This window comes from Ciconia boyciana, chromosome 2 (assembly GCF_034638445.1).
Source record: "Ciconia boyciana chromosome 2, ASM3463844v1, whole genome shotgun sequence".
In the NCBI taxonomy this organism is placed as follows: domain Eukaryota; kingdom Metazoa; phylum Chordata; class Aves; order Ciconiiformes; family Ciconiidae; genus Ciconia; species Ciconia boyciana.
Genome location: NC_132935.1, coordinates 35,259,523 through 35,530,791, shown reverse-complemented (window position 1 = coordinate 35,530,791; position 271,269 = coordinate 35,259,523). Strand labels below are relative to the sequence as shown.

The 271,269-nt window shown below is 40.1% G+C and overlaps 3 protein-coding genes and 1 long non-coding RNA gene across 11 annotated transcripts; 2 read left to right on the top strand and 2 right to left on the bottom strand.

The window, feature by feature from the left end:
- Positions 1–6,776: 6,776 nt before the first annotated feature.
- On the top strand, positions 6,777–13,810 carry LY96 (lymphocyte antigen 96). Of its 2 annotated transcripts, none has more exons than XM_072851226.1 (5): positions 6,777–7,077; positions 8,887–8,976; positions 9,927–10,055; positions 11,014–11,066; positions 13,433–13,810. In XM_072851226.1, exons 1-5 carry the CDS (start codon positions 6,984–6,986, stop codon positions 13,505–13,507), a joined length of 441 nt encoding a protein of 146 aa, XP_072707327.1. In that variant the 5' UTR covers positions 6,777–6,983; the 3' UTR covers positions 13,508–13,810. The 2 variants fall into 2 exon arrangements, with proteins under 2 accessions (XP_072707327.1, XP_072707326.1); XM_072851225.1 differs by having other exon boundaries at positions 13,303–13,810.
- A 5,803-nt stretch (positions 13,811–19,613) lies between these two features.
- On the bottom strand, positions 19,614–25,582 carry LOC140648018 (uncharacterized). Its single transcript, XR_012041055.1, has 3 exons — positions 25,502–25,582; positions 21,427–21,555; positions 19,614–19,630 (listed from the first exon to the last, which is right to left on the bottom strand). It is a non-coding gene; the product is annotated as an uncharacterized lncRNA (long non-coding RNA).
- A 61,199-nt stretch (positions 25,583–86,781) lies between these two features.
- JPH1 (junctophilin 1) lies at positions 86,782–172,302 on the bottom strand. Of its 5 annotated transcripts, none has more exons than XM_072852322.1 (6): positions 171,867–172,302; positions 164,475–165,231; positions 118,284–118,402; positions 97,478–98,139; positions 89,201–89,296; positions 86,782–89,094 (listed from the first exon to the last, which is right to left on the bottom strand). In XM_072852322.1, exons 1-5 carry the CDS (start codon positions 172,243–172,245, stop codon positions 89,216–89,218), a joined length of 1,998 nt encoding a protein of 665 aa, XP_072708423.1. In that variant the 5' UTR covers positions 172,246–172,302; the 3' UTR covers positions 86,782–89,094; positions 89,201–89,215. The 5 variants fall into 5 exon arrangements, with proteins under 5 accessions (XP_072708423.1, XP_072708422.1, XP_072708426.1 ...); XM_072852321.1 differs by having other exon boundaries at positions 86,782–89,035; XM_072852325.1 differs by having other exon boundaries at positions 86,782–88,646.
- On the top strand, positions 171,929–206,761 carry GDAP1 (ganglioside induced differentiation associated protein 1). 3 transcript variants are annotated; one of them, XM_072852328.1, is made up of 7 exons: positions 171,929–172,065; positions 173,814–173,965; positions 195,146–195,338; positions 196,572–196,745; positions 200,332–200,426; positions 200,896–201,010; positions 203,352–206,761. In XM_072852328.1, exons 3-7 carry the CDS (start codon positions 195,233–195,235, stop codon positions 203,732–203,734), a joined length of 873 nt encoding a protein of 290 aa, XP_072708429.1. In that variant the 5' UTR covers positions 171,929–172,065; positions 173,814–173,965; positions 195,146–195,232; the 3' UTR covers positions 203,735–206,761. The 3 variants fall into 3 exon arrangements, with proteins under 3 accessions (XP_072708429.1, XP_072708430.1, XP_072708428.1); XM_072852329.1 differs by lacking the exon at positions 173,814–173,965 and having other exon boundaries at positions 171,941–172,065; XM_072852327.1 differs by lacking the exons at positions 171,929–172,065; positions 173,814–173,965 and adding an exon at positions 194,820–194,904.
- Positions 206,762–271,269: the final 64,508 nt, after the last annotated feature.

The window sequence follows — 271,269 nt, the reverse complement described above, 5'->3', positions numbered from 1 at the left end:
AATCCCAGGATTCTCAGATTTGGCTTTTTTGCAATTTTTACTTACAGTGTCTGCTTAGAATGACAGAATCATTTAGGTTGGAAAAGACCTTTAAGATGGAGTGCAACTGTTAACCTAACACTACCAAGTCCACCACTAAACCATGTCCCTAAGCACCAAATCTACGCCACCACTGAACCATGTCCCTAAGCACCACATCTACATGTCTTTTAAATACCTCCAGGGATGGTGACGCAACCACTTCCCTGGGCAGCCTCTTCCAATGCTTGACAACCCTTTCGGTGAAGAAATTTTTCCTAATATCCAATCTAAACCTCCCCTGGTGCAACTTGAGGCCGTTTCCTCTTGTCCTATCGCTTGTTACTTGGGAGAAGAGACCGACCCCCACCTCGCTACAGCCTCCTTTCAGGTAGCTGTAGAGAGCAATAAGGTCTCCCCTTAGCCTCCTTTTCTCCAGGCTAAACAACCGCAGTTCCCTCAGCCACTCCTCATAAGACTTCTGCTCTAGACCCTTCACCAGCTTCATTGCCCTTCTCTGGACACGCTCCAGCCCCTCAATGTCTCTCTTGTAGTGAGGGGCCCAAACCTGAACACAGTATTTGAGTATACTTGCACATATGTGACTGGTTTAGATCCCTGGAACTTGTTGAGAGCAGTAGAGACTAGTATTCAAACAACTGTAGTTTGTTCTTCACATTAGAAACAAAGTAAAGGAATGGAATTGTAATCCAAAAATACTTCTAGATGCATTTCTGTTTTACTTTGGGTTCTGAACAGTCTGTCTTAATACAGATATTTCACAGTACACTGAGTGCATTTCCAAGTGGGAGGCTCTGAAATGCTTGGTGTTCTTCTAAGCTAGGAAATGCGCATAAACCAAAACAGGCCCTCTTGCTACTAACAGATTCTGCAAGAGAATTGACCATAGCGTGAGTGTTTTAATAAACAGATTGCTATCAAATAATTCCCAAAGCCTGGTTATGTTAGCTCCACATCTTTCACAATCCTATTAATTTTGTGAACTACTATTTTCTTCTAGTTCATTTTTCTTCAGTTTTATGTACTTGGTGAAAAACAGTTCTAATTGCAGAAGTATTACTAGCTGCTAATATTTTAATCCCTGGAAGTTGCTGATGGTTTTTTGGGTGTAGGTAACCTGTGTACGACATGGAAGAAACAATTAATTTATAAAACCTAGAGAATGTTCTCATACACGTGGAGATTCTGAAGGAAATACTGATGTAGAAGCCCAGTCTTCTAAAATAGGCGATTTACAAGCTGTCTTATCTGCAAGGCTACACCTACTATGAAGGTTGCCAGCTCCTGCAGCCTTTCCAGTCCCAGCGAATCACTTGGCCCTAGCAGCTGGGTCTTGCATCTTCGCCTGGTACCACTTTCACTCAATCTGGTGTGAAGAGCAGGAATGTATGAAATGACTCAAGCCTCTTTCCTAGACACTTGCTTCCTATCCCTTTCCAGCCTTAAGAGCTTCCACAAAAGGTCATAGATGACGGCTTTTTTTCCTATGAAAACAGACAGGATACATGTGAATTTTTCTTTTCAGTCTTTGAGTACATGCTGTTTCCCTGTTGGTGTCCCTCACCCTTTTTATCAAGTTTTTGGCTTTGTCCACATTATTCATTAGTCCCTGTCTGTTCTTAATTATAAAGTACAATGCTTCTTGTCATTCTTTAATGTTATTTTTTTAAATTGAATTATGCCACAACCCTCAGCGTTTTCTTGCAGATGTAAAAAATTCTGATGAGAAAATTATCCCGTTTTGATACTTTAAAGAGAAATCTTTAAAGCTCTGAGGTACTTCATACTCTTAACCACACTCTCTAGAATCAAAAGGTAACTAATTTCACTGGAGCTTGCTTTATTACAAACCAAAGTCATCACATTGGCAAAGATGAAGAAAATCTGAGTAAATTTTTGCACAGTACTGAGCGAGCCTCATTTAGGTGATGGAATCTTCATGAAATTCTGTTTGTGCTGTAAAAATTAAGAGCACACATGTGAATTATTACAATTGCTCGGTATAACTTAATAGGTGGAAACTTGGTAAGCTGCTGCAATTCGGTTGCCCTGGAGTTCTGTGGTCATGCCACAGATTTCTTCATGCCCCCATGTACAACATAGCCTGCTGCAGCCCCCCTGAGAAATGGCACAAGTGTGCTAGCTAGGAGTTGGATCCACTATAATAAGATTATCCCACAGCTATACAGACCTCAGCGAGCAGCTATTTTAAGCAAGGAATAACAGAGAACAAGAGCAAATGGCCACAAAACACGTCCAGCTGTCTCCATTTCTGGAATACCAGGGTGGACAGTGTTGCTGTGGTGTGCTTTCTGTCAGCCTCAGGTAGGACACAGCCCTTTCTTCTCCCTTCACCCTCTGCTTTCTCTTCTTTCTTGACAACTTTAATGGTTTAATGTACACTTTAGAGTATAACTATAAGCTTTAATCTTAAACTTGGCTTGGAAAGAATAAACCATAAGCCTACTGGCAACAGAGAGTTATTTCCAACATAATTGTTTCCACAGGATACCACCTCGTGTGTTGTTTGCTTCACTTTAATAGCCTCCAATGGTTTAATGTGTTATATTCAAATCAAACCACTAAGCCAAAGTGCATACAGCATTTAAAAAACTTATATTCAGAATAATGCACATCACTTTTTCTTTCTTTCCACAACTGTTTGCTTTCTTACTCAAATGCTACCAGCACACCACTGGGTATGTGCTGGTGCACTGCTCTTGGGTCGGACTCCCCTGGCGCCCTCAAGTACTTCATCAGCTGCCTGTAGAGGAGCTGAATTTTCTACCTCTTTCTAGTATCCCCGGGCTTGACTTTCTACTTCCACTATAAACATTGTCAAAGATAGGATGAGAGGATTTGAGAAGAGAGATCTACTCAGGAATTGCTAGAGTTTTCTATTTTTTATGATGATTGCCAAGTGTGTTTTTGTTTTGTGAAAACATGCCTTATGCCTTATATATAGCCCCTTTATATGGGAGTATCTTCAGCAGCAACCCTAAACCCAGGATCAGAAGTAATAAACATGTCTTCTTCCAGCTGCAAAAAGATCTACTTCAAAAACTGTCACAAATGGTCCTACAAGGAAAATTAAATTATTATTGCCTCTTTCTTTATTGAATAAATGTGTTTAACATCTTAAAAGAGTTTTCCATTAAAGTGAGGTTTTGGTACATGCCAAGAACTAGGACAAAATTTTTAATTCTATCTGACTAACACTTTGAAATGGAGTACTTTCCTCTGCTGTACTGGTATACTGTATTTATTTTCCTGTGATGGGATATTATGATAATATATATTATAAATCTTTCCTGAGGGAGATTTCAGTGACTTATAAGTGCTTATCTGGTCAAAGTACTCATCTGCAGCCAACAATCCAAATACAAAGTAATTATTTTGGAAAGCAATCATAAGTTAAGCAGTTTTTAGATGTATTGAAAAAGAAGATAAAAATATCATAAATTAATTTAAGGGTTTTAACCACAAATCGGTGAGGAGGCTTGGAGTTAAACTTCTACTCTCAGCATCTCAGATGTAGACAAAATGAAAAGTCATAGGTATGAATTCCTAAATTCACTAGACTTGGATTTATTTTATGTACTGTTAACTGGATATGAGAGTTGGTCCCTACTAAATGTAGTTGCAAAGGATTTCAAAATAAATTAAGTAAATTGTCACAAAACTCTAGTGAAGTAACGCTATTGTGTAGCTCTTTCCACTTCTCTTTCCTTTTCACCTTCCTTCTGGATCAGAGTATGTAAGAATGAGATTATAGTAAAGAAAGAGTATTTAGTAAAAATAAAATATATAGAAGTTTATGTCCGTCCTCTCCAGTACCCTTCGTACTGACTTAAAAGAGACAGAGCAGATTCCTCATACCTCTAGTGCACTAGTTTGGGACTTCAGTGAGCATCACAAGAGGTCACTTCTATGAATGGCATCGATACGGACATTGGAAGACACAAGCATCTAAAACTGAATTTGCTGAAAAGATTTTAAAATGATTGAGGTTATTTTGATGTAAGGACAATTTGACCAGACACAATGGTCAAGGTTGTAGACTTTATAATTGTGGTCGTAAGTGATAGTTTAGCCCTGAAACCAATAGCACTTATTGTTCCTGTTTTCCCACTAGCAAGCCAGATCCTTTTAAAATGGAGCCTAGTTATGCCGATTTTTTAAAGCATTGGAATAGTCCTGACTTGTGCAATAAGGAACAGGAGAGAGGTTTCCCCATGTGTCTGTCTGTCTAAGCCACCAGGGGGGACTCATTCCTCATCTATATCATTTACTGCAGCAAGTATCTGAAAAAACGCACCTATTCTTGAACTAGGTCTAGAAAGTCACGGAGTTCAGCAGAGAGCTTGTCTTCGTTTATGTTGAAAGAGCTTTTATATAAAATCTTGTAAATCTGCAACGCTCTTTCCAGTCTGCCCATGAGTACATCAGCCACCCAATGCACTGTGCAGCGAAGCAAGTACAAATCTGGCTACAGAGGGACGTGCTTTCCACTGGGTAATCGTATATGTCAGTAGGGTACAGTCAGTGCCATCTCATGCCTACTTCAAACTGACCTGTGACTTTTGCTAAATCTAATAGATTTACTGACAGAAGACTCAGCAGAGAGCCTGGCTTGGCTTCTCGCTGATTAGACTCGCTCCACATCGGTGGCCACAGCTTTGTGGTCAACAGGAACCTTTTATGGACATGGTGATGGTACATGTACAAGGCAGCTGTTCTTTGGTGTCTGCTTCATTATTCCATTTCTTTTTCCAACTGCTACAGCCTTCCTGATTTATTTGAATTTCACTACATATTTTACTATTTTTAAGCAAAATTTGGCCATTTTGAAACAGAATGGTACTATCGCTATGATCACAAAGGGTTTGTATGTTTTATAGCGTTCTATTAAACAACAGCAAAAATCTGTGTGCGATCTACGTACTCTGGAGATCTGTCAGGGAAGTTGTATAAGTTTGAATTCCCAGTTAAAAGCCAAATGTTAAAAGTTTCTTTCAGTCTTGAACTCTGTCAGGCCAGTGGGACTCTTCTTGTGGTCTGTAGAAAGATTTGGAAATACTGAAGACAATTCTCTAACCATATTAAAATTTCAATTTTTTATCTTATTTTGCGAAAGATTACATGCATTAACTCATTAGTTGGCACTTTTAGGTAGTTTTAATAGAATTCTCACTCCCTCCCCTTCTGGGCACAATCAGTCAAGTTACTGTGCATGTCGCTGTTCCTAAATTATCTTTTGTGTTACGTGTTTGGACTTCTGAAAACCGATTTCTTATTCTTTTGCTACTTTACCTTTAAAATATGTAAAATATTACCCTGGTGTGCACAGAATTTGTGAGAATAAAAGCTTTTAGACACTGTGATGGGGAGTGGGGAGAGTCAGAACAATTGATTAAGTTGTATTTGTTGTAAGTAATTTTTATTGAGTTTCCTGCTTAGCACAAAACCAAATACCTGTCTATTATCTATCTGCTTCTTTTTCATCACAAATACAATTTCTGTAGGTAACTCATGAGAAAATAATCTGATTAAATTCCATAATTCGTTCTTCCACGACTTCAATAAGTTTCCATATTTTATTATATTCAGAAAAAAATATAATTGCATTTCCTGTCAGTTAGATGGTGATTGTGTTCTCTTGAATGAGTTAGACTTTCTTTTCATCTGTTTCTGTAGTTGGGACTAGCAATATTGCTGGGTTTGTGCAGTAAAAGCTGACCCAGTTTAGTCCACAAAACTGATATGGTAGATACAGGCAAAATATGTTATTCTTTGTGTATTGCACTAACAGACAGAAATAAGGGGGTGTATCTAATACCAAAAGTGCTTTAAGAGTTTTTGGTTTAGTGTTTCAAACTTGAGCACCAAAATCTGCAACCTAGACTGTTTTCAACATCCGAGATTAAAATTGGGCTCCCAACCTATCTTCAGTTGTGACAGGGAGATTCTGTGTTCTTATAGCAACATCTCAGTCAAAGTTTTACAGCTTTTGTTATTAATTGTCTCATGGTCGGTGTCCGCCTGGACCCATGCCTGTGCACTGCACTGGCACAACAGTCAGTGCTTGGGTTCCGTGCTCTTGGGCAAATTCTGCAGCGCAGCTTCTCCAGCAGAGACTGCGGGGAAGAGCGTGGGATAAGGTCCCAGAGGGAGGCCAGGAGGGGGACATGGGACTCATCAGTTGTCATTTTATGGATTTTTAAGACTGTTTTCACTAAGAAGTATAACTGGGGTAGATACAGCTTTGAAGATGGTAGCTGAGATAGCGCAGGACATCCGTGGCTCTACTCAATAACATGTCAGATGGTTGCGTTCAGCTCCCATCCTTACCTCCATTTGGAAATACATCACCTAATTACACACCTCCAGAGTACTGGCGTGTTCTTAAAGCACGGTGAGCTTTGTAAGAAATGAATTTTGAAAACTTGTGAGAGTTATTGACTACCATATCAATAAAAGCGTGGACTTGGGTTTTCGAAAGAGTGTGTTTTCGTAATCTGTGGATTTTTCTCTTCTTTATTATGTACAGGAAACTCTGTGAGTGTTTGAAATCATGCCTTAACAAATGTTACTTCTGATGAGTCAACTAAACTTGCCCTTTACGTGCTTCTGGTAATCATAATTTTAGTTCTCCTCACTTCCCTATTTCAGACAGTTTTCTCTTTCACTTTTCAGTCGTAGCTTGAGCTGCGTTGTCTGGGGGAAAATGTAACAATAAAGGCAGAAATTCTTTTTTTTCACAAAATTTATTGTGATGATAACTGATAGGGCTGCCGTAGGATTAATTAAGATTGCAGAGAATTTGACAAAATAACTGAATACTCCCTGAAGACATGTGACTGAGGGTGACTGTGCTGAATTTTTGTTCCTTTTTCCCCAAAACAAAGTTTTGTTCCATCAAATACTGAGCAAAATAAGTAACTATGTTTGGACTTCTTTTTTTCCTTTTATTCACTCCCGGAGTCAGTGAATTTCTTTGTATGTCGTCAGATCTAGAAATGTCATATACCTTTTGTGGTAAGTAAAAAATAGCTTATTTTTTTCTTACTGGCATTTGCACAATAATTGCTGTAGTCTGAGGAAATGTGAACTTTCTTTCAAATGTATTTCTTTGATGAATACAGAAAAATAAAAAGAAGTTCCGCTGGAGTATATTTCTGTTATTAATTACCCTGTTACAAGAATTATACTGCATAGGCGTAAATATTACCACAATGCTGGGTGCAGCAGCTAAGAGAGAAGTTTATCCCAAGTAAAGCAGGCATGTTTCGATTCAGGAAATAGAAGGCAAGGGATTTAAACTTGTTTTGCAAGTTTAATAGAAGATAAGGGATTTAAACTTGTTTTGCAAGTACTGTATTGTATAAATTATCCACATTGATTTAACCAATATATTACAATGAAAAGTTTTAAGTATATGGAGAAAAAAGGGGAATGTGATACTCTGCCAGGCTAGAGGATCAGTTAGGCTCTGGCACAACATACCGTGTCCCTTCTTGCTCTGTCTGTGTCATAGACCACTGGATCTCTGTAGTTCACTGAGGTTTTTCAGTCGATTCTGCAACAACTTGGTACCTCCCTGATGTCTGTGTTGAACAGGCTCAGTGTGCCCCTGCAGACTCAGTGGCAAGAAGGTGGGCTTTCGAGGAGATATTTCGCAAGGAAAAGACCAGGTCTTTTGAAATCTGTGTGCATTACCAGTGTATATCACCTGTAAAATAGCTATATAAACTAAGGCACAGGGCGGGGGAATGTTTGCTTTACATTAATACTCACATTAAAAATTTAACAAGGGTAAAAGTGGTGGTACTTAAGCTTGCAAATCAAACCTTTGAGACCATGGTGAGTTTTGTTTGCCGTTTTTCCTGTTGTAATTTCCTGTGCGTAGTTGTATCCGAGATGAGAAGCTGACTGCTGGGTTACCAACAGCTGGACAGTTTCCCTTTGCACGCCCCTTGCTTTAATCCCTGAAACACAAGACCGAACCCCTCACTGTAAATCACCCCGCCATCCTGTTTGCTCCAGCCAGCGCTCAGCTGGGTTAGCCCGGGGAGCACCCCTTCCCCACCCTGCCTCCAGGCCCCCAGCAAGCAGGGCACTTCTTCAGCGTGGGCACACTCGGGAGGGCAGAAGCAAGCTGAATTGAATAGACTTACTTCCTAAAATAAAAATAAAAATACTGACTGGAAATCCTTCCAAAGGCTGTCACTGAATGATTTTTTAAAAATTAGAATATCAGATAATGGGGGTCTAAATTTGATTAGATACAGGTTGTACGATGCTTTATCACACCGCATCTGACACTGTGCATTGTACAACGTTAGGTGAGTACAAAGCAAATCTACTCAAAGGCTTATTTACATTATCCTGGAAAATATGCTGGTACATTAAAAACAGATTTAGATGTTGTCAGCAAGTTTATATAGATTCCATGGTTAGCATAAGTAGGGATATTTTCAGCAGAGGACCATGCTGGCTTAATGCTAATAAAAAGTTTGTGTAACTTCAAAAGAGAAATAAAGGTACTTTTGCCTCTGAGTTTTCTGTGCAAAATATCATCAACCCAACAACTGGCTTTTTTTACTACTTAATTTCAAAGTAATATGATATTATTTCTAAGCATATAAATAATCAGAAATAACATTTAAAGTACATATTTAATGTTTACTATGGATATTTATATTAGACAATTTTATAGTATATACCTTATTTTAAATACATTTTAAAATGTGTGTTTATTGTAAGTGTGTATATATGTGTATTTTTATAATTTTACTGGAGAAGCCTATTCACACAAACAATATGAAATACTTTTTTGTCCTGTAGATTCTACAGCTCATGATTTCATGTTTAATCTGACACCTTGCAGCATCATGAACAAATCCGTCTGGAAGGCTGATCTTACCTGGATTCCAAGTGAGTCCCTCTTGACTAGAGAATTATATTCTACAAATGCAAAAAAATGAATACAAGCAAAAAGCTGACACTTTATCCTAAATGTCAAATTATTTAGGAGATGAGTTACTGTGATTAAAAATGGAATAGATAAATGCTAATAATGGACAGACATGATGATTTGTGAAAATAAGTGTGCTTGATTTTTACTTGTTGGAACAGTTACCAGAGCTCTGCACACTGACTGGCACTGTACATGCAAATCTGAGACGGTTTAGGTGCACGTGCATTTCTCTGGAAGAAGCAGAGAAGCTTTTGCAGCACACAGCTCTTCTGGCCTGAAGAAGATCCAAGTCCTTTTAAGGGCAGAGAATATCATTAGGCTAACCAAGTATGGCAGGGCTTCTACTAAGAATATGGATGTTCCAGAAGCTGGAAATGGTACTGGATTGTGTATGCAAACCCAACTTGAAACTAATCTTTAAACCCAGCTCTAAGCTGGCAAGCTGAGTTACTTATTAAATGGCTGTATCATAAACTTCACCTTCTGAGTAAAAACTCCAGAGCTGGGGTAAGTTTGCTTCCCTAGAAAGATATCTTTATGATGGCTAACCGCATTCAGGACAGTTTGTTTGCAACACTTGCTTAAAACTACAGAGTCCTCATCTGAGTATTTATTTGGGTTACCTGTGAAGGTGAGTGAACTTTGTTAGCTTCGCAGAAGAAATTAAAACAGATTTTGAAATTGTTCACTCAAATATTTTTTAAGACTGATGTTTTTTGTGGAAAACCAGCTTTTTGTTTTTCTGGAAGTAACAGTTTTCAAGATATGTATTTTTGTTCATTTTGTAGGGAGTCTTTACAAAATAGTGTATTTCAGAGAAAACTAGTTTTTATCTGAATAGCATGCCTGTGTATGTGTTTTTCCTCCCCACCAGTTATCTTTTTCTTACCTGCAATGTCTTAACTAGGAAGTGACATCACCTTTTTGAAGGCCGTCTTCAACGTCTGGTACGACAGTGCCAAAGTGTTACTCTGGAAAGAAGTCCTCTGCAGCGGAGTTGATGATGAATATTCAGTGTGCGGAACACTGAAAGGAGGTCAGTGCAGAAAATATACGATGCCTTTCCCTTGCCTGGCAGGCTGCCTCCCCAACAGGGCCATATCCTGCCAGCCCTTTTTCACCACGAAGCAGATTTCTTAAAAGAGTGATTGATCATCCTGTGCAGACAGATTTTTCTCTCCACAATGCAGACTGATTCACCTCACTTGGCAGGCAGCAGACTTCAGAGCAGGCAGTTCTCCAGTGCCAGAACCCCACTAAAATAGAGAATTTCCGAATTATATGCTTTAACATCCTTGTACTGCAGTTTCCATCTCTATAAATTAGGATTACTAATATCCTTCATCTCATTATGACACTTTTATTGTTAACATCTCTAAAATGACATGGAACAACTACATTTGACTGGACTGTACAGAAAACTTGAGAGGAGCTAGGGGCACTACTAATATCCAGAACACAGTTTATTTAGAAAATTGTCTGGATGGGTTTTTAAAGAGATTCTCTACACCCATGTGTAATGCTTTTTTTATTAGAGAAGAGTCAATCCTGTTGTAGGGGCTAACCAACATTAACATGACACAGGCTCAGATTCAGAGAATTCAGGCAGGATGTCAGACTGAAGGCTGAAAAGACCTGTAAGGAGGTCAAAATACGCAATCCATGTTTTCCTTTAAAAATCAGTATCAGCTCTCTTCATTTATCATTCAGCTGAACTACTATTACAAGTTAAATTATTGGAGTTATCACAGTAGGATGGGTCTGTAGGAGATGTTGCAGGAGCATTGTGGTTAACTTCCATTTTCTAACGTGGTTTAGACAAATAGGCAGAGCTTTGGGAGAAGACACAGGTGAGGGCTTTATCACTGGAAGAGTAAATGGCATTCGCACTGCTGCTGAGAGATATACCATATTGCTTTGGAGTTATTAGGAAGTGTGATTGATGGCTTTATGATTAAGTAACCATTTATATTATAATTATCTATGTTTTACAGCAACATTTGCAACAACGTTTGACATTAAAGGTTCAAGAACAAAGTTTCCAAAGGTACTTTTCATCATTTTATATAAAGAAATAACAATAGTAAAGTCACATGCTTACATGTGTATATTTTCTGAAAAGAGATGTTCACCCAAACTGTAGAAAACAGCAAAAGGAAATGTCAGAAAACTTCCTCATGCTTGAAGTGATGACTGCAGAATGGTAGCATTGCTGAAATGCTAGATGTCCTCAGGTTATTATTGCTCTATTATTCCTCCTTTATTTTATAAAAGAAAAGACCAAAGATAGCAGTTAATGTCACCTTAATAATTCCATTTTGTTTGGTAAATTATTGTATTTCCTTTTGCCTGTTTGAGAAAATCCATCCATATTCTTTCTGCTCATTTTATTCTTTATTTTACATTCTCTTCACGTGTTGGTCTGTTCCTCCCTGAAACACTTTTCAAAGATTTGAAGAGGGACAACAATATCCAAAAGTAAAAGCAATGCTCCAGTGTTAAACCAGGAGCAGCACCAGTCCTCAGGTTAGCACACTTTCATCCAACACCTGCCTCATCAGCTGCCTGAGCCTTCCCAAGACCCTTACCGTCCCTATTAGTCCCCACAAATGTCACTAAGGAGCTCCTACTGGTACAAAATCTCCAGCCTCCCCTTAACTCAAAGCTCATGGGCCTCTAACAGTGCTGAACTCCATCCAGCCCAGCATCTCTTCTAGACCCAGAACTGGTAGTAGACAGGAATGTCTTCTGCCATAAGCAGTCCTCCTACAGATGAGGTGCTTATGGCAGACCTGTCACTTCCCAATGGGACTCTGCCAGACCAGGAACTAACCCTAATCATAGCCTTTGCTGTAAACTAGAAACTCTTGCAAGCCTCCCAGTCTTTAGATTAGTCCTAAGAGCCCTTCAGCTCCCAAGTGCTCATCCCCAGCTTGCCATACCAGCAGAGGAAGGTGACAGGAGTCAAAGAAGGTAGGGTAAGAAAGACCTGGGTTCAGTAGGGGCTACCAAACTATCTTCTGTCCTGGTGCCTACAAAAGTCTGTCTGTGCGAGGGTGTGAAGATGGGTAGCTAGACAACAGCTAAACCTGGGGTGATGCTGCTTTATGGATCAGATTGCTGGATGTGGATGAGCAAAGTGGTGGGTCTGGAAGGAAGGTGGACCTGACGCGAGAACCAGTATTGCTTACAGCGGTGTGCACTGCAAGAACGCGTGGCTGACTTAGAGTTGGACTTGCGGCTAAGGTTCCAGCAAGCAGTATCCCACTACTCAGGGAGCAGATGCTCCATGCAGGGAGGTGAGCTGGGCCCTGGCAGTGTGATTTAAGTAGGCAGCTTGAGACCTCACACTAGGAGAAGTTCTGGTTAGACTTTGATCAGGGACTGAAGAATGACTACAGCACTCTTCTTACATGGGTCCTTCCTCCCACTCTCGTCTCTCTAGCATACTTCATCCTAATCTTGACATCATGTCCAAACTCAGGACAAACTTTCTGCCACCAATAATAACATGAGGTTGCTTTAGCTTTCATCAAGCAGATGTTTGATGTATTAACATCATATGTTCACTATAAATTGATGATTTTGGTAAACACCACTGAGACTGAATAGCAGTTAAGTATCCAGTACATGATTATAGCTGAAAACAAAACGATGGACTGTCCAGTACAACAAACTCTGTTACAAGACTAGTCAGAAGCTGTGTGGTATGTAGCCTGGAGGATTTCCCTAGGACTGCCTGTAAAATACAGAGGCTGTTATTGCAACTACCTATGCTCTCCGTATGGGTATTGGGGCAAGGAAGTGGCAGAAAGTCAGCAGAAAATAGAAGTGTTGATAGGACGGAACCCTTGCTGGATGTAAGCTATAAGGGCTAATAAGGTTACTGCCTCACAGCAGAGACAGAAAAGCCCATTGCTGCAGAACGCAGCCTGGTGTATCAACTCTGTTCGAATTCCCATTTGTGGAGTCAGATATGTTACTCAAGAGCACGGCCCTGGAAGGGGGAGCAGGCACCCTCAGGAGCACAGGACTCTGCTTTGAGAGAGGACCCTGACAAGTGCAAGCTGGACCACAGCCTGCTGCTGTTCCTTAGGACCCTGGCCATGAGAAGAAAGTTGAGCACTGTTTTTTTATGTACACATATATCTGAATATACCCATGATAACAGTACCTGATAGGAACCTTTCTTTTTCAGTCCTAACAGAAAGCAGCTACTTGGACATGAGCAGGCAGCATTATGCACTAATTTTATTTTATTTTTTTTTCCTTGCTTGTTTTAGGGCAATTATAACATTATTTTACAAGGATTCTCTGATGATTCTGAGAATAATATGGTCATATGCTTGAATTTAACCATGATAGTAAAACAAGATGCTTTCTGAATGCGACAAACATTTCAAATCATTCCAGAATACAGAGATCGCTTCTGCAAGCAACTGGAATCCGAGCTGTGAAATAATAAGCACACTAATTTTCCTGAGGTAGAATACACCATGTACTGTCTGGAAAGCTACACGATGGATAATCTTATCCATTTATAGCACTGCTGTAATCAGATGCTCAGCCCATGTGCACAAAATCTCTGGGAATCAGGCATCCTGATTAATCCACAGAATAACCCTGACTGGATGTCAGGCTGAGGACAGCATTTTGGTGCTGTGCCTCGAGTTAAGAAAAAGTTGAGTCCTTCAGACTGTACTGGACGAATACAAGAAGTTTTGAAGTGCAAGAATCAGAAGTTTGCCAGTAGTTAAAATATAACAGCATTTGAATCTGGGAACCCTGTTGTTTTGGTTTGGTTTTTTTTCTTTTAACAATAAAACTTGTTTGTACAATCAATTTGAGAAATGTTTTTTATTCTCCTGTTATTTTCTGATTATCTTTAGAGGTTTCCTAATGTTCTGCTCTGTTTGCACGGAGCTGAACCAGAGGAGTAACAATTTGCTATGTGGGACTAGCTGATGTGAATAACATCCAAAGTGGAACATGTTTCCAGTTACACTGATCCAGTACAGCTGAATTTAGCCCTCCAGAGCTGTAACCACAACCCTGTAGCGTGTTTTTAGCTCTTACTCAGAGTCTGAGGGGCAGAGACTACACAAGCTGGCTTCTTCAGAAGGAGGAGGACAATCATTGCCCAACAGGTTGGTCTTTTTCTCAGTTACCAAAAGCATGTCTAAAGCTCCTGCTGTGGCTTCTGCCTCTTGGGCAGCCTCATGTTCCATACCCACCTTCCCTCTCTGCTGCGCCTCCACATCCGCGACCTTTGGGAAGATCTTCATGGAGTATAAGATTTGGTCCTTAGGAAGAGAGCTGGCGTCCTTTCAGGCTTCGTGGCGCTTTGGTGCCACTGTATGGTGAAAGACAGCTGACCGGTGCCGTGTACAAATGCGTCCTGCCTTCAGACAAGTGCCCTCCTTGACGTTAGGATGCCGTGTCCTCTTTTTGTCCTCAGCCCCCAGCCAGCGGTTGCTTAGTGAGTTCAGACACTTTTCTCTAATGGATGGGCTGGTGTTGAAGGTGCGCATTGCGCTGGCCGTTAGGTTGTGCTGTGTCTAGCAGATTGCTTCCAAATGCCTGAAAAAAATGAAAAACCAGAACAAATCAACCCTCTTTCAGGCTGCTAAATACCAAGTGTGAAAATATGTATAAGTGAAGCTTTTAATCTCACTTTACATGCAAAGACATTTTTCATACTGGCTATCAGAAAAAAAAAAATCAACAGAAAACGCATACCCAAGTATGTAGGTACTCCATTTAAAAATTAGTTTCAATATAGCTAGTTTGGTGATCTAAAGCAAAAGCATCAAAAGTCAATCAAAATATAAGAGGTAGAACTACATTATGGTGGAGACATGAAGCCACGATTACATCCAAGTGGCAACAGCAAAGCATCTGTGCTTGCATTCAGTCCACAGACTATTCCAGGAGCAGTCCATGATGGAGTACCACAGCAGCACATTTGAACCAAGTTACTAGAGTTGCAATCAGTTTCCTCTTAATCTAAAATATCAGTCAAAAAGCAGCCAGAGAGCCTGATAACCAAGTCCTACTTTCTTCTTCTATTTTGCTCATTTCAAATAGTATTACTGGTCTAGGGAACAGTCTTACGGTATGATGTCCCTGTGTACCCATTTCACAGTGTCCAGCAACCACCAGGAGAAGCCTCAAAACAGTTTTTAGTGACAAAGTGTTCTGAGATTTTTGCTGCCCTGAATTATTCGAGGTGTTGGAAGAAATGTTTTGTTTACTAAGCAACAAGTACCAAAGGCAGTAGAGACTAACAGCTCCTGGAAATCAAGGACATTCATGTGCTCTACTTTCCATAAGCACACATTTTAATACCTTATAGATATTACAGAAAATTTACAGTATATGGAAAGGTAGAAATAGAATTTCTGTGTCTAAATAGGGACATTTACAGATAAACATATGTATTCAGTAGCTTGCATTACAGACTTTTATAGTGTAGATCTTCAGCTGAAGGGTTATGATTACACATGCCAGCAGATAGGATTGCGAGGCAGAACACAGGAGCCACAACTTTATAAAGCAAAGACCTTTCAAAGGCCTCAAGCTCTCTCCTGTGCACGACTGAAGGTCTCCGCTTATTGCAGCGCTGGTGGCTGCCGTGCCACGTTCCCCCATGGACAAGAAGAGGCGGGTTTTTGTAAGGTGTAAGATCAGGCAAACAGCTTACCCCAAAATCGCCCCGATACCATAGGCTGAAGGGCACAGCTGAAGGCAGAGCTTTGCTCTGCATGTCTTATTCCCGGGACAGAGCTGTTACAAGGCTTTCCTTTCTTCTGCTATTGTCCAGAGTTGACAACAGTTATCATTTAACTTTTTTCCTTTCCAAACTTTCCTGAGCCCATATTCAGGGCTCTGCAGCAAAGAGGAGTCTACTTAGGCTGAGGTGAATTACTTGGACCCGGTGAAGACTGATCTTTTCTTTAATTTATTGGGTCAGTAAACTTTTATCCATTTTTTACTTCTTCATTTCCTGGCTCTGTCCAGAGTTTGAATGGTGTGAATGCTGTGAAGTAAACCATTCACTAAGTATTTCTTGCTTAAAATATTCAGTGAGACCTGCACTTGCTGAGATACCTGTGTTTTGCCAGGAGTTCCAGTGAGCTGTGCAAAGCCCCCTCCCCTGCAAGCCGAAATAAATCAAGGAAGGCCTTGGGTGTGGCATACTTATCTGAAACTAATATCTAAAGCCTTCACAAATATCTCTTTTTCTCTCTCTCATTACTGTTGTTTTTAAGCGGCTGTCAGGATCTGCTGCAGATGGGAAAATAGCTTTTCTTCACCCCCTCACCCTCTGTTGCCAAATATGTAATTATCAGAAGAAGCAGTTCCTGTAAAATGTGTTTTCTCATAAGAGCGCACACTTTTTGAGCTGTGTTATTACAGTTTCATTTGATAAAAACAGTAAAGCATGCGTAATTTCAAATGAGAGAAGTCCTGCTGACCGCAGTAACCTATACATTTGCTGGCTGAAATTGTAACATCATTTGAGATGATAGATAGACACACAGAGAAAATTCTACGAAGAAAATTACGATAGCATATCTTGTTTCCAGGGATGTACTGGAAGCTTAGCTGGTAAAAAGCACGCGTACTCATACTGAACAAATAAACTACATGGTGCCTGTAGCAAGAAAGAGTTGGACTTGATGATGCAGGAGTTGCGTCCTGATCTGTGTTACAGGCATCAAAAGAGAAACATAGCAGCATTAATCCCTTTTGCACAATTTTTTTCTTGGCAGAAAAGGTTTGTAATTGCCTTTGAAGTGTCAGTGTAGCACATTATGCGGAATGACTTCAGCTGCTTCGTTCTGCCCGTGCGTCCCTGCCAGCACAGGGAGTTCAGGGGCAGCAGATGGGGATAGTGACATTTCTAATGGGAAGAGATGGGGAGGGAGGGAAGAGAGGGCAGCTCATGCTTGCAGAGCTCAGGGGAGAGAGGACAGGAGAAAGGAAATTTGGAAACTCTCCTTGCTGGTGTTAGAAATGACTGGACTTTGGAAATCCTGGAAAATAGTCACTGTGCATGTGTACTTGTCTTGTGGATCCCAGGCACAGGGGCCTTGCTGCATGGCTGCTGTAGATGGGTAGGTCCATAACCTCTTTTCTTCAAGATACATTTTACTACTGGCAAAGAGACACCTTATATATATGTATATTAAAAAAAAAAATATATATTTATATATGTACTTATATACACATATATGTATTTGGCCAGATAATTTATAATAGCTTCCCAAAGCTTCTATCTGAAAAAAAAAAACCCTTTTTTTTTTTGCTTGGGCTTTATCCTAAACAGCTACCTTAGCTACAGGTGTTGTGTTTTTAAATTTAAATTTCTTACTAAGAAAACTAACTAGAAGACATAACTAAGAAAGCAAAACTTTTAATAGCAAACCTGGCTCATTGCTCACAGGAGGGAATGGTCACTCATTTTGAGTATTAAGGTCCCCATCTGCCCATTTTCCTGCCCTGCATAAAACCTTCAAGTACTACAGAGTAGATGATAATTTTTTCTTAAGTTGTAACTTCTGCTTACTGGGCACATCCACTGTGGTTTTTGTTCTCCAAGAGGTTTGGTATCTCTCCTGAAGAAGTACCTCCATACTGATTATGAAGTTGGATTAATTCTTATATACATTCTGTTCAGCCAGATTTGATTTAGACTTTTCACTGTGTTACCTGTATTTTTTGTATTTTTAATATAGTAGTGTAGTTTAACAATTTCAGTAATGCAAATTAAAAAAAAACCACAACCCTACAATAAGTAAAGCTAAATACAGAAAAGCAAAATTTTAGCATTAGTCCTCTGAAAGCAATAGAATTGAAAAGTCTGTCCTTCACTTATGAGATGCATAAAGGAGGAAATAATCAAACAAAACCACAATGCATACGAGAGTGAGCTGTTGTTCACTTTGATCCTAAATTAATTTGACCCTGTTTTAGAACAACTTGACTTTATTTCACATCTGAATATCAGCTGAACAGACTGGTAGTTATCTGTTAATCATATATCGCACTGAAGCAATCTGCCCTATGTCAGTGGACATTGCATGTAGTGGAATTTTCTTTATATCTTTAAAGCATTAAAGGTGCCTTAGTAGCATAGATATAACATAGACAGAACAACGAACATCATTAATGAAAGTTTCACATATGACTGTCAGAAAAGCAGACTGTCAGCAGCAATATACCTTTCTGATTCCTCAAGCTACCTTCCAGTGACTCTGACTGCTAGGTATACAGTTTCTCTAACCTGTAAAGGTTTTGGTGACTTTAATATTCTAATTATGGAGGAAAGAGGTTCTTAAAAAAAATCTAAAGTCATTGCTTATCTAGGACAATCCAAAATACTAAAATAAAGAAAACTATTCTCAGATGAGTAATAGGGGAAAAAAAAAAGTGTTTGTGTGAAATAAATAATTTTGATAACTTCAGAATGTTGTGTATTTGTTTAGACCAAATAACTTAAAGATAGTAGGCTTCAACTCACTTAAATTTGAGATGCATCAGCAAATAAGAAATATTTTTCTACTTTTTGTTTTTCAAAAATTGGCATTATCCAAGGAAAGACCGTTGTGCCACAAAATTGTTGTGATTCTGCTGATAAGCCAGGAGTCAATCTGTGATAGTCATACTTATATTAGTATCTATTTGACAATCTGAGTTGTCCTATAGGGTACAGGTGCACAGCCCAGTTCTAAATGACTTTATATGCCTTCTTCTGGAATTGGTATGCAAAGGGCAACATTAAAACTTTACAAACAGTACAACAGGAAGCAAGATGTCGGAGGGAGCAGATCAAACCGTATATTTTAACTTTGTAAATTATAATTTTCTTCGAGTACTTTTGTATTATAAAAAGCAAATGCTGTAACAACTAGAACAAATAAACACACCAATATACCTCCTCCTTATGCACCTTTAGGAGTATATGGCTAGGGTAACCAAAATTTAGAATCTAATTGAATTGAATCAAATTGAATTGAATAGAATCGAACAGAATAGAATAGTTCAGTTGGAAGGGACCTACAACAACCATCTAGTCCAACTGCCTGACCACTTCAGGGCTGACCAAAAGTTAAAGCATATTTTAGTGACAGCCTGGACCTGACTGGCCAACTTCTGATAAGGCCTACAGGAGGTGTTGAGTGCCTCCAAGTCTTACTGCAGCTGAGAGCTGGACATACTCAGCAATATGTCTTTTCATATATCCCAATCTTAGCACAGTCATAATGCAAATGATTTTACTGAAGTATAGATGAGAAGTCTGTGATAAAATAAAGAAATTATATTTCCTTCCAGGCTGGTATTGGTTCTACTGCAAATGTTTTATACAAAAGTTACTTGATTCAAGATGCTGAGCCTGGATGTCTGTGAGTGGGACAGGGGAGCAACACAGGAGGGAGTGCCTTCTTCTGGCCTTGCTGGAGGGGCAGCACTCTGCAAAGTCCACAGTCACTGTCACTGCCTTGCTGGGAGTGGAAACATGGCTACTCCCTGTTTTACTGCTGCTCCATCGGTAGGTACAGCGAATCCTTGTGATAGTCCACTTCTTCACCCCCAAATCACAGTGTTCTGGGGAGAAAATGTGGAATAAAATGATAAATATAATTTCAGTTTTGAAAATGTGGAAGAAAATAAGGAAGAAAGTATAGGTGGGGTAAACAGTTACATAAAATATACAATCAAATGCAAGATGTTTTAAATATTTATAGACAAAACATTGCAGTATTAGTGAGTCAGGCACTAATATTAGGTTTATTTGAAAGAGGAGACTTTCTCCAAACATTCTGTCAATACAACAAGGATGACTAAGACACCATAATTCTGTGAGAAGAGCTAAAAGTCATCGTAAGCTCAAGGTATTCAGTAATTACAATTATAATGATCTGTTTTTTTAATACTTGGATTGCAGTGGTGCCTTCTGTAAGTAGCTTGTAATCAGGACTGTTGCTTCCCTGCTGCGTACTGTATAAATATTTATGAAATTAGTAAAATAGTATTTTAAGGGTTCTTCGAAATGTGAATCATGGCCAGATCCAAAGCACCTACCAAGCATCTAGCCCCAGGAGAGTGATCCAGAATCCCTTAATTCTGCAGTAAGATTGTTTGACATCTCCAAAGAGCAACCCATAAATCCTACACAGTGAGGGGACTGGTTTGATGAAGTGCAAGACAACTTTCTGCTGAGGATGGCAGACAAACTGAATTAACTCTTATTTTCCAATGCAATTTCCACTGTAATTCATATTTTAAAGCATTAACAGCCTGAAAAGCATATAGCATGACACAGCAAAGTATATACCAGAATGTAAGCACAAGGATTTTGCTGGAATACCAAGCTGAAAATAGAGCCAGATGCCTAACTGTGATGGGTCTTGACTGTGTGCATTGTTTGGATGTTTAAATTGATGTTACATGGATTTGATATCAAATTCAGCCTTTTTTTGCAATGGTCTCACACATTTCCAAGGGACATCACATTGACCACAGTTCTGTGAAATATAAGATGGTAGGCAAACTAAACTACCTTATTTTCCACCATAATAAAGTATGTGGCTGTGTTATCAAAAAGGTCCTAACACAAGAAGAATATTGATGAAATCTCTGGACCAAATCACTGACCTTTTCAGTGATTGTTTTCTCTATTTTTAGGTTCTATCTGAAGGTTGAGAAACTAAGAAAAAAGCAGTATATTTTGAGGCGCATTGCCCTAATGTTCACTATAGTAAGGTGGAAACCTTTTGGTCTGCTGTCTCTCGGTGGGACTGGATGGTTTTCCAGTTTCCCAGAGGACATTCACAGGAACCACTGTAGACTTGTGGACCTGAGGAACAGCAGTGTCACTCCTTAGTGGACTGGGGTGGCTACTGCTAGCCAACATCCAGCACCTTCTTCTCTGCAAGGTTGTGAGCCTTCACCACGTCTGAAGTAGTCTGGTCTTGTAAATTAATTTGATTTCCCTAAACTCACCATGGTAAGTGTCTCGTTGTGCACAGTAACACAGAGAGAATCTAGTAGTTGCATGGTCGCCTCAACTTTCTACACATGATAAGTTTTTCTACCAAGAAGAAATAAATATCGAAGTGTGAAAAACCCAAGCTGACTCTCATCTTGCTAGGCTACCACATTTTCCAAGTTCTTGATCTTAAATCCCCTACATGAAGTTGTGAATATTCCCATTTCCCTCCTTCCCTTAAAACTGTGAAGCAATTTGCACGCTTGGAGTTGAAGCGAAGGCCTCCCCATTGAGTGAGGTTTTTGCCCTGTTACTGGAGATGCGTTTTAGTTACTGCAGGACAGCAGTGTTTTTCACACAAGCCAGGAACTGCTACTTTATAAATGCATATATGCTAAATAATGAAACTTACCATATCCTACAGGGTACATTTTCTGAGTTGTCAAGGGAGCATTATTCCCTTCAGGAGATCCTGATGCACATGAAAGCAAACTGCACAATGTTGCCTGCATGCTTTATATTATTTTTACTCTATTGATTTCTGTTGGGAAAAAAAAAAAGCAATATTTGACTATTTAAACAGGTAAGATAAATACTAAAACGGTCAAGACAGAAATGGAATACGCTCCCTTTAGGCTTTAAATTCTTAATAACTTTTCCCAAGTTGGTGCCAAGCCCAGAATAAAAGGAGGAGGTTGGCTCCAAGTTAGTGCCTCACTTTGTAAAATCAACAACTGCTCTCTGAATTACAGTGCTAGGAGAGCTTATCCTTGCTGACGATTGACAGGCTATTATCTTGCTGAATAAAAAATGAGCAATCAAATGTGAAAGGAAGCTCTGTACTTGGAACCAAATTCTACACATCCTTAAGCGTGACACAAACTTGCTTAAGTCAATGAAGCCATTTTTTACAAGGATTTTTACAGCGTGGCCCTTGATAAGATAAGTGCCTACACATAATATGCACTTGTCACTATGCTCCTGAATGACTCAAAAGACTAGTAATGTGGCAGAAAGCCTTTCACCTGTAGACTGTCAGTTTGAATCTGTCAAGCAACCAAAAGTCCCTGCTGCAAGAAATTTTATGCAAAAATTCCAAGCAGTGCTAGAAGAATATTAAGGCTGCATGTATAGTTATATACTCAAATTGGGAAGGGTTGTCACTCATTTTTAATGTGCCCCTTTCTGCTACAGCCTGACGATTCAGTCTTTAATAACCCAAGCACATACCATCTTTCGAGCAGTGCGGTACAGGCATTTTCCCCAAATCTGCAGAAACCTTTGCTTTGATGAACAGAAATCTTTATTCAGTTTCTGAACACCCTGTAAGCTTATCACAGTCTAAGTGAAGGAACACAAAAATAAGCACACATTTGAGTGGCACTGTACATCACGGTCACTGTCGTGATCAAAGTTTAGTTGTACTGAAAATGTCTTTCCTGAAAATTGATCAAGTTAAAATACCAAAGCTGAAAGGAGGATTACCTGTTTAAACTATGTGGAAATTGGTCCCTTATATAAGCTGGAATATTAGTGATTGCTAGTTATAGATTAAATAGGTTTTGCCTCCTGGGATATCATTTGCTGTCATCAAATGAAATGCAAGAGACCTAAATGCTCCTTTAGCCTTTTCACAGGAAAATCTGAACAAGAATATGAACACCTGAACAAGGATCTCTCCCAAAGACAAGTCTGTTGCCTTAATTTTTCCAAGAAACCCCCCCTCTCAAGGTCTCCTTTTTCCTGAAGATCTCTCCACATATTAGCAAATTTCCCTACCTCCCCTTACTACAAGACCTACTATGTAAAAATCTCCTACAACACAGAGGGGTTTTTTTGCTAGTCAAGTGACTCAGGGTCACTCAACTCCATGCACAGGGTAAAGTTTTGAAGAAGGTTTTGTTGCAGGATTGCCCACGGGCTGGATCAGCACCTTTTTATGCTCCTCGTGAAAAGAAACCTAAATGAAGATGGTAATTCACGTCATGGTCATGCATGTTTCTTCTGCTGCAGCTGGCAGGGTTTTTCTCTGCATGGTTGTATAGTATGACTGTCTGCAATGCCACACGGCATGCTTTAAGGAAAAAATGGGTTGAAAGCCCTGAAAAATCCTGTGATGCTTAGAATAGACAGAGCTGGAAAGTCTTTGTAACAGTATAATTTGTTGGGATTCTGATTCCTGGTCAGCACTTACAACAGATTCACTATCAGGTCAAGTTTTTCAGGAGTTGCTGTTAGGCTGGAGGCAAAGTTCAGATTTAGTCATACAGGACTGAAATGAAGAGAACTGTTTTCTTGCTTAAAATGAGGTGTTAATTATCCTACTAATTGAAACCAGGCTAATTAACTTGGAGAGTGATTGACATCGTGCAAGCAGAGTTGTAAGAAAAAGCAGTAGCAGTGATGCTGAGCCACAGAGGAAGCGTGCAGCAGACTGCGGTCAAGGATCCCTTGTCCACAGAAGGGTACTTGGTTTGCACACTAATTGTGGCAAAAACTGCCCGTGATGGCTCAAGCACCTCCGCAGCTTGGTGCTGAGCCCTCTGGGGAGCTGACCAACTCGACTGCAATGGTGAGCGTCCTACCACCGAGGTCAGAGACCTCCTGTGCTGCATGGCCCATCAGCATGTTGGAGGTGCACCTGGGCTGCTTCTGCAGCCACCAGCTCTGGCCTGGGCTCATTAACACCCTCTCCTTCTCCCCTGCTCCCTGTTTGCACTGAAGGAGGAAGAGGAGGCTGTCTCATCCATCGGTATGGAAATGGAGAGTCATTTGGATCTAGCAACAGCTGTGAGCACCTCTGCCCATAATTCAACATCGGCCTGAAAGTAAGGCTGGGAAATATTATTATTCTGTGGAAGGGAAGTGAACAGCTTCTGTTGCCTTGGAGCTATTGTTTCTCTCTCTAGCAGGGCTGCTTTGAATATTAAAGAAACTAATAGCGATCCAAATTAAAAACTGTGATTAACGTTTTGTACCAGCCTAGTGTGCTTATGCTGTGAGAAAGCAAGAGATAACAGAAGACTATCCAAAGCCTGTCTTGCAAAAGTGAACAAGTTCATTAAGTTGTGCATGCTGCAATAAAGGTATTTTATAGTGCAAAGTGACTCCTGTGTTGGCATTTGGCATAAAGCTGCTGTTTTGGTGAAAGCAGAAAACATGTCTTCTTTAATTTTTAATTAATAATTTAATTTAATAGGAAGCACAATTTCTTTAATTTTTTTTTGTTGTGGTTTTTTTGTTGTTGTTGTTGCTTGGAACACTACTGTGAATATATCCTGCAATGGCATGTCCACGAGTGTTATTTTTAGATGCAGCTTTGCCATTCTTTTTTACAGGCTTAGTATTAATTTAAAACATTTTTTCTTGCTTCTGTTGCTATCTTCAGTTACCACCCCCATACCAGCCACATGCCCTTACACATTCTTTCAATTTTGCTTTTCAAGACAAGCCCCAGCTATTCTATTTAAATGTCATCTTCTTTAATTTTTTTTTTAATTTAAAACTGCTAAACTAAATTAGTGGGCATACAGCTCTTGCATATGACATGTATGGCTAAAAATGATTGTTCTTTTAATCAGCACATGCTAGAAATGTTTATTTATAAAGAAAAACAGAAATAAGAAAATAGCTGATGAACGAAATCGTGTGTGTGTGTATGAGTATATATATGTATATATAAAAGCTTTAGCAGCAGACACAGCAAAGGGGCTGGAGCTTCTTTTTAGCATTAGCTGATGCAGTTCAAGCTCCTACACAGCCTGATGTAGTCACCTTGCTGCATGTGTTCCCTTCACTCCCCCTATTTGTGTCAGGGCTGCAACTACCCTTACAGCATGAATATGTTGAGTTTATTAGGGTGGAAGGCTTTTCTGCACAAAAGATCCTCACTAGATCTTTACATTTCCCTTATGTACAGATGTGGATCTCATCCATCAAGATAAAAGGTTACCTGAACCTTTTCTATATTTTATAAAATGCAGACACACAAACCCCCCCACAAACACCTCTAACCAGGGGAAAATTGGCACAAGTTATTTCTCCTTGCAGGCTGTACCTTGTGTTAAGAGGTGTTAAGCAGCCACAGCTTAGAGTATTACAACATTCAGAGTGCTGAAAAATCCAGCGATAATAGGAAGCCAGTGCATCGGAACATGCACGTTAGAGGTTCTCAGAATTGGCTCCTGCATCTGGTTTTATTGGTCTTGGTCTGTTCAAAACTGAAGAAAGCACACCGTTTCCTATTGTTTTACAAGTATTGGACAAATTCCACGTGGTGAAAGTTGATACAAATCCATTAACTTCATTTAGAGCCAGAAAGTCTTTGCAACAGTTCTGGCAAGGCCATTTGACACAATGCAGTTTGGACAGATTTTTTTTTAAGTATTAAAAATTAATCTAAACTTATGCTTCTGCAGGAAGTATTCCAATAGCAGTCCTACAGCAACAGGACTTTTCATTTCCTAGCTTTGAAACATGACACTCACCTGCTTGCTAATAGGCTATGTAGTTGCTAATGAGCAGGAATGGGACCTCAAGCATATTCCTATTAGAGCTGTAGAGTGTCTGTATGCCCCATGCAACGAGAAGGAAACATCCCCATGTTTTTCACTGAAGTGCTGAGAAGAGCTAAATGCTTATTCAAAGAATCTGGAAAAAGAAGATCCATAAAACTCAAACAGCGATTTTCCAAAGGTGATGTCTTGAGTCTTGGGATGATGACTTTCTGCTGCCACTGCTGTCAATTGTGACTGAGAGTGGTCCTTCAGATTTGCTGATAAAGGCACCCTGTGCTACTGCGGGAATTTGGTTGCCAAGCATAAGCCTGCTTTAGGACATGGCAGGAGAATGGAGGGGCCAACGTTCCTGCTGGAGCTGAAGTGTCCACAAATGAGAAATTCTTCTGCTAGGTCTCCAGTCATGTTTTCCCAAAAGGGGTTTCACTGGAAACCTGGCTACATATGACAGCCATGCAAAGAGAGCTGTGGAGTGTGGAGATCCCAATTTTATTTCCCGGGTGACTGAACTGGGGGGGTCACTGATCTCAAGCATGTTTAGGAGACCGGAAAGCTGTGCCTGGGAGAGCACTCTGACCACACTGGACTAGGCACAGAAACTAAACTCTTCCCCTGACCAGCTGGATAAGAACATGCGTGATTGAGTCTCCTCATAACAACAGACTAACAGGTAGCCCAACAGGACTGGATATTTATTTAAATTAGAGACGTCAGTGCCTTGTAGCCCTCCTGGACTTCTGTATGTATTCCTCTCCAAAGGAATTCCTGAACAGCTTGCTTTTAACTGAGGTTTTACATCTCCACGGGTCAGTGTTAAAACTGAATGCAATATTTATCCTGATTTGTGTGCCAAGAAATGAAGAATTACAGGCCTGTGGGTTGCATGTGGCTTCAAAGTTGGAGACTGTTCAGCAAATAGGAAATCCTTACTCTACAAAATGTAAAGCAGTCTTTTTACTGGGTTGAGAAAATACTGTACAGCAGTGTTAGTGACAAAAACTTAAGTGTTTAAGGATGAAGGTGTTGATGCTAGCAAAATGTAATGAACAAAGTGGTTTATTAGACTTACCAGGTTAGCACTTCATTTACAGAACATTGCCCTATCTATTTAACAGCCAGCAGTGATGAGACTCTTGATTTCGTGTCTTACTAATGTGTTTTGCCTTTTCTGGCTACTCCGTGGAATGTGAATTTAAGTCTAACCTGAAGAAAGAGGTTCCACACAATAATATTCTGCCATCACTTATGGATAAAAAGATTCACTTAGGTTTATACGCACATGAAAGAAGGAAAGTGCTTTGACCTTGAGCGGAATATTTGATGACTGATGAAAGCTTAAGGAAAAAGGAGAATGTAGTGAAATCTACAGCCTTAGGGTGGACTCGAGTCTGGATTTCCCCGCCCAGACATTACCTCCCACAGCAGCTTTGTAGTTCACTCTGGAGACACTAAGCTGCTTCTGTAGGAAGGGTCATTGGTACTCCTAAGGACTTTACTTGCCATGAAGCGGTTCAGCTAGTGATCATCTGTGCATTTTGTAATGAAATAAAGGATTATATTGTCCAAAATCAACAGCAAGCAAACCTTAGGAAAGAAAAAGTCCTTTGGGGTACTTGGCAAGTAGACTGTATCAGACCCATAACATGTACCTCTGAAGGGTGGAAATTCATTATGATTGGTGTTGAAATAGCGAGCAGTTTGGGTGATGTTTACCCTACACACACCACATCCAGATTGGATTTAATCCTGTGGCAGGATTAAACCCAATAGTTTGCTATGCAGCCAATGCCACAAGAGATACATTCAGATAATGGGTGACATTTTAAAAATAAAATAGTACAGGAATAGTGTCTCAAGCATGGAGTTAAGTGGACTTTCCACTTACTCTATTGACCTCAGAGTAATGCTATAGTAGAAAAATGAAACAGGTTGCTTAAATAGCAACTCAAATGGAGAAACAGTGACGCTGACTGCAGAGGAAACTTATGGCAGAACGTGCAAGCGCTGAAATCCCAGCAGGCTCCTACTGGTAGTCCACTATACAAACGTTTTGAAGAATCCCCTGTGCTGAACCAACAGCAGCAGGATGCTTTGAACATCTCGGTGTGGTATCCAGGAGATCAGGTGAGAATTCAACACTTGTCGCTTGGTAGACACTGGGTTACTTTATAGCACTTTTGAGGGAAAGGAATATGGGAAACTGTAGATACTGTGGGGGTGAAATTAATCATTGCTTTGGCTTGGATATGATCCAAGACCCGAGCCTTCTTTCTCCCTCCCTAGGAACTGCTGACCTCCTGGATGAATAAGCAAAAGCCATCATTCAACCTGCATACTACAGAAAGTGTCCATGTAGAGACTACACGCAGCCTTCTCTGAACTTTGTTATGGAATGACTGGAATAAAACCATCACTCCTGCCCAAGAGTGCTGGTGAAATGTAACGTCACTAGAGACCCGTGGACAGCTTTACAGAGACCATAAAGCTAACTTCATGTCAATGCTGGTGGAATACTGGCCTACAACCTGGACCCAACTAGTCCCTGAGGACCAATATGGGACAGTGTATTCTCAAATTGAGGAACTGGAAACTTTAATCACCAAATATGAAAAGGCTATTATTTGTCAAAAACAGGTGACCATTGCTATCAAACATGATACTGGCCAGATTGTCAGAATTGTGACAGAAATAGAACAAACTGCTGGACATCATTGGTATGAATTTTTTATGAGATATGTGCCATCTGCAAATGGCTTATCACATCTTATGTTACATCCTATGATCATTGTATTATTGTGCTGTGTTTTATTAGTTTTGCTATTAATATGTTTCTATATCCATGTTTATCACGTATCTCGCCGTGTTGAAAGCATGCGTCACCAGTTGTTACCTGATTTGGGCTTAAGTGAGTGCCCAAATCTCCCCCCTGCCCTCACCCCTGGTGAGGCAAGAGGACTAACAATGCCTACCTCGCCGCGGTAGTGGGATTGCTGGGTGTTTGGTCTGTATCGAGGGGTGAGTGCGACTGACACGCAGCTCCGGTTTTGGCCCAACACACAGCTCATGCCATGGCCTGACATGTGCTGGAGCAGCCATTGGGGCACAGTGAGAGCAACGCGCAGGAGGGACACAGTGGGGAGAAGAGATAAGGGCGGCTCTGCAGCTGCTGTCACCTGCAGCTTGCTGTCCCCTGAAGCTCCTGTCTCCTGCAGAGGAACCTTCTGTCAGTTTCTTCAGAAGCCACTAACCTATGGAAATGTATAGACCAGCCTCCCAGGCTGGAAGGTAGAAATACGCCAGCTTACCCAAAAAGCCTCTGGGGCGGCTCCATCAGCAGCTGCACCGCTGCGGCTCCCGTGCTCCCCGATGTGGCACAGGGATGCCCACACCACGAGGGAGGAGGAAGGGCGAGCACGCTCATCATCAGGCAGTATGCCCATAGGTGTGCAAACTAGAGAGTTTGTGAGCTAGAGAATTTGTGAATTAATGAAGTGATGAATTAGAGAATTCACGTTACACTAGTCTGCACAAAGGGCATTGAGCCCACATTTGATTTTTTTTTTAACTTAATGAACTCCTGAAATAAAGTTTAATTTTCTGAGTATGTTGTCCTGTAAATTTTAGAGATCCAATGGATAGTGACATTTTGACGTGCAGCAGAGGTAAAAAACTGGCAGAGAAAGTGAAAACTGCCAAATTCCTTCCTTCAGGTGATGTGTCTCTCTGATTATTAAAGTTTATTCAGTTTAGACATGAGATGGATACACCATGCATAGCATGAGATATCTGTAAATCTTTGGGGATTTAGACATTTCTTAAGTAATAATACTATTTATTTTTTAAAAAGAGAGAGAGCTCTGTTCTGGCCTTTCAGGATGAGAAAAATCTTTGCCAAATTGTCTAAGCCTTTCAGATAAGAGTTAAAGTTTCTCCCTTTTCTTTATCTGTCACTATTTCTGTAGGTGTTAGAAGATCTGCCTCGAGACATGCCTTGATCCAGAAAGACGGGAGTGAACTAAGGTTGTTTGCATTTGTGCTTGTGAGGGTTTACTTTAGGCACAATTATTCAAGTTCAGATGTTTAAATGTTTGCTCTTTCTCTTGTTTTAGCTTAAGAGAATTATTCTTGCCCATAAAAGAGAAGATCCTAAGCCAAACCTCTTAGCTTTCTCTGAGGACCTCTGCTGCTGTGAGATTTTTCAGTCAGTTCCTCCTTCACTTCCCTTCCCTACCGTTGTCCTTATCTAGGGAATTTTCCTCTGCCGAAGGAGACTACAAAGCTTACAACGTGCCACGCATATCTTACATACTGTCCTGGGAGTCAGCTGCAGAGTCACCGTTTCTGTGTGTTGTCCAGTCAATGAAAATAGATTCTCAGTCCTACAATTACGAATCACAACACAGGTCCTGGCTGCCTCGCCTGAATTTGCCTGCTTTATATGAACAAAAGGGAAGATGGAAGGGGTGAGATTTTCCAAGAAGAGGCTATGCCACTGGCTAGTTACTGAGTCAAATAAGCTAATTCCAAATCTGCTCGTAGATTTCAGTGGAAAACTTCCTTTCCCTTCTAAAAAGCTCTACAATCCTTTGGTGTTTGGCAAGAAAGCAGGCTGGCTGAAGCCGTTCTGGAAAAGCTGCTTCCCAGCTCTCTTAACAGCAAGTGTTTGCTCATTAGTAGGAGTCGTTTGCTAGAACTGACTCTCCTGCAGCCTCTCAAGTACTGCCAGTCAGCGGCTTTGATTGCTGGGGATTTCTCAAGAAAGTGACAAATGTTTCCCTTCACCTGATACGGCTGAGAAAACTGGCAATTACCAAAACATTACATCTTGCTGTTTAAGCCTCTTGGCTTCTGTGTGTGAGGCCACTTGCCACTCTCTGAGATAAAGAGGGGTTCACTTTGATGTATCGGGGATGTACAGACATTCATGTTCCGCTGTCACTGCTGTATATGTATCAGGACTACACCAGCAATGGGTTAAAGAGTGGGTGTGGGGGGAGACTCAGGGAACTTAAATTGTGAAAGGGATTAGTAGCCTTGTTACACAAGCCTGGAGGTTTAATTCAGTCATGTTGAGCCCAGCACTTCTTTTATGTCTGACACTGGTATATTGCTCATAATAACATCATCGTTGAGGGTAAGCGAATGTGGAATTCACCTGCATTTCCCTCTTACATTTTATTACGTGCTCCTTTAGAAATTCAGTAATTATTTGGCAGAGAGCCTGGTAGCAAGAACAGAAAATGTATACTGAAAGGTTGGTCACTATATTCAGTTTCTTTGCGCGTGAGGAAACAGCATATGTAAGAAGCAGCAATCTGTAGTCCAGTGAGAAAATGGCAATTGTAATAGCAACCAAGTAGACAATTAAGTAAAAGCAATTGTGCAGGGAGGTGGCAAAGGAACAGCAACCAAACTTGCGGTGGGGAGGTCTTTAAGGTCTGTCTGTTCAAGGCCTGACAGCCCTTTGAGCCATGCAATGCTGCGTTGGCACCGGCTGCAGAAGCTGAGGCTGGGGCACATGTCTTTTGCTGACTCTGCCATGGGATGGTTATCTCTGACAGAGCAAGCAGCTGAGGTCAGAAATCCTGAAACGGCTCAGGGAGACTTGCCAGGTTTCATCTGTCAATGCCCTTGCTTTTCTATTGCATGGATCCACCATGTGGATCCTTGGGAAGTGGCTAATGAAGGTCTTTAAGTTGCAATTAGCAGCCTGGCAAGGGAAAAGTGATGCGTGGGTACAATAGTTCTCAGCTGCTTGCAAAAAAGAAATGGGGAAGTACTCTTTGTGGTCCCAGTGAGGAGTAATAAAAAGTGTGGGGAGGATCTGCTTGGACATCTGGTTCCTGTTGCTGTAAGCCATCTTGCACATCCTTTCCCTGCAGGCTGAGGTGACCTGAGGGTATTCGGAGCCATGGCTGTGGTTTGTCACAGCTTTAAGTGACAGTTCTTTCAGGTTTTGTTTTTTGTCCTGTTGCTAGTGTCACAAATAGTTTACATAATGGTTGTCAGTGAGCAAGTGGGAGGTACAAAAGTGCAATTCATTATCCTCAGGAAAGATAGGCTAATGTTTGAGGCACCTTCCCAGGGCTCAGGAGGAGCAGTCTCAATGCCTTTGCTCTGCCCAGCGTTCCTGCAAGAGTAACTCCACCTGGGCTGCTTTACACACAGAAATCCTAGATACTCACCTCATGTCTGTAGCACCACAGATGCATCTGACTGATTGTGCAGCCTTGGGGCAGCAGGTCCTATTCATCCCACACTGGGATGATGGACTCATTGTGCATGTGCGACGTAGCGGCCGTACGTCTGGTGCTTCTGGGGGTCACGCACCCTGGGCAGAAGCAGACTTCTGGACACACGGCCAGATGTGGTGGTCTTGGTAAGGAGAGAAAGCATTTGGGACTGAGTGTGAAGTGGCCTTGGACATTCTTTCATTTGATTTCTGCTGTGTTCATGAAAAAGGACTTTGTAGTGCCTTGGCAAAGCAGGCTGCACCAACAGAACAGCAGGCACCATCCTCAGTCTGAACAAAACAAGCTGCAAAATTCTGATTTTTTGACTGGTCATTTAAGTAAAAATGTAGCAAAAAGCAAGAATTAATCAAGTGCAGGTAGCGATGATATAAATATTAGAGCTTTAATAGCTCCTCTGCATGGCACTCACCAGGGCCAGTTAGCTGACCAAAGTCTGCATAGGATTGAGTCAGACAGTCCCTGAACACGTATCAACTACATCTTAACTGAGTATACAGTGTTGATTTTTCAGCAAGTAACTGTTTGAGGAGAAGATTTAACTGCCAGTAAAACTCTTGTGATGACTGTCACACAGTAACTAAGCTGAATGAGTAATTCACAGCGCTTGAGATTTCTCGTGAATTTAGCTGCTTCTTCAGCTCTTGAGCTTTTTATAAGTGGCATGCGACTTTCTGTACATCATTTGTTTTTCAATCTGAATCAAGTAGGACCTTACCTTAAGAACAAACTAGGAGCACGACGATGAATTTCTGTGGCAGAATCTAACCCTGCATTAGTCTCTATGTTGTTTTCTCTCTGCAAGAGATGGAATTATAAATAGTCCAAGAGAAGCATTAACTACTGAGTGTATGACTGCAAGTAGCCCATGTGTGTTGTGTTTTGGTACATGGTGTAGCTGATAGATGCCTTGAACTCTGGTAGTCAGAGAGAGGCTCAAATCTTCACTTGTGGTTTTGCATTTTCTCAAGAGGCAGGGAGCATGTTAGGACGAGAAGGCAGATGGTAAAATTTGTGGTGGCTCAGGAAATGTTAAACATGTTTTTTTGGGCTAAGGACATCTTGCCCAAGTGTTTTTCTTGAGTAAAATTGTAATAAAAGGTGTTAACTGGCTTCAGTTTCTGTCAAGTCAATATAGTTTCAGCTGTGAAATATTTCATAATGTTGTTGTCTGACAAATGACATTTCTTCTGTGCTGGGATGCTGTTGATACCTTTTGGGAGTTCTGTCTCTCCACTTTGTGGAAAAAAAACAAACTTAAGTTGCTTAGGAGCACAAGTTTCACTGATTTTCCAAGAACATTAATGGAAGGTATATGTCACAGGCTTAGGTAGAGTTCACTGGTTATCATGCCATACGAGGTATTTCTCTGTGGCTTTTATGTAGCTTCCTACCTAAGCACCTGTCAGGGTTTGTTCATTTGGTTTGGTTTTTTTGCTTGGGTTTTTTTTTCCAAATAGGCAAATTTGAATGGTGCTGCAGGGATATGACAGGCTGGGGCTGGAAAAATACAAAAGTGCTGATGCAGAAATGTGCAGAGCTGTTATGTCAAAATGATATCTGCTTCTGGACTCTTGTGGGGCAGCTCGTATTTGCTTTGCTTCTCTATTGCTTCTTCCAGGCCTAGAGAGGCCCCAGAGAAAGTGGAGAGGGTTTGTGTGTCTTCAGACTCTTAATATAGACATACCCGAAGTGATTTGTCTAATATCCATGGCACTGCAGTGGAGTGAACCCAAATCGCCCTGCTTGCACCCTCAACATTTACCGCCTAGGCAAGAAGAGAGAAAGCCATCAGCGCTGACGGTGCATTCAGTTTCAAGTCTTGCCTTGGTGCCTCTGGGTCAGAAATGGGATATGTGCTCTGCTTGTGAAAAGACAGCACCTAGTAAAAAGCTGAGATTTCTTTTTTCTTCAGCCTTCCCAGGTAGGAATGTGGGCTTGGATCTTGCTCTCAATCCCTTCTCCATCCAGGCAGCTTCACAGTGGTATTTGTCACGCCTCAGGGTAACAGAGCGACTTGTTTATCTGCTGCAACTAACCCTGCTGAGTCTTCAGAGGAGTGGAATTACATTCTGGATGGCGACTTGGGCTGCAGCCACATTACTGAACATTGGCTAAAATTTCCCCTGGTTGTTGCCCTCACTTTAGCCCCCATCAGCGGTAACAATGTTGGGAGCAGTAACACAGAAAAATCTGCGGAAGCTGTTGGCATTTTATCCACTGTGTCATCTTGCTGTCTTCAGCTGGATGACACGGTGCTGCAAATATTGTAAATATTAGCCTGTGCTCATGTTGTTCTCCCTGTTGGTTCTCCTGGTAAAGCTTGGGTTCATTTTTATTGAAAGGGTGGATAGGACAACAAACTCTTCTACTCCCATCCAGCAGCAGACGACTGCCATTTATTCAAAATTTATCTTAAAAAAGAGATCAAACACAGTGTCTGGATTCCTCAGGGTTTTCAGCATTCAGCTTCAGGAGCTGGTGAGGAAGACAGCCATATTACCATTGTAATAGTAGCTGCAACTTTTGCTGGCGCAGCTGTGAGCAGGGCAGCTCAGACTTGGGGGCATATGGGGTGAGGAACAGCTACAGGGAACTGAAAGGGGCTGCCCACCTGCAGCCAAGGATGAGGTTGATTTTAAGTCTTGTTTTCATAACTGAAGTTTGAAATCTTTTGTTCAGCCAGGTTTAGGGACAGGGAGTTGGGCGCGCTGTCTGTAAGTGTAATAATAACCCTACATGTCTGCTCTGTGCTGTTCCCATGATCTTCAGGAGATTACACAGTCTGATGTCCTGCCATTCATGCCATGTGTAATTTGTGTCATCAGGGGAATCATTTGGACAGAGGAAGAGATTTTAATTAGGAGGATAGAATTCCTTCAGGATAAAAATGGCTATATGTTAGTGTCACACTGTCCCTTCTCAGCACTGCAAAGGAGAGGATGTGGATTAAATATTAACTGTGAAGTAAGAGAGATTATTTAGCTAAACAAAACCAGATGTATTTCTGTAGGTACGTCGAAGACAATTCCTTACCAGGAATTTGCAAACCCACAACTCTCTCACTCACGCATGCACAAAACCCACCCCTCTACTTCCAGTGAGTCCTCACAAGTCCTGGGACTTGCAAGAATGGACCCTGGAAGTGGGCATGCCGGGTGAGGACAGTTCCTTTCAGTCACTAGCCTACTGTATAACAACTGCTGTGGACTCACTAAACCTTGTCCATCACACCGCGGCCCTGGCTTTTTTAAAGCGGGTGCTAAAAAAAGACATGAGGGTGGAATATGGAACATGATCCTGTATGCCATCCATTCCCTTGGAGATGGCAAGAGGGACTCGGGGGAACTAAAGCGTAAATAGAGCTTCTTTGCAGTGGTCACAGTTAATGCGTCTCTACGATAAAAGGGGGGTGAAAAAGGGGAAGGAGGTAAGCAAAGCTAATACTGATGGAAACCCTATTAGTTAGGCAATGTTATTCAAGAACAATTTATCTGTGAGAAAATATGACACTTGTAATGTAGCCAAGTCCTTTGCAAGCTGTAGAGCCAGCTGCATAAGCTTGCCTGAGGCACTGAGTATGCCATCTGAGCAAGTTACAAGGAAATCTCTATTTAAATAAAAAGGAAAAAAAAGTAGTTCATGAATATTAGGCACTCTGTGTCCTGCCAGAATGTTCTCTTTTCATATCAAGGGTCTGATTCTTCAGAAGAAGTACTTTTTTGTCCTCTTTCAGACTGCTGACCGATTCAGTGGAGAGAGTGTAGGATGCAAAAATCATACTTATCCATGAAGTATCTCTGAAATAGAGCTTTCTGGATGTCCTGTATTTCAAAGACTCATTCATGGGTACATGATGTGTGATTCAGCCATAAGCAGAATGAGATTCCTCTTGTCAAACTGCAGACATCTGCAATGTCTCCAACTGAGCGATCTGTCAACCCATCCTATACTAATCAATGGAGAGAAATAAGTAGCTACGTGGGACTGCTACTTCTAAAGTGTTTTGGATGTCAATGTAATATAAGGTGATTTGTGCCTGAGGAGTGCCTACTTCTTTCCCCTGACAGTAGAGACATCTTTAGATGTCCACTGTATAGTTAAGGGAAATGAATCCCCGCATGAAAGTGTGCATTGTTTTAAAAAGGTTAGCTCAGGTTGTCTGGATGGCCACGAGGCATCCAAATCCTGCCTTCTCAGCTTTTCTCTTTCACATTGCTTGTGAGAGATTCTCAGTTTTCCACTCAAATCCCTCCTTTCCATCAAAGCACCACAATTTTTTCTCAAACTTTTCTCTCATACTACCTGCCGGCTGCAGACAGCACAATACCCTGATAGTACCAGCAGTACAGCAGCGCCCTAAACTACAGGTGTCCTACGTACCACGAGGCGAGCTCTGCTGTGAAGTCTCAGTGTGTTGCGTGTTGATAAATTGGGATGACAGTGTAGCTGGTTGGGGTTTTTTGATGTATATTTGTTGTTAGAAAATGACAGTTCACAGAAGCAAAAAGGACTGGTAGGGGCTTACTGGTTCCAAACAAATTTTCCCAGTGGAGCTTTTTGCTTTGTGATACTGTGAGAGACAGAGCAGGCTTGATCGGCTACTAGGAATAACCTGGGTTCATGTCCTGGGAGTACTCTAGCTAGACTTGGAGGTTGAACTTCTCCCTCCCACACATGAAGTATCCACTATCACTTACTCTAGTGAGAGTGGAAAAGGGAAGAGAAATGTCTTGCATTTTGCAGAAAACTTTGGGAGGCGTCAGCATAATTTGGATCTGAAATGAGAACAAATGTTTCCTCTAAAAAAGTGAAAGGGAAAACTGTTCCTGCCCAGGAGACCTCAGGAAAGAGACTAACAAATGTAAAAGCACCTCAGGCTTGTTAATACAAGACAGATGAGCAGTGGAGTTTTAACTTTGACTTATATGAATCAATCACCTTTAAAAAGTCCAGTTGTTTTAATAAAAAATTATGATGGGGTCCAGACAGATTCAGTTCTAGGTGAAATAGAGTTTGCACTGTTACTTTCCTTGCTGCAGCAAACCCAGGTGCTCAATTATTCCTCTGAAAGCCTTCATGAATGCAACAGAAATGACACTGGAAAAGTAAAGGAGAGACTCTGAAATAATTTCAAAGCTTTTTTATTTTCCAAGGTGGGGATGTGTACTGTGTTTAACACACACTAAGCCTTGCAGTGAGTTCCTGCTTAGCTGGAGGTACACACGAATGCTGGCGATGCTTCCTGTTGCTAGAAATGTGCCCAACTTTAGATGACAGGGACAACTGAATTTGTATGTAAAACACTGCCTCACTCCAAATAATCCAAGTGCTGTGCATTGCCTTTGGAATAGATGAGGTGAAATACTGTAACAGTGCAAGATTTAGAGTGGTTCGGGAGTTTTTTGAAAACATGCTAGTGACCTTACTGTGAGTGGTAGGTAGCCAATAGCCACTTCAGTTAGCATTCAGTGCTATAATTAACTATAAAGAGTTTGACAGGATCAATAGTACACCCATTGATCTTTTACATTCATTATTCTGCATCCGAAGGGTGCCTACGATTTAACTGGCAAATGATTTAGTTAGATGGTGTCCTGTGAAACCACTGTCTGCTTCCTAAAAGGTGAGGGAAGGAACGTTGCACAGATTTCAGGTGAGTTACTTGTCACCCCTTGTCTGTGGTTGGCAGGACCCAGCGGCAGGGAAATGCATGCTACCCTTATCACCATTGATTGCAGCCAGAGCTGTGCTCTCTTTAGGCACCCGCTGATCTGTATAAATCTCCAGGGCTGACCTACACCATTCTCTGCTTAAAGGCTTTTGGCAAGATCACGTATGTCTTTCTGAGAGCTTTGTGTGTGGGAGAGCTGGGGGTGCAGGGTAACAGCGTCCGCTGTCCTGAGTGCGTAAATAGTCCAGATGAAGGACAAAAGGCAGGTGGCAAATTAGGACATGAACTTTTGTCTGTGGGATCAGCAGCCAGTTCCCTGTGTGGCCAAGTGACACAGCTAATCATCAGGAATTTGTACCCTCCCCATCCTCTCTCCTTGGCTGGCACCCACCCACAGTCTGCCTGCAGTTTTGCAAGGCATTCACACCATTTCTCATGGTCCGATCTCTAACACAGTCAGTGCCATTAAGTATATAAATATCTGAGCGCGTGGACAAAAGGCCTGCGAAGAAGAGAGACAAACAGCAAAGCAGCTAGGGGTGCAGCAGGGGCTGCAGCCTCCTGCCACCAGCAATGAGCAGGCTGATCCCAGCCTGGGGACGGCAGCTGCTGCTGGTAACCCCAGAGCCAGCCTGTCTGAAGGCACCCCACCCCAGTCTAAATGTTATCTACCTTGCTGAATGCTTAATTAAGGAAAGCAGCTTCCATGCTAGGATCTCCGTGTCAGTTCACGCCGTACAGTAATTTTCACCAGCTAAGGAACATGGTTGTGTTCTTCTGCACCAACTTTTAGTCACCAAGAAAACCCTTGTTTCCCCAGGCCCCTTTCTTCTCCAAGCTCAAATAAGTAGGAAGCTAGTTATTAAGAAAAAAACAAATATGAACCTAGGAAATGTGTTATGTAAAAGGAAAAATAGCTGAACAGCAGCTAAACTCCAACTGTACCATGTCTATATTTCTTGTCCTGCCTTCCTTCCAAACACCTTTGGAAACATGCCTGCTTCATGCAAGCTGGATTTGTATTTCAGGGAATGCATGTGCACTACTACTGTGCTATAAATAAACGTTTGCTGTACCAGGTCCACTGGTTAAACTCATCCAACTTCTCTGAACCCTCCTACCTATGCTTTTTGCCTTTGGATTTGCACTGCCCAACCAGAGCAAAGAGCCCAGCGAGAGCTAAGCTTACCTGCCCTGTGTTTCAGAGATAGCAAGACTGAGGTCTTGAAATATATTTGTTGTTTAAATAATGCTGTAATCTGGTGCCAATTAAAATGGGAAGAGTTTTTTGCAGGTTTTAAGACTGTCTAATATCACTTTAGGTTGTGTCAGTAATTAATTTGAAACATGCTTGCGCACATGCAAGTTGTTGGCTTGAGTATATCAGTTTCAGTAAAGCTGATGTGCCTTCTGCATGTAGACATGGCCTAAAGCTCTGAGGGAACATAAGAGGGAAGGGATTGCAGAGACAAGAGCTGACAATACTGTGTCATGGCTTCTCTCTCTTCCTCCTCCTCTTTCTAGTTTCACACTGCAGATTAACAGCATAAACATCTGATATGTGGCATCCTGCACCTATGCCTAGCAAAACTACTCAGATTATGTTTCCTCAGCTTTTCATAGGAATCAAATGTCCATTCTGGGGTTGATGGTGAAAAATCTCTTTTTAGGGTAGATCACAGCCAACCTTGGAAAAAACTTCCCGGTTTTGTTGCAAGGATGAAGTCAGTTTTATTACTGCAACAATTTTATTGTCAGTTTTTTAACTGAAATTTAAATGAAGTTTAAAGGGAGCAGCACAAGTAATCTTCAAAAAGATTTGTTGGAATTTTTTAAAGCATTTCTATTGTCCAGGTTGGGTTCCCTTTTGTGCTCCCTCATCTTAAATATTGTTGTAATATTCAGGCACATTCTTTATACTTGAAAGTAGAAATATTCACTTAGGCAGGCATTCTTGAATTGTCAGCAAAAAAGTTTAAACTTATTTTGTTGACTACCCTATGGTACGGAGACAGGATCTGATAATCACAAGAACTTGCCTCAGAAACTTAATTCTTGAGCCATACAAAGCATGCTGCTCCAGATATCTTCTCTCTGAAGCTACAGCTTTGGGAAGAAGTTGTACTGAAACTTGGCTGAAGGTGAGGACAGATTCAGAGAAAAATGTGCTCCATTACAATTTGTACAGTCTGATTCCATGGCATGGCAAAAAGAAGATTTACATTAAAGTTAAGCTATGTATATTTTGATCCAATACTCATATATTTTTTAACTTCCTTGGCGACATTATGCAGCAATGATTTCTGTAATTCTACAGAGATGGAGAAGTTCAGATTCATTAATTTAAACTTCTTCAAACTGCGAGAGACTTAGATTTTGAATCTGAATTGTATGCTTTGGACCCATTTCTGTTCTACGTAATTAATACCATGATTAATTCCCAGGGAGCACAATGCCAGCATAGCAGGCTCTTGTATTACCATTTCCATAATCTCAGTGCAGGGGATGTATGAAGAGGTCACTGAGAGGCAACTGTTCTGAGTGCCCTTCCCTGGTAGTTAGGCTTTTGGTAACCTTACTTACTTGTTGAGATATCCTGAATCAGCTCCCCTGCAGCTCTAGACATTTCCTGAGCAAAGACTACAGGAGCTCTGACTGCTTCCTTGTCTTTACTTCTAACGCTGTTCAAGGGAAATAACATGAGGTATTTAGCTGAGGCAAAAACTCTCATACGGTTCTTCTATTGTACTAGAATAAATAGTTTGAGTGGGGGTTTTTTGAGACCAGAATATTTCCCCCTTTTCCCAATCTCCCCAAAACCATCTACCAGCTCTGCTCTTGCAGTGGACAAGGAGCGGAGCTGTGTATCAGCCTTCTCCTTTCCTCTCTGTCATGATGTCCATTCACATCCTGGGGTAAATATTTGCTGCACCAACATTATTTTATTTCCAAATTCCAGGGTAGAACTAATGCTGCTGCAGAGGCAGTAATGCTTCTTAGGTCTTTTCTGAGCTATTCTGTCATTGTTAAATAATATCTAGTTCTTTTTTTCCTTTTAAGAGCAGAAATTCTGGATTATTACATCTAAATTTCTGAATCCCGAGATATTTCAAGAAGTCATTAGTTCAAGAGTCCAGAGATATTTCATCTCCATGTTATGTTTTGTATCATGAATACGATGACTTGCAATTTGATGGGAATGCTTGCTCTCTTCAAAGATGGTTTTGGGGATGTTAATGCTTGGAGTGGCAGAAAAATCAAATTTATCACTGAAGTCAACCTGTGATTACACTGAACTTTGGAAAACAACGGGGCTCGTCTTCTGGCTGTTGTGTTCAGTGTGGAGCAGCAGCACAGCAAAAAAAATGTGGGGGTTAACAGCTTGTGCTACTCTCTGTGCATTAAGTCTTCCAGTTTTGAGAAGAAAATCAAATCTAGCTGTTCTCCAGACAACTAACCTTTCACAGTTTTTATTTTTATAATCGGCAGTTGTGTGTAGGGTGGAATATGAATAAAAAATAAAAGTTAATTTAGTCACAGGCTTGTATTTTGCGCAAAGGCAGAATGGTGTTCATGCATTATAGGTCTGTTAAATATCCAGGGGAAGTTCCATCATGTCCGTTTTGAGCCAAAGTTTAGATATTTAGCCTGTAAAATCCTCAAAATAAGGGGGTTTCAAGCTTTTCTTTAAAATTCTGTTTAAACAGTTTATTTCAAAATGTTCCCTCTAAGTATTTACAGCACAAGAACTGCAACGTAGATTTGCTGCCTGACAACAGAACTGACTGAAGTACAAATGAAACTGTCACCATTCAAGCTGAGCGAAACATAAAAAGGAAGCAAATGACATGAATGATGAAAACTAGCTTAGCTTTTAAAGAGGTTCCATTATCGTTAATCTAAGATGCTGTTAATGCAGGCAGTTTACAGCACCTTGCATTCTCCATTTTTCTGTATGTTTGATGTTTCTTATCTTTAAAATCTTCGTTTCAAGGATCATCTTTTTGCATTTATGTAGCACCCTGTGCAGCTGGGTCCTGGTCCAGGTCTGATGCTATTGCAAATTGTAGTGATGTATCTAACAATAATAATTACTTATGCAAGACATGGTGGGAAACGTGTTATCATCTGCCTTTTCTAAAAAAAACCCCTTTTATCCTCAATCAGTTTATGATAGTACTTGTGAAAACCATTCACAGAGAAGATAGCAATGAGCTAATTTCACTTATGAATCCCTTCAAAGGCAAGTGGGTTTTAAGTTAGGAAATAAAAAGAGAAACGTGGCACATATAAGCCCATTACAAAAAGAGATATAAAACCAGAACGAAAAAGGAAAAAGTCATTGCTAACTAGCAACCAAAGGGACATTGAAGAAAGCTGTCTTAGTGATAGGGGTTACAAGACAAAAACTGGGCATGCAGGCAAGCGGGAGCAATGCTGTGTAGATCGTTTGCTCTTAAACTTACTTTGGTTTACTGCTGTTGAAGTAGTAATGGTGACAACAGCAACAACTCTAAAGTTTTACTTTGTGGTATAGCAGAGGAGGCATTCAGCTCTTCGGGCAGTCCTTGCAGCTTGATAAACTCTGGCAACCATCACACATACATGAACCACAGTTTGGTAAAGCTCGGTGCTTTAATTTTGGGAATAACATACCAATCTAAGTGAGGGGGCTGAAGGACTAGAGAAGGGATATGAGAAGTAGTTGTTACAGTCCTGGTAGCAGCTGAGGCACACAGAAAAAGTGATCTAGGTAACTCCAGAGCTGCTACTCTGACCTTACAGTATACAAGGAGTTGTGTAATATGATAGCAGATAGAATCTTCTGGGAATTATGATTAAAAGCTTCAACTTCTGAGCTATGAACTGGAGAACACATTACTAGCAATGACACAGCTTAGTTATTGCTGAATAACAGAGTTATTCACAAATATGACTTTGATTCGACAAAAGGGAATGCCATTTCTGTGTTTGCTTTCGGTGAGCACCGAGGACAAGACAGAGAAACTCTTTTTGCTGAACCAACAAGCCTTGATGTCAACTGCGGAAAGGAACTCAAAGACTTCGGCATGGAGGAGACTTGGAATTTCATTACATCAACAACTGTCTTGAGAAAAAGCTTTGGGAGGATCCGTGTCATGCTAGTCCTTCCAAAGGGTAGGGAGGAAGGGCACAAAGAGTCCTGGTGAGCTCCCTGCCCTCAGTGCAGGCAGGAGTGACTTTTCTAGACACAGTGTGGTAGAGATGGTAGTTGCAGTCATGAAGCTGGTTTGATGAATCTGTTCAGGCAGTTTTTCTACCAGGCCACTGGAAGACAGCTGAAGCCCTTATTCTTAGGAGAGACTGGAGGTCTCTTTGAAGTGAGGCTGCAAAGGGGCTGCAGCCCCACTCCAGCGGGAGCTCTACTCTTTTTCTTTCCTAAACCTCACCCTTCCCCTCACCTAGATTACTATGACTTCAGGGTATGCAAGGATTTAAAAGACATTTTGAAGGAAGAATTTAAATAAAGGGATGAAAGCAAATTCTAAAGGGATGAAATTCAGTGTGCGATACATGGACAAACTTAGCTAGATACCTGCCTTTGATAACCTTTGCTAGGTAGGGCAGTACCTAGCCCCTGTTGCCTGCACTGATGCCTTTGATACAGGACCACAGGAGAAGTCATTTTAGTTGGAGAAAAGGGCTGAAGGACCAGCTACAGGGAGACAGCTGTGGGCTGTGTTGGAAGGATCACTGACAGACTGGGAAGAGGTCATGATTGTAGCTCTGGCTCCGGGCCTGTTTTACGTGTTCGTTAATGACCTTGTCACAGAGGGTACTTGTTTGCTAATGGAATTTGCTGATGACATGGTTTTAGGACAGAAAGGATTCCTACAAGAAAAAAGGGGATGACTCTGATAAATAATGGGGTAATAGAAATAGGATTAGATTTAACACTACAAAGTGCAAGCTCATGTGTTTAGGGAAGAATAACAGCAGCTTCTTGCAATATGACAGGAATTCATCTGTCAAAAATTACAGAAAAAAAAAAGCCAGAAGCATCTGTAGTAGTAATGGAGAAAAAAAATCACTTAGGATACTGAAATACACCAAAGGTTTCACTTCCAGCAGAGATTTCCATAGGGAGTAGCTCCACAGGGATAAATTCCACTATATAAATTCCCCTCTGCAAGGCACTGGTGAGACCTCTCCTGCAGACTGGGTGTTGTCCTGGTCACGCATAATCAAGTATTATGAACTAATGTTATAATAAGTGCAGAAAACAATATTACCATGACATCAATGATGTTTTAGAACATAGTGAAAACATGTTACTTTGCCCAGCAAAATGAATTGCTTTCTAGGAATGCCTCAAGGGTACAAAGGCCAGGGAGGGAAGGAATTACTTAAACTGAGCAATGCTGACATTGCAATAAATGCATATATAGAACAGAAAAAAGTTCCTAACAGAGAAATGAGGAGTCGGATCTTCTAGATGGAGTAGTAGGGCCAAAAACCCTATGCCTTCCTCCTCAATAGCAGTGTTTGACAGAGATGGGCAAAGAGCTGCAATGATTAAAAAGCAGACTAAGCTGCACAGAATAAAGATTTAGGCATGAAATATCAAACGTGATTTCATTACGGTTCCATTGCAATAGCTGTCCTGCTAGTTCATGGCTGGTTTTGCTACTGAAATACCACCTGGATGGGATGTCTCAGAGAGGTCTAAGAAGTATGCTGCTCCCAACGCTGTGATCCACTGGAATGTCACGGTGAGAATGGGGGCAGGAGTGATGTTCATATGCCAAAAACTCAAATGCAGTGCCCAATTACATCAACAAATGATGTAACTGGACACATCTCCATTGAGTTGATGGAGCTACACCCACTTAAACCAGCTAGGAACTTCTGTTAGCAGCGTAAGGCCCAGCACAGAGAGCATACTGGATGTGATTCTGCCCAGTAAAGGGCAATGGTGGAGATACACAGCACACCTAGCCTCACAGAAGTGTTATCAGTAGTAACTCGCTGGAAACTGAGGCATGAGTTATTAGCTGTCTTCAAGGTTTCAACAGGATATAGATTTTTAATCTAGCCAACTTGTCTCCTCTTCACTAAGAAAACAAGCAGAAAGGATCTCTTCATCATGTCCAAGGCTGGACCCCTCCAGACATCCTGCCTTTCTTAAAATAACTCTTGTTGTACCTTGATTGAGGAAGTTTATCTTCTCCAGATCCTGTTACACATGGTGCTGGTGTAATCCAAAGCACAAATGTGTATTATCCTTTATTTTTGTATATGCACCTGAGTATGAGTGCGTGTGTGTGTGTGCGTACATACCAGCCTTTTTAACAATTTTGTTTAATTTACAATGTCTTTACTAGCAATTAATTATATAAATGATATAACGGTAGCTGAAATCAGCTAAATAAGCAGGTTTGAGAAAATGATAGAAAGGTAGAAAGGCTGAGATATCTCTTGGCTCAATGGATTCACTGAATTCCCCATTTCTGGCCAACAAGTAATACTAATCTACCTACTAATGGACATTGCCTTCACTTCCAGCCAGGGCCTATTAGGGAATAGCAGAAAAAAATACCTGTTTCAATACTGATCAGTTTTCCTGGGGTCAGACACAGGGTTATCAATGTGACTGAAGGAGTACATGCACATTGTGTGGTTGTGTGTTGGAAGGAAAAGGGAAGTTATTGTGGTACAGAAATGGCTCTATTTTGGAGTGTTTTGAGGTTTGACTGGCATGAGTTATGAACTGACGTACTTCTTACAAGTGATCTCCTCAATATATTTTTCTTACATTTTTATTTTGGTAGAAAGAGTTTAAGCAACTTTACCTTCACGAAGAATGCCACCTGGAAGAAGTAATGGAAACACTTTTAATTTTGGATATTATTATGAACTTACATGAACTTACAGGTACATAGATAATTTAACAGTTTAGGATGAATAATTGTTATTCTGATTAATTTAGATATTAATATGAACTTGTACAAGATAGATGGCGTTATTAATTACTAGATCAAAGGCTTTGGGGAAGATTCATTTAGGTAGTTCATTGGCACAGATTTACTTGATGATTCTTGAAGTCTTTTAAGAGCTCTGTGTTAGTGTTTTAGCTTATAAAACTGTTATATTTAGGGAGATATGTCTTACGGAAATACTGCAAGACAATGTTTACAAGGTATTGTGTGCTTTTTTTTTTTTTTACAGAGAAGTTGATCTGGAAGTGAAAATCAAAATAATAAATCCAATTATAAGCTCTTTGAAATTACAGGATTTCTTTTAAGGCTTGTTCACTGCTTTTTGTTTTCTTTTTTTTCATGTGTCTCTTCTTTTACATTTTATAGTAAAAAAAGAAGTTTAAAAACTTGAATAGAGTGAAAGAGAAGATATATAGCAATTTCATTTCAATTATTACACTTTTTTCCAGGACCAAAGGGTAAAAATTTGTACTGGGAGATGTCATATTTACTAAAATTGTTAGCTCTAAAGTATTTATTTGCCTCAGTTGTTAACTCATGATTACTGGAGGGGTGACTTTGTAAATACAGTTTACTCCACCTACCACCGTGTAATAACACTCAATCTGTTTCACAGTTCCTAGCTGAGAAGTCACTAATAAAAACATGCAGCTGCCTCAAATTTTACTATTTTCAAATAGCAAGTTTAGCCCTCAGAATTTTCCAAGCAAACAGAAGGCATATCTATTCTAAGGGAATCAACAGCCTAATACTAATGCATTTGAAAATGCTTTACATCTGAATGGCTGTGTTTGCCATTTTCAGCGACTCAGGGGGAATAAAACTTCTTTCACAGAGCTGTGATGCTGCGTGCTGGTCACTCGCTATATGTTACCACTCACAGCTGTGCTGCCTGAGCACAGGCAGCAGAAGAGAGGGAGAAGAATTCTCCTCGTTTTATACACTGTACATCACTTGCTTATTTAGCCTAAAGTACCCTTCCTTCCCATCTGGGAGGCTGCATATGCCCAAGGTCAGTTAAGGGAATTCTGTTCCTTATTAATGAAAGCTGTTTTAAAATAAACCCACCATGCGTAAAAAAAAAGAGAGTTAAGCAAGGCTATAAAATCTCAAAATGGATATTTATCCTTTTTTTCCACCCTAGAGGGAAAAAATTTTCTAAAGAGGTTTTTTCTTTCCTGGGACTTCGTTGCTCACATCATAAAGCCCAAATTAAGATCGCACTTTGCTGTATAGGTGAAAAGCTGTATCTTCAAATGATGTAGATTATGGAGCAACTCAGCACTCTCCAGATTTAATTCTGACAGGCAGGAGCAGGTGGATGCCATGCAGCGTAACCTTGGAAAGATGACCCCACATGACTATTAATTTACATTTGATAGTTGTAAGATAAAGTAAGGGTTAATTAAGGAACTTCTCGAAGGGACACAGGATGTTCAGGTGAAAGGTGGAGCAAGGAATGTGCTGACCCAGAAATAGGCCAGCTGGTTTATGTTATTATTTTATTCTTTCCTGAGGCCTTCAAGTGATTGTAAAGCTCTACAGTAAAATGTGCTCTGTGATAACCTGAGTATAATGTGTCTTTCAAACCCCGAATGGCTGAGGCACTGATTTACCATAGCATGCTGTGGGAGTATTGGAGGCTAGGATGGTGCCATGTAGACAGAGTGCAAAGCAAGTACACTTGGTGGTATTTTTGTTTTACGAAACTTTGAAAAAAATGCTTTTCACTGCAGGCAAGCTTGAAAAATGGGCAGGACCAAAAAGCCGTTAATAACACTTTTTTTTCCATTTCTTTTCAGCCTTTTTTTTTTCTGCCAGGGATCATCTGTGTTTCTCGGTACCAGGGTAAAGAAGAATGAACATTCTTGCTCTTAGTAAGAATCCTGCTGTTGCAGCTTGTCTCTTGTACATCGTATCTGCTCATCTGTTGTGCTGTTAGCAGTTATAACGCGTGCAGATGAGCTATTACATCATCAGCCAAAGAGCCTATACTGGGAAAGGAAGAACGAGTTTTCTTTGCTTTGATCCTGTCTATTCTTTTTTGGCTAATGAATTATTAATTTAGTAAGAATGTAAAAAAGCAGTAGGCCCTGTTGCAGAAGAGACATTTCTGTTTGCAATATTTTGTGGCTGTGTGGTTTTATTTTGTTCTGTTAAGAATCCAAAATAACTGCACCTTCGCAGGATGTGGGGAAGACTGTTCTCATTAGCCCGTGAGTTGGATGGCTCCTTTATTGAGAACAAGCCTTGGATCTGCTAGGCTGTGGTTTCCTCCTTTCTGATAAATATCTCCTTCCCTTTCTCATTTGTTCTCAGGCATTGCAGCCCTCCACATTGCACCATCTGGACTGCACACGCTGATTCACGTCATTAGAAGTAAGAGAGACTCTTGCTGTTACAGAGAGAACAGCATTTTATAGCCCTTTTGGTCATCTCTGAGTGCATCTCTCAGGTGACATCTCTGCTCCTCTGTTCCATCTCTCTGGTGGAAGTTCATAATCCATCCAGTAAGATCGACTCACTGGTTGGCTGTGTCGTGATTTTCTAGCTGTGGTATGGTAAGAGGCATAGCACGGCTTTGCACCTGAAAATCTTCTTTCCCTGGCGATTGTTGAAGGTGCTGGCAGTAGCTCAAACCCACCTGAATCACAGTCAAAGGGAAGCTTATAATTGTACTTCCTCTCATTTCAACCTTCATCTTTCCACACAGGCTTTATTAAGAAAGCCAGACCTGTTACCTCCGCCTCAGGGGCAGAAGCAGCACACTGCTCTGCCGCGTTTCTTCCTTCCCCTTCCTCCTCCCGCGGGACCACTGATTGCCGCTGTATTTACTCCCAGCCTGGCCACAGTTCATCTACTCAGTCACTCACACGCGTCTTCAAAGCTCTTTGCAATAATTAATGAAACACGGTAACGCTTATGAGGTAGGGAATGTATTTTACCCTTTCCTGTCCCCTTGCTCTCTCTTTGTCAGACTGTTGCTTTTGTGTTGTTAAAGTTCGGTGCCAAAACTAAATTCCGGTATTTATTTGTATGTTTTCAGTATCTCCATGTCTCTTATATTCAGGCAGTCGGACAGTTGGACAGATGCTCTGAGTCGGTGTCTCCCAGGCACCCAGACCAGACACTGTCTTGCCCCGTGCCTCCAAGGCATTTGAGGGAGCCTTTGGGGGAGCATCATCAGCACTTCCTCAGTTCCCAGGCTGTCCAGATTTTCTTCTCTGGGACATGGGGGGCAATGACATTCACCTCACTTATGCTGAGTACCGAAGGAAAAACATTGCATTGGCATCAGACTGACCAACATTTCTCTATGTCATCGTCCTCCACAGCAAACAGTACTTAGTACTGAAGCATTATGGATCTCCAACAACTCATGTATGAAACGTGATGTATATTGGACTTTTTCAGTCCTCTGGTATCTCCACATTTGCTGTTATAAAGTAATAAACCAGGAAACTTCACAGCCATGAAAATTTGTCATGTAAGTGACTGAACTTCCCAACCTGCCAATAATAATGAAGCATTATATAGGATCAAATTTTTCTAGCATTCTTTTGTCATCCTCAACTCACAAGTGACAAACACCTTTGTTACAAAGTGACACAGTTCGGTAAAGTTCCTTAATGTCTGTCTTCCTACCCACAAACAGTTCACATAGTACCAGACTTAAATATTCAGGCTTGTTTATTAATTCAGGGCTTGATTGTTGAATCAATAATCATCAGCTACTGGTACAAGGTTATGCTCTTATTTTGTGTTTGATTGTTTTGGAATTATTCAAAAATTTAAAGATAGCTTCCTTCATTTTTTTATAAATAATAAATAAAAAAACTCTGTGCGCCAAAACTGTAGGCTTGAAACTAGATGACTCCTATATGTTGGAGAAGTGGGGTTCTGGAATAGTCTTCCAGAGTCTGAGGACAGAAATATGAATTCCCTCATGGGAGTTCCCTCAGCTGATGAAAGGGATTATGTGATGTGGTTGCCTGTGATATCCTGGGACTGAAGAGATCCATTCTAGTCTAATGCCTAGCAAACAGGAAAAGGAAAAATGCCTTTAGTTGCACTTAACCATCATAGCTAGACACATTCATCAGGAGTTTATTTTATGCAGGAAGATGCGGTGATAGATTTTGAAACATCAATCCATAAAATCCCAGTTTCATATGACACAACCCAAGGCATGGGAGTTCAGTCAGGTCAAGGGAGAATTGCTCCTGTAGAAGTCAACGAAACATGAGGGCACTTGGTTGGCTTGAGGAACTCCTCAGCATCCAGGTGAGCAAAGCTCAGAGGGTCTCCGTGCCAGGGCTTGTAGGCAAAAATAAGCAGTTCTGCAGTGACAGACCTTCCCCCCGTGCCCCAGCCGCGGGCTCTTCCTGGCAGCAGAGCAGGTGGGTAACGTCCTGCCGTGGGGCGTGTGTAAGATGCTCAGCCTTCAGCCCTCACCTCCCCAGCAGACCCCTGAAAGGCTGACCAAGTGCAGGACAGGAGATCGCGGGGCCTCTGTGCCCACCGCCAGAGGGGTGGGCCAAGCTAGAGGAAATTTTCCTGATACGGGTTTTTTTGGACAGAAGTCTTTTCCTCATCTGTGTACCACATCTTACCCTTTGGCATGAAATCCAAGGAAGCCTCCGGAGTGAAGCGTAAGCCTTTCCTAGACCCTGTGGAGGGATGGGTAGCACCAGGACTGCAATTTCCACCTGTCCTAGCATCAGCATTGTACAAATGAGCATCTGCATGCTGTATTTTTAGCCAGTATTGAAAACTCTCAGAACTTTTGATACCATATGGGGTCAGTGATTGCCTCCAATTCTAAAGAACTAAATCGGCTTTTTGGTCTTTGAAATTATTTTATTTTTCTTACTTCTTTTTTTTTATTTTATTTTTTTAGACACACCTAGGGTCTTTAATCTTTAGATTTTCAATCCTTTATTAATGGGATTATTAAACCCGAGGAACTGTTAAGGCTGGTGAAAAATTTCTATGTTTTCTTAAGCACAACTAGAGGAATAAATCCAATGGTAAAGCAGAATTTGACCTAAGACTCTGAGAATGTAAGTGCACGAAGTAATTGGCCTGCAGATAACTTAAGACAATACTGTCTGGGTATATGAATTCCTCTTGTAGTGGATGAACTGCAATAAATCCAACAGAAAAGATAGAGGCAATATTTTGCCAGCAATGTTTATAGATGAACTCTAGCTGTATGAAAAAAGCAATGTATTTGCAGGAACAAGAAAAGATACCACCATTATATCTTTTAACTTTAAAAATACTCTTTTTAATTAACAGCTGTTAAATTTGAAGTATATTTGAATTTGAATATACTGGAAGTACTTTAAGTTAGCAGTTAAATTATCAATGCTTTTCACTATTTCAGAGTTAGTCTTATAATTCCTAAAATTCCAATAATTGTTACGAATCTTTTAAAAACTAAAAAAAAATTTATAATCAGGTAATAAAATCTTTGACATACCTCAAAATTCCTCAAAAGATGTGGAATAATACAATAATTTAGGAAGAGATTGTTCGTAGTCTTCATAATCCAGACAAGGCATAGAATGGTCCTCCTTTTTGATCTCAAGTTAACAAAGAATTTAAGCATATATGAAAAGGATTAAGCTGAGTATAAAATGAATGCATGAATATGAACATAAATACATTTGCATAATACAAAATTATAAATATACAAATATAGACTTTACGCACTGGAAAAAATCTGAAAGTGAAAAAGTTATTTCAATAAGGATGAAAACTATAGTAATCTGGACATGCAGGGAAACTTCCAAAGAAATAAAGATTTAACTTAGTAAAGGCTAAAAATAGCCTCATAAATTATTGTTGTGATTCTGGGGAAAAATAAAAATGTTTTAAAATTATATTTATCACACTGTTGCATCATAGAATCAAGGTACGTAGTGCTAGATTTTTGCTTGAAAAATATTTCCAAAGTGTATGGAAGAGTAAGGCCTTAAATTCAGTGACAAGTGAATTAGGAAAGCCTTGGCGTGCTATTTGTTTGAGGAGTATCAATAGTATAAGCTAGAAGCGGGCAAACAGTGCAATAAGAAAAAGTGACTCAAGGGAGACAGGGTGTTTGTCTTTGATGGGAAAAGAAAAAGGAAAAAGAGATTTTGATGCATAACAGAGAAAGGAGAGCTTTTAAAAGCCTGCCTGGAAAGCAAACTCACCCTTCCATTTTCTCTGTAACTTCGTCAGATGTGTGAAAGGCTTGATACCTTGAGAGGCTGAAAGTCCTGCTCCCTCTGGTGCTGCTGAGCCCAGGGAATTTGGTGGCCCCCTGTGCATCCCTTAATATCAGGTCACAGATATTAGTTGTGAAGTTCATCTTCACAGATGAAGATAATTAAAGTAACACGGATTTATGTGGTGGGAGAAAGTAATGGAGGCAGCAATATGTGCTACTGCATCAGGCATGGATTCCTGCAAAGCAGCTTTGTAGAAGCCAGAGCGAGCCGGTGCCAGTGGTTATTGATTCAGGGATAGGATATCTCAAGGACAGGGCTTGTCATGCGGGAACCGCAATGGGGTAGCAAAATGCACAGTCCAGCCCTGACAAAATGGGCTTAGCTAGAGAGGTCAGCATGCTTAAACAAGTTTTTTGCTGCTTGATATTACTCTGACGTGCTGTCCCCTGTAGTCCTTTAGTTGTCTGTAACAGTCATTTTCCATTCTAAAATAAATGATGGTCTTACCAAGATGCCTTCTCCAGCTGAGCAGGCCATCCATTGCCCCAGCACCGGCATCTCCGCCTGTCCACACCTTCCACACGGACACATCCACAGACTCACCTGGCTCACAGGGCGTCACACGAGATTTATGTGAGAAGCTACACAGAAGTGGTCATTGTGTAAGAGACCTGGATTACTTCTCGTTAAGGTAGATGGCCAGTCGAAGGCAGAATCAGTGGAATCAGCCTTTGCAATCTTTCATTATTTTGCATGTACATTTTTTTGAAATGCAGTGCTTACCATGACTGTTACTACCCAGCTAGGACAAGCCAAACTGCAGTGAGCGGTGCTCTGTGAACGAAACAGAAGCCCAGCGCAGGGGTGACTGCTAGCAGACTGCCAGAGCCCCTTTCCGAGGATGTGCAGAGGAGCCAAAATAGAGGATCCCCCGTACTCGGGCAGCTCCCTGGGCTTTGTGGTGACCTGCAGGCTGGCTTTGCCCCGGGCAGGCGGGCGCCTGGTGCGCGGGCTCTGTTGCAGGGGGTCTCGGAGTCAGGCACCCCCACTGAAGGGAACGTTGACAAAAGTGCTCAAGAGACTTTCCTCCAAATTCCTCTTTGTTGCAGTTCATCCTGCCATTTTGTCCTGCTTAGCTGAGTGGAAATTTGCCACTTTTGGTAAATAAGCTGTTTAGATACCTGTCATCTTAACGTGTCCTTTTTCAGGAGTTAAAAATGGACCTGATATCCACCTGAAAGACCTGGACCTTAGCTAGAAAAATGCCTTTGCAGGGAAGGCAGGTAATAGTTTTTATACTTACTTATAAGACCAGCACCAGATCATTTGCAGAACTGCTATTGAGCTACAGGCAGTGAAAGTTTCGTGCAGAAGACCCGAGCAATATCATTTAGTGAGGTCTTAGACTTCCATATTCATAGACTTGAGCAAGGCACGGAAAGAAAGCCTGGTTTTGGTTATTTGTCCAGCTTTCTCGGAACAGAGCTGCTCGTAATGACTCTGCAGCTGGAGATGGTAGAAGCGTTCATGAGGAGTGCTGCAAATTCATTCCCCTTAGCTTTACAGAGGGGATAAAGTATCAGTAAGACGAGCTTTCAGACTGCAAGCTCACAGTTTTTCACACTGTCAGTATTATGATACTACAACTCCCCAAAGCACGTGGAGGTTTGGGTGAGTAGTTTCAAAAGCTAGGCTGGCTATCGCTGAGTCCTGAGAGTGCCAGGGCTCCTGCGCGCAAGAGAGAGGTGCTGGATGAGCGTGCCAAGGGTTTCTGGCTCTTCTGCTGCAGGCAGCTACTTTATTTGCTTACAGCTATTCAAAAGAAGTTATTTTTATACAAAGCAAATAGGCCCATATTTCTTGACGTGTTGTGAGGGCAAATGTGTTGTTACTGTTATCGACCAGGAGCTGCAGATCCGGGACAGGACTGGGCTGTGCTGGGCACTGTACACCGGACGGGAGGGGAGTTTCTGCCCTGTCTGGATGATGAGGGAATGGGCAGACAGGTTGGGGAGGATGAGGAAGCTCGGAGTCAGTGATGGGCAGCTTCACACACCGTGGTCTGAGCATGTGATTTTTCCCTATATTATATTCTTACTTTCCCTATCCAGTGAATGAAAAACGGAGGGTTTGGATGACATTTAAGCCAGCATCTTAATCATCCACTTGAATAAAAACTTCCTGTATTTCCACAGGGGGTGTCAGTGTAGTGCCCTGATTCATATAATTTATCATGATTAAAGTGTAAATAAAAGTAATACAGCAAGCATAACGTAATGTGACAGAAGTAGGAAATAAGGCAAAATAGATCATTTTACTCTCAGCCCATGTGATCCTTCTGTGCCACGCGTAAGATGGACAGTAACGGTTCATTGTGTGAGGGGCTGTGGCCTGGAGAGAGATGACCAACGAACGGGCATGTTCTTGTCCTGGCATTCCCTTTCTTTGGACATGGAATTTTGGGAATACATACAATTACTGGGTAAAATCACAGTTCTCTAGAAATGTTAGTGCTATAGAAATTGCCACCTTCTTCCACTAAAATCAGTGCAGGAAATATGCTGAAGCATTTGCATGGTAGTGGTGAGTGATTTAGCATCATTATGTGTGAATTAATGTGGTTTCGCTACTACTTAATGGATGTCTCAGCTGCTCATCCTACCCTTCTCTGTGTCTGGAGACTTACCCTATGGCAGGCAGCCTCAGCCTGTGGTCCATGGCTGGTCTTCCTCCAAGAGGTCAGCCAAAGGCAACTGTCAGAAGTGAGGCTATTGTGGGTAGGTTTAAATTCGTGAGACTGGAAACCATAACCAAGCCACTAGGCACATATTAGCATCTCGCAAATCAAAACAGCTTGAGCATTGCTGCTGCAAGTCCAAATAGCCACTCAGGTAGGCAGAAGAATGAGCCTTAAGCACAGATGCCAGCTGTGTTTTGATGCAGCCAAGGCTCTGCTTCTCAGATTTTGCCCTCCTGCACTATCTGTATGTCAGCCTCACTTGCTTGAAGCTGCAAATGTCTTGAAATGGAGCCTAGACCTGCAGAGTTTTTTTTAATGTGCTTCCTCCTCCCTTTTCTTTGTGATTTGCTCAGTGCCTTTTCCTGACTTGGCTAGCTATGTGAAGGCAATTACTGTATAAATATATACTTTATAAAGTATATATATAAATATAGTTTATATATATATGTGTAGATATAGAAATATATACTTTATAAATATATATTCTGGGGCACCTTATAGCAGCCTTCCAGCAGTTAAAGGGGGCCTGCAGGAAAGATGGGGAGGGACTCTTTATCAGAGAGTGCGGTGATAGGACGAGGGTAATGGTTTTAAACTGAAAGAGGGTAGGTTTAGATTACGTATTAGGAAGAAATTCTTTACTGTGAGGGTGTTGAGACACTGGAACAGGTTGTCCAGAGAAGTTATGGATGCCCCCTCCCTGGAAGTGTTCAAGGCCAGGTTGGACAGGGCTTTGAGCAACCTGGCCTAGTGGAAGGCGTCCCTGCCCATGGCGGGGGGGTGGAAATATATGATCTTTAAGGTCCCTTCCAACCCAAACCATTCTATGATTCTATGATTCTATACACAGAAATTACTATAAACTTGGGGATGTTTACCCCTCCATTTTTCCCTCCTCCTTGCCCAGTGTTGTTTGTGGGCTCTCTGCTGCTGTTGCCTGTGTTTTTCCGGCTGTTGTTAACTTAGTTGTCCACACTTCTTCCAAATCCATGGCAGGATGTAAACCTGTCAAAATTTAAGTGCTTTGAATTAATCTCAGAATACTCTATATATGGATTTTAAAGTATTTCCTTTGACATATATAGACAAATATATACACTTTGGCGTTGATAAGGTCATCCTCTCACAGAACAGACTGAAACAGCACTACTGGCTTGGAAGAGGAGGCATCATCTTCCTAGATCTCATTACTCGGTTAAAAACCAAAAAACTCCCACCAGAAACAAACCTCATGTTTTGTCTTTGTTATAACTCTGTACTTATTCTGAAACCACTGTTAGTAATCTGTTTTAATTTTACTGTTAGGATTAGTGCTATAATAAATCCTGATTTATAATATAGCACAATTTTCCTTATTTTAAATTTAAATACAATTATTAGTGTCTGGTCTAAGTTAGAAGTTACATTAACGGGTGTTAACTAACACCTGCTAAAGCATGACCAGCCTTCTCAGCATGACCACATCCACCCCAGTGAAAAGGTTGCACTGTTGGAAATAACAGGCTTTGAAATGAAAACTAAATGAGAAGCATGGGCCTGAGCAAGGTGCAGAAAGCAATGAGGGAACCAGCTTTAGAAGGTCTGCGCTCTGGGAAGCTCTCAAAATTGCCCAGCTGAGCACTTTTAAACATAAAAGCTGCAAAAAAATATGCATGGATCTTGTTCTCACTGCTTGCTCTCTCTTTCTCTTTTTTGGCAAAAAAAAAAAGAAGAAAACCCACAACTTTTTGATATGTCAATTTTAAAGTATCAGGTTTTTAAAGTATCAAGTTTTAAGCTGTACTCCCTATAGTCTCCTAAGAAATAGCTTTCAAAATCATGAAACTGATAAAAAAAAATCTCCACTTCTCATAATCAAGTTTCTATGCTTGCCTTTCAGATTTAGAAACTGGCCCTCCATGTGTCTGGGATTTGCGGGCTAAAGCTCCATGGCTGCAGTTCCAGAGGACAAACAAAGTCTCTTTTACAAAAAAACCCCCAACCCTACCGAGTGTGGTCCTGCCTGTCAGTCACCTATAATTTCCTTTGTTGGCAACCCAAAGAGATAGGAGCGGAGCAGCCTCAGCCCAGCAACCGTTCCCAAGCGAAGGAGCTTGCAAAAGCTGGGTTTTTGCAGGAGGAGGTTTGTTGTGCCTAATGCAAACTGATAGTCCTTGCAAGGGGATGGCAGAGCCTGGGGGCCCTTCGCCTCCTGTTGTTTCAAGGGAGCCTGTGGAAACCAGCCTGGGTCAGGGGAGCTGTTAATATTCCCTCTCTGGAAGAGCAAATGTGTTCTGGCGTTAATGAGAGTGGAAAAATCCTATGATAGTGTCTCTGTATTTCAAAGGCGTAGATCAGGGTTGAAAGTAATCTTTGCTTTTTTTGTCTTTTCTTTTGGAATTTAAGGCAGCTAAATGATAAACAAATATACAGACAGACCAGACATCAGAGCTTTTGTATTAGGAAGTACAGGGGGCTTTCAGTGACACTGCTTGCTAGAAGGAGCTGAAATAGGGGGGACTTCCCTTTTCGTGCATGTGTCGTATTTTTTAAGATGGTTATTTTTTTATCATCCTTTATTTCCCTAGCTTTTCCTGTGACTGGCTCTTGATGTCCCTTCTAACGCATTTTTTTAATCTCTTTATATTGTTCCTCAATAATAAATTATAATGCCACAAATAAACCATTACCAAATGTGTTACCTTCTTCTGAATTAACAACCCCTTCATCAGATGCTGCCCACAGTTTCGGGCCCTTTGTCCTGCTTTGTTTTGAACCCCATCCTGAGATTCCCAGCTGGGAAGAGAAGACAGAGCTTTTCCCTTGCTTTCTCCCCAGCCCACTCCTCCTTCTCCGGTTGTCAAATGTCAGATGTGATTACACTGTCCGAAGGAGAGAGCTCCTTGCTCTGGCACCACGAGAAACCAAATAATTGGTGCTCGTGTGGGGGTGGTGGAAGCAGGATCGGCCAGGCTTGGGCACGAGCGATATTCTAGCCTGGTTTTACATGCCCAGAGCCCTGGCCAGGCTCACAGTTTACGCTGCAAATGATGATGGTAAGAGGGTGATAATAAGACGTCACCGTGGGTGACGCTGTTCCTGCCGCCAGGAAATCGGCAGCGGTCCTCGAGGGCTGGGGTGACTTCAGGCGCCCTTCTGCGGCAAGATGCTTTGATGGCAACGCGAAGCCAACTCTTCATTAGCCTGCCAGCACGATTTAGAGAAAAGGCGGATGTGTGAGGTTGAGGAGGGAGGGGAGGAAGCTGCAGAGAACGTTTTAGGCTCCTTTTAATGAGGCTTTGCAGGAATAATTATGAATAAGAACGGTTAATAGAAACATGATACACAGCGTGGGTTTTCAGCAGAGTGGGGAAACTATAGGGTACTGAAATGTTTCTGCTGTGTTTCTATAACAAATTGGTAATAAATGTGCAGCTACTGAGAGAAAACCTTTATGGAGCCATAATAGGAAACTCACCTCCAATTAAAACCTCAGCATGATGGACAGTAAGTCCTTTTGCAAAAAGGGGAATCATGGGGTTCAAATGTTTTCCCCATCATACAGCAAAGCAGCTGGACAAGGAAAGGTAAGTGGGTACAGCGGGTTATTGCCAGGTCAGACCCCGTGGCCAGATGGAAAATGTGGTGTCCTGGCAGCAGCTGGGGTAGCTGGCACTGCCCGGGACACGGCAGCAATTGGGAGCAGCCTGGGAAAAGAAGCATCAGAGAAGTGGGAGACATGGGACCCTGCAACCTCCCACCGCCATTCTGCAAGGGGGCTTGTGTTGCTCCTGCTTTGCACTTGCTACTGCTATTTCTGTTCAAGTACACAAGCACCTGTGAACAAAGCGGTCTGGGGGTTCAGGCCGTGTTGAAATGGTCATGCTGAAATGGCTGAAATGGAGGCTTTGGAATTTAGTCATGCAAATGTTTTTATTTAAATGTAAATAAGAAGACAATACAAATTAAATCTGCAGCCAAAATGGTGGCTGTTTGGAAAATTCTATGTAAAACCAATAAATTAACTCTCTAATAAATCAAACAAGCACCTTTTCATATCCTCAATTCCTTCAAAGTATAGTCTAGTTTTCACAGAATCATAGAATCATAGAATCATAGAATAGTTTGGGTTGGAAGGGACCTTTAAAGGTCATCTAGTCCAACCCCCCTGCAATGAGCAGGGACATCTTCAACTAGATCAGGTTGCTCAGAGCCCCATCCAGCCTGACTTTGGAGCATTTACCACCTCTCTGAGCAACCTGTTCCAGTGTTTCACCACCCTCACTGTAAAAAATTTCTTCCTTATATCTAGTCTAAATCTACCCTCTTTTAGTGTAAAACCATTACCCCTTGTCCTATTGCAACAGGCCCTCCTAAAAAGTTTGTCCCCATCTTTCTTATAGGCCTCCTTTAAGTATTGAAAGGCCGCAGTAAGGTTTCCCCAGAGCCTTCTCTTCTCCAGGCTAAACACCCTCAACTCTCTCAGCCTGTCCTCATAGGAGGGGTGTTCCATCCCTCTGATCATTTTTGTAGCCCTCCTCTGGACCTGCTCCACCAAGTCCATGTCTTTCCTGTGCTGAGGACTCCAGAGCTAGATGCAGTACTCCGGGTGGGGTCTCACCAGAGCAGACCAGAGGGGCAGAATCACTTCCCTGGAGCTGCTGGCCTAGCATCTTTTTATACAGCCCAGGATACGGTTGGTTTTCTGAGCTGTGACCTCACGTTGCCAGCTTATACTCAGTTTGCATCCACCAATACCCACAAGTTCTTCTCTGCAGGGCTGCTTTCAATCCTTTCATCCCCCAGCCTGTATTGATACCAGGGGTTGCCCCGACCCAGGTGCAGGACCTTGTGCTTGGCCTTGTTGAACCTCATGAGGTTCACATGAGCCCACTTCTCCAGCTTGTCCAGGTCCCTCTGGATGGCATCCCATCCCTCAGGCACGTCAACGGCACCACTTAGCTTGGTGTCATCTGCAAACTTGCTGAGGCTGCACTCGATCCCACTGTCTATGTCAGTGATGAAGATACTAAACAGTACTTGTCCCAGTACAGACCCCTGAGCAACACCACTTGTCACTGATCTCCATCTGGACATTGAGCTACCCTCATGACCCTCATGACCACTACCCTCTGGATGCAACTGTCCAACCAATTCCTCATCCACTGAACAGTCCACCCATCAAATCCATATCTCTCCAAGTTAGAGAGAAGGATGTTGTGGGGGACCGTGTCAAAGGCCTTACAGAAGTCCAGATAGATGACATCCGTAGCTCTTCCCTTGCCCACTGATGTAGTCACTCCATCACAGAAGGCCACTAGGTTGGTCAGGCAGGACTTGCCCTTGGTGAAGCCATGCTGGCTGTCTCAAATCACCTCCCTGTTCTCCATGCGCTCTAGCATAGCTTCTAGGAGGATCTGTTCCATGATCTTCGCAGGCACAGAGGTGAGGCTGACAGGTCGGTAGTTCCCAGGGTCATCCTTTCTACCCTTTTTAAAGATGGGCACAATGTTTCCCTTCTTCCAGTCACCAGGGACTTCACCTGACTGCCATGACTTTTCAGATATCATGGAGAGTGTCTTGGCAGCTACATCAGCCAATTCCCTCAGGACTCTGGGATGCATCTCCTCAGGTCCCGTAGACTTATGTATGTTCAGGTTCCTTAGATAGTCATAAACCTGATCTTCCCTTACAGCGGGAGGGACTTTCCTCCCCTAATCCCTCTCTTGTGGTCTATCCACTTGAGAGCTGTGGGAAGAGGGGTTGCCAATGAAGACTGCGGCAAAAAAGTTGTTGAGTACCTCAGCCTTCTCCTCGCCTGTTGTTACCAGTTTGCCAGTCTTGCTCATTGGTGGGCGGGGGGAGGGTGTACGCTTTCTTTGACCTTCCTTTTCTGGCTGACATACCTGTAGAAGCCCTTCTTATTATTCTTTGCAACCCTTGCCAAGTTCAGCTCCAGCTGTGCCTTGGCCTTCCTGACCCCAACCCTGCACAACCAGGCAGCGTCCCTCTACTCTTCCCAGGACACTTGTTCCTGCTTCCACTGCCTGTGCAGTTCCTTCTTGTCCTTTTGTTTGACCAGCAGATCTTGACTCAGCCATGCCACTCTCTTGCCTTCCTTTCCTGATTTCTTACACCTGGGTATCGAGAGATCTTGTGCTGTGTGGAAAGCATCCTTAAAGGTCTGCCAGCTCTGTTCTGCTCCCTTGTCCCTGAGGGCAGTTTCCCAGGGGGTCCTATTGACTAACTCCTTGGAGAGCTGGAAGTTTGTTTTCATAAAACTCAGGGTCCTGACTTTACTCTTCGCCTGGCCCATATCCCTCAGGACTGTGAACTCCACCAGTGCGTGATCACTGCAGCCCAGGCTGCCTCCAGTCTTGACGTCACCAGTTAGCTCACTTGCCTTGGTGACCATCAGGTGCAGTATCGCATCCCCTCTGGTGGGGCTGTCTACTGTCTGGCTTAAGAAGTTATCCTCAATGCACTCCAGGAGTCTCCTGGATTGCTTACAGCTTGCCATGCTACTTTTCCAGCAGATGTTGGGGTGGTTGAAGTTCCCCAGCAGGATGAGAGCCTGCGAGTGTGATGCTGGAGTAAGAAGACTTCATCAATAGGCTCCCCTTGATCGGGTGGCCTGTAGTAGACATCAATCACAAGGTTCCCTTTGTTGCCTCGGTCTCTAATTCTTACCCATAAGCTTTCAACCTGCTCATGGCTATTCTTCAGAGACAGCTCTTCACAACCTATCAATTTGTTGATGTAGAGGGCAACCCCTCCACCCATCCTTCCACACCTGTCCCTTCTGAACAGCCTGTAGCCATCAAGAGCCACACTCCAGTCATGGGATTTGTCCCACCAAGTTTCAGTAATGGCAACTAGGTCATAGCTTTCTAGCTGCATGGTGGCTTCCAACTCCTGTTTGTTGGCCATGCTGCTCTGAAAAGTTTTCTCAAGTTTTGGTAAAATCAGTAGAAGAGAGAGCTACTCAGTGCTTTTGGAAATAGATCTGTATGGCTATTAAAAAAAAATAATAATCAGTGACTCTTGATTTACATCCTTTGTTGTCTTCCTGAGTACCTTTGCTGTTCAGAAGTCTCTGTTGTTTTGCTTGAAGTGAGCAACCCCAAGCCCCACGGGCCTTCATCTCTGCAAAAGAAGTTGAGTTGATGATTTGAAAAGCCTGAAATCATAGAATAATGGAATAATAATATGTGGTTAGGGGATAACTAGTCTAGGAGATAAATGTACAGATGGAATAACCTAAGTTAGAATGATTTGCCTATGTAAAAAGACGACTTCTTTAGAGATCTTAGAAAAATAATTCATCAGTTACAATTACTGGGCAGGGCTAGCTAATCCTTGGCTTTGTTTTAAATTAATTTACTAAATTAGTGACCACATTGTTTGAAAGCAGGACTTTATAAGTGACTGGAAAAAAGATTGTAGATTAAAGGATTTGGGCTCAAGAAAGGTATGTAACTGATTAGTTCAGTGTTTAAAACACAGGAATAGCAATAGCTATTTTATGTAAGTCTCTTTAAAATCTTTCTTTGGAAAATGACTGCAGAGAAAAGCAGTGCTTTTCAGAAACATGTATCTGAAATTGTCAGTGGAAAAATTAGTGTCTTAGGCAAAAAAAAAAGAAAAAAAGAGAGAGAACCTAAAATTTAGAGCTTCAGATAAAGACAAGATCTGGCAATGCTGCCATGATACTGCTATCATGGCAGACCCATCATCTCTGTGATGAATCACTGGTTTCCTATATTTTCTTTCAAGAAAAGTTTTGCCACTTATTTTTGAATCATATATACTGATTTTTTTAATATATATAATTTGGTACTTTGGTAAAGAAGTACTTACCAATTATTTATCAAAAGTGTTTTGGTGAGACTGTATACATTACAAATGCTAAAATTAAAAGTAATTCAAGTTGATCGAACTATAGAATTATTGTTGTGATACTGTAAATGTCACCATGACAGAATAACAAATTTTAAAATACTGAGCCATAGACATCTGTTAGTTTCTGAACTGTTACCAGTATTTTACTGCAGTGAATACGATTCTCATTTTTCTGTACCATTTTTAGGTTGTTTTTGTGCCATATGGGCATCTTTTGATATTTGGGAAAAACTTAGAATAGAGTCACTTTGATGTACAAAACCTGAATTTGAATGACTTCTTTGTTCTCCCTTTATTCCTAATTTGCATGGAGTATGGTCCACGCATGCAGAGGGAGGACAGAAACTGGGCAGTGCCTTTGTCTGTGCTATATAAGGCACTGACTTCTGTTGTACCCTTGTGAAATTGTTTAATACCTCCCTCCAAATTTCATTTGTTTGCAAAATTTCAATACTGTTGCCTTCAGATGGGATAGAGATTGTATTTTAGCGCCAGGTCATGATCCCTCCTGCAGACCGCCTACTGCTCCTTCAACACAGGGCAGAAAAGAAATTCCACAGAATAATCAAGAATCTCTGTCACGCCTGCAGTAGTGCAAGCAGGACTTTCTCTGAGCTGTACCGTTTGAGGAGTGCTCTTCACTTCCTCTTATTGGCATCTCCAGTGCCTAGCAGCATACCAGCACTGGTTTAAATAATGTCTCTGCTCCTGGTGCCATGAAATGATGAGTACAAAAAGCTCCTTCTTTCCTGACTGATAGAAAATGTTAGACAAGATGCTCCAAGCTAGATCCTGGGCTGGTATTAGTCAGCATGTATACATCCGCTGAGCTCTTCTTGTCCTCAGCAGTTAGCTCTTCTTATGGAAATATCCTACCATAAATAAAAATGGTTGGTTCATTCTCATCTCTGCCGTGAGAGAATTGGCATAGGTTGTGCTTGGGGTGAAGGAGAAAGGGCACCTGAACCCCGAGGTGTCCCCTGCGCACCCGCTCATCCTGGTATCAGCCCATGTGAACAAGAGGCATCAAACTTTGGGGACTGGTGTCATGAGGCTCCCCACTGGTTGCCCAGGTCTTGCAAGGAGGTCAGCCCAATGGCCTGGTGGACATGTGTGCTGGGCATTGGTCCTACTGGGGTCGGAGGGCAGAGGTAGGACTTGTGCACATGGCAGTGCCCAAAACCAGCTCCGGCCCCTTACTAGCAGGTCTCAGCTTTTCTGCCCCGCTGTGCGCTTGTCATGCGTGTCACACAGCCCAGGCTTATGGTTGGACTGCTGTGATCAGTGGTGGATGAGCCATATCATCTAATAACTGCTAAATTACAGTGTTTACTTTGGAAAATAATGGTAATGTTCAGGAGCGACTGAAAGGTCATTTTGTCTGTTCTTCTAAATACTCAGCGCAACTCTTTGGTTAAATCTAGTTTGTTTTTCTCGAATTTATAGTGTTAAATTCTCAGGAAGACTTCTTCTCTTATATTTTAAGCCCAAGTAGAGAGCACTGGCTTGTTTTTTCACACAGAAATGTGCTTGTTAGAATGTTAATTTAATACACTCAGTTCATCAATGATTTCCAGCTCTCTGATTCATGTGATGGCATGAAATTCCACTGGAGTAAGTGAACTGCAAAGCATAGCCTTCTTCTTACAACATGTATCTCCAGACATTAGAAATGTACTGATACTGAGACAAAAATAAGTGTAAGCCCTCGTTGTGAACGGGGAAGAAGCCAAGCATGTTTTTGCTCAACTGACAAGCTTGGGAAGTCAAGAGACAACTTAATTGAACAATTGGTTCATCGACTGGATGAAGTCTTAAATTACATGAATGACAAAACTATCAATTATTTTTTTAAAAGATACACGGTATTTCTTGCAGCAGAAACAGCATGTAGTAATTAGGGGTTGGGTTTTCTTGCTTTCACAGCTCAAGAGAAGGACTAGACTCCAATTCCAATTGACACAGCATGAATTAATTGTGCCTTCTCATAATGTAGCTTTAGAAATCGTTTGCATCTTAAATGTCACTTTATATTTTTCATAGGTTATAAAGAACATTTTCAAAAGAACAGCTGTCTGTCTTTCTTACACCAGACAGAAAAAAATATCTTAGTCCTCCCTGCCATCCCCCTTTCCTCCTTACAGTTATTTTTCTTCTTTGCTTGGTTTTCTCTGTGGCTGGTAGGCAGGTTGCTGGTGAACAGAGCAGGTAAGTCCCCAGCAGAGCTAGCAGGCAGCAGCTGAAGCCCAGCAATGGGTTGTTACAAGAGTGATGCCTCCTGGTTTCCTGTGTGCTGCCTTGAAAAACAAGACTTTCGGACTTTGCAGAAAAACCCAGGAAACAAAGGATTGGGAAGGTACTGAGGGGGAGACTGGAAGCGTGACATCTGCTCTCAGCTCTACCACCGACCCTCTGAGATTCTGCAAGTTACTGCAAAGCTCTGTCCCTCCCATGTGTTTACTTGTCCCTAGTACTTCTTCTGACAGTTCAAGCAGCATAACCCCAGAGTTCAGTCTTAAGCAAAATGAGAACTTTTCTTCCAGCCCACAGGTTTCTCCTTATCTACCTAGACTTATCTACTCTCTACCTACCTAGTGCTACCACTAGCTATTTCTAAGGGTGAATAGAAATCCTAGCCCTTTATTCTGCCTGTCTTCTGATTTATGCTGTACAAGGCCCCCCAAATAGGTCTATTATATTTAGATTTATATCCCCTTGAAATTTCCCAGTGTTGGGTCAGAGTCCATAGCGTAAACGCTACTGAAAATAATCATTTCAGACCCCTTGGCAGCAGTCTTTGAGCTCCTAGGTGTTGCTGGACAGCAGGTTAAAAAACCCAATTATGTTCAGTGAGTTCTTGGGCTTCTTAATGCTATGAGCCCCATGATAAAGGAAATTCAAACATTTTTCTCTCTAAATCTTGCCATAAATGCAGGTAGAGCTGTCTCTTGTCTCTCTGCATACTCTGTATTCTGGTGATAATATCTAAACAGAAGCATTTGCAAGTTTGTGAACATAAATGTGACAGAGCAGAAAAGTATTTTTTTGTGAACAGGAAAAATCTTGAAATTTACAGCAACCCCCCATCTGCTTCCTAGTCTTATATTCTTCTCAGTTTCAAAACTTCACCAGTTATCATGGATTTGGGGAATAGACAGACAGACCAAAGAGAGCACCACAACTTTATCAGGTTACTAGCAAGTAACTTCTGATCCTCTCTTTGGTAAAAAATAATAATAATAAAAAATTAAATTTGGGATGCAGAGACTATGTACACAACCAGTTTATACAGTGAAGGCAGCTCACTGGTGGGACATCACTAGGACCTCAATATATTCTTAAATTTATGGAAAACGGAGAGAACAGCAGTGATAATGGTTACAAAAGATACAAAATTATCCAGAATATTCTAAAAAAATTATTATGAAGAGCCACAGCAAGATCTCACAGTAACAAGTCAAAAAAGGCAGGTGAAATTCAGTGCTGATAAGGGCAAAACATGCACATGGGGAAAAGGACATTCAACTATATCCATGCGTCAAACGTGCATAACCTAGTAGAAAGAGATTTTTGGGGAGCTGCTGTGATCTTGCGAAGTGTCAGCTCAGGGCTCAGTGGTGATGCAAAAGATACACAGAATATCAGGAATATTGGAAGCATTATTGAGAGACAGGCTCGTTTTCATTATTATTATTATTATTATTAAGTTGCAGAACTCTGTTTTATAATGCTGGGGATGCAAATAAAGTGCAGGACATTTGTGTATTCTGAAGCTCAGGAGTTCTGAAATGAGAAGACCAAAGTAAAGCATTACTGTCTTTGTCCTTTGAAATCTTATTAGAAATCTGATTTTGCTAACATATTGACTCTGAAATCTCCAGATTAAATACCAATTTATTTCAATGTTTTGGGAAATTGTAATACAGGGAAAAAAACCTCTCTTTTTGGAATAAAGAGTTAGGGGCTTTTGGTATTTGAAATGAATCATAATCTTTCTTGAGAAAGATTGCAGTCCTCTTTAAAAAAAAAAAAAAGGGAGGGGGATTTAAACACTTGAGCCCAGTTGTGAAACCACTTTGTTTTTTGCTGGTCTTAGTGACATCTGTGGGAGTTCTACTTCAGCCTTAAAAACAATAAGCCAGTGGGATTAAGAAGCTAATACAGTATTTGGCATTTTAATTATTGGTAGGAAGTTATGAGACATGAACATAATGCATTAAGAAGTGAAAGCTGAATTCAGGATGAACTCCTCGTTGTTTATGTCAGAGTTGCACTAGTCTGACAGCAAAATATGAACTGAGACACTGTTTCCACATTTTTTTAAGGATCATATTAAGTGTTCTTTTTTGCTGATTAAATTGGTTTCCTTTCAGACATACAGCCTGCAAGCTAAAAGTCTGTATTTACATTATAGAATTGCCATCCCTAGCCATTCAAAATGTGTGAATCAGAACATTAAAATCATGACATTTCGAAATACACTAAAATCCTGGAATTTTTTTGCTTCTTGGGTTTTGAGCTTGAAAATGCCATGTTTTCTGTCTTTTCTTTGTAACCACAAGAGACAAACAACTTTTTTTTTTTTTTTAATACAATTGAGCGGCTTCAGGAGTTGAAGTCTGTCTGCTGTCTAGTCCTAGCAGATATGAATGAAACAGCTGTGAGTACGAAATATCCCAAGATTTGCAATAGGAAAATGCGAGCTAACAGCTGGATGGTTGACGTATAGGTAGTATAAAAAGAAGGCTGGAGTCCAAAGCCTTACTTGCAGGGCTGTGCCTGTGAGGTTGATGAGGAGTTTGATGGCTGGACTTCTCCAGCCATCTCCAGGCGAGGTGCAGGGTACCAAGCTCTCAAAGACACAGCACTGATTGCTCCATTAGTGGCCATGACCCCAGCACGCTGCCTAGCCATTCTCCTATAAGCTTCCCCTAAAAGTTCATATTTAAATCCAGAAAATGGTGCCTACAATAGTAATCAAGGATGAGGATTTGTATCCTAAATGTTGGGGTTTTTCAGCCTCTGCGGTCAGGAGAAACCCATGGTTTACATTTAGCTGTGGGTGGACGCTTCCAGAGAGATTAACTGCGTATAAGCACAAAGGAGAGATGCATCTGGAGAGTGTTTCACCCCATCCTGAGAAAGGTGTTTTGAATTCTCAGAATGAGTTGCCTGATGGAGAGTCCTCTCTCTTCTCCTTTGTGTCTATGGAAGGACCACCCACACCTCCCTTGGCCGGGGCTGCTCGGGCTGTGGTGCTGCAGACAGCTGACCGGACCTGGAGAGGGGAGGAACTGCCTTCCCCCCCAAATTCTCCTACGTTTCCCTGAGCCTAAATTAAAGCTGTTCCCGCTCTTCTCTAGTTTTTGGGATTCAAAGAGGAATGCATTGTGCTATCACTGGGATATTGTGCCTTTTGGAATTAGCTTAAGAAAAAGCTCTCATTTCTGTTTTATTGTTCCTATTAGTTTCCAGAAAGCCAGTAATGTAAAGACTTTTGTAGAAAGCTGGCAGCGTGCACCTAGAAATCAATCTGACATTGATTTACATTGCCAAACAACATTCACTCTACTCTTTTTTGCTTGGCGGGCATTATCTTTAGGTTATTTCAAGAGAGATCCTGCCAGACCCCCCATATCAGCCAACAATCACGTCCCAGAGCACTGAAGTGACCTGTAGGTCTGATCACAGTGCTATAAAGCGGGAGCATGCTTATATGCTGTCCCACTCAGATTGTTAATTTGGTTCAGCAATGCAACTTTCAAAGTGACTATGGAAATAGTGGTAAAATGGGTTGTTTAATGGTTGTGTTCACACTCATGTGCCCAGGGTGCGTCTGCATTTTCTCTAGGATGCCTGCCTAGTAGATGTGATTTTGGTAGAGGTTTCTATTCTAGATGTAGAGGTAAATTTCTATTTTAAAACATAGCGTTTGTGAAGGAGACTAAGAATATATAGCTTTGAGCAACTGCTTTATTTTGAGGATGTACTGTATCTTACTAAAAAAGTCGTATTACCAAAGACAGGACTAGAAAAAGGTTCAATATAAATACTCAACACAAGTCTGCCAAAGTGCTAATTTGCTGATGCCGGTTAGCAACACTGGCATTGAATTAATTTCTCTGGTGCTGTTTTGGGCATGAAAGCACCAGCCTGGCAATACCAAGATTTTTATTCCTCTTGGTTCGGTGATTGAGTGCTTGTGTCCCCAGGTGTGCCGCTGAACAAGGACTACGCCTAGGTCAGTTGTAAGGAGAGTAACAACATGCCTCACTTTGTGGGAACAGCGTGACTCTAATTTGGGTGTACAAAAAGACTTCACACTGAGCATGCAGCACTGCCCAGTTATGAGACTGATTTATTCAGATTTCTGCCTTTATTTGTCTATCCCTTATGCCTATCACTTAAATACACCCACTTCCAGAAATAAATGCATCAACAGATTGAAAGCTCACAGCATCCTACATAACAGTCTCTGTCAGAAAATACCGAATATCATATTACGTCGAGACGGCTAAGAGAATGTCACTAATGTTACGTACAGAAAATTTTCAACTAACATGTTTACCCTCCATTTTGGGAGCAGCATCATGAGATCTATATTGATGACAACTGTCAGACTTCAGCTAGGAGTGATTGAGACTTTGTATCTTCAGCATCTGTTCCTCTTACTTCCTACACAGTATTTTCGTTTAAAATAAGACATGAAGATCTGAAATATTTTATTAAGTAGCTCGCTTTTTGCATTATATAGAATAACTCGAGGAATATAGAAAGAAAATGTTAAGAAGTTGAATCCCTTAGGGGAAAGTAAATTTCTCAAAGTACAAGCCCAGAATAAATCTGGATCAACATTTTGCCAAATTTCTTTATCAGGGGCTCTGTCACAAGGTACAGAAGAGATAATACATGTGACCTTTCGACAAGAACCATCTTTTCACTGTACCATGCAACCTGCTGGAAAAGCATCATCCTAAGACAGGCCTTTTTTTACTCGTCTTTAGCACAGGCCTACTTATGAGAATGTATCTAAACCATCTTTCATCTTGGACTGGTCAAGGATTTTCTGAAACTTACTCTGCCTGAGTGTTCGCTCCAGTGAATTTGAAGTAATCATCTCATCTGAAATGTGTGAACATTCATACAATTAGACATTATTTTTTTTTTCCACATAGGACTTTCTGAGCAGGCTGCCTAATGGGGTAGGGGAATTTGCGTCCCTGGAGAGGTCTGGGACCAGGCTGAGCACACACCTTGAAAGCAGCATAGGTGCTGCTGGTGCAGCGTACTTGTAGCTGCGAGAAAGGGGCATGGACATCTTGAGCTTACCCCTTGAGATCCTTTGCAAACTGGTTTTCTGTGAGGCACACTGATGGCATCACTTTGATGACCTAAGAGATAGTAGCTTGCAGTTGAACCTCACCTGGGTTTCTGGCAGAAATCTCCGTGTTTGTAAGTGGGAGCTGAGGGTAAAGGCACTTCTGCTGGCTGGAAGTCTAATTAGGTTCCATCCTAGACTGCTCTGCAGGAGAGTTCAAACTACAAAACTCACAATTCTTTGCAACAATACCATCTGCCATGGATGAACCATATAATCAGGAAGAGTTTACCTAGGACCTGGTCATTCTGTAGCTAGAATTAAAGTTTGCTATTTTATTCATATAGCAGTACTTTTATTTACTGCAAGCCAATACATATGACTTCTTAAATAATTAATGTATAGAGAGATTGTATTTTTTGAGCTGACACTGAAGAACCTCCTAAATTATGTTCGGATTGATCAGCTTAAATGTTTGATGAAAAGGTCACTGTCAAAATTATAAGGTTTTTTACATTCTTCTGGTCTTAGGATGTAGATTACTGTCAATACATTCAAAAGGAAAGATTTGGTAAGTCTTGAAGGGACTGAAAATTTATGTAGCTATTATAGAGTGATTCTTTGCAATTTTTGATTTCAGGGCATAACTTGTTAAATATTACTTTTTAAATGGGCTGATCTCCATTCTCTCTTCTGCTAGCAGTGTGAGCTGAGTTATGTGCTTCTTTCCTGCTGAATACATATGTGACATGGTTTATGCATATCTCATTTTAAATTATGCTGATATGTTGGAAATATATAACATAGAGATACCAGAAAAGAGCCTGTACTTTAAACATTTCTGTAGTCATTGGCAGGACTACTCAAACCTATTCAGGCATATTTAAAAATCCAGAATGTAGAATATATAATTTGGTCTTAGAAATATAAACTTGGCCCTTTTTTACATGATAAACTTAGTCCAAGTACTTACAGTATCTTTACGGGCTCAAAAGCTTTTAATGTTAATTTGCAAGTAGGCCTTTTCAGATCTCTTAGGATTCTCTTTTCACAGCTAGATGGAGACCTGCTATGAAAAGAAGAGACCATGTCCAAACGAATCAACCAGATCAGCTGACGATCCAGTTTCTCATCTCAGTAATGGGGATGCAACTTCTCTGAAGTCCTTAATAACCTTGAGATGAAAAATAGGCTTAATAGAGCTGCCTGTGGTTTGTTTGTTTTCCTGAACAGTGCTACGCTATGCCAGACCCTCAGGATGGCTTGAAGTTAACAAGCAGAATCAATAAAGTAATGATAATTGTAATAGTGATTTAAATTCACTAATTATTCCCAGTACTAGCTAACTATTTTGCTGAATATGTGTGAACCAGAATGTAATCAGAAGTGCCAATTATTTTTTTTCCTTCCTACCATAGCTGTGTTGATACTAATGTAAGTCTGAGCAATGACAACTCTGAACAAGCAGAAAAAATGGTCAGAACATACAAGCAGTGAACATACAACTCTGGTATGGATACCCTGTCATCCTGTAGGGCCTTGGTGGAAGATACTTTTTATATTCCCACCGTGCCTGCACAAGAATTGAATTAAATACAAACAGGACCTCAAATGGGACCAGAGTCTGTTTCTGAGCTGGATGCTCACTGCCCAGCACTCTCATGGGCGCACCAAGCAAGCTGCAGACAGGGGAGCTGCCAAGGACACGTGTCTGCTCGCACGTGGGAGCTCCTACATGGTGTTTTGGTTACGCTAAGTACATTTTTCCAGACAGATAAATCTTACAGCAAAAATCTGCTACCAACTCCATTATTTCTAAGAAGGGAAGCTGTGCTTCCAGTGCCCTTGATGGGACCCCTGAGCGCAGAGATTTCAGGACACCAAAGAGCTCAGATGCTAATTGTGATCTGTAATCTTTCCGGTAGAAGAGCTTCTTGGGTTTGGAAACAATGGTGCCCGTTTGCTTAGCTCACCAGCTTTACGGTCTCCCTTCTCGCTGTCTGACGGCTCCATCTGTTTCCCCGATTTCCTGCTTGTGTGCTCTTCTGGGCTGATCATTAGACCTGCCCCAACCATCCCCACTGGGGAGAGCTCCTTCAGATGTGTTTTCTCTAGCTTGACCTCACTTTGCAGTAGAGCAGGTTTTGGAGCCGTTTCCTGACAGCTTCCCATCCTTCTTGCTCTTGAGGGGTTTCTAAACGTAGGGTGGACTGGCAGAGTCTGCTAAACAAAAACATGAATCCTTTGTTTCTCAAATGAAAAGGAATAAATTAGAATTACACTGGAAAAAACAAGTTGCATCTTCAAATAGACTCCAAATTATGGTAACAAAGAAGTAAATATTTACTTGTAAACCCTACAAATGAAGTATATGCTGTACAAAATAAAAGTATGAGGTCAGTCCTATCCAATCTCATGCCAGAGAACTTGCCTCTGCTACTGCTCTGGATGTCTGGCTGCTTAGCAGGGCCTCCAATAATAATAAATTTGTCAGCATGGTCTCCCTATTGTCATATATAAAACCCCCAGCACTCTGCACCTGAAAATCCGTATTGTGTGTGCACTTTGCCAGCTTAGCAAGCAGCTGGGTGCTGTTGCTGTTTTTTAATTATTTTTTTTATTTGTGGTGCTAGCTGTGAGCATGTAGCCTGTCATATTTCACAGAGAACTGTACCTCTTTGTATCACCAGTTATGCATTTTCTGTGCAATCATTTGTGCACGTATGCATTAATCTTGTGCAAATAAAATGTAAGTGACTCCACTCCAAAAACATCAAAGGGAGTTAAAGTAGAAAACAATGTGAATTTCTATCTATCTCTATTTTAAAAAGAGAAGGATATTAATCCTTCTCTTTTTAAAATTTATTTTAGGGCACAAGGGGAAAAAATTACTGTTGTTTAGCTGGTTAATAACAGCTGGTGACACTTTATTTTAGTTGTCCTATCATTATTAATACAGCAGATAGTCACTCTAATAACATTCATCAAAACAAATTCATGAAATGTTCCCATTTTACACGCTTTAACTGGAATTTCATTGTAATTTAGCACAACTGACATGTTCATTTGATCCAAAGTACTGTTAATACCTGAGTTAAGCAAAATAATTCTCTTTACGCCTGAGCTCTGGGATATTATTTGCACTGGTTGCTTTAAAGTTGCACAGTCCTGAACTAAATATCCAAAAATGCTGAAGAACTTCAAAGGATCATAATGCTCAAGTAATCCAACAAGTATTAACAGTCTCTCCTCCATAAAAAGAGAATCATTTATGTAACTAATTAATTTGCCATAGTAAATAATCTGCTGACATTTACAATAAGCATCCCTATTGGAGGTTGAAATAAATATTAAGTTGCACGTAAAACTATAAATAGTAAGAATTTTGATACCAGGCAGTTTCAAAATACTATGGAAAATAGATAGTGCTGGCTACACGAAATAAATTTGTAGGTCTCAGAAACATGAGCATGCGAAGAGCGCAGCTATCTCTGAAAGTAACCACTGAGCAGACCTGCTCAGCACCCTCCTGTCATGCCGGTGGGGGGCATTGGTCAGTATATCCTATGTCTGACTAAAGCAAAGTGTCTGAAGGTTGGTTTTAATAGCTTTAGCTTGTCTCAGCTGGAGGGAGACTCAGCATGAAGTCTCCATTTAAAGGCTGAAGCACAGTGTGTGGGGGCTGGAGTCTCCCCGCACTGCCATGGATGATATGGACAAGCCCTTGTAGGAAGGAGACAGAGATGAGTAGCTGGGGGAGCGTGGGGCCTTCTAGGCAGGGGTGTTGTGCAATTTTGGTTGCTCTCACGCCTGCTGATCTTAGCTGGTGTGTGAGGTTGCTGGTCAAAGCTGCCCATTGTGGCCCCTTCCTCAGTGGAGGTCATGAACCCCTTTGGCTGGTTTCGTTGCATGGGTGGTCTTGTTCTCTTAATGGGCTCTGGGTGCTGGAAGCAGCAGCCTCTTAGCTCAGCTGCAGGTAAGGTGGCAGGACTTGCAAAGCGATCTTAAGTGCCAAGTATCAAAGCTGCAAGCAGAGAGTGCACCTGAGCGTGGGGGAATGCCGTGCAAACTCCAGTGCTTTGGGGTGTTGTAGCAGTATCGTTCCTTGACCACAAATTACTGCAGGCCTGCTTAGGTCTGACCAGCCCGTGCTGATGTGCCTCCTGACTTGTGTGGCTCGCGCTTCCAAACCACAGGCACGTGAAGCCCAACTTTCTGGAGCCCCAAGGACAAGCACCGTTTCCTGTGTCACACAAGAAACCCCCTGGTTGCTCTTTCACCTCATCCTAATGCGTAATGACACTACGTGCTGCCTCACTTCCAGCTGCCACCAGAAACCTACTTTTGTTTCTGGCAGAAGATGGGGACTAGGCAGGCCCAAGGCTTGACTTCCACAAACCAGTTCCTGAGCAGCACATGGACCTGGCTGAAGGTCTGCAACAGGGGATCCACTTTGGCCAAATCTCAACTTGTCATCCTTTCCCTTACAAAAAAAATGAGCACTTTTGTAAGCCTTGTTGCATATTATTTTCTTATGGTTCATAACTATTCATATATGTTAGTGCTGCATATATACAGATGTAAAGATAAGTGAGAAAGAGCATTATTGCACTTTTTTTCCACAGACTTTTGATGAACATTCCCTGTGATGCCTATTCTTGGAAGACCAGCCAAAGACCAAGATCAGGACATATAACTGGACTCTGGCCCTGCAGAGGTTTGAAGATGGAGCCCTGCGGTCCTGTGGCTGAGAATGGTTTAATTGACCCAGAATGGTTTAATTGACCCAGAATGCTGTCAATTCACAGCTGAAAAGGGGAAAGGCAGGAGTCAGAGGATGCAGTTGACTCAGCGTGATGTAACCGGAGGAGGCTTTGGGGGCTCAGGGAGCTAAGCAAGCTGCGCAGTGAGCAGCATGTATGAAGGGCACGTTTCTGCTGAGAAATGAAAGCTAGTGCAGAGGGTGACATTAGAATAAGTCAGATCCCTGGGAGATGTAACACAGGTTGCAAAGGAGAATGTTGTATCACAACAGGAAAGGAATAGAGAACAGTCTTGTACATACTGGTGCTTAATACAGCCTGGTCAGCAGTGATAATACTAAGTAAAAAAGGATACTGTAGGAGCAAAGGAGCTGAAGATGGATGAAACGACTTGGAGGTATGGAACATCATATGAATACCAAACTTAAGCAATAAGACAATTCAGCACAACAAGCCAAACAGTAAGACAGAAATGTACCCAGCTATTTGAAAGACTAAAGAAAGTGAATTATTCCTCTCATTTACTCTTTCACTTAATATAAGAGCAAGCAGACACATCTGATGCCTAAGATACTGACAGTTTTAAACAAAATGAGCAGTTAGAGAGCATTTTAATTTGTACAATGGCTTATAAATTAGACCCAGATCCATCGATGCATTTACACCTCATAGGCACACCTGTAGGTATATTCTGGTTTGATACTTGTGTTTGTTACCCTAGTCTCTTTGACTAGTTGTTAGTCTTGAGCATTTTTGTCCATTGGTAGTGGTTGTGCAGGTGAAGGGGATGTGGCCATTGCAAGACAGTGATTTGAGGACTGAGATATATTAACTTTTATATTCTGCTTGTGAATCAGTGAAATCTCTGACACATAAAATAAATTATCCGAGATGTTAGGCAACTCCACTCCTTTGGGTAGGTGTGTGAAGCCAGTCATTAGATTTGGACAGTCAAGTGGCTGGAATGCTCACCACATCGTGGGCTGCGAGGAGAGAGGACTGACTCTCGCTGGGAGCATTAGCCTGAGCTCTCTGGCATGCAGAAATACAGGTAGGGGACACATGGGACTTGGGGTCATCCAAAATCCTGCTACAGCAAGGCTGTGATTAGTGAGAATGTTCACAGTGTTACTCAGCAGAAAAGAGGGATCAGCACTCTCCTGCCATTGAACACACATAATTGATTACAAGAATTAGGAAGAAATTTTTACTTTCTTGCTTCAGGGTTTTGTTTGATACCTCTGGTACGGGTCCCCACGATAACATTTCCTACTTGCTTTTGTAGCTATTTCATTTAAGGTTTAAATGGTGAATATGCCCATTTTGTTGTATTGCTCTTTCTTTAAATGGTGCGTTGCAAGGGGCTAAGCTTTGAATGGAAGTGGTACATGGAGTCCTGCTGGGTAGGACCGTTTCCATAGGTACTTTGTTAAAATGCAGGATGATGAAGGATCCCAGGCAGAAGCAGCAGCCAGCACAGTGTTAGAAAATCAGGAGACTGCTTTAAAGCTTCATGTTTGACTATGCTGACATTGGCACAGATCCTGTTACTATGAAAAGGTGTAAAATCTGCAAAAGTGCCTACTCAAGAACTGAAATCTCATCAATATCATGTATTTTAAATGACACAAACACTTAATAGCTCATGTCCCTCTCCTTTCAGTGAAATATAGGTCCCTTTGCAAATGTTATCCCAAATTTGTAAGCAGAAAAGCTTCCGTTTCTGTTTCAAGGATGAGCAGCCCAGCGTTTACTGTGGCAGCTGCCCAGAGTCGTGGATTCTGCAAAGCCCTACTTGAATTCTGCTGAATGTTTAGGAGCAGATTTATTAAGGATTTATTTTCCAAAGGTAGTGAAATACCAAAATTTGAGAGATTTAATTTAATTTCATTGTTTAATCTTGATTGAGATCTAATCTTTAAGCAAATAAGCTAAAAATGTCCTGTATATGTCCCTTCCTCCCCAAAAGAGAGCGTTCTTGCATTTGGGTGAATGTTTGTTTATTCATTCGTTGCAGTAACACTATGATTAAGCAGATGTTAATTACACCCTTAATGCAATTGAATTAATGTAATAAATGATCATCTATCTTTTTATTAGATTCCAAGTAATTATTTACACCCTCATCATACTCTGATTTTGTTTACATGGTATAAACGCTTAAATTTCCTATTCTTTCTGGTGAAACCTGTGAATCTGTCAGTGGGAGAAGGTAAGTCACCTAATGTTTTGGTCTACGTGAACTTTTCAAGAAGTGGATGGGTATTCATTTTGAAGTCATATGATCCTGACAAGAATAGTCTCTGTGAAGTCAAGGAGAAACAACATCTAGCATCTCAGTGTCCTTAAACAAGCTGTACATTTCAATAAATATCAGAGATTTATTGGTGAGCCAGAGGGAGATGAAGGAAAGGCTAAGGTTAAGACTACCATTTGTAACTTTCAAATCACTAATGAGCAGGATGAAAATTTAGCCCTTTGAAGTCTCCCAGGCTGAATGGTGTGAATATTTACTATCGACCCCTTCTGTTGCTTCTCTTTGGAGCTGTGCCAGTGCAGCATATTTTGCACCCATGTCCTAAGTGAAGTTTGTCCCTCAGTAGTTAAACTGAAAACCAGTGAAGAGCGGAACCTCTTGCATATTCAGTAATAAAATGTTACATTTTGCCTTGCTGATTCATCTTTATTTTAAAGACCACAATGCCAAATTGTGTGACTCTCTGAAGAATATGAAAAAATCCAGGAAACTCAGGTGAGGCAGGTAGACCTTAACATGACAGGAGGAAATAGGTAGCTCTTGTTTCTGGTGTGGCTTTTCTACTTGTGCCATTCATCCAAAGTCACTAGTCAATGTTCTTTCAAAATCAAGTAATTTTTCCTTGAAGAAAGCAAATCTCCTTGTAAGAGCTCCTATCCAGCTATAGAGTAACTCTGTTCAACTGCAGCTGCATTTTCTACAGTTTATAAAAGGTATTGGTTAATCACCATTGTCACTGAATTAGAATATTAACTTTCTATCATATGTGACTTGAGTAATGCAACACAGGCAGGTAAAAACAGGCTCTCTGATGTGGATGTGCCACAAGCAGCACCTGTGGCTTCCAGGAACAAAGCCTCTTCTTCAGGAAAGACCCAGTGTCTTCTTTAAAAGACGTGGATTGCTAAGGATTTAAAGGTCGTCCTAGAGCAATGTGTGCCAGACTGCTGTATTAGATCTGATCTTATGCTTGATTTCAATTACTTCTGCCGTGGTGCGTATTAAGGTCAGAAATATTGGGGTGACATTTTAAAAAACAAAAGAGAACTGTTAAGGGTGGGGAAGGAGAGAGGGGCTTATCCCATTCCCAGTTAAAGCAGGTCTCTAAACAACAATGGCAGTTCCGGTCTGCAAAATTCATTCATCTGTTTCATAAATTCTGGAAATAACAGAGTTATCTCAAACAGGTTCAAGGATTCTTGTTATCAAAAGTGACTAATGCATTTTATTTGTTAGGCTCCGGGCAGTAAGAGAAATGCGGGAGGATGCAGTCATACAGCCACTACGGACAACAGAATACCACTTGTCAAATTTCTTACCTTAGCTGTTCTCAGCTTTTCCCAGTGTCTCCACACAATGTACTCCAGATGCATTTCAGGTCTCCGCTGCTGTCATTATTTGGGATAATACCCCATATGTAATTCTACTCTAGTTGAATATGTTAATAACATTAATATACTGTAAATAGGTCTGTAACTATCCCCCTTGGAATATTTGATGTGCTCTAAAACAGGCTTGTGTTTAGTCCCCTGATGCAATGAGAAGGTCTAGAAGAATAGGAAATAATAACACAGCCTGCAAGCTCATGTCATGCCAGCTATTTTGTGCCAAATGTTGTTCTCAAGCACCTGGCAAGCACAATTCATTCATTTTCCAAATGTCAGTGGCCAGCCAGCTCCTCAGGACATTCCCTCCCAACACAGGGACACTTGATAGGCGCAATCGGGCAGCTTTTGGCCACCAGCCTTGTTCCCAAGTCACGTGTGCAAACTGTAAGGACGGAAGCGCCTCTTGTTTCTGTTTTTGTCTTGCAAGCGGTAACTTTTTCTGTTATTCTTCCTGTTTATTTTACTCTGCCATCAGTATTTCACGGTATTTCAACGGGGCTTTGATCGATGCATATTTGGAATACTGAAAATACTCCATAGGTGCCTAGGCGCAACAACTGGTTTCTGCTGTAATATGCAAAATATTCATGGCATGCTGTAAGCACCTAGCTTTCGGGGGCTGGCGCAGCTGCGAGAGTCGGGCCCATGTGCAGATCTGCTGTACACGCCATTATTCATCACTGCCCTCTCCAGGATGCAGTGCTCCAGACCCAGCGTTGGTGGGGCGAGCGTAGGTGTCAGAGGCCTCTGCCCGCCGACGGCTGAGCCCAGGGCACTGCTCCACAACCTCCTGCTTTCCAGCTGTAGGTCGCATCGCAAGTCCTCTACCCTAAAGCTCGTACCTACAGAGACTGGCAGCTGTAATGTCGTCTGAACAGTGAACTGAAAGAAGCCTTGTCACCACACAGAGGATGTCCTCAGTAGGGTATTTGTGTACAGCCTGTCTAGCCAGCCTTTGAGACACAGGCTTGGCTTCAGTGGACATAATACAACTGTGTACAAATGGTCTTTGAGGTTCTCTGACTCATAAATGTAACCTAAAAGCTCTTCTCATTTCCATCCAAAATAAATTCAAATAATGCTTCTTCCTATGCCTGCAAATACATTTTCTTCAGTGTTTTTCAATATCTCTCATTTTAGCGTGAAGAATGCTAGATGGGTGAACACAGGGTTTTGAAATGTCAGCCAGTACTCACAAGGTGAAAATGTTTTTCCTTTATTTTTTTCTTCATAAGACGGCATCTCAGATATCTGAACACTTAGTAGTCCATACCTCTGGCAGCTGAAGCCATCCTTTTATTTTTTGTGTCAATCACTACAGACTTGCAATTTAAACAACTATTAAAACCACTCTGATGCTCAAAATATAAAAATAGTTGTAAAAGTGGCCAGAAGCATTAATGATAGACTTTACAGCTGGCTATACGCTCTATGCATCCAGTATTTTTACCTGTCTGGCAGCAATGGACTATAGAAGTGCTCAGTCTTCTGGGTAAAGGATGAAGCTCACATGTCCACACCGAGACTCTGAAATGTCTTTGCTGCCTTCAGGCTGCTTGATTGAGAGAAATAGCCACAGTTACTGGCAGGAAACAATAAAACTGCTGTTTCTTTCTGTCTGAGAAGAAGGGACACTAGACAATAGTGCATATGCATGTGTGTGTGTGGGTAAAAAAAAAACAACAAACCCCAACACCAGTCGTGTGTCGTGTCATTCCCCGCCCCCCCCCCCGCCTTCCATGAAGAAGTGGGGCTTGGATGAAGCCCCAGATCCTCAAAGGTGTGCAGATGCCCACATAGCCTTTTGGGGACCCGGCATAAACTGATTAGCACTCAGGGAAATCAGAGATTGAGTGAAGTCTGGTTTACTGGAAGGAGTCCTTGGCTAAAAGTTGTCCTTGACCCTGGATTTGTTCACCTTTAGGGAAAAGCTCATCTTTCCTCTCAAGCATGGTCAGGCAGGAGACAGGCTGAAAAGTGCATGGTGAGAGAGGGAATGCTGATGCTTTGGAGAACTGACATTTGTTTGGAAGGAGGGCTGTATGTATGATTGTGCCTTTTACTGGTCATGTTTTGTAGCCATTCACTCTGTTCATGTTAACATTTGCACTAGTACAGAGTAGTATGCTGGATGCAATTAAAAACCCATGCAATAGATAGCTTTGTCAAGGATGAGGGGACAGCAGTACCTGATTACCAGCACATATGGCCATTGGTGCCAATGGAGCATTATAGTTTACTCTCCGGCTGAGTCATCTCCCCCTGAGGAAGCTGCATGAAAATAACACTTAACAAGGGTGATAAAGACTGTAGAGATAAAAGAGAGTGAAGAATCTGTTAGCAATATTTCTGTAGCAAGCAGATGACTGAATGTATTTCCAAATGTTACAGAATTTCTTGCGTGACTCACAACAACACAGTCTATAGAGCATATGCAACATTTGGTACAGCAGCAAATCAGTGTAAATACTAACAACATTTCTGTAGTCTTAGGAGATGCTCACAGAGAAGTAAACCTGCAAATTTTCATTAACCTTCTTTGAAATGGGGAGCTTGTATGATTATATGGTTGTTTAATCTTTTTCTTGTTTTATCACATCTTTATTAATAGCAGGAAAATCCCATTGTATAAAGTATTTTTCTTAGAGCAGTTTTAAGCAAAGAGTCAATAAAATGTACCTCTATCATGTCTGCATTATTGACTTCTCTCAGTGTAACTCAAGCCAGCCTGCTGTAACAGCAAGCTGTGTTTTCTGCAGGTTTTGGACACAGGTTTTCCTGAATATTTAATAGAAGGAGGCCTCCTGACAACTTCAATTATTGCCACAATTTAAAAATTGTATGAAAGTCCACTGAATGTCTTCGGCCTAGAAAATGAAGGAGATGGACACCTGTGCTGCCGTTGAAGACCTGATGCTTCCTTGGCGTTGCTTCTGGGGTCTTCTTAGGGCTCCTAAGCCATCTTTGCTCTGTTTCAGTGTGGTGTTCTTGCAGGACCGCCTGAAGCTTCCCAGCCCACTTCTTGCTTGTACTCCTTCCTGCACTACACACCCTCTTCAGTTTAGCATTTGTGGGTTTTGGCCATTTATCCCCTCTGCTCATGTGTGCCTTCAGTCAAAATCCTCACATTCTTCTTGACTCTCTACTGCTCACGTTTTCTTCTTCCTACCATCTGTCTTGTCCTAACATCCTCCTACCTTATTTTTGCACTACACCCTCCTTTAAGTTTCTCTTCCTCCTGTGTAATTTATGTGTTCCTGTAAAAAAGGGCTCATTCCCCAGTCCCCCAGCTCCTTCCCGTCACACCTCTGCCTAATGCCCAGATTCCATAAAAATTAGCACAGAATCACAGAAAATAGGCCATAAGGGACACTCAGCAATCTTTCAATCTGTAATCTTGTCCAGAGTAAAATATGAAAGCCTACCATTTCCGTAGTAATCTAATTCAAAGATATTATTCTTACAATTAGAGATTTTTTCTTTATGCCTAACTTGGATCTCAATTTTCATACCATTTAAGTCCATCTGGTTTTGTCTTCATCCCCGTGGGTCCAGAAAGCAGCTTTCTAGGGCAGCTGTTTGTGTACTGAGGATGGTTACTTCTCAAGTCTTCCACCCTCTTCATATCTAACAAACTTCTCTTCCTTCTGTGTCTGGTATCATCCATCTTCTTTGTATTTTTTCTCTCCACAAACAGTCCTTTAACACAGAGAAGTTCCCCATGGCTTCTCCTTTCCCCTCATTTCTTCCCTTTCCCTGTACTTTCTGCTCTCTTCTGTTTTTGATTTCAACATGTCTATACCTCCTTGTTCCTACATATTAGTTTCCAATCCTTCTGACAATGCCTGTTCTGCTGCATATCATGGGTGCATGTGGAGGCTTGTTGCAATCTATGCGAGGAATGTGTTGCCTTGGTATGGCAGGAATGCATGGAAGCCATCCGCTGTGATGTAAATGTCTTTCAATTACCTTCTCTTTGCAGAATGTCTTTTTTAGTCCTAGCCCCTGTGAAATGCTGCTAGTGCTCTTCTGCTTTCACCGTTTCCATGGTAGCCGATCCCATCCTTTCGTGACTTTCTCATCAGTGGCCTAAACAAAATCTAGAACTGTCATAATTAAAATGGAAGGCAGTTTACAATATTTTTGAAGACTGGGTGGTATTACATGATATAAGTACTTTGCAGCTAAAAATGGGTAAGTAATTAAGCACCATTATCTTAAATTATGATACTTTCAGAGGTATTCTGTGGAACATGTCCTGAATATAGTAAAATTGCAATGTTAAATACAGTTAATGACACTGTTCCAGAAGTACAGAACGTAATGGTTTAATTAACCCAGAGTTATTACAGTCTGTTTTTAACTAACTTTTTTCTCCCCCCTTCCTTAAAAGCACTCCCAGTTCAAGCATTCCAGCTGTGTGCTCTTGGAATCAGACCCGGATTTGGATTCTGACTGAAATCCCACTCTCAGAGCCTGTAGCTCCAATGGCTGATCCAAAATCCACATCCAAATGCTTTCAACCTTTGGCATATTTGTAGGCCAGATTCAACATTTTCATAGGCTGCAGTTTTCAGGGTAATACCCAATTTCCTCCCGCTTCCCTCCTTCCCCTCCTCACAGGTGTCTTTGAATAGGAACTGTGAGGTGTTCAGGAGCTGGAAAATTTTTAAACTTAGGTCATTAAGTGTAGACTAAGAACTTTAAATACAGGCAACCATTCTCAAAAATCTTGGTCAAGATCTGCCTTTCATGGTCTAATACAGTGTCTCTGCCAAGCTGCTATTCAGTGAAGCACAATTTGGAAATATGAGAAAGACATGTCTCCTCTCTCAAATTCATGTATTGATCTCAAAGGAATTCAGGTACTGCCATGGATTACCATACAAATTATTATTGTGAAAGATAAGACCTGGAATTCTACTCTTTGACTATATTCTGTATTTTCTTCCAATTTGGATAAATCAGCATAAAAAAAAGCAGAGTTCAAAACCTATAGCTTAAAGTCTATAATTCATCTCTCTGTCATTTATTGCTCTTTCCTTAATTAACATTGAAGCCACTTATGAAAGTAAAACCTAGTCCTTGTCTAAATGTACTTCAATTTCCATAGAGCTGTCTGATTAATCAGTATAAGACATGGAGGAAGACATATGAAAGCTCAGGCAAGTGAGCAAAACCAATTTTCCAACACAGGATGTATTTTATTCCATCTAACAATCCACATGTTTGTATATCAAGTCCAGAAATCATCATACCACACTGTCCCAGTAAATCACAACCCTCAACAGGACTCCTTGGTCTTTCAAGTTGAGAATCAGCTTCAGCTGTATGGCCAGTCTTTTTCACAATCTTACTGTGGACATTTGTAGTGGAGTTCATAATGCAGCTGATACCAGATTCTTTCCTCAACGATGACAGCATTACCTTGGTTTCCATGAATTATGAAGAGCCATTAGAAATCTCTGTGTATAGAGTTCTCAGTCATTTTCTTCTCGATTACCACATCCTTTGTTTAAATCACTGTCCTGATATTGGAGATGGTGAGTATAGATTTGGAATTAGAATCCAGTTGCATAAAGCAGCATCAATAGTATGCAGAAAACTGGACCAAATGAAAATTGTGACATGACACATGCAGTTCCGTGTAGGACAAACTGCAAGAGAGATGGCTTCCATAGCCATAGTGAGCTAAACTCGCTGCTTAAACAAATGTGCCCAGTAGAAAAAGCAAGAGTTACTGGAGTAAGTGGCTAAATCGTGGGGGCAAACGGCTGTGTGTGGGCAAAAGGAGAGTAAGTTGAATTTGCTAGAGTTGTGGGGTGGGTGGGCAGTGGAGGATAAAAGATAATTAAAAAAATAGTGGAACCACAGAAAAAATACAACCAAAACCGTTTCAAAGGTGATAAGGAAAATTCTGTTCTTTTCCATCACTGAAAAAAATTCAAAACCTTCCTCTTGGAGAAACGGCACTCAATATACTGCCAGTTCGCGCCTAAAATCTCCTAGATAACCATTCTCAAGTGATTGTGAAAAACATCAGCTGAAACAAACACATATTGACATGATGAAATTTAGATTATCAGATTAAAAAAAAGCTGTCTGTTCTCTGGCTTTTTTTTCTCTTTCTAGCAAACAAAATGAAGAAACATGAGAAATTTTAACAAATTCTGTAACCAGCTTCATTTTTGCTATTGGTTTTGTGGGGGTGAAGGATTTGTTCAGCTGTTACAGCAACGGTAACAACGTAAACTGTTTAGACAGATGAAGTTTTTGCTTCTTCCTCCTAGTCTAAAAGCCATTGACATTACAGACAGTTTTTCTTAAAGATGTTGTGTATGGAAATTACAATGGTAGGAGGTGTAATGTCTCTTATTTTGCAGTTTCTGCGTCCAGTAGAAAAAAAAATGAGATGGATACTGTAGATGGCTCAGCTACAGGATGTTGCCATACACAGCTTCGTGCTCAGATTTAACATAATTTCTATTTTTTCCTCTTTCTGTGAATATTAAATGAGAGACGAGGAGACTACTTCATTTGAAAGGCTTATTTAATTTCCCTTCTCTTCATTTGCTTTGTTTACTGAATTACATTTCCATAGGAGAACGGTATGTAGAACTGTCTCCCCTGACTAAATGGTTCAAATGAGCTATGAGTAAAGCCATTTAGATCTCATTCACAACCATGTTTTATTAATAACAGCTAACTAAGAATGTTACTGTAGCTCAATATGCAGTGAATTTCTGCAGGCTTTTATCGTTGCATCCACATTATTGTCAGAATCTTTTAATATTGTGTAACTGTATCTCAATAGAGCTTTTAATAGATATGTAACGTGTCATTAAAAGTTAAGTAAATAAGTATTTCAAGACTTTTAATCAAATGCTTGTAAAGAGGTGTTTACTCCTTTTAAAGTCAGCACTCAGTTGTATTCATGATTTTTTTAACATATGTCTGTATCTGAAAGGCAAGTTATAGTCATATGTCATGAAATTTCTGCTTTCGAACCGAATCCCTCCTTTTGGAACGCAAAGGGAAAAGATTCCACACTCTGCATCTCTTACTGCTTTTCTGATGGGAAGATAAAGTAAGGACTATATATATACTAAGTAAAGAAAGGACTAGGTACACTAAAAAGCAATAACAGATTATTTTTTTCTTCAGGATTCAGCACCTCAACATCATTCATTTGCTGTTTTTCTGTGTACACTATATATATTGTTTAATCAGATAAATGGAGTTGCCCAAGAAACCAGATCTCAAATTCAAAGGTGAGAGCCTACTGCCTACTGGCACCTGTGGGCAAACACACAACTGTGCCAGGAGAAACTACTTTGCCTGGGAAAAAATTTCCTTGCACTGAAGTGGGATAAAATTTTCCATGCTAGAGCAAATCTTGGAGCATTAAGTTGCATTGTGTGTCCATATTTTTTTTTTCCCCTTAGGCATAGCAGATGCATTCCCATGTAAACCCATTTGTACATTTACAACTGATATAAACCACTGGTAAAAACATCTCAGAGGAGAAATGTCCATCTGCTTTCAGACACCATAGAAAAAATGTTGTATTTCTATGTACATGTTGACTTTTGAGAATTACGAACACTGATGGGCAGGGAAAGCTGTCATATTTCTCAGCTGATTATGAAAACTTTTTTTCTTCTATTTCTGGGCAAATCCTTCGCTTGTTCCTGTTAAGATTTATATGCCTGAGTATATTATCACATTCATAGAACTTAAGAAATATTTCACATCAAATTTACTTTCATTATTGAGCATGTTATACAATGTGGATCACAAAATGTCAGAGAAGAGCTGTCTCAGTGAACTTGACTTTAAAATTTTCCGGCATTATAGTTATTTCTGTTTATTTTTCTTGAGAATGTATTTTTCTCTACTTGAAGAGCCAAAAATTTTCTTTAGGGAGTAGCTTATTGTGTAGAAAATACAAATTCTTAAATTTAAGTTTCATGCTGGTAGAATTATTTTAAAGAATAAGACAGTAACAATTACTTCCTAAAAATATGTTTCCATTAAATAGGAACTACTAAGAACACTTGCTCTCCTTTTCAGCTAAACATTAGGATTTCAGTACAGTTGGCTAGTAATCTGAACTGGAATCACAGAAAATAAAATTCTCAGCTGATTTACTTGTTCAGCAAATGTGGTGGCTTTAAGATGGTTGTAATGGTGAATTTTCTCTGTGTAGAATATTGGCTCACAAACCTCATGTTAATTTTGAACCTGTGAAGACCTTGAGAATGAGGGAAGTCTAAAAAAGTTGTTGATTCACTTACAGGAACAGCTGTTAACGGACCAGTCGCTCACTGATTAAAACAAGATTGATTAAACCATCCCTGTAGTGGGAGTATAATTTAAGATACTAAATTTATAAAGATACAAAAATCCTCTATCAGAAGACAAAAGAAGACACATAAGGAAATGTGCCCTTTTTTTTTTTTAACTTTAAATTGTTTCCCAGAATCATTTTTTGAAAACAGTAACTCACGATGATTTCAAAGGGGCCAGAACTTCACCCATTTTCCTGCTTCAATCCTTGTTTATTGAATTTGTTAGAAAAATGGTTTCCAGAGAGTGAACAAAGTAATTCATAAACAGGAAAAACTAGTCTGAAACTTTATTAATAACCAACTTATTTTTATTAGAGCAAATACAGTTGTGAAAACTGTACATTGTACATTTTGGGTCAAGAATTATAAATAGAGAAACTCATAGATAAAGAGTTCATTCTTTGACAGCAAGAAACTTTAGATAGACAAAATGACATTATTAAGTACATTGGCAGGCTTCATTGTGCTGTCCAAAATGTAGTGTACAGTATAACAACCAATTATAAATAGCCTTTCATGTAAAATACAGCTGTGCACATTTTAGAAAAATACCAACAATTTGTTTGAGCTTTGTTTTAAAAAAGCTTATAAATCATACATATTTATAAATGGTACTAACATGCTTACTTAAATTTATAAACATTTTCATAAGCTTTGTTACCCATTATTTCCAGAGCATAAAGTATTTTAAATAAACATTTAATAGGAATTAAATATGTCAGTTACAAAATTACTTCTCCATGTAAGGAGACAGGGGGTGATTTCACTGTTGGATGGAACATATCGTCCATTACGTCAAGGCTTACACAGTAACTTTTAAAATTTTGTTCTTATTTAAAAAGTACTTTCCTAAATTTAAAACACAATTTAAACTTTTTTAAAAAATAAATATACAAGTTTTTTTTTCATTTGCTCTCTTTCTGCTTTCTTCTTTATCCACACTGGTCAAAACACAGGATTCTCAACATACTTCTGTAAAAAACACCATGGTGTTACTGCCCTGCTCGGAGCTGCTTTGCTGCACAATATTCAGTCCACACCTACGTTACTTTAATATGCTGCATCAAAAGATAGCTAATGTACTTTGTAAGAATGCCGCCCATTAAACCATGCAAACACTTAGAAAGTTTACAAACAGGTTCAAAAACTATATTGTATGAAAGATTTTCTAATAGAGATAAAATAAACCATAATACAAGCCCTTTGCTTTTTGCATCTTTAAATTAAAATATTTACTTGCCAATGATCACACCACATATTTTCAGTAAATAAGCATGCTTTTGATTAATATAGGGTACAATAATTACAGTATAGTGGCACATAAAAAGAAACATGATCACGTCATTTGAACAAAGGGCTGTGCAACTACTTAAGACAAACTTTCCAAATGAAAAATTTTGAGGCTTTTTTAATGCTGAGGTAAAATTATAAGTGGACTTTAAAGACACTGAAGGCATCAAATTGATAAACAGTCACTTAACATTTCTAAACGCTCTACCTGAATGTATTCAACACAAATCTAGTATTTTAAAATTATGATAATTTATTATGAGCATTAGCTAGCTTAACTGTCATTGGCATTAATATGCACTCAGACAAGACTTTATTTTAACCGCTGGCAAAATACCTCAGTGTTGAAACATAATAATTCAAATCACCAATTACCACAGCATCAGAATTTAAAAAAAAAAAAAAGAAAGAAAAAAAAAGTCAACATGCAAACCCTGTATCTTGTTTTTCTTGGCTTATTCTGATATTCCACCTCCTGTTTAGAATGTGCTGATATCAACTTAAGATTCTTATTCTTTTATTATGATAAGTTTTGCCTGCTATTGGCATAAGCATTTGAGCACTTCTAGGAAGATATCAACATCTTAAAATTTTGCAGTCATGGTATATTACTTACTAAACCTTAAAGCAAAACGACTCTTCAGGTTTAGGAAAATGGATTTAAGAATTTGATCTTCGGATTAGAAAAAGATATTTTGTGTTCTGCTGCTAGGCAGAACTGCTAGGCAGAACTGGTAGCTTTCTCCAGGTTGGACTAGACACTATGTTATGGCTATACATCAAATTTCATAAACAACGAATGAACAGAATCATGCACAGGCAAATGAAATTCAATCTCCCAGAACACTGCAGGAGATGTTAAAAGCAGCAGGTAATGGAATAAGACTGGTGACTGATGCTGCTAACTATTTCTTCTAATGAGATAGGAGTGAACGCTGGAATCACTTCCACAGCAACAGAATCCTCTGACCACATTCCTCTGGCAGTCGTTTTCCCATCTCCCCACTAAAAACATCAGACGGTAAAATAGTAAGGCAGCTGTTAGCTTCCATCAACAAAAAGTGCAGCTCCGTACATTTCCAGTTTAGTCACACTCTGCTGGAACAGATGGAGAAGCCAACGCACTTCACTGGCGGGGCTGCTTCAGCAGATTATTTTGTTTGTTTTCCAACATGGCTGCTTGCTTCAGCTTTCAGAAGACCCCAAAGCCACGAGCCATCAGCAGAGAAACTGATCTGGGCCCCTGGCTGAATTTTCCAAGTTTCATCTCTCTTGCGTCCCATCCTAATTCCAAGCCTCCTTCCCTGTGTCTGAGTATGACAGGTGCCATTTAAAAGGCTGATGACACAACTGCAGAGAACTGTGGGCTAACACCACTAGTTGTCATGACTTCACTGAAGGGTCAAAACAGTTACATTATTAAATAACTATGTTGAATCACATTCAGGCATAGCTAAAATTAAAGTAGGGAACATTAAAAGTATGCAAAGAAATTAAATCTTTATCATTTGAGGTGGGGTGGATAAGGTGATTTTATAGGAAAACAAGACCTTTCTTACCTTTCCTAATTCCAATCAAGTTAGAAAATGGACAAAAAGAATGGCTAAACCAATATTCAACAGCATTACCAGGGCGATCATGACTGAGTTAGGGCCCTGAAAATAAAATAAAGATATCAGAATTAATGCAACCTTCCACATAGTGCACAGCAATGAACATGACCTGACTTCATAATTTCTACCTGTTTTGACCTTGCTCTGAAAGATTACCTAAATAGTAAAGATACAAACTCTGCTCCGGAAACATAGCCATTACATGTCTTATTCAGGTGAGCTAAATATCAACTGTGTGAAAATGAGCTGGATAAATACAGGTGAGAATATATTATTACACTGTTCTTAATCATACTGAGATTAAATTGCCTGACAAATATGACTGCATAAACAAATGAAAAAAAACCCATCAACACAAAACCGATATCAACTTAAAATAAAGCAAAACAAAGAACTTGAACTACTTTAGCAAAGCTGGAGTGCTGCTCTTCATCCTTACAGTAGGTTCCTTCTCTAATTCCAACCTGTTTCAAAACAGACATGACAATGTGTTTTATGAAAAGAATACCCTTTTTTTTGACAACCAAAGGGGGGAAAAAAAGTTACTTACCATTGCACTAACATACCTAGCAATGTTTCCATTACAGATTAAAAAACAATTTTACACGTGCAAAATTAAACTTGTTTTGATTTACTGACACTTATCTTACAGACCTATGTACTGAAGAAATGAAAAGTCAAAATATTCCTTCTCTTCCTAGCTAGAGCTAAACTTGGTTAAAAAACTTAATCATTACATAATTTTAGTCTTTCTGTGAAGCCAGAGAACAAAGTTTTAAATTCTTTTCAGCAATTTCGGATAAATTTTTTTAAACATGGATGCGTTCTAATGAGCAACTTGAAATAATGTCCTGAACAGACAGAAATTCTCAGTTCTTCTGTTCTCCTCTTAACATATTTGGTTTACTACAACATATTTTCACACAGATTTGTATAGGCTTATATTTTAAGGTTGCACATTTATTTTAAGTTGAAACAGAAAAGCTCTTCACTCAGACAATACTTTCCTAAATCACAAAAAAGCCCACAAAAAAAATCCCTGCAGAAAACTATATTCTGAGGTACATAAGGATTACTGGCTTGCATAAGAAGGCATATATTTCATTAGAAATGACATAATTCTTTTCACTTTCCACATGAGACATGCCTTGCAGAAGTTCATTATGCTTCATGACAATGCTAACATTAGCTATATGTCCTAATGCTAAAGGTGTAAGAACTTGCTATTATTAATTTGCTGCAGCAGTGTAACTGGGAAGCTATTGAATAGTACTTGTGTCATTATTATATCACATGCTCTCATCCTGAAACAGTCTCATTAAACACTTTCTACCAGAACACACCTTTGCACAGTAGTTAAGATGGCGGGCCAGATGTGGACTGCTAAGTTCTTGAATAAGTCACAAAATGTGTTATGTCAAGTACTCCTTAGGTCTCTGGGGAGTCTAATCCCGATGAGCACCTCTATCTCTAAAGGCCATAAAGTTCCCTTTGCACCTATTCAGAGGTATCTGTTCACATGCTCAGGAACTAGGTGTGAGAGTTCAAACAATGATTGAGACTATCAGGATGCTAGTTAAATGTTGCCATAGGGGTAATGGTATTGGCAGCAACATTCACATTTTGCTTAACAGCAGAATGTCTAAAATATTCACTAGGAAATTGAAGACTAGGTTTAAGGTCACCTTAGTCAAAGGGATTTTGAATAACAAGTTCCCACTTACCAGTGGTACGTTTTAACCATCGGGTCACAGAACAGAAGTGGAACCATGTTCCTCCCTTCTTACTGGAAGTGAGCCACTATGTGCCAAAGAATATGAGACACTTGGTGACAGAGAACAGGCATAAAAGGAAAGCATAACTCCAGATATGGTTACATTTCTGACCACGACACTGTAAGCAGCCTCGCTGTAGTAGTGTGTAACTGAAGGTTAATTTCTTCTTTCTCTTTCTGGCATGGTCACAATTATGCTAGTTTGGGTACTTCTATGCTTTTCTGCTGTGAAGGAAATCCAAGTTCCCATCAGGATTCCCACCAAATGCATTTGGCAATTGTGAGATTTATGCATGAAAGCCATAAAAGACTTTGAGCAATAAAAGATGTTTTACTTGAAACAGCAGCTACTTTGAGAACCTCTCAGTTTTGCTGTCTTGGAGTGTCAGTGTCAACAGCCTTAGAGTGAACCTTCCATTTAATGACTTCTTCTTTTGCAAAAAAATCCCACAATCTCATGACAAACAAGAATAATACATACATGCTAATGTTACAGATCTCTCTACAGGAAGTGTGATTACACTATTCATTTCCACTGAGATTTGGATTCAGCATCTTTCTCTCCGGTGCTGAGGCACCGAAACAGGTTACCCAGAGGAGCTGTGGATGCCCCATCATTGGAAGTGTTCCAAGTCAGGTTGGATGGGGCTTTGAGCAACCTGACCTAGTGAAAGATGTCGCTGTCCATGGCAGGGGGGATGGACTAGATGATCTTTAAATGTCCCTTCCAACCCAAACCATTCTATGATTCTGTGATTCTAATAGGGACTCCCTGTGTTATCAAAATCAGGTCAATAGCTCCTTTACAGTTTGGGATCCCACCTAAAGATTTTACAGTTATACTGCACCAGGAATTGCAAAGAACTGTGAAGGAGATCATTGCCCAATACCATTAAAATTCAGTGGGATTTGGCTGTCTAATGCTTTGCATATTTGAAAATAACATCCATGGAAATCAAGTTGATTTACTACTATTGAAGAAAAAATTGGACCTATAGGGACTTCACAGGAGCCAGGAACTCATTCATTACCTGAAATATAAACTGAAACAGCATCCTGATAGCTGCAAGACAGCTTTTAGCTGAATGGCAAGTTGGGACTGCAGCTCAAACAGCAACTCGGTATCAGCAGTGCAGAGTCTTACAGAGTTAAGCTTGGTGGAGGGGGAGGGGACTTCTCTATTGATGCAGCTGTCAGTCAGGTTAGGTATAACAATCTCACCACAATAACGTTAGATAAATTAGGGTAAAAAACCTAGGGACTATGGCCTGATTCAAGAAATCTCGTCTACAAAGACACCTTAAGTGACATCTTAAAGTGACATCTTAAGCACTGGGTTGTTGATTTTATATGAAGATCAAAGAAAAATGTGTTACCTGTTTATGATAATGAGTCTATGCTTTATACAAAGAAGTAAACCTCATCTCCTTCAGCCTGCTCTGTGCATTTTGTTTCCTCTTCTGATAACTACAACTTTCAGCCCAAAGCAGAATTTCCTGACATACTAAAAAATGATCAAACAATATTTGTGGAGCACATGGTTTTTATGCAATAAACTGCTACCTGTTTTGTAGACATCTATGAAATGAGCATTTAATGCTTTAAGACAAATACCATAAATAAGACTTTAGTGTTCTGCAAAGGGCTTAAAATAGCAAAAGCCAAAATTAGTCTGAAGAGTCCAAGAGTGACTAGAACAGGTGCACTAAAGAAGCTGTAGTATAAAAACTCCAGTCCTGCTTAAAAACTGCCCTTTCAGCTTCTAGCAAGTCAGACACTTACATAGTTAAAAATATAACCATACGATTAGTTTTCATTTGGGGAGGGAAGAAAGTTATTTTCCTAAAATGTAGTGCCAGGAAGTATTAAGACTAGTCTTGTAATCCCATTGCATTAGGAATGTCCATTAAATTTAGCATAAAGTTCTTGCTCAGAGGTTTTTTTAGGATCAGGCAAATACTGATCTATTTTTCTAACATAATGGTAGTTGTGTCCCTTACAAACTGGATGTTAAGTGAGCAAAGAGATGAGAGTAGAAGCACACTGGGTAGCATTCAGCAAAATGTAATTATTTTAGATACAGGTAAAAACCACGCTAAACACTCTGTGTGGCTTAAAAACCTCTACCTACAAAACGAAAAAATGACATTATCGTAGAACATTTATGCCTGGGCTTGTACCTGACCTAGGGCAACACATGGACACATATCAGGCAAATAAAATGTGTATTCATGAATGTACACTACAATGGTATTTTTTGCAATTCAATCCTACTTTTTACTCAAATCCAAGACAATCTCAAATTAGCTCATATTCAAGGTGGGATAGCAGCATGCAAGCTGATACTGGGGCTAGAGGCTGCTAACGAGCAATTAGAAACAACAGTTAGTACTGGTTTGTGGTCAAGTGTCTCTGTGCATGCTTCACACTGTGGTAAATATAAGATAATTTGAAGGTGCCTAATTCTCAGTGAAAAATGATTTACCTCTCATTTATTAGGGTAAATGCCAGCAAACAGACAGCTATTCTGGAGCAGCTGATGAACGGTGACCTTGATAAAACTATGACTCTTTATTATGAGCTCTGAAATGATTTTAAACTTTGATTTTTGAACATTAGAAAATAAGTACATAGAGAAACACATTTATATGTGTGGCATAAGAAGTATGTGCTGATATTTTTCAAGTATAAAGCCAGAAATGGGGATATTTAGAGAATCAATACTGTTCCCGTAACTAACCCATTGCATAGATGATATTCAACGACATCCTTAAGCATGTAACAGATTTGCAGAAAATATGAAACATGAATTTGATTACTAAAACAGCTGCTGCAGACTTTTCTGTAAATAAAGCTGTTTAAAGTTCTTAATCCAAATTAAAGTTCATGTTTCATTCATATGTGAGAAATGGCTTTGATTTACATACATGGAAGGAAGAATTGAAAATCTTACATTCTGTATCTGTGTTCTTAATGCACTATCACTGGAAACTTGGAAAAAACACAGCACAATTTTATACAGCATTTTCGGATAACCTAATGAAAGTGCTCAATAAATGGTATAGATTCATTTTTGCATTCCAAAACCATGTTTTCTCATTCTCTTTTCATGAGAGTGAGAGTTCTTTTCTCTTTATATCCCTTAACAAATATTTTTTTAAACTTTTATGGAGGATCTAAGGCAGATTTACTTTCAAACCACAACAAAATCATTTGTCAGGATGACTATAAAGCAATAGCAATTACTAACTATAACAAAATAATTCTGCAATGCCGCCCTAGAATTCTGAAGTCTCTCAACATTCAGAAGTGTTTGGGATAAAGGGAAGTACACTAATCTAGCTTCCCCTCAGTAACTGTGAACTCTTAGGTTAGCCACTGCCTAACTCCAGCACACTATTGAGCTCAGTCCCAGAGCACTGCAGAACAGGCTACTGTTCTTCTGAAGTTGAAGGTGATACTAAAAATTAAAAAGAAAAGTTTCCAGGCAATGTTAACGGTCATTCTGTACTAAATCTCTCCTTCAGTCTGCTAGGCCAGTAGGCTACTCCTTTCTGCTTTAATTGTTTTAGGATTTTTACTCATTTCAGCATTTTAAAGAAATAAGCATATAGGGAATTTATTCTATAAGGGCAAATTTATAGACCCATATGGAAGACATATTTGAAAAAAACACATACATCTACATATATCTTAAAATGCTGTTATATTAAAAATGAGTTCCTAAACTCTACCTTCCTTCCTTACTGAAATGCTGAAAAGAAAAATAATGCAATTAGGGTGCCCCAAATGAAGCAGAGGGACAGTTCCCAGATGACCTGTAGTACCAGTAAACAAACAGTAGGTAATGTACAATATCTCATCACTTTTCCACCTTTCCTGATAACAGCCTATAGGTTCACGTTCATTATCCTGACTATTCTAGAAGGTCAATAAACTGCTGTGTAGGTGCCCTACTTGGTTTCTTAAGGTGAAGACTCTCTCAGCTCCAAACCATTATTTGGTTTGGATGGAATGTAGGAAAAATAAGGACTATTTCTAGCCACTTATCTTCACCAGATCGGAACAAAAAATTCCAATTCAGGCTAGAATTGGCAAAGCTCAGGCTAAAATTCTGTGCACGCTCACTCAACATTTACAAGCCTGACAGCTTTGTGTTACCCTACATAGGAGTAATATCTGTGAGATTTGAAAGGTTAAAGCGCTGATATCAACTGTAATACAGATTTGCAGATTACAAAACCACTGTGAACATCTACTTTGATCTGCACAGAACAGAATATAAGCTTCCTGCTGAACTAGAGGATATCATCTTGGCAAAATGCTCATTATTGAACTATTCAGTGACAGCTCCAAAAACTCGGCATCTGAAAACTGATGTTACATTTAATTAATATCATTAAAAGCAACTTAAAACAAGACTTTTATCTAAATCTGTCCAGCTATTGAATCTTCTTACACAATTGCCTGTTAGCTTGGGAAACGTTTTATAAAGTGTACTTACAGAAAGTGATTTAATGTGTCAGATTTTTTTGCCTTGAATCTTTCATTGTAAGATATGTTTTAATCATTCTTGCAGCTCTCCATGGGACTTTCTCTAAGGTTTTTTTCATTTTAAATCCCTGATTTATGGACACTGTATTTTATTCCAGAAATGGTTGCACCAGTGCCAAAACCAGATAAAACAGACTCCCATGTACTCTTGCTTAATCTTTCCTGTTGATAAATCTAAGGATTATATTAACATCTCTGAACAGCAGCAGCAGACTGGGAGCTCATGCTCAGTTGCCTCTCTTGCTCCTGATCCACCAACCTTTTCCAGTTCCGATCCTTGCACGGCCAGGCTCTATTAACTGTCTTTCAATATACAATCTTACATTTTGCTGTGCTGCACATGGATAATTATACTTGCATCTTTCTTAGCAGGTGATTTGGATCAGCTTGTACTGGTGATCCATTGTCTTCATTATTTATCAGTTTCCTGGTCTCTGTGTCTTCTGTAAACTGTGTGGGTAATACTTTTATGTCCTCCTCCATGTCATTAATAAGAATGTTAATAAAATAGAGCAGCAGAATTAATCCAAGAATGACCTCACCAGAATAATACCAAATTACTGATGTTTTTCTAATTACTTTTTGAGCCCATCAGTCAGTTTTTTAAAAAATATTTTAATGTGACATTTAGCCTTTGCATTACTCTGTCTTCCTTGTCAGAATAAATAACTGTGTGTAAAAGCAAATCAAGTGACCTTCTTGATTGAGGATATGATTCCTGTGTCACACCTGAAGATGTCAAACTTGTTTGACAGGATCTTTTACAATGCATGTTGATTGGAAATTCTTACACCTCTTTATTTTTAAATTCTTTATTAATGAAGCCTGGTGTCAATTATTCAAATGTTTTGCCTGAGATCTGTGCTAGGCTATCTGGATCTCATTAAATGGGTCATTCTGTTTATCCCTTCAATAATGACATACTGTTTTTTGTTCTACTGGAGTACCAAAAATGACTCAAAGAAATAATGCTTATAAAAAAGAAACTTTATGACAATTATCTAGACCTCTTCATTTGCTAAAGGTTAACTTTAGGATCTACAACTAACATTTTCCTGAGTTTCTCTTGGCCCAGAAAAAATTTTATCATCAGCGATTCTGAATTCGATAACCGTGAATAGAAACACCATTAGTCACCTCTCTTTTTCTGCATAACTATTGATAGTTCTATTATTTCTAATTAATAATGAGATTCAGATTCACACTGATTTGAATGTATAGTTTTCAAACTCCTTCTCCATTTCGTGACAAAAAAAAAGTAAAATTTTTCACATCACTGTAAAACGCAAGCATTGTTAGAAGTATGCATTTTAAAACAGTTTAAATTTTGATGCAGATTGCCTGGTTTTAAAGCCTACAATCAACAAAGAGAAGAAAATGAAAATGGGAGATTGTCTGGACTGGGTCAGACCACAGGCCAGAATCCTGTCTCCAACAGTAGTCAGAAGAAGACCTTTGGGGAAGAGCATGAGTGTAACTCCCAGTACTGCTCAATTATCCACTGAAGTACAACGAACATTGTTGGGGGGGAGGGGAGGGGAAAGATATATATATCTGCAAATATGTATCTACATGCACACAAAACACACACATATATATATACACATACACACATTAATGCACACACTAACACACTTTTGTGTTTATGGATGCAATAGGGATTCATGTTTCAAAAGTCTGTCAGTATTTGGCTATTAACTATCCCTTCAAAAAGGGTAATATAAAGTACTGGAACTAAAGTTCCTCACTCCAGTCTGGTGTAGTGGGTTCTAGCTAGCAGACTGTATCCAGATGAAGATTTGACAGAAGTGAGCTTTGCCTGTCTTTAGGTTGCAAAGCTCAGCACTAGGAGGCAAAAGGGCAGTGAAAGTGAAAAGGTTTCTTGCAGTACTCACCGAGCTGTTTTCTACTTCTTTTTCCACTGCTGAATGTGACTCATTATTAGCTGGGTTCTTTGGTGCAGCAAATTCTGGTTTCTTAATTTTTGTGTCAGGTTTGTTTTCTTTGGCATCTGGCTTACCCCCAGATCTAGCAGGACTTGGCTTCTGTGAGGGTGGTATCCGTGCAAGTGTTGACGGTGATGGGTTGACATATTCATCTTCTTCGCTGAGCTCCTGTGGAAGCGCTGTTGGATTCATTTTTACATAATAGCCATGGTAGTGACCATGCAGCTCCCCATTCTCTGTGCTGATGGGATTGTGATGGGCTGAAAACTTTGGCTGGTGTTTCACAGCTACTTCCTCCTTCATTGGTGCTTTTGAATATAAAGGCTTGTTAATTGTGGGTGTTATATTCTCAGTGGCTAAAAGCTTTTTTTCTTGACTGAGTCTTGCCCCAGAAGTGGAGCTTTGCCTTTTCAGTTGTTTAGAAGGAGAAGGCTCAGAAGAAAGAGGAGGACTATGCCTTGGACTTGCTTCTGGGGTTCGAGGGGGTGTAGTACCTTTTCGATAAAAGTGAGGTGACTCTTTTGGGGTAGGTGGTTTCTCCTGAACTTTTTCTTCAGATTTTTCTTTCACCTCCATTCCTTCTTGAAATTTTTGTTTGATATAATCAGGGCCTGAAAAATAGTGTAACAGAAATATTATGATTAAAACAAGAATAAGACTTCACAGTAAAACTATTGCATTGGGATGTCAGACTGGACTGCCTTGCTAAAATGCTGGCCGGGGTGGGTGCTACCAAAAATTCACTGACATCCATAGTGATTTAGTCTAAATTGCTTAGTAGTTGAAGTTACTGTACTTTTGGTAATTGTTGGGACTACTTACTAATTTGGTTCAGTCACTTTATGTCTTCAGCTTTGCAAAGGGTCATAGGACATAAATTGTCTCTGAGTGAAGTCTGAGGGACTGAAGACTGACTTACCTTACATATCTATCATTCTTTCTTTTTCTGAGAGGCATGTTTTGAGGTATGTTTTGCTTAATTACCCTAATCTATTTAACTTCTACCCTCATGATCATAGTATCTGTTTGATGTGGAAGTAATTAACCATCAGAATGAAATGTCTCTTCTGCCCTTATAACCTACAGGAAGTAGGGCTTGAATCACTTTTTTCCCCTTTGTGTGCATGTTAGCTTGCCTTATATACATATATATGTGCCTTGAACTCTCACACACTGGCTTTGTCTTCCTAATCCGATCACTTACCATATGAAGACCCAGGTTAACCACTCTAGTTGTAACGCAATTCTGCTTAGAAGCCAGGAAGATAAATTCTCTCACATTCACTAGGGAAATGCAGAGCAGCCAGTATGAAGAATATCCTCCCCCCAAATCCTAGCTAAACACCCATGAGCACATTCACCAGTAGGACTCACTTATCAGGGTGCATTTCTATGCAGCTGTTTACATAAAGACAAGCTGGCTGAGATGCTTTGCTCCAGGTTTTGGTTGTCTGATTTAACAGTTCAATGCTAAGACTTGAGCAAACACTCTGTTGAAGAAAGAAAATTGCTACAAATCTGTCTGTATTGTGGGCAGCATTTTCTATTTTTTTTCTTAGAAGCCACATTCCAGATTCCAGGATCAGGTCCCATAAGAAGTCAGAAACTGGGGAGCTCTGTGAACAAAGAACTGCAATGATCTTTCTGTATGTTCAATAAGGGCTTCTGCCAAATACATTGCAACTGTTTTTCCACTTCTGTCTTTGCTAGCACCACTACTTTCCCTTGACATTTTTATCTTCTGTAAGTGAGGCTTATCTGTGTTGTATGTCATAGAGAAATTCTGTGCCCAGAGAAGAATGTCTGCATGCATTTTTCTGCTTTTGAGTTTAAAGGAGGCTCTAGCTGTGTTAGGCAGATACAGTGTTTTTACAGATGCCAGAAGCATATGCATCACTACACAGTGCTAAGATGAAAGGAAGGAAGAGCAGCATGAAGTTTTTGGAAGTTACTGAGTCATCTGGTACGTAAGCATTGCTGAGAAGAAGAATTACTCGGCATGCAATCTCTTTTGAGCAGGAAAATTACAACGTTTTTGGCATCTCTGAAAACCAGGGGTGGAAACAGAGAGCTGTTGAGAAAGAAGGCTGGATGTAGACAAGCCAGGATTTGTTCTCAAATGACATTTGAGGAGGATGCTTTGAGGACTTAAGCCTGCACAGAGGGAGAGGACTAGAGGCTTGATTCTTACGGCTTTTTATAATCTTCCTGGTAAAAGGGAAAGGCAGCACAACACAAATTAAAAGTTGCCATATATAAAGTTACAGTTACAATCACCGTTCACAAAATTCTCCATCATGTAGGGGATTTCCTTCCATCTTTGCTAAGATGCATAAGGTAATGCTGTGGGTTTTAACATGCATAAACTTTGGTTTTCTTCACTTTTCACATGGGATATAATCAGGCGTGTAAAGAGAAAAGGATAGCTAAAAGAGCTCTGCCTAACCTTTAAGCCCAAGCCATGGAGCAGTCAAATTACAATGATTATTTATTATGGACACATCCACATTCACATTAGCTTGCTCCTTATGACTGCTGTGGTGAAAGCATCCCAATTGGAATACCATCTCTTCAGCCTTACAATGCTGCACAAATGGCACCTGATCTATTCCTCACCTATCTAGAAAATTCACATCCTGTGACAGCTCTCCACTGCCCAATATATGTAAAGATAGGACTTTTATTAATATCTGACAGCACTTGATGGACCAAAGGCACTTTCATAAGAACACATCTGGGCCTCAGAAATGTCACCCCTCTCCACCGTTTCCTACGATCAACTAAAAGCCTCCCAAGGCTGGCAAGAGTGACTCTCTCTCCTCCTGAGACCTCCAAACTGTGTTGGAATTTCTGAAACAAGAAGGGAGCCAGGTCTTGGCTGCCCATGTCTCCACAAGAAACTGGTAGAGTAAAGAACAAAAAACTTAAACCAAAACAAAAATATCATCTTTAACTGGAGCTTTCCCAAAGAAGTTAATTGTCAACAGGCTAACGATGCCATATTTTTACTGGCTATTTGGCATTATTTGATGCTAAGTGACACTGAGCCCCACCAGAGAAAGCTGTAGCCATCTGCCTCCAAGTAATGTCTGAGGGTGTCTGACCAGACATTCAGCAATTGCCTTAACATAACACAGCAGCCCTCCCTCCCACCCCCCAGTACATCACATATGGCTATTAGAGATACATCCCTTGCCTCCAATCTTGCCAGGCAGGTCTTTCCAACACTCAAATTCTTGGCTCTATGCTGAAGTTAGCTTTGGAGATTGTCCAAGGCCTTTTTTTACGTCTGTTCACTGTATTCAGTACAATCAGATTATGCACCTGTCTGAACCACTGACTCCAAGAAGCAACAACACAGTTCCCACTCCCTTCTGAGGACTAAGAATACTTGACAGGACTCACTTTTTCCCCTTCATTAAAGGCATTATCTAACCCTACAGACATGGGCAACAGAGTCCTTTTTCTTCAGCATAATAGCACTCTACAGCACAACTTTAAAGTAACCAGGGCCAAGGGAATTTGGAAAGGGAGTCACTAACATCTGATCCTACAAGATTTCTCAGCTGCCTGATCTTAATGAGGAAGAGAATAGGATTTGAGGGTGGGAAGAAGGTAAGGTGGGATTATCTGTCTAGGAAATAAACACAGAGTCTGTTCGTCAGTTTGCAGTTCAAGCAATCAGTAGTTATGTTCCTAGACATGGTATGTCTGAGTGCCTAAGGAGAACCTAGTCTGGAAAGCAGAACCAAGAAATGTTTTCTAACCAAGTAAAGATAAGCTTTCTTTGTGGATGAACCTGTGTGTTTTCTTATGGTGACATGCTGGCCCTGCTACTGTTGGTTCAAAATTGATGCACCTTTGCTGGCTGATGGTCAGCCATGGGGCGGTTTTGGCTCACACAACTGTTGTGATGCCAGCAGCTGGATGGCACCATTAAAGTGTGAGTTAGCTAGTATTTGGGGGGAACAGCCCCTGAAAGCCAAAGGACTGTGTGGATGTGTGCAATGTATGCATGTAGAGTCTCATACTGTCAGCTGGTCTGCTTGAACAGCATTTCACTGATGGCTGTGGGGTGAGGGAAGATTTGGTTTGGTTGCAGAAACACTCATAGTTGTTCTAAATCTAGAATTTCTTGTGGAGTTCTTGTGTAACGTCCTTCCTCCTGGAGGGGCTCCAGTAAGTGATGTGACAGCATGGCCAGCCCTTTAAATGAGAACAGAAGGGTGCCCTGGTTGTGCCACAGCATTTTTAGAGAGGTGACAGCCGCATGTGTTCCCCCATGGCCTAGTGAGGTATTGGCAGCATGGGGCTGTTACAGGATTGTGGCTCAAGCAGTGTCTGAAAATGTAATCTTGCAGGACACTGTAAATGCAGCCAGTGTTTCCCAAGAAGGCTAAGAAGAGACTGTGCCTTATCAGCTCAGGATGAAAGGATCAGCTAGGATAGTGAGGAAAAAGGTGTAGATATATATTTATAGATATGAGCTTCAGGTCATACTCCTGCCTATTCAGTCCAGCCAGTTTCATGTATTTTCGCCTCTTTGCAAAAGAGAAAAGATGAGGATATGGGAAAAGGGTGAGACTGAATGAGGATGAGCTCAGGAAGTGCTGAAGGCACTAGGATTCCTTACAGTAGGGCTGGTGAACCTTCAGGGAGCAATTCTGAATTCCATAGTCAATACGCCTAACTGAGTAATCTGCCATAAATCTCATTTCCATAATTTAATGAGCTTTTGCCTCGGTTTAGTATAATGATTTCTATATTCTCAATATTATTAAGCTAATACTTCTTTTAACTGGCAAAAAGGACTTCTGTAGTAACACATCAACCAAATAAAAAATTCTGATGTTTTTTGGCAGGACTGCAGGACAAGGCATTTTCAAGTTATACAAGAACACTTCCGTAGTTTTCTAATATTATAAAGTAACAGAGTAGTTAGTAATTTACAGAATTAAAATATACTAGAATATTGAATTAAAAATAGTACTATGTAAACTAAAATATACTATATTCTAGCACGTTTTAGTTCTATATAGCACTATTTTCTTTAAGACTTAATCCACTGCATCCTACTCTTTTCCAACTTTCTGTGTACTCCTGTATGACCTTGGACACGTAACATCTTACTTGGTCCACATGTAAAAAGAAAGTATGCAGTGGACACTCAGATTTAAAAGCTTTTCCCTGAACCAAACTTGTTTAAGACAGGGAATTCTGTTGATAGCAACAAACAATTTCCACAGGAAACACTTTCACAGTGCCAGATGCATTCCTTCTTAAAGGGAATGTTGTGAGAAACTCCACTAGAACTCCACTAGAAACTCCACTCTCTGGGAGCAGCAAAAAAGTTTTGGGAGAGTAGGTTTCTCTGAGCTAAGCCTGAGATACTATGCAATACAGATGAGAGCATCTCACCATACTATGACAGAAGATGCCTATTCCTGGAGCCCTGGACTTGTACATCACTGAAGTAGGTTCCTGTAAGATCCTATAGGTAAGCACAGGCTATAGGACTCTAGCAGCCTTGTCACCCGGGTGTCTCTGGTCCCCAGGGTGGATCGGTACTCCCAGTTGTAAACTGGATGGCTGCTGCGCAAGAAGTGAGGATCCTCCTTCCCCTTCTCCCCCTCCAATTTGTGAAGGCCCAGCCACAACTTTTAAATCAGTTAAAAGTGATTTGGATAGAAGGTGCTGTAATTACATACCCTGTGCAAAAACACTAATTTGGGAATTACCTGGCATCACCAATGAGACTATGCTTAATTAGGTCATCATAACTTGCAAAACTATATTTAAAACCTAGAGGTTTATGTGTTCTTTACTGTAGAGACCGATTTTGTTCTTCAGACATGTCCTCTCTATTTGTTTTTCAGAGAAAAATGAAAAACATAGCAAAACCACCTTCTTAATATATGCCAATAGCATTTAGGTTCTTACTCTGTGCAATTTTACAGTAAAAAAGAAACAAAAAGAAACAAAAAGAAACAGCTTCTCCTTAAGAACCCCCCCCAACTTTATCAATAATCTAAACATCTTATAATTTCTTCACGATACTTCTTCCACTCTTTTGTTCCCACAGCCTTACCATTCTTACAATTCACGAAAAATAAGCATTTCATATTACAATTTTATTTGTCTTTTGAAAGCAAAAAAAGATTGCAATGCCACTAAAGCAAACTCTAGAATATAACATTTACAGAATATAATATTTAAAGTACTGTTGATGCTGAAATGATGTGACTCAATTTCAAGGTATATTAGACGTAATTATTAGGTAAGCATGTGCTTATTTCTGCTTTTTAAACAAGAGTACACATTATGTGATGTAACCTAACTATCTTTAGTGCTAAATAGAGTAAACAAATATATAGTGCTATATAAAGAGTAACCCAGGTAACAAATGACATTGTCATTTCATGATTACAAGAAAATTTATGTTGTACTTATAGATAAATTCCACCCATGAAGCAGATACTTCACTCCCTAATTTTGTTTACACATATGCATTGTTAGCAGAAAGACTCAATCTTCATTGCAAGGTTTACTGATTGACTGTTGGGTAATGGTGACACAATCAAAGCTATTTGCTCAATCAGGACACTGCAGTTTATATGCAAACCTTCCAAGATTAGAGGCCCCTTTTTACTAAACTACTGAACACTTCTATAAAAAAGACAGAATTCCTGCTCTGAAAAGCTGACAATCTATAAATACAATACAAAAGATAGCAAAAATGTTATACCAATAGCCCATTTTACAGATGGGGGAGCTAAACCAAAGGGAAATCATGACCCAAAGTGCATGCTTCATCTGAATAATCTCTCTGAATTCACTGGTCAGTTGTCAATAAAGCACTGTCATGCTCAAAGCTTTGCTAAATCTTTGGTAAAGTGATTTTTGCCTAAAGTTGCACAGGAAGCCTTTGTCAAAACTAGGAATGGAGTACAAGTCTTCTGAGTAATCAAAAGCCACCACAGCACTTTGGCCGTAAGTTTGTCACATAACTTCATAAATGTCATCTTCCTGGAGAAGCCAAGAACTGTCTACTGAATCAGAATTCAAAGATCAGGAGAAGGAAATAGTAAATGATGAGTAAGTTTCTTACTGCACATTATATCCTAGTACAAATCCAGGACACAATACTGTTGAAGCAAAAGCTGAAATCTTTTGTGTTTAAATGCACTGTACTAAAAAAGGAAAATATATAGTTTGGTGTTGGTACTACAGGTTGCTATATACTGTTCAAGAAATAAGCTGGTGAAAACCATCTGGTTTGTTATCTTCTGATGTGGTCAATGGTTTTCTAAAGTATCCCTGTTGGCAACAGTATCTATGCTCTCATAATAAGATTTATTTGCTACTCTGATGAACATTAATAAAACTTGGAAAGCCCGGTGACCTGTTGAGAGGATCAATTAATACAGGATCTTTTTTCCTGCAAGCATCCAAAATGCTCTTATGTTAGGATTTTTCAGGATAGGACATCTATTTTATAATAATTCCTCAGCATTCAGTATGGTAACTGTAGGTGAAGGAAATAAAAATCATCATTTATCAGTCTGCTAAGAGAAGTGATTCGATGAGTCATTACAAAACTGCAAATAACTATATTCAGTAAATTTTAGAAAGACAGTTTTTTTTATTATTGCTTCATTGTGGAGATGTGTGTGTGGGGGAAGAACTATAATTATTGTCATTAGTACTTCCTCTGTTTTATTCTTATTTTTCTGAAGGTATACTGATAACGGAAAAAAAAAAAGCTTTTAACTGATAGGCTGCTGGCTTGAATTCAGCCCAAATGAATGGAGGGCTGTGCAATGTCATGTGTAAAATGTGTTGATGAACTCAGCGGAACAGAGATATAGTTATGGTTTTAGTAATGTTTGGCAGCCCTGTCTGCCATCTTGGCAGACTGAACTGGGATTAAATGGGGCTGGAAATTAAGGGGTGAGGATTACAGCCATAGAGAAATGGATGGATATAACACAAAGTGCTTGAAGAGGCATAGGGCTCTGAGAGATCATTTCTGCCTGACTTAGATATGGTAGTTTAAGAGGTTATCACCCCAGATGTCTGCAGTATCCTTCTGATGGATATAGTGCCCCAGCAACAGGACATGGAACGGTGCAGCTGCTTCACGGTTGGGTCAATGTGCAGCAAGGTACATAAGATTTCTGGCTCCCAGACAGTAAGTGGGCACCTGACTTGATTGCCAAGCTGGAGGTGGCATTTCCCTAGAAAGAAATACCCTACTCCTAGTGATGCATATATTTAATATTTCCTTAATTCAAAATGACATATGTAGGCCCTGTTGCCCTGTTTTGGCTGCATCTAAAGTTGGTTATGCCAGCTGGAATAATGGCTCTCCTTAACTGTACTTGAGAATGCTTTACAGAAAAAAAATCACACATTTGCTAAAGTTTAAAAATAAAGCATGTCACAAAAGAGAAAGAAGAATTGAAATGGAAGGGGTTGTTGACACTATCTGGTGAGATTTAAAAGAAACCCAAGTCTGGATGCCTGCTTTAACTTTTAGCCTCTGATGGCAACTGCATTTTGGTAAGGTATGATCAACATTTTAAACGCTAGTAAACAGCTTCCCTAGCAAGGGGCAAATCAAAAGGCTTGCCTGGACTAATTTTTAAATTCCATTTGGCTGCCTTACAATACTTTATTTTATTTCTGGACTTACTACCACTAGCATGGAAGTACCATGGCTGCCTAGGAAAGCAAACTACAAGGTAAACAAGAGGGAGAAGACTGCATGTTTTGCATAATCTGAAAATACTCTAAAATATAATGCTTACCCTTTGGGATGCCTTGTAATCTTTCTTAATTCAGTCTTACTCCCAGCTCCTCATCCCCCCTTGAAAATACCTTCCTTTCACTGAAATTTTCTCCAGCTTAGACTTCTAGGACTTCTCAATCTGTTGTTAGCATTGCTGCTTCCTTAAGCACTACTCCTGGTAGCCCTTCTTCTCCTACTGCACTGGAGGCAACACTGAAACTAGCATGTGCCAACAGTTACTCACTCACTAGACCCATGAATGTCATGGAGAATGATGCCTACATGTATTTATTTTATGGAACTGTTGTGATTTTATCTGACAACCTGCTGTCCTTCAAACCGTGTACTACTGACATGACCTAAAAATATAACACAAAGACAGCACATAATGTGATACTATACTATTGCCACAACCTGACAAAGCCACATCATCATTCAGTGATATAAAAGTTAGAATACGCAAATCTTCCACCTAGGACTAACTTTAAAAGGTAGCATCACTGAATACAAGTAGGTTTTAATGCAGCCTTAAATACAACCTTCCCTTCTTGCTAAGTAAAGATAAGCACCTACAATAGGTAATCACTGCTAGAAATTGCTTATTAAGCATCTCGTGCAGAAGAACCCCAAACATACACTTTCTTGTGTATCAAGGTTGCTCTCGCAACTACTTTCTTTATCTCTGCTCAGGAAGCAGTTTTGTGCAGTATTGTAAATAACTTCCAGGTACTTTTATTAGAATGCCTATCTATCATCTTTAAAATATCTGCCAGTACTTTATTTTCTGGGTTTTGACATCAATGAAAATGACGGGGCCTTCTCAAAACCCACATGAAACACTTCCTGTAATGGACTAGACAAAGATCAACTGTGCCGAGTTACTTATTTACTAGCCACACATACAGGGACACACATACACTTTGGCCAAACCCAAGGCTAGTTCTTATGCCTCTCTGTTTACTCTGCTCTGATGTTTACACAGCACAAGAGAGCTATTGGTGTGGTCTGCGAACTGACTACTTTACTGCTAGTCTCTCTGCATTTCACACAGATAGCTGTTGAAAAGTATATGGCATTATGTTATCTCACAGCGCTGCGAGAAACTTCTTGAAAATATTAAAACGTCTACTCAAGCACACGAACTCGAGATGCTAGCAACAGCAATGACAACTAAAAAGGAAATGGACTTCCACCAAATGATCCAAATTGTATGCAACATCACAAACTTGTGAGTCTAGCAGTAGGATGACAGAACAGGGATGTTAGTGCAATTCCTATCTGTACGAAAACCAGACTGCCTCTTTTCTCCCTTCCTATCAGTTCCTCCAAATCTGAAATTAGTTTGAGTTGTCCTACCATTAACATACCTGAATATAATACATAAACAGTATTTTTGTATTTTTCATTTTTTTGTATTCTCCAATAAATAATTAAAAAATAATTATGGCTAACAGAATCCCTAAAAGTAAGATTTTCTTCCTCCAAAGGTTTCTAAATGCATCTTTATAGAGTAGACATATACACACTGAAAGATCTGAAGGCAGGAAAGAATAGACTAATGAATCTAAAAAACTGCCTGCAGTCAGCACTAAGTAAGAAGAATGTATTTATTCTGACTGTAAATCCAATCTCTGCTCCATTTCTGTGACTGCTTCAGTAGGTGACTAAAGTAGCCATGACATTTGCAAAACAGGGTACAAAATTCATAATTGTATCTACATAGTAGATTACAGTGTGTAAGCTCTTATACTTTTGGATTCATTACCATCAGAAAAGTGTAACAGATTTACCCTACCTGATAGACAGCACTATGAATGCTGCGCAGCTCTCTCTGAGACCTCACTGGGACATCAGCTTATGGATGCAGAAATTGCTCACGATGAGCAATCTTAATTATGGCTTGCTTTACTTACCCTAACTCTCTGTTGATGAATACTGAAAGAACTTCAAAAAAATATTTGCAAGATTATATGGTGTTGCATATGGCTCCTGTATATAGGACAGGCTTCATTTTTCCAGGCTAGATAATATACACGCATTGTATTTAATGCGAATGCTCCCAGCTAAATAACACACGTACTATAATCTACTTGAACGCTTCTGAGCCTGCAGGCTGCTTAATATGAGATAACTGAGAAGGTAAGCTTTTAGCTTTTTCACAGAAAATCTAAAGCCTACTTTACTTCAGCCAAGCTGCACTGGGGCATGAGGGAGACTGAAGCCTAGCGTCAGTGGATGTTTTACTGCTATTATTAAGAACGGTACATAAACCTCTGATCATGGGAACATTTTTCTGAAAACTAGAAAAAAATCCACTGGAAAATTTAGCAAATGTTAACTGCAGCACTAGTGTTCTTTAAGCTCCTTTGTATCTATCGTAAAGGCTGGGCAGAAGTGAAAGGCTATAATTCTGTTCTCATCACAACTGCATACTCTCTGAAAAGATGAATTGTATATATATAAAGAGACTGTTAATGGGGCATAATAGCTGCCTTTACCCAGTAGAACCCACACTTCTTTACATTTCTCCCAGCATGTCCACATCTTTCTGATATGACACTGTCCAAAGTTAACCACAATATTGCAGATTCAGTGTCACCGGGATCATGCAGAGAAGGGACCATTACCCTTCTTCTCCATGACGTGCTGCTTCTGTATATACAGCCTGGAAGAGTATTAGCAGCTTCTCCTGCTGTATCACATTTCAAATGCATGGCTATCATCCTGCTCTATGGGAGTTTGGCAACTGACCTCACCTGGAGCAGGTTCACATCTCATCTCCAACTGGCTAAGTCTGTCAGCCCTTAAGGACTTCTCATACCACTTCTGAGGAGCAAGTCTCTGTCTTCAGTTTAAATACTAGGTCTGATAATTCTGCGAACTAGCTTGCATTCGGTGAGTGATCGCTGCTGTAAATGGTAGCACTCACTTTCAGCTATATGTGGAATGTTACAGAGAACTCTGTTTTTCTCTGTTCCCGCTTGTGATCGCAACATACCACTTCACTATTACCTGCTGATTTAAATACTATGCTGTTCACTATATTATACAAATATGCAACATATCACCCATGATATTTGGCTAGTTAGTAGTGAAGACTCAGATAAGACGACTACCAAATTTATTGTCATTTTATTAGGCTTCTCTCTCCCTGCCATTTTTCACTTCCATTTTTTTTCTTTTCTATTGGAATCAGACAGGAAAACTATCTAACCACATTTGATTCTCCTTTTGAAAACATTATAGATTAGTAAGTGTCATGTCTTGTCTTTTAGCTAAACAGGAAAGTACACTATATTTGATGAAGTTCAGGATCAAAACTGAAACTAGTTTGGCAGTCGTGCTTTACATTAAAAACAGAATACTTACAGCTCTGAATATTTATTGTTCATTGTTCTCTTAGTATGTTCTCTCCTCTTGCATAGCAGTCATGGGTTTGCCTTTCTATTCTACATCAAAACTTTTAACATAAGCATCCCAGTTCTCAGTGGGAGACTGGTAATAGACTGTCAAAGTTGTATCAGACACATTGCCTCTTGGGCCACATACAAGTCCGGAGGAAGCAGAAGTGTTTTCTTCCTTGCATTTGATTGTCTTTGCAGAATTTGATATCAAATACTGAGAACAATTTTAAACAAAATTTCTTACACAAACCAACCCTCAAGCTCCTGGTCCATCTGTCCACATATGCAGGTTTACACAGATATTAGAAATTACTGAAATTATAGTAGTTGCTCTGCTGATATAGATCAAGCAGCTTCAGAATAAAACTGCAACCACTTCCACAAGCAACTTGAAGCAACCACAAAATGACATGATTTAGAGATTTTAGGAGGAGGAGAAAAATATAATTCATAGCTGTCAGGTGCTTTTCAATACAATGGTATTGCTTGTTAGTAAACTTAATAACTGAGTGAAATTTTTGCCAAAGCCCTCTAACTTTTGGCTCTTTTAAAATCCTTATTTGTCAAAGAAATAGTGCCTGCACTGTTTTTCTCTGAACAACTTTCCACTCTTCCACTAGAAAAAACCCCCAGACCCTAGGATATGCACCCAGGGTTTGGGTTCTAGATATAAGCACTTCTTATGCCTGTGGAATATGTGCCAATAAGGCTCAATACTAGGAAGACATGAAATATATATATGTCACTAAACAACCAAAATTACATTTGAATGATTTAGATGGGCAAAGTAACATGGAAATAACTAGATAGTTTTAGACTCCACTGATTCTAGTCACAAATTTAGATATGCATTAATGCCTTTACTTAAACTCTAGACGTTTCAAAGGGATTCATCATTACATGATAACGTTAGACTTCATTTTTTCAGATGTTTCCTTTATCCCCTTGTGTTTATAGAAAAACCACTTGAAATTATGAACTTGGAAGATGCAAAAGCAGGAGTAAAATAAAGAGACCCCAAATTTACTGCTTTTAAAATCTATGGTTTTATGAATTTTCTTGGAGGGTAGATGGTTAATCCGGTATTTTTCAATATTCAGAAACAGTATTCATTAAGCTGCATCGCACTTCTAGCAAAATTAATTTCTTATATCTAGCAATGGAATCAATTAAGACGCTTAAGAGTCTGAAGTGGGCTAACAGACTGACTGCTGCACTGCAAATGGCAGAACTATAGAAATACAACAATCAATTTAATTCTGGTAAAACTAGGGCATGTGATCTGCTTAGTCTTCCATCCTATTCTGGCTTATTTCCCAACATATTATTGATCTTTTGTATTTTAAGAGAAACCTCTCATCATGCCCCTTACCATTCTGACCTCACATGGTGTCATTTCTCCCCCTTCACCTCTGCGCTGTACGTTTTCATTTCTAAATTCTAAGTTTGCAATATCCATTTACTGCTCCTTTTCTCCAAATCTATCCCATACTCTTCACAATTTGGTGATTGCCCCTGACAAAATACCTTCTGCTCTTCATCTGATACTTTTTGAGGAGCCTCTGCTGATTTCTTAGTCATATATCAGTATCAGTACTCTATTCTCATCCTTCTTTGACGCAGCTGGCCATTCTGCTCTTCTGGAACAATTCTCTGTTAACTTCCGTGATTCATCCTTTTATTTCCCCCTCATTTTTCTTCCACTTTTTAACTATACTTTAAAGGAAGATAATCTCAGATTACTCTGTTCTTGGTCACTCCACCTTCTCTTTTTAAAATCTTCATCCTGTTTGATCTCACCATACAAAAAAATTCAACTACCAATTCCATGCTGGCTGTGTTTCAGTTCCAGGTTTGACTGCTGTTCAGATTATGATGTGAGTGAATAACTGTTACAAGACTAATAGGTAGAAATCTTCATCTCCTCCAGATTCTCAGCATGATCTTCTACATCACACTGAACAATACTACATTACTCTACATTACTCAGGTTTATAATCTGAATAATATCTTTCTTTTTCAGATCTCTCGCTACACACTCTCTAGTTCTATGTAAGTCTTAAGTCTTGCAGACTTTCTTGGAATAAAATGCTGTGTATATTAGCCATTTATTTCTCTGGTCTTGACAAATGTAGACTGCAGCTGCAAAGATTATTTTTCTCTAATGTTCTACACCTTCCTCTGGAATACATCTCTCGTTCCCCATTTCCTATAAAACCAACAGCAAAAAAGCCCACAGCAAGCGTTAACTGCATATGGTCAAGTAGTACAAGGCACTGTAACCAGCACAGCTGTAGAGATGTGCTAATCTAACCCATATCACATGTTAAAAAAATAACATGAGAAACCTAACCTTTTTCAACATAATTTAAGCCTTCACTAGTATAATAAAATCCTTTCAAAATAAATCACCATATTCTAGTGAAAATTAGCACTGTAAGAAAAGTTCTCACAGTACAGACCTTGTTAGCTGAATTTCAACATGGAACAAATATTTACGACGCAGTTATAAATAGGATTTATAATGGAAATGTTGACACTGTGATAATACTCCCATGTGATAGACCCTACTTCATCTTGTCCTTGGCTGATGGACACCGCAACAGACCAATACAGAAATTTACTGGAGTAGGCCAACAGTGGGCAGGTTCTGTGTCCTGGAAGGAATGGTTCTTTTGGGGAACAAATGAATAATTTTGAACAGGAGAAAGGAGGCAATTAAAACTCTAAGGTAGCACTGACCTCCTTCTCTCAGATTATACCTGTAATTAACACTCCCATGGTGGCAGCTCAGATAGGTATACCCAGGCTAGAATTCAAGAAGCTACTTCAAGATAGCAACATAGCTGAGACAGCACTGAAGCTAGTCCAGGCTAGTTGCCTGACTATCTATCTAGCTTCATAGTCAGATCCTGTAGCCTTTACTAGGCAACCACAAGCTGTATCTAGATGCAAATTAACTAGCTCAGTACTTAATGGAAGCCTGTGAAAATTATAATGATTGTAACAGCTTTATCTCTCTACAGGAAACTGGTTCTCTGTTATTAATTTTAAAAGTTAATTTGCTCAAAACTAAGCACATTTTTTCCTAAGCAAATAATTTGATTATGTGACTCAAAAGTATCTTGGAGAGATTGAGAAAGCATCCTGAAGAATTAAGGCTACTCCTTTGCAACCTCTCATTCCTTTCCCTTCTCTCAAGCATGCTCTCTTGTTCCAGATGCATTCAGGAACGCTGGGAGCTAGCGTTCCTGAATGGCAGTGAGCATGCATGCATGTGTGGCTAGCATGCATATATGGCAGTGGGGCAGGATGGGTGCAGACTGCCAGCAAGTTGGATGGGCCTCACACTGGGCAAAAGGAAAGATGTGGAAAGGTGGGGGCATCTGTTGCGGGCATCTTGGTGAGACTGGTGATAAATTTGGAAGTTGTGAAGACTGGTATGACAAGAGTTATAAAAAGAAAGGGGAGAACAAGAATAAAGCTTGAAACTGATACCTTTTAACGCACCTTCTTTCTTTGATTACTAGATGCAACAGAAGTGCCTTAGGATACTTCCATAGGCTCTGGCTTCTCCAGAGTTGTGTAGAATGAGGAGGAAACAATAAATTGTAGAGAAAAGATGCCATTGCAAGAATCCCGACAACAGTTGTGTGAGGATGATGAAGCCGTATGTTGAATAATTTCAGAAAATGAACAGGCTCTTGTATGACTAAGAATAACTAGTGAGCTTCCGTATTCTTTAAGGCACAAACTGATGGCATGGCTGGTAACTCTAATCAGGCAAAATGCTCATTGTAATTGGCTTTTTAAATAAAAATATCTGGCCTGGCCCACATGCATTTAGCCAGTACATTCCAGTTAATTAGCATCAGGCAGAAATCTCTCTTTCCTGTCCATATGGAGTTTGCATTTTGTGAATTGGAGGAGGTGAAGATGGCAGAGAGGAGGAAGATGGGAAGGATGTGTTTTCTTCTGAGGCTACAGACATCCACCACTGGTCAAAAGAGAATGGAAAACATAGTTGCTCTTTAAGGCATTAGAGAACATTAGAAATTGCCTTATCATAAGCTTAAAATGCGTATATCTGAAATAAGTGATGTTCAGCATGTTAATCCTGATGCTGTAACAGTAACCAAACATTGCAGGAAAAAATGCTGGTAAAAAATGACAAATTCTTATTCTTTTCAGTAGAAAATCTTTGTTCTCTGCTCATATATTTCACCTAATGAAATTCTGTCCATCTCTTTAGAGAGTGTTAATTGATAAACTGCTCCTTGATTTCTCTCTTGCCTTGTTTAGGAGGTCAAAGGCTGGATGAATTGTTCTGGTGAGCCATGTATGTTCTCCTGGCAGCTGGTTGTCCTGACACATAATCTGCCATAAAACAATTCAGATCTGAATTTCCAGACCTTAATTGCTGCATGGTAAAGTGCCCAGACTGCTTTTACCCTGAAGCAAAGTAGTTTTACCCCTCTTTCATTTAATCGAATGTTATTCATTCAAACTGAATGAAAGAGCAGTATCCATTTGCTGCAGGATATATATGCACACAGACAATTATGGCTTAGCTGTCCAGTCTGTGCAAGTTCATACTTTAGCTTACCTCCTGATAGTTTACAAGACTATATCCTAGATATGGCCTGAGGAATTTAGAATGAATGGGTAAGTCAAAGCATCCATTAACCTTGTGCAAGCATAGAACAACATTCCCCCTTTTTACTGGGTGTCAAAAGCCTTTCTTTTCTGTTACACCTTTGATACAGCACTCCCATTAGTCATTTGCCCTTCTCTAGGTTTTAACAAAAGACACACATCAGCATTTATTGTTTTTCTCTAAGCAAAGACAATCTCCAACTGTCCCTGGACGACTCCCTTGAATGAGGATATGACTCAGGTTTCATTTGTTTCCTGTCCTGGTATGCTCTCTTCTGACACATCTACAAGTTTAGTGATGGCTGGAGGAAACAAACAGGTCAGCTGGGATATCTCAAAATTCCTTTTATTTGGTGATAAAAAGGCCTGTAAAGTATGGCCTCTATAATGACTGCAACATTTGTTAAATCTACAAAATGTATAGCATTGTAGGTAGGGCTCTGCAAAGATATACCATCCTCATAGCTATTAATCACTAGCCAAATCTCTGCTACAGCAAAAGCAGAAGCAGGGTCTTGCCTGAGACTAGTGTGAACAAGCTCAGGGAAAACAGCTCCCTTTAACCTTATAAAACCTTACACCACGGCACTGACATTTTTCAATCATATTTGCTTTCCCTATATGCAAATATTAAGCTAATCAATTACTGGGAAAGCTAAATCTCAAGATTTCTACGGTACCTCAGTATTAATGATTCAGACTGACGTTATTATTCTCACCTGCTGAATGTTACTTTGCTTCCAACTGCTTTGTTCTCCTTTCAATCTCCTTTTAAACTACATTACAAAGCTAGAACCTCTTGGCAGCTTCTGATGAATGTCTTAATGAACACAAAATTGAAACATGAGAGAAAGTAACTGGGAAGTAAGAACTGTCATGGTACAATGAGTGATGAATATTCACTGTAATTATAAATTGTGTGTAATACTAGGCTATATGGCCCATAAGGTTGCTTTTTAAGAATCTGAAATTTAAGAGCTTTATCAAAAGATTTTCAAATATTTAAATGGACTTAGGCCGCAGGTAATGCAGAGATCAGTCATTAAGACAGAAAAAAATGCTTAACTGTTGTTTACAGAAAGGTATTTGTATTTCACTTTTTTCCTTTCTCTCTTTCTTACAAGAGACTTGTTGATATACTACATACATTTGTTCATTGCTGACAGCATGCTTGCCTACCATACTAAGCAGTTCAAGCAATGAGAGAAAAATTACACTTTCGCACAACTTATTTTCAAGACAATTTAGCACTATGGAAAGCTTTCTCTTAACTATAGTTTCAGAGGCTGAGATGCAATACTTATCATTACCTTTTAGTGGCACTAACAGAAACTTATAAAGGTACGGTAAAGGTAAAAAGCTCAAGCAGCAGAAGAAAACCAAGAAGTTGCTATTAGGAAGCAATAATGGTTATCTTGTTTTCATTCAAACATGAAAAAAGCTACTTGAAAAGCAGATATTTACGGCTGTTTGTGTGAGTGAATGTAAATACTTTCAAATATTTATCTATTTTATTACCATAAATGACAAAAGCTAATGATAACATTTTCCAGTAACTCATAGCATGACACTTGGGAAATACTTAAATAAGCAAGTATGTGTACAGGTGAGTCTCAGGGTTAACTGGTACCACTTGGAATGTATCTGAAAAAGGCATTGTGAACACTGAGGATGGAAAGTATCTCTGACATGATAGTATTCGAAAGGATCACGATGATGTATGGATCTTGTGTTTTGCTGCAGCTTATTTGGGATATTTGACATTTAGTTAACATCTTGGCATCTTAAAGTTACTTAAGCAATGGGAACAGCAATTTTTTTTCAAACGTATTTGGCCACCTTGAAAATAATGAGGAAATTTAAAAGCTAGACTGCAAAAGAGGTATTTATCTTTTGCTAGGTAACTAGCTAACTGATAGACATTTCCACACAAAGAAGAGATTAAGTAGACTTTGAGAAATGTTTTGTTACATCACTGTACACATATACAGCTGCTTTTGGGAAAGGGATACAAACTCTTCCCTTCTGTAACTGGAATAAAAGTTTTAAATGAGAGGAAAATAAGAATCCCACGCCTTCTCTTGCCAAGTCTCAGCCAATTTGTCAGCAATGCTACTTCATATCCTGTGGCAGGAAGTAAAAAAAGACACCTAACAAATTCTTGATCTGGGGGATTTCTTGGTGTCAAATTTCACACCATCAGATGTTTGCATTTTCTCTCAAGTACTCTAGCCATTTCTTTATTTCAAGGGTTTGGCAGCTTTGAAATACTTCCATTCCAAATGCTTTAATTCCCTCTTACTTCTATTCTCTATCAAGCTTTCCTTTGACAGGGTCCCTGTTATTAGTTCTTTGCATGGTTAAGCTTATGACTTCTTAACTTATAACTGATAAGATGAACTGCTGCTATAAATTGGGAGTTCATCAGTTGATGGAAGAATGAAATAATTAAAAAAGGAAAAGACTTGGGTATCACAGGAGTAAGTACGGGCCACTAAGATAAGTCCACAGGAGAGGTTGTTTTGAGGTCATTTCCAACAGTTAAAGGTACATATTGAGAGCATTTTAAAACTAGTAAAGTCTTACTACTGGAAATAGTTCTGTTGAGCTTTACCTACAGTTCTGGACAGCCATGTTCAAGAAAGATGAATTTATATCAGGATGGGTACAAAGAAAGGTTGCAAGACTGATAAGAGGAATGGAGATTCTAATCTGCATGAGGTGACCAGCCCTTGACTTATGCACCAAACAAATAAAAAAGAGCGCCCCAACCCTTCCAACCCCAAAATACACAGATTACTCTCTACAACTAAATACTTAGGAATAAAGAAGAAAAGAAGTATTCCTTAAGCTAACTGACAGTAACGATTTAGTAATAAGTTATATATAGTGGTCATTTATACTAAAAATTGAAGGAAATACGTGGATTGTTAGAAAATGTTGAAGAATGTTGTTGTTCTTTGATTTTGCGGGTCATGATATTAGCCTGCATCTACTATATGTGTACATTTAAGGATAAAGGGGTTTGTGTCTGAAACAAGGATGTGCAGAAGATGAAGGTAAGTGAAAATCAATGTCAGAGCTATAATCTATATTAGCATACAAGTGCAGGTAAGTCCTTGAAAAGTAATAACAAGGCATGACTCAACTCATTTGACAGGTGAAAGAAGGGACAGACTTATGAAAATGCATTAAACTGGCAAGTGGAGTTCCATTTTATCTATTCAATCTTAAGCTAAAGAGCAGTACACAAAAATATTAACCTCATGGAGAGACACCGGAAAAAACAAAGCAAAAACCATTTTACTTCTTTATATAGCAACTTTCCAAACCATGTGACTGGTAAAAATGGGTTGCAATGTTGATATAGGTAACACAGAATTAATTCTATGAGATCTTGAGTATGGGACTAATGTTCAACAGAGCACCACAGGCATAACAGAGGAAGATTCCCTCATAGGTTATGTATGTGTAATGGTAAAGCATCCTCCAGAACTCAGGCCTTAGCTAACCAAGACTGTCAAGAATTCCCTTGGACAGTGAAAAAGCTAAGGATCTTTCCCCTAATAAACACACTCTAGAAATAACCCAAATTTCTGTTTATTTATGTTCTCTGAAGTCTGCCTTTGACACCGTCCTGAAGAAGCTATTAATTTGAGGCAAAGTTGTATGCTTGATACTGACTTTTTGACACTCAACTGTTTTTATACAAAGCAATAGTCACCAAATGATTGAAAAATGAAACCAAAACCTCCTTGAGCAATGTACACTCCTCATTACCTACACATGACTATTGTTTCTGTATAAATGACAACATTAAAAATGAAATCAACTTTTTAACTTAACGCAGAACCCTTTCACTGCAAGAAAAAAAATAGCCACAAAAAACCCAATCTGTAATTACCTGGTTGGTAGAAATTTGGTGAAAGTTCTCTGGCAACTGCTCTTGCAATATCACATTCCTGGCGAGCAGCCTGAGCAGCCTGATCCGCAGCATCAGCTTTAGCTCTTGCATGTGCAGTTCTGTACAGAGTAGAAAACAGTTTATATGCAAAGGAGCCTTTTATGAGTCGCATCAATAATGTGAGAGCAAAGGACTACTGTCCTCAGCTACCATACACTATACTGTATAGTGCATTCTTATGCCCACTTGCTGTGAGCAACTGCAAATCAGTCAAAGTATTTCAGAATCAACGCATTATTCCTCTCAGTTCTTCAGTCCTGCTCACCCTTGTATCACATTTACTTGTAGGTACACAATTTACAGCCCAAGCTTGTAATTAAAATTTCTAACTAGAAAAAAATAGTATCTGATTGAAACCTGGGATTATGATTTTAATACATGTTACCAGAATGTGTACAGAAGTGTACAGAAGGTCAGACTGGGCCACCACACTGACTCCTAAACAAGAGGTCTGTTGAGACCAGGATACACGGTGTTCAAGGGGACTATGGAATGCTATTACTTTTACAACATTTCAAAGTTAATATTCAGTGTTGGGTGCCATGTAAAATTTTTTGAAGGGCAAAATTGAGGTATGTTGTCCCAAAAAACTGAGAAATGTCTTCCACAATTAGACCATGTTGGAACGGGATGGGATGGAAAATGTGTTTGATGCTTCATAGGCATTTGTATAAATGGGGACTTAGTAGTTCTAAATTCTTGTAACTCACTGAATTTCAAATCAAAACTATCTGAAAAGGCAACTTTTCTGAAGTCAAGACAACAGTTTAGAATACTTTTACAAAGTAATCTGCCCTCTGCTTTCACTTTTTTCCTTCTGCTATTTCTTAAAAAGCCTCAAGAACAGCTTGTGCAAGTGCCTCTGATTCCAAACCATGCAAATTGATAGTTGTGTTACTGCAGGATTGCATCACTGTTTGTCCCATCTTCCCTCCCCACTTCATTTTTCAAACAGTCATCTGTTTAAAAATTCCTGATGGCAGTGATCTCTCTGTGCCTCTACAGCATTAGCACATAGCCTAGAGCTATGAAATGGTTCATTAGAACGGAGGGAAAGCTAAACATGGCAAACCAGCAGTTTTTTGAGCCTCTAGAGATATTAATAACATTTCTAAACCAGATATATTACATTTCACAATCTCAGGAATTTTCTCATAACATTCTAGCAGAAAACTGACACTTAAGTAAGAAAAAAATTAGTTAAGAGGACAACAGCAGTAGCAATTTTTATCCCATGTGCCTGGTGATACTAATCAACAGCAATCAAATAAATGAAAACTTTCAACAACTTTGCTGTAAAAATTCAATTTTATTTTCAAGGAATAAAGAAGAGTTCTATGTGTTTTTGACGAAGCAAGAATTAAATGTTAGCATTAACTAGAATGAGCACCAAGAGATTAACAGTATGGCAGACTTTGCATTTCTAAAAGGATGTTTAATCCCGTAGGGTACTAGTATAAAGACAGACATAAAAAAACCCACATAGACAGTTTCATCTGTGGTGCCTGGAGAAGATTTATTTAAGTTACATCCTCCCTAAAATGTGTGCGGGGATAAATGTTGAATGTTATTTCAAAGCTTAGCTTGTCAGAATTTACTGGATAAATATCAGCTCATGCTGCCTTCTTGCAGGTCCCTCTTGGTCTCTGAGAAAAATGATAATGAGCAAATAAGCAGTAACACCTTCGACTTGTACTCAGGATGGGTGAAAGAAACTGTTAATCAAAACAAATACACCGTATAGTCCCATATGGGTTCCGTGCAGTTCATGAATGGTTGTACAGTATGTGCTTGCTAGTAACAGTAATCAAACCCATTCTTTCTCTATAATCATTATTTTCAATTAGATGAGCTATTCTTAGCTCCTGCATAATTAGTCTATGTAGCATAAACTTAATGAAGCAATCCTAGCACTGGAACATTGTTTTGTGAGACAATAATGTAGTCTGCACATAAATAAACTAGACACTGATCATCCTTTTGTGATGATAGAACAACCAGACTATTCCCATATAAAAATAGTCTCGTACTATTGCCACCACTGCAACAGATATTTTAAAAGCTAATATACTAAATGACCAGCATCAGGAAAACATACTGCCAGGGTAGTACAGTTATTTATTGATGCCTGTGAATTTTCTATATTATTATATCCAAGAAGCAAATCACACATGCTGTTCAAACATACAGCATCAATCAGTTAAGGAATTAAATAGTGACATGAGTAATAAGTTAGTGAAACTTTGTCACATGAAGCTGGGCAGAAGCAAGTCACAGCAGGAAGAAGCCAATGGAACAGAAGGTAAATGAGCACTGCTTTCCTTGGCTGCCTTCTCTCACACCTTTTTTTTTTTCAGCTCACAGTTCCTGCTATTCCGCTCCTTTTGTACGCACAGTCAGGAGTTCCAGCAGACCAGAACAGGAGCGACTGTTCAGACATGAACACTGCCAAGGCATGTCTCAGCGACACGCTTCAGCAGAGCCTCAGTGCTGTACTGTCAATGAGAGACAAGGCAGCAAGAGAACTAAATAGGCACAGGAGGGTAAGGCCAGAGAACAGTGTTTGTGCTCCTTAGCAGGCCTTCGACCAGCCAAACAGGAGTGTGTGCACGTGGCTGTGCTGAGACACTTCCCTGACGGCCTCTGCAGCAAGCATCATCGATGACATATGGCAAATGTGAAAAGAACAGGAGAAACCGGCAGAGCCGGTGCTTCGGTACAGTACAGAAGCACTGTGCTTCACCTGTGAACACAGGATCTTTATTATCTGCATTATTTGCTATTTATCACCTTGGCATTTGGATGCTTTACTGGCTAACTTCAGCAATGTGTACTTTATTATCTCAATTTGCAACTGTATATTCAGACATCTCTTTCACTTCCTGCACACTTACTTGTAAGTGTCAGACAAATAATTTTTCTGTTGCTATTTAATTTCCTGGGTTTTTTATTCTGATTTTCACATTTGATTTGTCTGTATGTTTTCCGAATTACCTGCTTACAGTTACTGCTTGGCACTACATTTGTTTGTACTTGTTCTATTCTGCCTTGCACTGACCCCCACACTGTCAGAGTGTTATTATCAGAGACCATGGAAGAAATATGTTAGTTTTGAATGACAACGTTTATAAGGGAGAGCTATCAGAGCACAGAAGCCCCACTGAAATAGAATCCATTTGCTACATTTATGCTTTACACAGTTTGGGAAAGCTTTATTTACCTTTTGTTCCTGGAGTAATTTCATCACTGTGAAGTCTTGAAGTTTTGTTTATTATCAGTTATTGTTCATGGAAATTTAAGCCTATGATATATCAAGTCAAAATGACCCACATTTGAATTACCACCATCTACTTGAGAATTGCTTTTTTTCCCAGAGAGCTCTACATCTTTTGCCACAACAAGAAATCTTTATGAGAACTTTTGAAAGAGAAAACTCAAAAAAAGGTTTCCTTTCCTCTCCCCTAGCCAAGAAAAAGACTGCAGTAGGCTTTGCATGCTGTTCCACACATTGTCCAGGAAGGGTCAATGTGAAGCTTCAGCAGCAAAATAGAAATTATGCAGGGAAGTAGGCAGCAATCCACAGACTGCAAAACAGTACGGGCAAATAACAAGTGACCTGCTTTGCAATGCTGCATTCAGGTTCTAACCCACAGCTAAGGACCTTTAATGATTTTTCTTTTAGGTGAACAGGCAGCCCTTTCTAAAAAATCATTCTCAGCAACTGTAACACATAGTACACATTACTAACTTTTGAACTGCCATGTGTTTTTACATGCGTTTCTACTTGAAAGTATCATCCTACCATTAATACTCCATGTGATGCCTCAAACGTGCTTGAAAGCTTTCAAACCAATATAAAATTAAAGTATTTAAAACAAAACCAATTCATATTTAGAGGGGCGATCTACCACTTAACTAATGAGTCCACAGCGGGGGTAAATGCAATCAAGACGGGGACAAAATTAAGTTGTATCTGTGGCAGGAATCAAACTGTAGTTCCATTGAAGAGGAACCCACAGCTATAGCTCATGCAGAGCGTTGGTACCAGGTGACTGCACGTGGAGTCCCTATATCTACCAGTCTCTGTCATCAGTGAGTGAGGGCTGGAAGACCAATGGTTAACTGAATAACTTTGCTATTGTTAGAAATTTTTTTTGGATTCATACCAGGGTCTGACTTTGAAAGAAGCCTAAGCTTTCTAGACTGTGGGACAACTGATACCATTACCAATACCTTTCTTTTCTGTGGTTGGATAGATAAACATATACATCATCTTAGCTACACTCAAGAGATTATAAACACAGAGTGAGGGGCTTCTTACAAGCAGTCTCGCCTCCCAGCAATACTACAATCAGATCTCTATCTGCTTATGTCTGAAAAGTGACTTGAAGGAGGAGTATTGAGGGCTGAAGAGCTTAACATTATATAGCATTCTGCAGCAACAATGGTTATATATAATGCCATGTGTCTGGAATGCATTATGTAATGTTCATCTAAATTTAAACCCCATTTAGAACCGTCCATTACCCTCCAGATTATTTTGTATTTCCATGGTATCCTTCAACGCACTTGTAATGCCGCCTCATTCAGAGTCAACTAAAAATGTATGCAACATATGTTTACTTTGTTTCATTTTTCAGCTTTCATTAAACACAGTGATTCCAGCATAAAGCTTTCCAGGGGCTTGCTTTCTATTTCTTAAAATAATACAAATAATTTTATCTGTTTTTTATTTGCCAAATGTATGAAACACAATTATGTTTCTATCAAATTATCCTAAATTAACAATCTTAACAATGTTACTTATTAACAGATTTCTGTATTATTAAAAAAAAAAAAAAAGTAAAGGCTAAACCTACATGAAGTTCTCAGAGATATATTTAATTAATGACAGCTATCAGGTTTGTCTGAGTAACATTACATATTGTGGGTTACTACCCATATCATCCTTTTTGACACTGGAATTCTCTAAAAAACAATCCCATCTTCCTAAATTCTAAAATTAAGTGATTTTTCTAGAAAGCAAAGAATATTCTGTTGTTTTTTTCCAGGTATGAAACTTTCCAACATTTTTACATTTATTTCTATCTGTTGGAGGCTCAATTCTGCAAAACCAAGCTCTGATAAAATTGCTACAGAGATCAATAGCATTTCCAGGAAAAGAGGAGCTGGAGAGGAAGAGGAAAACTTTAAGGAATGATTCTTTGGTAGTTTAATTTTCTCCTTGTCCCCATTTTATTTCCATATTCTTCTGATATTATAAATCAGTAATGAATGCTAGGTAATTATCTAGCATCTATGCATTTTTAACACTGCAAGTGAGAGACTGGCATTTATCAAGAGTGCTAGTCATCCTCCTCAGCTTCTTTCAATGATAATACTGGGTGAAAAACAATATTCTGCTATGGTAGGATTAAAAATATATACATGCACAACTATGTAGAGCTACCTAAGAACTCCTGGTTTCATCACTCTCAGCAACTCATTGCTGTAGTATACCTTGGAAGTGAGGGTAGGTCACTGAATACCAGCAAAAAATGGGAGTCCCAGAGAGAAACAGAGAGAGGAAAAAGACTGATTTACAGATACTGCAATACAAGAGCTTCGTGTCAGTGAGAAACTTAAAGTGCTCCTAAACTACAGATTGAATTGACTAAATGAGATATATATCTTCAATCAAGAAGTCTGAACTTAAAAACTCTTCAAAGTGCTTTACTTGATCAATCTCCTTTGTGCTTTGCTAGACTTTAGTTCAACCAACCGCTCTTTCTTCATGAACTGACTTCACTCAGGAACTGTACTACCTTGGTACTACCAGTAAAGTCTCACGTAGTGAAGCATAAGCAGATCTATTGTGTACACACTGCTGGCACATTGATTTGTATCATCTTACCAAATGGATTTTGCTTCTGAAAACTCCTCCTTCCCAGTTTTCTCAGTTTTTTCTAGTCCTAACTCATATTAGAAGAGCTGAAGAACTGAAAAATTACTAACCTTTAGTTAACAACTCCTGAAAAACTGAGGAAATTCCTTACAATTGGCAAACGGCCAACCTGTTTTCAGTACTTGAAAAAATAACCTGAGGCTGATGACTGGTTAGTCAGATGTCAGTCCTGGGCTTAAATAACAGCATAAATAAACTGGGTCTACATCCATAAAGATTTACAGGCTCATATAGTGTATAGTATAGAGTGCCAGACATCATGCTTTAACAAAGAGTAGATTTTGCCAAACGCTTCATACACATGTAAAGATTATAGGTCCTATACCTTATCTAGATTGCCTTGATTTAACATACTTGGATTGTTTTTAAGGTTTCTGATTTTGTACCCTATGGCAACATAATTGAACAACAGCATAAATTACATGGAATTAATAAGGCACATAAAAATGGATTAAAAGCTAACTCTCTGACACCTCTCAAAGCTTAATGCAGAAGACAACAAAGAAAAGGGTTGATATCTGCATTTTACCTTAGGAATTGGGTTTTGCTCCAGATTTGTTTAATATTTTACTTTTATAATGTCTCATGCTAAAACATACTGTGGTAGAGTTGTCAGATTACACAACTTCTGGATTCCAAAAAACCCTTTTTACTGTACATTTTACTGTAACCTAAAGTTCAATGATAACAACTTCAAAACCCATTGCATTTAACTGTACTGAAACAGAACACTGGGAAACAAAAAGTCTATCCAGTATGGGAGACTGTCATGGAAAGTAGCACAGAAGGAGTATGAGATCACACTGGCTAGCCCCACACACTGCGGCAAAAGGGAGGGTTAATGTGGTCTTGATACACATAGAGATGAAAATCAAGTATGAACAGGAATTTGTTCTTGCTGTACTACATAACCCAGAATCCATAAAACCACTAATGGAACAATGCCCAGCTCATCTACATCCCAAGAAAGAAAAAGAAATGTCAGGATCACAGAATAACTGAGGTTCTAAAAAGAAAAGCTTTTTAACTTAAATTTCTTGAGCCTCTTATCTACTCATTATTGAAGAAACACTGAGAAGCCACTTATCGTGGTGTACACACGGATATCTGACAGTGGAAAATGGGGAAGACAAAACGGGGAAGACAAGTGTTTCAGATAAAGACATAACTGGTCCAACAATTAGAAGCTGAAATTGGGCATAGTCAACCTTGAAATGTTTTGGGTATATTTTACAGAGAAAAAGATGGATCTTTCTAAGTCTTTAAAATTATATTAGGCAGTGTACTAAAAGTCCTCTTTAATCCATTTTCTGAGAAAAAAATGACATGGCCTTTTGTTTACAGGAACTGAGATTAGATGATTTAGGAACTGTTTACATTAGGTATTTCAGACATCTGACAGAAGTGCTCTGATCATCTCATTGGAGGCACCCCTCTCACTCCATTAAAAATAAGAAACTTGAACTATTTACAGTTTGGTCCTCCGAACTGTGTGGATGTTAGACTTCTACAGTGGTCAGCATGAACATGCTCTACTGTGCCTACAAATATATGAATAGTCCTACAGCAAACACCAATCTGCGTGTTTGTTGAGTAATCAACAACACGGCCGTCTTATGCCAAGATTCAGAACCTGTTTGCATTCTCCTGTAGACTTCTATGGTCCACATCAATAAAACCAGACTGCTCAGCAACTCAGGGGTGACAAGGTACACGTTTCTGTAACTTATACTAGTCACCTGTGTACTCAGCTGTTCAGAATAATTTTAGGTGAATGAAGGATAGCATCCCAAAAAAGAAGGTATTTCTGAAAATTCACTTTTAACAATTGAGATAAATTGGTTCAATTTCCCTAATCTGTCTTTCAGGCCCTCAATCTTGCTTACCTGTATGCAAAAAGACTCACATGCAGATGTCTGAATTTAAAAAGTGGTTTTAGATTGCTGTTAAGCATCACTAGAGAAGCTGTATTTACACGGTACTCTCCCTAACCTTAGGTGTCCCACTAGCCTGACATTATTTATGCGTGTGCCAGATAATTTGCCCCGGATCACGGAGCTGGCTCTTCATGTGATGTATTCAGTTTTATCCACCATTCTGTCAGAAGCTTGAATGAATGAAGTTTTGCTTTCATACTGATTGTACTTCACTCTAGCACTGGCACAGAAATCTTGAAGATGGCACAGTCTTCAGTTTCAGCAAGATGAGCAACATCATTTCAAGCAGAAAGCAAGTTTTCCTGTGGGGCAACTTACACTCTGGCAACATACACTTCTGTATACTATGCTCAAAGGGTTTTTTCCCCAGCTTTGCCAATGGTGATTCAATGCCAGTACCTTTTCATGTCACTAAGTGTCAAGTACATCTAGAGAAAAGTATAAATCTTGATGTGCTACTGTCCTACTTTATAGAACAGACTATATCCTATCCTACTTTATAGGATAGACTATATCCTATCCTATTTTATTACCGAGTCTCCTTAGTGAGCAATATTTTCTTCCAGTTCCTTGGCCCCATAATGTTAATTCCTGCAGACAGGAGTTTTTTTGGAAAGGGGTAAAGGAATATCTGCAAACAGTTTGTTGTTTCTGATCACCAAAGCCAATTATATTGGTTGACTGAAGAAAGCTTCTGAATCTAGCTGGAAGCATAAAAAGATAGATGCACATTTGAGCTTCAGCTGCTCTTGATGACATCGTTAAGTAAAGAAAAAAAAGGAGATAAATATGTTTCTCTTCCCTTCATCATCAAGTATGAGCTTCAAGGAAAAAGAACCCCATGTAGTAAGGATTTGGCACAGAGAAGGCGAGCCTGCTCAAGGAAATGGGAACACATGGAGCATTATGATCATTTGCTTAGAGAATTTCCAAGGTACGTTTAGTGCATTGCACTTTTCCGCTGCCACACTTTTTTTTTTTAACCGTTCTCTATCTGGGACAAATGCAATAAAATACTAGGTATGACGACTGCTATCAACACCAATATCTGGCAGCTCTTCCAGACTCTGCTTGTAAGAAAGCAACAACATATCATCATCCCAGGGATACAGATAGATGAAAAATAAGAACAGCTTACAGGACGAGACTAGGAATTATTTTTGTATCAAAATGGAATGGTTTTTTCAATTTAAAAATATTATCTTAGTATTTTTCAGCTTTCTACTGCTTTTTACCACTTTCAGTCACTTGTAAAAACAAGAAAAGAAATCAGGAAATATGAAATCAAATGTCAATTTGTAGAAAACAATACATTTTAAATTATTTTTTGTTCAAATAATTCTAGTTAGAAAACTTTTAGAAGCTCTATCAATCAGTAAACTTATTCATGAAAACTATCTCAAACATAGTTTGCCTTTGACAAGGTATTTCTTAATCTCTCCTCTATACACAGTTGATGTGTTTTTTTGAAGATAAGATTTTTTTAAATTTTAGGGCAAAAAAAAGTCCACAGTGTTACAGATATTTTAGCAAAGAATACCAAAATATTTGTAGCGCAAAATACATAATATAAAACCAGTATCTGTTCTCTCTTCACATCATAAGATAGATAACTTGCAACACACTGGTTGCATGAAAATTACATTACAGGAAATTACAGAAAAAATGTGAAAATTTATTTAACATCTTGTGGGTTTTGCTGGCTTCAAAAATATAAGATATACTTCACAATAATAAATACTTCTAGGAGTATGCTCCGTGCTTTTCGTAAGCAACTTTGTCAGTCTGTAACTTATTAGATTCCAAATCCAAAAACTTCATTACTGTGCTTGATGGAGGAAAATATGCTAAAAAAAAAGTCACAACTAGAGGTTTAGTGGCTTGGTGCTTATTTGTCTTTCTCTCTTCCAAAAGCTGTAGCACACACATTTATTTCTGCCATTTAATAATAATAATAGAATAATAGTATGGAACGGAAATCTTCATAGCAAATGAGAAGAGAAAGGATACATTGACCATGGAATATAGTTTTAATCTAAAATAGTTTTGAGGAGGCTTGAAAAATATCTAGAATGTAATGGCAAACAAAATAATTCTTTACGAGATACAATAGTGCAGTTTATGCACGTGTGTATTTATAACTAAAAAAAGAATGTAGTAATTAAGCTCTTTAAATAACAAACATATTGACATTAATTCAAATAATCTGTGGCAATGTTAGTTTTTTTGAACAGTCCTTTTAATATCTTTAGGCATTAAAATCTAGTGGGGAAACAAAACTGCAGTATTTTCATCCTTTTAAAGGCATTCACTGTATGTGTTTAAATTTAATCTTAGTGTCCTTAGCAGTCTGACAGCCAAAATTGAATTGGGCTTATTTTTCTTTGCATGGTTAATTTCTGTTCCCCAAACAGGTGCCAGGCATCTAGAAGAATACTATTGATAGAAAAATGTTTAGCAAACCATTCTGGGATTAGTTCTTCCATTTTCAGTTGTTACAAATTCTCTGACATGTTTAAAGATAACTGTTAAAAAATTCACAGAAATACTCGAATAACAGAAAACACTAATATGTTATATCTGCACAGCTTAATTAGCAAAAGGCCTAAGCTCTCCAGAAAAGACAAGTGCTCAAGTGTAGGGATGGTTGTATGTGATTTGACTTTTCTCCAGGCTGGCAGATATGAATCAAGCTGCTCGTGTTATACATTAAACATCAAGAGACTGAACAGCATAAATAAGCAAAGGAAAGACTTTGATGATCCTTCCATCTGCAAACATGTAATTCCTCCTAACTGAAGAGCACTGCAGATTGAAAATAACGTCAGATCATGTCAGACACAGAGCAGGTGACAGCTATTTCACAGGTTTTGTTGTCTCCAGCATGAAGGAAATACAAAACCTGGGTTTATGACAAACGCAGTTAACAGCTTTAAAATAATCTCTCATATACATAAGCCCCCCCAAAATAAACATGTATATATTTACCCTCTGTAGCTACCTACAACGCTGCCAATAACACACAATTTGAATAAACAACCAGCATGTCCTGTCAGCTACCAGACAATTTGAAAAACCAGGAACGTTGCTCTCTGCTGGTTTCCATAGGGCTGATGATCTTGCCTAGATGCCCAAAAGGCTTTTGTGGAGTCCAGAGACTGCTGAAAAAGAGTTCACAGCAGCCTATTTATTCCTGCTTAGAGTAATCCTTGACTGCTTTGTTCCACTGAAGTCATGCAGATCTGCATGGTAAGGTTGAGGATTCATTGTTGTATTCTTACATATTTAGCAGTAACCGCTCGTGAAAGTAACAACTTATGGCAGACTCATCAAGTCTACTGTTTTGAGACCCTCTGAACAGAGCTAGTCATTGTCTGCTTGCTCTTTTTTTTTTTTGCTTACCACAGTCCATGTATGGAGCCCTGACATTCTCCCCCAGCCTCTTCTAGAAAGCAAGTATTGTAATTCATTTAATAGCAGAATTTTAGCATAAATACTACTGAGTGCCACGAAGGAGGAAGTAAGTCCCAAAGTAATCAAACCTAATGTCTTCTTGTCCTCTCTTCATACAAACACAGATTAATCAGGCTTTCCAGATCTATCTAAAGGTTGATGGGTTTTTACTGACTCTCGTGACTGTGACACTGGAGCAGCTGGTAAGACAAGAATCTCCTGTGTGCCCTCCCCCTCCCACCAAAAAGCTATTCCTATTAAGGCCTAATCTTGAGACCTGGTGCTGTCATAGGCAATTCCTGAGCCTCAAAAATCACTCTCCCAGTAAAGTATCTTAAGTAAGTTACCCTCCCAAATTGCAGATCTCTGAGCTTTTACAAGTATCAGAGAAGGGCCACGAGCTGAATCCTCTCCCTTTTGCACAGCAGGACTACCATAGCTTGCCAGAAGCACCAGATCTGCTCTGCCTGCACTGAATGATGGTGCTGCACACACATAGAAGTGCTTTCCAGAAGTGCTGGGCATTACTACATACATACCCGACTAAGTTGTACAGTCTTCATGTCTCCAATAAATAACACTACAGGACTAACTGCTGCTACTACAGCAATTCATGTAGCTGGCAGCCAGTGGTAACTGCATGGGTCTGAACACCAGCAAGTGACAGGCAAATATTTTCGCCTGCTATTTTTCTTGAGGACATTAAAGGAGCCTCACCATGTCAAGGGCATGCATGATGGCAGGGAAAGGGCTGATAAAGCCTGGGAAAGGCAGTGTCCTGGAACAAGCCTGTGGGCTGGATGAATTATCTTAGAATAATAGAATCGTTTGGGTTGGAAAGGACCTTAAAGATCATATAGTTCCAACCCCCCTGCCATGGGCAGGGACATCTTTCACTAAGTCAGGCTGCTCAAAGCCCCATCCAACCTGGCCTTGAACACTTCCAGGGAGGGGGCATCCATAACTTCTCTGGGCAACCTGTTCCAGTGCCTCACCACCTTTACAGTAAATAATTTATTCCTAGTATCTAATCCAAATCTACCCTCTTTCAGTTTAAAACCATTACTCCTTATCCTATCACTATACTCCCTGATAAAGAGTCACTCCCCATCTTTCCTGTTGACCCACTTTAAGTACTGGAAAGTGGCTATAAGGTCTCCCCAGAGCCTTCTCTTCTCTGGGCTAAACAACCCCAACAACAACTTATCTTGTCAGGTTGTGTACCAAGATAAGACAATCCTTCTTAAGAGTCTGTACAGATCCACCTTCACCTGAATATGTACCTTATTTTATGAATACCATGGGGAAACATGGAGGTGAGCAACAGGGGAGGCCTCAGTCTTGCCTCGGTTCTTCTGCTGAAGCTTACATTGCTGGGGGCTTAAAGGAGGAATGGAGGACATTCTTGAAGAGCCACCGGAAGAGCAGGGAAAGTAAACACATGCTTCCTTGAAGAATTTGATAATTCAAGATGATCAGTGCAAGGTAATTCAAAGATTACCCCATTTTACATAATTAGCAAAATAATAACAAAACCTCTCCCCCAATAAACAAGTCAGAATTTCAGCTGTATCTATAGATGAAGCGTATGTCTACTGAACATGGAATTCGACCTCAAGTTATGCTTAGCTGACAACATTTAATAAAATGTGAGAGTCTGTTCCATATAGCAGTCTTGCTGCTCCGGCACGAGCGTGCTCTGGAGCAAGTGGATGTACATGGAATATGATTTCTCATTTGAAAGGAGAAGTCACTTGATAACAAGTAGAGACTTACTCTGCAATCCTATTAAATAACATTTTCACTCTCTGTGAGACAGATGTGCAGTGAAAGGCCTGCTGAGTTAAAGAAAACGTTTGCTACAAAGTACAGTGCTGAAAAGACGACTTGCTAAAGTACTGTAATGGGTTAGTTTGCAAGGAATTCTGTGGAGCTCCTTCAATATAACTTGAAATGTGCTTTTGGTAGTTTCTTGTTCTAACTCTTGTGCAAGTGAGTCCAGCTATAAAGTCTTGCAATTTACTCTTTTTGTTGAATGGCTAACCTGTCTAATAGCAAAGTACTGTTTTGAGTATTCAAATTGTTGGTGAGAAAACAGGTTACAAAATGACCTCTTTTTGAAGGGTCAACATGGAAACTAGATTTCTACCAGACAATCAAGGTGGAATTCCACAAAACAGGCAGAAATACAAAGAAAGCTTTTAGGAGTTCTTAGGTCTTGGATTTTCATGTACTTTAATCAGAGTTCATATGTGCAGAAATTCAAATCCTCTGTAAGTTTGTTAAAAGAGCCATCACTGGGGAGAAGAATGATACCCTTTTCTCATGTTTAATGGATCTGAATAGCAATCGAAACTGCAGGACTGTTCAATTCCATAATACCAGAACAGAAAGCATACAGGCTACAACATGAATCACTGCGCTATAGTTCTCTCTCATCACCTAGCTGTCTAGGTAAAAACAGAAGTGGAGTTCCTTATCTTAAACACATCATACATTTTATAAAGAGTGACAGCATCATGGAAAAGTTCAAGATGCAGCACCCTTTGTTGATAATTTCAGGTACATCATTTCAGGTACATCTCCATAGAAATGCCAGAAACAATTAATCAGTCTTATACTTTAAACATGATATGATAAATCAAGTATTACCAACCTACAAGTGAGATAGCATGGGGACAACTTCGACTTTTTTTAGGACAGGAAAGAAATGGCCTTTCTTATCTACCTTGAGAAAATACACGGATGTGTATTTTCCAGTGCTAAGAAAGCAGGAACCTCATCTATAGATCTTGCATGAAGCAAGAAGGTCAATTTTGTTTTAAAAACGCTCTACCTAGAAAAAAAATCTTTCGGAGAAGGAAAGGAAATAAAAGCTGTCTCTGGCATGAAAGACTGAAACTGAATGGGCTGGTCACAAAAAATTATATTTAAGGACCCAGCCATCTCAGGTCCTAACAATTAGTCTTGAGGGAACAGGGCAAGATAGAGTCTGAAGGGTGACATTTTCTAGCGTGGGTTAAAAAGAGATCTCTGCTTTCTTGTTAAATCTATTGGGTTGCCTCTGAAGCAAGAATATTGTCAAAGAAAAAGGAAGGCTGACTCCCACGGCAGCATCTCAGAAGCATTTGGCATAAGACTCTGTCTGCGATGCTGGGACAATTCTTTTGGCAATTGTACAGTCTGTGTTAGAGAGCAGATGTGTCAGTCACCCACTGCCTAGGGTAAGAGGTCCTGGTTCTTTTGGCAAGTATACGGCCCAAATCTACACGCTGAAGAACCATGAGCACTAAAAAGGTTCCACTTCCTCCAGAGCACCTGAAGCTACACAGCTACACACTCCAGGCTGTAAATGGTCAGGATACCCAATCTGTCCATTTCTTCCTGCAAAGCTACTTGGCTAACAGTGGACCCTTTTGTTTCACTAAACTTGAGCTCTTTGTTGTCATGAAAACAAGGTGTCACTCCACCCTATATGAAAAGATGATTCCTTGCCAGCAAGACCTGGCAGTCAGCCAAACAGCTGTAGCAAAGCTGAGGTATAGTTTCCTCACAGTAAGGTCAAATCGTTTGGGGTCTTTGTCCTTAGGTGTGCTTTTGCTTGACAGAATCCCTCTGTACAACTAATACCACTTAGGAGGGTCAACTGGAGTCACTGTAAAAATATTCAAACTCTTTTTCTTGCCTCTCTCTTTAAATTACTCACATCTTTCATTGGCTGGTGTCCACAACAGTGTTTTCGTTGAATTAAGCAGTCACTCATTAATGTGGAAGATGACCCTGCATAAATAAGAAGCTGACATGACATGACTTCCCAGATGTTAACCATCCACATCTGCCTCAGTCTTTTGAGTCTCTAGACACATTAATGATGTGCCATGCTACCCAATTCTTCCACATACACACTCCTCAATGGTAAAGCCTCAGAGGATGACAGGAAGAAGACTCTCATCTCTCACTGGTGCAGACCAGTATCTAAAAGACAGTGCTTGAAAAAATTGTGATAGCTGTTGATTGGAGGACAGTTGAATTGCCAGCTCTCAGTCAATCCTGAGGATCACTCACAAGACACTCCCATAAGATGCCAAATAGGCTGGTGTTGGAAAGAACACTGAGCACAGGGGAATGGCCCCCTGTTCAGTGAGGAAGGCAGAGACCAGAGAACCAAACCTCTTCCAGGAACGTTGTATAGATATAAAGTGCACTCGGTACTACAATTTGTATTTGGGCTACATGCTATCTCAAAACCAGCGATGAGCCAGATTAAGTGGCTCTGTCTCATCATCTGTAACTGGGGTCAATATTGAGCCCCAGACGGGAGTAACTATGGCTACTGATGTCCATGTGGGGAGCATCAGTGGTGCTGTCATTCTGAAATTTTTATCTCAGCGGGGTGTAAGAGCATCAGTATGTTGCTAACTCTTTATTATTCTGTGACATTTTGCTATGGCAGTTGGGCATTAGTCTGCTCAGTGGTATACTTAATGGACACTAATTGCTTACAATAGAAATGCTGGAGCTTACTTCAAGGTTTGATGAGGCCATGAGCTGCTGCAGAAGATAGAGTTTCAGTCATGAATCTCACATATTGTGCAGCAGACAAGGGCAGGCATATGAAATATCTGAACATGCAGTTTCCCTAGCAAAAGAATCATTGACTTTTTAATCTTGTGCAGGGAAGAATATGTTAGTTGCAAGGTGGACTAAATTTAAAGCATGCAGATTCTCATCTGCTAAGTTTAGGAATCTCTAGGCAGGGGCATCTGAGACACACAATACTAGATCAGGACAGAGACAGAATTCTGGATATCCTGGAAGATTTTGGAAATGTTTGAGCTCAGAACAAGTATTTTCAATACCCACCACATTCTCTCACTGACAGTGAGAGGGAAATAAGGAAGCCCCTTCTATGCTATCCTTATGACACTATATGGAAGCATGAGAAGGCTAAGCTAGGTGTAGGTCCAGAAAGTATGCTGCTATTAAAAACAAAAAACCAAGCCCCCTAGTCTAACCTGCCTGAAGCATATACACACCTAGTGACACACACTTGAAGAAGTAAATGCCATCTGGTGAGACTGGAGCATGATGTACTGCAGTGCTGCAACTGAATGTTGCTTCTGTGTGAATGAGATTTTTGCCAGTGTATGTCAGAGCTGAATTTAGCCCTGTTGGAGATGGGATAATTAAGCAAAGAAAAGTCCATCTCCAGCTAATTACTTTCACTCCTGCAATATCTCTGCATCAAAGCGTATGAATTAGATCTAACACAAGCTTTAAAAACTTTGACAGTATGAAGTTTGGAATTCAGGAACTTAAAAAAAAAATAAAATTAAGGGTATTTAAGAGAGATGTTTGGTATCCGTATGTCCTTGAAGTAAACTAAAGAAAAAAGTCTGTTATTTGGGTCAATTAATACGGCATAATGTCTAATAGTCAGTGCAAACCTCACCACCTTTCTCTTAGTATCGGCAATGTCACAACTAAAATTACTCAAAAGAATAGGTTATACCTACTTTCTCTTAATGTCCTTTCAAGTAAATCAACATATTATCTCTAAACACTTCTACAGTCCAATGCTCTTCATGGTAACTACAGTACTAATGCTTTCCATCTATTCTCTTCAGCGGTCTCTTTTCCTACACATGAAAATGATTCCAGAATAAAATTTGTTTTACATTAAAAATATAACAGTTAGTTTGGAGTAAATCCATGAAGCCAACTGCCTTCTGCATCAAGTACCTTTCCCAATTTTGCAACATTCAGTCCACTTTCAAACCAGACTAGGAAAAGGCACTGTTATCCTGAAAGTGAATGAGAGAATTTTGAATAGTTAATCCAGAATATTTTATATATAGAAAATTTTACACGGAAAATTAAAATGTAATTTAGCTAAGGAGAACAATCTCTACATTGGTGTTTACTTACTACAAATCAGATTTTTTTTTTTTAATTAAAACCTTTGTTTTTCTTTCCCTTATTATAATGCTTTTTGGATGTAGCATTTTTTCTCTCGTAATTTGCTGGGATGAAAGGCTGTGGGACACGGAAGCAGTGTCACTAATCTCAGATGAAAATATTTATGAAAGGTCTGACAGTTTTTCTCTCTGTTATCCTTCAGATGACATTTTTTCAGAGTGCTTAAGAGGAACAAAGCACATATTGTTTAAGCAAGTTCCCTGAACAATGGTATTGCCTCTTAACAGAGGCAGGCTTATGTCAGAAAACAGAAATGTTAAAAGGCAAGAAGCCAAACAGGTTAGTAAGGAAATAAAATATGCTCGGTTAGTAAGGAAATAAAATATGCTCAGCAGCAATTAAGCTGTGAAAGCAGCTAGCTGGTACACAGTGGAAAGATAGAAGAAATGAAAGTATTTGAGAGTATCTGTAGAGAACTGAGTCAAGGTGAAGAAAATAAAAATTACAAATAGGAAAAACGTATCTTCAGATAAATTTTACCAATAAATCTAAAAAATAAACAATACAGCTTAGAAAATTCCTTGGTACCCATATGATCTTTGATATGGGCCATTTTTGTCTTTTTCTTGTGAATTATGAAAGCAAGAAATGCATTAAGGATAGTCCCTGAATTCAGGGGTAGAACTACATTCACTCAGACAAAATGCTGCATCCTTGACACTTAGGGTCAGTGTCAATTCTTGACCAGGTCCAGAGGAATCCAGGGGAAAGAGGTTTGGGGTTTTTTTTGTTTGTTTTTGTTTGGTTGGTTGGGTTTGTTTTTCTTTAAGCGCTATTTATAATTTCTAGCTTAAACTGGTTTTGACACCATACATTTCATATAGCAACAGATATGCTCTGGCAGGCACCAACAGCTTCTTTGTCTGTCTTTCCTTATATGAGTGGCAATGAGAGAACACATTTTCCTTGCCAGCACATTGAAACTTAAGATAATCAAAGCTGTAAATTTTTTTTAATTTGTACTTTTTTTTCACAAATAATAAATTCAAATATGGAACTTGTTTATCATTGTAGCTGTATTTTCTAATCTGCTTCAACACCACTAAGAAATAGGTTAGAATTATTATTTTTTTACATATCATAGCCACAAAGTCTATTTACCGCTACATGCGGGAAAATTTAGAACTAGCTTTTTGAATTAATGGCTGGTAAAATAAACAGAATACTGGCTACAGAAAACAATTAGAATTTAGCAAGATTAAACAGGGCAACCTGTGTACACTTTCACATGTTCAAGTGGAATGCAGAACAGTTATCTTATGGCCTTTTATGTGGCAAACGTGGTTTTGTTTTGGTTTTGTTTGTCTTTTATTGAACAATTTTTGTACTATATAAATGTGTTCATGGTTTCAGAAACAATAGCAACTGAAGCATTAAAAACCCCCCAATAATTATAAAGGGAAATAATACAGAAAGAAATACTAGATCCCATGTGCACAGTCCTACTGTTCAGAGGATTCTCTTCTCTGGCTGGCATTTTGCCTGAATACATTTTTTCCAGGTCATCAAATTCCCGATTATACTCATACAACAAAGGAACACACCAGATCCCTTTAAGGGACTGTGTAGGACAAAAAATCCAGGCAAAGCAAGGCTATAGTTTCATGTATGTTTAAATCTGAGGAAGAGCACAGCTGAAAGGAATCATCTTCTCTTCCCCCACTCTCAGCCAGTCATTCCTGCACTCGGATCAGTCCTTGTCTCAGGTTCGCAGCCAGTCCCTGGTACTGGTTCCCTGGTACTGCAGGCTAAAACGTACTGAAACTACAGGCTTCTGGAAAGAACTAAGGAAGTGAGAAGGTTGAGTAATTAAAGAGCTTGGTATAAAGACTATTCAACTCATTTTTAGCACTGGGGGCTACTGAGCCTTGGGTCACTCTACTCCTGTTCAGTGAGGAATTACTTCTGGTTATGTGGGAAATGCTAGACTCAGGAAACTGCGACAACAGAACATGGAACAGCTGCTTCTCTTTCACAAACAGTTTTTGCTCCAAATGCTGGAATTGTTTGTATCTCTACCCCAACAAAAAAGAATCATGACAACAAAGTCTTTCTGTGGTCTACTTGCGTGATTGTGAAATACGTGCAAGGACTTCATGCCTCATGGTTTGGCATATTCTTCTGCAAGTGCTCAATTTGTACTATCATACAGATTTGGTGATGGGAAATTGAGCAACAAGATAGCTCATGAAACTAAAATGAGTAGATTCACAAACTAAAATACCATACCTGATAAAGTTAGGCAAAGCAAACAGATACTACAAGAACACTGTAATGGCTGTTTTGGCTCGGGTGACTTTACAATATGCTTTCTCAGTAATTTACTTCTCATCCTCTGCAGCTGGAAGGAAATAAGGCATTCTTCACTTTCATGGAGTACTTTCTGTCAGGCTACTTAGTGAACTGTATTTTGGCCAAAAGGATTAATCATGCAGTAAGTACTTCCAAAAGACCTAAGCAATTCAGTAATGCAAGATACCCAGACTTAAATTGTGCAATGATATCCTTCTTACTTGAAATATCAATCCAATTCCTAGTTTGCCTCCGTAGGTAACACACTTACGTTTGTACTACAACTCCCGCCATGTCCTTTAAGAGTCTGCTCTACTGAGAGATGATCTTTGACATTATTTAGCAAAACATCCCTCACTGCAAATATAGGTCAGGAACATCTAATGGGAAGTCTGCCTATGGCAGCACAATATTTTGAGACATGAAAAATACTGTTAGGATTGTTAGGAAAAATACTAATTAGGATACTTTTACATGAAATGATAGACTCAAGTACAGCCTTTGAGAACACTTCTCTATTGTGCAGGTCCTCTTGTGGACCATAAAACAGGTAATAAATAGAAAACTTCATTTGAGACAGGTAAGATCTTGCTCCTTTATTGATCATGACACACAATTTAAAACAGGCACAAGTAATACAGATGAAATGTAGGGGAAAAAGTTCCCCACCAAAAAAAAAAAAAAATAAATTTAAATATACTGGAACATGAGTAAAATCAGAAACAGAGTTGCTCATATGCTGTCTATCAATGGAGGACAACTCAATATGGATACATTTTTAAATGCTTCAAATCTTACATGAAAAGGAAAGACTGATTGTAATGAACAATACATAAGTGAGTTTAGACAAATACTGTCTTTTAAAAGCATCAATTTAAGTTCAAAGAGGTTATTTAAAAATTCATGTCCATCGTGCTATACCACAGTGTCCCACCTACAGCTCCAAGGCTTGCCATAACATCTGGCCCGTTTCCCGAAAAACCTCGTGGTGGTGCCGAGAGAGGGTATCTCTGCCTTCAGGGCAATATTTTGATGGCCCACACGCTCATTCTGCTCTTTTTCTTGACACAATCTGTTGTGTATATGCACAGGACCACATCCAGACCACATTCATCTGTTTTGCCCTTTGGTGACTCTACAACAGGTCACCCGGCCTACTCTCACCACAGTGCGGGCATCTCTCTGCATTTGAACCATGCGTACCGATCTACACTGCAAAAAAATAAAGCTGTCCTGTGACAACTATCTGTTTTACTACAACTATCCTGTTTTCATCACCTTAGCTAACAAACAACAAATTGCTTAACTGAGACCTTATTCAGAGATTTACCAAGTTTTTCACATATTTACTACAACAGCTTATAGTCTTTCAAATAATGAAAAAAAAAATCAACTGTACACACCAAAAATAAGCTTCCTTTAACAAATCCACCTAAAGTTCTTGGCAGCTACATGAAGATTGCTTTAATGAGTGGACAGATTCATGTACTACAAAATTAGAACTATCTTGCTTACATTCACTGCATCTTGATGCTGATGTTAAGTCCCAAGACAATAAGTATGTAGCAAAACAATATTAACTGATATAAAAAAATTAATAAAGATCATGCTTTGCTTGCGGCTATTCAGTTGATGTGGAAAACCAGGTTATAGCTGATGAGATGGAAAGACCGATCACCATAGCAACAATTTACCACTTAACAATGAAGGGGGAAGGGTACATCATCTTTTCCTACTTGCACATGTAAACAGTATTGGTTCAAAATTCTCAAGTTCAGCTACGTATTTTGGTCTTTCAGCAAGATATGCAGTGAAAAAAATTGTATTAGTTAGTACTACAGCATTACGTTCAGCATCATATGTTAGTCCTATTGGCAATGACAAGAAATTCAGTACCAGTAAAAGAAAATAATGATTATTTTAATTAAAAATCCTCCTTCATAGCATAAGCTATGATGGAAAAATTTGTTTTGCTGAGGAATAAAATATCCCAGTGAAGTGGTAATGAACCAAAAATATAAATTGCTTGTTTTCAGCAATGTAATTCATGTATTAAAAGAAAACCTAAATTATATTACCAACTTATTTTAAAGTAAATATTTTGGTTAAAAGAAATAAAGATTACATATGTACCAACACAACATTATCTATTACTGCTCTGGCTAATTTAAAAATATAATTTAATTATGCTTTCCTAATCTTCTTTGGAGTTGTCACATGTCATAGAAAGGATGTGTATAATTAAAATACACTTTAACTGTTTTTCCTGTGTCTGCTCCCCCCGCCCCCGCCCCGTGCACAAAAGAACACTTCAACATCTGTAACTTGCATCACCTTGAAGTTTACTTCAGTCATCTTCAGTATTGCCCATACTGTTCAGATACGTTAAAATGAAAAGAGCACAGGGAGGAACTAACTGTTCAGCAGCCACTGAAGTAAACTGAATGACACTGGAGTCTTCATTAGCTGTTTTGGGTACTCAGCCTTTGAGGCAGGCACTAAGCTCATCCACCCACTCATTACCTGGGTACTTTTACCCCATCTCTGCAGCATGTACACTTTATCCTCTAAGTGCCTTGGTAAAATAGGGACATTTAAACTGCTTATATTTTACACTACACGGGGATCAGGAGCAAAGCAATCTGAAGCCCAGCAATACTGTGTTTAGATATGAGGAGTAAAAATCCTAATGCCTAGAAATAATGCTCAGATCCTCTCATAGTGAATGGGAGAGAATCTGATCTACAGATTAGGTACTGGGCAGCACGTTAAACACCAGGAAGCTTAAACTTGCCTAAAGGAAATGCTCAGAAGCATATTCAAAATACATTATCTCATCTGGACTTAAGTGACTCTGTGATAATGAGTTTCAGGTCGTAAAAATTTTCAAGAATTTAAGCTCTAAATTCATGCATTTAAATACGGAGGAGTGGCTTATGGTCAGTATTCAGAAAACATTGCCAAAGGCAGAATTTGCAATACCACACATCCTTTGTGTCTCTGTTGGTAATTAGGACACTGAATCGGGAAGTGTGAAACACGAATTGTGGGTGCCTGCTCCCAGTTTGAATGTGTACTACCTACATACCAGAAGAACGACTTAAGCTGCCAAACTGAAGAGTTCTTTTGTGGAGATCAGATACTGCCTTTTTGGTTGAAGGTGGGCCACTTTGCTGCCAGGATTACAAAAACAGTTGGTCCAAAAAGAAAGGAAGAAAGAGGGGAATGTGACTTGAGTTTATATTAATGTAAATAATTTGGGGAAAAAACAAACAATCAAAACAAGTTAAAAAAACCCTCAACGCTGCAACAGTAATATGCAGGATCTACACAAAGCAACATTGTGGGGCACTAACAACTATATGAGATCACTTAAGCTTTTTTTTTTCCCCAGCAAATTTTTACTGCACCACATACTATATCTAGAGCATGGGACTAAACTAAGAGCAGTGAAAGAAACATTCCCAACACTGTGCTTAAAATACAGTGCCTCAACAGAATGAATGGTAAATCACCAGCATAAGAGAGATTTCAGAGGAAGTGTGCAGAACAGTAGAGCCTTGGACAGAAGGTTATCCATGATAGTTATACCTAAAAATGATCTAAAACCAGCAAAGAAGTCTTTTGCCATTACCTTTGATAAACAGGGAGTACAACTCGAAATTCAGTTACAAGAGAATGCAAATCTGTGCAGAGCTGGTTAATTACTCTGGAGACAGCTCAAAAGAGTCAGGAACGATGCACCCAAGTACAGCAAGAATGGTAAAGGAGTTCTTAAAGCTATCTTCCTACAAGGAGGAGGTGCCAGACTAGTCCTGATCAAAGTGCCTTAAGAAAAAGAAGGAAAAAAAAAAGCTAGCTAGCAGTACTATGACAGAAACATAAAGAGGATTTTCATGTACAAAGGATTTAATCACCTTTAAAAGCTAAACAAAACACTGCGAAAAACACTACAGAAAAGAGTGACATGACTGTCAGTAGCATGGCTGCATGAAAGCACCCCCGGGGGAAAGGGATCAACGGTGCTCACGCTGTCACATGAAAACTGCATGCAAATAAGTCTTTATCTGTCACTGCACTCAGATATCCAGAACACTATAGATACAGATATGGCTGCAGCATAACAGTTGAGGTCTTCCAGAATAAACACAGCCACATTAGCTATGCTTGAAGCCCGTTTTTCTTTTCGGGCAGATCAGCACAGGCGCAGGAGAGGCACGGCTCTGCACCTGGCCAAAGAACCCAGCAGGGCCTCATCTACATATGCTGACACTGTTCCTTCCTGCCTGGCAACCACACGCTGCCCGTCACTCGATATTTGGAAGACGGAGAATGGAAAGGCAGAGAAAAATGCTTTTCCTGCTCTACTGCTGCTAAGTGACCATCTCTGCCACAGAGCAATGATGTCTAAGTACCCCACCACGGCAGGGCAGGGACCATGTCACCAAGGCGCTTGGCAGTGGTGGCCCCTCACTCCACTACTCCGCTGGATACACAGAGGTAGTCAGTGTGCGACACATGCTCATCCAGTCTGATGTTTCCCGTCTGCATTATTTCCATCCAGTAAATCCCTACCCACTCTCAGCTGTGTTTGAGAACCCTTGGGAGTCAGGAGTGGGCTGCTGTCAGCAAGACAATCCATCCAGCCTACTCCCAAGCCCTCTTGTTCAAGGACACTGAGGAGCCAGCCGCAGACGGGCTGAATGGTCACCCCACTCCCAAGTATATTCTTAACAACTTCTAGCTTTTGCATCGCCAAGACTTCGGCACATGATCTTACAGTGACAAAGGTAAAAACTTAAAAGTGAAATACAACCCTGAAAGAGAAATTCCTGTGGCAGATCTTCTTTCCCTCACCCCTTCTCACCCTGCATTTTCATGAAAGGACAAGATGCAAAAGAGGAGAAAGATTTAGGGGAACAGGTGCACATCGCAGTACCAAACTTACCAGGCTCTACAAATAAGCTAACAGAAATAGTGACAGAAACATAGAATGGCGATGCAATGAATCTTTCAAAATGAACAAATTTTGGACAGCGTAAGCAAGCGTCTCCCCAGTTCCCTTGGTTATTTAAAACCTCTACAATGGAGAAAACTTGCAAAATAGCCAGCCACCACCCACCACATCTGGAAGGGACTACAATAGGCAGATGAGGAAGTAAAGCTCCATAAAGGAAATGTCACCCTCAGAAATGTTATCTTGTAGAAAAAGCACTGGATTAAACATGAGAAGAAATAATTAGAAACTGTTGTGTTTGTGTGAAATGCCAGGACAGAGCAGCAAAAAACCCTACAATAATTTGTCATACACTTAGCAAAGCCCAGCACCAACTAACACAGCCACAAGCATAATTACTAGACGGTGCTGCAGCTGTTTGTTTTAAGTGCTAAAAAAATTGCTCAGAGACACAGGGAAAGAATCAGAGCTGAGGAGCAGATTATGAATCTAATGCTCCTACTCAGCAGAAACATCGGTATCTTTAATTGTGGCTTACTTGTTGGGGATGGAAGCAAAGAGAGAATGTACTGTGTTCGTATACAATGAGGCAACTAAGGTGGTATTTGCAAGAGGGGCAGGAAGCAACTAAGCTTCCTAGTTACCCAGGATGTGTTGAGTGCAGTTGTTGACATTGCACTGCCTCTGAAAGGTCTGTTAATAAATATTTGCTTAGTATATTGTAACTTGAGCATAGGAGAAAAAAAAAGTATCCCTCTGTATTAGCACATTACAGACAACCATCACAAAACTCACGTACTTCTCATAGCACAGAACAGAAGATTATTGCTGTTTCTCTTAGGAGAAATAGTTTCTTCATAGAGAATACCTCTCCCATATACATTTAAAAGAACTACCCAAGTTTCTTAACAATCTTCACAGCCCTCACAGCCCTTACGGAAAATACCTGGAGGTTCACCTCATAACATAAACTACTGCAAGGAAGCCAATTATTTGTACAAGTTTATGCTTTTTATCACAAAAGCAATAGGATTTCTTCTGGTAAATTCAGCATTACCAGAAACAGAGGAAATATTTCAAATTAAGGCAGTTTATATGAGAAAATGAGGACAAGCCACCATAAATCTGGGGGCATTTCATATTCAGAAAAGTACAGATTTACACAGATAAAACAAAGTATGGTCTTTTTATTACACAGCCTATGCACGCAGGACTTGTCCCTCTCATTTCCTATGAAACATAGTTTGCAATATGTGCAGCAGCATATTCCGCTTCCAGGTCTCAGGCCTAGTTACACGAAGTAGCACTTGGGCACCTATGAGAAATGCTTTGGTGCCTCAAAGCAGAATTTGTGTTTACAACCTGAAAACTGCATCCACCAAAAGCTTAAAAGTTTCATCAGAGACTTTTGTACCTGATGTACAAAAGTACAATAATGTACCTGAGCAGGTGGTAAAATGTATTGAAAGAGATTTTTTTCCTGTCAAATTTCTTTTTTTTGTTCTATGCAAAAAGATAAAGGAATGTGAACTACAATTTTGGAAGTAAAAATCTGTTTTTAAATAGATTTCAGTATGAAAGCTTTCAAAATGGTTGGTTTTAAGATGATGAAATCATATCTGCACATCACAGACTCTCTCTCTCCTTTTGGAGTTGCAGGATGAACAGTAAACATTGGAACGTGATAAGCAAATTCTGAATGAACTACCACACATGTGGGACTTCACTTCATTAACATATAATATGATCCAAAAGATAAGTCATAGTTAATGAACAGTTACATTAAAATCACCTAAGAAAAGATTGAATTTAGAAGTCATTAGAAGCATGAACTGTATAAAACTATAGAATAAACTTTAATGAGATGCTGAAAATATACCCTCATCACAGCAAAGTTACATGTTTCATCTCAGCATAAAAATGTCTTACCATGATTAACAACTGTCATTTATTATTATTATGGGCGTTATACTCTGCCAATAACTTTCAAATTCTCATCTTCCCAGCAGAGGGACTGAAAGTTGGGGTTTTTTTTGAAGATTAAATCATTCTTGGATATTTTCAAATATCCTTGTTTGTCTTTTTAGTCAAAATATTTATATTTAATTCTGAAATGATTACTAAAAAGAAAATATGATAGCGTGGGTGAGGTCAGGTAGATCATCTCGGATGACGAAACTTCCTTCTCAGAAGCATTTATTTTTTAGTTACTGTTCTATACAAAACTAGAGTGAATGCATGTCTAAAACACGCTAAAGTTAAGCTCTTTCTCTCTGAGTCCTTGATGTATGCCAAACACACCTGCCACGAAATGCGTTGAAAGTTGACACAGGATAAAAATTTGTAACCAAGTACAGCCTCTAACCCAAGATAATGCTTTTCTTAAACTTCAGTGTAGATATGATTAACCAAACTTCTACAAAAGCTAATCACGTTGTTTCATTTAGCAATTAAAAAGACAGCTATTGAACGGGTTATTCTTTAAAGTTCAAGGACTATTGATTAAGGTTTAGTTTCCATGATAATATGTAATTAATAATATGTAATATGTAATATAGCTTGCCAAACTCTTGCTCTTATATATGAACAGATATTCAGGTGCTACAAGGCATGTTTTGCAGAGCCCTGAACTGCTTCAAGCTTTTTTTTTTTTTTTTTTTTTAAAAAGTGAGACAGCCTTCATTACAGAGCCAGTAAATTTGTGCAGTGTGAAAACAACATGATAAAATATTTATAAAGACTACAATACCTTTAAAATAACCACAAAATGTGAAATAAGTCTGCATAATTAATATGGTTACAACAATTAAAATATTTTCAAAATGAATGTATTTTCAGAAATTAAAAAGATAAAATTCATTAATAAAATTCCTTGAAATAAAGTGTCCCTGAACGACTAAAGAATTTTAATGGCTTTACCATGCTTTCCTGCATAGTCACTGTGCTTAAATTCAGGGCTATAGAGCTTCTGTATCTCTATGGACCCATCATATTACTTTCCATGCACATCACGCAGGTGTATGATACTGCATCCAGCTAAATACTGAAGGTTTGCAGACACATTCTAGAAAACCAGCAAAGTATTTTGGGCACAGCAGAACAGTGTCAAAAAGGCAGCCTGAAAGTGTGCTCAGCTGCTCTGTAAAAGTGCTCTTATTTTGGAGAGGAGTTAGATATAAAGCCATGTGCAAGAGCTATTACACACATGGCAAACAGTCCATTACACTGTGCATCTACTGTGAACCCTTCACACGTGCTCTAACAAGCATCCCTATCAACTGCTTATTCTTTCAGTACCATTATCAGAGATGGATTCGGAGGACAGAAAGACATCTCTGTTAAATATATTGCATACAACAATGCTACTGAATTGTGAATTCACATCAGGACATTTAAGCCAGGCTACTGAATTGAAGAAGATGGATCTCTTAACTAAAACTGCAGGGTTTGGTTTTTTTAAGCGCTGCATTGGGTATGATGAAAAGGCACTTTGAAAACAACCAACTTTGGAAAAAGCAAATAGCACTTGCAGGGCCAATAGGATTTACATGCATCACTCCCAATCAGGAATCAGTGTATTGCATTCTTTTGTGACACTAAGTGGTGCACAAGAAACTAACACCTCCAGCAAATACCCAGTTAGAGCGCACACAGGTAAGCATTCTTCCCACGACAGAGATGCAAGTCCCTTTCCTGTCCTGACAGGAAAGTCATTTTTCAAGGAAAGAAACCTGACTCCTCATTCCAAGCTTAGGGAAGAGATAACAGGAAGAAAAAGGGAAAAAAACCACAAAAACAAACAAACAAACAAAAAAACCCCAAAAAGCCTCACTGTGTTTTTTTTCTGATTTATCTGTTCCGCTTTCCTAGGACTATGACTGATCCAAAGTTATCAGAAGACTCTCCCCTAAACTTCTATAGGAGTTTTAGTCTTTCTCTGTATCATTTTGCATCCAGTATAATGAACAAATTTTACAAAATGTGAGGTTCCCATATAACAATCTTTGAACTTTCTGAATGCTCTCAGAAGGATGCCAAGCACTCTCCATTCCTCAGCTAGCTTCCTGTACAGAAGAGGACAAGCAGGAGGTGAACACTGATGATGCTGTGGTGAGAACAAGCAGACAGTAATGATGGGATATGGAAGAATAAATAAGCAAGACACTAACTTGCCAAAGTAGAGCAGTGGATGGCAGAAAGTACATACGATGTATGGTGAAAATGGAGAACTACACTGGATCTGATTTTATACGGAGCTTGTAATGTCTGCTTTACATTTACAGTAAAATCAGAATAACTGTAAATTTATCAAGACTACTTTTAGCTGCACGTGTAAAAACGATTCGGGGTACACATCTGAGCTCCAGATAGATGTAAAAGGATTAATATGAAAAGACTAAAGTCAGTGCAACAAATAAAAAAAGAAAAAAGGTACATGATTCATCTGTCCCTTCCTTCCTCCCTCCCCGACTTGAGAAGATAGTAGAGAAAGACAGTCAGGAGGAACAAGAAATGAAAAGCGTGCTATAGAGAAGTGAAGGGCATTTTTTGCTATTGTCTTAAATTCCCACTTGGTGTAAAAGGTATTTATCACTTTGGGTAACAAACTTTTGTCAATAATTCAACATCCTTGGCCTTGCAGTTTAATGACTTGAAATTGCAAGAAAAGGAGGGATTCCCAAATCATTGATTTGTCTTCATTAAAAGGAATGATAAGAATTTAATGTCTGATATTTTTCAGAAATCCCTTAAAAAAGGCCATACCTTCACAGACATTTACATTCATTCCCAGTAACAAAAAATATTTGCAGGTCACCAGTTGGACTGTTTTGGGACATTCTGTAGCAGGCCAGATGCCATCAGATCTTAAAGATTATTTATTGGCCTAATAACTTGATTCATAAAATCTTCAAATCCCAAACTCTTGCACAACACGGGGACAAAATCTGACAACCAAGCTCAGTTTAACAGGAAAACTGATACTGAAACAGTGTTAAAGGTATTTTACTCTGGATTTTTTTAAAAGCACCTACAAACATGCAAGGTGTAATAGTATTCCCAGAAAGGTCACTGGGAGCTTAGCCACTCATTTGAGTGGCATCAGTCCTTCAGAGCGAGGAAGGCAAAAATCAGTCAGGACTTGCTTTCATAATGTTATGGATACTTTTTACAAGCATTTTTTAGTGCACAGCAGTACCATAAGGCCACCCATATGCATGAAGTTTTCCTACTTTTTATTTATATTATCAAACAATATTCACTCACTCTATGTGGTGGGAGAAGAAACAGAAAGGACAGTACACTTCTTCCCTAAACTTTGAAAGCTGACGAATCCGCATACATTTTTACATAAATACAAATATAAATACATTTGGCTACGGGTTTCAGCTCACTTGTATGACTTCTGGCATAAACTAACTGAAAAGAATAGGCGGAGGGCTAAGTTTTGAGCACAATCAACAACTGAGCAGACAATAAACATACATCTCTGTGCAGCATAGAGAGCCGATGATAGCACAGAAAAGATGGGCTACTGTATCAGCTGTTAGTGGACTATATTCCTGTCAAACACTGATAAGCTCTACTCATGCATTGCCTTATTTAGTCAGACTTCTCTGCTGACACACCAATGCACAGTAACAAGTGCATATGATGTTTCCAATACAGAGAGGCTTCAGCTCCTTCTTTTACTAAAAGCATAACAAATATTAAATGGCTCAGTATCATTTTCTAAGGTGTACTGAAAAAGTCTTATTTGCTCATTTAAGAACACACTGCCAGTAATGAAAATGCATTCTTAATAGTACTTAACATGGAAACACAATGTAGACAGAAAAAAACTGGTCATAAAAAAAATGCAGACTTTTTCATAATGGAGATATTTACTCTCTATTTTGAAGACTAAGGAATTTACTGGAACATATAAGATGATGTTCAATGAGGCTGTAGTTTGGGAATTACTATTTTAAGAATGAGCATAAGTTAGCAGTTTAGCGCTCTAGAAGTAATTCAACCTGAAGATAAAACTTTTAATGCACTTTACCTACATATATACCTGCAGACTACTACTATGCTAGTCAGGATAACTCTTTTCCCAAGTACCTTTAGCTACATTTATTCTATGATATGGCACATATGAGAAGAGAACATTTTTACTATGCTAAAAACCAACATCTATTACCTTCAGAACCACTTCACTGGTCTCACACTCTCTTAACTAGTAGATTCATCCTGTTTCTTTGAATGTATTTAATAATAGGCTGCTGTGCTGAAGTGTCATTTCAGGAAATCATCGTTGCTTTCATTAATTATATTACTGTCCATTAACTCACATATTGCAAATATATTTACAACTAAACTGCTACTATCAAGATAAATTTGATAGCATAGGACATACTGTTAAAGTGTGCATCTCTGAAGTTTTGTCATCATGTTTCACTTACTCGCTAAGTTGTAAAATCAAGTAATCTGTGATGGGTCTCTTAAGTCATTAGCATGAATTAACAAGATTCTGCTGTATATTATTTCACAGCTACTGCCAAAAGGTTAGCTCTTGAATACAGGAGATCCACTGAATGTCACATATTTAGCTTCCTTTAGAACTATAATATATTCTATTAAAACTCACTCTGTACTGCACGATGCCATTAATCACGTTAGCTACGACACTCAGTTCATATCCTACTTTTTTTAGTAGAGGCTATACGGCCTTCACTGCTGCAGATGTACACGAGTATTTATCAGATTTTATCCTTAGACCAGACCAGCTATATTAGGCAGTACTTTCCTTTGTACACGTGGAGAGTCTGCGCACAAGTTTGACTGAAGAATATATATAACGTACAATGAAACACTGAACAACTCTGCTCCAGAGCTGGAAGCTGTGTAGTTACATCAGCACAGTCCTGGGCCTGAGCTAGTTAGCTTGGCTGGTAAGACACGTGAGAAGTAAGGCTCGTTTTCCGCAATACGGTGAAAGTGCGACAGGGTCACAGCCTCGGACAGAACCTGAGCTTGTATGCTCACCGCATACCCCTGCTCTTTATCATACAAACCTAACTGAGTACTCATAGCCAGGTCACATATCTCTAACATAGTGCCTCACCATAACTAATTTGCTGAAAGGTCACACTGAAGTTTGTGGCATGCTTGCAAAATAAACTCACATAATGAAGTTCTGCTGTGCACCAGATCCATTGGGCTAATGCCCAGCCTGTGGCCTGAGAGTGTACACAGCTCACTAGGCCAATCCACCAAACCCAGGGCTGGCTCTTGGCTGAACGAATACCCAGGGAAGAGTACCACACAGGCAGATTGCTGACTGAATTATTCTGGAAGTAATAGCATCCCACTCCTGATCATCGTCTTTCCCAGAGCTGCTGCCTCTATCACAAGGCTGTCTGGCTGCCACTACCAGAATTTCACAGCACATGCCATGCCCGCTCCTAAAGATCCTTTGGGAAAAAGCACAGCCGGGAGCCAGCTGTCTGAATGGCTCCAGCACCCTCTTTTCCTTGGAAGCCTCTGTCGTACTGCACATGCAATAAGCCACCTAGCATTCCCTGCCACTAAGTAAGTGGTACATGCACCTAGCCAGGGAAGTTTGGCACCACGATCTAGATGACCTTCCAGAAACATGCGCCGAACAAGCAAAGCTGAGGAAAACAAATCATGCTTGATAAGGTGCTTTTATGTGGTTAACTAGTACGCTGAGGATCTTTGCAATACAAAAGCAGCTGCACTGCAAAAAGAAGTAAGAAGCAGCAACCTGTATAATCAGCTATTTCCATTGCAAACCCATGTAATCTGTTAATAATTTTTCTCACATGTAATCTTCTGGTAAATCCAGAAACCAGATTCTCTAGTGGAGCAGTAAAACACAAAACTGTATCCTCAGTTAGGCTTTTCAAAGCAACCGCCCTGCCCCCATTTCCAGAAATATGGATATCCTCAGCAACTGAGCTGACCTATCTTTCTAGAGTAAATTCTGTGTGTCACACTTACTCATATTGAGCTGTACCATACTCAAATCTCAATTTTTGGGCACAGTGTGTAGAATGGCATAGCATTCAGCATGAGTAACAGCAGATAGAATGTGACATACGGATTCATTACAAAAGCTTCATTGTTCGCAAAGGGAAAGGAATAAATCTCAGAAAGTTCTGTTAGTTCCTTTGCAATTCATAAAATAAGCCCAGAATTTTAGTTTTTCTGGGAATTATGAAAAGTGGACACCTAAGACAGCATACTGAGAACCTAAAGGTTTCCTTCAGTGGTAACTGGACTGTCTCTGTACTTGATTATCCCTTATGGTCCAGCTGGGAACTTCTAGTATCTTGGCTTTGGCCTTTTAACTGCCTGGGACTCTCATAAAACATGCAACTCACAAAGAACACTGTTCCATCACTGGTATCCTGCTATCATTGGAACCAGCGGGAGCTTTGCTGTTGATGTCACCATGGCCAACATTTAATATTTCACCAATGGATTACATGAAGAATAAATCAAAAACCTGCCAGGTTCAGCTCACACTTTTATAATCCAAAGCTACAGGGTAAATAGACTATAAGCCATTTATCTGTTCTTTGATTAAAACTTTAGAAAGTGATGTTTTGCCTGCTCCTAAAGAGAGTAACATCACAGGAAGTATTTTGATAGTAAAGTGAATTTTGTAAAAACTCTTGCCCAATTTTTTTTCCCTTCATCTGCTGAGCAGCAAGCTGTATGCTCCTTTCCAGCTTCTCTTCACCTCAGAATTAGCTGAGTAACAGCAATGATGAGCAGCTGATCAAAGCATGTAAAGCCAGCTCATTCCTTCAGAATGAAAGGTACAACATAAAGCAGCAAAACAAACATGTTACATTACTACCATAGTCACATTATCATTTTTTGCATAATTGACCTCTAGGATTAATAAAGTACACTTTAAGGTGTCCTTCAGGGTCATGAAAGTGCAGGTTATTTCAAATTATAATATGGAAGCATTTAAGTATTTTCTTATTAAAATTCCACAAAATTCTCTCAATTCTGATTGTAATTTTTAGACCAATTTAGTAAGAAATTAATTTTCTCATATTAATAATATTAATATACTCCTATGCATGACAGGGATCCCCCCTCTTGAAACTCTCCTGCTTTCACTTAGAAATACAAGAATCTGAATCATGCCAATCTTTCCTTGTTCTTGCTATTAAAGAACGTAGGTCTTCCACTTTAAAATGCTCGTGCTTGAACTCACTGCTTTATTCACTAGGTTCAACATAATCCTCTTACCTAAGTTTTTTTTTTTTAATTATAAAAATCTGTGACTATTTTCTTTGGCATAAATATTAAGCCATATTTCAACAGTAGAAAGGCAGAAGAGATAGACATAATGCCTTGATACCATTCTCTCTAGTGGCTAGCAGCAATTGCATGCACCCCAACATCCATGGGCAGAGACTAGTTATTTCCTTTTGAGCAGAAACTAGAGACTTAAAGACTAGAAATCTGTGATTCTTTCCTGGTAAGTGACAGGGAAAAGAGACAGAGGAAAAAAACCTTGTTTATTCTTACCAGCACAGTGCTTTTGAAGACGATATTCTTGGATTTAAACAAAACAACAGAGTTCTAAAAAACCCCCACAGGAAATAATCTTCTCATTGCTCCTGTTATTATTAGTGCATATATTTTGCTAACACTTGCACGATGACAAGTAGACTAGGTTCCACCATTTCGGTCATTTAAAACATATATGGTGAACAGGCCCCAGAGTCCGTACAACTTGAAAGACGAGGTGAAACATGTTCAGACAAACATTCCAGATAGAATGGAGTGAGAGCAAATGGAAGAGCAATAGTAAGTTGTTCAATCAGAAACAAATAGTAACAACTTCAGCTCTCTACTCGTACTCTACAAGACACTTGACTGCAGAGATGAATTCTGAGAAGGGTCTGAAAAAGGCATAGGCTTCTCCCACTCACTTGTAAGGAACATCATGGGTGAAAGCACAAAAAAGCTTGCTGAGGAAAGTTTGAACCCTTTGTGTACATACTCCTCCAGAAGCAGTACATAACCAATACGAGCTTTAACATGATGCTGTATACTACGATAACTGCATTTTTTGGCACTGAGTAAAGGGAAGAAGGCCTAGTATTGTGCCTCTGTCTACAGGCATTGTTTCTGAGCAACACTGAACAAGTTAATGTGATATATCAGAGTATTTCAACAAAAGGTGCCCAATTACCTTTCAGGATGTTCTCATGCCCTTTAGCCAGCTGATTATAAGTAGAGTCTTTTCCCTTACATGCAAAGGGATTGCTCTGATGGCATCATTTCCTTTTTTCATGCATTCAGTTTTTTTCTTTTTCATTACAGCTACACAATAGAAAAACAAACAGCAGGAAAGGATGTAACTGCAGACTAAGGTGACACTTGGTTGACCCTGGGATACAAGCGACTTGTCTTGTCACATTCACAAAGAACAAAATCTTGCAGCCCTATCGCACGGAACCCGACCACTGGCAACAATTGCATTGCAATACAACATGAGCTTTTTGCCATAAAGAAATAGAAAAAAGCCAGCAGTCTACAAAGTTATCCCATCACAAAAATTTTTGGTGAGCATTTCAGTCAATTATCTACATGGTTAAATTGAGCCTCTTTTTTTTTCATTCACCAATGCAAAGAGAATTTGAGTTATAGCATCAACTTACTACTAGTCCTATTTATACAGTCAAGTACTGGAATAGCGTACTGAGAGATAAATCACTTTAGATTTTTAAGATAAATTTAAAGAAGAATCTTGAAATGACAAAGATTTAATTAATCTAAGGGAAGATTAACAATTTTCCTCTTGTTCTCTCCTTACAGAGGTCTCTGGAATAGATTAACTCTAGAAAATCCTTTATTTCAAATGATACAGAAAGTGCAGATAAAAGATGACACTTAGCTCTACAGCTGGTCATTGTGACCAAATCTTCTCTTGCATACGTATAGAGCTTTCTAGAAAAATGACTCATCTTCTTTCACAGTACCATGGCCCTCAGCAGTAGATCTGATCTAAATTACTATTCATTAAAAAACACCCCTGTCAAAACAAACCACAAACCCAAAGAAAACATCAGACATACCACCCCAGAGTGACCAAAAAAAAGAAGGAATATATCATATAAAAGCAGCAGCATTTTCAAATTTTGAAGTGACAAGTTATCAGAAGCTTCCAGTAAATCCTACTTTTAACCTTTTGAATGAAAAATGATATTAAAAAACCAGATATATTTGACACTCTGAAAGAAGATGTGATGTAAACCAAAAACTTTTTTCACCTGATGTGCTGTAAAATGCAGATTTCTAAAACGCGCCACAGCATGAGACCAGCAGCCAACAGAAATCGGATAGTTATATAATTTGGTGGTTAAGCAAAGATATTTTTAGTGCTTTGCTAATCCATCTAATGCATTTCTTTCTAACAGAAGAAAATGCATTACGCTGACAGCAATAACAGGGTCAAAACATGGGGACATTGACAAGGAATTTACATTTTCTAGAAAATAAAAAAGTAGCTGAAATTATTCTTAACGGTATCCATTCCTAAGCAAGGCTCATCAGTGATTGGGAATGGGTGACACTTATACACAAATAATTTAACAGACGAGCTAAAACAAAGAAGGAAAACTTTCACAGAAACGCTTCAAACAGCAATCTCGTAACGCAAAACAAGCTGATGACACCTCAAGATAAGCAAGCAAATAGAAAATTAAGTGTGTAGGCAATTTCTGAGTGGCACATGAAGTTTATGCTAATTGGAATCCTGAAGCAACTTCTACTTTTTCTGAAAAAAACAGTACTTTTTGGAGAATGGACAGTAAAGCAACTATAAAGAGATACTAATTTAATTTAAAATAGCTCTAAAATTCAAGACTTCCATTTTTTCTCTCAGCTCCTTTTTACTTACTACACTGTTGCTGCATTAATGTTAAATGCTTATTATATTAAGTAATAAATTCTTGATATATTTAAAATTTTTCACAGAAAAATATGACTATGAAAAGTAAGAAAAGGTGGGTTTACAATGCTTACTATTGGAGATATTAACAGAATCTTGCTATTCATTTTACCTTATATTCTATTTCATATTCACCTTGGACGGAACAAAACATATTTAAAGTGAAAGCATGGGAATAGGAGGGGCAAAGCACACCAAAAATATTTTTTAAACAGTAAATATTCTTGAAAACAATAACCTGAGTTAAAACACTCCTTACTGTAATCTGAAGCAAAATACAGTGGACTTAACTGTTAAAAGGTTTTCTTTGATCTGCTCCAAAGGTTCTTTTATTAATAGATGGAAATGTCAGAGTTGCATACAAAATGCTTGTTTCCTCAGCTGACTTGCACCTAAGCAAGTTCAATTTCCGTCTCCCTTGAAACTTTTACTTGCAAAATGAGACAATTCAGTGTCAAAGAACAGAGGAAAAGATCAGAACATCTCAAACATGTGGGTTAGTTTTACAAAGGAAAAGACAATAAATGGTTTCAGGGTCAGAGAGATGATATGAAATGGTTTTAAATTTAACAGTGAGTGTATAAAAGCAGATAATCCAAGAGGAAACTGTCACCATAATTCTGCAAAGTGAATTTCTATGCAAAACCAGAACTATTTTCTTGAATGGATTAAGCAATACTTAATTACATTAAAATGCTTATATAATTTACGTCATAAATTCCTGTAAGTGACGGAGCTTAAAAAGTGAACTTGGGCTAAATACACACACAGAGCCAGTTCCTATGAAGTCACTTTAGCTTAGTCATAACTAAGATTTATTGGTGTTATTTCTTTTCCCTATGGAAGTCAAGTTTCACCTCAACAGTGAAAACCTTTGAGTCTTGCTTGTTTCCACCTTTGGATTTTAAGTCCTTTTGTGTAGCTGTAAGACTGACATAATCCGACACATTTATTTCTAAAGTGGTCTAAAAATTCAGAGAAAGAAAGATCTTGTAAAAGTAGCATCAAAATCACCTCTCCCTCATCTTATATATGCCAGTAAACTGAGGCAAGCACAAAGTGGAGGTGCTGCATTATAGCAGTAAAGTAACTAAACAAGCCTTAACAGCAGCCTACCAGATTCAGAGGGGTAAGAAAAAAAAGAAATATATGGCTTTCTTCTTAAACTCCTAGAACAAAAGAGCTGAGAACTCATATTTAACTGATTTCATATTAGCCAGATGCTAATAAGGAAATTCCTGGCTTTCAAGTACAAAATAGTAATACCATCTTTTCCCATCAATCCCTGTTTTTAATGTAGTAGGACCAAAGTGTAGCATTCCTCACCAGAAACTCTTTGGAATCTAAGTGGAGGAACTTAAGATAAAAAAAAGAGAAGAAATGCTTAAGTGAATAAAAAATTAGTTCAGAAACAGAATATAATGGAATGGATTAAATGACTGTTTTTCCCAACCGAGAAGGTTCACCACTGGATATCCACAGAGCTCAGGGCTGAGAACCCATGGCATTCATAAATGTTGGGGAAAATATGCGAACAGCTAAGTGGCAGAATTTGTGAACGTCAGTGCTACAGAAGAGAAGTCTGAGGGACAACTGCAAAGAAGGGCTGCACAAAACTCACTGATCACTCTTAAATGGCAAATGAAGTTCAATTTCAATGTAAGAGTGAAGGGCCAGGCAGAACAACCCTAACTTCATATAAAAAGTAAGACGCTTTGAGGTGACCTCAGGAATGAGCTCTTGGGAGACTAGATCTATATAGTAGAACTGGGAAAACTCCTAAAAATGGCAACAATAATAACCAATAGGTTGTTGCAGATGTTAAATGTTTACATGGGGAGACAAGCTCATAAGGAGAAATCTACTCCTGGACACTAGCCACAAAGAGTCTGTGCCTCTGCCTCCCCCAACAATGAGAGCAGAGAACTGTAGAAGAACGAAAAAGCAGAAAACATAACGATGTACAAATAGAGCAGTAATAAAAAGAGGAAAATAATAGTGAGGTAGGCAAAATACAGCACGTCAGTGTATGAAAATATGTACCAATGTCTATTAGATATATAAAACAGAAAAAGGTATTAATTGCCAGAAAAAAAGAACAGAAGTCACAATATGTATCACTGATCAATTAGTATTCAAACAAACAGCATTACTCATTGAACTACACCAGTTTTCAGAAAATTAATCAATTATTATTTGGGAAATATACAATTAGATCAACATAGGGGTCATTAAATCATTTAAATTACTATTTTTCTGCTGTATTTGTTCACTGAAAAACATCCTACTCTGTAGAATACTGATCAACGATGTTATAGTTCAATGACAGCATATTTTCTTATTTCTTTGAAGAAAAGCTGGGAACGTTCTGTATTAATTGGTTTAGTCTTTGAGCAAAACAAGTAAATTACTCAAGCTCTGACTAGTACTACTAGCCATATGTATGTAGTTGTACTAAATACAGTAGAAATATAAAGTATCTTTTTGTTTTTGAAAATATTTTTATAGCAATCAATAATATAAGTCTAATGGCTTTACACTATGGTTCATACGGGACAACAAACAATCCAGATTTTGGTTTTTAAATGGAGATTTATTTCCATCACAGAAACTCTCCTGAAAGTCGGTAGAGACAGATGCTGTTTGCAGCTTAGCTTTTGAACAATTGTTGTAATACAGATCAAAACTGAGATGCTGTGTAAAAACTAAGACAAGAATCTGCATAACAGCTCATCTTCTTTGGCTAAAAAAAAAAATATTAGTCTTTTGCTACTGTATCTCAGTATCACAAAAAAAAAAAAAAAGCATTAGTGTTTTCACATATATCTGCTGGGCTGCCACGGTAAAGATTCTTTCAGTTCCTAAATTAAGTATTCTGGAAAATGGGCAAAAAGCCCTTACCCATCTGAACAAAGAAACATTTCAAAAAGGTTTGTATATTAAAAAAAGGCTTTCTTATTTTAAAAGCAGTGCTGCAGTGTTCGTTCATTTATGTTTCGAAAGCAGAGAATATTTTTAATCTTGTATTAGCAATCTCCTGATATTAAAAAAGTTAGAAAAGCAACTCTGGGGTAACAATTCTATGTCTAATACAAACACAAAGTAAGATTGGCTATACTCCAGAACTGCCTTTTTTTTTTTTAAAAATATCCTTATTCAGACTTATGGCTGTAGGTAGGTGTATTTGGATATTGGTAATTTGATCAAAAAGTTAAATACTTGAGGCTTTCTTGAATTTCTAGCTGAGGGATAGTACAGGAGTAATTTTGCATATTTTCAGCCGTGTAATCTTACTGTATTAAATACTAAGAAAATAAATCAAATCTATATAGCGATGTTTATACAATTTGTATATTTCAAACAGATGTATTATTCATTCCCCAGCAAATAACAGAGGAACAGTCCAAGACTATATTCTTTTACCAACGAGTTGTTTGCGAAATTTGAGTGAAAATGTGCCCCACTGAAGTCAGTGGTATAACTCCCACAGGATTCAAGGAACATATGGTTTCCTCTAAGAATGCAGAATTAACATTAAAATTACTATCCATAGTAGCTTGAGACTTATTTTAAATTTTACCACAGCATTTTATTTGTTATCTTCAAATAGACTATGTAGTACAATGATTAAAACTGATTTTGTTTTGAACTTAAGGCAGCTCTTTGTACTAAAGCAAGCAGTCTTATATAAATACCTTTGGTATTTGTTGGATCCTATTCCTAAACACAATGTTCATATTTCGGCTATAATAAGTAAAGCATCTCAAAGATGTGTGAGGCACTAGTCTTGCAAGTGTCCAGTTTAGTTTCTTGAGTAAAGTGAGATTGGTAGAGTCAGCTAAATCCATCATGGAAAGCTGTGTGCGGTGCACATAATTCAGTGCTGTTTGGAATGATTGGCAGCTGCCATCTAGTGTGGACACAAACTATACTCCCACATGCATATAATTCCAGCTCTCCCTAGAAATCACAGTTCGTTCAGGTCAAGCTGAGAGCACTGGTCACACAAGGCAATGCACGCAACAAAGGAACTGGCCACTAAACCACTTAGTACTCCTTCCTGACAGTTCCACACGCTTCACATAAACCCACTACATGCAGCACAGCATACTGAAACTTACTCTGAATTAAGGTTATGAAAAATATAAGCACAGGTTTCATATATAACCGCTGTACTGCAAACGCTAGTGCTCCAGGGCGGACAACTGAGCTGCGCCATTCAGAAGCAGGTGCTGCCCAGTGACTTGAAGCCAGCGCTAAGCGCCCAGGCCCAGGCTGGGGCAGCGCCAGGCCAGGCCTCAGGGTAAATCAGAGTTCTCTAAATCATCCTCAGCATGGAACATTACACGAGCCAGCTACTGGCTCCAGGAGGCCACTATGACAGCGAGGGAGAGCAGGGACCCAAGAAAGTCCAGGCTGTGGCAGCGGGCTCACTCCCAAACGCAATCAAAATTGTTAGACTGGGTCTCCGCTACCCAGTGAATCCTCCTGCACCTTCCTCCTGCGGCCCCTCCACCAACTCGAGGCTCCTTCGCAATCGTGCAGAACAAAGCAGGTTGCTCATGACACAGGATCACAACCAGAGTTTCAGTAGTTTCTGTTAAAAAATAAAGGCTGAAACTAAGCCACAGCATCTGTGGACTTGGACACAAACATATTAAAAATAAAATTGAGCTGTCTAAAAAAGCTGCTCTGAAAAAGAAATCACTGCAGAAAAGACACCACTTAATCCCCCTTCAGTGCTCCCCTTAAAAGGTCTTCCTGACCAGAGGCTTGCTAGTCACTGCTATCTGAGCACAGAGAGCTAATTAACAAGGAGGAACTGCTCTATGTTATTAGTTGCAAGATATTAATTTTACTGTTATCTTCATCTTGGGTCCTTCCACAGTCTTTTGCCAGTTTCTTTCCGTTTGTTGGGCACTGCCATTTTCCCAGACTGCAAGGTCTCTAGACAGGGTAATTTGTGCAGTGCCTAACACAAAGGCACCATTATCCTTCACCAAACCTCAGGTGCTCATGTAATGAAAACCCATTACAATATTGCTTTTAAGGTGGTCAAAAGTTCTCACAGCATATTATGACAGTACACCTTACTTAAAACTCACTCTCAACTTTGGAGTAATTAAAATTATTTAGCTTCTGTGGAAAAGAGAATAAAAAAGAAGATATAATTCTTTAACCTGCTTGTTTTATGACCTGAAAGATCAATGGAGTATAAAGAAAATATCAACAAGGAAACATTTTTTGTCTTGATTTCTTTCTCCCTTTCCCTCCACACACTATCTTCCGATTCATATTTCTTACTCTTACTGTACTTTTACCTTGTCCCTCTGTGTCCCTGAAAAGCTTTTTTCCTCAGAGAGTCAACACTTAAAGGAGAATTTCTAGTTGAGCATTAGCTAGAAAAAATCCAAAGGAAGAAAAGAAAAAGAAAAAAAAAAAAGGCCTGGCTCTGAGAGTTCAATTCTTAACACCTAACATTGACTTTTCTAGAAAGAATCTGGTATATGAAGGGTACTATGCAAACAAACATAATTCCTTCTGCTTCCAGTGCTACATATTTACTTACAGGACTGATACATTTAAAAACACCCAGTGATACTGAGTATTTGAAGGTAAGTTTATGTTCAAACTCTGAAAATTAATTCCAAAAACATTACAGTTTATACCATCATAAGTATTGATGAAGGCAAAGTTAATATAATACACTAAATAGCTCCTCTAATCAGAACTTAAGTGATTTTCATACTAGGAAAGAAGTGCTCTAATATAATTCCAGTTCATATTGAACTGCAGAGGGATATCTCCTTTGAATAACATACATGACAGCAATGAAAAGGAAGTTCAAAATCCTTACAGTGAGAAATATTTGGTATCCTCAAAACAAGTTTCTATGTGACTCTTGGTTGAGTGGACATTTGGGGCTTTTTAACATCTTCCAAAGGGCTCTCCCAAATGTACATCTTCCAGCATTTGAAGCATTTCACATGTGCTTGAAATAACATAGAAAAGAATTTATTAAAAATATCTGGAAGGCACCTTTTCCTTTTAGATACCAAGCCCCAAAAAAGGCATATAGAGTAAACCTGACTGCTTTTAGCACAAATGGGTTAGATGAATTTGACCTAATTACTGCCTATAATAATGATGATTTTTTTTAAAAAAAGCCTTTAATATTTTAAAATGGAAAAATATTGAACATACTTCTGAAATTCCTCAAATTCTGGGATTTATACATTTACATCTTAATATTTTGTCTTAAATACGGCTAGTAAAACTATAATACATAATCAAGACTGTTAAGCTGTGCTATCATTTTAAAAGCATTTTTATTCATTGCTAATTTATAATCTGTTTTGGATACAGGTCTGTGTAGCAGAGGCTGGTAACTATTTCCCTTATACAGCAGCTTTCTATACATCACATGATTTTGTGACCTGGTATCTTTTGAGAAATGCTGCTATTACATCTAAAGCACCTCAGTAGAAATGCCTCAAAAACCCAAAGGCTCAGTCAGGAGAGCCAATGTAAATGCAGGCTCAGAGGAGCAACATTTAACCCAACTTTTAGATTTTTCTTTGTAGAGCGAACTGCCATGATAGGTAAAAGAACACCGAACAGATTATTAAGGAGGACTTTTAGACATAAAAAGACATTGAGAATATAAAGCAACACAGTGGTTGGTCTTGTTGATGACTGTGTGGACATCTGTCACAGGTCAAACTACCAGCCAAACCTGTCATGACCAGCAGGGAGCTATGAAGAGGAGTATGGTCTGGTTTCATTTGGCTGAGCAAACATTTTGGGAACAAAAAATACAGTAAGAACAGCGTACAACTCGAAGTTGCATTGAAAAGGAAGGTATCTGGCTGAGAGTCAGGGTTTCTAGCTCTTTGGAATGGAAACCTGGACATTCGATGGTTTTTGGGGTGAGAAAAGGTCTATCTGGAGAGTTCTTCCACTAATGGAATGGAAACCTCCAGTAAGCACGCATTGCTGGTGACATCTGCCAGGTCTGAAACATAGAAGGTTTTACAGACCAGCGTGCGGTGAGGTTATGCCACATGGGCAGAGCCACCTTTGTATTACACATTATTGAAATGAAAAAAGGCACTCCTGGATTTTTTTTTGTGTAGTAGTGATTGTAAGGAAACAGACAAGACCACCATCCTCACATTCATCTAAGACATTGCAGGAATGCTACTGTCTGAAGGATTAATAAATTATTAATGTATCAGTTTGGTTAAAAAAAGCAGTCACAAACCAATACTGGTCCTCAAGTTTCAGTGGGACAGAAGCAAGTTCTCTCATCCTGAAACCATACCAATCCAGTCAACCTAGCATTTAGCAACTGTCCAAAGCGGAAGTTTCTTCCTCAGTGCTCTTCTAGACTCTCTTCCAGATGATCTGGCTCTTAGACAGTCAGTGCTACTGACTCTGCCAGTATGACAGTCCCTTAGTTCACATAATGCCATAGCCTTGCTCCCACTGGTTGATACTAAAGGCAGTTCTGAAAACTTGAGAGATGGGAAGGGTCGTGCCATCCTTACTAGGCGAGTCCAACACGCACTCACAAGTGAAGTTAGTGTAATCTTTATGCCTGATGTTGCCTGACTAAGCGTCAGGTCTCTTTGCCTTTGACTCAGTGCCAGTACAGTTAGTGCAAAGGCTACTAAAAGAGAAGAAACCTGAATCTACAATCTTGCTATCCATACTGGTAGTCATGGGACTGTTTCAGAGAGATTCTCAGCTGAAAAAACAAAGGAATAGCCCATGGTCACAGCTGCACTACAACTGATGCTTTCTGTTGTTGGCACTTTCGAAAACACCTTTTCAAGAAATAAACATTGTTTGCAAGGACTGTTCCAAAAGAAGCAATTTGAACTCTGTTTTTCACCTAAAATTGAAGGGAAGGAACAGCAAACAAAACACTTCAGAGACATATCCCTTCTTAAAGAGGAAGTGCATACACTGTGCCTTGTAACCCAATTGTCTCAGACTACAGCTTTTTAATAGCTTTATATGGACTCAAAGTGGTGATTCCCACTGCCCACACATCCCATCAAATCAATTTTTTCAGAACTAGGGCTTATATACTGACAGAACATGATTCAACTGACAGAACAGACAGTAATTTCTTAAAGTTAGCTATCACTGCTCTGCTTTACTAATGTGGTATGCTGTCATATAATGCCTTACATATATTTATAGAAGTAATTGAGTATATGGTACCCTCTAGTTACTTAGGTGACCAATGCTCAGAAAGGTTCTTTAACAGTATGCTAACTTCTTCATGTTTTTGTCTCAACTAGTTTTCGCTATGAGCCATCCATATATTCAAGCTTTCCCACTTACACAGTTTTTGGTCTTTTCTGTATTCTTTATGACTGTCAGAAAAAGGATAGTCACTGAGCACACACTACCGACCACACTAAATCAGGAATCAGTTGTTCAGCTCTAAGTGTAATGTGACATCCTCTTTCTAAAATAGCATGAAGATTTTCTTTCATGCACATTTCTGGGCTCTTTTTCTGGTCCACAGCATATTTCAAGAAAAGCCTGCCTGAGGAAACAAACTAAAACCAACAACAGAGAAACTGCCACAGAAACTTATTGGAAGGCATTAAAAATTAAATAGCTTTTTAAAGAGCTCTCAGACTTAATAGTAAAACCTATTAAAATTACTGATTTATTATTTATTAAATATTAAATATTTAAAAACCCCTGATTTATTAAAAATACTGATTTAATTTGTAACAATTCCATTTCATACAACTTTGCTTGGTTGTTGGTTAGGAGTTCAAAGTGAAAATGACATTTTTTTTCCCCACTACTAATACCCGTACACTTCTCCCATCTCAAACACGCGGCAGGGGGTGGGGAGAAGACGACCACCGCTATTTGAAGTGGTGGTCATAAGATCCAGACAAATTCAGACTGCAGGAGAAGCGTGCTCCAAAATGAAAGAGTCCTCATACAGAACTCTTTTTGTCAGATACTGTCCTGGCAACCAAATCAACAACCTCTAAGCACAAGAGCCTCAACTGTTATTCTTACACTGTTCATACCACAGTCTCTCAGATAAACAGATGCACCTTAAGATGTTCAATGTCAAATGGACAACTTCAGTGAGACCCAGATCCTACCCAACAAATCATCAACACAATAAGCATAACCGGAGCATGCTTATGAGAAGATATTCAATCATCACCTCACATCCCCTAAATCATTCTGTTTCCTGATTAGTTTTATTTTCCAAATAGGTTTAAAGGCATAATGCAGCAGCTCTTGAGTGAAAGCAGAAATGTATGAGTGGTGGAAATTTACTTTCACAGTATGTTATGGAACATATACGAACATCTTTACTCAAATGAGCTGAAGTTCTAAGTTTCATATGTGTAATGTCACTAAAGTCAATGGAGTTACGCATGTGAAACTGAAAGGTGAGCAAGTACTCACTAAAAACAACATTTACACCCTTGCACTTTTGACTCTTTTGTCAACAATAAGAGCTCACATGTTATAACACATTTTTGTTTCTGAAAATTCAGTAATGAACAAATATATTTTTGCTATAACATACCTTGAAGTTGCAATTTCCACTTTGGTTCTTGCCATGGCAGCTGCTCTCTGTGCACCCTCTATTGCTCTATCCACCTTTTCTCTAGTTTTTGTGTTTCGTATTGGTATAAGTTGCTTTCTTATTCCACGGACCAAAATGTTATTTTTATATTTTCCCTCTTCTTTGGTGCCATCTGGAAACATGGTACATCCATATCCATGCCGCCTGTTATTTAGCCATTCTCCTTCATATTTCATACCATTTGAACGCTCACTAATACCAAAACCACTGCGCTTGTCATTCTTCCATTCACCCATATAGGTTTCTGTAGTGGTGGCATCAACATGGTCTTCCATAGGGCAATAATCACAGTCACCGTCTCCAAAACTAATTGTAGAGTTGGCATCGCTAGAACTAATTCTGCTCATAGCAGCATCACTCCTGACAGAGCTCCGTTTGCTAGATATCGATGACCTAGATTCAGATTTTCTAAGTTTTATACTACCAAGAAGGGATCCTCTTCTGAATAAGCCTCCTTTTTTCTTAATGCCCATGGCCTCTGGATCACTGTGAAAATTGAGCACAAAACCTCCTCTTGTTCCAGCCGGACTGTCTGAAGTGACGTCATGCAGAACAGTGCCATTGCTCTGCTCACTTCGAAGTGAAGCTAGAGATGTTCGGAGGGGTGAACGGATCACAGTTGCCATGCCATAGGGTACACTCTGGCGTACACCGTATCCATGTCGCATCCCTCCTGTCCATTGCCCCTGGTATGTACCTTTTAAAGTAATAAGGAGAAATTAAATTTAGGAAGCTGTAGGAGACCTAGTACTCTACATCCAGTATGCTACAGACAATACCATGTTGTCAGCTCTGGCTTTGGTAAGAAGAAATGCAGAAAAATCACAGCACGTCACACAGTAGAAAAACTACTTTTGTTGTTTGTTTTTAAGTTATTTTTCTGCTTAACAAAGCCTTCACTTTCCCAGCTGAAGTAATTTATTTTGGCAACTAAGACACAGTAGCTGTAATCATAAGCATATTTTGAATGAATCTGTCCATGAAAAAATTTTCAAGGGAAATTTCTAAAGCAGGACTCCCTCAACATTTTTTTTAAGGTGGTCATATGGGGAGGCAGTCAGCAGAAGCAGAGCCACGTTATATGCGGTCAGCTGGGGAGGGAGACAAGGATGGAGAGAAGGAAGGGAGCAGGACACTCATGACTCTTGCCTCCAGCTGCTCACAGAAAGAGCAAGTAGGAGTAGTAAACATCCTGTTATCCTGGGTTTAAGGTGACTACAGACCTCTCCTTGTCAGGAGATATTTGACAGTCCACTAAATTGTCTTGTCTTCAGATGGTCCTTTGGATCCACTGTTATAAACCTCTATTGTAAAATTATATATTTTAAAGTTTTTGTATGTACTTGAATAGAAGAACAAAACCTCAGTATATCTTACTCTTCGTGAACTCTTGATATCAACACTTTTTGGTATCTCCAGTATCGTAAACATGGCACTGCATTATGTTGTGACAGAAAGATCAGAAACATGAATCCTTTAGCACTTTTTTTGCCTTTCATTTGTTCTGCAGTACATAAGACAGACAAGGCAGTAATAAACAGGATACTGCACACCATTCTATCATAAACATATTTCATTGCTGCAATCATAACTATTTTTGTAATTTTCTTTGAACAGCAATATAAGGAAGAGCAACATGGTATTTGATATGAGAAGTCATGGATATCCATGTAATGGAGTACACGCAAAGCTGCATCTAAGCCAAAACCCAGCATTATCAGATTACTACTGCAGACAATTTTTTTCTTGTATTCTCAAAAAGCATTTTCATTTTGACGAGATACATACTCCAGTGCCTGGTCTCTGAAAGCCATTTGTACCAGATGTTGCAAAAGAAGGTGCCAGGAACCCCACAACTGGCAAATACAAGATAATTTGCTTTCTAAGATCATTTCACTCTAATTCCCATTAAACAGCTTTAAGCTCCTCAAAATGAGGCCTCTCGCCCACCTAGCGCTGCTTCTTTTTTTTTAAAAAAGCTATTTTGAGTCTGAATATTCTTACAGAAGGATGAATAAGCAATCTTTAAAATACCTTTCTTTGATTTTGATCTGCTTTAATTGGAGCACCTATTAAAAACTATTCTTCAGAGAACTAAATATCAAATGTCAAATTCAGTGATTGACTAAATTTTTCTGAAAATATTTGTGCAATACCTGCAGTTTTAGATGTAGATCAAAGCTTCATTTGCTTTGAGATTCGATCTTCTTTGTATAAGCATACTATTTTGGTCGTGTACATGTCAATTACCTATCAATTACTGCTTCACTGTATTACCTCTTCTGCTAAGTTATATTTCAATGTTAACATGCAATTAAATTTGCCAAGTGTGCTTTCTTTATTATATAATACTAGATAGGTTCCACAACATAACTATTTTGTGTTGGTAGAAAATTCTACCAAGTGGAAGGTTTTTGTTTTAACAGATGGCTGCTGACACAAACAAACAACTTTCTTAGTTTCTTTCTCATTCTCTGTATCCTGGATACCTACTGCTGCACTGGTTGTAAGGGTGCTGAATCTAGAAACATGATTATTTTAAAAATCTCAGCATATGGAGAAGAACAAATAGAAAAATGAGCACAAAGCACTGGTATGACGTATTCTGTAAATCCTGCAAAAATACAGACACATTGTAATTTTTTCCTTATTAAACAGACATTTCCCAGAAATATATTAATATTTTATGAGCATAAATGACTACATTTTGTCCATAATTATATCTGGGATCCCCCTAGTATCATAAAAGATATGCTGGAGCTAAGAATCTGGCTACATATACTTACTGCTACATACAACAATCTGTCTAAAATTCTGTACCAGTTAATTTCATTTAAAAATAATAAATCTAATTCTAATTTTGATTATACCACAACATTACATTAAAGCAGCAGCTCATAATTATGGCTCTCCATGTTGCTAGTTGAGTGTCAGACCCGAAGTAGAATCGACTTATTTCAGTATGGAATTTTATAAAAGTACAAAAGATCAGCCTTTTTTCTTACTAATATTTTGTTTTAATTAATAAACATGCAAAGCTCAAAAATACTTGATTCATTTAGGACTTGTATTTTTCACTACTCTGTAGAAAGAAGTGGAAGAGGTCGCTGTTGCCCATAAGGGCATTAAAACAAGGACAACTGATGTGCTATTTACTTGTCCGATTTTTCTTTCTACTGGGGAAATAAAATCAATGCCAGCTTCTTCTAAAGAGAAAATAGTCAATGAGAAAATGGAAGATTCATACTGAATTGGTCCTTGGAAAGTACCAAAGATATTTAGCTGGAATTTTGTGCAGTCTTGCAGGTAACAACTATCTCTTCTGTCATTACAAATCCATTAAGGGAAAGGCTTCTGACACTAGTGCTAGAAAGCAGACTCATTTTCCCTGATTTTTTCAACTTACATTTTAAAGGAAAAATATTTTAACGGCATATGGAGGACAGTGTCCAGAACGCAGATACAAGAGACTTATAGAGTATTTTAATTGACGATATCAGACCCTAACCGTATCATCTTCTTCAACAGAAGAAATTTTAGAAAACTTTAAATGAGCAAGATAAGGTATGTTAATACTGCAATATAATTAAATACTATAGTATATAATACATGATAAAAAAGCTTTTCCCATATATGAAGATACTAAAATATGCAGTATTTACCTATCTCTCTATATAGATATAAATATGACTGATATATCAAACGCACCTTTCCGTTTCACCTTATACTATAATTGACTGTTCAAAGCAGTTCCAGTAAGAGTCAACTGTTAAAATTTTAATTAACAATGTAATTACCAAGCTAATTTAAAACTGTATTTGACCATAAAACAATAATATTGTTCAGCATTAATTTTCCAAAACTAGGCTTGGTATCCTTTGTAACTGAAGAAACATTCAGCCACGACTTTTACTGACCTTCCATCTGGTGTTTAATTGGTTCCCCTTAAAAGGTGTTCGTATTTTAAGCCTGAGAACTATTAGAAAGTATATTTTTTTCTTTTGTTTTTGTTGGCAAGCTGCTGTAAGGTCTAATTTCCCAACCTGTCTCCTTAGAGTTATATTGTGCCATCCCTCCCAAAAAAACCTCAGTATATCTTACAGCTGTAAACGTCAGTGCCTACTTGCGGCTAAAATTTAAAACTATGCTGTGTGAAAAAGCTGAGAGGCCAAGGACCTATTAGCTACTCCACTTGCTCTGATACTTTACTTACATTTTCTGTGGTTTAACAAGTTCATTGTTACATCAAGATTTTTGCATGCTTTTCAGACTCAAATACTAGATAAGCAGGCATCTAGAAAGAAGACCACTTAGAAATCAATGAACATATGTACTACTGATGACCTTTGCTTAAGGATTCGTTTGCCACTGACTGACCTCTGTGGAACGACAATGCACAACCTTACAGCAAGATGCCTGTTATTGCTATCGTTGGCAGGACCATAAACCGCTAACTAATTTGCACATACTGAAGTTTCAGATTAGGCCTTAGTCCCTCTGTAAAAAATGCGCCAACAGACTCACAGATTCACATAGATTCAACAAATTCTAGGGAGTTTAAAGGAGGCACAGAAGTTCAGATCGCTGTAGGAAACAACCTGATGGGCCACTTGAAGGCCCAGTGTAAGCACATGCGATGAATGGAGGATCATGGTTTATAATTCACAGTGTTTTCCTCAGAGATTTGACTGAGTGACAATTTTAAGCATTTAAACACAGCATGACATATATTACTCATATTGTGCAAAGTGTTGTGTGCAGAAACACTGAGGGACACTGTCAATGCTTATGTTCCTCTTCCCCTCCCTCAACTACATCTCCTAATACTACCAATGCATTTTAAAACAACATACTGGGGAAATAAAAAAAAAAAAGGCAGCAAATAGGCCTGGATTTTAGTGAGTTTGAAAACAAACTGGCGATTGGCATAGTCTAAACAGTTATTTCCCTATGCTGGCATTCTCAGGTCATAATAAAGGAAGAGCTTTCCTGCAAATATTTCACAGCATGTTAAAAACACATATGTAAATCTGGTTTCCTTGTAAAAACATTTCAGACATTCTTCTGGTGTACAAATACAGCTACTGTTCCCAGAGCACAAAAACAAAAACACATCTGCAAACATCTATGACGCACTGCTTTGCTTCATTCATGAGTACTTTCATTAAAATCAATGTAACTTCACACCCTCTGTTCATATGAACTGCAACACGTAAAAGACTGGGGCCACGGTAACAGATTTCAGTTAACAAGACAAAAAATCTTACAGTGTAAACGGCATGCTTCATGTGCTGTTTCGGACAAAGGATTTCCTGTGGGGTCTAAGTCTTAACATTTACAGAATTTACCTCCAATTATCAATATTATAGAGATTTTAAAAATTCCACAAGAAGCCTAAAGAAAAAGATAAAAGGAACTTTAGTTTGAGAAAATCACTCCTAGAAGATTTACTTGAATGGCAATTTACTTTTCTGGAAAGAAAAAAAAAAAAAGGATGGCCACTGCAAATTCAACTATTCTTCAGCTTCTAATTTACTAGCCAAAACAAATATAATAAAAGTTGAAAAGTCTATTGCGTGGTGAAAGTGAAACTAAAATTCTGATCTTTTCATGCCTTTTTTTTTTTTTTAAATGCCCAAACGCATATCTCGGCTGACTTTGAGCACTAGGCTGACTCTGAGAACTTTCCACACAAGGAAACAATTTTCAGACAGCTACAAATATGTATAAACAAGGGGATTTTAAAAGTTCAAGGTACAAAAACCACAGTACATTTCATTTTATGAAGGAAATGAATCTTACCCAACTCGCTACATTTTGTATTTCGGAAAAGAAAAAAAGGACCCCAACTGTAAACGTCTCTTCTTCTGTTTAATACAAAAATACCTATTCTCTGACATGATCCTGAAAGTTTGACCACAAATCTCTTACCAAAATTCCTTGAAGAAACCAGCGACAGCATCAATCAAGAGATCTGATACATAGGTTAGTCCTTTAGTTGCATCATGTGAACATTACCTCTGACTTTGGTAAATTCTATTTCTTGCGTGTTACGTAAGCATGTTGTTCAAAGCTGAAGCAAGCAGCATTTCTGTAAAAAAACCCCAACAACTCTCTAGTCCTAAAACTGAGACCAGTTTTTCCTGCTACAATAGAACAAACCAAGTTGAAGAGCAACTCCACAGAAGTTGCAGGTGGCACTTCCACTGATGCCAATGGCATTACAGGAGCAAAGGATGAATTAAAAAATATCAGGTGTATTTTTTGTGCAGTGCACGAAACGACAGAGGTACAATAACTGTAACTGGCCGTTCAAATAAGCTCCAGTCCTAAGCGACCTTACTGAACCTTGACTTCTTGACCGCTCCTAACTTAAATGTGAGGGCCGACTGCCTGATCCTCTCCACACACCTACAAGGAGCTCAGCCCTAGAAACATTTGCTTTTTCGTGGTGAAGGGTGTGAGAGGCAGGCCTGTGTAATTTCACCACACAGCTTATACTTAGAGCAGTGTGTTTAAAACTATATTATATTTTAATAAAATATGAGCTATTACATGAGGGTGGACCCAAGTGTCATTGATTTTACGCAAGTTGCGTACCCGCTTCACTACCTTTAGCGTCCGGCTTACAAGCCGAGCGTATCGAGTGTATAAAGCTACTCCTGCTAGCAAGTAAGAAGGCACAGGGGCTCGCCTATTAAGTTCTTGCTGTTTTACCGGGAAACCAGTGCAAAGGGAGCGAGCCAGCGAGCTCGCTTGCCTGCTTTCTCTCTGAGACAGGCGCTGCCGGCCCCGGTTATCGTTATCACGGGCGGGGAGCCCAGCAGCCGCCTCGGCAGAGAAAAAGGAAAGCTGCCTGCAGGCAGCCGTAATGCGGATTTCTACCAGCCGGCCAGGAGAAAGCCACGAGCCCGGCAGCACCACCTGCTCCGGAGCCCAGCCCGCGTCCCAGCGCGGCCGTTCACGCTCGGCCGGGGCCGGGAGGCGCCTCACGGAGCGGGGCGGGGCGGGCGCCGGGCACCTGTGGCACTCCCCGTCCGCCAGCGGGGCCTGCGGGACGGCGAGGCCGGCCGCTAAGAAGCGCGCTCGCCGCCGGGAGCGGCGCACGGAGCCGGGCAGGGGACGGACAGAGGGGAAGGAGGGCAGAGCCCTCCGCGCTGAGGGGCCGCGGGCGGTGCCCGGCAAACGGCCGCCGCGCCCGGGGCCGGCGCGAGGGCGGCGGTTGGGCAGGGGCTGGGGGGAGGGGCCCTGCCCGCGGCGCGCGCGCCCACGCAGGCGCGCCCCCCGCCCCCCGGCGCCGCCGCGCGCGGGGCGCCCCCCGCCGGCGCCCACCTCCGTCCCCGTAGGTCTCGACGCCGTATCCGTCCTGCAGCCCGTTGCTCCAGGTGCCCTCGTAGCGGGCCGGCGTGCTGAGGCTCTGCCGCACGCCGTAGCGCCCCTTGAAGCCGTGGGACCACTCGCCGCGGTACATCCACCTGCCCTTCGTCTCCACGCCCAGCCCGTGGCGCTTGCCCTGCGCCCAGTAGCCCAGGTAAGTGTTGCCGCTGGGCCAGGTGTAGCCGCCCGCCACCTCGAAGCCATGGGACCAGGAGCCGGCGTACTCGCCCTGCCCCTTGGGCCCGGTGCAGATGCCGTGCCCGTGGGCTTTTCCGTCCTCCCAGCCGCCGCAGTAGGTGCCGCCATCGTCGAAGTCGAACCGGCCGCCCGTCATCCAGGGCAGCGGGGCGAGCGCGGCGCCGCCGCCGCCGCCTCCCTCCCGCCCGCTTTCCCTTGCCTGCCCTGCCTGCTCTGCCCTTCTCGCCCGCCGGCCGCCCGCCCCGGCGCTCCCCGCGACTGCGAGCGCTCCGCCGGCCGCCCGCCCGCGCCCAGCCCAGCCGCAGCCCCGCGGCGGCAAGCGGCGCCCGCCCCCCGCTCCTCCCTGCCCGCCCCTCCGCCCCCCGCCCGGCACCGCCCCCGACCGGGGCTGCGGCCGCTGCCGCGGGGCAGGTGCGCGCCCCGCGGGCTGGCTGGGGGCTGCGGCCGCCGCTGCCGCGCCGGGGTGAGCTCGTCCCCCGGCAGCGACTGGCAGCGGGCGGGTGCCCCCCAGGGGGAGGTCTCCGTGTGCCCTCCCCTCCCGGGGAAAGGTGCCCCCCCGTGCTCGGGGACGCGCGTGTCGCCGGGCGGGGGAAGGCGGGCGGGCGCGCAAGCCGCGCCGGGGCCCCCGCGGCGTGCGGTGCCCGGGGGGCGGCGGGGCACGGTCCGCCCTGGCGGGGCCGGCGGCTCCGAGCTCCGGCTGCGCCGCCTTGCCCTGCCTCAGCCCTGCCCGTCCCTTGGGTTCCTGGGCAGGTTGCTGCTGCCTCTGTGCACCTGCCAGCGCCTGCAACAAGTAGGCAAAAGGAGAGCGTTTTCAAGTAGTACCCGTGATTTTTAGTTTTTTATTTTTACCTTCTCTGGGCTTTAAGACTACTTTTACGCTGACGTTGTTGCTGCGGAGCACAGCCGGGTTGCGCTCTGTCCCTTTTTCCAATCCGCACACAGAGCCCACCTTCCCGAAGGGGCAAACCAGCAGTACCACGGGGCTAGAAACACGGGGCACGGGGAACTTGAGTGGTATCAAGGCCTTTCAAGGGCAGTGCTGCTGGGAACTTTGTAAGGAATCTCTCATTATGCCTTCAGCCCCAGGGCCGTTGGGTGACTGAATAGCTCTAAATCCTGCCAAGTACTCCTTTGCCAGGTATTTGATAATCAGATAAAAATATAAGGACAAATGTCAGGAGAAACACGGAAGCGTAGAAATAGCAGAGAAAATAGTGGAGAAGGGACTGAAAGCTGTTGTCACAGGGCATCTTAGCTTTTTGTCTTTTGCAGTTATAGACCAGGACTGGAAGAAAATCTGAAAGAAAATGTTCTCCTTCAATGGGAGTTTTGTTAAAAGCATGAATCATACTTATAAATCGTGGGGTGTGGTACTATCTGGACACATGGTTTGGAAAAGTGGGGAGCTAACAATGGTTATGTTAGCAGCAGTGAGTAAAAGCAGAAACGTAATTGCAAATGAAAGATTTGAACACAAACCATCAGAAGTCGAGACAGTTAAGCTTCAGAAATTTATGCCAAATTCAGCCCAGTTATAAGCAGTTTTGACTTAAGCCTAAAGGACATTAAAATATTGCACATACTAAATATACCCATTTAACTGGGGTAAATTTTCAAGCTTTATGCTCCACAGGACACCGATCTGTGTACATTTTTATGCCACACTCTCACAGTTCAGTGCTGAAGTATCTCTGCTCTTTCCAGGAGTGAGTTGAGCACTACAACCAATACATGCCCCTGTTGTCTCCTCTCCCATCAGAGGAAATGTGTGCTATTGCCATTCCTGCTGTCCTGTTGTCCTGTTGCCGTTCCAGCAAGGGGCTTTGGGATTTCTCGTTCTACTTGAAAATGCAAAGGTAAAAGACTGCATGCACGTTTGGAGACATACATGCAAACAGAAAAAGACAAGATCAAAGACATGTGCCTTGTCCATGAGATGGGTGTGCTGGTTTTGGCTGGGATAGAGTTAATTTTCTTCATAGTAACTAGTATGAAGCTATGTTTTGGATTTGTGTTGGAAACAGTGTTGATAACACAGGGATGTTTTAGTTACTGCTGAGCAGTGCTCACACAGAGTCAAGGCCTTTTCTGCTCCTCACCCCACCCCACCAGCGAGTAGGCTGGGGGTGCACAAGAAGCTGGGAGGGGACATGGCTGGGACAGCTGACCCCAACTGGCCAAAGGGCTATTCCATACCATATGGCGTCATGTTCAGCATATAAAGCTGGAAGAAGGAGGAAGGGGAGGATGTTTGGAGTGATGGCGTTTGTCTTCCCAAGTAACCGTTACGTGTGATGGAGCCCTGCTTTCCTGGAGATGGCTGAACACCTGCCTGCCCATGGGAAGTAGTGAATTAATTCCTTGCTTTGCTTTGCTTGCGTGCACGGCTTTTGCTTTCCCTGTTAAACTGTCTTTATCTCAACCCACGAGTTTTCTCACTTTTACTCTTCTGATTCTCTCCCCCATCCCCCTGAAGGGGAGTGAGCGAGCGGCTGTGTGGTGCTTAGTTGCCAGCTGGGGTTAAACCATGGCAGTCCTTTTTGGTGCCCAATGTAGGGCTTGAAGGGTTTGAGAGAATGACAGATTTGATTGGAATGTGCTAGATCAAATTTGTATCTGGTATTGCTGTTTAGCTATTAATTGGCAGGCTCCTGTGCTTGCCATGGGGCTTGCTTGCCTTACCGTATATTAGAGTCTAGGGCTCGTTAGTGGCTGCTTTTTGCTTTTGCTGCTTGCTGTACTGCTGTACCGCTTATCGTCTGACTGCTGTGCCTGGGAACATTTTGATAAGAGCAATGGTGATGTGCCTGGGCTGGCAGATGGCCAGGGCATCGCTGCTGTTTGTGTGCTGCTGTACTGGAGAGGCTGGAACTCCACTGTGAACTTGAGTCGAAGGGACTGTGACCTGTGGGTGGGTCTCTGTGGGAGTAGGACACCCCAAAGTGTCTGTGGCTATGAATAAGTCCATGGCAGAGCACATACGTCTCAAAGCGTCTGTGGCTGTGGGTATGTCTGTGCCGCAGCAGGTATACCACTGAAGGCATTATGGCCCAAGTATAGGTCCACGCTGGAGAAGGTACACCTTGAAGCATCAGTGGCTGTGCATGAGGTCACGCTGGAGCACCTCAAAGCGTGTGGCCATGGATAAGCCCATGACAGAGCAGGTATGCCCCTGGAGGGACTGCAGCCATGGGTAAGGCCATGTTGGCACACGTTTACTTCTGAAGGGACTGTGGCTGTGAGTAAGGCCGTGCTGGAGCAGGTCTATCTGTGAAGGCATTGTGGCCCATGGATAAGGCCACACTGGAGCAGGTGCACCTCAAAGCGACTGTGGCTGTGGATAAGTCTATGGTGCAGCAGGTATACCCCTGGAGAGACTGTGGCTCATAGATAAGGCTCCACTTGGAGCAGGTACTCCCCTAAGGGACTGCAGTCTGTGGATAAGTCCAAGCTGGAGCAGGGGCAAGGGGAGGAATTCGTTGCAGTGTTAAACCCTATTGTCCAGTCCAAAAGGACCAGGAGTGGAGATTGTAATGGAAATATCTTTAAATTGTGGTAACCCATGATTTGAGTTGCATGTTATGGGAATTACTATGGCAGGAACCACCTGAACCAATGGAGAACAGCCTTACAAGAAGCAGTGCAAGTGCAGCAGTGACCCGACCTGAGCTGGTGTTGGTGCCCAGTAACTCCACACAACACACCACCTCTCCTGTCCTGAGTGACAACCATAACAGATGGAGCCCAAAGTCATGGACTAAATGAACTCAGTGGACATTCTGTGGATATTTTTGGACATTTATGGACTTTTACAGACATTTCACAAGGGTGGTCCATAGTTTAAGGGAATGATATCTGTATATTGTATCAAAGGATGGGAAGGGCAGTGGTGGGTAATGAGGATGTATTGGATAGTGTGAGACCTGAGCATGATGTAAATGGTGTGGAATAAGAGGTGGAGAATGTGCTGGTTTTGGCTGGGATAGAGTTAATTTTCTTCATAGTAGCTAGTATGGGGCTCTGTTCTAGATTTGTGCTAGAAACAGTCTTGATAACACAAGGATGTTTTTGTTACTGCTGAGCAGTGCTTACACAGAGTCAAGGCCTTTTCTGCTCCTCACCCCACCCCACCAGCGAGTAGGCTGGGGGTGCACAAGAAGTTGGGAGGGGACACAGCCAGGACAGCTGACCCCAATTGACCAAAGAGATATTCCATATCATATGGCGTCATGCTCAGCATATAAAGCTGGGGAAGAAGAAGGAAGCAGGGAACGTTCGGAGTGATGGCGTTTGTCTTCCCAAGTAACCGTTACGTGTGATGGAGCCCTGCTTTCCTGGAGATGGCTGAACACCTGCCTGCCCATGGGAAGGAGTGAATGAATTCCTTGTTTTGCTTTGCTTGTGTGCGTGGCTTTTGCTTTACCTATTAAACTGTCTTTATCTCAACCCACGAGTTTTCTCACTTTTACTCTTCTGATTCTCTCCCCCATCCCACCGGGGGGGAGTGAGCGAGTGGCTGTGTGGTGCTTAGTTGCCGGCTGGGCTTAAACCACAACAGTGCTCAAAACAGTGTTGATGATACAGGGATGTTTTCGTTATTGCTGAGCAGTGCTCGCACAGAGTCAAGGCCTTTTCTGCTTCTCACCCCACCCCACCAGCGAGTAGGCTGAGGGGACACGGCTGGGACAGCTGACCCCAACTGACCAAAGGGCTATCCCATACCATATGACGTCATGCTCAGCATATAAAGCTGGGGGAAGAAGAAGGAAAGGGGGGACATTAGGAGTGATGGCGTTTGTCTTCCCAAGTAACCGTTACGTGTGATGGAGCCCTGCTTTCCTGGAGATGGCTGAACACCTGCCTGCCCATGGGAAGGAGTGAATGGATTCCTTGTTTTGCTTTGCTTGCATGCACGGCTTTTGCTTTACCTATTAAACTGTCTTTATCTCAACCCCCGAGTTTTCTCACTTTTACTCTTCTGATTCTCTCCCCCATCCCACCAGGGGGGAGTGAGTGAGCGGCTGGGTGGGGCTTAGTTGCTGGCTGGGGTTAAACCATGACAATGGGGAAGTTTTCGATGCGCCTTTGTGCCCTGGGAATTTTGTTCCATAGTTTTGGAGTGTACAAAACCAGACAAGAATGTAATTTCTGTAGCACAGACATTATGCAGTCTTTCATGTATCTTTGGACAAGGCTATATATTGTGCTCAAGTTAAGGAACGAGACATTCATTGCAATGTGAGCTTTTGTAGAAAGCCATTACCAAGTCTGGAGGAGAAGTCTGAAAAGATAGCAGTATGTGGGATTGCTGAAGAAGGTGCAGTTCAGTATCCTCTGAGTATTTCTTGAGCTCATCAGGATTTATGCCCTCCATATCTTGCATTTCTTAGTCAAGAAAAAGATTGGAAAAAATAGTGGTGATGGCATGTGTGCTTTGAGGAATTTACTATTTTCACTCTCTCAATATTTTCTCTTTTCTGTTTTCTTTCTTCTGACTCAAGATAAATTCCTGTCATGTTTTAGCCTTAAATTTCAGAAGAGTGAAATGGTTTATATGGGTGTGCGGAACTACCTGTCAGAAGTCAGCATGCCTATACCTCATATCGATACACAATTAAACTAGTAATTGACGTCCCCTGGTCATAATTGCATGTTATTCTATGAGCAGATTTTTATGTAGCATATGTGTTGTTGTGGTTGAACTGGAGCTGCTGAGCATTGGTTTTATCTGTTGTGGGGCTAGTATTGCCTTACACGGTGTTTCCGAATCCTGTGCGCACAACGGAGGTGTAAGGCCAGTATTGCCTTATGTGATACTTCTGCACCCCGTGCACACCAGGGACGGGACCGGAGGAGCAGAAGTGGGGTGGGATGGCTGGTCAGCAAGTCCAGACAGTGCTTCTGTGACTCAGCAATGGAAGGGGTGGGTCCGATGAGCAAGTGTGGGACTCCCCCAGCCCCTCCGTGGGTCTGAGCTGCTTCTCTGAAGAAGCAGCCATGCCCAGCTTCCTGCTGGCCTGGCTGATAACCACAGTTGTGCAAGTCCTTGCATGCCGAGGTATTACGTTTGGCTCAGTATTGGCGAATTACTGGTTTTGCTATCGTTTCCACCTGAATAATTGTACTACTGAATAACTGGATTTGCTGTTGTAATGGCCTGGGTAATTGCACTACTGATCTATATATGTTACTCTAATGTTACTTAGCGATAAATTGTTTATCCCTAAAGCTGTTGGTCTGATGTCTGTTACCATAACCCAAACCTATAACTAATTGGGGCCGCCTTAAGTTCTTACATCTGTATCCTAGAAGATGTTGTACCATTGCATTAATGAAATAAGTATCTGCCTGTTAGTCCTTTGTTTTACCTCCTTGATTTAAATTTTATAGGTTTAATGTTTGATCAGATGAACCAGCAAGATTGGATGGGTCAGAGGTGAACAATGAAAATTTTAGGAAGGAATCATATACATTTTCTTCTGTTATCACAAGTGTGTCAGTGGGTCTTTTTTTAGTGACCTGCAAATGACGCTAAAATGAATGGTAATTTTGCATGTGGTTTATATTTCCAGGTGTATTCATTTAAATGAAGTAATCAATTTAAATGAAGTTGATGCTTGATGACAAGATGAATTCATCACTGTCAGCCTTCTCTTATTATATTTTCAGCAGGGGATAAATTTTGATAGATGTGAGGATAGAAGTGCTTTGCAGAGAACTCTTAGCATCACTCAGCCAGATCTTGATGTAAGAAGTCATGAGTGTCTCATTGCTGATGAGGTTGTATATTTATTTTTTTTTCTGGCAGATTTTGCATTGATGAGTCTCAACTTCAGTTCATGCCACTTTGTGTTTGCCCAGGTTGTACGTAATGATCCTATGCAATGTGTAGCATGTGTGTGTTAAATACCTTAGATCCACAGATTTTGTTTCCTTGGACACTTCCACCCAATATCAAGTTGAAAATGGTTCTAAAACTCCATTGTATGCAGGAAGTAAACAGTTACAGGTAGATGAATGAGTTGACCTGTTGTGTCCAAAATAAATGTAATTGCTTCCACTATTTTTTATCTTCCTTACGAGAGTTCTTTTCCGAAGTCTTTGATATATGTAACATTCAGAAAATACAGGGTCCAGGTGCAGTTTATTTATCATTTACAAAAAAGTACAGTCTTTGTTGTATATTGGCAAAATAGAGAAAGTTTACCTTGAGTAGTTGCATTGCTGTGTAAGTCATCACAGCACTAGGTCTGATGACACTGTCTGTATGCAAACATGAGTGCCTGATGTATGCAAAAACTGTCCTGCAGGGTTGTATTTAAAAAGGCCCTTGGTGCAGGGATGGTAGGTGCAGCAGGTAAAGATATTAAACTCCAGAGATTTAATATTAACTAGATACAAAACTGCTGAGTTTAGACTATTAGTCTATAGATATCTGATGCATGAATAAAAATTAGGCACATTTATTCTTAGCCTTAAACCCCTGATTCAGCAGGGAATTACTTTAAGTACTTTAGTAATCCCATTTACTTCAGTGGGACTACACACGAGCTTTAAATTAAACATCTGCAAGATATCTGTGCTCAAATAAAGCAAAGCTCTGAAGAATGTTCTCAAGTGCTTTGCAGAACAGAGGCAGGATGCTTAACTGATGAGCTCCATGAGCTGCACACATTGTATTGGATGAGTTCACACACAGGACTGCTCTGTGGGAGGCAGAAACAGAGGAGTAAAGGTAGTACCAATGCCACAGTGTAGAAATTTCAAAGATAACTAGGTTCCATATGAATAGCCACAACATTTATGCCAATTTTCATGTCTAGAGTCTAAATTAATGTTTATAAACATAGTTCTGTATAACTTTAACATAAATTATGTGGTCTGACTTCTAGGACAGGAACATACCACTTTTTCTTACTATACTGTAGATTCACATAAGTTACTGTGAATACTGGAATGGTAATTCTACACGATTTTTTGCAAAAAAATTGCTATAATATTTGAGAAACATTGTGTTATGAAACTACTCTCCTAGCTGCATCGGTAAGTGTCAGTTCTACCTTGCACTTGAAGCTGGGACCTGGCCAGTAAGATAGTATATTTAATTCCAGAGATATTATGCTTACTCAGTCAATACAGTTATTATTTTCTTTGCAAAAGTGCTGATAAAGCTTATAAAAACAAAAATACAGATCCTTTTCTAACCTGAAAACAAGATGAGTATGTTCTGTACCCGGACTTCTATTTTCAGCATTGTTCTAAGCAGCTGAATTAGATTTTTAAATAAAAATGCAGTTTAATTTTTTTTTTTAAATGCAGCATTTATGTTGATCTTCTTTGTTTCTGAAGTGATTCTAACAGCAACAGAACTCTCCACACAAGTAAGATACAGTGTATTGGAATGAAATTTTTTAAAAATTTATAAAGATATTAGGTTATCTTAAAACGATGGTATGCAATAGTGTTATGCTTATAAGTACCTATGAAATAATGAAAAAAATACAAAATACTGTTTCTGGGTCTTGTCAACATGTAGTGTTTTTGTTGTGGGTTTGGGTTTGTTTTTTTTTTATATGTCTGCAGAACAAAAATGAGTGTATCACTATACCTTAATCCACTTAAAAAAAAAAAAAAAAAAAAACAAACTCCAAATGTGTTCAATCTTATAATGCTTGGTTTGAAGAAAAGTATAACATCATCATGATTACCCTAAATTACCACCCAAATTATATAGGTGGAAAAGATCTACAAAATCAGATTTATCCCTAGCAAGTTTTCCTAAATGGTGATCTTAATCCTGCAGCCGCTACAGTTCAAGTCTTGCTTCCTCAGGGAAGACAGAAATGGTTTATTGCTTTTCTCTTTGCAGCAAATTCATAAGTGTTTGAAGACAGCTTGTCATGTCTAGCTTTAGCCCTTTTCTTAGCCTAAGCAGGCTACACCTTTCATTATTTCCTCCTAGACCTCTGACAGTCGCTGTTGCTCTTGTCACTTTCTTCAATTACATTAGGTATTTGTTAAAGTCTGGTTTTGAAAACAAAACACATTATTTGGCTAATATTGTGCCATATTATAGCAGCATAATTGCGTGTGACTCCCAAATGACACTATTCTTTTACACTGGTGCCAGGAATCAGCGGTGCGATGATTCCTTTCCCTCCCCACCCCCCCGCCCAACAAGATGATGTGTAACAACTCATCTTCAGTGTGTGATTTGCTGTTCTAATCCTTTCCCACAGAATATTGTTTAAATAGTTGTTTCCCGCTTTGTATTAGTGAAGTTGAGTATCACCCAGCAGGTATTCACTTGCACACTTTTTTTTCCCCCCTTAAGATTACTTCCCTGGGTTAAGTTCATTTTGAATTCTAATCCCATGTTGCAGTTCCTCCTGGTTTCTAACAGTTTGCACATGCAATAACTGAACTCTTCCAAGATCAAAGTTATTAATGAACGTATTGAATGTTAAAGGCTTTCGTACAGATTTAGCATTTGATGCATCCTTCAGGCTTGGGACTTAATAACCATTACTTAGTAACTGTAACCAATGTGTACTCTTTTACCACAGCTTCAACTAGATCACCTTTAAAGAAAGTCAGCAGTTTTGCTGAAGTCAAAATACATAATATCTCTTTTAGCAAGGCTGAAACAAAAAAGGATTTGACATTTTGGTTTATCTCTGTGTGGCATCTGAAAGCTTTCCCTCCCTTCCCTTCGCCCTCCTCCTACTACGGGGCTGTCTCGTTTCCTTTTCTGTTCCTTCCCAGCCAGGTCTCATTCTGTAATTTTGCCTTTCTGATTTTGCCCCTACATACTTGCACTCTTCCCTAATATTCTTCCTTTAGTAATTTGACCGATTTTCTACTTGCGTATACTTCCTTCTAGTGTTTCAGGATCGTTGAAGAGCTCTCGATTTAGTCAAGTTTGTCTCATGATACGCATCTTATTTTCCCTTCACATCGGGATAGTTTGTGTTTATGCCCTTCACATTATTACTTTAAGAAAACAGGTTGCTCTTTTTGGAGTTTATAATAAAATAAAACCTAGTAGAGAGCAAACCTAAGTTTGTGGGTTTTACAGACAGTCTTGGCTGACACTGGCTTGAGATATTCTCATGCCCCCAGCTCTCTGTGCTGACAGCACAACTGTTTCTTCAGTGAGCTGCGATTTGGATCAGGGAACCAATCCAGCTTAAAAATGATCGAGCAAAAAGATTTATTTTTATTTTGCTCTTAAAGCTGAATCATTTGCTCTGTTTGCAGAGCATCTATACAAACAATTGCCCTAATACAATTGAAAGCATCAGGAAAAGCTGGCAGCTCTGCAGTTAACCTCTTTTGTTTTTAATTCCATTCTCTTTTTCCTAGGAATTACAAATAATATTTTCTCATAATCTTTCACCCAAGTTGCCTGCAGTCTTGCATTCTCAGTTTACCCCTGTTGGTTAAAAGGAAAAGATATTCCAGATTTGATGTAGTCACTCATCTGCTGGGTAAAAAAAGTGTTCCCTGTAACATGGTAATGTAATCGCCCTGTGGCACCTTCTCAGTGGGTCCCTCGGTTGTTGAAGTACCCCATCTTCACCCTGTTCTGTGCTTTGAAGAACTAACAGCAGCACCCAAAGCACTCAAGTCCTATGATACTGTGTCCTACAGATTTTCCAGGTGCCTGAGGAGGTCCATGGCCTGATTGAAGCTTTTCCTGTCATTTGGAGCATTTGTATTAGTTCTCGTGTCAGATAAGAATTGGGATTGTTTCATGTTTTCTTAGTGATGTGCAAAGCATCTCTCTCCCCTGCCTGGATGTGTATTTTGTGGCTTTGCTTTGTTTTAAATTGTAGGGATGTCATACCTTTGAGATCTTAATTCCTCTGGTAATTTTCATGTAAATTAGCTAATGAGTTAAATAGTTTTCATACATGTTGCTTTAATATTGTAGGGAAAAAAAGTTCAGCAGCCTTACTCACTGCTCACCATGCTACCATTTTTCTGAATACCTCTGCTGAGAGCCACTTACATCTTCCCAGAGATCTAGGTCTTTTGCCATGCGTTAGGCCCCCTATTTGCTGAAAATCCTCCTTCATTAGTTAGCAATTTCATCGCCAGTGATTACAGACCTTCACAGAGGTTTTGGTAAAGAGAATTTCTTCATCAGACAGACAGTCCCAGCTCTGCAATTTCCGTCTCCTGCAGCGTGACTCTGGTGGAGGAGACCAGAGCTCTGCGGGTCACGCCGGGCCACCTCTGCAAAAGTGAGTGCACCTCGAGAAGGCACCCGTCCCAACTTTCGTAGGGGCTGCAGTTCTCCAGCTGCTCCCTGGACCTTGCAGTTCCTTATAATCTGCCTTGATTTTATCTGGCAGATCTTATCAGACTTAGGGATGAGGCCATGTGTCTGTCTGCATTCATACCTAATTCTGTCTTAACATGGGGTCTGTCTTGTGAATTTCTTCATTTTTTCTTCTTATAAAAACTGAAATGCCTTTTTTTTCTTTAAAAGTCACAAGTTAATGTTAAAATAGCAATTAGATATGATGTTTCTGATTTTGAAAGACATGTTGATGGCCTCGGCTATTAGCATACACTCTGGTTATGCTGTTCTGGAGCAGACCAAAATAGCTGTTGCATTTTACCAATGAATTGGTGTTGGTGCTTCTTATACCTTGGATAGTTGATTAAGTTCATGTAAAAATCTGTTCTTCTGAGTGAATCCATTTCTGAAATGGATTGAAAATCATTGTCATTCTAAATGAGTTATAGGTACAACCTTGGTGGGTTTTGTTTGGGTTTTTTTAGATGATGACGGAGAAAACAAGGCAAATGCTACCAGAGAGGCAAAAACTGAGCTTTTTGCTCTTTGATGATGAATACAATATGGATATTTTTATGCACAGTGTAGTCTCTCTTGAGATTTGTTTCTATTTAAAAAGTCCTCAATAATGGAATTGAGCTTTAGAGGACACTACCACAGGGCCAAGCAGGCTGCAAAGACCTTTAATAGAAAGCCACTCCCTCAATCTGCTTAAACTTTGGTGAGGATAATACAGCTTACTCTAACTGATTTTTGATAAAACAGTAAAAGACAACCAGATGCTTTTTATGCCTGAGTTGACAAATGCACCGCATTGATAAGTTTCTTGTGTTTATCCAGGAATATTTGTCCTGGGGGAAAACAATTGTTGTCACCACAGCTAACATGCAAGTTAAACACCTAAACATATTTTGATGTTTAATTTTACATGAAAAAATATAGCAAGGGTTAGTGCATCATATCAGCCTAACCAATGAATTAAAACTCCCAGCTGGTATGAGACTTCATTTATTCTTGGTTTCCTTCTATCCTGTTGGCTCTTTTAAATGCTGGTAACGTAATGGCATGATGTTTTTGTATGATGAAGAAACCTGTTCACCATGTGAATTACACTATAGCCCCTTTTGCATCCTGAAAACTGGCTTTCTTAGCAAATACGCTTAATGTAATATTGCATTGCTGCAAAACAGTTTTCCATTTGGCCACTGAAATTTCAGCTTAAAGATTAGATTCTGCTCTTTGGAAAACATAACAACCAAAGCAGAATTTTGGATGGTGCTCTCTGTATTCTGCAGGTGCAGCACTGTTTTTATGCTCTTCTTTTGGTGTTGTCACATGAATTCATGTTTGCAGCTCTGCATGTGAGTAAGTTATGTATATCTGTGCTTCTGGCAAGTACGAGATGGACATTGGACAAATTAGTATTTGCATGATTTCTTTTTCTATAAACTGTATGATTGGGAGGGTTTTGAGCCTTATTTTTGTTTAAAAGTAACATTTACTGTTTGGTTTTTTTTTAGTAGAAAACACCTCACGCCAGGTGTAGAGCCTAAAACATGCTTCCTAATGTTCTTTATCAAAGCATCATCCTTTAGTAACTGCAGTTGTCATAGTAAACAAAATCCTTTTAGGTAAAAGTTTATGATCTTGTTGCAATAGGTTCTTTATGAAAAAGTAGCCATTATTTGAGTTTTTGTAACCCAACTATACTGTGTATTCAGCACGTAACAGTAAAGTTTAATCAAAGTTTCATACAGAATATAAAAATACCCTTCTCTGACAATGTCTGCTCTAATAATGGAATGTATATCTTCCTAATAATACAGTGTGTTTGTAAACCAGTTATATGATGTTCTATTATGTCTGAATGCATAATAAATGTAATTGACTTATAGAATAACCAACTGTATTGTTAGGCATGTATTTATCATTAAATCTTTCACTTGCAGGTATACCTGAAGCCAGCTGTACTATAAAGTCCATGGTAGAGATCACCTTAGTTCATGTCTTAGTTTATTAATTTTAAAATTCGGCAATGTCATTAACCTGCATGATATTAGGGTATGTTAGGTACGAAGTTTCTTTTAGCAGATTTGAGAACTAAAATTAAGTTTGAAATTCACTTGTTTCATATGACACCACTGCAAAATTTTTGTTAATTCACCCACGTTTCACCATGTGGTATTTTTGCTTGTATGAGGTTCTGCCATGAAAACAAAAAATGTAATAGAGCTGGAGGACTGCAGTTCTGTGATACAGCATGCTAAAGTTAGAAGTAGGGGGTTGCAGTTTTGTTTTCCTGTCTAAAGGGATATGGTTTTGGTTTTGTGTAAGTTTGAGACTGCAGGTTTTGTCTAACTAATGAAACTTTTCATGAGATTTGATTTTTGACATCTGCTTACTCAGCATATTTGGAAAATTGAGCCCAATGAAATATTTAAAAAACGTCAGCCATTCAGCCATTTTTGAAAATTCATGATATCAGGAATTTCCTACCCAAAATTTCAGTATCAAGAAAGTGAATGAATTGGGCACTATGCAACTTTGTGATTCTCCAGTTTTAGTGCTTAAAATTTATTTGTATAGGCTTAAGAAAAGAAAAAAATTGTGATCTTTTCTGTGCTATATGGTGTCAGTGGCACTTTTCTAGATTTTTTTTGTTTAAATATATTCATATTGGCAAAATGATAACATTTGAAGTGTGAAAAGTGTGCATGTCACTTTAATCTGAAATTCTGTTGTTTTTTTTTTCCTCCTCTCTATTACAAAGTGTAGTACGGATCTTGCACCAGGTTGGGTTTCATCAGTCACTGGAAGTGCCTGGCTCATTCTGCTGGCTACTGAGTGAGTTTCAGTTTGTATACCTAAAAGCCACTTGCCTGAATTTGGAAGAGGTGATCCTATCTGCACAACTGCTTCCAGAAATGCAGTATTTTTTCTCCCCTATTTTCACAGTTTTTGGAGACACAGCTGCTGTCCACATTTGGAGGTGTTGTGCAGAGCTGGAGCTCCTGTGTTGCCACCAACCTGAGTTAAGATTTAATTTATGGGGACAAATAGGCTTGTGTCTCCATACTAATTTGAATTATTTTATATAGTAATCTTTTCTTTATCATCTTATGGTTTGATTTTTTTTAAATGTAACCTAAGTGTTAACCTAACCTAATCTACCTAGACTACAAAATGTTTAACACTATTATTGAAATAAGCGTGCGTGTGTGTGTGTGTGTGTGTATGATGACGTTGTTAAAATGGAAGTCTTCCATATGCAAGTAAGCTTGCTACCAGTAAATTTTGTTTTATTTCATCCTGTCATGCTTGGAGTGAGTGTTGAAAGACAAATGGGCAAGCGTTGCTCAGCCAGAGGGGAGAAGCATGTCATACAGCCCCCAGAATAGCATCGGCAGTGAATATGGTCATGCTGTTCTTCCCCGAGATAGACCCAGATCACATTTGTAGCACCCACCGGGTCTGCTGGTTACCAGACGTTCAGGGCCTTTGATGAAACATTTACAGATGCAGCTGCAGTTCGGAGGGATCTTCTGCCGGCAGTGAAGAAGCTGACATCAAGAAAACGGGAGGAAACGGGATCACAAACCAGGGAGTTCAAACAAAACACAGTTTAGGGGGAATACAAATTTAATCACAGTATTAAAACACTGCTCCAAGATATGAACCGTGTTCTTGTTAGACTCCCTTTTCATGTTAACTTGATTATGTTTTCCAGTGACTTAGAACCACTAAAGCGTGAAGCTTTTGTAGAGGAGGAAAGGTGAACTGAAAAAGATCCCTTTTCTCAACTGTCTTGGGCCATACACAATGTCAAAACTGTAATTAAAATGTATTATAAAGTGAAGTCAGAGAGAGGCTGGGATTAAAAAGTTTTTTTCCAGTTATTTCTCACTTTGTGCAATATATTGAAATAAAGTAAGATAGCCCTGAAGGTCTGTGGCAGTGGCCTATCTAGCCATGTTAGAGGGAAAATTTTAATTATTCAAGGTCAAGAAAAAACCCTGTTAATTTCTTCATCTTGAAAAGATAGATTAAAAAAGATTATCCCCTCTGGGCCAAAAGGATGTTCTCACTTCCTTGTCCCTAAACTCTGTTCATATTGGCTCTTCTATTAATACAGCTTCTATGTCTTTTTAATGTTTGCATTTTGCTGTGAGGACTGTAACACACAATTCAAGTTCTGCCTTTGTGTTCTGGCCACTGGACTTGATAGGATACTACAGGAATCAAACTGAGGCATTGCGTTTTCCTCCACCCCCCCGCCAGTTTATGCGTCTCTATAAAATTTGAAAAGCTCGCTTCAGCTTCTGCAGCTTCTCTCCTCTGGCTTTGCCTCCCCACCCAGTGCATTAGCTAGGGTGTTAGTGGAAAGGGTTTGTTATTTCAGACACATACCATCGCCTGCTGCACTCGCTTCTCCCCTGCACTTGCACAGGGCACAGAGACAACTTCATACTTTCATTTGTATCAGTTACACACACAGGATTTAAATTCATCCCTTTCTCTGTATAGTCTCTTTTTTTTTTTTTTTTTTGGTCAGATAACTCAGTAAATGCTAAATAGCAACTATTACTGCCTTCAGCTGGCACTAATATACTACATCTATTTTTCTTAAGAAAATCTAATTGAGCTAAATGTGATGAGGGAAGTGTGTTTTCAGAGCAGTAGCTCTGGTATTCGTTCTCTATTTGTGAGTGACGTTATGCAGTTGAGAAAAAATAATGCCAGCGTGTTTCAGTTAGTGCCAAAAGAACATAGACAGCGATTCAGTGCCCAGATCTATTGCTGCCCAAAACTGTATCTTGTCCTATTTATACTTTCACAAACGAGGGTCTTGCTTGCAAGAGGAGTTAGGTGAATATTGTGTCCATGTGCTACTTGATAATGAATTTGTCCAGCTGTTTTACATTCTGCTGTTCTTTTATTTCAAGCATTGAAAATTTAAGTTTTTAAGTGGCATAGATCATTTATAACAATCAAGTCAAAGAATTCCAGTTTCTTAAATTATCGTTACTTGCATTGGAGTTAACTTCACTGGAAAGATCTGGGTGCCACAAAATACCTTTGTCTACAAAGCAAGAGAGTTGACCGTTTCGTGCTATTCAGTACTCCTAAAACACAAATATTGGTTACTAAACTCTTAAACACTTAAACTATGTTTAAGAAATAAGACTCATCTACAGACTAAAAGAATAATTTAAATTAAAGTGGAATCAGTTTGGATTAGGACTGAAGTTTGCATTTTACTAATTGGTATCAACTAACAGTCCAATTCTTTTGTGCTTTTTCATCAACACTTGCCAAGGGGCTGAAAAATTCAAAGAGCAATTATCAGTCAAATACGGAGTGGCAGTTTCGTTAAAAGAAAAACAGGAGAAGAAATTTAAATCTGTCTGAAGGACTAACAAAATCGTATCCTGATGTCTGGCCGGGGAGAGTGGAAGTTGTGTAATGGGAACTCTGAGATGTCCTTCGCCAAGCACAGAAATGAGAGCTGGTACTGGAAGTCATGCACGCGGAGGGCCCTCCACTGGGAAACAGCAGGAATAAAAATTCCAGTAAGCTAATACAGATGTAGTGAGAAGTGGAACTTAATGAAAATTTCTCCAGCTTTCAAAATTCAGTAAATACAGTAAATTGGTATATCATAATTGACCACTACAGTTTCCTTTTTGTTTCTGCCGTACTATAATTTGAAAAGACACTGCAATAGTGGTCCATGATTTATGTGATTTAGATTGGGGGCAGGGGGAAAATGTTACCCAGTTAGAGAAAATATTCTCCCCATGCTTATGGCCCCTGTTCCTCCACAAGCAATCATAAGCCGGGTTACCCAGCCGGCCCTAATGATTTTCCTGTGGGGGTGCGGAGCCCACAGACGGCACAGGGCAGCTCTTGCTTGGAGCAGAACAGCCTTCATCCTGTGCATGCTGTGCTGGCACAGGGTGTTCTGGAACAGGGGGTAACCTAAGCTTTTGAAAGCGCTTTTTTGGACTTCCATCTAACATGGATGTCTGACTGTCTCATGAAGTGAGATTTCAAGGAGGCTAATTGAAATACTTTGCCTGTTACTGTTTGTTTTTTAGTCCAGGCTTGCACAAAGGCAATGAGCAAACAGCAAGAATTAAGGCTGAAGAAATAAGAATTTCTTTATTTAAATGAGAACAATGCTTTTGTGTTGTCTTAATGATTAACGTTGTTAAAAGTAATGGCTCTTCCTCAGTGGCAGCTGGTTTTTTACTTGTCAATTAAAATGTTTGGGAGTACAAGATAACTCTTTAAAGTATTTTAAAACTATTTTTGTGAGCAGTTAGCCAAAAAAGATCAAATGTTTAGTTTAAACTCATTTACAAATTAACTTATAAAAGTTTTCACAACATTTTCAATAAAAAGTGTAACTAAGATTTTTAGAAATTTTTGAAAATGGTTAAACTTCGGGCTTGTTTCAGGGATGGAAAGAATCTGATTTCTATAATTTTTCAGGAAAGATCTTTTAAAATTATTTTCCAGTCAAAGAAAATACTTCATGAGACTTCAAAGGACATTTTACAAAATTGTATTTAACCCCTTAGGTTTCCTTAAGGTTTTCTGTGCTTGGTTGTCAACCCAGTTATGGATCTTTATATTTTGCAGTGTGATTGCAGTAGAATTTGAACAGGCCTAAGGCCGGATATACGACCCATTGAAGTCAGTACAGATCACCCCACTACCTTTGGTGGAGTTTGTTTCATCATCTAAATAATCTGTTTTACTAGCTCAAAGTTGCATGCTCTGTTTTTGGCCACAGGCAATAGCTGAAAGATACTGTTTTTTACATTCATTGTTTGTGCTGTGGTAATATGTGAATTTTAATGGACAGCCAAAACCCAATGTGCTAGACAATGCTGCGCTACCATGCAACATGATGGCGATCTTTGCTCAACAAAATGTCATCACTGTTAGATTAAAACCAGTATAAAAATCAACACCTGGATGTTGTGCACAAAGGTACAGAGCACAGGAGAACTTTTTAATATAATTTTTACTCGTGTGAGTTACACACCTAATTTGAAGATGCAGTTTGTATAAAAGCTTGAGGAGTGATAGACTGGATAAAGCTGTAACGATAATACCTAGATTTTAAGGTTTATAGCTAAGAAATTGGCCTTTTTGCACCTTATGTAAAAATATTAAATCTATTTTTTGTGCTTGATTAAAAATCATGATATTTCAGGAAAATTTATTCCAATCATCAAAACTGTTGAAGTTTTTATTGCATTAGAACAATGAATATTTTTGTTATATCTCAAGAACTAAAAATGTATGCAATCACTACTATTTTGAAATAGGCTTACTATAAAACGACTAAGAATAATTTTATATAGAAAAATTAATTATTAAGCAGTACTTCTGAAGTATTGACATATGAAACTCCTTCTGCATGGAACAGGTTGGACTATGGTATTTAGGGAAAACTTGGGCAGAATTTTGTGGTGAAATCCCTGAAGAAAACCTAGTATGATATGTTACGTAATTTTGAAAGCGACTAAATAAGTTCTATTAATAGGTGGATTTTGTTGGATGTAAAATGGTAACTCAGTAATTATATTTCTTGGGAATATGCATCAGCTATCTAGAATTACTTAGGTTGGCATCCCTCCATGATCTTATACACAGTTAAATAAGGGCATAGGTAGTCTCAACTGTGACTGTCAAGATGTAACTTTGCTCTCGCTGTTTCTGAAGGGTTGCATATCTAATTCATCAGTCATATTAAAGACAGTTCTTGTGTCAATATTAAATCTCACCTGTGTATCTGAATTAAATGCTACGGGTTTTTTTGACTCATGTCATCGCCAGTAGTGCAGCATCCGCAACTGGAATTTAGCCAATAACTATTGATGACAGAAGGTCCAGAATAGAACCCGTCTTACTTTCCCAACCAGTATTAACTCCTGCACCACTGTCAATTAGGCCAGTTCTGCACTTGGAACTGAACAAATGCATCTGTTAATGATGCATACACAGAATCCAGCTAATTTTCAGCTATAATGGCTCTGGCTGCATAGAAAAAAAGCAAAATATTTTTTTTCCCCCTATAACCTAATAAACTTGGTTTTCAATATGCACAAAAAATTGATCTGATAAGAAAGAAATAGTCATTTTTTACTGGCAGCAATAACTTTTATGACACATCTGGCCTAGATGTTTCCTGACAGTATCATGGAGTGGTAAAGTAAGGAAGAAAACAAGATACTGATTTCCAGAGAATAAAACAGAATACTGATTTCCAGATCTTTGACCGACTTTATACATCAGCACAAGATACTGATTTCCAGAGAATAAAACAGAATACTGATTTCCAGATCTTTGACCGAATTTATACATCAGCTTATTAAGTCGATTTTGGTACTGCTTATCTATTAGTAATACCTGTAAATGTTATTTTCTTTCCATGAGCTAAAAATATGTGCATAAAAAAAACTTGTAGAGGGGTGTATATACATTTTTGTAAACGTACAGAATGCTAAAAAAGGCCCAAGAGAGGCCACGTAGAGAAACAGGGCAAGAATTATCAATTTGGTAAGAGAAGTGATCTGTCACACAGTGCTAGCGGTCTGCTCGCACCAGCAACGTGCCAAGATGCTGGTCTGACTGGGAGTTGTGTGGCTTTGTGCCTAGTGCTGCTTTTGTGTTCACGACATTGGCGCATTAAAAAGGACCTTTACGGAGACTAACTTTCATTTCAGTTGTGTAAAGCTTTGTGTAAATGCATGTGGAACAAGGTTTTCCAGGATGCTGTCAGCTTTTTCATAACCTGGCCCTTTTGCTTGCTTTTCTTCGTGTACGAGAAGGTGCAGGGGCTTGGGAGGTGGACGGATAGGTGCTCGTCCTGAAGGAAAGGCATCAGCCCCTTTGCTTCTCCAGCCCCTTTGCTTCTCCAGCCTCTCTGGAGGGAGAAGGTACTTTGCACCGTATTTTTGGAAAAGGGAGGCCTCGTGTGGCGAGTGGTGAGAACAGCTGCGGGCGGGCGGGGGCAGCCCAGCCGCCAGCGCTCCTCACCGCGGGGTGCCCTGCGCTCCTCACCGCGGGGTGTCCACGCTGCCCACCGCGGGGTGCCCTGCGCTCCTCACCGCGGAGTGCCCGCGCTGCCCACCGCGGGGTGCCCTGCGCTCCTCACCGCGGGGTGTCCGCGCTCCTCACCGCGGGGTGCCCTGCGCTCCTCACCGCGGGGTGCCCTGCGCTCCTCACCGCGGGGTGCCCGCGCTCCTCACCGCGGGGTGCCCTGCGCTCCTCACCGCGGGGTGTCCGCGCTGCCCACCGCGGGGTGCCCTGCGCTCCTCACCGCGGAGTGCCCGCGCTGCCCACCGCGGGGTGTCCGTGCTGCCCACCGCGGGGTGCCTGCGCTGCCCCGCCGGCTGAACCCCCGCTGGGCAAGCCGCGACGGTAACCAGCGCCGTCCGGGTGGTATTTCAGAGCAACACCGATGGCAAGATTAAAGGAAGAAGAGACAGCCGAGTATGATTGCCGCTGCTCTGCTACTGAAAAGGTCTGAAGCAGGAAATGCTGTTCTCACCGGTCCTTTCCCCCTTATTGTCGTAGAAGATAGGTACCTTGCATTGCCTTTCTAGGCATCTAAAACAGGTAACAAAACATAAGTCAAACTCAGAAGTCCATGTTTGATATTAAATTAATTAGTTGGACGAGAGAATTGAAATGGAGCAGTGGTCTGTCTGGTAACTGACAAAACGACGACATTTTGATTCAAAGGCAAAATTAAGAAAAAAACCCCACAAACCTGGAAGCATGTCTAGTGCATGCAAATTTAAAAAAATAATGTCAGGGGTATCCAGGGCTCAGTTCTTTGCCTTGAGATATTGTGAGACCTGGCTGTGAGGAACTGTACAGCAACCCGGTAGAGACCTGTGAGAATACCTGTGTATCAGCGAGTAATAGGTTCAAGCCCACGTGCATGAGGGGCTATTCCAGCATTCTTAGCTTAGACATATATCTTGGAGAGAAATAAGTCCAGTTGCAATGTACGTATCTCATTCCATTGACTGCATTCTTATTATCAATTCTAAGCACATTCTCCAACATTTCAAAGAATTGCAATTAAATTTATTTCCCCAAAATGTAGGATTTACCGTCAGTAACACGCTGACTACTGTCAGCTGGGATTTGTGAGAAGCCTTTCATCGTGCCTGCCCTTCTGAAGAGATTATTTCTGTTCATGACTAGCTGGGAGTAGACTCTGGGGAAGGCACGGGGCTGCCCTTGTGCCCACTCACGTGAACAGTGCGGGGCTGGAAGCTGGCTCTTTGTTTCTTCCCTTTTGATTTATAAGATTTGTCCATTACCTTCCCTCTTTCAGTGACTTAAATCCATTCCCTTGCTTGACAGTAGTCAAAATTTCCCTTAAAATCGAATGTGCTTGTTATTGGGATGCAGCTCTCGACGTACTAGGTTCAGGTCTTCAGGATACTAATGGTGAGATCCATCCGGTATACAGGAATTGCACGTGGGAGTGGGTTATCAGGTTCACCTGAAGTAGTTGCCTTCATTGCGGATCGAGCAGTCAAGATGAAGAGAATAATATTCTGGACTCTGTACTCTCACCATGGTTTTTAGTTTGGTCATCTCTCTGATGCAGCAGAGAGTCTAATGAATAAGGCATGTACTATCAGCAATTGCATCTTCTAAACTATCTCCAGTGTGAGATACAAAGGAAGCATTTTCTGATGATGGAAGCTAGTGTTTGTTACCAGATGCTTTTCAGGACCCTGCTTCACACAGGGAAAAAACCCTGCAAAATTGTTGATTTTTTCTAATTTTGTCTAGAAAAAAATAGTAATTGAGAAGCCTTGTCTCTTGAGATTGAAAGAACACATCTGGAGGCAAAAGAAGTGTATATTATTCTAGAGCTTTATTTCTTCTTGCTATAACTTCAGTGCATTTTGCAATAGTGTGTTTATACCCACAGGGTCCAATTCAGGATGTCTTCCGGTAATATTTATCGTTTTTTCCCAAGAGCGTGATGCCAATATCCATGAAATTCATGGTGGAAGTACTTGCTCAAGAAAAACAGAAAAGATAAAGGAAAAAAAAAAAAAGAGCAAATCCTGCCATGTGACCTTTTTACCCGCGCATCCATCTTTCTGCGCTTCCCTAGGGGATGCTGTAGCCGGTTTTGCAGGCGGTTTCCCCGGAGGAAGGGCCGTCCTCTGAGCAGTGCCGGGGCAGCCTGGGGGGAAGAAGGGGGTGTCCCCCGCACCCCCTTCTTTTAATTTCCAAGAGCAGGCCGACGCGGGGCGGGCACGGCCGCCGCTGCGCGACCGCGCAGGCCGCCTGCCCCGCCCAGCGCAGCGCAGCGCAGCGCAGCGTGCGGTGCCGCGCCGTGCCGCGCTGTGCCGCGCCGTGCCGTGCCGTGCCGCGCCGCCGGGCATGGCGCCGCTGGTGCTGTACCACTGGACGCAGTCCTTCTCCTCGCAGAAGGTGAGGGGGCGCGGGGCCGCGGGCTGCAGGCCCCCGGCTGCCTCCTGCCGGGGTGCCGGCGGGGGCAGGGCGGGGCGGTGCCGGCAGCCGCCGCCTGCCCGCGGCGGGTGCTGGGTCGGAGGGAGGGCGGCGCGGGTGGCCTGCACCCGCGGCAGGGCCGGGAGCCGGGGCCGGGTCCACAGAGCGGGGTCAGCTGTCCGGGGAGAGCTTCTCCTGGGTAACCCCCGTGATGCCGTTGCAGGTGCGCTTGGCGATAGCCGAAAAAGCCCTGAAGTGCGAAGAGCACGATGTAAACCTGCCGCTGAGCGAGCACAACGAACCGTGGTTCATGCGCTTAAATTCCTCCGGAGAAGTACCTGTCCTGATCCATGGGGAAAACATCATTTGTGAGGCAACGCAGATTATCGATTACCTCGAAGCAACGTTTGTAGATGGTAATCCCGCAGGCGTTTTGGTGTGAAATCCTTCCCCACGTACCCGCAGCATGCAGCAGGGTTGGGGTCAGCTCCGTGTCGCTTCGTGGTGGTTCATTCGGGACCAGAAAACGTTTATAGTCTCACAAGTAAATGGGTTCTCCTAATAGTTGGTGGTATGGGGTAAAAACATGTTCCTTTAAAATGAACTGAAGGCCTTCCAGTACCTTTACAAGCAGCTGCAAGTACAAAGCTACCGCTGTCCTCCTTACCCCGTCAGGAAGGATGGAGAAGTCAGTGATGGCAGCACTGCGCTGCGCTAACCCTGTGGTGAGACTGCCACGAAAAATAGCATCTGGAACAGAGAGCTGCACAACTGCTGTTGTTGGGCAGGCCCTGCTTCTCTGCGAGAAAAGAAGATGCTTAATTCCAGAATAATCTTGGGTGGAAAAGGAAGCAGAATGAGTAAATCATTTTTGGAGGGAAAATGGAGTGAAGAGGTAAAAATGTAGGAAGAAAAAACTCGGAAGTGATCACATGCAGACTTGTGAAATTCTTTGTGTCTGTATTGCCAAAGACCAGTCTGCCTCAATTTTTGAAGGAAATGCAGAGTTGTACTTTTTTAGGTGCGAAGAGGCAGCATTTTGTGTTTCAGGGGTTTAGCGCTGTGATTTCTAAGGCGTGAAGGAAAGTTCATTGTTGGGTGAACATAATATGTATCTAATGCTGGCGTTTTCATCAAATGACGAGTCGAGGCCCAGGTAGATCGAGGGCAGTGTAAAACTCAGTGGTGTGCAGGAATACTTCTAATCATGCTTTGAGCAGGGTTCCTGTACTGTAATTTTTATAGCATTGCAGCTGTAGTGGTGTTTCAGCTGTAACAACTTACTAGAACCTCAGTTGTGCCCTACTGTGAGAGGACTAAAGGGTTGTGTGCCATGTTCACCCCTTCCTAGAAGTACGAAATAGATGCTGAATCCAGTTTTCTGATTTGAAGGCCTCTTAAATACATGTTTATGTGGGTTGCTGCATAGGAATTGGAATTACTCAAACGTTTTAAAATGAAGTACGTGTATATACGTTTCTCTGAGCCGTGATGACACTGTTGGGTTATGGTGCGGAACAAGTGAGGCTTTCTTAACCGTGGCTGTGTCATCTGTGCTGGTTGAACATAACCAAAACAACTTTGGAAATACTGCTTTTGGTCACTTACATGGTTCTTTTCTTAACTTTATTTTTAACTTTGTATTGCAGAGGAAGTACCAAGATTAATGCCAGAAGAAGGGAGCATGTATTATCCAAGGGTGCAACACTATAGAGAGCTTTTAGACTCCTTGCCTATGGATGCCTACACGCATGGCTGCATCCTGCACCCCGAGTTAACAGTGGACTCCATGATTCCAGCCTATGCTACCAGCAGAATTCGTAGTATGTACTGGTATAGCTCTGAATGCCTATCAGTTAATAGGATGTTGCATTACGTTCATCTTGTGTCTTCAGTGCACCTTATGCAGAATATATTGAGCATAGATTTCCAGTTTTAGTTGCAGTCCTTGATAATATGTGCATATACTTTTTATTGATTTTGTAGTCTGTTATGATTTGAAAACAGGAAAGAGGAAGTGTCATTTTTGAGGTGTCTGTGGAATTAATTTTCCTAATGATTGAAAATGTGCTTCTTGTGCATAGCAGAAAATGGCAGCTGTGACAGGTGCGAGTATTTTATTTTCTGATCTTGCTGTTCATGCTTATAAAGGAATTTCTAGGGAACAGCTCTATTACTGCTCACATCAAACCACTACACCTAAGTAAACCCATTTTTTTGCGATTGTAAACTTGTAATAAGTTTACCTATTAAATTAAAGCAATTGCTTTCCTCTCAAAGTGGTGCAAATGCAGGTTAGCCTCAATGAAACAGAGTATGTTAATCTACTATATTATAAGAGAATCGTCAGGCCCTTTTTGTCTGAGGAATGTACTAGTGTCAACTTGGTACCGGGGTAGGGAGGAAAAAAAAAAAGTGTGAACAAGTAAGTAGCTTGAGTTCATTAGACCAATGGAAATCATTAAAGCACAATTTAAACCAAAATCCTGGGTGCAAATAACACAACAATATAGAATCAGGATAAAGGATGAACCAGTGGTCTGGCAGAATCAACGGTAAAATGTCTTTCGACTTCCTTGGGATTGGTATTTTATCTGATGGACTTTTATATACATACCAGTTTCCCATGAAAAAATATGTTAAGGGCAGAGGAAATAACTGTAGATTATGTTGCCCAGTCCCCTTTATAACAGAGAACCTCCTGAAATGAGCTCCTGTTTCAAATTCAGTAGTTTGCTTAGTTTAAACAACGTTCAGTGATATTCAGAAAAATCGTTGACAAATAATCTTTCAGTTCTCATAGCTCTCTTCCCCCCCCCCCCCCGGGTTTGGATGCCAGAACTGGACAGCAGATTCTGTTCACTTTTGGTATCAGATAGGGAGATAAATATTTAATTCTTTATTCTTGTTTTTTTCACTGTATGTATGTTCAAGGACTCCAGCGTTACTTTCAGCCACAGAAGTACGCTGGAAATCCTTGTTCAGCTGGTCGTGGATCATGACCTCAGTCTAACTTTTCAGAACTGCTTGCAAGCTTACAGTCCTCTCGCCAAGAAACATGGCTTACATCTTATGCTTCAGTTTATATTTTACATTGGACTGTATTGAAACATCGATTGGTTGCTTAGGCCCAGTTTATCAACCAGTCCAGACCACTGCGTATCAGTGCCATGTTTTTTCTTGATTTATGTCCCTTCTAGTCTTTGTACTGTGGCAAACTTAAATTAATGCTTTTATGTTTCCTTTTAAGTATTACGAAAGAACTAAATAGTTCTAGGACAAGGATCAAATCCTGAGAACATGGCTGGATGACGATTCCCTGTTTACGGTTGTGTTCTGAGATCCCTTATTTTTTTTGTCAATGTCAGTGCTTTATATCGAATTATTTTTTTGTATGATATTTTAGAATGCTCCGTAGAACAAAGTCAGATAGTGCAGAGACTTTGAAATGTAATACAACTATACTATTACTAAATTCATAATATCATTAAAGATGACATTGTGTTAGTTTGAAAAATTCTATTTCCAACAAGCTGTGTTATCCTCCTCCTCAAAGTTTTTGGCAAGTCAGTTCTCTTATTAGCCACGCTGTTATGTTGTCAGAAGTGAAGTCAGGCAGTTAGTTTTCCTTATAGTTGCATGAGTTATCCTTTATAAAACATCAGTGCAGAATTAGTTTTCTTTCTGTCTGCTGGAAACTTCTTGAGCATTGCAAAGTATTTAGAAGTCAGTGTTGCTGGTCCAGTGATCAATGGTTATTTAAAAATAAATTATTTATAAAAAGTCTCTGGAGAGATTTAGAATGGGTAATTTCAGCAAGAGTAATTAGCATTCTTTTTTTTTTTACTGAAGTAACACAAATTATTCCCTTATATCAGTGTACTGTCTGTTTTTCATTTTTCCCCCAAATATGGATGCTAACTGTGTATTGAACAATTTTACTTTACTCATAGGCATTATTGGTAGCTTTTCTGTTTTCACACGGTGATAGTCAGTGCTTTTATTACGGTTCACTTTACAACGTTGTCTTGTGTTCTGCTGACTGTATGTATTCTTCCCCTGTAGCTTCTAGTTGGTATAAATTGTTGTCAGTTTACACACACACATTCATATTGGTAGAGCTAAAATTATTATTGGTCTAAATTGGGATGTTTTCTTATCTTTTTATACTTAAAGCATAGCCTGCTTTCTTGATTTGAGGCATTTTTTTGAATAGCTTGTGGATGTTCCTAAACAATTCCTTTGCTTGTTCAAACTTCTCCTGTATGGTTTATTTTCAGCTTTGAAAAGCTGATCTTTTTCAGAGTGCTAGATATAATAAGCCACCAGCCAGTTATGTATTATGTTTATGCATACCAAATCCAATTAAGTAATTAATTGCATATGTAAGATTTTAGTTGTGTGATTACATCCTTCAATTGCTTCATATACTATGTTGAAAGATGGCTTTCACAGTCATGTCAGGTTGAAACAAAGAATACATAAAACAGTGAGTTCATTATTCTCTAGCAATAATTTTAAAATCAGTTTATAAGACTTAATTGGAACTAATCTTGATTATCAAGGACAAGTGAGAGGTGATTCATGCCCTATAATTATTCTTTTGTTCTCAATTTATTACTAGAAATATGTATTTTTAGAAGATAACTTATTATTCACTATCTTTTGGTATTCTAGGTCTCTAAGTATGGTATTTTCAAGCAAAGCCCCATTTTAAGGAGAGAAAAGACTATACATGTGTAGTAGAAATCAGTAAAAAAATCTTACATTTTTGGCATCATTCCTTCTTTAAGTCATGTAATGAACGTTTTTCTAGAACATCCATATACTCTGTAATGAACATTTCCAAAAGGTATCAGATTTTGGTGTCACATTTTAGCCAGCTGAAAGCACCTTCGTTCCATACTCAGTGGTATTTAGGCTGTTGCTGTGGAATTATGCATGTGACCTACAGTGATCTACAGAAAATCTCACTATGGGCCTATCTGCACTTTCACAGCATGAAAAGTGTGTTAGGAACCCAGGAACTGAGGTACAAAAACATCAGAGACCTAAGGTATTTGTAGTAGAATTTCATGGATTTAGCACAGTTTTTGGCAGCAAAATGGTTTTATCTGAATAAGAGAAAAATATTAACACAAATTCCTCATTCTTGCCTGGCTGATCACCACTTTGTAGAGTTCACTGCAAAGTGATGAGCAGAAGGTGCGGTGAGGTCAATTTATACAGCAGTTAAGTTTTCCAAAACATGGTGGTTTTGAATCCCAACTTGGTGGTGATGCTTCATTGAAGTACCACTTCCCATTTCTTTGGTGTGATATTTGTACACAAGCTATTGCTTAGTTCCTGTGGATTGTATTATGGGTATGTTTGGATATCTAATGTCATTCCTTTGGTTTTTTGTATCAGGCCAAATAAGTAACACAGAATCAGAGTTGAAGAAACTTGCGGAAGAAAATCCAGACCTTCAAGATGCCTATATAGCAAAACAAAAGCGCCTTAAAGTAAGAAAACTCTTTGTATTCCCCCCCCCCCCCTTTATTATGAGCTTGTTAGTGTCAGATTTTTTCTGTCACGATGTAAATATTTGTTTCACATGTCATTACCAGTAATGTCATACAGTGATTTAACCCTACAAGGCATGAAGCAGTCTGTCCCCCAGGTCAGCTACACACTTAAAGTGTGTGCTGAAGTATTGGACTGGTCCCACTGACTTCAAAGGTAAGTACACATCAGTGCTGGTTTTGGGCTATTGAGCACCCTGCAGGGTAAGGCAGACCTCGATATCTAGCATCTCTAATGTTTTTCTTCTGATATCTGAATTGTCACCGCTATCCAAATGGTGTCCAGCTGACTGTGTGGAGAAAATAATCACATTTTATGAATAAGACTGTAGTATCTAAGTAAAAGTGTATCTGATAAAAGTATGAACTCCCTACAGTGATTAAAACACTAACCTGTATATATATTTAGTCTAAACTGCTGGATCATGATAATATAAAATACCTAAAGAAAATACTGGATGAACTGGAAAAAGTTTTGGATCAGGTTGAGACTGAATTGCAGCGGCGAAATGAGGAAACACCAGGTAAGGAATTATTCTTGCTAAATCCTGTTGATGCTTATGTTTGGGCAGACTGAATAAACTTGTTGACAGCATCATTATAGGACTGGTTTTAATGTGCCTAATGTGATACTTTTAGAATATACTGATCTAACATCACAGAAGTGATCAACACTGTTTTAAATACTAGTTTAGTTTATGGCTGCTGTCAGTGAGTTCTCACGGTCTTATGAGAGTGCTTGGTCACATTTTCAGCATAGTGACTATAATTAGCTGCACAATTTTGCAGTATTTTATCAACAAAATAAGAAAAACCTTAACTACAGAATGTTATTCTTGATGTTGTAGTTGTAGGCCTCAGTTCACTGCAGTGATCATGACCTTAATGTTTAACACAGGTTTATTACAATCTTGTATAAATACTGGGCTGATATTTGTGGTATATGCAGAATTAGCAATCTGTTAAGTGCTTTAATCATTAAGGAACCCCCCTCCCCTACCCTGTTGGAAAGCAGTGGTGTTTACCTGCCGTCCACCCAAATGAAAGTTGAATTTTGTTTAAATGCGTTTAGTCTTCTGCTTATTCGGAGTCTGGTCCAGCTCCCAGTGGTGCTAATAGGAATCCTTCCTCTGACTTCACTGGGAGCTGCATGAAGCATCAGTCAATATCAACTGCATCTGCTCAAATCAATAACTCTTTGTGTTTGGCTCTATAAATAGCTGTTGTAATAATTATCAGTTGCTATCAAGACAGTAGATTTGAACCAGTGATTGAAAATCTAGGTTAAATTTTCTACTGACTCAACAGCAAGAGAGTCACAGAAAATGTTTTAATTCGCAAAGGATGGTAGGATTTCGTTCAGCAAACATAAGTCTGTCACCATTTCCAGCAGCCCCTTTGCTTTCTCTGCTAAATAGCCTTTCCAAGGAGTCAACTGATACAGTATTGATGAGCTTATGAAAACAGCCAGGATCACAGGATTTAGTAAAACATATGGCTATTACCTGCCTCTTGGAATTTTATCTGAGGTATTCACATTTTTGAGGTTTGTGAACAATGCTTTTCCAGGTCCTGGTCAACCTCTCAGCTTCTGCTTCTGTTGCTACTGCTCAAATCCCTCATTCACTTACTGCTGCTGCCACTGCAGGCATCTTTCTTTCACACAGGTTAGCTTCTTTGGTCTTCGTTTCCATCATCTTACTTACATAATGCACTGGATGAATCCCTAGGTATCCTTTCAGCAATGTAGGATACACTCATTCTCTGCAGAGGCCTTTCTTCCAGACCTGCATAACCGGTCAAAATGGACTGGTACCAGCGGCGTGCCAAACTGTTGCTTTCCTCTGGTGGCAAATGAGTTGAAAGGGACACTGCAAAATTTCTCTGTTTCCACAGAGATGCTGCTGAATGTTCACGCTAGCGGTTTTGCCTGCCTGTTGTGTGGGAAGAACTGCAAAAGGTTGCAAATGAGGAGGGAACGACATAGTCCTTTTTGAGATCTAGGCTAGAGCAGAGATCTCATGCTGGCAGCTATGCTAACTACTAAATTTCATATCCTGGGTTTCAAAAGCTCTTGGTGTAGTCGGTACAGGTCAGCCCTTTCAGGTGGTGGTGGTTCAGATCACTGAAGTTAGAGGTGTGATGCTGCCTGGCAGTGCCTGCTCTGAGCCATCCCAGGAAGATTCACCTCTTTCCTTTGGCTGGAGAGGGAGCCTGGGGTCTCCATCTGTGCTCCTGACTAATGGTGGGCAGTGTGAACATCCATCGCTTCTCAAACTTGTCGGTGTCAAAGCCCCATGGTTTGGGGTCTAGGAGGCACAAAGGAAGGACGGGTAGACAAACTGTCTTCTTGCTGAGCTGATGTGTTTGGTGCAGGTCAGTCATCTGATCCTTTTCTTTCTGACTTGAAAGTCTCCAGCAAATTAGCAGTTCTTGAGTAAATGCCATAGAGCTGAGTGACACAGGCAAGACGATAAATTCTTCAGGCAAGTGGTAGCTTTTCAGTAAAAGCTAAACTGCCTTCTTCCTTTCCACTCCTTTTTAATTTAATCCAGATTTGAGAAATGTAGTTGAGGAAAATAAGTGTTTACTGTGGGTTTTAATTTATGAACCTGAAATGTGGCTCTTTTTTCCTTAACAAATGTAGGCCAGGCTGCTGAGCCTAAGACTTTACAATATTGTGTGAAGAATGGACAGGGATTAGTAAAATGTTCACTGATTAGAGTTATATCTTAGCTGAAGTGTTAGTGGTGTTTATTAGACAGCATTTTGAAAGAGCACTAAACTAAATGTTAGCCCATGGAGGCTTCTATGTGTGCTTGTATTCCATTAGCAGCTAATTCTTTATGTTTTATCTCTGCTTAGAAGATGAGAATCAGCCTTGGCTCTGTGGTGATTTCTTCAGTCTGGCAGATGTATCACTTGCCGTCACATTACATCGCCTGAAGTTTCTGGGATTAGCAAGAAGAAACTGGGGAAACGGAAAGCGACCCAACTTGGAAGCCTATTATGAGCGTGTCCTGAAGAGAAAAGCATTTTACAAAGTTTTAGGACACGTCAACAATATATTAATCTCGGCTGTTCTGCCAACGGCATTCCGCGTGGCCAAGAAAAGGGCGCCCAGGGTTCTCGGCACCACCCTGCTGGTCAGCATGCTAGCGGGAATGGGTTATCTTGCTTTCATGTGTTTTCGGAAGAGGTTTGCCAACATGATGTTATCGATTAGAACCAGGCAAAATTATTTTTAGACCTGTCTGTCCCTGGTGGTGAGTGGAGGGCATCTCTACCCCCCGGGAAAAATATCCCCAATAAAATATAAATGTAGAAGAAAGGTTATGTCTGTGAATTAGAACATTGTACACAGTAATCGTCTCCTGCTGTTGTATAATTGGATTGGCAATGCCGAGATACTTGTGGAAAATATATGTTGGAGGGACAACAAAGGAAAGAAGAGACTTTCTTTTCAGATGAGGACTATAAGGGCTGTGACAGTGCTTTGTTAAAGTGGTTATTGTCTCCTTTACCCAGTAGCTGACCTAATTATAATGCTTTTATTTAATAGATATGCAGCAATGTGACAGCTTTTCACTGTTGGTGAAATGCATTTCTGTGCAGAAACCAGCATTATTGAAATACTGAAAATAGCACTTACTTTAAATGCTTGGAGTAGGATTTAAGTGGAACATAGGCTCTATGCCTGTTGTCTATGGAAGTGAGTATCTGTGTACTGATTAACGTCTATTGATTTGCAGTTGGACCTTTAAGAATGTGTTAAAAAGTAGGCTTGTGGAGTCACTTTTGTCACTGTATGTTCATGCAGCAGTACAGGAAGATACCTGAAACGCATATGGACATCAGTGATTTGTGGGCCACATGAGTGAAATTCTCCAGAGGCATCAGCAGTCAACAGATGCTAGACTTCTGCTGAAATACAAAACAATGTTGATTAGTTTGGGTACCCAGGTACCCAAACTCAGCCACGAGCCCTGGCTGAGTCAAACCAAACTATCTCGGTGCACATTTCCTGCTTTCATTGGGGTGGCTTGATACAGTTGTCTCCATATTAGTGTCCCATGTACCCTTTCTTGTTTCCACTCTGAGCACTGGCTATTTTTTGCACACTACTTGGCTATGTTAGCAATTGCACGTGCCTCTATGAAATGTTTGCCCACAACGTGCCGCAGCCATCTAGAAAACATACGCACAACAACGCATTTTGTAAAAGTAATTTAAAATAGTTCACTGTCTTTCAATCTGGTTAGGTAGCCTGGATTGAAGGTGAAACTGTAATTTAGCAATCTGTTTACTTATGGAGAGGTGTCATATTGGTGGTAAGTGAAAAATATAGGTCCGTTTGGAGACAGATTATTTGTACTGCAGATTTTGCAAAGCTGCACTATTGTAGCATGTAGGAAAAGTGTAGAAAAACACTTTGATTACTTCCCACTACTCAGCAGATGCTGAGAGTTTTATTAGGTTTGAACTGAGCTCCTGTTTCAATGAGAAATGCACATTTACCTGAAAGTAGACTTTGAATCATTTTGCAGCAAGAAAGCAATTGGGAAGGGCTGAAAATTCTCATGACAGTTTAGTAAGATTTTTATATTCTTGATGAATATCTGAAAGCCTTGGAGTTTTGTTTACGCATTGTAGATAACTGCAACAAGCAAAACATAGCTTTAAATGTTTGCCTATCAACAACCAGCGCTAACAGGCCTAAGTACATTTTAGACCCAGTGCTGGTGGCTGTGGTTTCTCTGTACAGTTGCTTTTGAGCGTCAAGAAGATCCTCTCTCAAGTTTGCTGGAGAGAACTGAGGCAGTTTCTGTCTGGGTAGTCTTACCGTCTAGCAGATATCAAAACGGATAAAATTGTTGAATATTCCTGCTTATAATTTAATATTGTGCTAGTTGTCTAGCAAAAGGAGACCTAAATCTCATTGCTCCTTTTCAGTAATAAGAAACATCTTACCTAGGAAACAATGCTTTTTTAATTTGTCAAAAGACAGTTTTATATAATTCTATTTCATGACCCAGTTGTTCTCAAGAACTTGTTGAATTAAATGTGCTCTATTTAGAAAAGCTTTATCATCTCTAGAATAAGTTTAATCCAACAGTACTATTAATGTGCTGGCAGCTTTAGCTGAGTTTGTTTGTATATTGCAGTTCATCTGCATTTACTTGTAACCAGCAAATTCCACGGAGTTAACAAACACAGAGTAAGGCCCGTAACTTAATGCTTCCCTGGCAGGTATTTCTGTCAGGCCATCTGCAAAATATAATCTGATCAAGTCACGGTAAAATTCAATATATATGACTTAGCTTTCTTTAGAATTAATTTATATTTTACTTTTTCCTTCCTCTTTTTTTTCAACATGTTAGTTCAAGATAAGAACACTTACATCCCCAGAGGCACGCCAGTGTAGTTCACGCTAGCAGCCCTGTGGGCTGTGATACAGGCTAATTATTGATGAAGCAGTTTTACTTCCCCCCAAACCTCAGTGATCTCTATGCTTCAGCTAGCGCTCGTTGCCTGCTAGGAGCTGCAGGTACTGTTGGGAAGGACTGAAATGACCACCAGATGTCAGTGGTCCTCCAGGGCTACACTTTGCCATGCCTCGGAGATGTGCAGGAAAACACTAGTTTTCACAAACAAAATGTTTATGATCTCAGTATAGGATGGATGTGAGCATCCTCATCAGACTAGCAGCCTCGCAAGAGCTCTTGAAACAACTGCTTTGGTCTGCTACAGGCTTGTTCTCTGGTATCTGCCATTTATGCTTGTGTGTAGTTTCTACACTGGATAAATAAAAGGGCAAAGTTGAAATAATAGTTCACATTAAAATGAATGTCACCGAACAGCAATTAAACTTGTCGTCTGCAGGAGTGAATGTGGATAGAATCTTTACTGTGGAAAAGTTTGGATCCTTAGTTTAATTCATGTCTGTTAGTTCAACTATTTGATAGCCTGCTTATTTTCACTGCCCTGAAATACTCTGTGAAACATCGATTTCTGTACAGGTGGCAGCAAAAGGCTTATCCATGATTAAATTCCTCAAAATAGGATGAGATTTAGAAGCACTTAGGCTGTGTATGGCTCTTTGTGCAGGATAGCTTTTGTGTGGTGCTTGTAAAGTTTCTTTTTGGCCTGGCGTATTTTCTTTCCTGTGGTACCTCTGTATACCATTTAGATTGGATACAGAAGCAATCTTCTGGTTTTCATTTACTGTTTGCTCTCATATCACACATCAGATATATTTCATATCATATCTTTGTATGTGGGACCTGCACAATAAACATCGATTCTAAGGCCACTTTCTAGACTGGTTTATGTCTTCTGTATCAGTAAAACAAAGCACACTTGAGGATCACACAGCATTACTGTAAGGAGTTTGATGCTATTCTGGGAGAGATGCCTCTGATATTTCAGTTTAAAAGGTGTTCAGCAGATTGCTTTGCATGTATCTGGAAACAACGGTTACAATGGTAGTTTTCTTTGGTTGCCTGAGCTGTATATGCATGAAGCTCGACAGAAGCCATTTAATAATGTAAAAAGCTCATTTAAAGAAGATGGGCAAGCAGTTTTTGTGTTTTCAATTAATCCATGCCAAAAAACCCCCACTTCCCTTCCGAGTGTGACCCTGATTCTTGGCTTACTTTGTTGAGCTGCAGAAGCTGGGGCTCCTTTCTGTAAGGTGCATGATAAACTTGTAAGCTGTGTCTGTCCACACTGACATTGCCCTTAATGAGACCAAACAGTGTGCCCTGACCAGTGTTAGTCTGGCCATAAGCTTTTTTTTTTTTTTTTTTTTTTCTTTTTAATCTTGCATGGTAGCAGTCTGCATTGGACCTCCTTCCTTGTTAAGCAGATGAATAGACGAGTACTTGAGGCTTGCATACATTTCTTCTCAGTATTTCGAAAGTCAGCAGAGCTGCTAGGATCAGGTAGACAGCTGGTAGGGCTTGAGTTTCAGGAGATTTTGACACCTGGGTCTATGGACCAACTTTGAGGTAGCCTTGGTGTTAGCATTAATCAGAAGTATACACAGAGCCCTTTGCTGTGAAAAGCTTATGTCTAAACAGACGAGAGGAGCAAGAGTGAATGGGAAGGTACGTACAGCGAGTATGAATACCTTATCCAGATTCACATAGCTATACGTCCACTTTTGTATATCACATTTTTAAAGGCATTTTTTACTTAAGTCTTAATTTTATGAGAGCAAGGAGCTACTTGGGTTTAGAGAGCAGATTAGCATGCCCTAATTCATGAGGATTAGGGATAGCAGTAGACAGAAAGTAGGTGAAAAGTAGTGGATCTAGCTAACTGGAGCACACTGTGCTCTGCAATAAGGCATATGACAGATTATTCTTTACTGAGGCCTGCTTATTAAGTTTATCGCTCTGTTTAGCTGATGTTAGACAAAGAGCTGTAAGGTTGTGCTTAGGCAATTTATAAGATGCACTAAGGAAGTCAAAAGCATATAGAAAAATCCCAAACAAAATATGTTTTTTTTCCCCCTCCTTTCTTTAAAAAGAAATTTTTATTTTGGTGCAGTACCAAGTCACAAAGTCAGGCACTCAAAACTCAGGAAATTCCAGAAGCCAGAGTTCTTACAATACTGCTAACTCACTCATACAGTACTTCAGTAGCATTTTTATTTCTGTTGTTCTTTCTAAGTTACAATCATGGTGCTTTATTTAATGTGAAGTTAAAAATGTGGCACCATAAAACAGTTAAGCAGTGGATAAGCTTAGTGTTGTGGGAAGAATCTGTTGGAATTTGCAGAGCTGAAGTTCTAGCTATTTCCATCTTAGCTTCACATCAGTATTAATTTTTACGACAGTTTAAAATACTTGTAAATGATTGTATAAAAGTATATTGTGTAAACTAATATATAATAGCATAAATCAATATTAATCTACTTTATATACATTAATATATATTACTCTCCTTTATATATAATCTATATAATATCCCTATGTATCCCTTCCATATTTCTTCTGCTAAAAATGGCTAATTGACAATTATGTATATTACTATATTATTTATAAAACCCAGCTCTAAAGCTAAAATGATAAAAATCTGGTTGATTTATTTCAAATTAACACAATGAGGATCGTCCTTTGTGGTTCAAACTCAGTGCTTTATTATGTGCAATTTTTGGGATCCTTTGTAGGACTGAAGACATTGTCTAAATCCCGCTGTGAAGGCAGGTATAGTCCCCGCCAGCAGCCTGGAAGGGAGTAAAGGAGGGGTTCTTCGCATGTCTGGCTGTGGTTAAAGAACCGAAGAGAAACAGCTTCTCTAAAGGAAATTGCTTTTCAGGCAGAACTGGGGAGCACGTGGAGGGGGAATGAGTCAGACTGCTTGTGTTATCGGCATATTTTTATGTGGGGATGTGTTCCCCTTCACTGTTTCTACATGAAACATCATCAGCTGCTGTCTGTCCTTATTTACTTTGATAGTATTATAGTAGTATTTGATAACATTGGTAGTTTCATGAATGTACAGACTTGAGAATATACATTAATGTATTTGGTGCTTCTTGTTAGCTGATCATCCAGGTCAGAAGCTGAATGCTACTGCATTTAGACTCGGCAAAAACTTTAGCTGTTGAGAAACAATTGCCACCCTGAAAACTGCTCATTTAGGACTTGTTTCAGAAAGGTTACCTAACTTCAAGTGTTTAAGCAGGTGGTGCCTGTGTTTCCCTACGCAGCAGAAGATAAAGCATTCATGGGGCCAGCCCAGGTGTGGGGAGACCACTGGTTCTGTCACCTGCTGGCTGAGGTATTCACCTTACAGAAAGTGAAGTCCTTCTCCCCCACTTTGTATGGAAGTTGGTAAAACGCAGAAGTAGAGAGAAAAATGCCCCCTCATAGCTACGTGCCCTATGCAGTAGGTTGCAGAGTCAGGCTCCCTCTTTATGAGCACAAAGCATGTCCTTCTTTGCAGAAGTCAGAGGCATTTCCTTTGACAAAAGGTAGTTTGAACACATGGAGGGCTGAGACTGCCAGTCACTCAGCAACTTTATGGAGAGCAGGGCCTGCCACGCAGCCTCCTCTGCCAGCTATGTTTAAAAGCCAGCAGTTAGCAAATGCTGACCTCTTGGAAAGAATATATTTAGGTGCATAACACAGGTTTGGTGAAGGGGAGGGAATTCCAGGCTCTGGAGCCCAAATGAACCAGAGAAGAAAGTGTCCAGAGAAGCTCCATCACTGTTTCTTCTGGTCCAGCTCTGGGTGGCTCTTCCATGGGTGGATAGAGGCTTTTGGATTGCCACTTCACGGGACGTATTTGTTCTATATCACTTCAACTATTTAACTGAAATCAGCGGAGGGAAATACTATGAAGGAATATCTGTCTTTGTTGAATGCGTGGTGAAGCCAGCTTCCTAATACAGATATTTAAGTTGAACCACTGTTCAGGAAGGTACTGTGAAAGCATATGCTTTGAACTGTGTAAGTCTCCCCAGATGCCTTGTCGCAAGCCTAGACACCAAACTAGAGGTCTGGATTGCACCCCAGAGCCAGAGGCAGTAAAAGTAGAAGGATGTACTGCTTAGATTTTCAGATCTTTTAATAGAAATAGCTCCAGAGACAAAGATCTCACAGGAACTCTGTACCAGATGAGGCCAGATGCTCTTTGTCCAAATCTGGTGCCTTAAGCAGTTGTGTACCCTTCCATTGTGCTGAATTTTAGAGAGCTCTAAAACACAGAGGCAGAAGCCACTAAAAGTTACAGAGGAAACAAAATTGGCCGATGTTGCAGTAATGGAGGTATCAAGATTTCAGTTTCTAACAAAAGAGCCAGATTCAGAGCTGGTATGAGTCATTGTTACAAAAAATTTAGTGGTGCATCTACTTACATTGGATCTGAATTTGATTTTAAAGTCATCATGCCATGAATCACATTTTAAGACTTTGCCTTGAAAAGTTTTGTTTTAATCAACCTATTTGTTACAGAGACAATGAAAGCTGCACAATACCTTTCTGAAACAAAGAATATATGTAGAGCTTAAGCTTTTAAAAGATGTTTAAGCTTTTTATATGGGCAGCATGTACTGAATAAAAAATTTTGGAATCTGAAGTTATTTTTGGAATAAAGACTTCTTTTGAAACAAGTCCAAGAATGTATGTTTAGGACTGATTCCAGAACAGCATCATAAATTCTTTATTCTTTGGATTTGAAAGAGAACCAAAAAGCTATAGCTGACTTCATTTTTCTGTTGTTAACAGCAAATTGTGACTGCGATACAAGGAAGCTCCAGAAAATAAAAAGATAACAGATTTCTCTTTTATGTATATATATATATATATATATATATATATATATATATATAAAGTAAAAATAACTGTACTTAGTTAATTTTCTTAGGAATATCATACTGGATAAGAGTTCTGCCCATTCTTGCGTGTTATAAGAAATTCTCAGGATCCTTTTGTGCAAAGGAAAAGATGCAAATACTCCCAAAATGGCTGGCAGAACAGCAACACCAGCAACATCAGCTGAGACTGCAGTTCCACACCCGTAGCAGCACGCAGAGGTAGAAGTCCAGCAGCAACTGAAAGAAGGTCATTGCAGCCCCCCGGCCTTGTGGGAGGAGAAGCAAACCAAACTTCAAAACGAACACAAGAAGGGGCAATGCTTATACTCAGAAATCCCTCAAGCTGGTTGCACAGCCTAACATCTCTATCTAATTTGGAATGAGAGGATACCTGGGTGTTTAGACAGGCTGTGTTGCCAATGGCTGTATCAGTTGTCAGTCCAGAGGTAGTGCTTTGGAGAAGGCCTACATATGGAGATCTGGAATCAAGAAAAAGTTTTTATCTCGTGCTTATATTTGTGTAGAGAATGGCTTGAAGATGTATTTATGAAGAAAAGCATATTCCTATCTTGCTCTTAAAGACACTGGGAGAAAAAAAGATGCTCGCGATTTTAGAGCCAGTGTTGTGAGTTTATGTTAGAAATTCTCAAGGCAGCCCAAAGACAGCCTCTGCAGAGCAGGGGCAATAGAGATAAGATGCCAGTCAGAGCAGCCATGAAGTTTCCTTCATGCATCTTTAAGTAAAGATGGAGGTAGTATTATTTGAAGACTGGAGATCTCTCTTCTCCTCAGACTAACTGTCTTGAAGAAAGACTGAAGAAAAACCTTTCCTTGGTCTTCCAAACTGTAAAGGTCTTTTGGTTCTTACATAAGATTTTGTTGTATAAAAGAGCACCAAGAGAGCTTTCTCTGGAGGAAGGGCTGTAAAAGAGAGGCAAAACTCTTACCTTAGCAAGAATTAGTTCTGAAATGCAGGCTTTAGCTTAACACTTCAGCTTCACACTGACATGCTTCAGCACCATTATGTTATGGGAGAGAAAAGGGATGGGGAAGATAGTAATGGAGACTCAGAAAGAGGACCTGAAATGGTAAGTTACATTAGCAGGCTGATAACCCTAAGGTTTATGCCTTGTTTGTTTTGTTTGTTTGTTTGTTTGTTTTAAATAAAGAATAAATCCACACCTGATAGAGTGCTACACTGCAATGTGTGCAATACTGTCGTGGGGAGATGCAATCACAAGATGTAGTCTGTTGATGAACAGGTAGAGGCTTTGCTTACTGTGTGTGAGAGCTTATCTGGACACCTCTTTGTTGGGGTTTCAACATGCAAGGAAACACGCATTATTATTACATGGTTCATTGACTCATTCAGTAATAATTCTGCTTAATGAGATACTCTGCATTTCAGCCACAGTTTAAAACACTAATTCAAGACAGCAGTAAGTCATTTCCCTGCTTACTTCCATTAATGATTTATTAGGTATTAACAAATTTTATGTTTTTGCATGTATTATAATTAATCTCACCACAGGACCTTGCCTCAAAAGTAGTTTTGTTCTGCTACACTGCAGTCCTTCATCTTGTGTTTGTTTGTACAGGACTGGTTCTAATCTGGGCTGTTTGCCCTATAACCTGCAGTTCCCCAGGCTCCTGCTGGCTGTGGGCACTTTGTGTAACATTGCATCTTGTTGACATTCAACCACAGAATTGCATTTTGGAGCAGGAGCCTGACATTGTTTAATGTTACTATGTCACGATTATATGTTGTTCTTCTATAGTGCTGGGTATTTGGCAGTCTGAAGGTGCTTAACAAAAGTTAAGTTATTCACTAACACAGTAATACTGTAATATTACAATAGTATTGCATTAATAACTAGTGTCACAAATGAGAAAAACGTACCCGCAATGATTTCTTATTTTAACAATTTCACCAGAGCTGATGGAGTCCCAGCTTTGGCTATGGGAACAGGGAAACTGGGAGCAGGTTTGTGTCCCTTTAAGACAAGAATAAGGGGCAAAATCTTAGGCAGACTTCTATTTTTTCATGAAATTATTTTCTATTTTAATGTTGCCTATTATATCAGCGCTGCCACAAATTGTATGTACAGCGCTTTGTGTGAGGGCATTTGGAGTTGCACATACTGACTCTGCCTGCCAAAACAGTTTAATTTAAAGGAATTCCTTGCTGAGCTTAAGAAAGCGAGGAATTTATCAAGCTTTATGTGCTCTGAAGCATGGTTCTTGGTAACAATAGCTGTTTGGCATTAGCTGTAATTGATATGACAGATACTTTTGGTATTTCCTAGCTTTCCATGAGGAAAAATACATGCATATTTCTAACTTTACCTATCTTCAACACTTTGTGCTCCAATTCCATCACTTATAAATATAACTGAAAGTTTCTTGCAGTAATCTGCAAAGGAGAATGCCAATTCTCCAGACCTTAAATGACAGAGATACATTTAATGTCATGAATACTTCATCTGTAACACAGTGGTCTTTTTGTGACTGCCTGTGAGAATATATCAGTCTAATTCTCAAAGCTACTGAGAACTTATAGCTCCCACCTAACTCAATAAGACTGTGGGCAGTTAGGACCTCTGAATCAGGCCCACAGTTCATGTCCATATTATTACATATAATGTGGTTCATGTGGGAGAAACATACACAGGTAAGGTTGAGAAACAGGTCATTTTCACATATAAAATTCCTGAAACCAATTGCATATAATGGGCATATCTGAGAGAGGATGGTGTGACGGTGATCCATCTGGTGGACTGGCAATTTATCCAAAAGCAGAAGCTTCACTTTACAAAAATTTGTGGAAACTTTTCTTTCTTTTATAGTTGCACTAACATTTTCTGTGTTTTATCTTTTGAGACTCATATTCAGACAATCTAAAAATTAGATTGAACCTTTGCCAGGTAATTCACTGGGTACCAGCTGTAAATCTCTTATTCACTGAGTTTACTCATGGAAGTGGCCTGATAAGGTTCAATGAGACTTCTGAAGAAGTATTTTAAAATACTTAGTAATAGTTTTTCAATCAGGCTGCCACTGTTCCAGAACATCACCAGGTGGAAAGATCAACAGAAGTGCAAATGCTTATTTCTGTAGTTTGTACATTAAGACTTTTCACTTCTGTGCTTGCAAAGAAATATTGAACACAGGATAGATGTAAAAAAAAAAAAGAACTAGTTAGCTGTTTTGGAACATGAATTGCCTCATTGCTCAAGCTGGAGAAAAGGCCAGGTACCTACACGTATTATTTTAGCAACTGTCTTATTCTTCTCTGTGCTACATGGGAGACAGCTAGATTTCAGATGAGTGCAAATGGTGGAATTTTCCTTTCTAGCCCAGCCATGCCAAATGTTTATGGGGTTTACATGCCTACGCTTGAATTTTTGCTGATGAAGTGTATCCAGTGTGCTTCATCGAAGGGAGCTCATACAAGTACATGGTTTATGGTCAGCAGTGTTTGGGTAAGATATTTGCATAATTTTCTCAAGTGGCAATGACTCCACACTGTCTGCTCAAGTAGCTTTAAGAAAACACTAGATAGTTTTCCAAATGGTAGTACCCCTGTTTGAATGTGAACCTTGATGGCCATGTTTAAAACAGAGTGTTTTTATATGTGACAAATTATTTTTCCTTTAGTCTCTGGAGTCTGGCTGATAGGGTGTGTGTAAGGAGGATGAGGAGGTATGATTTCTGAAAAGCTCTTCTCTGGACCTGTAACAGAAGCAGCCCAGCAGAGAATGGTGAATGAATAGTCTCAGCTCTGTATTTCAGCTAACACTATGTTCTGGTAACCTTTGACATAACTAGCAAGAGCAAGAGACCTTTTATTCTGTGAATTTGGCCTATATTCTTAAAGTATTAATTAATACTGGTAGTAATTTGGCCTTATTTGGATGCTTCCTTGTATTTTGAGGATACTAGACAGCTTTTAATCTGCCTAGAGAGGTCTTGATACATTTTTTTCTTCTTCTTCATTGCAATAGTTGATACCCTTAGCATAGACTGTTTAAGAAATTGTCAGCTCTTTAGAACTCCTCTTCTTCCTATGTTAATTTCCAGGCAAAATATAGCATACACTATGAAGGTACTTCCTTAAATTCCCATCTTTGTGTTTTGCTTCCCTCTTTTCCTAAGAAACATGAGCCTTAATATTTATTGGTTAGTCTTACTGAAGTTGCTAATGCATGCTCACCATTTAATGGTTGGTTATAACCAAGTCTAGGAGAGCATCCTATTAGTTGCTTATTTCACTTTCTGGAATAAAAAATACTTCCTAAGAACTTGCCTAACTTTGTTCTGCTATGCTACTTCGAGGGGTATCTGAGAAGTCTCCTCTCAGCTTTGTGCCACAGCTGATTTGCAAAAAGCCTAGTCTTTTTCAGCTTCTGGATTCGGACATCTATAAAGAGATCCTTGGTTTCAAAGCACTGTTTCCCCTGCTTATCATTACTACAAGAATTTCACGAAGTCTGTTTCCCTTCCTCACCTAAGACAAAGTGCAAATGGACACAATTAACAGCAGGTTTATCACTAACAGCAAAGCACCATTTTATCAAGTACTCTTTGCTGCTTTTCCAGTTCTTTAACTTACATTTCATGTCTGCCCTGAAACTTCTGTTTCCCTCTCCTTTTCACAAGTCTTTGAACCAGTGTGTTTAAACTGTCCATTTCTAGGTCATCCCCACCTCCTCATCTGGGTGTGGAGATCAAAGATCAAAGGGCTGGAAGACAGAGCCTCCTGGTTCATACTCAGAATAGTCCTGGCCCTTTTCACAACATGTCAGGCTTTAAATTGTAAACTACTAGCATGGAAAATACCCATTTCATTCATCACCTAAAATCATACCTCCTCCTCCTCCAAGACACTGCTTCTGTTTGTCAGACTTCTCTGTCAGGTTGTGTCTTAAAATAAGCTTGGCCTTTTCACCCCCCGTCATCTATTGCAAAGCTAGAGGAGAACTGCAGTTCTCTGATGGTTAAAATTTCTCACCGAAGCTTATTTCCAGCTTTCATAGCTTAGTCATACCCAATTTTGTTATACCAGTAATGTTGTTACAGCTTAAGCAGGTTTTCTTTCTTCCCTATAATGCATCTATGTGCAATAATCAGTCTATAAAAATAGCAGACAAAATAGTAGAGTAAAACTATTAAACTGGTGTATTTTACAGAAGGAGAAAATAAAATTTCCACAGGTTGCCTGCCCCCATAAATACTTCCCCAAAAGGTAAGATTATAAGCAAATATCAGTACTTGGAACCCTTACTGTAAAGGTGTATTTGCTAAGTAAAAGTCTATTACACAGAAGGACACAACAAGTGAGAGCAGTATTAAGTGCAAAGCCAGTATTTTCAGCAACACAGTAATAAAGTTAAAATGCTCACAAAAAAACCTCAACAGAAAACAAAATAAAACCAACCCACAAAACCCTTAAAAACCTTTTTGGAAAATCAGTTCAGTCCAAATGAATTCTGTTAGTACTGATAAATAAATAGTGATTTCATGACATTGTTTATTTACTGTCATTGAGATTTTATCTTGGAGCAAAATATGTAAACAAATACACAACTCCAACAGCTTTGGAATTAAATACAGGACTGGTATTAAAATTATAATTCCTGTTGATACAGAGTACAATCCAGCCAGAAACTTAAATTAAGGTCGAATCACAAGCCATCTGTACTGCTATAAACACCCTTGCTGTAAGTCACAAAAGAATACTTCTTCTTCTTCAATGCTGATTTTTGTTAGAAAAACACATTTATTCATCCCACTTATTTTATATTGTTTTAATTATCACAACAATGTGCTCATTCAAAAAAGGCATTCTTGACCGTGAAGAAAACTGTGATGAATTATTAAAATTAAAATTGTCATTTCAGAATCTATTTTCAAAAGCTTCCCTCTTGCCAAGAAGCTGACATATGTGACACTGGCAGCTTCGGAGTATTGTACATCAGCCGTGACAAAATAGTTTCTGTCCTAGTTTAAGAATAAATACTAATAATACGTAATTAATTGCTAGGTTTCCAGATTATCAAAAACCATGAGCAAGTCCTCCTAGCAACCCCTCCTGAGGCCACAGGGCATCAGCTGGGACCACTGAATAAGCCTGAGCTGCTCCGGGGACTTGGAGCATGGGCTATGGAGAGTCCCTCTGAAAACACAGCAAGAGCTGGGTGACCGTGGGAGAACTGGGAGCGCTGGCTTGCGAGTCCGCCCTGACTCAGGTCCCTTTGCTTGATCCCTCCCTTGAGAAAAGTGTGATTTTTCTTTTGCTCTTCGATTTTGCCATTTGACAGGGGCTGTGCTGGCCATGAGTAGCTCGGTGTGGGTAGCAGGAGGCTGCAGGGGTGATGGGAGCCGGAGGAGGCCATGGAGCTGGTTCCCAATGGCTCTGGCACCAGCGTGAGCACCTCGGAGTGTGCCAGAACTTTGGGCAGTTGGAGGAGCCCATGGGGTCTCTCAGCAGATGTACTTAGGAAACAGGGTTGGGTGCTGCTGAGGGGGACGTACATACACCTCTGAGGGACTGTGGCTATGGGTGACCCACGCTGGGGCAGGGACACCCTGAGGGACTACTGTCAGCACAACAGAGCCTACAGGAGGCGGCTATAGCTGCATTTCTCTCTGGTGGGGGGCTTTCTGTTTCTACAGCCCTGCAGACGCTATGCCTGGTGACCCTGGGGTGTGTGTCCCCTGCAGCCGGCGGCACTGCAGCTCCGGTGACACACCAGTTGAGGATCACCTCGTCCCAGTCTCCACTGGCCCAGGGTTGTGTGTGCTGACAGGGGAACTAGCCATGGTGCAAAAGGTTGAGTCGCTCACTTCAATGGAGAGCACTGTTTAGGCCAATGGATCAGAAACGCTGCCTTTCAAGCAAGCAAATCAAACCACAACACGTCAATGCAGATGCCTACAAGGTTTGGTGGGAGTTGAATTTATTGCAGTGGGTTAAAAACCAAAGGTCAGACTCAAGAAGAGAGATGGCTGGCAGGGAGCTGGTGGTCAGAAAACTGTTATCACTGCTAAGCGTATGGATGAATAGCAAATTAGACAGTGCTGCTCCACTTCTTTTGCTGTGCCAAACTGTTCCCCTCTTGGCTGTATAGAGGAAAAATGCTTTTCCCTAAAAAATATTTTCAGAGTGACAAATCTACACAGCACAGCTTCATCTCTGAAGTAAATGAATATTTTCACTGATCTGTCCCATGCTTCTGTCTCTAATTTTACTTCTTTATTGTGCTAACTCTTTAAATTTCCATTCTCGTTCTCTTCTTTTGCAGCTCTGACAACTGGGCTTTCCTCCAGGCCTCCACCCATCCTTATACATTTCCTTTTTTTCCTCACCAGCACTTTGCTTCACACTGCTTTTCTCTCCTATTTTGTGTAGCTTGTCTCCCTACATTCCCATTTTTTTTCACTTTTCACCACAAAATTATATATATTTTTGTATATATATGTATACGCACACTCCCTGCCCCTCCTTGGTGTTTTCTGGTTATCATTTTTTCTAGCTTTAATTTTCTTTCTTTCTTTTCAACCTGTTGTCTCTTTCTCCCTTCTTTCCTACTATACTTTATTTGCTTATTTATTATTTAATCTCTTTGACCCAGTCTCTCCAGGTTTATCTCTAGTTACTCTTTCAATTTCTTTGACATTTATTTTATTCATGAAAATGCTAAATATTCCTGCTCGATGCTGAACAGGCTCCAAATTCAGCTGAGTTCAGCAGATGCAGGGTGGCATTCCACATCTCACAGAGCGTGACTCTCCCTGTGGGTTGCTCTCCTGTATGTCTGTCCTCATGCTTCCCATGACTTTTTTTCGGAGTTATTTGGTACTCAGCCCTTCTTCATTGTCCCTAGGTGATTTTCACGCTTCCTCCTCCTCCCCAACCTCCATTTCTTTCTTCAGCTTTACTCTTCTCTCAGCTTTACTCAGGGAAGTGATCGTGCCCCTGTACTCGGCACTGGTGAGGCCGCACCTCGAATACTGTGTTCAGTTTTGGGCCCCCCACTACAAGAGAGACACTGAGGTGCTGGAGCGTGTCCAGAGAAGGGCAACGAAGCTGGTGAAGGGTCTGGAGAACAAGTCTTGTGAGGAGCGGCTGAGGGAACTGGGGTTGTTTAGCCTGGAGAAAAGGAGGCTCAGGGGAGACCTGATTGCTCCCTACAACTACCTGAAAGGAGGCTGTAGCGAGGTGGGGGTCGGTCTCTTCTCCCAGGTAACAAGTGATAGGATGAGAGGAAATGGCCTCAAGTTGTGCCAGGGGAGGTTTAGACTGGATATTAGGAAATTTCACTTCACTGAAAGGGTTGTCAAGCATTGGAACAGGCTGCCCAGGGAAGTGGTTGAGTCTCCATCCCTGGAGGTATTTAAAAGACGTTTGGTTGAGGTGCTTATGGACATGGTGTAGTGGTGGTCTTGGTAGTGTTAGGTTTACGGTTGGACTCGATGATCTTAAAGGTCTTTTCCAACCTATACGATTATGTGATTCTGTGATTCTGTGATTCTTTTATTGCTCATCCTTCATGAGTCTCTGTGGTAATTTAATTTGCCTGACACTAACTCAGTCCAGTTTGATTTGATGCCCACCTTGCACAACCTGCGAGGCAACGCACTCTGTGGTGGGTCCACTGCCTTCAATGTAGCTCTGGTAGTTTGTCCCAGCTGAGTATCTGGCCCCAGGTATGTACTTTCCCTCTGTCAAATCTGGGTTCCTTTGTCCGCCCACACTATACACTGCGCTTGATAAAAGTTTTCACATGATTTCTTTCCAGATGTGTTGTGGCAATTTGTTCTGTTGTATATGTCATCCTTCATAGCTTTACCATTACTTTTGTTTCATAAATAATATGAATTTAATTATACTGATAATAATAAATTTAACAAAATAAATTTTATGATAACTATATAATAACAGATATGTATGATATATAATAAAACAAACACAATGTTATAATTTAATTTTTATATAATTTATTAAATAAAATATATAAGATTAAATAAAATGTAGAAATAAAACACATTTATTAGCTGTACAACATTACAGAGTAAGTGTAAATATCTTCCTCAATGTATGAATGTTTTGGAATATCTGTCATTGAATCAGATTGCACTTCAAAGCCATTCCTAATTAAGTATTTTTGGCTATGGAGTATGTGGAATATTTATATTTTCACTGTTTCAGAAAAATATATGATATATTTAACAGTAGCAAGAAAGAAAATAGTCTTTGGTTTGGGATTCCTTTGGATACTGTGCTTTAATAAACGTCTTAATTTTATTTCCTTTTTGGTTTCTAGAACTATAACCATACATGTAATCCTTCTTTTCAAAAGGAAAGATAGTATTTCCTTTTAGTGATATACTATTAAATCTCATAACCTGCTATTGAAACCCGATTTATGCCTTTATTTCCATTAGGCACTATTTATTACTGCATATGGTCCCATTTTCTCTGTATTTCATGCAGAGGTAGGTTGCTGCTGATTTGCACTAGCTGTGAAAACTTCCATGACAACACCCAGATCTTCCTTTGCTTGAGAGAATTGTTTTGCTTTGGGCCTTCCAAAATAAGTTTGAAAGCATATTGGTGGTGCAGACTGTATTGCAAGAGCGATAAGTAGCATACCAAAACTTTCCTGCAATTGGACCATTGACATTGACATAGTTACAGAGAAATGGCTCCTCTGAAGACATGGAACTATCCTACCATTTAACCCAAATACAACTGTTACTTATAATTACCCCTGGAAGATCTCTAATGCTTTCAGAATGGCAATGCCGTTGGAAGGGATGAGTAGCGTATTAAAACTTCTTTAACATTGACCAGGAAAACTCTGGATCATACTAGTTTTGCTGTCTGACAGCTAAACAGTAGGAAAAGTCTGAAAGAGAAACATGCCAAATGGGTTCTGTCTCAGTCCTGCAGGTTCAGAGACCTATAATAGCTATGTGGTAAATCTGAACTATTGTAAAGGTGGAGCGTGAGGGAAGCCTGCAGCACCTTTTGTCTATTTATGTACTATACCTAGCAAAGATTTGACTTCTGAAATTCTGGTGGATATAAAATAGGTATTGTGATCTCTTACTTCTTCTTGAGGGGGTTATAAATTTTGGAGTGGGGTATGGAAATTGTAACTTAAAGATGAAAGTTACCTGAGAATATTCGCAGTCTATACGTAATGCTCTACTATGAGGCATGAAAGAGAGGCGTGAAGGTAGTTGTTTGTTTAGGTTTTGCATAAAAAAATCCAGTTAACAAAATCCAACCAAAAGTAGTCACCTGTATTTGAAGGTGAATTCAGAGTTTATAAAAGGTTCTGCCCTGACAGTAGCAAGGACTGAAGTCTTTGACTTGACCTCAGCAGTTTACAGCAGGAGTAGAAAAATATTTTATTCTCTGTTCAGTAACAAGCTTCCTCCTATTCTAAATGGTAAAACACAGTAATCCTGTTGTCCTGCAGCTGAACTATTAATTATGCACACTGGACTATAGGCAATCCTTTGAGATTAATTCATCCACCAGCCAAATAATTGCCAAGTTGTGTGATCTTCCATGCATCTTATGGATGTAAGCTGGATTTGAAACACGCGTGGGAAGGAGAAGGTAAGCAAAGAGGGTAAGAAAAGACACAGTACTTCCCTGTAGAATCTAGAGATAAAAGGGTTTTTACCCCCTGTGATGTTTAACTCTTACTCTTCAAATTTTTCTGCTAGTTTGCACTTGACTTGCCCCTTCCCCTGAGTCCTGGGTGCCTGGATGATGCCAGCCCCTGGGTTATGGAGTTGTGTCCCTGGGCCCTCCCAGTCCAGTGCAGTGTTAGTTCTAGTTCTGCTATACCTGGAGCACTCCCTTTGCCGAGGGAGAATGATCTGCCTCCTCATGCAAAAATGTAGGAGCAAATATTGAAGAGTGCTGCAGCTGCAAAATCACTTACAGTAAAAGTAAGAAAATGTGGCTTTTCATTGTAGGTGTTTCAAAACTGCATTTGACAACAGCAATTACAGACGACTCCACAATGCAAGGAAAATACAAACAGTTGGAAACCCCCTGTCATTACATGAGGAATTATCTCCAGCATTGCAGTTATTTTATTAAACTTGACAGGTAATGAAGGGGGATTTTGTTGTAAAAAATACATCCATGATAAGATGTATTTTTTCTGAGATCAAGTATGGTTACAGCTGGTGCTTGAAAATGCATAAACACTGAAGTGTTTGAATCAAGAACTGCAGGGCAAGTAAATGTCAAATCACTGGAAAATATTTTAAAACATCATTATGGCAGCTGAAAAAGATAAATCTTTGGAGTCATGTATAAAAGGCAGACCAGACACTACTTTGTAAATGATGAATCTGTTATCAGAGCAGTTATTTAACAGGAGATAAAAAGAACTGTGAAGGTGATAAGTGAAAGCAAAATGGAAATCTAGAGGAAGACTTCACATGTTCTCTCTTATTTCACATTTGGTTTTACCAATTTATGTAATCTGATCAGAGATTTAAGAAGGTTTATGAATGATCCAAGTCATCATGTTTAATGTGGAATCACTAGAGGGATGAAGCTCCACTAGAACATGGCTTTGAAATCTGGGTGACTTTCATAGGCCAGAAAGGATCAAACATCACCTGTAGTATAACACAAAGTATCAATTTTCTTACCCCCTTCATCACTTTCCTCCAAGTCACACTTGGATCTCACTGAATAACATGTTTGAGTAAACCATACCTGTCTACCTTGGCATAAAGTTTCCAGGAAACAGTCTCTTACTTCCTTTGTTAGCCTGTTTCAGGAGCTAGTTGCACTTCTTTTTAAAAATGTAGACATGAATCTATGTATTTGAAGTGTGTTTTAGATTATATTCTTCCACATTTTAACAAGCCCAGCTGTGCTTATCATCATGTCAAGCTAACTCAGCTGAATGAACATTAAACCAAACAGATGCTTGTCCTTAAAGACAATGGCTTCCATGTCCAGGTCAAGCTCTAATATCCATAGTGATGGATGAGGAACTGCTAAAATAGTTAATGAATAGATTATGTTGACATAACTGTTGGGATGACTGTTGGGCTATTTGTTTAGTTAAAGACTGGGCTGTAAGAAAAGCAAACGAGAAGAATAGTCAGAGATAAGCCATATCTTGGTAAACATTTAAGGACAGTTACACAACTAGGCCAGAAGCAGGGCTTGACCTCCCACTTAGCTCCTTCTAAGGAAAGAAAAGCCCAGAAACTGAAAAGAGGCTGGGCTTCGAGGGTATCTATCTCACTTGATCTACAGACCTGATAAGTCTTGGGGAGGGGGAAGAACCAGGCCATGACATAAACATCTGTTCCAGTATTTGTTGTTTTAAAGCCCATTTTATACTTCACATACGAAAACAAGCCAATGAGCGTCACAGAAGAGAGGCTGTATTAGGTCACTCTCGTCTTGAACAATGGCCTAAAGCAAATGCCTAGGAAAGCAGATAAGGTTAGAAGAATCATACAATGACAATAGCTCTGAGAAAAGTCCCAGCTGACAATGGTTTGTGGCACAGGGACTTCCTGAGGTAGAAATGGTTTCTGTGTATTTAATACCCTGCCTCGTATTTCTTTTCAATGTACTTGTCAGTCTCTTCTTAAACCTATATACATTTTCAGCAGTCACTATCCGGTGTCAAGGAGTTTCAAAACTTATACATTATGTGTAAAAACTGTCTCTTTTTGGTTTTTTTTGAATCTCCCACTTGCTGGCTTTATTTGAATGCCCTTCACACTTGCACAGGAAAAAGCAGTGAAAAAATGTTTCAACATCTATTGACAGCCACTTCAAATACTAAAACCAACTTCAAACAAGTGTTTCTGTCCTTCTGAAAGCCTCCAGGCACTATGCAGGTACACAGACAAAAGACAGAGCTGCAGGTTTTTTATCAAGTGAGATCTACTGATTAAACTTCATTGATATACTAAATAATGTAATTTTGGGCTACTAATCACAGAACTGCAAATTCCTTTTCCAGGAGCAGTAAAGACCTGAGACCTGGTACATAAAGAGATGCCTGCTGAGAGATCCTCAGGAGACAGGGGCTTTGAGATCCATTTTGAGAACCAATCTTTAAGAAACATTTGGATTGGAGAAAGCTGAAAATGAGTTCTTTAATGAACCCCCATCACGATATCATCACCTGTAAATAAAAAACAAATCCATCATTAACATTGGCAAAGGAGAGAGAATTCTCACTATTTACTATTTGTTTCTATTACTAAAGTGCAATTTTAAGCTAGCCTTTGGTATCAGTTGAAGCCCATGGTTTATGGTGCCAGTGACTGACAAAAATAATAGATTGCCTTCCTTCTTATGATGTGCCCTCTAACTTATAGGTAGGTGGCCAGTGCCTCCTGGTTATGCAAGTGTAACTTTAGAAAACTCTGTGAAGTTATCCCAGATTTCCACTAGTAAAACTGAATTGGTATGGCTAGCTGACTTTGCTCATATTCTTTTACTCTAGGGTTAAGGCATCACCTTATCTTGATCTTTCATCAGAGACAGGATTTTCCAAGAGCTCTTTTCAAACTGGAGAATCATTTAACAGGCTGATTAATCAGGTATTCAGACAGCAGCTGCAACTTCTGTTTGCGGTAAAGATCTGACATCCCTTTACACTGGTTTTAGTCTAATAAAAATCCATGCTGAAGAACCACCTTTACTTCAGTTCCTAAACTCTCTAATGCCACCTGCAGCTGCCAGCTGAAGCAATCAAGTCTTGCACTGATTATAAGGAAATGGTTCCTTTATTTCGTGGGTGATACCTTTAGCCCTTACAAACAAACCCATATATGTTCTGTTTTCCCATGACAGCTTGAACAAGTCAATGTAGCCTATAATAATTTCACTGAATTGTATTTCTCCATGCCTGAATGTTAACATTATAAATAACAAATAACTAAAAAAAGCCAAGATATACTTTATTAAGTGCACTTGCCTCCATCCTTTGGAAAATATACTAGTGTAGCATGATACTGTTTTATGAGCATGTGTTGCTCTTATCCTGTTTTCTGCCAGTGCTTATGAATTGAACGATAGTTGGATTTTCATTAGAAATTTAAGAATATATGCCCCATTGTAAATTGCTGAGGCTTGTGCTCACACTGTATTCTGGCACTAGAAAAAAAAAATCACAGTGCTTTAGTAATTATTTCTGCCATGACATGTGAGAATAACACTAGCTTATACTTCATGCTCTTCTCCCTTTCTCAAATGGATGATACGGATATTTTGTTTTCTTTTTCTCATTGACTTATATCTTATTTAAAGGGAAAGAAAGACATAATTATTGCTCTTTTGCCTTTCTGGGGTGAGTTCAGCAACACTTGATTCCCTTCAGTCAACTTGATAGCAAGTAACACCAACAATTGGCAATAAACTGAGTATTTCTGTTTCCTTGGAGATAGCTAATGATGGACTTAACTGCAGGTGAGGGTAAGGCTCATTAATGCTCAGCTCATGCTGTTGAATTAAAAAATGACTTCACCTATACTTTCTGTACCTTTTTGTGGCCATACGTAAATGCATAAGCGTATCAAAAGTCTAAGGTGACATGGGAAAAAGCCGGTGTGTTATTGATGTGGGTGACTGCAAATAGTTCTTTATCCTGTTTTCTTCTGTTTCTTGCTTTTCACTCTGAAGAACCCCTTTTCTACCTCTGATCAACTGAAGAATGAGGCAAACAAGTGAGAGTGCAAGTGATGCATTTCTTTTAAGAATTCTTTTTAAGAATTCCTTTTCTTAAGCTGGGCATCGACTGTTTCTGAGCTGAAACCAGTGTGTGTGATCAAAAGAAAGGATTATCTTGGGAATGAAATAGTCTTGCTAAATACTGCAAGTTCCGGAATACACATTTAAAAACAGATTTTTTTCAGAATTGTCACAGTCTCACTGAGTTCCCTTTCAAGCTGCAGGTATCCCATGGAGAATAAATGTTTTCTATCTTAACTTCTTCAGCTTTAAGATGCTGTTTCCCTCACAGAAGGGGAAAGTTTAAGTAAGCTTAAATGTTCCAAGGTCTGAGATCCTGACCTGAAAGATGCTATGAGAAGGTATAGAATACTTATCTTTGCAGTGTAATCTTTGTCAGCTTAGATCATGTTTTTGAATTGAAGTTATCCTTGATGAAACAAAGTTTTGGTTTAGAAAAACACATAATTTCAGAGCAGAGAGCAGCAACATGTGGCGTTCGAAAGCAGTCAAGTTCTCTGATACTTATCAACAGCTACAGTTTCTTGGAGAGAAACATGATAAATGAAAATTCTGCACTGCCTTCCAGGAAGGGTTCAGCTCCTCCAAAGAGGAACAAAGTTCAGAAGGAATCACTGATGAGCCAAGGGAAACAGCTGTGGTTAGTTAACATAGTAAGGATTAAACAGAATAATTGCAAGATGATGATAGTACAGCTAAATGATTTCAAACCAGCATTTTAATGAAATTCATTACAACAAAAGTTTTGCAACTTTATAATCTCGCAACACGGAAGAAAACAACAGTGAAAAAGAAAGAAACAACAGATGAGGGATTTTCTCAGTTAATTTCTTAGTTCATTATTGACGCATTTACAGTTTGTACCTACATGCATAGTGACTGGAGGACAGTGTGCTGGAGATACCAGTTTCCTAAAATCTCTCCCTAGAAGGGCCAATGTGTAGCTCAGCATTTTGTACACCCAGGCCACTGTAATCCTGTCTAAGGGCTCATTTTTTTGTTTCATTTAAAACATGTATCTAACACACAAAAGGCTTACTTTAAGTTTACCCCTGGGCAAAGTATTTTTGTTTTTATTCTCTATTTTGCTGTTGTCCATCTCAGTCTCCATTCTTGGCAGCTAAGAAATTTCAGTGTTCTGGTGTTTGTAATGCAGACACTCTGGACTAATTGTGATATATTTTTGAAGACAATGCCAGGAAGCATAAATGCCATATTTATAATACCTATTATGGTAGGAATGTGTCAAAGAATATTCTGCAGAACTGTTCTAGTTAGCGCTGTCGAGTTGTAGGAGTATCTCTGTAGCCAGTGGTTTTAATAGCCAGACGTTCTAAAGGGCCTTTTGGACATGCAGACATCTTAATTGATATGGCACCAATGTCTGAAGTAGACCTTGTTGAAAATTTGCACTTAATTGTCACAAAGCCTGCATGGAAATGTATCGACTTAGTAAAAATCTTAGAGAAAACAGAGACATCAAACTTGTCTGGATGTAAATAGTCATGACCTCCTTGAGGGGGGGGCAGAGCTAAAAATCAAAAGAGAGCTTAGACTAATGTGATGGAAGACATGAAAAGTATTGCAGACTGGTTTACCTCACGTGCTCTGGTTAGTTGTAAACACTAGCACTTCTCTTCTTAATTCTGCATTTAAATTCCAACTATTTGCAAACAGCTCCATCCATTTCCTTCCTAAGACATATTTTTTCCATGCAGTGAAACAACCTGAGGTGTGAATTTAAAGCACAGCGTCCTTACATGCTTAATATGTTCTTCTACGCTTTTTTTATAAAACACTACCAGAGTAGGTTAAAAGGCATCTGTGTCGAAGGGAACAAAAAGATCTGAGCTTCATCTGGCTTGTGATTGGTTTGGAAGCTGAGTAGCCACACTACGTCTGAGTAAAGGTATGTCCCCTATTTTATGCTTCAGCAGAAGGGAGGAGGATGAGCAACAGAGATGTAGACAGGAACAGAGCAGTTAAAAGGGAAGGCAAAAAATAAACTTGTGATATCACTTTGAAGCTTTCATGCCTCCACCTCCTCAAGCATCATTATCTTTGTAGCTACTGAGGCTCATCCAGGATCATTTCCTTCCTTTTGCCAGCTTCCTTGGAGAGAGACAGGCCACCCCCTTCCCGCCTGTGTGCACAGACGCAGCCTGCTGCCTGGTTCTTCAGACTTTGCTGTTCTTCAGTCAGCTGAACCTGCTGGTGCTCTGTGCCCATTCCCCTCCTGCTAGTTCGTACCTGCACAGCTTCCCACCCCATGAGCTCTCATCTAGCACACACTCTCCAAGGAGGCTGGAGGAGATGCAGGGTGGTGGTGGGGAGGAAAGGTGGAAGAAAACACTCTAGGGATGGAGGTAGCATAGCTGTGGGAACAGCATCACTTCTGCCTCAGTGTGCTCTTCCTACCCCCATAATGCTCACTTGTCATGCCCAGGATACTTTCTGAATCCTTCCTCAACTTTGAGAGGAAATAAAACACCCGATAAACAGTGAAATAACAACTGTTATTTGTTGTGTTACTTATTTCAGACAGTTTAGGCTTTTCTGGCTTTTGGTATGCTCAGAGTGGCACTTCTGCTGCAGCCAGGGAGCCAAAGTACTGAACCTGACATGAAGTGTGGTAATTTTTGCTGCTGGAAATGGTTGGATGATTGAAAGCAGAGCTCAAACCATTTATATTGAGAAGATTTATGTTTTGATAAATATTTTGAGAATTTTAAAAAAGCAGTGTCTTCCTTTACACTACCTTTTCAGTGCTTATTTTCAAAGGAAATTGAACATTTGCATTCATCAGTGTTTGTGTCTTAAAAATAAGGCAAACTTTGCTGAATTGCAAGCACTAGGTCAAAATGACAGGTGCCTTATACATAATGAAAGTAGTTATGCAGCCCAAGTGTCTGAGAGGTCAGCTAATAAGCAAAGATTAATTTAACACTAAATATCCTTTCTGTGGTGTTTGGTTTTGGGTTTTTTTTGTTGTTGTTGATTGGTGAGTTGGTTTTTTTAAGCATACTCTACCCTCTACTCTTTCAGTGTAGGATCTATTTACCTTTCAGAAGATTCAGGATTGAAACGTTGTCCTAATGGCTTCACTGAGACTAGATCTTGGCCCTCTTTTGCACCCTCCCCCAGTTAAATCATCACAAATTCCAATTTGTACTGTATAACTGATGAGATGATTTGGGGTTTATACACCTGCATATAGGCTGACTCACACCAGTTACAGACATGAAATTTGTATTGTTTCTCATTTTTCCCCAAATGTGATTGTCCTGGTTTCGGCTGGGATAGAGTTAATTTTCTTCCTAGTAGCTGGTATAGTGCGGTGCTTTGGATTTTAGTATGAGAATAATATTGATAACACACTGATGTTTTGGCTGTCGCTAAGCGGTATTTACATTGGTCAAGGACTTTTTTTTCTTCAGCTCCCCATGCTCTGCCAGGTGCCCAAGAAATGGGAGGGGGCACAGCCAGGATAGTTGATCCAAACTGGCCAAAGGGCTATTCCATACCATATGATGTCATGCCCAGTATATAAACTGGGGGAGTTGGCCGGGGAGTAGCGATCGCTGCTCGGGGACTGGCTGGGCGTCGGTCGGCGGGTGGTGAGCGGTTGTATAATTTTATTTTATTTTATTTTATTTTCCCTTCTTTTTTTCCCTCCCTTGGGTTTTGTTCCTCTCTCTCTCTCTTGTTGTTTTCCTTCTCATTATAATTCATTATTATTATTATTATTATTATTATTATTATTATTATTATTATTAATATTATTTTGTTCCAATTATTAAACTGTTCTTATCTCAACCCACGAGTTTTCTTACTTTTGCTCTTCCGATTCTCTCCCCCATCCCACCCGGGGGGAGTGAGCGAGCGGCTGCGTGGTGCTTAGTTGCCAGCTGGGGTTAAACCACGACAGTGAGCAAAGATTGCACAGAAGGTCACTGATGGGACTGGGAGTGAGCACTAGAAGACTTGGTTCTCCACACTCTCTCTAATCTCTGTCTAACTGTGTTTTCTGTAAGAGGAAGCACCTTTCTGTACTCAAAGCTCAAAGGCATTGCCACTAGTTTGGCATACATAATCTGAGATGTGGAAGTGGGAATCTCCTTGGGATGTTACTGTACAAAAGCTAAATGGTCTGAATACATTTTTTTTTGCTTCTCCTACTCTTGCTTTAGATACACACTGAGCTTTCCTCTGTTTTTGCCTGTCGTCTGTAATCTTCTTCTTCTATATCCTTCAAGTTCAGTGATCATAGTTTGCTGGGATTTTTGCAAACAGTTGAGTGATGGTCTATGTCTTAGAGCTTCCAGGACTCAAGATGGATGGAGTTACAGTCGCTTGCATAATGCATCAGCTGAACGGTGATAATCATTTTGGGGAGTGCTCCTAGCCCATTGCAAATGCGAAGTAAAAAATGGTCTCAAACTGTGATGAAAGATGTTCAGGTGAACACATTTTAGCTGTTACACGATAGAGTTTGAAAGTTGCTCCTGCCCTGTTCCTGCAGCTCAGCTGAGGCACTGTATTTAATTGAACTGTGGTAAACCTGGTGTTTGAGTCTTATGACAAAGAAAGTCAGATGGAGTAAAAATAGTCCAGCTGTTTTCCAGAGACTTTCTTACTTGTCAAACCATAGGATAAGGGGTGAGCTGAGGATATTTCTGTCTAGTGCATTTGTCAATTCACATGGTGTTTGCATCAGAATTCCCATTTATTCATCCTTCTCAGAAACCCCTTGAAACTTCTGTTATTTTCTTATCATTTAATGGAAGGCTGCGCAGTACTGCATGTCCCTTTGTGTCCTTCTCTCTGATAAAACTATCGTGCTGGCAATGGCAGATTTTCTCAACAGGTCATCAGTAACAGATAAAGGTCTCCTAGAAGGACATACAATTTGGATATAGCATCACTGCAATTACAACATCAGTCTTTTTGCGGTTCATGCATTTGGATGGTACTAAAGAACATGGTTTTAACGGACAGATGTAAACATTTGTTTGAACTTGCCCATAACATGGCTGTTGTGCATTTTCTGATGAGCACGCTTGTGGACAACTGAAGACGGTTCCTTATTTATTTGTGTGTAATGTTAACTTGTTGTGTGATATTATTTTATAGTAATTGGCTTATTTGTGACAGCTTTGAATTTCATTCTTTTGAGTATTGCTGTTTGTTAAATCATCCCTTTGTTAGAAGTCTTGTGAGAGAACACTGAATGTTAGTTCACAAAAGAACTAACTAGGCAAAAGACTCAGTTTTGTCTTTGTTAACTTTATTTGGCCTAAATTTGTGCTGCACTATGAATGAAATAAATGCTTGAAATACTCAGCCTGCTACTTTGATGTACTGTATGCAGCTCAGGTGAGTAAATTCCAATATCTGTTTGATGTGACAGATGCCATCTAAATACTTTATTCTTAAGGACAAGGGGACTGTCAGAGTATGATTCCATGTCCCTTCCTATGTGGCTGCATTTAGGTATTTAAATTCAGGTTGCTGTCTGTTCTCTGATACACCCATGTAATTTTGGGTCCTGAGATACTACATCAAAGGGAGTGTGAATGTATATGTATATACATTGAGTGTGTACACTCATATACATGATTCACACATACAGTGTGAATGTATATGAATATACAATGAATATAATGCACAACTGTGTTACCTGAAAAATGAGTAAAGTGACTGTATGGAGATGTAGAGGCCAGAATCTGTCATTTGATGAAGAAGGATAGGAAATACAAATCCAATCCCTCTTTTTCCATCCAGTGTTAGGGGAAAGCATGAGAATCCCAGAACAGGTCCACATTCATATTTTTGTAAAATTCACAGTTTTTCTTGCCTCTGTACACATCCTCTAACCATCCCTGCATCCTTGGCTGTGGCCCTGAGCGCGTACTTCAAGGTTAGCATGATACTGGTGGCAGGCAAACAGCCCTTAAAGCTGGCACTTAGCTATTTTATTGTGAGAGGGATTGGTTTGCTTAGACAGTGTGTTTAAGAAAGCTAAAAAAAAAAGTATAAATTTTACCTCCACCCCCCAAATCAGTCTACTGTAAATTAGTTTGTCTGCTGTCCATGTGATTAAGGTTAAATTTTCACAAAAGGCAATCATTTATCAATCATTTATCAGTCCTGGCTAACCGGGCAGGTCCCAGTTGACTGGAAGTTAGCAAATGTGATGCCCGTCTACAGGAAGGGCCAGAAGGAGGATCCAGAGAACTACAGGCCTGCCAGTCTGACCTCGGTGCTGGGGAAGGTTATGGAGCAGATCACCTTGAGTGCCATCGCGTGGCACGTACACGACAACCTGGTGATCAGGCCCAGTCAGCATGGGTTTATGAAAGGCAGGTCCTGCTTGACTAACCTGCTCTCCTTCTATGATAAGATGACCCACTTAGTGGATGAGGGAAGGGCTGTGGATGTTGTCTACCTAGACTTCAGTAAAGCCTTTGACACCATTTCCCACAGCATTCTCCTGGAGAAACTGGCTGCTCGTGGCTTTGCCAGGCGTACTCTTTGCTGGGTGAAAAATTGGCTGGATGGCCAGGCCCAAAGAGTTCTGGTGAATGGAGTTAAGTCCAGCTAGCAGCCAGTCACAAATGGTGTTCCCCAGGACTCAGTATTGGGGCCAGTTCTGTTTAATATCTTTATCAATGACCTGGACGAGGGGATTGAGTGAACCCTCAGTAAGTTTGCAGATGACACCAAGTTGGGCGGGAGTGTTGATCTGCTTGAGGGTAGGAAGGCTCTACAGAAGGATCTGGTCAGGCTGGATCAATGGGCTGAGCCCAATTGTATGGGGTTCAACAAGGCTAAGTGCCAGGTCCTGTCCTTGGGTCACAACAACCCCATGCAACGCTACAGGTTTGGGGAAGAGTGGCTGGAAAGCTGCCCAGTGGAAAAGGACCTGGGGGTGTTGGTCGACAGCCAGCTGAATATGAGCCGGCAGTGTGCCCAGGTGGCCAAGAAAGCCTATGGCATCCTGGCTTGTATCAGAAATAGTGTGGCCAGCAGGACTAAGGAAGTGATCGTGCCCCTGTACTCGGCACTGGTGAGGCCGCACCTCAAATACTGTGTTCAGTTTTGGGCCCCTCTGTACAAGAGAGACATTGAGGTGCTGGAGTGTGTCCAAAGAAGGGCAACAAAGCCGGTGAAGGGTCTAGAGCACAAGTCTTATGAGGAGCGGCTGAGGGAACTGGGGTTGTTTCATCTGGAGAAAAGGAGGCTCAGGGGAGACCTTATCTCTCCCTACAACTACCTGAAAGGAGGTTGTAGCGAGGTGGGTGTTGGTCTCTTCTCCCAAGTAACAAGTGATAGGACAAGAGGAAATGGCCTCAAGTTGTGCCAGGGGAATTTTAGATTGGATATTAGGAAAAATTTCTTCACCAGAAGGGTTGTCAAGCATTGGAACAGGCTGCCCAGGGAAGTGGTTGAGCCACCGTCCCTGGAGGTATTTAAAAGATGTGTAGATGTGGTGCTTAAGGACATGGTTTAGTGGTGGACTTGGCAGTGTTAGGTTAACGGTTGGACTTGGTGATCTTAAGGGTCTTTTCCAACCTAAATGATTCTATGATTCTATGATTCTAAATATTTTATGGTTCAGTTTGTGAGTACTTACCCAGAGTAATGCAATGCTGTGTTAAGAGATCCACAAGGGCACTGTGAACATCATGGTATTTCCATTCAGTACAGCACAGTGTTGTGCATAGACCTGAGGGAGGGTCTGGAAGCGAAAGGTCTGTGTTAATCCTGAACTATGCCCAGAGGCACTAGCTGAGATGTTGAATGGGCCAGATGTGGCCATATTCACAGCTGGCTCCAGAACAAGCTCAGGTATTTTTGCACTGCACTCTGAAGACTTACCTTATTTGTAGTTGCGAAAATATCTCTCATGCTGAAATAAATGAACCACTCCAGAAAATCATTGCATTTGATTTACATATGTATTTTGAAAAAAAAATCCTGAAGGCTTGAGAATGAATCACAGTAAAGAGTTAATGTTATTGATACTTGTACTCCAGGAGTATGAAAACCAGAATCCTTGATGCAAGCAGTGCAGCTAGTTGCCTACTGATGACATGCCCCTGATCACTGCAAGGTAATGATTCTTATTTAGCTTCACATGTTAAGAAGCAAATCTAATTAAATATTAAGATGACCAAGATTTATTTTTATGCTGACATCTAATTGATTTATTTTGCTTTGTTCTATTTACAGATCTCATGTGCAAAGTAATTCCAGAAAGAAATGAAGGAAACCGCAATTTGTGCCAAAGAAAAGGGAAGACCAAGTAATGCTGACAGTCCTGGTCAGGCCAGGATAGGCTTTGGCACTTGATGGTTGAGTTTAATTCAGCAAACCCATTATTAAACTTCCATTAACCCACAATGAATACATAGATTTGCCAGGGCCACTGTCATTTTTCTATCATTTTATTAAATTGGTAGGTTCTGATAAATGAGAAGTGGCTGGTATTTTTGCTATTATATTTGTTGCACTACTTCTGGTGCAACATAGTTGTACCCAATGCTATCAAGAGCTATTTTGACTCTGAGACAAATGACTTCTTTCCTTTCGTATTTGCTCCTGTACTCACACATGAATTCTCTTCTGTTCTGCTCCCTAGAAGTGTTTAGAGCTAAGCTCAGGTGAGAGTAGTTGGAAATACTCAGAGCAATCTGGAAGAAGCAGGAGATGACCCCCTGTGGGGTCAACAGGGGGTTTCTAAGCTTTATTGATTCTCTCCTTCTTTCTATCCTGCCAGATTCCCTTCTCCTCTAATCTCCCCTTTGGTGGCTGTGACAGTAAGGTCCTGTCTTTAACAGGAAATCAAGATACACATCATTTGTGGTCTTATGGATGAAATAAGGACTAAGTCAAAGCAGAGAACTGAGAGTAAAGGCTCTGAAGACAAGTATGGCCTAATGCCACGAACGTGAATGTTTATTGCCATCTGAGATTCTGTTGGGTAATTTGTCTCATGTCCACCCTCAGCTTTAGAAAGCAATGGATCTTCTCTAGACCCCATAGTCCCCCAGGGACATGCTGAGCAAGTGGGGCACTCTAGGGCCCCCTTAATGGCACTTAGGGCCAACTGAATCCCACTCTGTATCCTCTGACAAGGGGCGGGGGGGGGCACAAATTCAGTTTCTGAAATCTTGTCTAGAGATGTAAAGTGTTACATTTGAGTTTTAGACTATGCTAATTTGTTATTTTATCTATTTTCTATCCAAAATTTTCTGGATAGTACTGCCTTTCTTGGTTTTTAAAAAGACCTATTTTTTCTCTCTGTTATGGCATAAAACACTCAAGTAAAGCTGTGAAATCAGTGCACACATGCTTTGTCAAACCTCATAGCAGTCTCTACTTTTGTGATTATGGTAGATAAAACATATCTTTGGCCTAATATGGTTAAGATGACAGTAGCCATCTTGCATTAGTGTACTTGCTTCAGCTAAGAAAATTTAATCGTGAACACATATGTATATCACACCCATTGTGTGTATGCGATGTGATAAACACCAGCAGCCCTATTCACAATAAGGAAATCAGTGAGCAAAACAACTCAGAATGGAAACCTAGATCTCTCAAGTGTTAACCCTTTGAGAATGCCTCCTAAGCTTTGATGCATATAGTCAAAGATAGGTGCCATAGCCATCCGATATGAAAGTCAAAACATTTATTTGAGTGCCTTTTTGTAGCCTGTACCGCAAGGTAACAGAGTCTTTCTACCAAACCTTTATTCTCAAGCTCTTTTTTCTCCAGAAGTTTAGGTGGTCATCAGAATGGTGAGACAGAAATTTAATCATATAGCCTGTAGCTGGATCTGCATACAGAATTGATACTCTGCTTATAAAATAATGTACTGAATACGTATGCAGCTTTCTAGTTTTGTGGGTTGTTTTTTTGTTTGTTTGTTTTTGTTTTTTGTTTTTTCCTGTGACTACTATAGTGCTGCATAAGGCTGTCTGGAAAACAAGAAAATTCTTTCTTGGAAAAATAGTACAATTTGAAAGAAAAATAAAGTTTAGGTGTGGTATTAAATAGATTTTTAACATTTATTCTTGAAAAGAATGGAGAAGATATTTTTTTCTGCTAAAGACTAGGCAGGAGTTCAGGTGCACTGCTGAGAGTGCTCTCCTAAAACTCTTTTCTGAACTGAGTCAAACTCGGACTTGTTCAATTGGAGACTGCGATTAGCTCACAGTTGGAGTACATTGCAGTGGATCTCTCACATTAGAAATTCCATCCTGGACATTCAAGGCCTGCTGATTATTTATTTATTTATTTAAACAGATAATTTGGAACCACTGTGTCTCACCAACATCTTGTTTTATGCAAATGTGTGTTTTATGACTCTCCTTCACCAAAAAGCTCCCCCTGCCCCCCCAAAAAAAGTAATGTTTCCTAAGCTGCCTAGAACTGAGTACACACACAGGTCTGCTCTAATTTCTCCACAATAGCGTGCTGCCTTCCCAGCAATGCTGATGGAGTAATTCTTCTTCTTCTTGGGTGGTTCAAGTTCACTGACTTGAAGTTTTATAATACCACCTGAAGCATGCAGTAATCATACCAACATGCACTGTCTGGAGTGTATTATTCCTTGATTGCTGTATTTTTGCTGTACAGCTGGAAAATCAACAGATCAAAATCTGTTCCAAAGAATTGTAACTCGTCTTGAAATGTTTGGGTTTTTTATTATTATTATTTTTAATTTTGAAGGTAATGAAATCCTGGGTTTTACTATTGGCAACACTTTTGTTCTGAAAAATATTTTATTTTTTATTCTTATTCCCTGCAAGGACTAGTAATATTCAAATATCATACAGTAACAACAACAGTCATTTGGGAGTGTAAACCCCAACATGGCACTTGGAATAAAATCCACAAAGTAAATGTAGAATAGTAGATTTATTTTTTGAGTGATTGTTGTGTCTGAAAGGACACAATGCTTTTAAACTTCATTTAAGCTCTGAGATAGACAATCTGAGAATAGAGAAATTAGAAATATTTTTTTTATTATGTTAGGATCCTAGTGTCTATTGAAATCAGTCCTTTTATGAATTTAATGAAGAAGAGGGTATTGGAATGCTCATTATGTTTTCATAGCATGAGGTATTCCTATACAGCCCTGTAGATCAGCAGTCATCTCCAGTGAGACCTGAATGGAGGCTGGGCTGATAGGCTCATGCTACGCTTCCTACAGTGAATGTCAAATAAATGAAGCAGTGTAGGAGAATTTTGTGGTATGCCTGTAGAGGGGCAGAGAGTAGGAAAAACAGTAACACCACCTGGGAGAGATTATAAGAGGGAGAAAACAGCTTGTTTAGCTGGGAGGTCTGTCTAGTTGTGAATATCATTTTATTTTAAAGATACAATTTCAAATGGAAACTTTTAATTTGGAGAAGGCAGTTGATTTTGTGGTGAGGGCTTGGTTGAAAGTGTTTCTCATAAAACTGGCAGAGTGTCATCATCCAATGAGTGGCTGTTAAAGAGCAACAAGCTTTTACACTGAAGCTTAGATGAGGAGGAACTTCTCAGGCTGGACACATAGTGAAAAGGTCAGAGGAAAATTTGAAAGGCAAGTTTCTTCTCTGAGGAAGGGTCTAAAAACCTGGAGAAAAATAAAAGAGAGGCAGGCATTATTAAAATCTTGTTCAGATCTTTGTCCCCGAAGGCTGCAGTACTAAATTTGGAACTGTTAAATTTAGGGGGGCAGAGCTATTAGAAGGCAGAATGGTGAACTGTGAGTTCCTTCTATGTTCTCCTTGTTGACTTTCAAGTGCATTTTCCCCAATAAGTGTCTAACAGAATTGAAAGATGATCGGCTGAAAATTGGAAATAATGAGAAATGCCCCCCCCCCGATGTTGTTAGTAAAATTCTGTTTATATAAAAGATTTGAAAAGAATACAGGGTCTGTTAATGCCAGCTTCTGTGCTCACTGCTGAGCTAAAACTCTATAGGCTAAAAACTATAAATCTTCACAATTTAGAGAAGCAATTGCTAACTTGGGGAAAAAAATTCTCTAGAGGAAGTTTATATCATGAATATCCCTTAGGAGCCTTTATATTGCAGTATATAGTACTGACCACTGACAGAGATAAGCTGGAGTAAAGTAATTCCCTCTGTGAGCTGTGTCAGAGTCTCACCTCAAGGCTTTCAAGGATACTCATGATAATTCGCTTTGCCTTAAAAATTTGCTAGCTGCCACTTTCCTGCAAAATCATATCATTTGATCCAATAGTCTCTAAGGATGTGCAGATATTACATCTGCAGATGAGTTATTTCTTTCACTTTGCTGTAGAGCATCTCCCCATAGGCTCTAACTGCTATTACATTTTTATTTGCAGTACAAATGAGACAAACTCTTTGTACAAAGAACCTCATAAAGCACAACAAAAAAAGAAATAATCCCAATTCTGTATCCTGAAAGCTCCTAGGAGGACCTCCAAAGAGACTGAATTCCAAAGATGGGGCTTTCCACTTATGCATTGCACCTCATAATTTCCAGAGCAACCAAACCAAGCCTTTATGTTGACCTGCTTACTTTCTTTGGGTGATATGTTGCAGAAACAGCTCAGTTGTTTCTAATGTTTTGTGATATCTCTTTTGGGCATTCAACATCTGCTCTGGCCTACAAAATGCCTGCTCATTTTCTAAAATGAAATGTCTAACAGACTCTTTTGGGTACAATAAAGTATTGCATCCAAAAAGTTAAACCAATAACTTAACATAGCAGAGTCAAGTCTTTTGAAGTAAAAAAAAAAAAAAGAATTAAGACAGTTTGTTCAGCCCTATTTTGCCTCTTTTGCATATGCACAAAATAATCTTTAGTCATTTAATCATGTAAGCACCCAACCAGGAAGCCCTATCCTGAGTCCACAGCAGCTTTCAGCTCTCTCATGCCAAACTATCAGAGACGCAGCACATGGCAGTTGTATTATCTCCAGAAAATCTGGTGGCTATTGCAAAGTAGAGTATTATCAAGTCCACAAGCATAAAATGGTGATAATCATGAGAGACAACACTGAAGGCAAATACAACCCTCGCAGATATACCTGTTTGCGCTCACAGTTACACCCAAGCTAAGCCTCCGCTTTTTGGGTAGAGCTGGCTTTGAGTCTGTCTTGGAGCTCCCTCTAGTGCTCTGCTGATCTAGTGCAACTAATATTTAAAGTAACAGGAGATGTCCAGAAGAAAGGGTTATTTTGGAGTAAGTCTCAGTAAATAGAGGCAAATACAACAAAAAGTCTTTGCGTCCCCAGATTTCAATTATTTTACCTGAAAGTTATGTGCTGACTTCCTATGTTAAAAAAATTAAAATAAAAAAGGCCTTTTTTCTTTTGCTCGAGAGCCATCTGTTATTTTCAGGTAAAACAAGGAAACATTTTAATCTCAAACTGTAGTATTGGTAACTGAAGCTGTAATAAAACAGTTGCAACTTGGACCTATCTGATAGTCTGAAAATACTGAAGACATGCAGTCATCTTTTCACTTGTGTTCGGTTTTGGGCGCCTCACTACAAGAAAGACATTGAGGTGCTGGAATGTGTCCAAAGAAGGGCAACGAAGCTGGTGAAGGGTCTGGAGAACAAGTCTTATGAGGAGCGGCTGAGGGAACTGGGGTTGTTTAGCCTGGAGAAAAGGAGGCTGAGGGGAGACCTTATCGGTCTCTACAACTACCTGAAAGGAGGTTGTAGAGAGGTGGGGGTTGGTCTCTTCTCCCAGGTAACAAGCGATAGGATGAGAGGAAATGGCCTCAAGTTGTGCCAGGGGAAGTTTAGATTGGATATTAGGAAAAATTTCTTCACCAAAAGGGTTATCAAGCATTGGAACAGGCTGCCCAGGGAAGTGGCTGAGCCACCGTCCCTGGAGGTATTTAAAAGATGTGTAGATGTGGTGCTTAGAGACATGGTTTAGTGGTGGACTTGGTAGTGTTAGGTTAACGGTTGGACTTGGTGATCTTAAGGGTCTTTTCCAACCTAAATGATTCTATGATTCTATGATTAAAAGAAGGAATATTTAAAATTAATTATTGGGATGGCTTTGCTCTACTTTTATGGTTTCTTCCCTTTGTACTCTTTTTGGACTTCTTTGTTGATTCCACAAAACTGCTGCATCCTAAAAGGCTCTTGTTTGATATTGATGGCTATGGGGTAAGTGCAAAGTCATCCTCTGTATGGAACCACATTGTAGAAAGTCTGAGGAGACTAACCAAGATATTTCAAACTGCACTCAATTGGTCTTCAATTAGCCATTATGATGTCTTTTGATTTCTCTTCATGTACCATAATCTTCATTCAATCAGTGTTGCAAATCACTTGGCTTCATTGACAGGCAAGGACAGACTTCTACAAAGACTGCAGCAGCTTGCTTTTTATTTGCTTTTTGTCTCTTGGAAACTGTCTAGTTTCTCCAGTTTGAAGAAAGAAATAATTTGCAACCATTGCAGGCAAATATGCTGCCATTTGATGGATGAAAAGAGAATTTTCCTGCATGTTATGGGACTAAACACTTTATGCGAGTATCTGTTGACTCAAATCAATGGGATCATGTATTGTGAACTGATGTTTGGAGCAAAATGCATTTGTACTTATTTGTTTATTTTATTTGGGAACAGTAAACACAAAGTATCTGTTGATTCAGACTTTGGCTGCACGTGTTAGTGATAGTTGGAAAATTGAAAACCTCTTGCCAAGGTAAATAGTTTTCACCAAAGTGAATTGTTATTCAGGAATCTGAACGAGCAAATCTTTCTGCTAGCATTCTAGCATTCTTGAGGAACAACAGTGAAACCTGCATGCAAAAGAAAAAAAAAAGAGTGAACATGATGCTCTTGGCACTTCAGTTTGCAACTTATTATTCTCTTGTCAGCTTGAACCTGCAGATATTCCTGTCAGTGTGCCGGTATGGGGCACCTCATTCAGTCTGTCAAGTCTTCTGCATTTCAACAACAGCTTTCAGAGTGCTGACCATATGTTTGGATCCCATCTTCAAAACTTCAGTTAAATAAGCAATGGTCTCTTGAGAGATAATTGTCTGCAACATGAGTTATTATGAATACTAAGCCAAACGCAGTGTAAGACCATTGTATTTGAAATGCAATCTTATGCTAGAATATTAAGTATGCAGGGGAAATTATAAGACGTGTTGTAACTCATATTATTATTGAGGAAATAATACATTTTGGATAATCCTGAATTTTAACAATGAAATACCGATATAAAATCTTTCCTGCTATATATTACTGTGAGCCAAACAAGTGTAATGAATTTATCACAAGAGACAGGATAACTTCTCTGTCCTTCCTCCCATGCTCGTTCTACTCCATCAGGATGGCTGTGAGAAGGACAAAAACCTCTTTGTCTTCACAATCATTTTGTCTGATCTTCATTGCTGAGACATAAGTCTGCTTACCCCCTCTGCATCAGAGAGGCTTGTAGCTCACCGGGCAGACAACCTACAGTTTTTTTCAGAGCCACAACAGGTTATCTTTACTTGTAGACTTCAGTTGCTGGTTGGAAGTAGACTTCTGGTTTTTTTTTAATCTTGCTACCTGAACAGGGAAGTCACAGTATAGCACAGGTGTTAAAAAAGTAAAATAAAACTAATCTGAAACAGTTCCTACTAGAGAGGCAAAAAAATAACATGCCTTGAAATGAAGGCTGGCAGAAATCTTCAACCCTGCTGCTAGAGCTGGAAGGGGTACGAGCCTGCTCTGGGAGGGAAGTATGGAAGCTGGGGTTGAGGCCGAAGTCATATTTCTGGGGAGCCTTGCTTGGAACTGAGGTAAATATTTTGCTACTGACAGAATAGCAGTCTTACCCTGTAGGGTGCAGAACACAGTATGCAGTATTTGGGAATGATCAGATTGCAAATCCATCCATGGACTGGCCAGTCATTTTCTTTATATGGAGGATTTTTTGTTTGTGACTTCCTTAACAGATTTCTGGTTTACAGTTAGGTGAGTGGAAGCATACACTATGCTAATTAAGGCAAGTCAACTGACTTGCAGTAACTTTTCAGGCTGACATTTTTAATTATAGTCAGTAAAGTACTTCTATCTAAGATTAAACCCAGGCAACATATGAAATCTTCTTCTCATGTCTTGGCTTCTATGCTGACCGTAGGCTAGCAAGAGTTGTCATGTCGTTTGTCCTGAACAGCTGTTTCAGATTTTGTGTATCCATAAAGCAAAAACTGAAACATGGTAAAGTTCATTACATGGAACTTTAAGAAAACAATTGAATAGTGCTTCCATTTAATGCCTGCTGCATTTTTTCTTGGCTGCTAAATATTTCTGGTTCAAGTTCTTCTGAAAAGAAAGACATCCGTCTTTATCAGATGTTGCTGAAAAGAGTTAGAGTTATAACTGAAATTGTAATAGCTTCATTGGACATGGTGGCAAGAAAATGGTTGTATTTCAAGAACTTAATGGCATCATTTGTCGCACAAGATGCTATCCCGTCTTGTAACATTTCAAGCTTGTTCTGCTAAAGCTTGTTCTCCTTCCTATTTCCTGTAAGATTTCCCATTTCCTTTTCACATAAGGGAGGGAAATGGGCACTTTTGGTATATGACTCCTCTGACCTATTTTAGATCTTAATTTTAGGGTAAGATGAGCATGCCATTGCTTCTGATTGCTTAGAGTCCATTCACTTTGGTGAAAGTTACATTAAATAACATAGATCTGGATGTCCAGTACAAATTAGCAACGCACACATGTACCCAAACACATTATAGGGCCCACTGAATTCAAGTTTGACTGGGACTTTTATCTGGAAAAATATGTTATCTTAGGCTCAACATCAACATTTCAGTTGTACATCTTCATTTCAACCCTATTTCTTTTAGGCAGTTTGTGTTTTTAAATAGTGGAATTCAGTTTGTGGAGTGACATTTATGGAAGGACAAATTTCCATGGTTGTGTACCATATGTTTTCTGTCCAATTACTTAGAATTTAAAGAAGATATCTGAATTCTGCTTCTTTGGAATAGTTTTGCTTCACATTGGTGTTCCTAACATTGCTTATAAATGTTATATTGAGCAGGGCCTAGAACATGGGTATCCACCTCTCTCCCAGATTTTCTAAACAAGCGTGCAAAACCAGGCTTTCTGTTGCTCATTCTCTTTCTGACCTTGTGAATCTTGATGCTTGCCTGTTGTATAGTCTAAAATGCAATGGAAGAGTTGGGAACAACTTCTTGTAAAACATACTGTATGTACTCTGGTTTTCATCAAAACAGCATCATTACATATAGTAGTGACAATTGAGTAATAATTCATGTTGTTGTTTTTTTTTTCCCAAAGTAGTGATGGCAGTAATGGTAATTCCCATGATAACTATGTGTACAGAATGTCTTGAGATGATATCCCAGGTGCTAAAGCTGATGCCTCTAGTGCTCAGCCAGCACAAAAGACTGGAGAAAGGATGCTAAAAGCAGTCTTTAATCCTTAAATGCTTAAAGGGAAGTAGTGGCACAAGGGACATTTGAATCTCTCATTGCCAGCAATGTGCCCCTGCAGCAAAGAAGGCCAACAACCTTCCAACCTCAATGATTCTGTGATTCATTCAGATCACCCATAACAGATATATACTTATATACATCATTTACCTTTAAGCACAGATACAAACAATGGCAAATGTATACAACTATATGTATATGAATGAAGAAAGAGTCACACAGACGCATACAAGCTGGTCAGATTTACTTCAGGAAATTATTTTGGAATAGGAGAAAAGTTTTTAAATCATAAAACATCCCCCAAAACCCAAAAACTCCAAAAAGAAAGTATAAACTGACTCTTTCCACAGTGACCTAGATCTCAGATTTAAAAACAAATTATCCAAAGTGAAAACTTATAAATGGAATAAAGGCTAAGGAAGAAGTTTAACTGGGGGTAAAAGAGACAGTCAGCTGGGGGTGGTTCAGTCTCTCAGAGTAAAAGACCATCAGCCACTTTTCTGTGTGTGTGAGATGCAAGGAAAGATAGTTTTAATGCCTCAGTCTACTTATTGACCAAGCTGTTTATTATTACTTACCCTAAACTTCTGCTTCTGGGATTTCCTTAACCTCTGTTAGCAAATATGATACAGAATTAAACATTTGTACCTCATTTTCTCAGAGAATGCCTCAGGAAAGTGATCATGTATCTGTAATCACAGCAAGGGCGGATGGGGCTGTGTGTACACACACCAAGTAGTCTCTGCAGCTGTGTATTTCTTTTCCTGTGGCTGGCACTGTGATAGATTTTTAATCCCATAATAGATTTATGTGTGGTTAAATGCCAGTTAATCATTAAGCACAGTATGTGCTTCCTCCTTGATTGCCAAGTAGTGCATTTCCTTTGAAACACACCCTCATGATGCACATATTATTCATGCACAATGGTGCAGGAGGGAACAAGTCAAAAGCTGGAAGTAAGAAGGAGTCTTTTTAGCAGTAGACTTAGCAGAGCTGAGCAAAAAACCCAAGGCTTTCCACAGTTGTTCTAACTGTCCCAGTCTTTCTGGGCTAAGATGTATGGAAGTAGGGAGTCACAGTAATGCAGGCTAGCAAGGGTTCCTGTGAGCCAGTAATTGTCACTTGTTACCACATAAAATACTATCCTATAAATCCTTTCATGATTGCGAGTAAGACAGAGGAATTGCCATAGAACTGGGAAATGAAAGAGCTTTGTCAAGTCTGTGGGCTTTAAATCTGCAAAAATATTTTTGCTGCTTTCCACTTACTCTGATTTTAATGTGAGATTTTGTGGACAAAGGTGTATACAATCTATAGGAAACTTTTCTCCAAAGCAAATTAAGACACTTTAAACCAGTTATCCCATGGCTTAAACGCCAAGGAACTAGAATTTCTGGAATGCAATGCTTGAATAAATAAATTCAGAAAACTGGAAATAATTTGGAGTGAGATATTTGAAATGTAACCATAGCTTCTGAGCAAAAGGTCAGCAAGGTGGTGAGAATTCTTCCCAAGTTCATGAAACTGCCCGATCTTATCCATAAAGCTGATCCCGCTTGCTTAGCATATTAAATAACTTCAAACAAACCAGCCCTGTCAACCTAGATTGACCATGACCAACAAGGATTGAACTAAGTTTTCAATTTAAGAAAAATTACTAATGTGTGTGATAGGATATCCCCTCAGAGCACTTCGCTGCAGCCCACTGTATCTGTTACAGCATTCGCGACAAGGCAGTTCAGCCAAGGTACCTGCATGATGGCCCTGCTTAGCGGAATGCTTATAACAGATGGTTGAACAGCATTAGCAAATGGAGGGCTAAGCACTTTCTCCTCTTTAACAAATGCCGTGAGAGTACTATCAATCAATATTTAAGCAGCAGTAACTTCAAGCTTTCCTTCTCATCTATCCATTCCTGATCCATGGGCTGGATATGTGGATATATGGACCGGCTTTATGTGAAAAATGAAACCTCCTGGGAGTCCTAAATGCTGCCCTTGGTCTTGACCAAAATTCCCAGCTTTCTAATAATCCCGAATGAACAGCCTGTTAATTACTGAATTCTGTTAAATTTCAGCAGTGTCTGGTCAAAGCATTAGATACAGCCATATAAGGAAGATGGAAGATTTTGGAATCTGCAGAATGTAGATTTGGAAAGAAGAACAAAATACAAGGTTTGAAATCATCCCTCTGAAATATATGTATAGTCCAGTTGAATCTCAGATTCATTTTTAGGAAGCCTGTTGCTTGCCAGTTTCTTCTCCCCTTGTCTTTCATTGTTTAAAATTCTTAAGAAAGAAAAATACCTGCCTCAGTATTAAAATGTTTCCTGTGTTAGAAGGGAGCTAAAGGGACTTTAACAGATCTCAGAAATACCTGAAAATAAGACAACAGCTCTTGAACTGTATTGGAGCTAGTCCATCTGCAGTTGGATGCAATATGCTGTTTTAAGGATGCCAAAAAAGGCAAAAATTCCCAACATAAACCAGAGGTGAGTGCCAGTATTCCAAAATGAAGCAAGCTGCATGAAACATTTAAAGTGTATTTTTTTGAGACACGGTGTCAAAAGGAGATCTCATTTCAAATAAATGAGAATAGGCAAACAAAAGAGGCTCAGTTTCATTCTGTAAAAGCAAAATATTTACAAGCAAATGCTCTGCCATTGTGAAATGTGGAGCCCATAATGATTTCAATATCTTTCTGCTTTATAGTAATAGTTTCCCTTAAGAAATTCTAGATTGAAAAACTGAATGTTTACGGGAAAATATCTGATTCACCAAAGGCTTATATCACATAAAATTCATCCTGTGCGGTAGGCCAATTGCTGGAACAGATAATGGGTGTAGTCAGGAAGACTGGAGAAGGCATCAAGCCTGGGAAAATCACAGGAAAACAAATGGATCAATGACCTGTCTGTCTAACATTTACAGTGTGGACTCTTTTGCCCTTAACACAGTAGGAGATCTGGCCCATTACCAGTGGATACAGACATCAATGTCCCTTCACTGTGATTCATTGTACTCTCTGTTAATTTTCTTAATACAGACAGAATCTCCGAGTGCTACTGAGCTTTAATTTACAGATCTCTTGGTGTCAGGTAGCATGGAAAAAGGAAGGAAATATCTCCATGGCTACGCTTGCTTGGTTGCTGATTATTTGCTTGGATTTCGAAGTAGCAGAGACAGAGTTTGGATCAGTCCTAAACCTCGTCTCACATACTTGGGATCATGAACAGCTCCTGACGTGTAAGAGAGCTGAAGTGCTATGAAGGTAGATATTTGCCTACATGTCTTGGACTTTGAACTGAATAGCTTGGCTGGACCTGAGAAATGAGATGAAGGTTGGACACCCAAGCCGGTGCTGAATGACGGAGGGCTGTGTAAGCAAGGATTATCATCTTGAACTTTCTCCATGATCTTAAAAGCCAAATAGCAAACAGGCAGTCCTTAACATAGAGAAGGAAAACCTTACAACAAACAGTGTGTAACACAGGTTTAAGCTGTCCAAACCCCATCTCCGCAATGCATGGTAGAATGTGGGCAAAAATGTTTTGGTAATTGCAGGTGAAATAGACAGCAAGGGACAAAGTACATTTGCCAAAGAATAAAAAAGAAATCAATACTTTAGACAACAAGAAGAGTTACAATATGTATAAGCAATTTTTTTATTCTGAAAGGAAGGGACAAAATTCTGAAATGTAAAGTGAGGTAAGACTAAGTTGGAAGTTGAGAGAACTAAGTTGAGAGAAAGGGAGAATGGCATGGAAAATATGATGAGTAATGGTACTGACTACTGTATCACAGGGAAGTTCCACCAATGCATATTGGTGGATAGGCTTTGGGAAGAGAAATTGTCCACAGACAATATTTGAGAATACAGTGTAGGTAGGTATCAGTGTCAGAAAGGATCGGGGAACAGAAAATTTCAGAGCAGAATATTTTATATATCCTTGTTGGTTTTATGAAATTCTAACTTCCTTCAGTAAGAAGGCTCAATGAGGCAAAGTTAAATTTTCAAGATCCTTGCAGGTCTCCAAAACCATATTCTACTCCCAGTGCACTAAAATTTTTGGACTGAGTTTGGTTGTCCGAGCAGAATCATCTAGTGCTATTGGAGTATGCTGTCTGGCACCCAGCTCTTGGTTTGGGTCTCCTGTGTCTTCTATGTATTATTTACCCAGATGTCCCAGACACTTTAGGAGGTCTCAAATGGTTGTAGATAACTGTTTAGGCAAACTAATTGAACTGTTCCTCTTTCTGAGGAATTCATCTTTTTGAGGAATGCTCAAAGAGCATTCCTCCCATGCTCTTTTTGGTCTCTCCTTCGCATCCTCCTCCATGTTAAACTGGTTTGCCACTGTTCTGCAACAGTGCCTGTATTTCAGATCTAATTTCCCACATCTCTCAATCTTATGGTACATTCCTAAATGTTGTCTTTCTTTAAAATTTGTCTTCTTTCAGTTGTGTGTTCTATCCTGCTGCACTTGGAAATCCTCTCACGCTGTGGGCATCAAGATGTTTCATCATTAGTGTCCAACCACGAATATGTTTCTTCCACAAAGTCTGCCAGTGAAAATGCCCCTAAGTAACTAGTCCATAACCCAGCATTGTGCTGAGGTTGTGCATGGCACCTAGTCATCCCGCTTCTACTCCTTCCTGAAACAAAAGGTGAGTGTGCTAATTATATGGGTTTGGATACGTGATAATGCTCAACAAACAGTGCTGTTAAATGAGTTCTCAAGGAATAAAGTAACTCCCAGCAGATTCTGGAAACTTCTTTAACAGCAGCCAAGGATGGTGTCAAATCATGCATGGGTATGCACAAAAAATCCCCAGAGCAAGTTTTTTTTCAGAGTTTTTAAGACTCTCTATATTTGAACTTTTGAAATTGTACCACTTTGTTTATACAATTGATATATACTAGAATGACTTAGATACATTCATATTGACACAGTGTCCTACTACCTTACCAGTCACTAGTATAGACTCTTACATTTTAACCATAAAAGCAACATGTAATAATTACAGCTCTGTTATATGGACGCACTCTGAGTTCCTAGGGAAATGATGAAGGACAGCCTACAGAAGCAAGTCATGCATGCACATCCTCCCTGTAACGTCTGAATCTTTTGTTTACATTTAGCATATGGTTATACTTTACATTTTGTAGATAGGTTGCTATAATTTCTGTGTAGTACTGAATCTGGCCATTACCGTAATTGCCCTGTACTGGACAAAATTCATACAGGATATGGTAATAGCTGTATCTGCCATAGAATTATTCATTATTTCAAAGTGCAGGAAGTGAAGCTTACAAAATACTCTTTAAAGATACACAGTTTGACTGTCAAGTGGGAAAAGAAGGTCAATCTGAGGAGTGGACAACACCTTCCCAGATCCTTGCTAACATGTCCCTGTTTATAAAATGATTTTATGGTGAGAAAAAAACCCTATGTTTTTAGGGCAGCAAAGAGCAGCACTTGTAGCCGTGCAGAGCCCCTAACCAATTGATGTGTAGTGGGTATTTAATTTAAATGGGAAATTACCACTTCTAGAATCATCCAGATGACCTCTTACAAGTTTAGACTTTTCCCCAGGATTTTACTTTCCATCATTTGCCAAGCTAATAAAATGACAGTTTGAGGAGACTGTTAACTTGCCATACGTATTCCTAGCTTATTGTCTGCATATTTATTTTATTTCTACATTTCAGAGTGAAAAAATAGGCCAATAAATCATTCTAATATACACAGATGTGGCTAAGATTACATCCCCTTCTTTACTATTTCTTTGCATGCTCTGATCTGGCTTTATCTTGACTGGAATTTTTACTTATTGCAAGCGATTTAGGGGAAAGTCCATGCCCTCACATGTGTTTGCATGGTTCCTAGAACAACAGAACTTTAAATGTGAGTACAGCCTTAGGGCACTTTTGCTAACTAAATATGGACTTTTACAGTCAAGCTAACGTACTTTGGAAAAGTGGGTAAGCAGCTACATTATAACTTATTGAAAAAGGGGTTAACGTTTGGGGTGCTCATTTCAAAAAACTAAACAATAAACAATCCCCTCCCCTCCAAAAAAAAAATCAGCATGAAGAAGATACCAAAAGGAGGATTTTTCTCTGTGTAAGCAAATCCCTTGGAAGCAATTCTGCCTGGATTGTTCTGTGGAGAAATTAGGTCACATTTGGCTAACATCACTTTATTGTCAGGGTAACCTGCTCCTTTGGTCCCTGCTGCTTAGATATATTGTGTGTGTGTGTGCGTGTGTGTGTGTGTGTGCACTTTCACACAAAGGCTCACTAACAGCCTATGTTGAGAATCCTGCAAAGGAGCTGATTTTTATTTTTTTCTTCCTATGTCACTGCAGGTGCTTTAGAAAGATGTGGGCCAAAAGGTTACTGAATGTTTAGGCTTCTTTGATCTTGGCATTCATTTTGGTTTCTTTTTCAAGAAAATGTATTTCCAGTATAAAAGGTTGAGAACTGCTAGGCTGTTTTGCAGACTCTCAAGTCTCTGTTGCAGAAAACAGCCTTCCAATAATAATAACTGTACAAAGTCATTTCAAAGTAACCTCCTATTATCTAGTCAATAAGGAACAAAGAACAAGAACATTTGTTTTGGTTTTTGTTTCTTAATCTGAAAGAAATCCAGAATTTAAGAGTTCTTTGGCCTTTTCAAGAACAACAAGTTCACGTGTGATTTAGTCATATGGCTGCCATAAAGTTGTGGTACTGTGCTTTCTTAAGAGCTCTGTTATCAGTCTGATATTTAAAATATCAAAATTAATGCTGTAGTGTTATGTATTATTCCAAGATCTACACACAACTTCAGAGGCTGTCATCTTTTCCTATATACCCACACTTTTATGAGTGCCGAAAACTCTAAATTATTTGTGATTTTAAACTAGTGAGAAATATAATGCTCTCAACCAACCCAACATGTGTTACACACCAGAGGTGTACGATGTTCTGAATAAACAATCCCAGTAACACATGTATAAACAGCAAGTAAACTCCCACATAGCGAGCTGTATAACCTCACAGAACAAAATTACTCTGAACTGGAGAAGTTATAAGATGGCTTTGTGGTTGCACAGTCCTGGGGCCAGCAGAGACTGGACCAGACTCCACCACAATTTGTGAAACAAGGAGCCTCTGCTTTTAATAAAGGCAGTGATGTAGAACATGGGTCCGAAGGCAGCACAGTTAATAAGTCTGAAAAGACACAAGTGGAAATTAAGGCACTTGAGATGGAAGCAAAACTCATTGAGCTTAAGTTCTAGCCTAAACTGTGAAGGTACTGGCATTTCAAAACCAATTAACAAAGATATTTAATAAGCTGAGCTAGCTGGTAGTATTGTGCAAATGGAGAACAGAAAAGAGGGGAAAAATGTTCTGCGTAATGTCAAACATACTAGCATAGCCTGAACTGTATTAAAAGACCGAGGACCAATTTTAAAGGAAAAATAATTAAGCACATGGAGGTAAAAGGAAAATAGGATAAAATGTAATATAAGGTTACCAGAGACTGATCTTGAAGTTTAGGCCAATATTTTTCTTTAATAAAAATGGATTTTTAGACTAGAGAAATACAGTAGATCTATCTGGATTTCAGTACAGCATTTGATATGCTGCCACATAGGAAATTATTAGTTAAACTGAAATAAATGGGAATTAGAAGAAAAATTGCAAGGTGAGTAAGGAACTGGCTAAAAAGAAAACTTCATGAGTTTTGCTTAAAGGGGAACTCTGAGGCTAACGGGAAGTTACTAGAGGCATTCATAAAGGTTCTGGGTTGGGCCAATCTTACTTAATATTTTCATTAGAAATCATTGACTGAGAAAGATAACAATGCTTTAAGAGCACATGTTGATGACCCGGAATTGTGATTCTCCATGCTTGAGGGCTATATACTGTCTTTCAGGAAAATCAGTCTGGCTTGCAGACTTACTTACTACCTACTTACTCTTCCTAGACTACCTTTCCCAAGGAAAGTCTGGCACGTCTAACAGCTGGCTGGAGGCTTGCACATGTTTTCAGTGGAGGCAGCAGCCACCTCCCATCGGACTGGGATGTGCTGGCTCCTCCCCTGCCCATCACTGGGTACATGTTTAGCAGGTCTGAAGCTCCTGGCAGGACATCATCTGGGGTAATCTCATTACAAATCACTCCAGCAACATTCATTAGAGCCACAGAGCAGCATTACCACAAAGTTGTGTCCAAGACAACATGACCAGCCTCTCTGCAGGGCATATTAACTCTAGCACAGTGCTGTGTGAAGGCTTTTATGTGGCTCCTGGGTCAGAGCGGGATTGTGGCTGCCCAGGTTGGCAATGGGACTCAGATGTAGACAAACTCTAAGATAGCTTGGCTTGTTTAGCCTACTAAAATGAAGACTGAGAAGAAATTGGATTATATGGTAATTGCAGGAATGGAATTATAGTAAATTGTTTCCTTAAGTAAAAGGGAACTGGATTTGATGCTCCTTCCAGTCTTATGTCTTAAGCTTCTAAGTCATGCCTAACTGACTGTGTGGCTCTTTTGGCAAAAAAGTCTTGCCAGGATGGTCCATGGCCAAAGGTTGTACACCTAATTAATTCTTAAAGATAGCTGGAGATGGAGCTTTCTACCATCTTTGTGCAACTTTGTGCTGTTGGAGGAGTCTCCAGGAGGAGAATTAAACTGTGGTTTAGATGGAATAGGCAGTAAGAAACAACACTGCCAAATGTTAAGCACAACTCACTGAGAGCAATACAAGAAACAGTGGGGGAGTGGAATGTCTGCCTGAAAGAGGGTGCAGACTTTTTGAAGGAGCCAGGGAATCAGCACTTTGGTAGAGAGGCCACGTGCCTCTATTGGCGAAAGAGAGGCAGCAGAAAGAGGTGGTCAGGCTCGTGTTTTGAGGAAACTCAAGGCTTCTAATATGGAAAGCCTTATAACCCTCTGTGTGAGTCTGCCTAGGAAACTTCCATTTTATCCTTACACATGATAACGGAGCTGACACATGTTGTTTCCTCTGTCTTTCACAAAAGCTGGGCTTGTTTGAAATGACCAGTCACGCAGATTTTAGGTTCAGCAGTGAGTCTGTTCTTTTCACAGAACAAGAAAAAGAAAAGCAAGCAGGCTGGAACTGATTGACCCACAGATACCAAAGGGGTGATAAAGGATCCATGAGCATTGGTTTTTTTTGCTTTGTGAGATGTTACAGGCAGCACTGAGGCTATCATCTTGGCAGAGGATAAAGAGTCTAATGGTGTAGAGGTCAGCTGACCCATTGGTGGAGTAAGCTTAAAAAAAGAGAAAACAGAATAGGTTCTTTGGTAACAATAGAATTTGCTGTTGCTTATTTTGTAAAGTAAAATGTACCACGCTTCTGGTTTGATGTTGTAGACTTCAAAGTGTTTGGGTCACATAGGTTTTATTTCTGCGGAGCAGTGTTGCACAAACAGGTGGTCTAAAGAAGCATCCTTTCCAAAGCAGCCAGAGCAGGCTGCCAGAGCAAATGAACGGCACACAGCCATGGTATGGTGCTTCCTACATTTCTAGGAGGGAGGGTGGCAAAGAGCGTGGGAAAGCAACTGGCCAGACCTTTCCTACACCCTGGCGGATGACAGGTAGGATCCGAACTTTAAATGCTGGGCAGGCTTGAGTTGGAAACTTGCCAGCTTTCCTAGTCAGTCCATTTCCTGCCTCCTTGGCAGGCATCTAAAGGATGGACCAAGGACTGGGGAGCCCCAGGGTTTCCAGGTAGCTGGAGAAACTGTCCATCCTGAGAGCAGGGATCTCTGTGCCTGGGGATGGGAACTCTGTGATGAGTTTCCAAGTGCCATGTCTCTGAACCAGTTCTACTGCATGAACGACCTCAGGTTGAAGGTCCCAGGCCCTCTGAGCCCCACAGCTCTGGACCCTTACTGTTTGAGCTGCTCTGGGGCTGGGGTCGGAGAAATCCTGGCCATTGCAGACTGCAATTGACACAATAATAGCATGCTCGTTATGCAGAAGCCCACCACTAACCTGTTTTAGACTAGTGTTCAGTAATGCATAGCTGTTACTGTTACTATTACCAATAATTGTGTTTGATCCAGTTGGTGACTGCCAGGGATCTTAGGAAACACATTTCATTTTGGACACACCTTGTGTTTGAGAGTTTCTGAAACTAAATATGGCTGGACTTCAGTTCTGTGAGAATTTTCAAGTGTTTGGCTTTTCCTCCCAAAGCAGGATGAAAAATATTCTGGTAATTTGGAAATTATCACAGAATGGAAATTCATTTCCCTGGCCAGCTCTATTTATGAACACATTAATACTCATCTACCAACAAAAGGCTTCCTAGCCTTTAATTAAATTGGAGGTCTGTGCCTTAGTGTTGTCCCTCTGGTGTTTCTTTCCACAACCTATTTGAGATTCTTCCCACCTTCCCTTACTGTTGGCTATGATGGCACTTGGAACCCATTAAGAAACTGTAATAATGCCAAGGAATTTATTTTCTTGTGAGATTATATATGACACTTGAAGAATAACACTTCAGCTAGCAATCCCTTCTCTCCTCTAGTGAGACCACCTACTTTTGACTGAATTATTAAAAAAACCCAGTAAATAGTAAAACTGAATACCTCTTTTTTAGATCTTCCTCATGAACATGCTCTTACTCTCAAAATGTCTGATATGGTGATGCAGACCAGGACCACTCTTAATTCAGTGCTTAACTTTAGGCCTCCAGATTTGAAAAGCTTGGCCTACAGTCACAAGTATTCATTCTTTGTGCACCTTTCAGAAGACAAGTCTGATTCTCTTACTTTGTTTTTGAGTCATTATTCTCCATGCTTTGTTTTTGCCAAATGTCAAAATATAGCTGTTTCTCTGCTTCAGGGATATATTACACTATGTTCACTGGAAAAAAAAATTGGCAAATGATATAATACTCTGGAAAAGAGAAAGAGATTTGGATGGTGCTGGGGGAAAAAAGAAAAAAGAAAAAAGAAAAAAAAGAAAAAGAGTGACCTTGCATCATACCGCTGGCAAATTTTGCCAAGCCAACAGCCAGCCAGAGTTAATATGGCTTTACTCTCAATAAACCTGCAGCAATGCTATTACAGTTTCACTACACTGTTTATGAAAAGCTGAGCTAGTCTGGAAAGCATTACATGAAGGACAATTCTAGGAAAAAGGGAAAAAACCCTGTAATCATTGACAGTGCTTGTGTCTGAAACCTGGTTTTTGAATGTACATTAGAATCCATAAAAGTAAATACTGAAGAATGGAGAGAATGTGTTACTTCCTGATTTTAAAACAATAATACTTTCTACTATAGCAACTACTAAATTTAGTGACTATCTCATCTATGTATCTATACAGAAGGAGAGAGCAAGGATGCTTAGGATACATGAGCCTTTGCACATGTTCCATTTCAAAAGCTGCTCAGGGCTGGCATGCATAGTCTGAAGTAATCAGTTATTGCCTGTGCCAGAATAAGATTATCAAGGCAGCCTGCTTCAGGACTGCAGCCACACTGCGGCCATACCGCTCTTCTCAACTACGAATACAGCATTCCTGCCACCATCATGTGTAGGGTTTAGGTGGAGAAGTAGCAATGGTAAAGGTGGGATCACTGCATATATTTACACACATGTACACACACACACTTTCACTGAGGATATACTTTCCCTCTCATGTGTGGATGAGAGTGTTTCAGCTATGCTTTTTCCCCTCTTGCTGCATATTCTGTCCTCTCCTGGTGTAGTGCCAGCATAGCCCTGCAGGGTCACACCTAGACTTTATCATGGAGTACACCTCAGGACACCACGGTCACTGAGCCTGCTGTGAGCTGGAAACAAGGTTGGTACCTCCAGGGATGCTGAGTACCGGTTGCCATTGTACTGCTTCTGACACAGGTGATTGTCTCTACAGAGGGCTTGTGTGCTCAGGTGTCTTTGCACTGTATGCTACTACACTATGTGTATGTATCTCAGTGTAAACAGAGACTTTTGTGTCTCAGAGGTGTTCTTCAGAGCTTACCACTCTAAATACCTGGGTGTTGTCAGGCCTGTAAGTAACTCTTGCAACTACATGTAATAAAAAAATCTACTGTTTCTAAGCATCTTCCCACTTTAGTGCTGGTATAAAAAATTAAGGAGTGAAGGGGTGGGCATAGAAAATGATTTCTAAAATAGAGAGCTGCCATCCAGAACAGTTTGCCACTTAGAAAAAGAAAATGCCACTTGGAGTGTCTCCAGATGTATTTCTGCCATTCATCTTTCATGATCAAACTCAAAGGCTTTTGAGATCTTTAAATTTAGGGTGAAGTAAAGCCTTTTTTTTTTTTTTTTGTTTGACTGAGAACTGTAACTTCCCATCTACCTAAAACATTCAAATGCAAAGTATCTAAAATGAGATAAGCAGTAACACAGCCTCCTGGGGTTTTCACCATTTCTCCTCCAGTTCACTACTTGTGATTAAAATTCACAAAAGGCTAACATTTTGATAATCTTTAATAATAATAATATTAATCTTTAATAATATCTTTAATAATATTAATCTTTAATAATAATTTGATAATCTTATGTCTAAACTGCATTTTTGAAAGTTCCAAATCATACGAAAGCTGAAAGATCACCATTTTTCAATTAAATGCAGATGCCTAAAGTGGTGGTTTAGACTCTTAAATCGCACAGTTGCTTTCTAGACTAGAACTCTAGCCCTGGATTTGCCACATGCCCATAAGAAACACACACCAGGTCACTGCTAGTTGTCCCAGCTTGAGCCCTTAGGAGCACTGGGCTTGCAGGAACGCAGAGGGACTTTAATCATTACACATCTTTTGAAAGGCTCCAGTGTGAGCTCTTTTGTTGGCTTATGAGGTGATGGGAGGAGTCCATTAGATTTTCCCTGTGCTGGCTGAGCTGAGCTACCACATCATAGTATTGATGTGGAATTATCATGTAAGCTTATGGTGAACCAAAGCTGGGGTTGCTTAAAGACACATGAGCACATCTGGGGTTTTGTTCAAGCCCTACCTCATTGTCCTAGTTGTAACAATTACTTGTTAAGTGTTGTCATGTGCCCAGCATAAAGCATCATAGTTGTTTCTGGGATCTTGCTGTTCTAAGGGACTCTTAGTCTTTTGCTCGGACAGTAGGACAAATCACAGAAAATCAGGTCTGTCACAGTTGTATTTGTCTGGCAACCATCAAGAACTCTAGAGGCAAAGCAGTTCAAACACATGGGTGAATGCCTTCAGGACGGAAAAAAAATGTTAGTGGGAAATTAGACCATTAATGTCTTTGAAAATCTACTCTTTTTAGCTGCAGCATGTGCTGCCAGATTTGTGAACAATTTTGTCCTGCTGTTGGTTATGAGCGTTCACTCTGTAAACAAAAGAAACCCCCATGTCATCTTGTACGATGTGCTCCGGCCAGGACCATGCTTTGGGGCAGGCCCAGGGTGTAAGGTAAGATGTCAGTGAGGAAATCTGCCCTGTGCTCAACTCTTTTATGGGAATATTTGCATCATGCAACTTGGAGTATTGGAAAGAGAAACATCCGTATGGGTTAAACATTTGTCCTAAAGCAGAGGGTGTATTTTATGACATCTGGTTTGGCCACTGGAGGTCAGTGTTTTGGAGCAGAATGGACATAATTTTCTCTGTCTGTTTGGTAATCCTCTGTTATGGCCATAAAGACAGGAAGCACTGTACCAGACCTTTCCATGCGTCATTGTGGTGTTTAGTATGTGTCATCTTGGCTTGACATGGGAATATGAGTACATTCAGCAGCAGTCAAGGGGTTATATTTTTGAATAGTGTGAGAACAGCTGCAGAGAACATAGTTATTACTCACAGATTATGTAATAAAGTTGCATGTTGCAGAGTGCAATCATGGTTTAGTGAGCTAGATACACTTTACTGATGTCACTGAATAATGTGACACTAAGTCAAAATATTAGTAAAGCCAATAGGAATAATTGCCTAATAGTACATCATGTTTAATCCAGAGCTCTGACGCCAGCTCTAGCAGCTTTGGCCCTTCTGCTTGCATCCCTCTGCTCCTCAGCCCCCTTTGCCCCTGCTGGTGCTGAGAACATGGGGTAGGTGGGAAAGGAGGTGCATGTACACAATGTCTCCATGTTACTTTCTTCTCTTCCATGTTGCTGGGATTGGGAGGGTCTCCAAATAAAAGTAAGTAACTAGTAGTGTACCCTACCAGTGGCCAGTAACTAGCAGTATAACCAAGGGGTCTATACGGGGTCCAAGCCTGTTTAACATCTTCATTAGTGACCTAGATGATGGAGCAGAGTGCACTTCAGCAAGTTTGCAGATGATACAAATCTAGGAGGAGTGGTTGATATGCCAGAGGGTCATGCCGCCGTTCAGAGGGACCTTGACAGGCTAGAGAAATGGGGTGAAAGGAACCTCATTAAATTATACGAGGGAAAGTGCAGTCTTGCACCTGGGGAGGAACAATCCCATGCACCAGTACATGCTGGGGGGCACCCAGCTGGAAAGCAGCCTTGCAGAAAAGGCCCTGGGGATCCTGGTGGACACCAGTTGAACATGAGCTAGCAATGTGCCCTTGTGGCAGAGAAGTCTACTGGTATCCTGGGCTGCATTAGGAGAAGCGCTGCCAGCAGGTCAAGGGAAGTGATCCTTCCCATCTCCTCAGTACTGGTGAGGCCACACCTGCAGTGCTGGTTCCAGTTCTGGGCTTCTCAGTTCAATAGAGATATGGACATACTGAAGAGAGTCCAATGAAGGACCACAGAGATGATTAAGGGACTGGAGTATCTCTCGTATGATGAAAGCCTGAGAGAGCTGGGACTGTTCAGCTTGGAGAAGAGAAGACTCAGGGAGGTCTCATTGATGTATATAAATACCTGAAGGGAGAGTCAAAGAGGACAGAGCCAGGCTCTTTTCACTGGTGCCTAGTGCCAGGACAAGAGGCAATGGGCACACACTGAATTCCCTCCGAACATCAGGAAACACTTTTTCACTGTGAGGGTGACCAAACACTGATACAAGTTGCCCAGGGAGGTTGTGGAGTCTCCATCCTTGGAGATATTCAAAAGCCATCTGGACACAGTGCTGGGGAACTGACTGTATGTGGCCCTGCTTGAGCAGGGGATTGGACCAGACGACCTCCAGAGGTCCCTTCCAACCTCAACCACTCTCACTTTTCTCCTCCTGTCATAGAATAGAATCATAGAATGCTTTGGATTGGAAGGGACCTTTACAGGTCATCTAGTCCAACCCCCCTGCAATGAGCAGGGACGTGTTTAACTAGATCAGGTTGCTCAGAGCCCCATCCAACCTGACTTAGAATGTTTCCAGGGATGGGGCATCCACAACTTCTCTGGGCAGCCTGTTCCAGTGCCTCACCACCCTCATTGTAAAAAATTTCTTTCTTAAATCCAGTCTAAATCTGCCCTCCCTTAAAACCATTGCTCCTTGTCCTGTCACAACAGGCCTTGCTAAAAAGTCTGTCCCCGTCTTTCCTATAGGCCCCCTTTAAGTACTGGAAGGCTGCTATAAGGTCTCCCCGCAGCCTTCTCTTCTCCAGGCTGAACAACCCCAACCCTCTCAGCCTGTCCTCGTAGGAGAGGTGCTCCAGCCCTTGGATCATTTTTGTGGCCCTCCTCTGGACCCGCTCCAACAGCGCCATGTCCTTCTTGTGCTGAAGGCTCCAGAGCTGGACACAGCACTCCAGGTGAGCTCTCACCAGAGCAGAGCAGAGGGGCAGAATCACCTCCCTCAACCTGCTGGCCACACTTCTTTTGATGCAGCCCAGGATACGGTTCACCTTCTGGGCTGTGAGCGCACTTTGTCAGCTCATGTCCAGCTTTTTGTCCATCAGTACCCCCAAGTCCTTTTCCACAGGGCTACTCTTGATCACATCATCCCCCAGCCTGTATTGAAACCGAGGATTGCCCTGACCCACGTGTAGGACCCTGCACTTGGCCTTGTTGAACCTCATGAGGTTCACATGGGCCCACTTCTCCAGCTTGGCCAGGTCCCTCTGGATGACATCCCGTGCTTCTGGCATGTCAACTGCACCACTCAGCTTGGTGTCATCTGCAAACTTGCTGAGGGTGCACTCGATCTCGCTGTCAATGTCAGTGATAAAAATATTGAACAGCACTGGTCCCAGTATGGACCCCTGAGGGACACCACTTGTCACCAACCTCCATCTGGACATTGAGCCATTGACCACTACCCTCTGGATGCGACCATCCAGCCAATTCCTCATCCACCGAACAGTCCACCCACCAAATCCATATCTCTCCAATTTAGAGAGAAGGATGTTGTGGGGGACCGTGTCAAAGGCCTTACAGAAGTCCAGATAGATGACATCCATTGCTTTTCCCTTGTCCTCTGATGTGGTAACTCCCTCGTAGAAAGCCACTAGGTTGGTCAGGCAGGACTTGCCCTTGGTGAAGCCATGCTGGCTGTCTCGAATCACCTCCCTGTCCTCCATGTGCCTTAGCATAGCTTCTAGGAGGATCTGTTCCATGATCTTCGCAGGCACAGAGGTGAGGCTGACAGGTCGGTAGTTCCCAGCGTCATCCTTTCTACCCTTTTTAAAGATGGGCACAATGTTTCCCTTCTTCCAGTCACCAGGGACTTCACCTGACTGCCATGACTTTTCAGATATCATGGAGAGTGGCTTGGCAGCTACATCAGCCAATTCCCTCAGGACTCTGAGATGCATCTCATCAGGTCCCATAGACTTATGCATGTTCAGGTTCCTCAGGTGGTCACGAACCTGATCTTCCCTTACAGTGGGAGGGACTTTACCCCCCTCGTCCCCAACATGTTGTCCATTGACTCGGGAGGGGTGAGGAGAGCGATTGCCAGTGAAGACTGAAGCAAAAAAGTTGTTGAGTACCTCAGCCTTCTCCTCATCTGTTGATACTAGGTCACCATTCTTCTGTAGAAGCCCTTCTTGTTATTCTTTGCATCCCTTGCCAAGTTCAGCTCCAGCTGCGCCTTGGCCTTCCTGACCCCATCCCAACACAAGCGGGCAGCGTCCCTATACTCTTCCAAGGTTACCTGTCCCTGCTGCCACTGCCTGTGCAGTTCCCTCTTGCTCTTTAGTTTGACCAGCAGGTCTTGACTCAGCCATGCCAGCTGTCCTCCTCTCTTCATTTCTTCTCCTGTCTCCTGAGCAGACTTATGCTCTCCGTGTTGCTGGGGACAGAGGCAAAGTCTGGGATTTCTGCAAGGGGCTGAGTAGAGAGGAGTGCTGCATCTCTCGCATGCTTAGCAGAGCAAAACTGACTGCATTCAGATATTTGGTCCAGAGCCCTACCCGTCCTCGTGCTCATCATAGAGGTATATTCTTATGGCAGCAGATCCTCTTGCCTCTTCTCCCACCAAGGGAGGTCAGACTGGCTGGAAGCAGAACGGAGGGAAGGGCCAGAGAAGCAAATGGAGTGTAGAGACAGCCTCAACCTCTAGTTCCCTGCAAACATCTCCCAGCCACTCTATGTCACCATTATCCTCTGCCTTGCCCCAACTGGCACTCTGCTAATCTTTCCCAGCCTATCCTTCTGCTCCACTCAAGAACACATTTTGTCATTCCCACAAAATGCTATCACTGCCAACTATAAGGAAAAATAGATCATTTTGTCCCTCTCTGTCAGGGCAGCACAATTCACGTCTAGAAATTAATCATCTGGCTTTTTTCATCATTACCATGTTACCAATGTAGTCATAAATACAGCCACACCTGAGACATGCAGCCAAATTCTGCTGAAATTTTCACTGGTTCAAATCTGGAATATGTAATAGATTGAATGAATTAATTCCTGATTTACTGTGTCTTAGGAGAGAAACGAACTTGGCTTGTTTGTAGTGTTTATCATTCAAATACTTTTTCTGTCAAATACAGAGATGGGTACAGGGAATGGAAAAGCATGCTAGTGGGAAACAGCCAGACTATTCCTGAGTGTATTTTTACTTATAGGAATAGATGTGCCAACCTCCATTTTTTCTTTTCTGTCTTTCAAATGGAATGGTTATGGTTAGGAATACGTGTGGTTTGTCTCACCGTTTAAAATTTCTTAATAAAAAGAGTTTTGCCTTCCAAAACTTCATTTCTGGTAGCTGAAGAGCAGAGATAATGTTTTTTGTTGTAGAAGAGTGACAAAAGCCAAAATATCTTGGGAAAAGTCAGATTTGTGGTAGATTTTCTTTCCTGCTGAAAGATTTTCACTGAAAGGAAACAGGTCACTCAGAAAACTGCCCAACTTGCCCCTCTTTGAACATGGGGATATTTTGAAGGGCTTTCGACAAAATAAATATTTAATACCAGCTTGCAATAGCAAAGGTGACTTCTGTGATACTTTTATCCACAGAAGAATCAATAGTCTCAGGGCTGAGAAGGGTTAGGCTTCATCATGTTTCACTGTTATTCTACATCTTCAGGGGCATAAGTACATGACCAACTTGATCCTGGAATATAATTTAAGTTAAACAATAGCCAGATTCTTGCAGTGCAATTTCAAACACCCTTTCCTGAAAGCATCCTGCCCAAGAAGTGCTCACTCTCTTTCTTTTTTTTCCCCAGGGCCAAATTTTTAGTAATTATCTTGCTGTTTGCTTGACCTTTATATTGGTCTCTCTCACAATTGCTTCAATCTGTTTCTGTATTTCATGTACTTCATTAAATAACACCCACTGAAACATCCTATGATTCATTAGCTTTTTGTGTCATGGGTCTTGCAAGTGGGCTGTGTTTAGGTGGTGGCTCCCACAGTTTAGTGTTCCAAACTTCAGGAGGAACTTCACATCTTTCCTCATTGAACGATGACTGCCAGCATCAACAAAGTTTCCCCCAAAACATGTCACAACAGCATGTCGCTGCTGGTAGCAGATGATAATGGAGGCTGTTGAAGGCTCATATATTCATTTTAGCAGAGCTCTGGAGCTTCCTTCGTCCTTGCCCTCAGAAAGTAACAAATGTTTCTGGTAAGAGATAATTACAGGAATGGGTTAACTGGACAGGAAAACTGGTGGTACCAATGATGGCAGGATAAGAGGAAAGGTCTAATTCACTCATCTGGGTATTCATGGTAAAAAGCTGCCTGTGATATCGTACGATCTCTCATACAGGAACTTCAGCAGTGTTATGCTGGGGGTGTCATGCGTGCAGTGCAGCCTTTCAAGAAAAATAACTTGAAGCAGAGTATGGAACAGTATAAAAAGCAAGCTACCAGTGTGACAGCAGTTAAAACTCTGTCAGGTGAGAGTACATAAAGATCAAAATTCTTCCAGGTTCAGAGAAGGTTATTTATATACACTCAGTTAGAAGACCATTTGAGATGCAACTATAGGAAACTCATGCTGAGAGAGGTGAGACTGAGTATTTTATAAGCTTTCTTTGACTAAATAGAATGAGCCATAGTATTAGGTTGGAGCTGAATTGAGCATGTCTTCTGGTGGGACCTCAGGTCTGTAGTATAATCCAAATGCATCTGAGTGCCATGGCCTTTCCTTTCTCCGTTGGTCCTGGCACAGGGAAGCAGATCACAGGGTGAGCCAGTAAGTTACTCTGCCACAGGAGTTCCCACAGAGGCTGTACAGATGGGCTTGGGATGTAAGAAGTTCCTTGGAGCATGAAGGGGAAGTGGAGAAGGAGGAGACAAAGAAATGAATCTCCTGCTGAAGGCATGAGCTGTAATGGAACTGCAGCCATGGCCACCAGCAGAAGGCAGCTGCTCATCTGTTGTGCAAAGTTGTGCAAATAAAATTACCATGAAACTGAAAGACACATTTAGTGCAGGAAACGACAGTTGCCACATTTTGCTCATTATAAGCCTCTAACTTGTGACAAGGTGCCAGATTCCTCAGCTGAAATTTTTATTGAAGCTTTAATCACTTGTGCTCTTGACTATTTCAGTTTCTTTTTTCCTCTCCTAATTTGAATGCCTGTTCTCTAAGGTACAGGACATCCAGAATGGTGTGGCTAGACTGCTCTGTTCTTCAGGAATTATATCACCTCTGTCCTGTGTCACCTTCACTGGCTTCCTTTCCATCATCAAATTCAGATGTAAATTACACTCCCGGGGGCTGATTCTTTCTTCATGACATTAGTTTTAGACCTGTGCAGCTCAGTGGCTTTATTAGTATTAACTGTGATTTAAAAAAGGAGAATCAGACCCCTTGGCTTTTAGAGCTACCCATAGATTTGGTCCATCCTGCCTATCATCTTGTACTCATGGTAACACTAACACACTGAGTCTGCATATGCTTCCATAGTCTGGGTCTCTTTTCTAGCTCTTTTCCATAACTAGGTATTCTTTGCTTCATTTGTTTGCTATCTTATCAATTGATCTTTTCAATTTGAGTCACTGTCTTGCCTTCAATATGCCATTCTAAAAATGTCCTTTAAAGCTTCTGATTGAACCTATGCACAACCTCTGCAGATGAAAATGGCAGATCAGAGTATCTCCAAGAAAGGGGAGGTTTGACTTGATTCTTCACACCTTACATCAGTAGGAACTGAAGGCCTTCAGTTCTAGGGTACTGGATTGTTTCCAATGCTGGGCTATACAGAAAAAAATTGTTTGCATTATAGCAAGCTATCTGGCTAAATTACTAATTTTCAGATTAAATAGGATTAGACAGGGGACTTTCCAGTTGATTCCAGGCAACCAAACTGAATGAATCAACAAAGAAAGAACTAAATTCTCTTCCAAGAATACTTGCATAGAAATGGTACTGTGGGGTAATAGTCTGCATACAATAGCTGTTTCCCGCTTTGGAAAACGTACTGTTTCCATGCATAGCTTCTGGTGCAGTCAGTGCCAACAAGCAGAAGCTCTGTGTGGAAGCTGACAGCATTTCTACCTCAGGGTATGACTTTGTGCGTAGTTGCATCTGCTGAGAAAGACCGTGGAGAAAGCAGACAGCTAACAAAAAAGTTATGAAAGAAATAAATAGTGTTGATGTGAAAGAGTATTTACACTCTTCTACTTGACCAAATGCCTCTGGATAGAGCTCTCAGAGCTAAATCCCCCAAAGATCTGGAGTCTAAGTCATCTAACCCCCACAGTAGACTCCCAAGTGCAAAGTCCTGATCTTCAAATTCCTCTTGAGCAGTTCCCAGCCTGTAGGCAGCTGAAGTCTGTAGGCACCACTGTGTTCAACATTCACATTCCTTACACATTTATGTTTCTTTTATGAACTGTACTCAGCGAGGCCTTAGCTTTGAGTGTCATCAGTAGTGGGGTGCCTGTCTCACAGTCAAGCATTTTGGGGATCCACAGATTCGATGTTCCTCTGCCTGTGTAGCCTGAGAAAATCAAAATGCTGGGTGCAGTGTCAACACACCAAATGCCACTGAGTTCTTCATGGGCAGCAGTGGTGGTAGTGACTCAGTGAGTATCGCCTCTTTTTTTGTTTTGTTTCTTTTTTTAATACAAAGCTCAGTGGCTAGCACACTCTTCTAGGCTCTAGAAGACATAGGTTTACTTCCCTTCTCTCCCTGATTTACATACCATCCTGGCATTTCTGGCTGGCTGCATGAGATATTCTCCCTCATGCGCTGCCTGTTCACTACTATCTGGAAGTACCTAACTCATTATGTAAGAAGCTTAGACTTTTAGCTTGTGATTGATGATCCTCCCCACCAGCAGGGATGTGTATTATAGTGCTTAAGTAGTGCTTAAGTTACTTTGTCGATCTAGCTCTTGAATATACATCCAAGGGCTTTGGTCCCTTGGCTATAAAAATGGGAATGAATGGGTGGGAAAAGATTTAAGAGATTTTTGTCCAAAGGAGTGCAATTTACCTGAAGAAAAAAATCAGATTTTGACTCACTTGAAGATATTTTAATGACAAAGTATAAGGGGGCCATTAGAACAGTTGCAGATGGTTTGTGTGAAATGGCTCAGTTACAGTAAGAACCACATGAACTTTTACCCTGAACTCAAACCAAGATCTTTCCCTCTCTTTCCTTTTTTTTTTCCTGATGTACTAAGTTGTTTAGTTAAACTTTTGGTTTGTTTCTTTTCCTGTTCATATACCTCTTTAGCCCTTATTTCAGCTGGGACTAGTACTGAGCTACCACCAGGAAGGCTGATTTGTGAGACTCACAGCCAGCTTTGTTCTGTGTTGGCCAAATTTTTCCCTGTTGCAGCAATAATAGAGTTACACCAGCCTTCCTAATCTTTTCCATTTGTAGACCAAGATTTTGATACCAGAAGAAGGTGAGCATCTTTCTCTTGTCAGTAGAGATGTCAAAGTTCATGTTTGAAATGAAGATTCTCCTCCCTAAAAAGAGATCTTCAAAGATGTTGCGTCAAGCTTTTCCCAGCTTCTCGTATATACTGCATCAATCCTGAAGACCCCTTTGGCCTCTCCACATCTCTCACTTCCCTGTGTTACTCTTCTGTGCTGATGGTCAGCATGACTGAATCATTCTAAAACCCGCTGAATCTGGTAAATAGTTCTTCGCAGTTTCCTTTCAGCCTGCTCCCCTCTTTATTCCTTGCTACTGTCTCTCCTAATCTTCTCTTGCTTTTCTTGTCTCTTTTTAAAAAATCACCTCCTGGTCACCTTTGTTCTTCATCCTTTGTTTCCTAATTCCTTCCTCTGAAGTCTCTGAAGTTTCTTAAGCACCAAAACCTGCTTGACCAACTCACACAGAAATTCCCACTGGTAAATCAGAAGAAAGCAGGCAGAGGTAGGCTGCAAGCACTGCTGCAGACAGGAAACTAACACCCTGTTGATTTTCATTGGAAGACTTGACATGTACACAGCCCAGTTAATCAGGGAGCAGCAGGGATAGGAAATTTGAAGAAGAAACAATAATGGAGAAAAGATACCCCAATGACAGGGTAGAGATGAACAAAGAACCATGGAGCAGGGATCTGTGTTCAATATACAACAGCCTTGCCCACATACAGCATCCTTGTAGTGCGGTGTAAAGGCATTACTCACTAATAAGCGCCTCTCATTCACACTGGTCATCAGCACTATGTGAAATAGTCTGCTAAAGAAGGAACACAAATGATCTTATCAGGATTGTGGCAATTAGTAGAGGTTCTCTCTTTTGGTATTGAGGAACCAGAAGAGAAGAGCTACATCAATAGAGAGACTCTTTCATTGTTTGAAGTCAGAAAGCAGTTGTGGACAGGGAGGGACAGGCAGGAAAGGACAGAGAAAGCAACCACTGTACTTTCAGCTGTCCAATATAAATTTTTTTTCCATCAATGAACAAAGCTACTTCAGCTCTGTGGCTGGAACTTGGCAGCTCTTCTCCGAGTTCCTTAAAAAGAAACAAAATTGTTCTACCATCTGGGAGACCCACTTGTCCTTTCCCTTTCCTCGCACATATGCTTACTACGTTACGTTACCAGTTGAATATAGCAACATATGCATGCAAAGTTTTCCAGCTGAGATTCTTTTACAATTACCAGAATGGAGTCAGCTGTGCAGAACTGCTCTGCCCCAATCACTTAACCCGTTATTGATTCAGAGGAAGGGAAATAAGGAATGGCAAGAGAATTTTACATAGGCAGAATGTGGTGGCCGTGACAGTCCAGAATATGGCCAGTGCATGATGATTTGAGACCCCAGTCCAGCAAAGTACTTAATTATGCACTTCATTGAAAGCAGGCATATAGTCTCACTGACTGCTCATATTCTGAAAATTAGTCTAAGGCTTGAATGTTTTATTGGGCTGGAACCTTACATTGCCATTCCATAAAAATACAGTAGGATCATGGATAACTGGGTATGTGTCTTTGTATGTTGTGGGCAAATGCAATTTTATTCTGCCTGCACTCCAAAGTAGTGGGACATGAACTAGCTGTGATCCAAAAAAGATGACTCCCATTAATGTAATGCTGAGTACACTGTGGGGCTTAGGTCCATGGACACGCGACTGTTATCATATGGTTGATAACCTGCTCCAAGCAAGGACGAAGCTTGCAGCTGCCTGCTCAAAACACAACCTTCTGACATACCCTGCTGTGGCTTTACATTCAGTTGGCAGGAGGAACCTTCTTCCAGTCTACTGTATTTACTAGTATGGGGCTAGAGAATGAATTTGGAAAGGTCAGAGGCACCACCGACATTTTTGTAACTTCCAGGAATTTTGGCTTTTCCTTTTGGGATCAGCTTTCTACACTTGTGAAGGGATTCACTAGGATATAGAATAAAGCAAGCTTTGCCTACAAGAATATAAATTCCTTAAGACATACTACATTAGTGCACAGGCTGGCATGAGCTGCTTTTGAGGGGGGATGAGTTTCACAGAGAGTGAGTATGATCCTTTTTTCACATATTAAAGAGCCAAAGAAAGACCAAGAAAAATTGGTTTCGTTCTCTTCTAACATAAAGGGGGCCAGATCCTCAGCTGGTCTGTATTAGTACAGTTTCTTGAACTCTTTGGAGTGATGCTGATTAGAACCATCTGAAGACCCTGTCTGGGATGTCTTGCTATTTTTACAAAACTGTATAAAATGGATCTACTCAACTCTCAGTAGCTATGAAAAGAAGCTATACTACAGGGCACATTTTAGCAGCTAGAAGCAGGACAGAAAGAATGTGTATGGGGCGACATTTTTTGACATGGAAGGTAGCAAACATGTGGAAAAAATTACCAAATGAATGACATATTTAAAAACTTTAAGGCTATGGTTTGGAAGCACGAATGAATTTAGGTCTGGCATCAACAGCGTTCATTTTTTTTTAAAGTGGGTGTTTTGATTCAGCATTATTAATGAACCATTTGCTCAGCCTTTTTTTACCAGATAAATGTAGATCATAAAAATCTCTGCTAGATGGCTCTTTTTAATGAACTATGTGAAAAAAAAAAATCTTGGCAAGGCAAAAATACATATTAAGCACCTTTCATAGGAACATTGCAAGTAGCTATAATAAAATGCTCCTGGACAAATCAATGAAAAGTTTTGAGCTGCTCGCCTATTAAAATAAGAATTTTTGATTTACTTGTTAAAATTTTGGGGCCCACTGTACCTAAGAGGGATAGGAAGAGTTTTCCACTGCTTGAGCATGAAACAGAATTCCCACTGCTGGCAAAACCAGTGGAAAAACGTCATGTTTCCAATGGATCAGCAAAAAGTAAAACAGCAGGGCCCAATTTTGAGGTCCAGGTTGAATTTCTATTCAGTTTGTACATAAACAAAATTGTCACTAAAGATGATGTCTCAGCAAGTCCTCACTAAAAATGCCAAGCACCTGAAGGTCTCAAGATGTATTTGCCTATTAAAACCTTTAGATTTGTAAAAGGTTGGGGTTTTTTTGTTTGTTTGTTAGTAAATACTTCTATTTCTGCTGGCAGAAATTCTTTTTCAAAAATAATGTCACAAAGGCAACATTTACTGGATATAGCATACAATACCAAACTTCTTAAGTTTTATGAAGTTCATGTAGCTTACTGGGGTGACAGCTCTTGCACTGATCTCAGTGTAGATTCTCACTGTTTTTTGGGGAAAGCCTCAAAGTTTATAAAAGCTACTTTTCAGACTTTATACTTTCACTATACCAGTAGTCTCCAGACTGAAACTTCCCTGAATCTTATGTAGGACCTTCTCCCTTCCAATATATGCCCTGAAAATTGTACTTCTATGACTTTTAAATTTGTGTTTAAGTCAATTTCTCATATCTCTCTTTGTTTTTAATTCTGATTTCTTGCATTGTGGTATTTTGTATCCAAGTAGTTCTCTGAGATTCCTTGGAGACAAATAAAGACATTGAGTATGACAATGAGGTTGAGGTTGCTCTTGTATGTTCCAGACAGCAAGTAGATGAATGTGATGTCAATATGCCATAGCGATTATCTGCAGTGACATTTTTTCTCTTTCTTTGTCAAAAATGCATTTGGTTACACTATAGCCAGAAAAATCATGACTGGTTTTATTTCTGTGAGTTCTGTGTTTACATTCATTGCATTGAACGTTATACAATTTATGAGTGGGAAAATAATAGTGTAATAAATACCATCCAACTACTGTATTATCCAAAGTAATTAATATATCAGTTAATCTGGGAAAACACAGTGTAAAGTTACTTTGCACTCAGAGCTTCACAGGAATATGGAGTTTATCTGTCCTTTACAGAAAGAAGAATTGGCTTCAGGTCTTTATTTACCATATCCCAGCACGATAGCAACACATTTTGATATCCTGGCATCCCCACAGTTCTTCTGCTATGTGCCAACAACAATGGCAGTGGCATTAGCAGAGGAAGAAAGAGCAAATAAAAAGTTTCAGCATACGTGATGCTGATAGGGACCTGACATGGGAGGTATGGTTGTGCCTGTGTCAGCCCTGAGTCAGGTAGGGGGGCTGCTACACTGACTAACACTTTCTGAATGCAAGCAGTAACAAATCCTGGGAGCCTCTCCTCCTGGCAGAGGCTTTTGTAGTAGTTATGGAGAGCACAGCACGAAATAGGATATTGAACATACAATTTTTCATGCTACTACATGTATATGCTTACCTGAGTGAAATAGTGGTTTGTCAGTTCTTAGCTAGGAAACTGCAGGAAATTTATCATCAATAATGTTTGAGTAGCTTTAGATAAGAATACTGGGGGCAATTATAGTCTTAATTATAGCCACCAGGGAAGGAACACCTGTCTTTTTGCTCCCTAAGAATTCTCTTCAAATGAAGGCCCATTACGACTGTGTAATGTAGCTGTGAAACTGCCAACAGGTTAGAATAACAGCTGAAACTAAACTAATCAAATAGGTAAAGATATGGTTTGTGTGGGAGAACCAACCTTACAGTTTATATAAGAGCCCTAGTCTCGCTCATGGTACCCGATCCCGCACAGGCACAAGGACTATGCATCCCCAGAAAGGGTTATTACCTGTATGGTTAACTAGACTATGTGGAAGAACATGTCTTGTGAGAAAAGAAACTGGAAACTGAATTGAAAAAAGCTGTCTGGGTGAAAGTCCACTAGGGTCCCCCAAGTCCCTTCTGAGTGACTGAAGTACCACCCATGGTAGATGAAGACTGAGGGAACACTTAAGCAAACTGCACATACACACGTATCTGGGCCCAGGTGGTGTCCATCTGAGGGTGCCTGAGGGAGTTTGCTGTTGTAATAATGAAGTTCCCCTATCATCTTTGAAAGGTCATGGAATTGTGGGAGTTTCCTGACAAATGGAAAAAGGCAATATTATGCCCACCTTTTAGAAGGGCAAGAAGGGTCTTGTCAGCCCAGTCTCAGTCCCTGGGAATTTTATGGGCTGTATCCTCCTGGATGCCAATTCCAGCCCCATGAAGGACAAGAAGGTGTTTGGGAACTACCAGGATGGATTTTCCAGGAACATATCATGCCTGACCAACAAGATTGCCTTCCATAAGGAGATGACTGGTTTGGAGAATGAAAGAAGAGTAGAGGATATTCTTCTCCTTGACTTTAGTGGAGCCTTCAACATGGTCTTCCATAACATCTGTGTAGCTAGAATTGAGAGATATGGACTTGATAGTTGGACTATGGGTCAAGAGGATCACTGGGCTCAAAGTGCAGTGGTCAGCAGTTTGAAATTCAGCTGAGCACTGGTTATGAGTGCCATTCTTCAGTGTTCGATACTGGGTTCACTACTGTTCAATGTCTTCATTAATGTCTGGGTGGTAGAATGAAATGCATCCTCAACAGATTTACTGACAGCACCAATGTGTTGTAACCAATACACTGCAGGGCATGGCTGTCATTCAGAAGCATCTTGAGAGGCTTGATCAATGTGATAATGTAAACCTAATGAAGTTCAACAAAGGAAAGCACAGAGTCCTGCACCTGAAATATGATAAACTCATGCAAAAAGGGCTGGGTGCTGAATGGATAGAAAGCAGATTTGCAGAAAAGGTCTGGAGTGGGTCTGGGCAGACAAGTTAAACATGAGTCAAAATGTTCCCCTGCAGCAATGAAGGACAGGTGCATACTGGCCTGTATTAGCAAGGGTAGCCAGGAGGCTGAGGGATTCTTCTCCTCTATTTGTCCCTTAGGGAGGGCTCCCTGTCTATTAGGGAGACCACATCTGGAGTACTGTGTCCAGTTTGGGACTGGACAAAGACAAGACAAGAAAGATATTGACATACAGAATAAAGTCCAGCAGAGGGCCACCAGAATGGTTGAGGTCTGGAGCACATGCTGTATGAAATGCTGGGAGAGCTGTGTTTTGCCTAAGAAAATAAGATTAATCAATGCCCTTGCCTACCTAATGAGTGAT

Bases quoted from the DNA above. Each gene is read 5' to 3' on its own strand.
- JPH1 (XM_072852322.1), bottom strand. From the start codon at position 172,245: ATGACGGGCGGCCGGTTCGACTTCGACGATGGCGGCACCTACTGCGGC. The intron at 118,403-164,474 runs GTATGTTATAGC...TACTCTGTACAG, and splicing joins GTGGAAATTGCAACTTCAAG to AACTGCACATGCAAGAGCTA. The intron at 98,140-118,283 runs GTAATTACAGAT...ACTATTTTTCAG, and splicing joins ACCAAATTTCTACCAACCAG to GCCCTGATTATATCAAACAA.
- LY96 (XM_072851225.1), top strand. From the start codon at position 6,984: ATGTTTGGACTTCTTTTTTTCCTTTTATTCACTCCCGGAGTCAGTGAA. The intron at 8,977-9,926 runs GTGAGTCCCTCT...TGTCTTAACTAG, and splicing joins TGATCTTACCTGGATTCCAA to GAAGTGACATCACCTTTTTG. The intron at 10,056-11,013 runs GTCAGTGCAGAA...TATGTTTTACAG, and splicing joins GTGCGGAACACTGAAAGGAG to CAACATTTGCAACAACGTTT.
- GDAP1 (XM_072852327.1), top strand. From the start codon at position 194,854: ATGGCGCCGCTGGTGCTGTACCACTGGACGCAGTCCTTCTCCTCGCAG. The intron at 194,905-195,145 runs GTGAGGGGGCGC...ATGCCGTTGCAG, and splicing joins AGTCCTTCTCCTCGCAGAAG to GTGCGCTTGGCGATAGCCGA. The intron at 200,427-200,895 runs GTAAGAAAACTC...ATATATATTTAG, and splicing joins CAAAACAAAAGCGCCTTAAA to TCTAAACTGCTGGATCATGA.